The 232482-nt window shown below is 47.1% G+C and overlaps 2 protein-coding genes across 6 annotated transcripts; one reads left to right on the top strand and one right to left on the bottom strand.

The window, feature by feature from the left end:
• Window positions 1–74455: 74455 nt before the first annotated feature.
• Window positions 74456–178506, bottom strand: LOC147736796 (uncharacterized). Of its 5 annotated transcripts, XM_086953478.1 has the most exons (5): window positions 177872–178154; window positions 137744–137804; window positions 126373–126449; window positions 76823–77014; window positions 74456–76451 (listed from the first exon to the last, which is right to left on the bottom strand). In XM_086953478.1, the coding sequence occupies exon 5, from the start codon at window positions 75854–75856 to the stop codon at window positions 74465–74467; it is 1392 nt and encodes a 463-aa protein (XP_086809604.1). In that variant the 5' UTR covers window positions 75857–76451; window positions 76823–77014; window positions 126373–126449; window positions 137744–137804; window positions 177872–178154; the 3' UTR covers window positions 74456–74464. The 5 variants fall into 5 exon arrangements, 4 of the variants coding, with proteins under 4 accessions (XP_086809604.1, XP_086809605.1, XP_086809603.1 ...); XM_086953479.1 differs by lacking the exons at window positions 126373–126449; window positions 177872–178154 and adding an exon at window positions 178360–178506; XM_086953477.1 differs by lacking the exon at window positions 126373–126449.
• LOC147736795 (uncharacterized) lies at window positions 110101–230027 on the top strand. Its single transcript, XM_086952701.1, has 3 exons — window positions 110101–110999; window positions 111382–111568; window positions 229800–230027. The coding sequence occupies exons 1-3, from the start codon at window positions 110101–110103 to the stop codon at window positions 230025–230027; spliced, it is 1314 nt and encodes a 437-aa protein (XP_086808827.1).
• The last annotated feature ends 2455 nt before the right edge of the window (window positions 230028–232482 follow it).

The following is a 232482-nucleotide window of genomic DNA, read 5'->3' as shown; positions in this document are numbered from 1 at the left end:
CACCACACCGGCACGTATGCCCAATGGGGTTGTATGGGGGTTCAATAACTTGGAATTCTGTTTAAGTTTAAGCAATGGAGCACTGAACTTCGGCCAGGCACCCATGGGTGGGACAGCCAAAGCCTATCGAGCTTGGCCAGAGCGCTAGTTTACGCAACACAACAATATTGTTTACATGATTATTGGGTTATCGTAAACAATATTTTCTATCCAAAAAAAGACAGATAGACGAACAGTTATCATATGTTTTACTTTGCTTCACATAACATTTTATAATTAAGATGTCAATTATCACTCAAAAAGAGAACATGAAAACCATTCAAGATATCAAAACAATTGTAAATAAGAATGACATCGCAAATATATAGTGTTCGAGGCATGTGGGCTGCTGAATTCATATCTGTGCATAGTCCGCCACCTAGTGTTGGGTCCGGATGATTGCACATTGTTGTCCTGGAAGAGTCTTCGAAGTATCACGAGATAGGTGGCTCCTCCCCTGGACTACAGTGCGCATGGGCATCGCCTCCATCCCCAGATTGTTTTTTTCCGCCATTCGGTTCGGATGTGTTTCGGTTCCCTCTATCGGAACCGATAGTTGTTCTACTCTTTACTCGAGACCAAAAGGTCTTTAGGCTGGGCGTCGGTATAGTTGCGTTCGGGTTTCTTACTGACTCTCAGCTCCGATCTCTTACTGCCCCTCCACGTGTTTTCGACGCGGACGGGCCTACACTACACCCTTTGCTATGGAGCGGACCCCATTCAAGAAGTGTCCGCTGTGTCACTCTAAATATTCGCACCTCGACGTGCACCCCGTGTGCAATACATGCTTGTCACCGGATCACCGTGAAGACACCTGCATGGCGTGTTCGAAATTTAGAAGTAAGAAGACACTAAAGATTCGCCGGGCTAATCGGCTCCAGGCTCAATTGTCGGCTTCGGCACCCCCACCGGATGACATCTTCCAGGAATCTGTCGAGGGAGAAGATGACGTAGAAGGGTCGGACTCTGGCCCCGCGTCCGAGGAAGAGACCTACGACGCGGACGAGGAAGCCTACGACGAAGTCTCCGGCGAGGTAGGGGACGACGAACTGGCTTGTGCCACGATGGGAGATAGCTCGGAGGAAGAGCATCCCCAACCAGACTCCGGGGTTACTCCCCGTTATACGGCCCAGGTCGAGGGATCGCCTTCGGGCCTTACCCAAGATCTAACTATGAGTCCTACGTCCCCGCCTCCGGGCCCGGTCACGGACATTTCTAAGAAGAAACCGAAAGTGAAGCCAACTGGTCTCGCACCCTCGGATGCGAAACCGAAACCGAAAGTGGCGTTGGTGAAGAAGGTTCTGGAGGCGTCAACTTCCACGAAACCCAAAATGGCCGACTTGAAGAGCCACGCCAAAATGGCCGACCAGAAGAGCCGCGCCAAAATGGCCGACCCGAAGCCCTCTGGGTCGGCGCCGAAGGTGAAGACCTCCGACGCGGCTGCGTCGGCACCGAAAGGGGTCGCGGACCCGAAGACGGCTTCGAAGAAGCGTCACGCCGACGGTGCGCCTAGTCATGGGGCGTCGGCCCCGAAGAAGAGGCCTACCGGCGACCGGGCTCTCGGAGACGAGGGGTCGCTCGAGCCGGTTCAGCCCTCGGCATCCCTTACGAGGAAGGTGGGGGACTCCTTAAAGCGGATCCAACAGTCCACTGTGGTTCCCAGCCAGGACACTGTAGTGCCTAGGCCCACGCCGAAGCCTGCTAAGGAGCAAACGCCCATTCGTTTTACCCTTCCACCCAAGTCGGCGCCGAAGGCCTTCGCGCCTAAACAGGGCGGACACTCACAGGAGGTATTGACGCCGAAAGCTGCCTTGGTGGTGTCGAAGCTTCGGCTCCAGCCGCTTGCGGTGGAGGAACGTCGTGAGGTGACCATCGACGCCAACACCGGAAAGTTGTCGCTCCTCAAACGAAAGATTACGTCGGAGCCGGCCTTGGAACCCTTTAGGATTCCTCTCAAAAACAAGAGGTACTCTGCGGACTCTTCGGCTCTGATGGAACCTCTGTCTCCACAAGCCCTGGAACACTCGCCGGCCCATTCCCCCGTGCCTGATGTGGACGAGGAAGAGGCCGAGTACACCTATCCTGCGTACTCGGATCCGGAAGAGGAGCATGTGCCCTGGACGGCAGGAGGCGACGCAGACGACCCGCAGTCGGGGCAGGACACTCAACTTTTCGCCGCAAAGACGTCCCCGACGGAGGACTCGGCGGCCTTCAATGCATTAGTAGAGAGAGCTGCAGCGAACCATGACGTCGAACTGCACTCAGACCCCGTGGATGCGGACTTCTTGGTCGACACCTTCTCGGTAGCCGAAAAACAAGTCAAGACACTACCGATGCTTAAAGGGGTGCTGAGTGTGTGTGTGTGTATAACAACTACGGGGGGGCTCTGATCAGCAAGGCTGAGCCAAACTAACGGAGGAACAAAGAGAATTGCCAGTGCTGATGTGAATACAATTTAAACAGCTAATGCCAACACCTGAACTGAAAAAATCAAAACAGGGTGTACTATTCAATAGTTTTTTATTTTAAACAAAATTTTTTAAACAAGCGAACGGTTTTCCAAAATTCATTTACATAAGAGTGTATTTACAAAACGGACACATGAAACTAAGGAAGTGATTTGGGCACCATCAATCGATCAACATTTCAGGCATATCACATCCATTCAAGACACATTCATACCATTCAGGGGCAGGGGGGATTTATACAACACAGTTAAAATTATGTACACTACGATATACTACACGATCGGACAAAGGGCCACTGTCTGCGAGGGCCTTTTTACAACGACAGATGACAAAGCAATTTGTTGTATCTTGTACAATCCTATACAACTAAACAAATGAAAAAACTTCGTAATAATTAGCACAGTATTGTACTAGCGACCAAGAAAAAATAAATCTACTCTTGTCGCACTCGCAGACACGTAGTGGCTGTGGGCCTACGCGTTTCGAATCCCATTGGTTTGGGAGGGATTCTCCTCAGGGCCTTTTGTAGTATCTAAACAAAGAAAGGGAAACAAACCATACAACAGAAAGAAACCAAGTTACAAGTCGAAAACAAGTGTGGAAAGTACAAGAAAACATTGCATGAGAATTTACATCACACCTCAAGCAGAGAGATCTCCTGTGTCTGTATATTCTTACCAAAGGGGACTACATCACTTTTTAGACTATATCCGGTGAAGATGACGGGGCCTAGAAATCTAAAATGAAAATAGGAGCATTTAGATTCACGATATGTTGCTCAAAAGTGTCGAGTAAACGAAACAACTCTGCCATTCTACTTGCCTGGTGTCCTGGCATGCAGAGCCGGAGAAGTGGAAAAAGGGAATTCCTTCAGTTTACAAGCCTGGTCTTGGGTTACAAAGTGGATATATCTACCGTTCTAAACAAGAGAGAGAACGGACGTTTAGACAACTATACTTTGCTATCTATCTTAATAGCCGGGGATGGTCAAACTGAGGTTACCTGCACCAATCCAACGCAGCGCGTACATAGAGAATTACTAAATTCTTCACAACGGGGGGACACTCCGAGTTTCCGAGAGGGCTGGAAAATCCTATGTCAGAGGGGATAAGACAAACGGGTGTAAACAAGCACAAAAAGGAGTGCCCTGGTTTGAAGCATTATAAAAAGCATCAAGAGCTTACCGCCTAGAAATTTATCGGGCTTCGACTAACGGTAATTCCAACACGTCAAAAGGAGGTTGAACCCAGGTCTGATCTGAAAAAGGAAGCCAAGGTTATAGGAGGCTTTACTATCCTCATCGAGCGAAGCAACGCGAGAGGAGGTCAATTCTACTTACTGGTGCGGTCAACCGGCAGCCGCCGGTCTGCTGGCGTGGTAAGGGGTACTACTTTCTGGCGCATGCGTCTCACAAGCCAACGGTAGTGGCTTTCCTCGATTATATAGAAAGATGACGCGCGCTTAAGGAGGTGGGACAGAAACCCGGGATGGATTCCAGGCCTGACTTCAAGGATGGTAGAAAACGGAAGGAACAATTATCATAATTTAAAAATTTCACTTAATTCATTCAAGCCGGATGTAGTGGTATCGAATTTTAGAATTAAGTGAGCTTCTCTTTTGGACAACTGTGAATCCATGTCTCCACCTCGAGGATCTTTTTCGATCCGTGATATCACCGTCCATTTGAGGTCACTGATGTTATGTTGATGTTGTGTCCAATGTTGCACCAGTGGTGCGTTCTCTGTTTTATGTCTCAGTCTGGATTTATGCTGTGAAATGCGTTGCCGCACTTCTTGGCTGGTCTTGCCTATGTACAACAATAGGCAGGGGCATAATATGCCATACACGACATATTTACTTTTACAGTTGCTAAAAGAGTCGTGTCTCCACGATATTCCATTGTGTTGGAAAAGGGACCCTTCTACTGTGGAGGCACAACATAAGCAACCGCCACACCTGTGATGGCCCGTCACGGGTGGCATTCCCATCATTTGTCTCAGTGTGGGCGGTCTTGGTGTAGGCAATGCCGCACGGACGATGTGGTTGGCTATATTATTTTCCTTTTTGAACGCAAACATGGGTGGCTCTACAAGATTGTCATCTAGTTTGCTCACCAAATGCCAATTCTGATTAATGATTTTCTTAAGTTGATTGGCGTTGGGGCAAAACGTGGTGACGCAAACCTGTCGTTTCAGTTTGGTTTTCTCCTTGCGTTCTAGAAGTACTTCCCGGGGGGTCCACTGGGCTCGCTTTTTGCAGTTTGTTACTAACTTTTTAGGATACCCCCTATCGCACAGTTTTGATATTAATTTCTCTGAGTGTAGATGGAAATCCTCTGTGTACGTGCAGTTTCGGCGGACCCGCAGAAACTGCCCGTAAGGGAGATTCTCCCTAAGGCTGCGCGGATGATTGCTGTTAAACATCAGGGCTTTATTGCGGTCCGTGGGTTTGGTAAACAGCGTAGTAGCTAATTTACCTTCTCTCGAAAAAACTTCTACATCTAGGAAAGAGATTTTACTCCTGGACTGCGTAAGGCTGAATTTGATGTCAGTAGTCCTAGAGTTAAGCCACTGATGGAACAGGGATAGAGTGTTCGTATCACCTGTCCATATCATGAACACATCGTCAATATATCGGAGCCATGTTCCGATATATTGAATGAAGGGATTGTTGTCGTGTATAAAGGTATCCTCGTACAGGGACATGAAAAGTACCGCTAATTCGGGCGCAAAAGGGCAGCCCATAGCCACCCCTTTTACCTGAAAGAAAAACTCTCCATTGAAACTGAAGTAGTTTTTTCTCAGAGCAAAAGTGGCGAGATCAAGTATGAATTTGGTCGGTACTCGCATTGGACGTTGTCTTTGTTCCAAAAAATGGGACAGAACAGATATTGCCTCATCTTGAGGAATTTGTGTGTACAAAGATGTCACATCAAGGGTGACTAAAATGTCACGGTGGTCACAGAACTCGATATTAGACAATTTGTTAATAAAGTCTGTGGTGTCCTGCAGGTAGGATTTGACCTGGCACATAAATTCCTTCAAGAAACAGTCTACGTATTTCGAGATGGGCTCGAGCAGAGAACCGCAACCTGCCACGATGGGCCTGCCTGGCGGACGGTTTGCATCTTTATGTATTTTGGGTAATACGTAGAACGCTGGAATTTTAGGGTGTTTAGTTTTAAGAAATTCCAGCTCTTTCGGTCCGACAAAGCCTTGTTCGAACCCTTCTTGTATTATAGAGAAGAGCTCATTTTTTAGATCGGTGGTGGGATCCTTTTCTATTTTACGATAACATGTGGGGTCATTCAGTTGTTTCATTATTTCGGCGGTGTAGTCATTGATGTCCCAAATAACTATAGCACCGCCCTTGTCGGCTTGTTTAACTACTACAGTCGCATCATTCTTCAGAGTATTCAATGCGGACATTTGACCCTTAGTAGTGTTAAATTTCACAAATTTTCTTTGCTTTTCCATAGCCGAAATAGCTGAAAGAACACTCTTTTCAAAGGTGAGAAGTTCTTTCGGTGTTTTACTTGAAGGTGGACAAAATGTGGACTTATTTCTAAGGCCGGTCACTTCCGTATGATTCTGGATCGGGGTGTCTTTAAAGAACAGTTGAAGGCGGAGTTTTCTGCAGAATTCAATGAACTCAGATTTCATCTTTATGAAATCGGTTCTTTTAGATGGAACGAATGATAAACCCTTAGATAGAATGCCTTCCTCTTCAGGTGCGAGGATTCTTTTAGAAAGATTAAAGATAGGTGAAATCCTTAGTTCTTGTAATGCTGACGTCTCGTTTTCATCTCCCAGGGCACAGTGTATCGTACTCTGGCTCTGGGGCGCGTCTGGCCTCTTCCTAAAAAATGTGGGTTAGAAGATTGATTCTGTAGCTGCTGGTTAGGGTTCCAATTGTTCCAATTTCTATTGGAACGATTATAATTGCCACCAACGTCACTATCTGTTCCAGATGACGAGGTGTCGGAAAAAGAAATAAACTGTTTCCTCGATCTACCTTGATTATCCGAAAGGAAACGGCGTGACTCAGTGTTGGAATAAAAGTCTGCCTTCAAGTAAGGATAAGTATTTTCCAGTGAGAATGATTTTTTATCTTTTTCAAATTGATTACTTTTTTGAGTCACTGTATAATCTTTAAATTCTTCAATTTCCTTTGCTACCTTTTCTAGTAGTGCCTTAGCGTCAGCTATGGTAGGGTTCGTGTTGATTTCGGCTTCTAATTTTGCAATTTCCGCAAGTTCCTCTTTAGAGATTCTGACTGCCGTCTCAACAGTCAGGACCATAAGGTCTCTACTGCACTTTGTCTCTATCAGAGAAAAGCCTTTCTTAAAAATCGGGTCTTCCGTAAAAATGACTGGTATGTTTTTTATTTGTAACCCACCTGGGATCGTACCTTCTCTGAGATGTTGTAACAGGAAGTGGCCGTGTAGGTCCGTTCGGATTTGTTTCTTTTTAAGACGAAGCAATTTTTCAGCCTCGTTGGACGATGTGGCAGTCTCACTAAGGGTTACGGAAGCAAACACAGGAGGATCTCTAAGCAAGTTCTTAATGTGGTCTTCGGAGTAGGCAAAGGTGTCCTTGTCTGCCATCACTTGAAAAAAGCAATATAAATAAAGAAATATATACAGTTACAAAACACAAAATATACAACTACATACACATTAATAAATAACAACAGTCGGGTCAACACAATTAACCTACGCTTCAAAATTTAAGCAAGAAAAGACCTCGCCGGCAGGCGCCGGCTAATGATCAGTGTATAACAACTACGGGGGGGCTCTGATCAGCAAGGCTGAGCCAAACTAACGGAGGAACAAAGAGAATTGCCAGTGCTGATGTGAATACAATTTAAACAGCTAATGCCAACACCTGAACTGAAAAAATCAAAACAGGGTGTACTATTCAATAGTTTTTTATTTTAAACAAAATTTTTTAAACAAGCGAACGGTTTTCCAAAATTCATTTACATAAGAGTGTATTTACAAAACGGACACATGAAACTAAGGAAGTGATTTGGGCACCATCAATCGATCAACATTTCAGGCATATCACATCCATTCAAGACACATTCATACCATTCAGGGGCAGGGGGGATTTATACAACACAGTTAAAATTATGTACACTACGATATACTACACGATCGGACAAAGGGCCACTGTCTGCGAGGGCCTTTTTACAACGACAGATGACAAAGCAATTTGTTGTATCTTGTACAATCCTATACAACTAAACAAATGAAAAAACTTCGTAATAATTAGCACAGTATTGTACTAGCGACCAAGAAAAAATAAATCTACTCTTGTCGCACTCGCAGACACGTAGTGGCTGTGGGCCTACGCGTTTCGAATCCCATTGGTTTGGGAGGGATTCTCCTCAGGGCCTTTTGTAGTATCTAAACAAAGAAAGGGAAACAAACCATACAACAGAAAGAAACCAAGTTACAAGTCGAAAACAAGTGTGGAAAGTACAAGAAAACATTGCATGAGAATTTACATCACACCTCAAGCAGAGAGATCTCCTGTGTCTGTATATTCTTACCAAAGGGGACTACATCACTTTTTAGACTATATCCGGTGAAGATGACGGGGCCTAGAAATCTAAAATGAAAATAGGAGCATTTAGATTCACGATATGTTGCTCAAAAGTGTCGAGTAAACGAAACAACTCTGCCATTCTACTTGCCTGGTGTCCTGGCATGCAGAGCCGGAGAAGTGGAAAAAGGGAATTCCTTCAGTTTACAAGCCTGGTCTTGGGTTACAAAGTGGATATATCTACCGTTCTAAACAAGAGAGAGAACGGACGTTTAGACAACTATACTTTGCTATCTATCTTAAAGATCCTCGAGGTGGAGACATGGATTCACAGTTGTCCAAAAGAGAAGCTCACTTAATTCTAAAATTCGATACCACTACATCCGGCTTGAATGAATTAAGTGAAATTTTTAAATTATGATAATTGTTCCTTCCGTTTTCTACCATCCTTGAAGTCAGGCCTGGAATCCATCCCGGGTTTCTGTCCCACCTCCTTAAGCGCGCGTCATCTTTCTATATAATCGAGGAAAGCCACTACCGTTGGCTTGTGAGACGCATGCGCCAGAAAGTAGTACCCCTTACCACGCCAGCAGACCGGCGGCTGCCGGTTGACCGCACCAGTAAGTAGAATTGACCTCCTCTCGCGTTGCTTCGCTCGATGAGGATAGTAAAGCCTCCTATAACCTTGGCTTCCTTTTTCAGATCAGACCTGGGTTCAACCTCCTTTTGACGTGTTGGAATTACCGTTAGTCAAAGCCCGATAAATTTCTAGGCGGTAAGCTCTTGATGCTTTTTATAATGCTTCAAACCAGGGCACTCCTTTTTGTGCTTGTTTACACCCGTTTGTCTTATCCCCTCTGACATAGGATTTTCCAGCCCTCTCGGAAACTCGGAGTGTCCCCCCGTTGTGAAGAATTTAGTAATTCTCTATGTACGCGCTGCGTTGGATTGGTGCAGGTAACCTCAGTTTGACCATCCCCGGCTATTAAGATAGATAGCAAAGTATAGTTGTCTAAACGTCCGTTCTCTCTCTTGTTTAGAACGGTAGATATATCCACTTTGTAACCCAAGACCAGGCTTGTAAACTGAAGGAATTCCCTTTTTCCACTTCTCCGGCTCTGCATGCCAGGACACCAGGCAAGTAGAATGGCAGAGTTGTTTCGTTTACTCGACACTTTTGAGCAACATATCGTGAATCTAAATGCTCCTATTTTCATTTTAGATTTCTAGGCCCCGTCATCTTCACCGGATATAGTCTAAAAAGTGATGTAGTCCCCTTTGGTAAGAATATACAGACACAGGAGATCTCTCTGCTTGAGGTGTGATGTAAATTCTCATGCAATGTTTTCTTGTACTTTCCACACTTGTTTTCGACTTGTAACTTGGTTTCTTTCTGTTGTATGGTTTGTTTCCCTTTCTTTGTTTAGATACTACAAAAGGCCCTGAGGAGAATCCCTCCCAAACCAATGGGATTCGAAACGCGTAGGCCCACAGCCACTACGTGTCTGCGAGTGCGACAAGAGTAGATTTATTTTTTCTTGGTCGCTAGTACAATACTGTGCTAATTATTACGAAGTTTTTTCATTTGTTTAGTTGTATAGGATTGTACAAGATACAACAAATTGCTTTGTCATCTGTCGTTGTAAAAAGGCCCTCGCAGACAGTGGCCCTTTGTCCGATCGTGTAGTATATCGTAGTGTACATAATTTTAACTGTGTTGTATAAATCCCCCCTGCCCCTGAATGGTATGAATGTGTCTTGAATGGATGTGATATGCCTGAAATGTTGATCGATTGATGGTGCCCAAATCACTTCCTTAGTTTCATGTGTCCGTTTTGTAAATACACTCTTATGTAAATGAATTTTGGAAAACCGTTCGCTTGTTTAAAAAATTTTGTTTAAAATAAAAAACTATTGAATAGTACACCCTGTTTTGATTTTTTCAGTTCAGGTGTTGGCATTAGCTGTTTAAATTGTATTCACATCAGCACTGGCAATTCTCTTTGTTCCTCCGTTAAAGGGGTGCTGAAGCATGCGCAGGAGGTATTCAAAGAGCCCACCCGGGCGCGGGTGGTCAATCCTCGCATCAACAGGAAATATAAAGCGGCGCCCACGGATCCCACGTATATTAAGGGACACTTGCCATTGGACTCCCTGGTGGTTTCCAACGCTCGAAAGAGGGCGAATTCGCAGACTACTGGTGACGCTCCTCCCCCAGACAAAGAGTCCAAGATCTTTGAGGCATCAGGCAAACGCATTGCTGCTCAGGCAGCGAACATCTGGAGGATCTCTAACACTAAAGCCCTGCTTGCACGTTATGATAGGGCCCATTATGACACATTAGAGGCCATCCTGCAACACTTGCCTGACCAATACAAGGAGGCGGGGGAGATGCTCATTCAGGAGGGTAAACTCATTACAAATGCATCCATCAAGTGTGCCCTAGATGTAGCAGACACTGCCTCCAGGGCTATCAATACAAGTGTGTTACTTAGACGCCATGCCTGGCTTCGCATTTCGGGGTTTAAACCCGACATACAAACCACGATATTGGGTCAAACAGGGAATCCTGACCACCTGTTCGGACCTGAGGTGGATGCCTCCCTAGAAAAGATGAAAAAAGATACCGAAACTGCCAAGTCTATGGGGGCTTTACAAAGTCAGCAGTTTCGAGGTGGTTCCTTTCGCCGCTCCAATTCAAGAGGCACCTCGAGGGGGCAGGCATCCCAGTCCACTCAATACTACAAGGGTAACACCCAGTCCTCGTACAACAACAACAAGGGCAGGGGTGGCTACAGAGGCAATAATATCAAAGGCAGGGGACGTGGAAACAATGCATCCAGGTCCACCGCCACCAACAAGCAGTGACGTCTTGTCACTTCCCCCCGATCACACGACACCTGTCGGGGGGAGACTCCAGCAGTTCCTGTCGGCGTGGAGGTCCATCACCACGGACAGGTGGGTGAGATCTCTTATCCAGTACGGGTACTGTCTAGAACTTACGTCCATTCCACCGGACATACCGCCAAGAAGCCGTGCTATGTCCAACGAGCACTTGACCTTGTTGCAGCAGGAAGTTCTGGTCATGCTGCAAAAAGGGGCAATAGAGCTCGTTCCATTGCAAGAACGGGGAAAGGGGGTTTACTCCCTATATTTTCTGATCCCCAAGAAGGACGGATCACTCAGGCCGATCCTGGACCTCAGGCCCCTGAACTGGTACATCAATTCGGAGCACTTCCATATGCTCACATTGCAGCAGGTGCTTCCCCTGCTTCAACAGGGGGACTTCCTAGCAACGCTGGATCTAAAGGATGCCTATTTTCATATTCCCCTGCATCCTTCCCACAGAAAGTATCTCAGATTCACAATCTTGGACCAGCATTACCAGTTCAGAGTCCTGCCGTTCGGGGTCACCACGGCACCGAGAGTATTTACAAAATGCCTAGCGACTGTGGCGGCGCATCTCCGTCGCCAGCACGTCCATGTCTTTCCATACCTAGACGACTGGCTTATTCAGGCAAAGACGGAACAGCAGTGCGTGGACCACGTGTCCCGCACCATTCACCTCCTGCACGATCTGGGATTCTCTCTGAACTACCCAAAGTCCCATCTCCAGCCCGCCCACGTGCGACAGTATCTGGGCGCGACAATCGACACTCTGGCAGCCACTGCGCAGCCGAGTTCAGTGAGAATCGCCAGTATCCAGGTGCTGATCCAACGATTCAGACCCCAACACTCGCTTCCAGCGAGGGTGTTCATGCAGTTGATAGGCATGATGGCCTCCTGCATCTCCATTGTCCCGCACGCGAGACTACATATGCGTCCGCTTCAGGAGTGCCTGGCACGTCAGTGGACTCAGGCTCTTGGGCAACTGACAGACCTAGTGTTGGTGAGCGGTCGGGCATACAACTCTCTGCATTGGTGGAATCCACAAAACCTTTGCAAGGGCCGACCATTCCAAGAGCCTGTCCCGCAGATCATCCTGACGACGGACGCCTCTCTCCAGGGATGGGGAGCGCATGTACTCCACTACACTGTGCAGGGACTATGGACACTTCAGCAAAGGAAGATGCACATCAATGTGTTGGAACTGATGGCAATCTTCATGGCCTTAAAGGCGTTCAAAGTACATCTGTGCAACAAGGTCGTGTTGATCCGGACGGACAACATGACGGCCATGTACTACATCCAGAAGCAGGGAGGTACACACTCTCCACAGCGGTCTCATCTGGCTCAGAGCATGTGGAAGTGGGCCATTCAGAGGAACATCTTCCTCATGGCAGAGCATCTCCCGGGCAAGGACAATCAAATGGCGGATCTGCTCAGCAGGCACAGCCATCAGATGCACGAGTGGGAGATACATCCATCCGTTCTCCAACCGTACTTCCAAAGGTGGGGTCATCCAGAGATAGACCTGTTCGCCACAAAGGAGAACGCAAAATGCCAAAGCTTCGCCGCCAGATTCCCACACCCCCAATCACAGGGCAATGCGATGTGGATGAACTGGTCAGGCAGATTTGCGTACGCTTTTCCCCCAGCACCTCTGATACCGCTGGTGGCACGCAAGCTCAGGCAACACTCGATGACGCTCATCCTGGTTGCTCCGACGTGGGCTCGCCAACCATGGTACACCACGTTTTTGGAACTTTCCGTGGTACCGCATCAAAGGCTTCATCTCACTCCCAGCCTTCTGACGCAGAGCCATGGCGACATTCAGCACCCAGATCCGCAACAGCTCAACCTGGCGATCTGGCTCCTGAAGTCCTAGAGTTTGGCTACCTCAATCTTCCTCCCGATTGCATGGACATCATTCGGGAGGCAAGGAAGCCCACTACTAGAGCTTGTTATGCGGCTAAATGGAAGAGGTTTGTCGTCTATTGCGCGGACCACAACATTGACCCGCTAGACGCTTCCATTCAAAACATCATATGTTACCTCTTTCACCTGTATCGTAGTAACCTAGCTTACTCTTCCATCCGCATTCACCTGTCGGCTATGGCAGCATACCTCCAGAATAGGCAGCACCTGTCACTCTTTAAGGTCCCTGCTATCAAGGCTTTTCTGGAAGGACTCAAAAGGGTCATTCCACCAAGGACTCCACCAGCTCCAGAATGGAACCTCAATGTGGTTCTTACAAGGCTGATGGGTCCTCCCTTTGAGCCACTGCACTCTTGTGAGCTCCAGTTTCTAACTTGGAAGGTTGCGTTCTTAGTAGCAATCACATCGCTACGGAGGGTTAGCGAACTGCAGGCGCTCACCATCCAAGAACCTTTCTTCCAGGTACATGCCAACAGGGTGGTGCTCCGCACTAACCCTAAGTTCTTACCCAAAGTGGTCTCACAGTTTCACATAAACCAAACAATTGAATTGCCGGTGTTTTCCAAGACCCAGAGATGCTGGCGGAGCGTATGCTCCACACCCTTGATGTGAAGAGGGCCTTGATGTACTATGTGGACAGGACAAAAGATTTCCGCAAAACCAAACAACTTTTTGTTGCTTTTGCCACACAACACAAGGGAAATGCAATCTCCAAAGCAGGAATCGCTAGATGGATAGTGAAGTGCATTCAGATCTGTTACGCTAAAGCTAAGCGCACTCTCACTATCCCACCGAGGGCCCACTCCACTAGGAAGTTAGGGGCCTCTATGGCTTTCTTAGGTAACATTCCCTTAGAAGACATCTGTAGAGCAGCCACTTGGTCTACCACTCATACTTTCACTAAGCACTACTGTGTAGACGTGCATTCCAAACAGCAGGCAGCTGTTGGTCAGGCTGTTCTAAAAACGCTTTTTCAGACTGCTGCAGCTGGCACGGGCGGCCGCCGCTAATGGAGGGACTGCTATGTATTCTATGCACAGATATGAATTCAGCAGCCCACATGCCTCGAACTGCAAATGCTACTTACCAGTATGCATCTGTTCTTGGCATGTAGGGCTGCTGACATTCATATCGCCCACCCTCCTCCCCGGCGCCTGTAGCAGCTGCAGTATGTATTCATATACACACATATGCTCATAGCATGGTCATCACTCACTTTCTTCACTCCATCTCTGCCAATGGCTAAAAACAATCTGGGGATGGAGGCGATGCCCATGCGCACTGTAGTCCAGGGGAGGAGCCACCTATCTCGTGATACTTCAAAGACTCTTCCAGGACAACAATGTGCAATCATCCGGACCCAACACTAGGTGGCGGACTATGCACAGATATGAATGTCAGCAGCCCTACATGCCAAGAACAGATGCATACTGGTAAGTAGCATTTGCAATACATTCATAGTACATTTCCACACGATTATATTGATCACTTAAATGATATTCTTTTAAACCTGTGCACATTTCATTTAATTATTTTCTCAGTACAATATGACACTAAAGGTTATGTCACAGGATTTGTCTGTGGTAAATATATAGCCATTCATATTTAATATTTCTCCATAAAGCAATTGACTTAAACAATAATATATTTTGCTCGATCCCTAAACATCCACTAACTCTGTAGAGTAGAGATACTAGTTCTATTAAACGGAACAGTTTCCTTTTGTTAATTTATCTCATTAAAAACAGAGGTTTTGAATCTTAAAAATTAATTCCGTCTCCTAACTTCTAGTGAAAAAATATTAACTCTGCTAAAAGAGAAATCCTAACAAGGGGATATTTCCTATACCTGTTTCTTATAGGTTCATTTAATTGACAATACTTGTGCTGAATCAATGTAAGAGTCTCAAACTTATATTGTGTATCATTAATCATTGCAAAATGTCTCAACCTACGATTAGTGTAGATAAGTATACCTTTATTTAATGTACGCATTTATTGTCAGGATAACGTCCTCAGTCTTCCAAGAAACACATAATTATTATCAAGTCTTTATTTCTGAACAACAAGGACCGCAATATGACTATAAATCATAGGGGTGGAGGAGTAATGCTGTATTTAATAAGGTTGAGGCTTTCAGTGTCTGAAAAGACACTTGGTAGGGTATTATGTATATCAACTCTGTATCCTACATTGTAGGAAGAGAGAGAACCAGCGTGACAGGGAGGAGGCCTGGAAGCAGCTGTAGTACTAAAGGTGCTGCATAAGGCAACTGAGTTTGAGAGAGTGGACTGATAGCAAAGGAACCCTTGGACCCGAAGCCAAGTGTTTCTTAGTAGGCATGTATTTCCTGTGCTTGATGGGCTTAATTTGTGCCGGTGCTTTCCGGTGCTTAGCACCGGTACTTATTTGACAGGGCCGGGTCTACAGTCTACAGCACACATCTGCTGCGTAAGTCACATTTATTTCAATGTTAACTTACTGCTGTACTCTCGTGCAGCCGCTGCGTGCTTTTCACATCTCCCACAGTGTCGGCGGTGAAAACGTGTTGCTTTGGGACTTAGACTGCTGCCCTGAACCCTGAGGAAATTCATTATTCCTATCCTAAATACATGATTTAAATGTACAACTGTTTTCCTGATGGCGGCACCGCGCTGCACGCCGCGGCGGTCTTAGCCACTTGCCTGTGGGCGGGCCGCAGGCAGGAGGACACTGAAATGGGCTGGATAATTTATTTCAGTTATACTGGGGTAGGGGCTGTGCGCGCGGCAATGAGCGCAGATTTTGTTTCGCGTTGCCACGCCCCAGCATAACCACCGCAGCGCGCAGCAGCTAAGCTCACCGGCCCAAGAGTCATCATCGCGTTTAAGTCAGCCCGACCCCGATGACCGAGGAGTTGCGTTGAGGACATCGATCATCAGCCCGTAAGTTACTGTGTCTGGTTATAGTAGTAATCAGCTGCAGCTCAAGGCCAAATATCAGTTATTAAAGAGAAAGACCGTGCGTGCAGCTAGTGTGGGCCTCGGTCCACCTAGCCCCCGACGGCCGGCCGTGCCCACCACACAGCAGGTAACTCAGTGTGTGTAAGTTAAGTTAGTTACATGCACCCCGCCTGACCAACGGCGACGCACTCTTTAATATTTAGTGTTGCACACGCTGCTAAATTACCCTCGGAAAGTGAGAGTAAATTGTGAAACTGTTGTAATGATCAATCTGTTTATAGGCTGCTTCTTTATTGAATTTATGCTTAAAGTGTAATGGACCCTGACGAAATAAACGAGTAACAAAGGGCACGCGCAGTCTTAAAACATAACCTCTGTGTTTGTGGTGGCAAACGGGGATCACAACTTCGCCATGGAATCTCCCAGGAGGCTTGGCTTAGCACTGGACGAAGCTCATCTGGGGAGCAGGGCGGGAGGGAGGCTTTCGCCCAACCAGAATTTATGCTTTTGAGGTCGCTACCCTGGCAAATGTTGAAAGGGGCTTAAACTGGTCGTCTGCACTGGTCTCACTCAGTGAACAAATGGGTCGGTATTGGGTAAACGGCGCCGGCCGGACATGCTCTGACATAAGTAACCTTGCCTTGCCTAAAAGGCAAGCAAGCGGCACATTCCCTACCCTCTCATTACAAGTCCAACAGGGACAGTTCAGTTTATAAATGCACCTGACTGTATGGGAATGAATGGGAGATTGGTTACTACGCTTGCTTGCTAACAGAAAATCCAGTACTGATGCTGGATGGATCGGGGACGGGGTCCTGAAAATAACAAAAGTCCGTCCGAAAGTCTTAGGGCGGCCGCGGTGGTGTCACAAATAAATCTTGACTGAAATCAGTAAAAGTAATTTTATTCTGATTCTGCGCCTGAGCGCCTCGCTCCCTGGCTCTCACTCGCCCACATGCTAAGTTGGGACTCCACACCCTTGGTTGCACAGGCCGCTCTTTCAAAGGTTCATTAGCTATGTGTTGGGACTTCTCCCTCTCCTCGCATTCTATGTAGAATGTTCCCTGCGTGGAACACTTGTTTGATTCTTTCCTTGGCAGTTGCTGCCGGGGAGTTGCTGTGACTGGACGTGGAATAAAGTCGTAGTTCCACTTACCTGCTGTGTGGACTCTACTTCTCTTCAGTGGCGACGATTGGTTCCAGTTCCCAGCCTCCCCAACTCCGAGGAAGACCTCCGCACCCCTGTTTCCGTCGGAATTTGGAATCGACATCTCCTTGAGGAAAGCGCCATCCCCGCGCTCATTCTCATTCCCTAAGCTTCATATGGTATCCAGTTGGCCCGTCAACTTCCTCGATCCTTCCCGACGGATGAATTAAGGTACTCTTTTCGTTTTCCCTGCGCGTCCTAGCCCTGCACCACTCTCGCGTTACCACGCGATCGTGCCTGACCTGCCTGACGACGCCTGCGGGACAATTGACGTTGCGTGTGGCGGCCATCTTAGGCCTTACTTGCATCCTAGCAACAGTAAGCAAGCCTCGCAACGAATTCTCCGCTGATGCGCACAGCTTAACTTGGCAGATCTCAAGCGCACAGCTAGTCGTACTTACGTTTTATCGCTGATGCGCACAGCTCATCTTTTAATCTTTTCAAATCCTTGATTCTACGCTGATGTGCACAGCAATGCACTTCCTTACTCAGTGAGCTCAACGCTATTCACTAGTGCAACGTTTTTGGCCCACCGAGCAGTACTGTATATTATACGTTGTTAAATGTATCATTGCTAAACGTAACATATTTATGTGAACAATTCGAAATTTGGAAAGTTTTCGAATTATTTTGTTGTGTGTACTGTGGCAGCAACTCACCCACGCTATGGATCATATTTTGGCTCCTCCTCCTATCCTACAGACAGCTGGTACTCCCCCCATTCCGTGGGAGCAATGGAAAGACACCTTTGAAGCGTATTTAGAAGCTATCGATGGCGATACCTTTACTGGCAAAAAGAAAAAAGCCCTACTTATCTATAACCTAGGCAATGAAGGGAGGAACATATTAAAAACGTTGACTCTTGAAGTTGTCAGCATTACAGTTAGTGGTGGTGATGCTGGAGAATCACTTCTCATTGACGATTATGCTACTTTGATCAAAACTCTTGACAAGAGGTTCTCTCCCAAGAGAAATGTCGTTCTCGAACGCCATAAATTTCTTCAACGTGCCCAAACCCCTGGCGAATCAATTGATGATTTTGTGGCAGCTCTTCGCATTTTGGCTATCAACTACAACTACAGGGAATTCAGAGATGAGATCATACGTGATCAACTTATTGAGAGGACTTCCAACAAGAAAATTCAAGAGAAACTTCTTGCTTCGGATGATCCTGATTTAGAGACTGCTCTCAGTTTAGCCAAAAGTATTGAACATTCTCAATTTTGCGTCAAAGAAATGAATTCATCTTCCTCACCAACGACTTCTACTGAAGTCAAACTATTGAATTCTAAACCTCCTTTCAAATCGAAAGCACCTATTTTGCCTAGTGTTCCTCGTTCTGTCCCATCTAACTTTTCTTCCAGAAACAGACCTGTGCAAAAGGAATTAATATGTTTTCGTTGTGGCAGTAGCTCACATTTAGGTTCTGCTAAATTTTGTTTTGCTCTCAATCAAACCTGCTACAAGTGCGGGAACAAAGGTCACTATTCCCGCATGTGCAGAGCTGCTTCCACAAACAAGCCCGTTCCCTCTGTGAAGCATATCTCAGAAGAATCTGATGAGGAATGTTATGAACTACTGATGCTGTCTTCTACTTTGCACGAGGCCGGAGTGGTAGAACTGTCCGCTTTGTCTGGTCTTCGGAAAAGAAAATCTCCTTCTTGTTTAATAACTGTAAATAGCGTTGTCTGCAAATTCCTTGCTGATTCTGGTTCTCCTTTTACTTTGTTGAATTTCACTGACTTTAGCAAACTTTCTAATGTACTTTTAGAATCTTCTAGTATCAAGATTTTTGCTTATAATAGCAAGAGAGTTGAGGTTTTGGGGAAATGTTCTGTCAAACTTGAGTTTCATGGTGATCACATTACTTGTGTTGTGTTCATAGTTAAGGATGGTACTAATTTGTTGGGGTGGGATGAACAGGGAGATTTGAACATTGTTTTAGATCCCAACCATCCAAACATGGTAATTTCTCGCAATGAATTGTGTGAATATTACTCTGCAATGTTGGCATCACCAAAGACTCTTGCCGTATCTCATGTGTCTAACACCAAGTGGGCTCTCATGTTTCCTGAAGTTTTTAGTGGGGAATTAGGCAAACTCAAGGGTTTCCAGCACAGGATAATTTTAAAAGAGGGTGCCATTCCCGTTGCCCATAAGGTGCGCAAGGTGCCTTTGAGCTTACGTGCAGAGTTAAAGAAAGAATTAGAGCGGTGTGTGCGTGGGGGTGTGGCGGACCGGAATACCAAGCGCGGAGGCCGTATATAGTGGGCAATGTTTGATTTATTTCTGTACTTCTGGTCAAAACAGGGTGTTTATCAAGCTTCAAAGTTCCACAAAATAAAGTCACAGCTCCTCGGGTGGAAGAAGGGTCCGGGTTCGGTAACGTGTCCAGCTGGTTCTCCTGGTTTTCCGGTCTTGGGGATGTCCTCAGAGGTACCGGGAGGGGAAACAAAGAAACAAAGAAAGGAGCCGTTAGTCCTGCCGGACTTCTCTTCGTCGGATCCCTGTTACCAACACCGGGGATTGGGAGGGTTATGAAGACGAAAGTGAGGAGTGGAAGGTAGGGTCGGGGTAGGTATAGACACAAGCTGGGTATCGAGAAGCAGTAGGGGTGTTGGGTGGTGGGACGTGAGGGTTCGAAGGTTTATTTACAAAGTGGATAAGTGCTTCACAATATTTACACAGTGCTACGGGTGGCGACGTGAGCCTAAAGGGGTTGATCTATACAGAAGGAATTATTTACACTGCACCTAATGTGCTACAAGGGTGGTTCCTTTTCACTCACCCGCTCCGCCGCAACTCTCCAAGTTGAGTTGCGGCCGCTCCCCAGCAACCTCCGGTGGACTCCACCAATCTTCGGACCAGTCTTTTTCCTCTTCTGTCGCCTTCTCCTTCGCCGCTCCGGTCGGGGTCTCCTGCCACAAGCTCAATCCGACGTTGGACTGTTTCCTGGTTCCGGCCTTTCTAGTATCCGGATCACGTGAGGGGGAGGTACTTCCGGGGTCGGGAGGTAGTGCTTCCGGGTGTTCGCCGTTCCGGATTGGGTCCTGGAACAGAGGACAGAGGGTTGGACTTTTGGTGGGTCGGACTGTTGCTATGGACGCTCTGGTTGGGATCTCTGCCGTACAGGGAGGACTGAAGTGACGCGGATCAAGACGGACATGAGAGGACGCCGCATCACATCCCCTTCCCCTAGCTGTCCTTCTAGTACGGGTTTGGGTCATGGGGTATCGGGAGAGGAAATCGGCATTGCCTTGTTCGGTTCCTTTACGGTGGACTGTCCGAAATCTGTATGGCTGTAGGGCTAAGAACCACCGGAGGACCCGGTCATTATGTCCTTTATTACGGGCCATCCACTCCAGAGGGGCATGGTCAGTATAGATGATAAACTCTCTCCCTTCCAGGTAATACCTTAGACTTTCCACAGCCCACTTAATGGCCAATGCTTCCTTCTCAACGACAGCATAACTGGTTTCGCGGGGATACAGTTTACGGCTCAGGTACAATATAGGGTTCTCATTCCCATTTTCGTCTTTCTGTGAGAGGACTGCCCCTAGACCCTGTTCTGAGGCGTCTGTCTGTAGGAGGAAGGTCCGTGAATAATCCGGACTTACCAACACAGGTTTGGAGGCTAAAGCAGTCTTGAGACGAGAGAAGGCTAGCAGTAAAATGGGAGTGGGATTCTTTAGGATAGCTTCTGTTTTGGCCGACTTTTTTAAGAGGTCAGTGAGGGGGGCTGCAGTTTGGGAAAAGTTGGGTATAAACCTACGGTAATAACCAAGTAGGCCTAGGAAAGCCCGGAGGTCCTTTCGTGACTGGGGGAATGGAATGGACTGAATGGCTTCAACTTTCTTGGCCTGTGGACGTATCATACCCTCACCTAGGAGGTAACCCAGGTACTTCACCGATTGGGCTGCTAGAGTGGTCTTTGCGGGGTTGATGGTGAACCCAAAAGTGCCCAATGATGCTACAACTTTACCTAGATGATCGAGGTGTTCTGCCCAACTATTGCTATAGATAACAATATCGTCGAGGTAGGCCCCGGCATACCCTGAATGTGGTCTTAACACATGGTTCATCGCCCTTTGAAAGGTGGCTGGCGCCCCGTGCAGCCCAAATGGTAACACCGTAAATTGAAATAAGCCGTCTGGGGTGGAAAAGGCTGTTTTCTTTCGGTCCTGGGCTCTTAGTGGGATCTGCCAGTAGCCTTTGCAGAGGTCCAATGTGGATATGTATCGGGCTTTCCCTATGCTTTCGACCATCTCATCGACCCGGGGAAGGGGATAGGTGTCGAAGGTTGAAATTTTGTTTACCTCTCGGAAATCTATGCAAAACCTGACGGACCCGTCAGGTTTAGGCACTAACACTATGGGGGAATTCCATTCACTGATGGAAGGTTCAATAATCCCCATACCCAGCATCTGTTCGGTTTCTTGTCTTATCACGTTCCTGCGGGCTTCAGGGACCCGGTAGGGTCGTAGCCGTACAATCTTTCCGGGTTCTGTTTGTATGCTGTGTTCTGTGATGGTCGTGTGACCTGGTGAGGTGGACAATACTCTCTGTAAGGGTTGTAATGCCTCTCGGAGGCTCTGTCTCTGCTCTCTGGTCATCTCGGGATCGAAACAGGGTTCAAATGAGAGAGAGGGTGGTAAACCAGCGGTGGATAGGACGGGTCGGGGTCCCTCCCATTTTTTCAGAAGGTTGATTATGGTACACCTGTGTGGTTCCCCGGGTAGGGTCGAGTTCCAACTCGTAGGTGACAGGAGTCACTTGGCGAAGGATCACATAGGGTCCTTGCCATTGCCCCAATAGTTTATGGTCAGATGACGGTCTCATCAGTAGAACTAGATCTCCATTGCTAAAAGAGCGGGGCTTGGTACCTTTGTCATATTGCCGTTTCTGGCTGGCTTGGGCGTTTTCCATATTCTGGCGGACAATGTCGCACAGTTGTGAGAGATGGGTTTTTAGGTTTTCGACATATTCAGGCAGGGGTCGAGTTCTGTCAGGTTCGGCCTCCCACGCTTCTTGGGCCATATCAAGGAGGGTGCGGGGTGGTCGACTGTAAAGCAATTCATATGGAGAATATCCTGTGCTACTCTGGGTTTTGCAGCGTATGGCAAACAAGGCCAACGGCAACATCTCTTCCCACCTCTTTGCCTCCAAGGCTAACATTTTCTTCAGAGTCAATTTAAGGGTAGCGTTGTATCGCTCTACCAGCCCATCCGTCTGGGGGTGGTAGGCGGAAGTGCGAATCTGCTTTATCCCCAGGTTTGAGCACACTTGTTTCATCAGGGACGAAACGAATGGGGTGCCTTGATCCGTAAGGATCTCCCTGGGGAACCCTACTCTCGAGAATATGGAGATGAGGGCTTTAGCTATGGTCTGTGTCGTGGGCTGACGTAAGGGTACCGCCTCAGGGAAGCGGGTGGTGTAGTCCACCAGAACCAGGGCGTATCGGCAGCCACTGCGAGAGGGAAGTAGGGGGCCTATAATGTCCATTCCCACCCGGGTGAAGGGGATGTCAATGAGGGGTAGAGGGAGTAAGGGAGCCCTGGGAGGTCGGTATCTGCTATTCCTCTGACATACCGGGCACTCTCTGTAGTATTGTTTGACCTGTTGATGTACTCCCGGCCAATAAAATTTCTCCAGGATGGACAGACTGGTTTTTTCATCGCTGAAGTGACCCCCTAGGAGATGGCTGTGTGCAAGGAAGAGTACCTTCTCTCTAAAGGGTCCGGGGATCAATAACTGGGGTGGTTGGTTAGGATTCCCTTTCCTATACAGTAGTCCGTTTTTAAAAAAAAAATAGAGACCTACGTGAAGGGGGTCTTCCTGATCTAAGGCCCTTCCCCAGGCCTCTTGTAGGATAGGATCTTCTTGTTGTGACGCCCGGAATTCCCTGTCCGTTTGCCAGGGATGGACATCAGGAACCACAGGGTAGGCAGTGGTGTGGTTTCGCTTCTCTTTTCTCTTCTGGTTACGGGATTTCCGTGTTCTGATCGGATCTTCAGCCACCGGTTGTTCCCTGGAAAAGGGTGCTTCTTCCCACCATTGGTTCAGGGAGTCTGTAGTGTCTTGTACTAGTTTAGGAAGGCCAGCATAGTCACTCCCTAAGATCACTTGTTCAGGAAGATTCGGTATCAGTCCCATTGTAAGATTGGTTCCGGGATCAGCCGGGTGCCGTACTCGTATCTGGGTGGTTGGGTACTTTTTGGTGTCTCCGTGTACACACTGTATGGCGACCATGCCTGTGGGTGGTCTCGGCGGAGTTGGTAGGTCCTGGGGACGTAGAACACTCTGGCGACAGCCCGTGTCAGCCAAAGCCAGGAGGGGATGTCCGTCCACATATACTGGACAACGGAACGGTGGAGGCGTCTTTCCAGGTGTTGCACACACATAGTTCTGTACCAGTCCTACCTCCATGGGCTCGTCTTTCTGTGGACACACACGCGCTATGTGTCCGTAGCCGCCGCAGTTGTAACACTGTGGACCCGGATTGGGTGGTCTGTACAAGAGCGGAGCTGGCAGCAGGACAGGCGGATCCGTTTTCCGTGGAGGGGGGGGTCGGTGGGGTCGGACTGCGTTTATATGTGCCCGGTGGGGATGTTCTTCTCTGCCCCTGGGTGTTTCTTGGGCTCGACTGTATGCACTCGCGATCTCCACCGCGCTGTCAAGGGTGAGACGTGCATGCTGCCGTACCCATCTTTGAGTGGCCGGATGTAGGGATGCCAGGAATTGTTCCAAATATACTTTAGCAAGGATATCATCTTTGGTGGAGGTATCCGGGCGTAACCAACGATTAGCGAGGTCTTTAATGCGGAAGGACAGGGCCCTAGGGGTTTCCTGCGGCCCTTCCTTGGCTTGGCGCAGTTTCACCCTGTACGTCTCATCATCTATACCCAGTCTCTCGAGTATACACTTCTTGATATCAGCGTAGGGCGTGTTGCCTTATATATTGGCTTGCTGATATGCAGCTTGGAGGTCTCCGGTCAGTAGCGGTCCCAAATATTGTCCCCATCGGTCTGCTGGCCATGAGGCGGCCTGGGCTAGCCTTTCGAAGTTTGTAAAAAATAGTCCGGATCCTCTCCTGGAACATACTTTTGTAGGACCACTGATGGTAGGGAGGTTATGGGTCGTTGTTGCTGTTGACCGATGACGTCCGTCAATTTACCCATGGCCTGGTCGTGGGCATCCCCCTGACCCTTGAGGACGTCGTGCAGTTGTCCCCTGTCTTCTTCGGCAGTTTTCAAGAAACGCTCCATCAGCTTTCCCAACATCTCTTGGGACTCGGCCATCTTCTGAACGACGGCCTCCATGCTTCCGGATCCCACTTCTGACACCAACTGTGTGCGTGAGGGTGTGGCGGACCGGAATACCAAGCGCGGAGGCCGTATATAGTGGGCAATGTTTGATTTATTTCTGTACTTCTGGTCAAAACAGGCTGTTTATCAAGCTTCAAAGTTCCACAAAATAAAGTCACAGCTCCTCGGGTGGAAGAAGGGTCCGGGTTCGGTAACGTGTCCAGCTGGTTCTCCTGGTTTTCCGGTCTTGGGGATGTCCTCGGAGGTACCGGGAGGGGAAACAAAGAAACAAAGAAAGGAGCCGTTAGTCCTGCCGGACTTCTCTTCGTCGGATCCCTGTTACCAACACCGGGGATTGTGAGGGTTATGAAGACGAAAGTGAGGAGGGGAAGGTAGGGTCGGGGTAGGTATAGACACAAGCTGGGTATCGAGAAGCAGTAGGGGTGTTGGGTGGTGGGACGTGAGGGTTTGAAGGTTTATTTACAAAGTGGATAAGTGCTTCACAATATTTACACAGTGCTACGGGTGGCGACGTGAGCCTAAAGGGGTTGATCTATACAGAAGGAATTATTTACACTGCACCTAATGTGCTACAAGGGTGGTTCCGTTTCACTCACCCGCTCCGCCGCAACTCTCCAAGTTGAGTTGCGGCCGCTCCCCAGCAACCTCCGGTGGACTCCACCAATCTTCGGACCAGTCTTCTTCCTCTTCTGTCGCCTTCTCCTTCGCCGCTCCGGTCGGGGTCTCCTGCCACAAGCTCAATCCGACGTTGGACTGTTTCCTGGTTCCGGCCTTTCTAGTATCCGGATCACGTGAGGGGGAGGTACTTCCGGGGTCGGGAGGTAGTGCTTCCGGGTGTTCGCCGTTCCGGATTGGGTCCTGGAACAGAGGACAGAGGGTTGGACTTTTGGTGGGTCGGACTGTTGCTATGGACGCTCTGGTTGGGATCTCTGCCGTACAGGAAGGACTGAAGTGACGCGGATCAAGACGGACATGAGAGGACGCCGCATCACAAGCGGTTATGCGCTGCTGGTGTGATTGAGCCGATTGAAGGCTCAGAGTGGCTTGCCCCCATAGTTTTAGCGAGGAAATCTGACAAGTGTTTGAGGATGTGTGTTGACCTGCGTGATCTCAATGCCAATATTTGGATTGACCGGCAACCACTCCCTAACATCAACGAGATGTTAGCCACCCTCGAAGGTGCAAAATTTTTCACCTCCCTCGATATATCATCTGCATATCATCAGATTGAGTTGTGTCCTAATTCCAAACACCTTACCTCTTTTGTAACCCCGGAGGGTGCTTATCGTTACATCCGCATGCCGTTTGGTTTAGCTTCAGCCTCGGCTGTTTTCCAGAGGTTAATGAACAACCTGTTCAAGAACATTTCTGGTGTTGTCTTTTTCCAGGATGACATTCTGGTTCATGGCAAAACCGAACTTGAACATGATGAGCGTGTTAAACTTGTTCTCAGCATACTAAGATCTAGTGGGTTAACCTTGAGGGAGGATAAATGCAAATTTCTTCAAGACGGAGTAGACTATCTTGGTCACCACATTTCCCAAAATGGGGTTGAACCAAAAGTCAAGATCATTGACGCCATTCAAAATGCTCCTGTTCCTACGAATAAGGATCAATTACGTTCATATCTTGGTTTGGTGGAGTATTACTCCAAGTTTGTTAAGAATTTCTCTACCAAAACCGCTGCTATGCGTGGTCTGCTCAAGAAAAATGTCAAGTTTGTCTGGGATAATGATTGTGAGAGCAACTTCAATGTCATTAAGCAAGAGATTATTGAAGCTCGCCCTCTGAAGCTGTTCAACATAAATGACTTGTGCATTCTTTCCACTGATGCTAGCAATGTGGGTTTGGGGGCTGTCCTCATGCAGAAAAGGGGTGATGGTCGTGAAGAAACCATTGCTTTTGCCTCCAGAACCTTGAGAGGTGCTGAGGGGACCTATTCTACCATTGAAAAGGAGGCCCTAGCGATGTGGTGGGGAGTTTTGCATTTCAAAAAATGTTTGTGGGGAAATAGATTCATCTTGAGGACCGACCATAAGCCCTTGATTGATCTATTCACGACCAAGGGTGGTGGTAGGGCGACTCCAAGGATCTCTAAGTGGCAATTCAGATTGCAGGAATTCCAATATCAGCTTGAATATGTGGCTGGGGCGAAGAATTTGGTTGCTGATTACTTATCCAGACTACCTCTTTCCGATGGTGACGACAGTGTCGTGTGTGACGACTTGGAAGTAGTTTGTGCTGTTGGTTCCTTGTGTGACTCTGTGGGGTGTGCTCTTTCGGAGTGTGAGTGGTTGGAGGGGATTGCCTCTGATGTGGACATGCAGTCTGTTATTGACCTTCTCTCTAAACCTTGGCCGTGTGAAAAAGTTTGTCCTGCTGCTATTATTCCTTATTTGCGAGTCAAGGATGAGTTGTCTCTTGTTAATGGAATTTTGAGACGGGGTGGGCTTTTGGTTGTTCCTGTTTCTATTCGTGGAAAGATTCTTGGTTTGGCTCATGAAGGCCATCCTGGCATTCGCTCCATGAAGCGCAGGGTGAGGCAAGATTTTTGGTGGCCGTCCGTGGACAAAGATGTTGAGCATTTTGTTCGTGAATGTTGTGAATGTATGGTCAGTGACAAGTCACAGGTCACTTGTCCTCTGCCTGTTCAACCTATCGTTGTGAAGAGTGTTCCTTGGTCCAAATTAGCTTTGGACATCGCTGGACCTTACGGTCTCGTTGGTTCGACTCCCAAATTTATCTTGGTATTAATTGACTATATGACCAAGTGGCCTGAGGTGAGATTTGTTGATTCCATCAGTTCTTCTGTGGTGATTTCATTTTTACGTGATGTTTTCTCTAGGGAGGGTTTTCCTGAGGAGATAGTTTCGGACAATGGTACGCAGTTGGTTTCTGCTGAGATGTCTTCATTTTTCAAAGAAGTTGGTATCAAACACGTTTGCATGTCGCTCTATCATCCTCGCAGCAACGGTTTGGTTGAGCGTTTCAACCGTGTTGTCAAAGAGCATCTTCAACTGGCTTTGGTGAATGGTTTGCAGTGGCGTCAAGCGGTTGCCGACATGTTATGGGCTGTAAGAACTACTCCGCATGTTTCAACTGGTGTTGCTCCTTTTACCTTGTTGCGTGGGAGAGTCGCTGGTACCAAGTTGAACAAGGAGTGGATGTCCAGGAAGGTTGTGGATGCTACTGATTTAGCTAGAGTAGCTGATGTCAGGGCTTCGCTTCAGAACAGTTATGGTACCAGATCAGATGTGTTGTCTTCCTGCAAGGTGAAGGTTGGTGATTGGGTGAGGATAAAGAAACCTGGATTTCTCCGTAAAGGGGAGTCACGGTTTTATTCTCCCAGGAAGGTGGCTGCTGTGAGGGATTTTGTAGTGGTGTTGGAGGATGGAAGGGTTTGGAGTAAGAGTATGGTTTCTATCGTTCCTGGACCCATGGTTGAGAGTGTTGGGAAGCGGTTGGGGGTCAGTATTTCTCCTTCCAACTCCAAGGTGGGCGGTGTGGTGCACTCTGATGGAAACTTTCCGCGGAGAGAGTCCTCCTCCAGGGTCAGATCTGTTCCTGCCAAATTTCAGGACTATGTGATGAAGTAATTCTGTATATGTTGTGTTATCTTACAATGTTTGCTTTTCAGGACTATGTGATGAAGTAATTCTGTATATGTTGTGTTATCTTACAATGTTTGCTTTTCCTCATAATTGATGTATTTTATTTCCCTTGTTCCCTTCTTCCCTCAGCTTCTTTTCTTTTCCTTTGGCATTCTTCTTCCTCCTTTCCTTTTCTTTTCTTTTGTTTTCTCTGTGAAGAAAGGGAGGTGTGTTGGGACTTCTCCCTCTCCTCGCATTCTATGTAGAATGTTCCCTGCGTGGGACACTTGTTTGATTCTTTCCTTGGCAGTTGCTGCCGGGGAGTTGCTGTGACTGGACGTGGAATAAAGTCGTAGTTCCACTTACCTGCTGTGTGGACTCTACTTCTCTTCACTATGCTTTAAAGCAGGTAATATTTTTTAGCTCTTCCAAGTTTTTCCCTGTCATATTTACAAGTTTCTTCCTTCCTCCATTTTATCTCGTTCTCTTGGCTCAGTGACATCAGTGCTCGGTTTTGACCTCTGCTCTCTTGCAGGTAATGAGTTCAAATCGTAGCAGGGCAAACTCAGTCCTTCATCTTTGCTAGTTTGATAAACCAAGTACCTGAAACTGGGAAATAGTGCCATCGGTTATTTGCAGAAGCCACAAAAACCAGTGATTTGTAAAAATTGAGATACTGACATTGCCTTGGTTTTAGTAAGCTGCTTGTAACTGGACCACAACTTGTACAAGATCTTGGCGGCATCGCATCCCGCTACTATGTATGCCGTTGTGGATTTTACTTTTTACCCAACACATTGCATGCTGGGGTTTGTAGGTAACATCTTTTTAACTATGGGGCCGGGCAACCTTCAGAAAAATGCAGACAAATGGTGACAAGCCGGCCATCAGGCTTTCTCTAATGTAATATATTCTGTAACTATAAAATCCCGCGAGCTCAAACTTCTCAAGGCTAGAAGGTGTGTGTCCGTACACTGGAGGAGGTTTGCCCGAGTTCTATCTACAGTTGGGGTCAACTTGCTTCATATCTATATGGAACATAGCACTTCGCCAGTAGGGTTGCTCTGGATTCTGCTACGCCTGTATTCTGTGGGATGATAATAATCAACTCGGGGGTCCGCAGGTGGATTGTGCATTGAGCTTGAGAAAGAGATTTTCAAACTTTTAAAATGCATACTAATTGTTCACTTTGTATAGATTTTATAATATGAGATTTACTGCAATTGCGTTATGCCATGGAATTTACAAAGTGTTGATTTTACTTTTGTAAGATGATGGATTTTATCTTGAATGTCTTCCATTTGTAAGCAGAAACTATAAACCACTACGCTACTGCCCCTTTTTGCCGGAAGTCAAGCTCAGAGATCCTTTTATTACTTACAGTCTATAAGTTAAAATACTAATGTAGAATATTGAGCTACTACCGGTCACCAAAAGCTGCTTGTAGAATTACATGCAAGAGCGTGTGTTATGGAGATTTGGGTGGGACAATAGAGTAAGTGGGTGGAGCTAGAGGTGGAATTGGGTGGAGCTGGGGAAGTGCGTGTGGCCTCCCCCCAAAAATTTGAGCACCTGCACTTAATATTTTACAAATTAAGCACTGGCTTGACACCTTAGCCTGGCTTTCGCCCCTAAGGAAGGGCAGTCATTAAGGACTGTGCTTTCTGTGGCTCTGTTCTCCTATGGTAAAAGGCCAAAGTAGTAACAACTCAGTCAGTACGTGTCCATGCAAGAGTACGGACTCAGAGGAGACAGGAAAGCACAGGTTCGGAGCTATGACTGACCATCCAAAAAGCCCCATTGTGGCAACCATTAATTGTCAACAAGGAGCCACGCGCACTGTCGACAGACTGCCTGCTAAAGGGACTATTAGTCCCAGGAGAACTATTTGTCTGCTGATGGAGGAGGATGGGCCACATCTTCTACACGCTATATAGTGCCAGACTAACAAATGCAGCGCTGGACGCCACACCACTTCAGCTGCCTGGTAAAGAGACTACAAATCCCAGGAGACCTGTTGTCTGCTGGCACAGGAGGAAGGACCGCATCTGCAACAAGCTTAGTAGCCCATACTGTCTCCTGCAGCGCGGGACACCAAAAGCACGTCTTCGTTCAGCCCGTAACTGTTAGTTTAGCTGAGAGGCTGCTCTGCATTTCCCTGTATGCAGGCAGCTGCACAAAGTAACTTCACAGCTGGGAGCTCCTAAAGTAATTGTGAAAGTGACACAGCTCAGAGCTCTGCAGTCACGGACTGTCTCCACAACTAGTTGAGTTCTTTTCAGTTTCATAAAGCTGTCTCAGGCCCACTCACCGCAGGGGCCTCTCACGAGTGCCTTTACTTATATTTCAGGTTCTTTGCAGCAGTAAGGTCAGTTAAAATAATGAAAGTAGAAGATTGTGAAAGAACAGATTGCAATACTTTGTGAGCTTTTGAAAATATATTGAGGCCGTCAAACAAACATAAGTTATCGTATAGCAGACAAAGAAACTATATATTAGTTTATGAAAACCACTTTTATTACGCAACACTGTTGTCTCGAAAGTGTGCAAACATCAACCGATTTCACAGAAAACGAAACCAAATTGTACAGTTAGGAAAAAAGCGCTCTGACGTGGCAGGCACTGGCTGCTTCATAGCTGTTTATTTTCTTACCGCAAGTTGGTAGTACGGGTGTTGGGGTAAGATGTAGCATTCTAAGTCTAGTTCTCTGTGTATGTAGATATATTTAAAAGTAAAAATCTGTTGCAATTAAAGTCCATAAAAATATATAATATGGAAATTGTTTTTAAATGGTTGACAGTACTGTATGCGTACAGGATGTGCATCTGTTAGTGACATACATTCACAAGAAGAGTTTAAAGTGTACGTGTGATTGAAATTAAGAAATAAACAAAGAATGTTGAGCAAAGTATTTAAAGTATGTGGTCTGGATGTGCATCTGCTAAGGGCATAGTTACAAGGCAAGTTAAAAATATATACGTGAATATCATTAAAAGAAAACTATTAAATGAAGTTTTAAAAAGAGAAAAAAGCCTCTGCTAACGAAATACATTCATACAGAGAATCCCTATGAGACTAAACGTATTTATAAGCAGACATCAAGGGAGCAGGGAAAAGTAGATCCACAACCCAAACAGTGGAAGGACACACAAGTACCATGGCATGCTTCAAGGAAGGTTGAAATTAACGGAAGTCAACATGGCAGAATGCGCTGACCAATTAACAGAAACATACATATCAACAGACCTGATTCTGGTGGGATACTCATGATTTTTTAAGTAAAAAAGGCCTTTATTTTATGTGTGACAAATACCCTACTAAAAGCCCACCTGTAGGTGGGTCATTGGATGTAAGGCTGTGACCAAATTATACCAGGTGATTCAAATGTAGAACATAGGAGGAAACATAGAGCAAACAATTCACTGAGGAGAAATGGGACAAGCTACGGGGCTACTACAACTGGTCTCAAGAAATGCCACGTCCAAATCCTAATTTTTTATCTATCTGCATCAGAAGTGTCTGGTTTTGCGGGTGTTGTCGGGTGACTCTGGTCACTGGTGACAGAGATAGTGTCACTCATAGTCATTGAAATGTCACTCATAATTACACTGAAAATATGAAAATGTCACACATAGCAACCTTTTGAAAGCAAATAACAGATATGGCACAAGTTTACATGAAGACGGAAGAATGCTGGGTCTCTCTTAGGTACTTACTTCTACAACGGAAAACTGGCGCTGCTGCAACAGGCGGGCGCCCTGCATGGCCAGCCTGCAACAACTCGACATGGACTCCCGGGCCTGTGGTGCATCCAACACCACCCCTGCATGATTCATGGTCATGAGCCACTGTACACACACTGATGGTGCCAGCACTCACTTTAACACAACCTGAAGGGGGGAGAGGTGACATCCCTACTCTGACCTCCCCAATTTATGACTGCAACACACACAAAGGAGTGGGAACGTGGATAATAAAAGGTGGCTCGTGCTCAGTGAGAAAAAACTGCCCTCACTCACAAAATTGTGACATGCTTCATCATTGGGTTGGTTACTAACACCCCTGCGCAGACCAACGCCTGGCGTAGAGCAAAGGGAAGGGGAAAACAATACAAACAATGACAATTTGGGATCACTGAAGAAAAGTGCAGCTAGTGAAAGTTAAAACTAGCTTGGATGTGTACCCACTCGAAACTTTATTCCTGGGTCGTCTGGCTAGTTTTTAATACGTGAAGGATGGTGGTGACAGGAGAAGATTAAGATTCCTTCACCCTTCCTTACTGCCAAGGCGTCTGCATGTTGCTGCTGTTTAAATCTTGCCCACACTGTCAGGTCACTCCGGCATTCATCAGGACCCTCCGGATCCCAAAGCGTAGTACCCTCTGATCCTGGCTTAGGTATCCATGGAATGCACTCCTTTCAACATGGGGTTCCCTATTTCACGCACACTTCGTAATCTGTGGGAAAAGCACACGGAGGGGAGAGAATTATTGCTAGATTGCCATTTGATCCTCCACAAAGTATCAGGGAGTGGAAAATCCAAACCCCCGGGTGCTTCTTCCCTCTTTGCCCCACATCCACGCACCACCTCAAAGCTCACAGTACCCTACTGGAAAAATATTTCAAGCATTGCGTCCAAATCGGTCTAAACATTCATCGTGGAACAGTGTCCGCACCACATAACACTCAGGAAAGTACTTTTCCCATCACCAAAATCCATATCAATCAAATACACCCACTAATGCTGAGCAAGAAAATCTCACTCACTGAGTTTCACCAAGCGAATCGCTAGAATTAGAGAGGGGTTGGGAGGGACCCTCTATTGTCAAACTCTATAAGGAGATAAAACATATACATAAAGGTGTTATAAATCGGCATGATTATTTGATATGTTTAAATGGGAAAAATCAATAAATCTGGAAGCAACTCGTAGTGCCATGTGACACAGTTCTAAGGGTCATGACTCGGGAAAAAATGCCTGAATTAGAGTGGAAATGCTCCAGTTCACAATATAAATGTGTAGACCACCCCACATAGTCAAAATTAAAGTAAGCGTTCACTTGTATACTTTGTCGGTGTAACTGCACACCCAGTATAAATGTGAAAAATAAATTAATTCGGAAGCAACTCATGGTGTCATTTCACACAGTCGTAAGGGTCATGATGCTGAAAAAATGCCTAGATTACAGTGGAAATGCTCCAGTTCATGATATACACGCGTATACTACCACACATAGTCATAATTAAAGTAAGCGATCACGTATTTACTTTGTCTGTGTATCTGCACACCCAGTACCGTAATCTATGGCCACATCTTGTAGATGTTCCATCCCACAGAATCCTACCCCTAGCTCCTTACTTCATCAAGGTGGGTACACTTCCTGGACATTCTCCAACTCTTTCCATGTAGGTGGCGAGTTGCTGTCCTCCTCCTACCCTAAGACGGGAAAAGTTCCAGCAATGTGAGGGAGGTAGGAGTCAAGGGGGCCACTAATCAAACCTGGAGTCTATATAGTGGTCAACTGTATATACGGTATTCAGGGTGTTCCAAGGGATATCATCATTCAATCCCTCCACATGGCTTTTTAGTCTGTACACCCACTTCTGTTCCCTCATCAGGAGTCATCTCTTTTTATCCTCTGTAGATGGTCTGATTCTGGGTTAGTGCTGCACCGTCCAGGGTAGGCCATTTACTGTGTGGTGTTCCTCTAGGTAGTGTGTAGAAAACTTTGTATTGGATTTCTGGCATCTAATGGTACTTCTGTGTGGTTACAACTAAGGTTCGCATTAACGCGTATCTCTCCTACGTTTTTGTTCATCAAGTTTTTTCTACTGCCACACAGCATGTTCAGTTGTTTATATTTCTCATATGTTATTTAGTTTTATTCACAGATAGATGCTCATGGGGCAAGGTGGCATCATGGAACACAAGGTTGTTAGTAAGCAAGCCCAATGATGAAGCATGTCACTTTTTTGTGAGTGAGGGCAGTTTTTTCTCACTGAGTGTGTGGCAACTTTTATTATCCATTTTGCTTTTCCTTTGTGTGTGTTGCGGGGACAGTACTCACTCTGGCAGGGGGGTAGGCTGCTGACTCGGACTGGCATCAGCTCTATTGCCAGCTCTGGTGGGCTCAGCCTGTGTGTGACATGGTAACTCACGGAATCCATACCGCTGGGCTGGGGAGCATATGGCAATGCTGATTCACCAAAGTGGCAAGTCAGGCGTGGCCAACTTTGGGTCTGGGAATCAATCCTCATCCACAGTGCTGTGGTGCGAGCGGCAAAGAGGAGCTGAGCTACCATTAATCGCCCAACACACTGACAAGTGTCAGTGAACACTTCCTGAAATGCCACGCACTTGCAACGCTGCAGGTAGCGAGGGCCGGCAGCACTGCAGGGTTACCCCGTGACTCAGCACTTCACTTATTAAAATGTCTCAAGGCTTCACAATCATATTTTAAGTATCTAAGTAGCCAAGCCATTGGGTAGTGACTCCTCAGTGATGCGGTGTGGTATCAGCCCGTGGTGTGTCCAGTCCCAATGCATTGTAAATAAAGTAGAGAGCTGCGAGGAGCAGATCATGAGCACGCACCTGAAACCTAGCGGGAACAGCGCGCAACATGCATTGCCACTCAGTCAGGGTATATTATAGCAGCTGAGGAGGCGCTATAATGTGTGACTTCGCATTTCAGCGCGGTGATGCAGACCACCACACTGAAATGTGTTAGTCTAACGCCTGATGCATGGTACGTGGCAGGGCTGGTCATACTGATGCAACTAAACTGGGGTCATGGGTGTGGTGTGCCGGCTCACGTGGCAGTCAGAATTTCAGTTATAGTGAATGATTTTTATTTTGCTTCTGTGAGTTGTCAGTGAATGTTTATTGGAATTCAGCAGGCTGCCAGGCTGTGACCTGACTACTGTTAGTGGACTATAATTATGAAGGGTGAGGCAGCGGAAATCTGTGTCTGGCCTCTCAGATCCGACAAGAGTGGACCCGGGTCCTGCGTGGGACAGAGAGAGCTGCCTGGCCAGTGATGTTCCTCCTTTGCCTTGATTGATTGCCAGCAAAAAGCCTAGGGCCCAGTGGGTGTACTAAGGCTGCTGAAAGCTGGAATGAATAATTGCTTTTCTGAGGGTGTAACGTTGATTTGAGCTCCTCGTCTTTTTGTGCCTGTAGAACACCGGCCCATCCTCCAGCAGGTATCCGAGTCTGTGGTAACATGTCCCTAGTTCTATTTCCTACCTGCCCGGGCCCCTGGAATTGTTGCTGTGGCCTGGCAACACTAGTACTTTGAAGCTGGTGACATCCACCAGTTCAGAGAGCTCCTCTCACGTCCAGCGTGCCTCCTGATTGGAGACGAAAATCACAGCAGTCAGCATGAATCCTTATGAATTACACCATTTGTGCTGCATGTTTAATACAGAAATAGACAAACAGATTTAGCTCTATCAGTCGATATCACAGAAACAGCTTCACATCATGGCACGCATGGGGCAAATGAATGGTGAAACCATAGGTGACACAGCTATTGCTTATGAATGGTTTTAGGAGTGTTTTAGATATTTTAAATAGTTTCAGCAGTTAACAGTAGTGTTGTGCCTCTGACTGTACAAGTGCACCAGATTAGTTCCCTTCCATTTCTGGTGCTTTGCAGCACTTAACGTTTTAATTTCTTGTTGATCAGATGGGTGTAATATCTGATATTTATACACTTTCCTCTGCTTCTTCGCTTAATTATGCTGGCCAGAAAGTGTCACTCATAGTCATTGAAATGTCACTCATAGGAATCTAGAACCTTGGCAGCACTGCATGGAGAGATGCAGTACTGTACCTTGTGAAATAACAGAAGCTAAAGTAGTGCAGTGACACAAATCATGAAACCAAGCACACAATGAGAAGCGCAGCTGTGCTCATTCAGGTGTGTGCATTTGGAGCCTTTAAAATGGGTAAAAAGGAGGCCTGAGGTCATGAATATGTGATAACCTCACGTCCGTTCACGAGGCCCCTGCGCATGATCGGCATCTGGAACTGGACGTCAAGAGAGGAGAAGTGAGCGGTGTGAAGTAATGCACAAGCGATCAGCGCAGCCACACCGCCAGCGTGAGTGACACTGCCCTCACCGGAGCTCCTCGTGACGCAGGGGGGCCGTGAGTGACACTGCACTCACCGGAGCTCCTCGATGACGCAGGGAGGCCGTGAGTGACACTGCCCTCACCGGAGCTCCTCAGTGACGCAGGGGGGCCGTGAGTGACACTGCCCTCACCGGAGCTCCTCGTGACGCAGGGGGGCCGTGAGTGATACTGCCCTCACCGGAGCTCCTCGTGACGCCTGGGGGCCGTGAGTGACACTGCCCTCACCGGAGCTCCTCGGTGACGCAGAGGGGCCGTGAGTGACACTGCCCTCACCGGAGCTCCTCGTGACGCCGGGGGGGCCGTGAGTGACACTGCCCTCACCGGAGCTCCTCGTGACGCCGGGGGGGGGGCCGTGAGTGACACTGCCCTCACCGGAGCTCCTCGTGACGCAGAGGGGCCGTGAGTGACACTGCCCTCACCGAAGCTCCTCGGTGACGCAGGGGGGCCGTGAGTGACACTGCCCTCACCGGAGCTCCTCGATGACGCAGGGGGGCCGTGAGTGACACTGCCCTCACCGGAGCTCCTCGGTGACGCAGGGGGGCCGTGAGTGACACTGCCCTCACCGGAGCTCCTCGATGACGCAGGGGGGCCGTGACTGACACCGCCCTCACCGGAGCTCCTCGGTGGCGCCGGGGGGCCGTGAGTGACACTGCCCTCACCGGAGCTCCTCGGTGACGCCGGGGGGCCGTGAGTGACACTGCCCTCACCGGAGCTCCTCGGTGACGCCGGGGGGCCGTGAGTGACACTGCCCTCACCGGAGCTCCTCGGTGACGCCGGGGGGCCGTGAGTGACACTGCCCTCACCGGAGCTCCTCGGTGACGCAGGGGGGCCGTGAGTGACACTGCCCTCACCGGAGCTCCTCGGTGACGCAGGGGGGCCGTGAGTGACACTGCCCTCACCGGAGCTCCTCGGTGACGCAGGGGGGCCGTGAGTGACACTGCCCTCACCGGACCTCCTCGGTGACGCAGGGGGGCCGTGAGTGACACTGCCCTCACCGGAGCTCCTCGGTGACGCAGGGGGGCCGTGAGTGACACTGCCCTCACCGGAGCTCCTCGGTGGCGCAGGGGGGCCGTGAGTGAAACTGCCCTCACCGGAGCTCCTCGTTGACGCAGGGGGGCCGTGAGTGACACTGCCCTCACCGGAGCTCCTCGGTGACGCAGGGGGGCCGTGAGTGACACTGCCCTCACCGGAGCTCCTCGGTGACGCAGGGGGGCCGTGAGTGACACTGCCCTCACCGGAGCTCCTCGGTGGCGCCGGGGGGCCGTGAGTGACACTGCCCTCACCGGAGCTCCTCGGTGACGCCGGGGGGCCGTGAGTGACACTGCCCTCACCGGAGCTCCTCGGTGACGCCGGGGGGCCGTGAGTGACACTGCCCTCACCGGAGCTCCTCGGTGACGCCGGGGGGCCGTGAGTGACACCGCCCTCACCGGAGCTCCTCGATGACGCAGGGGGGGCGTGAGTGACACTGCCCTCACCGGAGCTCCTCGGTGACGCCAGGGGGGCCGTGGGGCACAGATAACACGCTGAGCCATATTTCACGCTCCTCGGCTGCAGAGGAGCGGCAATGGCCGAGCTGTGACGGCTAAAGTTTTAACAGCAGCTTTTCAAGGCGCTGGACGAAAGCGACGTGGGCAGCTCTAATCGCAAGCTTTAATTAACAAGGCTTGGCAAAGCCAGTAGGGTTAGTTTTGAATACTTGATACATTCAGATGCACACACCACACAAACAACTAGAGAACCCAGCACTCATACATGCACAAGCAGACAGTAACTTACTTTGAGACGTCCGTGCACGCAGATAAATATAGCTACAGGACCCTGTACACATTGACTACAAATACCTATGAACAGATATGCATAATAATGCTCATAGATCTATAAACACCCTACCAAAAGTGACAACAGACATACAGATACCCATGCGCACAAACCACCTCACACACTGGCACACAACACATGCACACAAGACAACGGACATGCTGTTAGAGATTCACACTTAGGCGCCCAGTCTCACACAGACACTGTGCATGGGGACACCTTTGTACTGACAAAGCAAAAAGGCAAACAAGCAGCACACATACATACACTTATTGATAACAACACACTGGCACACAACAGTGATAGCCACTTCCAATTTCATCCAAGCCCAGCCTACGCAAAGCAGACAGAATGCTGTTTTGCCTTCAGTCCTATAATCTTAGCTCCATTCCAACCCAGATGTGTAACTAAGACTCCTCTCCATATCTAGATATTTACATCTAAAATGAAGGTGCCTTGTGCATTCAGTTTCAGGAGGGCATTACATAGTCTACCTATGCGAACCCCAATGCAAGAGCTATCCATGTGCCTTCAGTCACCACCTGTGGGTTGTGCCTCGTCTAAATCTAAGGAAGATATACATTTTCTTGATAGGAGCTGAATTCATTTCAGTTGCGATGAAGTGGTTGTTAAACAGATTTTGAAATTTTGCACAACATACCATTGTTGCCCCTTAATTTTCTTCATAGTTTAAACCGCTTGTTTAAAAAGCTTTTCCATGTTCAATAAATCACAGGACATGTGCGTCTCTTTGAGCTTTTTTTGCAGTTACTTGGGGCCAGGAGCACGGCCCTGAGCAGGCTTCTTTCTATACTGGATTTATGTATTTAATCTTAATGTTGAGTATGCAGACAATTGGCGTTTTCAGTGCCTAATCTCGGAGTGTGACCGGAATTCATTCATTGATGAACTCAGCGTAATGAACACGAGGAATGTCTGCTGTTTATTAATCTATTCCCATATATCACACCATTTTAGATAGGAGTATTTTTAACACCCCTGTCAAATGACCCCGCGAGCTGGCTCTTTGTCTGGCGGGGTGGCAGAGGTCCCCCACAGCATCATTTATATCATTTATATCCGTCAGTGCTTCCTGTTGCGGTTTAATTTTCGTGACAGGCGCCTCATTGTAACTATTCTCTGACTCTGCTTCAAGGGTCAGAGCAGGGTCAGAGAATAGTTGCAAGTAGGCAACGAGGCGCTAGGAAGAACTTACAGCAGCAGGTGCCCAAATTGAAGTTAATTTCTTTGTAACCCTTTTGTAAAAGGTTACAAAGAAATTAGCTTCAACTTTTGCACCTGCTGCAGTAACCCTGTAAGTGCTTGGCTGAAAATTCGTCCCGCTCACGGATTTTACTGCGATTTCACGAGATTCGCGGATCGCAAAATCGCGGAAAATCCACAAATTCCGCGAGCGAGACTAATTTTCAGCCGACCCTTACTGGGGACCCGGGTGTTCACCCAGCGGTATGCCTCCGCAGCAAGCCTCCTGGGGTCAGTAAGTTTGTAGTCGAGTGGGTGCTGGCGCAGTTCTACAAAGCAATTTAAGGACAAGTGTTCCCAGGCTATCAAATCAAATAAGTCTTCAAAAGTGGTGACCTTGCTGTCCTTGATCCAACCTTCTAAGGCTCTGCTGTAAAAGTTAACATACTCGACCCAAGTGGTACCAGGGAGCTTTTTGCAGTCCCCTGAATCGTTGTCGGTACATCTCGGGGGTGAGCCCATGTCTAGCAAACATGGCCTCCTTCATGTGACTGTAGGAATTCAGTACCGTGGAGGGTAGTTCTAGCAAGGTATCCCGCCCCTCGCTCAGGAACCACCCCCATAACCCGGCACCCCAATCCTTCTCAGGGACCCGGTGGGAGGTCATGGCTACCTCGTAGGCTTTAAACCACTGTTGAATGTAGTCATTCCTATAGTATTCCTTTACTACGTCTTTGGGGATGTTGACCTTGGCTTCTACAGGGGGAGTGGCCCCTCAGTTTCACGGGGGTCCGGCTTCTTCCTTCCAAGCCTTGAGCTCAAGCTCCGTTCATGTTCTAACTGTAGTCTCCTGCCCTCATGCTCCAGCTGTAGCTTTTTCTCCTCCAACTCCCCTTGCAACCTTAGTTCCTCCATCGCTAACTTCCTCTATGCTAACTTCCATTCCCCTTCGATTAGGAGCTTAGCCAGCTCTAACTCGTGGGCTCTGCTTTTCTCTCGGTCCACCAGCTCATCTGCGGACAGGCCCCTTTCTGATGCGCTGCTACGTGCAGGGGAGACTGCTCCCTCTCTCCCAGGGTTTGTCCTGCACCCCAATGCCGTTACCTTCTACATGGGGGGAGGGGCCCTGGACTCTACCAAGGCCCTCAGGGCTTTTTGGACATCTTCCTTGGTGCTTAGGCCATTGGTAGGGATTTGTAAGTCTTTACAGAATTGTTTTAGCTCCCTCTGGGTGTAATTTTCTAGTTGTTTTCCTGAAAGGTCTAATTCACATTGGTGTCGGTAAGACTCATGGCTGTCGGGGTGCAAGACTCTCCTTTACTAGTTCTGGTGAACTTCAGACAAACAGGGCTTGTTTTCACCACCTCAGGGCGGCTTTAGTGTTTGTCTTTGCGAGGTAGCAGGTCAGTAACTCACTGTGCAGCAACTAACAATGCCGGATCGGATCCTTCCGTTGCTTCCAGTGTTAGAAGAGGGAGGTCACTGGGTGGCCGAGGTAGTTACTGCGGACCACACAGGGACCCCCCTCTCCCAGGAGCGTTGCCGAGCACTTGGGGTCTGAACCTCAGATGGGAGGGTTACGCATTGATAGTTGCACACAGCGAGATCCCACCCTACCACAAAAGGACAACACACTAGTGGATTACAGGTAGAAATGGATTCTTTATATAAACAGGGGTCAATAAGCTTGCAAGATCCACGGGTACACTATGTCATCCGGATAGGGGTTAGGGGTATCCGTCAGCACAAGGGGTGTAGGAGACAGTCCGATCGGGATATAGATGCAGTGGTTTCTCAGTACTCACAGTCCATTGGCCTGAAGTCCCTCGCCCGGTTCGGTCCCGCAAGACCGTGAAGAGCAGCAGTGGTGTGGTTGCCTGGCGGCCAGCTCTCAATCCTCGAGCCACATGGGTATTGATGGAAGACTGCTGCGGGTTTATCAGGCGTACGGCTCCCAATCCTTGAGCCGCATGATACGAAGGTGCCCACGTGCGAGGCGAACCCAGTGTATGGCCCGCACTCCTTGGTCGGGGTAGTCCCTTCAGGCTATCGGTGAAGATGCGCTGCGCACCAGCGGGTGCGTCCAGGAGTACGAGGCGTACTCACCGGCTGGAGTTCCAGGATGCGCACCAGCGGGTGCGTGCCAGAGTACGGACCATACTCGCGGGATGGAGACCAAGGATGCGCACCAGCGGGTGCGTGCAGGGGAACGGAGCGTACCGGCAGGCTGAGGATCAACGAGGAACACCAGCGGGTGCGGGCAAGGGTACGAACCGTACTCACAAGGTGGAGATTCAAGGATGCGCACCAGTGGGGGAGTGCAGGGGTACGGAGCGTACCGGCAGGCTGAGGATCAACGAGACGCATCAGCGGGTGCGGGCAAGAGTACGAGCCATACTTGCAGGATGGAGCCGCGACAATGTCAGCAAGGATCTGGAGGTCCGAGTCGACAGAGCCGCGACGAAGTCAGCAGGGCTCTGGAGGTCCGAGTTGACAGAGCCGCAACGAAGTCAGCAGGGCTCTGGAGGTCCGAGTCGACAGAGCCGCAACGAAGTCAGCAGGGCTCTGGAGGTCCGAGTCGACAGAGCCGCAACGAAGTCAGCAGGGCTCTGGAGGTCCGAGTCGACATAGCCGTGACGCCGTCCGCAGGGCTCTGGAGGTCCGAGTCGACAGAGCCGTGATGCCGTCCGCAGGGCTCTGGAGGTCCGAGTCGACAGAGGTTTCCTTGATGTCCTCCCCCTCCTGGCCCGGGCTTCCTGCCAGATGGCATCTGGCTCCTCTCCAGCTGGGGGCAGGGTGCTCAGACTCCCAGCGGGGACAGCCTTGGGGGAGACAGGATGTTTGGCCGAAACTCCTCCACCGCCCTCATTTAGTGCCTGCATGCTTAATACCAGGCTGGGGGACAACTTGGCAGGGTGTTTCCGGCCCTATGTCTCTCATGGCCTGAAGCATGGTGGGGGTGATAGGGAGTCAGGGATCTTACAGGATTTCCTACGCTCGGGGTGCTACAGGTCTATGCTACGGGTAGGTCTCGTGGACCCAGGGGATGGGGCGCTATTCTGGAGTTTCTGTTACTCCCCCGGGGTCGGGTGAATACGTGGGGGTCGGGGCCAACTGATTATGATGTGGCCTCACACGGTGTTCAGGGGTGAGGCACAAAGGAGTTTAGCTGGAAGACTGGGACAGACACGGGGGCTTAGTGGGAAAGAATGTAAGGAGACCCACGCCAAAGCTGCCAGGTCTAACTAGGAAACACAGTCATACTAGGACGGTGCCACTGGCCCTGCTGTAGAGGGCTCTGGAAACAAGCGATTGAGGGACCTGACACTGAGATCAGGAGGTTCTAAACCATAGACACTGTGAGTACCAGCTTTGGCCCACAGGGCACTTGACTCTACTGTGAGACTCGTATGAACGGGCATTGAGACGAATGGACTTGAGGGGGTGGGGTTTGATAAAGGAGGGAGGAGGGTACACTATTTCGCCTATATGCGGGTTAGGTTCGCCGGTTGTGGAGTGCCGAGGCAACCTGGCTAGACCTCGGTCGGGCGGGGCTGCGCGGTGCCAGTCAGTCGGCTAATTCACAGAGTCTAAGCTGGAAGGGAGGTTTAAACGGACCTGGGTGGGTAAGCATGGTTGTAATCATTCTTTCAAGTTGAGAGGGGTATTCTAGGGGGTGGGTGGAGCTTTGGGGCGGGGTTCAGAGTCCTCAACCCAGGACTGGCTGCGAGAATGAAGGGCTTCCGCCTGTGGGTGGGGGGAGTTGGGGTTTCCAGTTGTGGGTTTGTTGGGGTTGCTGTTGGGTCTGGTCTATGTTGTTACACAGGAGATCGAAGACGTCCTCCTCTTTCGGGGGCAAGCTATGACACTACTGGGGGGGGTTCCCACACCACAGGCGGGGGACTGTGATACCGAAAATTGTTCACTCATGCCAGGGGATAACCAGAAATACAAACGGATCACATGGAATGTTCGGGGGCTCAATAATAGGGTGAAACAGATCTGGGTGGCATCATACCTTAGGCATTTAGTGGAAGGAAGGCACTCCTTTCTTTTACAATATATAATTTTGTTCCTCTTATTTATCACATGCGTGCTGCAGCGGTGGCACGTTTGTCCTACTCCCGTGCCTGCTAAACTACCAACCTAACTTGAGTGGATCAACCACTCAACCTCTGCGCACTGTTGCTACTAGTGAATCACACTAGTTAAATCATCATTTTCAATATCATTTTAATTCTTTCACAAAAAAAAATTTTTTTCAACATAACCACATTCACCTTTCTCCTTTGAAAGTGTGATATTTAATCATTAATTCTTTTACAATGAATTCAAACATATATTCACAAAACAACAGTTCATAATTTCACTGTATCAGCAAAATACAATCTTTTCTTTGCAACTTAAAGTTGATGTAGCCCGATGCATTTCGAGTCCTAGATGGACTCTTCCTCAGGGGCCTAAAAATGTGAAAATCTTATGTCAGCGAATTGAATATAATATCCAGTTTTATCAGATTCAAGTTTCAAAAACCCACAGATGCTCACTGCAACATGATATCATGTACAAAAATAATAATGGCTGCAACATGCACTTTATAACCCTTTTCATGTGAAAACCACCACCATAGCACCTTAAAACGTAAATGTGCTGAAACAATGTATACTCACAACCAAACCACGAGGTTGTGATACCTGTAAACGAGAGTTCTGACTGTTAATATATGCTGAAAGCGGTCAACCAAGTGCCCTAACTCAAAAAACCACCTCGACGGGCGTCCGCTTACCTCGAGTCTCAGAAAATGTAAGAACGCCACGTTTTCGTCTCAATATTGCCACCTACAACGAAAGTATTGAAGTCCTTAGCTTCGTAATGCAAGCTCTGGTCGTAACTACCGCTAACCCCCCGGGCACCCATTCTTACCTCAACGCTCGACACCAACTCCTAACTTCACTCGCTGCCAGTACAAACCCCGCGCCGGGCTCGCCGGGTTAAAAACACGCTCTTCCTGAAGCAACACTGAAAACGGACTACTTCCAGAATCTCGGACGCGCCATGTTTGTAAAGTCTACCAACTCGAAACCAACAACACTCGAGGAAGATATACTCAACGACCTCATGCTACATACTAACCCTAAAATCATAAGCTTATAAAACCACTCACTACCACTTATAATCAAGGCAAAATGATGAATAATAAAAATAGTGAAAAAATAAATAAACGAAACGAAATAAATAAAAATAGTGATAGGTGCTTAAAAATAAACATCACATAGAGATTATTTACAATAATAAATATGAAGCTTTTTAGTGCAATTCAACCATTCTACAGTACATGTATAAAAATTTGATCAAAAAATTCACATGCTCAAGAGAGGCTTGGCCAAAACCTCTACATGTATCTAACCTGGCATACAGTATTTGTTTCACAAGAAACATGTATAATCTATCTTTTCATTAAGACCTTTAGGTTCCTGGGTCCCTAGGTACCGAATCCAAAATATCTCTCTTTGTAGGAGGGATCTAGTGAGATCCATTCCTTCTCGTATTTCAATTTTCTCCAAAACTGAGAACTGTAGCTGGGATATGTTGTGCCTGTTTTCTGTCCAATGTTTAGCTAAGTTGCTCTTGATGTTAACATTCCTGATAGTACTTTTGTGTTCAGATATTCTTGTTTTTAGTTTTCTTTCCGTTTTCCCCACGTACAATTTGCCACAAGGACATTTAATGACGTAAATCACACTTTTGGAATTACAATCACTGTCGTGATGTAAGTCGATGGTTTTTCCTGTCTGGGGATGATGCAAAGTATTCCCAACGATTACATTATGGCAATGCACACAATTCATGCACCTTTTCATTCCTTTGTGGTTTACTCTTCTTTTGATTATGGGTGATTTCAACAACTCCTTTAAGTTTTTCGATCTGTTATATGCAAACATCGGTTTTTGCTGGAAAATGCCTCCAAAATCTGGTTCGTGTAACAGAAGTTCCCAGTGTCTTTTTATTATGTTTTTTATTTTGGATGAGCTTGTGGAGTATTTTGAAACAAACACCTGTCTGTCCAGGATCTTCTTCGGTTTCTTTTCCAAAAGCTTCTCTCTGTTGAACCTGGCTACCTTATCCTTGGTTAGCTTTAATACACTCTCCGGGTAACCTCTGGATGCATATTTTCCTTCTTGTATTTCCAGATGTTTTTCCAAGGTCTCAGATTCTGAGCATATCCGTTTTATCCTCATATATTGCGACATGGGCAAATTCATTTTTAAATTCTGAGGATGAAAACTCTGAAACAATAGAGAATTGTTGACATCGGTCTCTTTCCGAAACACTTCAGTTTGTAATGTTCCATTTTTCAATGACAGTAAAACGTCCAGAAATGCTATTTCGTGGTCACTGATAGTATGAGTAAACTTGATTTGCTCTACATGAGTATTTAGAATCAAGATTTTTTCTTCCAGCATTTCTCTGTTACCTGACCATAATACAAAAATATCATCGATGAATCTTTGATATATCAAGCTATGATCCTGCCATTCTTTATCCGAAAAAATATAGTCTGCTTCAAATTTAGCCATATACGTATTGGCATATGCGGGGGCCCCCGCAAATCCCATAGATGTTCCATTCTGTTGTAGGAAAATTTTTTTGTCCCATTGGAAATAGCTATGGTATAAGCAGAAATGCAACAATTCTAGAATAAAAGATTTTTCTGCTCTGATGGTTTCTAGCTCCAACAATGCCCATTCCACAGCTTCCAGTCCTGCTTGGTGAGGTATCGAAGTATAAAGAGATTTTACATCTATAGTGCATAGTAGTAGATCTTGTGTTATGGTAATGTCTTTTAATTTCTGCAAAAAATGGTTGGTGTCTTTTGTGTAGGATGGCCACTCTTGGACGAATTGCTGTAAGAACGTATCTATATACTGCCCCAATGGTTCAAAAATCGTGCCACAACCTGTGACTATAGGCCTCATGGGAGGGTTCATTTTGTCTTTATGAACTTTGGGTAGCATATAAAGGCGAGGTCGCCTGGGATTCTGTACTGTGAGGAATTGTTTCGTAGCCATTGAGATATGACCAAGTTCACACGCTTTATCTAAGATGGTTTTTAAGGTCACTTCCAGATCATAAATGGGGTCTTTGTCTAGTTCCAGGTATGTCGATTCGTCAGACACATGTTCATTAACTCTTGCTTCATAGAATTCTTTGTCCATCACTATTATTGCTCCTCCTTTATCAGCCTTTTGAATGTGGATATTCTCATTCATTTGAAGTTTTTTTAAGATGTTCCTTTCATGAATTGATAGATTCTTGGTTTTGGATCTGTGAAAGCTCAATTTCTCTAGGTCATTTCTCACTGCTTTTTCAAATGCGTCCAAGATTTTATGCGAAACCGGAGCTTGGTATTTAGATTTAACTTTGAATTCCATAAATTCAGTCGGTTCTTTTTCTTCTTGTGTGGGAACTACATTAGTGAAGAAATGCCTAAGTCTTAACACTCTCATGAACTTAAACAGTGCTATTTCACTTTCCAAGATGTTTGTGTCATAGGTTGGGACAAAACCCAATCCTTTATTCAGTACTTGAAGTTCTTTAGATGTTAACTGAGTTTTGGAAATGTTCATCACTAGATTTACTTGGTGCTCCTTGTTCTTGCTCCTTCTCTGGCTTCTCCTGGTTTTTGTTTTGGTTTTCCTGGTGGTTGTGTTAAATCCCCTGCCTGGGGAAAAGAAGACGGCTTTGATGTAGTTGCCGTTTGATCCGAATCTATCTGTTCACATTGGGCCAGGCGTTTCTCCAATTTGTGTTTGAGCTGATGGTCTAGAAGCACTTAAATCGGTGTCCGAAACTAAACTCTCCTCCGAAGTGTTAGTTGGTTTTTTTCTAGGTTGATAAGCTCTCCTCTGGGCATAGACTTCAGCCCAAGTGTATACTTCGTTGAGCTTATAATCAAGCGTGTCCCTCTTGAATTTTCTTAATTTTCCTTCTTGAATTTCCTTGGTATATTTATCCAATGTGATGTTAATGTCATTCAAAGTTTTATCCCAATCGTCCTTTTGCATCCTGCCTTCTAAATTCTGTTTGATCTCATCAATTTCACGGGTCAGGTCTGCAATGACTCTCGCCAATTCCTCAATCAGTAACAATATTAAATCTAGTGAACACTTATTTAATATTCGATACCATTTTTCCATAAAATCTTTGTTCAAATGGAACGTGGAATGTGTCTGACGAATCGACATACCTGGAACTAGACAAAGACCCCATTTATGATCTGGAAGTGACCTTAAAAACCATCTTAGATAAAGCGTGTGAACTTGGTCATATCTCAATGGCTACGAAACAATTCCTCACAGTACAGAATCCCAGGCGACCTCGCCTTTATATGCTACCCAAAGTTCATAAAGACAAAATGAACCCTCCCATGAGGCCTATAGTCACAGGTTGTGGCACGATTTTTGAACCATTGGGGCAGTATATAGATACGTTCTTACAGCAATTCGTCCAAGAGTGGCCATCCTACACAAAAGACACCAACCATTTTTTGCAGAAATTAAAAGACATTACCATAACACAAGATCTACTACTATGCACTATAGATGTAAAATCTCTTTATACTTCGATACCTCACCAAGCAGGACTGGAAGCTGTGGAATGGGCATTGTTGGAGCTAGAAACCATCAGAGCAGAAAAATCTTTTATTCTAGAATTGTTGCATTTCTGCTTATACCATAGCTATTTCCAATGGGACAAAAAAATTTTCCTACAACAGAATGGAACATCTATGGGATTTGCGGGGGCCCCCGCATATGCCAATACGTATATGGCTAAATTTGAAGCAGACTATATTTTTTCGGATAAAGAATGGCAGGATCATAGCTTGATATATCAAAGATTCATCGATGATATTTTTGTATTATGGTCAGGTAACAGAGAAATGCTGGAAGAAAAAATCTTGATTCTAAATACTCATGTAGAGCAAATCAAGTTTACTCATACTATCAGTGACCACGAAATAGCATTTCTGGACGTTTTACTGTCATTGAAAAATGGAACATTACAAACTGAAGTGTTTCGGAAAGAGACCGATGTCAACAATTCTCTATTGTTTCAGAGTTTTCATCCTCAGAATTTAAAAATGAATTTGCCCATGTCGCAATATATGAGGATAAAACGGATATGCTCAGAATCTGAGACCTTGGAAAAACATCTGGAAATACAAGAAGGAAAATATGCATCCAGAGGTTACCCGGAGAGTGTATTAAAGCTAACCAAGGATAAGGTAGCCAGGTTCAACAGAGAGAAGCTTTTGGAAAAGAAACCGAAGAAGATCCTGGACAGACAGGTGTTTGTTTCAAAATACTCCACAAGCTCATCCAAAATAAAAAACATAATAAAAAGACACTGGGAACTTCTGTTACACGAACCAGATTTTGGAGGCATTTTCCAGCAAAAACCGATGTTTGCATATAACAGATCGAAAAACTTAAAGGAGTTGTTGAAATCACCCATAATCAAAAGAAGAGTAAACCACAAAGGAATGAAAAGGTGCATGAATTGTGTGCATTGCCATAATGTAATCGTTGGGAATACTTTGCATCATCCCCAGACAGGAAAAACCATCGACTTACATCACGACAGTGATTGTAATTCCAAAAGTGTGATTTACGTCATTAAATGTCCTTGTGGCAAATTGTACGTGGGGAAAACGGAAAGAAAACTAAAAACAAGAATATCTGAACACAAAAGTACTATCAGGAATGTTAACATCAAGAGCAACTTAGCTAAACATTGGACAGAAAACAGGCACAACATATCCCAGCTACAGTTCTCAGTTTTGGAGAAAATTGAAATACGAGAAGGAGTGGATCTCACTAGATCCCTCCTACAAAGAGAGATATTTTGGATTCGGTACCTAGGGACCCAGGAACCTAAAGGTCTTAATGAAAAGATAGATTATACATGTTTCTTGTGAAACAAATACTGTATGCCAGGTTAGATACATGTAGAGGTTTTGGCCAAGCCTCTCTTGAGCATGTGAATTTTTTGATCAAATTTTTATACATGTACTGTAGAATGGTTGAATTGCACTAAAAAGCTTCATATTTATTATTGTAAATAATCTCTATGTGATGTTTATTTTTAAGCACCTATCACTATTTTTATTTATTTCGTTTCGTTTATTTATTTTTTCACTATTTTTATTATTCATCATTTTGCCTTGATTATAAGTGGTAGTGAGTGGTTTTATAAGCTTATGATTTTAGGGTTAGTATGTAGCATGAGGTCGTTGAGTATATCTTCCTCGAGTGTTGTTGGTTTCGAGTTGGTAGACTTTACAAACATGGCGCGTCCGAGATTCTGGAAGTAGTCCGTTTTCAGTGTTGCTTCAGGAAGAGCGTGTTTTTAACCCGGCGAGCCCGGCGCGGGGTTTGTACTGGCAGCGAGTGAAGTTAGGAGTTGGTGTCGAGCGTTGAGGTAAGAATGGGTGCCCGGGGGGTTAGCGGTAGTTACGACCAGAGCTTGCATTACGAAGCTAAGGACTTCAATACTTTCGTTGTAGGTGGCAATATTGAGACGAAAACGTGGCGTTCTTACATTTTCTGAGACTCGAGGTAAGCGGACGCCCGTCGAGGTGGTTTTTTGAGTTAGGGCACTTGGTTGACCGCTTTCAGCATATATTAACAGTCAGAACTCTCGTTTACAGGTATCACAACCTCGTGGTTTGGTTGTGAGTATACATTGTTTCAGCACATTTACGTTTTAAGGTGCTATGGTGGTGGTTTTCACATGAAAAGGGTTATAAAGTGCATGTTGCAGCCATTATTATTTTTGTACATGATATCATGTTGCAGTGAGCATCTGTGGGTTTTTGAAACTTGAATCTGATAAAACTGGATATTATATTCAATTCGCTGACATAAGATTTTCACATTTTTAGGCCCCTGAGGAAGAGTCCATCTAGGACTCGAAATGCATCGGGCTACATCAACTTTAAGTTGCAAAGAAAAGATTGTATTTTGCTGATACAGTGAAATTATGAACTGTTGTTTTGTGAATATATGTTTGAATTCATTGTAAAAGAATTAATGATTAAATATCACACTTTCAAAGGAGAAAGGTGAATGTGGTTATGTTGAAAAAAAATTTTTTTTTGTGAAAGAATTAAAATGATATTGAAAATGATGATTTAACTAGTGTGATTCACTAGTAGCAACAGTGCGCAGAGGTTGAGTGGTTGATCCACTCAAGTTAGGTTGGTATCATACCTTAGGCACCCGGAGTCCCCTTTAGTAATAATAATAATAATAAAGCCATTTTTAGAGCGCCTGGTTACACTCAAGACCGCGTGTCCCCGCGCTACAATTGCTGCTGCTCCCAGAGAGAAAGAAGTCCAGAAGCGAGTGGCCTAAGTCAGAGGAGCAAAAGAACTTTATATGTGTGGGAAGAGATGGGTTTTGAGTCCCAGTCTGAATCTAGTTTCAGAGGGTTCCATGCTTAGAGCAAGCGGGAGTTCATTCCAGTGTTTTCTTGCTAAAAACCTGAAGGAGCGACCTCCCATTCTGGCCTTGTGAATGCAGGGAAGGTTGAACAACATCGCTCCGGCAGATCTTAAGTTCCGGATAGGTCCATGGATGGTGAGGAGTTTTCGCAAGTAACCTGGGCCCTTTCCCTGGGCAATGCGGTGTGCAAAGCATAACGCCTTAAACTTAATGCGTTCCACAATAGGGAGCCAGTCTATTTTAGATAGTGCTGTCTTTCCTGATGCTCTGCGTGGGAGGTTGAGCAGAGGCGGTGCATGTTCAACAGGATCCTGTAGGGAGGTTTGTGGTGGTGGAGGGGGCCCTAGTTGGGTGCAGTATATGCCTTGTAAATGTTTATGCCCGAATAGCGGTGGGTTTTTGAGCCGAGTTATGGGACAGCTGGATCTGGACCCGGATACAGGATTGGTAGTGGCAGGTGACTTTAACTGTGCCCAGGATGGGGGGGGCTCGACCGATTCCCCCCAAAACTGGATGCCAAACCTAGAATCAGAGAAGCGATGGGCCAAATGCTTCACAATTATGGCTTGCTGGACGTGTGGCGCCACCGTAACCCTAGTCGTAGAGTATACTCGTGTCACATACCTGCTGCCAATACCTATAGTAGATTAGACTAATTCTTCATTCAAAAGACGGCGATATATTGGATGGCTAGCCCGCTATTTGACTGACCAATCCCCACTCCTAATTGCTTACTCGCTGGCGAGACCGAGATCACTGGTATACGGAAGGGGATAAGGCAGTGCGGCTTCTGGCGTGCCTGATTAGGGTGGAGACTCAGCCTTACCCAATCCTGGCACTTAAAAACGACCTTGGACAGATGGTGTATGCTCAACATGAAATAAATAACGTTTTCCTGGCCCACTTACGTAAAATATACTCCAAGACCCAGTCACCCACGACCCTTGAGGCTGTGGAGGCCTATCTGGCCGGAGTGGAATTGCCTAGTATAGACGCAGACAGTCAGGAAGCCCTGGGGTGCCCCTTTAATCACCCACCTAAAGACAGCAAAGTCCCCAGGAATGGATGGTATAGCAGCCGAACTCTATAAAGAGTACGGCGGAGTGCTGAGCCCCAAACTACTAGAGATCAAAGTGGAGGCCGAGGAACGCAGAATGCTCCCGGACTTCAGGCGGGAAGCACTGATCTTGATAATCCCCAAACCTGGGAAGGAACCCCTCCTCCCCGGCTCATATAGGCCTTACATAGGAGTGACCCACAGGTTTATATGCTGAATGTTGATCTTAAAATTATCAGCCAGGTGTTGGCATCTAGGCTCCTCCCCTATCTGCGGCAGCTGGTCCATGACGACCAGTCCAGGTTTATACCGGGCAGAGATATGTTGCGGAATATCCGCCGCCTGGCGGACATTATGCAATCTTTGGAGGGACGGGCCCAATAGAGCACCTTGGTTTTTCTTCGATATCGAACAGGCGTTCGATATGATCATATGGGATTGACTATGGCAGGTACGGCTTAAAATGGTTTTAGGGGAGGGGTTCGTAAACTGGATTAAAATACTATATGCTCGTCCGATGGCGAGGATCCGTACGGGACGTTACGTGTCATACACATTTCCTATAGCAAGGGACATGGCAGGGTTGCCCGCTATCCCCCTTGCTATTTGCCCTGGCAATGGAGCCGTTTGCTTGTCATCTGTGCAAGATACTTGTAGGACAGGTGTGAGAAGTTGGCCTGATATATGATGTTTCCAATTCTGGAACCACGTTGTATCAGTCCAAACAATCCCTTATGGTGTCCACGCACTCTGCCTCCAGGATTGATAAGGCCTTACATAGGAGTGACCCACAGGTTTATATGCTGAATGTTGATCTTAAAATTATCAGCCAGGTGTTGGCATCTAGGCTCCTCCCCTATCTGCGGCAGCTGGTCCATGACGACCAGTCCAGGTTTATACCGGGCAGAAATATGTTGCGGAATATCCGCCGCCTGGCGGACATTATGCAATCTTTGGAGGGATGGGCCCAATAGAGCACCTTGGTTTTTCTGCGATATCGAACAGGCGTTCGATATGATAAGATGGGATTGACTATGGCAGGTACGGCTTAAAATGGTTTTAGGGGAGGGGTTCGTAAACTGGATTAAAATACTATATGCTCGTCCGATGGCGAGGATCCGTACGGGACGTTACGTGTCAGACACATTTCCTATAGCAAGGGACATGGCAGGGTTGCCCGCTATCCCCCTTGCTATTTGCCCTGGCAATGGAGCCGTTTGCTTGTCATCTGTGCAAGATACTTGTAGGACAGGTGTGAGAAGTTGGCCTGATATATGATGTTTCCAATTCTGGAACCACGTTGTATCAGTCCAAACAATCCCTTATGGTGTCTGGTTGTAAGTCAACCTTGTTAGACAAGCTATCCTAGGGGTAGCATGGACTAAGCAGCCTTAAAGGCTTAACTTAAGAGGTCGTGTTAAGCGAGCTGTTTTACCACATACAATCCTGTAATACCAAATGAAAGGACACCACACAAGTATATATTATAAAAATATATGTGTTACTTCTAAATTAATCCCCAGTACTCTTTATGAGCCAAGGGGCACAAGCGTTAAATCAAAAGCACAGTATAACATACAAAGTTGCACAATTATGGATGAGGGCGGGTGGCCACTCAAACCATATATTAAAAAAGTGGTATAAGAGATACCAATCGAACAGTGGTTAGGCCTAGGGCCTAGCGAATCGCTGGGAGCAGTCAGGACTAGCAATGCTGAAGTCGGGAGAAGCCCGCGGGATTCGGGTGCAGCACGTAAAGTGCGGCTTGCACCAATGCAATGTCAATGGTGCGTAAAAGTTACACAAAGTGAGTTTAAAGATACTTCCGCTGAACCTAGAGGAACAAAACTGAAGACACAGACCCTAGAGGTGTGTACCAGTGTGGGAACACCGGCGTTGCAATGTTACCTCACCCACAGGAAGTGGGTGCACAGGGTCGAAGTGGCGTCGGGTTTTGACACGCAGGCTCTTGGTGCTTGGAGCGGAAGATGCTGCAGGCGATGGGAAGCAGAAGTGTCCGGTGTGATCCAAGGGTGGATCGAAGTCGAAAAGTATCTGAAAGCAGAGGGGACAGAGTCTGGGCCACTCAGCAGCGACCAGGGTGGAACCAGGACGGAACCAGGCAATGTTGGGCCCAATCAGATGGTTGTCGAGGAGCTTCTCTCCGCTGTCACGTGGGCTCTGGGGCATCTGCGACATCCAGGAGCAGGTCATGATCTGTCCCACGCAGGCTCTCGCCGTCAGCGCCGTCGGCTTCGAGATTGGAGCAAACAGCACTTGGCAAAAGCAATCCACGCGGAGATTGCTTCTCACTCAGACCAGGAGGGTCAGAGCGGGGGCTCCTTTTCACAGGAGCTGGTGCAAATCTGGAGCAACCAGAAAAGCAAGTCGGTTTAAGGTTTTCGTCGACATAGGGGCCACAAGCCAGCTGGCAAGTGACCGGGCCAACGCGTCGAGCCAACACAAGCAGAGGGGCCCCACGCAGCACTCGTCGAGTGTGGATGGGGTAGCTTCGGTGCAAGAGCAGCTCAGGGTGGGGGCTTCTCAAACCCTGGTGTACAGCTTCGAGGGTCACTCGTGGGCTGCACGGTCAGCGTCTCGTAGCCTTTTCAAGATGGCGTTCCCCACGCTTCCGGTCGCCTCCACGGGTCTCAGCTCTGCAGGGACTGTGAATCGGGCTGGAGGAAGGCAGGCAAGCTTGATCTCGTCGATCTCCGTCGCTCGAGTTCCGGCGGGAACTGCAACAAAGCAAGGGTCGAGGTGCTGGATGGTACCTGTTTGCACAGGGTGGTCACTCCTTGACCACAAGGGAGATTCTTCAGTCTTCTACGTTGAGTAGGATGTCGAAGGGTCCAGAGTTTCGTTTCTTATGTTTCTTCAGGATAATCGGAGTTGCATTGGCACTGCTCCCGCTCTTATTCGAATCTGGTGGGCTGGATTACCTGCTAGGTCCCCTCCTATGGGTGGGACCCAGGAAGGGGGTGGATACACCCCTTTCCTTTGATCCAGGCCGCGCTGGGACTGGAGCTGGTGTGCCCCAGAACCGGTTTGGCTGGATTATGCAAGGGGCAGCCTTGTGCTCCCCAGGCAGTGTCTGGTTTCTTTGAAACCTCCCTGCTACAATCCACTATCTCCTGTCTGGGGTGGTGTAACACCGCCCTGCGACAGGAAACCCTTTGCCCAAGCCACCATTTGCTGAGTTTCGGTCAGCAGCAGGAGGCCAGACCCGTGTCTGTGGCAGAGGCATCCATTTTGTGGATCTGAGGCTCTTTTAAAATCAACCGCGTTTCAGTAAAGTAACATGTCTTCTCCCTCTAGAAGAGTGGAATGCTACCCCCGTCGCCAGAACTGGCGAGGGGGTAGTATTCCAATTCGTATGACACCTTACACGACATGTTTTGATAAAGCCAAACCAAAGTTGCTATATAACCGCGAGGATTATAAGGCACTTAATAGTATATGGTATGGTATTATCCCGGATCAGCTTAGGGAGTTGTTCCCGACAGCTGCAGACAGGCTCAGCTCATGCCAGAGCTCCATCTCACATTAAACCACGCACTCTGCCTCCAGGATTGATAAGGCCTTACATAGGAGTGACCCACAGGTTTATATGTGTCCAGATATAGGTTTAGATATAGGCATACTATATCTAAGCAAGGGGTGATTACACCATCTTGCCCCAGCTGAGTGATCAGCCAGTTGTGTCAATTTTGGATAGCCAGCCAGGGGTGGCAAAAGATATGCTGCAGCCCCTGGTAGGCCTTGGGTGGCACCTATGCCCTGGGCACCTATAGTGCACTATACAGGGGCTGATAAGGTGACCCAAGCCAATTTAGTTATGCACCTAGGGTACATGGAGTCCATTTTACAGAGAGAGCAGATAGCTTGGGGCCCTGATCAGCAGGGAACCAGGCCAACTAAAACAGGCTAAACACAGGCAAATAATCTGGGGTAACCATAGTCAGGTAGCCACCTTCCTACAACAGGGCATACGTGAATCAACCGTCCCAGTCATTGCGGACATTGATAACAGCGCTGGCCCAATTCGCTGATGCCTCCGGGCTTTACATTAACAGAACAAAGTCACATCTCTAGGCGATTGGAATGGAAAGCGACTGGGGGGCCAACGCCCAGTGCTGGAGCTTCCATGGGCAGAGGACACGGTCCGATACCTAGGGATATGGGTTGGTAGGACCGAGGCAGTGTTTTATCAGCACAACATGGGGAGGATAATCCGGGGGCTGCAGGGTAGTATTACCTTTTGGAACACACTTAACCTCTCCCTGTTGGGAAAGATTGCACTAATAAAGATGGTAGTCCTGCCCCGATGTCTCCATACCATAAAAGGCTCCTTCTTTGAAATTCCACACCGGGTATTCAGGGAATTTGATGCACTGCTGGTCCAACTATTATGGAACGGAAAGGAATGCATGGTTAGTTTAGAAGTCATGAAACGTAGTTGGGGTAAAGGGGGTTTGGAGATCCCAGACTTGGAACTTTATTATTTTGCATCACAATTGCAACATGCCATAGCCTGATTGGACGTGGATCCCTCCTTGGAGAGGTCCCTGCTGGCACGTACGTACTTGGACCGACAGCTCTTGGTGTTGTAATGGCGGGCCGGGGGGTTCACGGTGCACGCCCTTTTTTGGTACGGCTGGGGGCTGCAATTTGGAATCGATTGGTCTGTAGAATAATTCAGGAAAGACCTTTCGCTCCGGAGGCGGACTTCTTGCTGATGCCGCCCTTTGCTCACAGTGACCAGGTGATGTGATTAGAGGCCTGGAAGGGGCGGCTGCCTGATGTCTGACCTCTACCCAGACGGTAAATTTATCACTTATCAGGAGGCAGTGACCACCTTTGAGTTGGGGGCAGGGCAGTTTTTGCAATATGCAAAAATAGCCGCAACGGCACAGCAACTATGGCCCACATTTCTGGAAGCCCTGGGGCACACCCAAACCCCTGGTTACTATGATTGTTATGGCGGGAGGGCAAAAGTGTGTTACTCACCTCTATAGGGCATTGAGGGATGATAAAACGGATGGTCCCCTAAAAATAGAAGAAAAATGGCAGCAGGTGTGTCCACAAGAGGTCACAACGCGAGATTGGGAAAAGATACATGGGAGTGTGCGGAAGGTGTTGGTGAGCAGCCGCTTTAAGCAAATCCAGTACAGCATAATACATATGACGTACCTCTCACCCAGGAGGTTGCACGCCATTGATGGCTCCAGAGACCCTCACTGCCCCAGATGTCGCTATGATCCGGCAGATTTTCTGCATATGGTATGGACGTGCCCAACTAGCCAGATGCATTGGGGGGTGGTTCTCGGGGATCTGACCCGGATAACGGGATGGACTATAGCATTGGATCCACGTGCTTGTCTACTGGGCTTTATTCCTGGTCATGGGTCTAGTTATAGCCAAGAGGCGTATTGCGATACACTGGTTAACTCAGCAAGGTCCGCTACTGGCCAAATGGAGGAAGGATCTACGGGAGTGGGCCCTAGCAGAAGAAGGGCATATACGGAGCACCAGGAGGTATGCCACACTGCCCGAGGTGTTAATGGCATGAGGAGCGATGACGCAGGAGATAGCAGGACAGGCATCCCAAGTCACCATAGTAGAACAGTTGAGATGTCCTCCGTTGAGGGAGGGGGCCCAGGACAGGTGATGGAGACACAGGGTGGCCCCACGTGATTACTTCGATACATGGACCTTGAGTTACATAGACCCGGCAGAGGGGGGGAGGGCACTGAGGGGGGTTGTTGGGATGGGAGGCAGGGGAGTTTAATACAGTTGGGTTTGATTATGCATATTAAAAGACAAACCAAAGATAATGTTGAAGATAGTGGACTCTCCACGGTTGCAAACTCAGACATTATTTTTGACATGTTCCTCACCTCGGCTGAGTTAGACGAAATGTATACATGTTGTTTTGGATGTGAACTGCCGATTTGGCGAAAACCTAATAAAGAAATGTATTTAAAAAAAAAGCCTTGGGGTTTATTCATGCAATGCTCCCTAACAGAAAGGCTTTCCCAGATGCCAAATGCAAATGTATATAGAGATATATATTTATATGCAAGCAATAATAAAACACTTGGTAAATGTATAATACTAATGAATAAACATTCATTAGTGATATACTTAGTAATAAGTAACCTGCAGAACTGCTGCAAATTAACTCAAATTTAAAAAACGAATAAATAATTACATAACCACAATTGTGTGACTTGGATGACAATTATTTCTCAATATAGCCCTTGTTTGTGATTCTGTTGCAGTTCTTACATCATCATCAATATTAAATAAGATAAAAGCCTGGGTTTTCTGGTCACAGAGGCTCATTTACATACGGGAGCACGAGCCCAATCAAAAACCACAATGGTAACCTTTTCAGCTGGGAAGTTTGCTTCCTGGAATCAGCCTGCTTTGTTCCCATAGTGCGGTCAACAAAGGTAAATGTGTCTTGCACTAAAGTGTTCTTGGCTTACCTATAGTAAAGTGTCTTGAGCAGTAAGGCCGTCAAACACATTGGACGAGTGCTCTGGTGTTCGCGCAGGATCCTCCCTTTCACTCTAACAGCCCAAGTAACCGCATCCACTTTAGCTTTACTACAAAAATTAAACACTCGTCGAGATGGACACCTCGAGGGCTATTCACAAAGGTATCTTACACTTATGAGTACTCCGCACATGCAAGGATGCTCTCTGAGACTTACTGTGCTACTTTTAGCTAGCCAACATTACGATCGTAAACACACTAAAACATGTAGAACTGCACATCTCTACGCCATTAAACTGAGGTGGGGCAAAATTTACCAAATGTAACTTACTACACCTAAAGTTGAGCAATAGAAAGGGCAGCCCCACACATAGCCAGTCAACGGTAATACAAAAGTCTCCCTTGGAAAATACTGGAGACAGAGACTTAAAAATAGAACCCAATGGGAAATTAAGATGAATTAAAATGATTTATTTAGCCTGCATATAAATTCAATTTTGTTTTACATAATAACAAAAATAATTTCTTCATGATAAAAATGTTAAACTTTTAATTTAAAAAATATTATAACTATTAAGAAAATAATTAGAAATAATTATATACATAACTCTTTGTAAGGCAGTGTCCTCTCTAAACAGATATGTGTAAGGCAATTTAGATATTCTGAGTACATAACAAAAAAAACACAATTTCATTTTCCATGTGATTTTTTACAACAAATCTTTAAAGACATTTTTATTTAACGCATTTAAAATTAATTAAATATTTAATTAAAATACAAATTACAAATATTGTAGCATTTTTCATTTTGCTCTACATTTGAAGTACATAAAATTAATTTACATTGATATTAAACATACAAATATTTCATTTTTTTCAAGTTTAATAAACTTTTTTAATTTGTCCTATGTTTTTACAGAGAGAGCTCCACCCAAGTACAATATATTAATATGTGTATCTTTTCTTCAGCTTAAATTAAAAGTTTCACACATAAAGTAACATTTGCATTATGTATTAAGAACTATTAAATGAGTTGTAGAGAGATAATGATAATAAATGTAATTATACTTTACGAGGAGCAGAAGGGAATGGGAACATGGCTGCAGGTTGATGTCGGTCGCAGGGAGCTCCAGGGATTCATCCGGCTTGTCTCAGACATTCCACTATCTACTTCTGGAGACCTACCCACATTACCCTTCTCTAGACCGTTCTCCCACCAGATCTTCACCTCTTCCTGGCCCACAAACTCTTAAAGGCTGTTGTTAACTTAATGTTCGAGGCATATGGGCTGCAGATGGTACATTATGAATAGATCGCCATCTGATGTTGGGCTCGGATGATTGCACTTTGTTTTTCTCTTGGAGAGTCTTTTGTATCTTGGTGACTCCTCCCTTAGTTGGTAGTGCGCATGGGCATCGGCTCCATCCTTAGATTGTTTTTTTCCGCCATCGGGTTCGGATGAAGATCGAGACGCTCCAGATCAACTTCAGAAGAAAGTGATTTTTCGGCGCGTATTCCCTTTCCAATTCGACGGTATTGTTATCGAACGCGTTCTTTTCCATTCCGACGCGTTACAAATTCAAAATAGAAGAGAAAAACTTGGATCTTACGTCGAAGAACAGGAGACCTTTCTCGACGCAGTCAAGCCCGGAGTCCATGGAAAGGACTCCATTCAAAAAATGTCCATCGTGTGGTGCTAAGTTCCCACACAAGGACCTACACGAGGTGTGCAACCTCTGTCTATCGCCTGAACACGAATCCAGGGACTGCGAAGCCTGCGCAGCATTCTCCTCCAAGCTAACGATTAGAAATCGTCGAGCTCGAAGACACGAGGTTTCCAGAATGCAGGCGGAAGCAATCCCGGAGCTGTTCGGAGACAAACAAATCGAGGAAGAAGAGGACCAGTCGGGGTCGGAAGGGGACCAGTCGGAGGTTGAAGAACTCTTCGAGCAACAAACCGTGAGTGACGACGTCCCCTTACCGAAAAACCGACCCCGTGCGGTAACGACCCCGCCCTCGGGCCCGGTCAAACCGCTGAAAAAAGTTTCCGACGCCCCGCCCTCGGGCCCGGCAACGAAACCGAAACTGAAACCGAGGCACTCGGACTCCCACCATGTCGGATCCGAGAAAAGGGCGACATCGACTTCGGCACCGAGGCTACATACAAAGGAGAGCTCGGTATCGAAACATTCCATGTCGAAAAATAAATATGATTTATCGTCCAAAAGACACTCGATACCCAGAAAGTCGGAATCGAGCAGACATTCGGTGTCGAAAACAACAAGATCTGACGATCGAAAACAAAAACAGCTCTCGGAACCAGGACCCTCGGTACCGATTCAAGAGCAACAAACAGATCCCAAACAAAAGATCTTGTTTATTGACCCACAAACTGGGAAAGTGGTCACGAAGAAGAGAAAGAGTGAACAGTCAGAAGATAAACCTCTTCCTTCAAAAAAGAGAACAATGGGGACGAACATAACTCCTCCTGCTTCTCCTCGTCCTAGAGTCACACCCTCTTCTCCTATTCCTCACAATAGGCCACATATTCCTACACCTTCCACACCAAGACCAGCTACACCTCAGTCAGATGTAGACAGTGATATAGGGGAGGGAGAACCTCAAGGGGATGACAAAACTATCCCAGATGAGGAGGATCCATGGGAAAATTACGATGTAGGGTCAGATGAGGACAACGACCCAGAGCTATATCCCTCAAAGCCTTCACCACCTGATGATAACACAGGTTTTGTGCAGCTCATTAATAGGGCAGCAAAATATCACAAACTAGATATGCACACAGAACCTCAGATAGAGGATTTCTTGTTAGAGACTCTACCTGGTGCACAGAGAACATCAGGTACTCTTCCTATGCTGAAGGGTCTTCTTACTCACACAGAGGAAATTTTCGAAAACCCAGTGAGAGCCAGGGTGTTAAACCCAAGAATCGATAAAAAATACAAAGCGGCTCCAAAGGACCCAATTTTTATTAGAGGGCATGTACCTCTAGACTCGCTGGTGGTCTCAAACGCTCGTAAAAGAGCAAACTCATTATCTACAGGAGAGGCTCCTCCACCAGATAAAGAGTCGAAGTTAATAGATGCATCAGGCAAAAGAGTAGCATCACAGGCAGCGAATAGCTGGCGTATAGCCAATACACAAGCACTACTCGCACGTTACGACAGGGCACATTACGATGAGTTAGAAAAACTTCTCACACATCTTCCAAAAGAACATCAGAAGAAGGCAGACCAATTAATACAGGAAGGTAAAATAATAACCAATACTTCCATTAAGTGTGCATTAGACGCAGCAGACACTGCAGCAAGGTCTATTAACACTAGTGTCATGCTAAGAAGGCACGCATGGCTTAGAATCTCAGGATTCAAACAAGAAGTACAAACAGCCCTACTGAACAAACCATTTGATCAGAAGACATTGTTTGGTTCAAGTACAGACGAGACATTAGAAAAGATGAAGAAAGATACGGAAACGGCTAAGTCAATGGGAGCATTGCAACAGCCAACACACAGAGGTTCCTTTCGTAGATCCACCTATAGAGGGGGCTCAAAAAACACAGGAACGAATCAGCAATCCACATCTTTCACACCAACATCACCCAGAGGTAATTCAAGAGGTAGTTACAGAGGTAACAACAATAAGGGTAGAGGCCGCGGAAATAATAACAACCGCAACGCCTCAACACCAAAACAGTGACTTCATAGAACTCCCCCCAGACCACATAACACCGGTCGGGGGACGTCTATCACAGTTCCTACCTGTCTGGGAAAACATCACGTCAGACAAGTGGGTGAGACAAATTATCCAACATGGTTATTGCCTAGAACTCACAGCTACCCCACCAAACATCCCCCCCAAACAGCGTCCAATGAGTCAAGATCATCTGACATTGTTAAGAGAAGTTATAGCACTTCTACAAAAGCATGCAATAGAGAAGGTCCCAAAGGATCAACAAGGAACAGGAGTATACTCTCTATACTTCCTGATCCCCAAAAAGGACGGGTCCCTAAGACCAATATTAGACCTCAGACCTCTCAATGCTTACATAAATTCGGAGCACTTCCACATGGTCACGCTCCAACAAGTACTCCCTTTACTGAAGAAAGGGGACTTTCTTTCTACACTGGATCTAAAAGACGCTTATTTTCATATCCCAATTCACAAAGCCCACAGAAAATACCTAAGGTTTGTGTTAGAAGGACAACACTACCAGTTCAAGGTCCTTCCGTTCAGTGTCACAACAGCACCGAGAGTTTTCACAAAATGCCTAGCTGTGGTGGCAGCACACCTAAGAAGACAACAAATACATGTCTTCCCATACTTGGACGATTGGCTAATAAAGGCCAAATCAAAGGAAGAATGTCTTCACAACACACAGAAGACAATTCAATTGCTGCACCACCTAGGGTTCACGGTGAACTACATAAAATCACACCTGCAACCAAACCAGATCCAGCAATACCTGGGGGCTACAGTAGACACAGAAAAGGCAATAGCATACCCCAACCCAATCAGAGTACAGACAATGGTCGGGTTAATACAAAGATTTCAACCACAACACTCACTACCAGCACGAGTGTTTATGCAACTATTAGGCATGATGTCCTCTTGCATACTGCTAATACCACATGCCAGACTACAAATGCGCCCACTACAAGAGTGTCTAGCGACACAGTGGAATCAGGCTCAAGGTCAGATTACAGATCTGGTGTTGGTAAACGACCGGACGTATCGCTCTCTGAAGTGGTGGAACACAGAAAACATTTCCAAGGGACGGTCGTTCCTAGAGCCAATTCCACAAGTAATAATAACAGCGGACGCATCGCTCTCCGGATGGGGAGCGCATATGGACAAATACACAGTACAGGGGAAGTGGAGTGTGCAGCAAAAGAAACTGCACATCAACTACCTAGAACTATTAGCAATATTTCTAGCACTAAAAGCTTTCCAAATGCAGATAACAAACAAGGCAGTCCTGATCAGAACAGACAACATGACTGCAATGTATTATATTCAAAAACAGGGGGGGACACACTCTCTCCAACTGTCCAAACTAGCACAGGACATATGGAGATGGGCCATTCCTCAAAAGATCTACCTGTTAGCGGAACACCTACCAGGAATTCAAAATCAAATAGCAGACATCCTAAGCAGACAGTCAGAACAAGTACACGAATGGGAGCTGCACGACCAAATACTACAGCCATTCTTCCAAAAATGGGGGCAACCAGAGATAGATCTGTTTGCAAATCATCAGAACGCAAAATGCAAACAATTCGCATCCAGGTACCCACACCAAAGGTCCCAGGGCAATGCACTGTGGATAAATTGGTCCAACAAATTTGCTTACGCGTTCCCTCCTCTACCACTAATTCCATTACTGGTGAGGAAACTGCAGCAACACTCAATGACAATGATACTAGTGGCACCCACGTGGGCAAGACAGCCGTGGTTCACCACGCTGCTACAACTCTCACAAGTACCACATCAAAAGCTAAGGTTATTACCCATGCATCTTACACAGAACCATGGAGAAATAATGCACCCAGATCCCAAACAACTGAACCTAGCGATCTGGCTCCTGAGGTCATAGAGTTTGGGTACTTAGATTTACCACCAGAATGCATGGAAATCATTAAACAGGCAAGACGGCCTACCACCAGAGCATGCTACGCAGCAAAATGGAAGAGGTTTGCTATACACTGTAACAGTAAGCACATCAACCCTCTGGACGCATCCACTAAACAAATCATTTGCTATTTATTACACTTACAGCAATGTAACCTAGCATATACCTCTATCAGGGTTCATCTAGCAGCCATAGCGGCGTACCTACAAAACAGGCAACACCTGTCACTGTTTAAAGTACCAGCAATTAAAGCTTTCATGGAAGGACTCAAAAGAGTCATTCCACCAAGAAGACCATCTTCCCCAGTCTGGAATCTCAACATAGTGCTTACCAGACTAATGGGGCCACCCTTTGAACCTATGCATAGGTGTGAAATACAATTCCTCACATGGAAGGTGGCCTTCCTCATAGCTATCACGTCACTTAGAAGAGTAAGTGAACTGCAGGCTTTTACGATTCAAGAACCATTTATGCAGCTACACCAAAATAAAGTGGTTCTTAGAACAAACCCAAAATTCTTACCAAAGGTTATTTCAGCATTCCACATCAATCAGTCAGTGGAATTACCGGTTTTCTTTCCAAAACCACAAACAGTAGCGGAAAGAGCCCTACATACACTGGATGTTAGAAGGGCCATATTGTACTATATAGAAAGAACACAAACTTTCAGAAAGACAAAACAGCTATTTGTTGCGTTTTCTCCCACACATAAAGGCAATCCCATCTCCAAAGCGGGCATTGCCAGATGGATTGTAAAATGCATTCAAATATGCTACTTAAAGGCAAAGAGAACATTAACTGTTCCTCCTAGAGCTCACTCTACACGTAAACTAGGAGCATCTATGGCATTTCTGGGAAACATTCCACTAGATGACATATGCAAAGCGGCTACCTGGGTTACACCGCACACTTTCACAAAACACTATTGTGTAGATGTGCACACAACACAACAAGCTAGAGTGGGACAAGCAGTATTAAAAACATTGTTTCAGACAGTTGCAACAGACACGGGCGACCACCGCTAGGGAGAGAACTGCTGTATAGTCTATTCATAATGTACCATCTGCAGCCCATATGCCTCGAACGGAATATGCTACTTACCAGTATGCATCTGTTCTTGGCATAGAGGGCTGCAGAGTGGTACATGCCCTCCCAGCCTCCCCGGAAACCTGTGTCTGTTCCAACATTATCTTATTTAGATACACTTACATGGGCACTCTTATCTGTATTCTACTATACTACTCCATCTAACCCTACTATGGCAAAACAATCTAAGGATGGAGCCGATGCCCATGCGCACTACCAACTAAGGGAGGAGTCACCAAGATACAAAAGACTCTCCAAGAGAAAAACAAAGTGCAATCATCCGAGCCCAACACCAGATGGCGATCTATTCATAATGTACCACTCTGCAGCCCTCTATGCCAAGAACAGATGCATACTGGTAAGTAGCATATTCCTTTTCTGATCAATTCATCTGCATCCTCTCCCCTCCCTAAGACTGTGCATCTCATTATTCCATATAACCTTCAACTTGGCGAGGAATTTAAATTTAACAGAGGCTCCCAGAGCTCTTAGCACCTCCATTTTCAGGCCCACATTAAGCCTTACTAGATTTCCAGATCCCCTGCTTTGCTTTTCAGTTTAAAAAGTTTCGATCTTTAGCTAGGACGCTCAATCAGTCGCAGCTGAACCATATATATTCTGCTATGTTGACATCCCTGAGTGCTGAGAATCTTTTTATATAATTTGGAGATCCTAAATTTTCTAAGTAAGTAAGGCAGTAAAGTCCCTTTGGCAGCACTCAAGGATAGGGTACACTGAGTGAAGGCTCCGGGGAACCACTGCTATACAGACTCAGCTCCCATTTAGGACTTTCCTGGGACTCCTTCGTGGTTGAGGGATGAGCTCAGTCTCCAACTACAAAAGGTAAACTCTAGTACCCGGAGGGATCTGAAGTCGAGACACATCTTTATTGCAGGGTAGGACCTCCATTTGTTAACGGTAAGGGAAATCTCAAAGTTGAAATATCTGCAGCTTTTTTCACGGTGGTCAGCTCAGAGACTAACAAAAATAGAGCCCTGGGAACACAAAACGCTCTTCAATGTGGATAAATGGATTAAAAAGGAAGTATCTTTGTGGTACTGGGACATGATAGCTGCAGAGGACAAGAAGAATATAGACCCACACCGAATATGGGAGAAAGACCTGTGGCAGCTGGCTGTGGAAGACCTCTGGAAGTATCTAGAAATCTTCTTCTTTTTTTTAAAATTCTTTTTATTGAAAGATTTTGAATATTTCCACCCTCTGGAACACAGAGGGGGCGTGGAACAAGTAAACAATACTACATAACCATGGAATAATCATACAATACATCTCCGTATAACATAGACACAAAATAAAATAAAACTTATTCTTCAAAGCAAAATATTACATCAGTCGCTATTGAGATTGGCTCAATATCCTAAAACTTATATATTGATATTGATATCCTTTATATACATTATATATACGCTAGATATTATTATTAATTATATACAGTTTATATACAGATACAGATTATATACATTTTCTATATACATCATCCTTCTTCCTTCCATTTCGTTATGGCCTCCCATATTTTCAAACCTAGTTTCCTCGAATTTTTCCCCCTTCTTGAGTAGATTGCTCTTTCTAAATTATATATACTCAACAACCTGGCTAGCCATTGCTGAAATGATGGTGCCATTTGGTCTAACCATGCAGATGCAATGCATAGTCTATACACTGCCATAGCGATAAAGATACAGTATTTCCCTGCTTCATCTTCATTACTACCATCTGCCCCTAGTAAAATAGTCACAGGTGTTAAGTTAGCAACTAGTTTTAATGCCCTTTGTAAGAACATTTCTATTTCCTTAAGTTATATGGCTAAGCTTGGACATGTTGCGAACATATGAATAGCATCTGCATTTACACTCATACACCTAGGGCAATGTATACCAGTTGTCGCTCCCCATTGTGCTAATTTAGCCGGGGTGTAATAAAGCCAGTACAAGGTCTTGTATTGCTGTGCCTGTAGTGACGCAGAACAGAGAATATTTATCCCTAAGTCTAATGAATCTTTAAAACATTCTTGTTCTATACCCAACTTCGTTGACCAAGTTTCCCCCCATTTAGCCATGTCATCTGATCTGTGTTCATTTAACTCTGCGTAGAACCTTTTAATAGTGCTTCTACTCCACTCTCTATTATTTCTAGTATATTGTTTTTTTCAAATCCTCTCGTCCCCCCTCTTTTATTTTGTAGGAAACTTCTTACTTGTAGGTATTTAAAGAAATGACTTCTTGGCAAATTAAATTTTTTCTGTATTATTCCAAATTGTTTCATCCCTTGTGTCCCCATAATGTCCCCCAGTTTTATTACTCCTTTTCGATACCACTCTCTGTATATTGAATCAGAAAATATATCTCCCGGAAATGCCATATTCTCATATATCCTCGTATATCTATTGAATTTTCCCAAACCAAACTTTTTCATAAAAGCCTTCCATAAATTATGAGCTCCCAGCATAGTCTTAAAGCGTGTTCTTTTAAAATATGCCGTGTCAAAGTTTTTCAAAAAAATGTTTTTGGTTTCTTCACCCATTAGAATACCATATATTGCTAATGACCCCAGATGATCCTCTCCTTCTGCTTCGGCTCCACCTATTAATCCCGTCATATACTGCAGAGCAGCGGCCCAATAATAAAGCTTGACATCTGGTAATGCCCAACCTCCTCTTTCACGTGGGAGTGCCAGGAATCTCGCCGCCCTTCTAGTTTTACCTTTGGACCATATAAACTTGTTAATCATGTTCTCAATCTTTTTAAACCAGACATTGTCAAACCGTAGGGGAATTGTTCGGAAAAGGTACAGAAATTTTGGCATAATTAACATTTTTACGATGTTTACTCTTCCAACCAAAGTAAGATGGAGGTTGTTCAGTCTATCTAGCTCACCCCCTACTTTCTGTATAATAGGATCAATATTTAGTTCTACTATTTTTTCTAGAGCTGAGGTTATAGTTATTCCCAGATACGTTCCCGTCAGCGCCACCCTAGAATCCTGACATACAGCCTTGTTATTTTTTATAATTTGTGTTTTTCCGGTATTCAAGGAGTACCCAGACACTTTCCCAAATTCTTTTGCCTCTTGTTCCACATATCTTATAGCCTCTGTGGGTGAAGATGTTATAAACCGCCACGTCATCAGCGTATGCCAGAATCTTACACTCCCCCCTGAGTGTGACAATTGGGGAAATATGCCTATTTAGCTCCAGTTTTCTAATTAACGGATCTAAATATATAGCAAACAGCAACGGGGAGCATGGACAACCCTGCCTTGTGCCCCTATCAATTTTTACTTTGTCCGTTAACCCCGCATTAATTCTAATTGCTGCACTCGGGTCTCTATATAATGTCTTTATCGCTGTCAAAAAGCCACTGCCAAATCCCAATTTTTCCAAAACGCTCCATAGGTATACCCATGATACACAGTCGAAAGCTTTTTCAGCGTCCAGTAGTAATACCGCAAATGGATCCCCGTTAGCCTCTGTCATATCCATAAGGGTAATTAATTTCCTTACATGGTGCGTAGTCCCCCGACCTGGTATAAAACCATGCTGAGTGGTAGTAACTAACGGTGTTATTACACTGGCAAATCTGATTGCCAGTGCCTTTGAATAAATCTTTGTGTCTGTGTTCATGAGAGTGATTGGTCTGTATGACCCCGGGTCAGTCGGTATTTTTCCTTTTTTAAGGATGACCACAATTTCAGCCTCAGACCAGGTATTCGGTATTGAACATCCCTTCTGTGCCTGTTTAAGAGTATAAAGCATGTCTCCTGCTAACTCCTCCCAGAACACCTTATAAAACTCTAGCGGGATTTTATCTGGGCCGGCAGCCTTTCCTGATGGTAAACTTTTCATAGCTGCTTTTACTTCCTCTAATTCTAACAAGGTATCTATCCTCTGCTTCTCTGTTTCACCCAGCTGTCCCCCCTCATAGTAATTCAGGTACTCCATTATGTCTTCAAGATTTTTTATTTGACTTTCAAGATGGCCGCTGACAGTCTGTAGGGAGAGGACGTGCTCCCTGTCGCTCCCCGGCTCCTGATCAGAAGAGTGATTTAACTGAACGGCAGAATCTGGAAAACATCGGAGTGTAACGGATACATCTACATTATGCAGTGACAGCAGTTGCGGCGGATTTTTTAAGAAAAAGAAGAAACGAGGAGAAAGTCGGCCGATGTGGTTGTTTGTGCAGGCATTGACGGAGGCACTAACCTTCCCGGCGGCGGACACAGTGCTGACGCGTGCATTGGATAATGCTCGTCAGCTGATGGTGAAGGCGAGTTCCTGGAGACAGCAGTATCGGCAGTCACGGCAGCAGCGGCATTATCGGCAGCAGAGTTTGGCAGTGACAGCGCTGTCTGTAACCTGGCGTGTAATGGCGCCAAAGATCTCAAAAGCTTTGCGGGAGGAGAAAGCTGCATGGAGTGAGTCCGACGCACCGGCAGCTAACCTTCGCACAAAAAAACTGACACGGACCCAGGAGGAGTTCGGCGACTCGCAGGCTGCCGATCATGGAAGGAGCATAGCAAGAAGTAAGGAGGCTGGCAGCTCCGTGGGGGAGAAACCTAAGAAAAAAGAAAAAAGTAAGGCAATCGTGACGAATAAAGGGAATAAGGGAAAACCAACAGAGCAAGGGAACTTGAGGCAGCCGTTAGTGTCAGAGGCCTTTTTTCCTGTTTCTGTTACTAACTCTATGGCGTCTGATACCGCTGTAGCCATAGCTCAACCAGAAAGTGTACAAATTGGGAGTCTAGAACATGAATGTGACCCTGAACCTGAACCTGAACCCGACCCTGACCACGGCGCTTTCACGAAAGGGGTAGATAGCAGTCTGCCGGTATCTTGTGCCTTAATAGAGACTGACAACGCGAATACTTTGAATAAGGAAGCATGTAAAAACGTTGAACCATCACAAGGAAGTTCATTTCAGGAGAGGGAAGAGAACTCTTCGGAGAAGGATAAACGGAGGTGTGCAAAAGAGGGCGGTGTGGCCGCTGTTAATGACAAGGATACTGGCAGTATGGAAGATAGCAGTGCCATATATCATGCTGAGGAGAACACTTTACCTTTTAGAGTGGATGCAGACAATATTCTGACTTTAACGGAGGCACTAACTGAGGCGATAAGGGAGGGGGAAAGCAGCCTCAATATCCATAATTTGTCTGTTTGCAACCTACCCGTAACAGGGAAAAATAACCAAGAGGGCAGTATAAGCAGTCATTCTGATGTGGGGGGGGGCTGAAAAAGGAGGTGGTAATGGTGATGGCGACGGCAACGGTGATAATGGTGATAATAACATGAAGGATATGATTAGCAGTGGCCCTAAGGCATTGATAACTATAACTGGCTCCCCTAGTGATGAATGTTTTTTCTCTGTTAATGAGGGTGAAGAGGAAGGAGAAGAGGTGGGGGCGGTCGGGGGGGGCGAGTCAGAGGACTCCTCTACTGTAGACTTGGGGAGTGATCAGACATTGTCAGGGCTAGAAACAGGGTCTACCTCCACATCAGGCTCGGGAGAGCTCTCTATCCAAGATATAGCTGTAAAACGTAAATCAAAAGTCCTGACTAAAAAAAGGAGAAGAGCAAAAAGGTCTATAAGTCCAGCTGCTATTAACGTTGCAAAAAGGCTAGACTGGGATTATGCAGCCACATCTCAAATGTATAAAGAGGGTGTTGGAGCCCTAGATGAAACCATGGGCTCTTCACGGATGAATGAGGAGGGGATTAGGCAAGGGCAATCTGAAAACCAGACCCAGATCCAGACTCATAATCAGTCACATCCTCGAAGCCAAGACTCACCTAAGGGGCTTGAAATGATTTTCTCAATGCTTAAACAAATTCAAACTGAGGCGAGGGTAGAGAGTCAGAGAGCCAGACAGGAAAGTAAAAAAATACAAAGTTCCCTTCGGAAAGTAAGCAAGGCATGCACAGAATTGGCAGGGAGGCTTACGGAAGTTGAAGGAAGAACTGGGAATCTGGAAGACGAAATGAAAGGTTGGAAGGAATTTAGACAAGACCAAGAAAAAACTAATAGTGATGTGTTATGGAAGCTCGAAGATTTCGAGAACAGGCAGAGGAGGAATAATGTCAGACTCCTAGGTATTCCGGAAGGAAGAGAAGGAAAGGACGTTAGAGCCTACACAATAGAACTCCTTAAGGGGGCACTTCCAGATATAAAAGGCTGGGATTGGGAGTCAGAGATCCAACGTGCTCACAGATTCCCATTTATACAGAGGAAGGGGGATGGCTCAAGTAAACCTAGAGCAATCTTAATATATGTGGGCAATTATTTGCTGAGAGAAGAGATAATGGCTAAAGCAAGGCCACAGACAAAATGCAGATATCAGGAGGTAGAATTTTTCGCTAGACCAGACTTCTGCCACACAACGGTAGAGCGTAGGTGGAGATTGCGGGAACTAATAGCTCCGTTTCAGAGAATTGGTTGTGAGGCATACCTAATGTTTCCTAGTAGGCTGAAGGTGGTAAGAGACGGCCAATTCAAGATTTTCCACTCGGAAATCAGGGCAGCTGAATTTTTGGCATGGCTCAAAGAAAGGAATTCGCAGAATCATTCACAATCTCAAGCACACGCCGATAGTGAACTGGTGGTAGATTTATTGGCAAAAGATAGCAGGATTTAGGGTATACCCTTTGGAAGCAGAAGCAGAGCAGTATAGTATTTTGTTGTACATAATTTGTAGAAAGGTATCAATAAGTTGCACATTTTTTCTGCCAATGGACAGCAGACAACAGGTGCGGGGAGGGCGGGGGGCGCGGGATCCAAGCAGACACAGCTGTCACACATAGGTCCTTCGGACCTATTTGCCTGTAGGGGGGGTGGGCTAGCTGGGGTGGGGGTCAAGGGTGGGGGGCACAGGAGGGGCAAGGAACACAGAGGAATTTGGAAATATAGTATACAAGAAACAGTATGGAATAAGAAGACTAACAAAATGGAAGAAATATTTGTGATGTATAAAGCCGTGGCAACAAAGTGTGTTAATTTCTTTTTTTTCAAAATGATTAAATCTATGGTTATATTTGTCAAAAACCCAGGATGAGTACTCGTATTATGACATGGAATGTATGTGGTCTTAATGACAGGGTAAAAAGGCAGAAGGCAGCAGCCTTGATCAAAAACCTAAGACTGGATTTTTTAATATTGCAGGAAACCCATATACAGGTATCTGAAATTAGGCTCCTAGACCAGTTAGGACTTACGGTTATAGCACACTCTAGGCAGGGCACCAGGAATAGGGGGGTCGCTGTGATGGCAAAACAAAGAGACATATGTACTAGAAAAAAATGGGAGGATGTATGGGGCAGATGGGCTCTAGTAGAGTGTATGGTTGGAGAAACATGGGTCACTCTGGGGTCTATTTATGGATCTACAGGGGATGATCCGGAGATTTTTGAAGAAATTGACATTGAGTTGGCAACTTGGGCACCCTTTATATTGATAGGTGGCGATTTTAACATTAATGGAGCAGGAGGCTTGGGGTTGGGGCTAGGACCCCCAGTTAAATACAAAGGGAGGAAGAAAAGAGTTTTTAAAGCAGTCTCTAATCTAGCTAGGAATAATGGATTACTTGATGTATGGGATACTCTCAACCCAGGACAAGATGGCTACACATACTACTCAGCGCCTCATAGATTAAGCGTGAGATTGGATTATTTTTTAATTAGTAGCCAACGCATCGATGGGGCAGAGATTGAAAGAATACCAAGGCTTTTTTCGGACCATAATCCTCTTATTGTCACCTTGAAGGGTATGAAAGCGGTAAGGAAGGCTTCCGAGTGGACATTCGAAAGAGCATTGCTCGTGGAGGATGCATACATCCAACATATGAAGAAAAGGATAGTCGAGTTTTTGAATATAAATAGACATACAGCATCGGTTGGGATAGTGTGGGACTGTTTTAAGGCCGGAGTAAGGGGTGAGACTATCAGCTTTGGGGCTAGAAAAAGGAAAGAGGAAAAAGAAAGAACTGATCGGATAAAGAGGGAGCTGCTGTTGGCAGAGGAGGAATTAATCAATAGGACAGACCAAACTGATAATGGAGACCCAATGGATCCCTCATATATGAAACTTGTAAAAATAAGAACGGCAGCAGAAGAATATATAGCAGAAAGGGCTGCTAAACAATACACAGTGAATAGAGAGAACTGCTATGAGCTGAATGAAAGAGTTGGGAAAATGCTAGCAGCCAGAACCAGACAGAAGACATCTTTTGGTGAGATAAAAGCAATAAAAGATACCTCAGGGATGATGGTAACTAATGTACAAGAAATAAGGGAAGTCTTCAGGAGTTTTTATACGAAGCTTTACTCTGAAAGTCGAAATCTTCTTGATAAAACAGTAAAGTCTACACCGCTGAAGCAAAACCATCTCTTCACTCTCCACAGAGCCCATTGGATGCTCCAGAGACTGGCTAAGTACTCCCAAGTAGCCCCAGGTTGGAAGAGATGCAATATGACGGAAGCAGACAACAAGCATAAGTTCATGGATTGTCCTATGCTGAAACGTTACTGGAATGACTAGGTGACTATGTAGAGGAACTCACAGGCTGTGAAGTAAAGATAAGACACTCTCTGATATCCCTTGGTGTAGACTTGGCATTGATTAACCTCAATGAGCACCAAATCATTTCTCTGGTTCTGCCCTCTGAACTAGACTGGATTAAGTCAGTAAGGTGTAAGAGTCAACTAGACCTAGCGTATAACAATAAAGAAGCTTCAAAGCATAGGTCTCCTTTTGTAACCTAGCAAGCGAATCCTATTAGTTTAATGATTACACCATAACTTTGCTGAGTTGATGCCGGACTGTAATGTGTATAATACTATTCAGCAAGACACGCAGTCACATCTACGGTAAGGAGTTTCTCAGTCCATCGACTAGGTTAACTAGTGACTGACGGTGGAATGAGTACAAAAGAGATAATTTACACTTTTCTAAAAATGAAAGTTATAGGAGTGAATAATTTAAAACAAAATCTCAAAATAATAAAATCCTTTCTTTTTAGCTATTTTTTTGCCATTCAATTCCATTTATTTAGATTTTTATCTACTTTACAATATTTAATGTAAGATTAGTTCCTATGGGATTTTATTTGACGTCCCTACCTCCATTATTATTTAGGGAGGGTGTTGCAGTTCCAACAGAAACACGTGTCGGCTGCCAGTCCAACACATGTGGAAGGATTACTGTATCAAGCTTTCCATCGTTAAAACATATGTCATCTGTTTCCAAATATATGATCTAAATGCGTTTGATTTATATATTTACTCTATTGAACAACAAGCAATGACATTTTGAATTTCTCTATGAAACTCACTGTTTGTAGATACATCAAATATAAAATCTTTTTTTAGGAATCTAATTAAACTGACTTGAGTGCCGAGGTTTATCTATAGTCTTTGACATTGCCACTGGGCTCTTTGAGAACAGTGGATAACACCTTAGGGAGTGGGGTGAAAATCTATAAACTTGAGGGGCACCAATACTGTGACTTAATATCTAATGCACTTAGAGAGTGATGTGCTACCAGCAGGACCACCACTATCATTTGTAAATATTGTGTGTTTTCTTATGTTGAGTGAGATTACTTTTCTGACTGAAGCTTCTCTGGCATTCAGTGCACTGATAAGGTCTTTCACCAGTGTGTGTTCTCTCATGTTGAGCAAGACTTGATTCCCGGTTGAAGCTTTTCTGGCATTCAGAGCACTGATAAGGTTTTTCCCCAGTGTGGATTCTCTGGTGTTGAATGAGATTGACCTTACAAACAAAGCTTTTTTGGCACTCTGAGCACGGATAAGGTTTGTCCTCTGTGTGTGTTTTCTTATGTTCAGTGAGATTTCTTTTCTGACTGAACATTTTCTGGCATGCGGTGCACTGATAAGGTCTTTCACCAGTGTGAGCTCTCTCATGTTTAATGAGACTGGCCTTACAACTAAACTGTTTTGGGCACTTTGAGCACTGATAAGGTTTGTACCCAGTGTGTGTTATCTCATGCCGAGTGAGATAACTTTTCCAAAGGAAGCTTTTCATGCATTCAGAGCACTGATAAGGTTTTTGCCCAGTGTGGATTCGCTCATGTTTAATGAGACTGGCCTTACAACTGAAACTTTTTGGGCACTTTGAGCACTGATAAGGTTTGTACCCAGTGTGTGTTTTCTTATGTTCAGTGAGATTACCTTTCTGACTGTAGCTTTTCTGGCATTCGGTGCACTTATAAGGTCTTTCACCAGTGTGTGTTCTCTCATGTTGAGCAAGACTTGATTCCCGGTTGAAGCTTATGTGGCATTCAGAGCACTGATAAGGTTTTTGCCCAGTGTGGATTCTCTCATGTCGATTGAGATTTTCTTTACAACGGAAACGTTTTTGGCACTCTGAGCACTGATGAGGTTTGTAGCCAGTGTGTGTTATCTTATGTCGAGTGAGATGACTTCTGTGACTGAAGCTTTTCAGGCATTCAGAGCACTGATAAGGTTTTAGCCCAGTGTGTGTTCTTTCATGTTGAATGAGGCAGTCTTTACGACTAAAGCTTTTCTGGCACTCTGAGCACTGATAAGGATTTAGCCCAGTGTGGATTTTCTCATGAGAAATTAGACTGACCTTATGACTGAAGCTTATTTGGCACTCTGAGCACTGATAAGGTTTGTACCCACTGTGAATCCGTTCATGTCGTGTGAGACTACTTTTCTGACTGAAGCTATTCTGGCACTCAGTGCACTGATATGGTTTTACCCCAGTGTGGATTGTCACATGTTGAATGAGAGAGTATTTATGAGTAAAGAATTTCTGGCATTCAGGACACTGATAAGGTTTTTGTCCAGTGTCAGTTCTCTCATGTTTAGTGGGGTGGTATTGATAACTAAAGCTGTTCTCAAATCCATTACTCCTAATCGAGTTATGGGAATTTTCATGTTGGGTTTGCTCCTGGACACCGGCCATGTTAAGACTGTATCTGATTCCAGAGTTTGTACTCGTTTATGCTACACTCAGCATTAACTTCTAAAATACATGGCAGATGCACTTCTTAACATTTGTATTTAACTAATTATATCTTTTATCTGGAGACTATTTTCCTACTTTTAAAGGCAGCCTGTCTAACCTGTTTTATAAACTTTCACTGAGGAGCCCCTTGAATTTAGTGAGATGGGTTCATTTTCTCCATGTTAAGCCAGAGTGAGTTCTATCAAGTTGAATTAACTCATTTTGTGACTCCGGTTTATCAGATTCGATTTAGAAGTTTTAAAATAACTGATAAGGTCTTTGGGGTTTCGTTTTTGCCGTTAAAGTATATTTGTTCATACAAGTAATGACAGGTGTTTAGGGCATGCCAGGGTGGTTTTATGAATTAGCAATACATAGCACTGGCCTCTTTTAAACTTTGTGCAGGTACATTCTTTGCCACTCTAGTGGCTAGGGCAGGTACATGATCAACTTTGGTAGTCCGAGCCAATTTGAAAATACTCTGATCAACCCAAGAGACAGAGTTGATGGGGGATAATGTTTTGATACTGGAGATGATAATCCAGCGTCTTTGCTGTAATGAGAAAGAGCATTTACAATTTGTTTTTTTCTTAACAATCTCTTCTCTCTAACAATTACTTGAGACGTAGACAAAAGCTCGTTCTTTTAATCACATGCACAAATACTGCTTTTTTAGGAGGGGTTTGGGTCTCCAGGGCATTTCTCATAAACCATCAGACAGAATTTGCAACACTGATTATTCTCAAATGCACTGTGTGGGTATCCAATGTAGCAAATGTTCTTTGTCCAACCAATCTTGAAATGTTTCTTTTAAGTGAAAATATTTTTACAATTCGTAGATGCCGACTTTCAATTTACTCTTGAGTTCCATTCATACTTCAGAGAGTCCTCAATCTCAGTAAATGACTCTTCGTAAACATTTACCGTAATTTCTTTAAATATTTGACAAATTTCACATTCAGCAGTTTCTTCCGCTCCAAATTCATCAACATTCCTGGCACATATAATATGTTTCTCCTCTAGAGCTCGAGAATGTTTTAACTTTCCTTGAAATAATCCTTTTTATTGTGTTTCACAAAATCAAAACCTTCTTTTTTCTGTTCATGCTTCAGTCACCTGGAGAAATAGAATTTGATATTGTAAATCAACATAAAGAACAAATATTTATGACTTTGTACTTTGCAGAAAGAAAGCATATATAGAAGCAAGATAGGCAATCAGTTTGAGTTGCATTTCTAATAGTGGTGAAACAGCTCGGGGACACTGTGTAGAAAGGGAGCTTGGAACCACTGGAACTCAAGGTTGTGAAAGCAAAACAAGTGAATCTTTAGGAAAGAATAACAAGTTAGACATATATTCTAACACTTATTATCACTCGCAGCCAATATATTTGTAATACTTTTAATGAATTATCAGATGCTATTTATTCCACTGCACACTGGGAGTGGGTGGAGGGCCGGGCTGGCTCCAGCAATTGTGCTATCTGCCCTTTGACCTTTGCTGACAGTGAGGAATCTTGCTGTATTAAACCGGCAGGCATTTAAAAAAAAGGAAACCCGGGCGGCAACCTCTAATTGGTGTCTCACCAGAAAAGTGGTATAAGCGAAATTAGATCAGGGCGGATTAGGCAGGTGCCCCCGCTACAAAAATCACACAAACTAAAAAGTCACAAAAGAAGTCAACTACAGCAAGGGGGACATCAACAAGATCCCAAGGAATAGGAAACCTGATCGACAACGGGGAAGCAGCAGCCCTCATCCTCCTGGACCTCTTTGCGGCGTTCGACACTGTCTGCCACCACACCCTAGTGAAGCGCCTCAGCACCATCGGGATCCGAGAGAAAGTACTGGAGTGGATCATCTCGTTCCTCGCCTGAAGAACCCAGAGAGTCCGCCTCCCCCCATTCAGATCCGAGGCCACTGAAGTCATCTGCGGCATACCACAAGGATCTTCACTCAGTCCAACCCTCTTCAATGTCTACATGAGCCCCCTCGCAGCCATCGCAAGCCAACACGACCTCAACATCATCTCCTACGCCGACGACACCCAGCTGATCCTCTCCCTCACCAACGACCCCACCACCGCCAGAGCCAACCTTCACGAAGGGATGCGAGACGCCGCCGACTGGATGAGGAACAGCCGCCTTAAACTGAACTCAGACAAGACGGAAGTCCTCATCCTGGGATCATCACCCTCCGCCTGGGACGACTCTTGGTGGCCCCCGGCCCTGGGCACTGCTCCCAAACCAACGGACCGCGCATGCAACCTGGGCTTCATCCTGGACTCCTCCCTGCCGATGACCAAACAAGTCAACGCCGTCACATCTTCGTGCTTCATCACCCTACGCATGCTCCGCAGGATCTTCAGATGGATTCCCACTGAAACCAGGAAGACCGTTACCCAGGCACTCGTCACCAGCTGACTGGATTACGGGAACACCCTCTATGCCGGAACCACAGCCAAACTCCAAAGAAGACTCCAGCGCATCCAGAACGCCTCCGCACGACTCATCCTGGACATCCCCCGACACAGCCACCTCACCGGACACCTGAGAGACCTGCACTGGCTCCCCATTAGCAAGAGAATCACGTTCAGACTCCTCACCCACGCACACAAGGCTCTTCACGACCTGGGCCCCAAGTACCTCAACGACCGCATGACCTTCTACACGCCCACCCACCAGCTACGATCGACCAGCCAAGCCCTCGCCGCCGTACCACGCATCCGCAGAGCCACCGCCGGAGGAAGATCCTTCTCCTAACTGGCAGCCAAGACCTGGAACTCCCTGCCCACCCACCTTCGGCGAACCCAAGACCATCTCTCCTTCAGAAAGCAGCTCAAGACCTGGCTGTTCGAGCAGTAACATCCCCTTTTCCCCAGCGCCTTGAGACCCTCCCGGGTGAGTAGCGCGCTTTACAAATGCCGTGATTGATTGATTGATTGAAACCATCCCAGCCCAATACTTCCTCCACTGGAAACCAATTTTGGAAAAGCGAGAAGGTCGGAACAAGAAATAAATACATTTTTCTTTCTGAAAGACCTGGCAGCAGCAATCTTTCCGGAAACAGGAAGTATAAAGGGTTTGCTCACACCTCTTGCCCCACAAAAACCAATGGCTTTGGAAACGCGAGAGGCACAACAACCAGCACCTTATGCAATGGCACCATTTACAGAGCCCAGACACAGGGAAAGTGTAGGAAAAATGGAGCACATAATAACATTCAATAGATGAGGAAAATCAGCTAAAAACACACTAAACAAAAAGTAGGAAAAAATCATTGTACAGGCAATTATACACTCAGTGAATAATCACAAGAGCGATTTGGAAGATATTAAGCAAACATGTATAGATCTGACTACTGAACTTAAAAAAATAAACCATCAACATGATGAAATAGCAATAGCATCCAAGTTCAAAACACTGGATCACTTTCACTCAACTCCTAACAGAGATAAACAGGTTGAGGAGAATCGATGCTACGATTCCCCTTCAACACCCTGTGATATAAAGGCTTCCAAGAAGGACGGTCTGCAAACTTCATGGTTGCACTCCACATTAATAATGGACAATGCTGAACTTGTAAAAGCCCTGGAGACAAAAAGAAAAAACTGTCAAACTTGGCAATTACTCCTGTAACCTCACAAATAGAAACTACAAATCAATTATACAAAACAAAACAAGTTCCTGCAACAAGATCAATTGACACTGAAACAAAGCAGGATCTTTCCTCAATTATAGAAACATCAAGCCACTCTTCTTCTCAAATCCTAACAGACCTAAAGAATTATTCAATACATGGTTCAGTACCCAACTCAAGGCAGGATCAATTTGATATACAAACATGAAAAAAGTTTAAGTATTTCATCATTTCAGCAGAATAATTCCAAAACTGGAGGATACGAAACCTGTAAACCGAAAAATATATCAACCAAACGGAGACAGGCAACCTATCCTCTTTACACTCCTCATTATTAAGCATTCTGCAAACGTCTATATCAGCACTAAATATGCAATCTGATAAATTAGATCGACCCTATGAACATTATGGAAACACACTTCTCTAGTATTAACATCAAAATAGATATACTTACCAAACAGCTGAAGAAGGTCCAATCACCTAAGAGCACAGATCCACAATGTATCTGCAAATGCGACCAAATAATAGATAAATTAAGTACTCTGCCAGCTATACTAATTGATATATTGAAAGAAACAAAGCACAAGGCCGATCATAAACTAATTTTAAGGCAAATTCCAGAGGAACACACAAAGAGCAATTGCAGTTATTAGACAACTCACCAAAAAAGGAAACCTATGAACAACAGGGAGGACAACCAAATGTGTCAGGTTGTGTAAATACAAAAGAAACCCAAAACGATATATCGCTGATCCAGTTAACAACTAGTGGCCTACAATCTCTTACTACAAAAGCAAAAACCACATTCACCCAAGTATTAACAAAAAGGCAAAAAAAACGTGCTAGAAAGGGAAGACAGAACATGAATGGTCCCACGCAAAACAATGCAGAGGCCAAAACATTCTACTCACTGTTTAGTGCTATGCAAAAAAAAGGAAATCTCTTCCAGAAACAAAGATCGTAGAAGAAAATGTACGCTACTGGTTCAATCAGCGGATAGAATTTCGCCCCCTCGTTCTAATAAGTTAAAAAATAAAGTTAATGAAAATAGCGCAAAAAAGTGGAAGGCAAGTCAGAAGGACAAAGAGAAGCATACCCTACCCAAACCAGCCTTACCTCTAAAGGAAATAGATGCAAATAGAATTTTTTTTTAAAAGGGCAGCTTTCCAGACACCTTGCAAATGGAGACATTAACTTCAGATACTGAACATGACATTCCATCAACTTAGTCACCCCGAGGTACCATTGTGTAATTGCTCTGAACAGAACCTCTTGGAAAGGCCCAAACTTACCAATAATACCGGAGAGGTCGTTTGCACTTCATTCGGGAACCCTATCATGGACGTGCCGTGTTGAGTCCGCGCTGGTGGTACACAGACAGAAAAACCTGCGGGGCCTATCATAGCCAGCCTGATTTTCAACAACTGTCTCGGTGGCACACAAAATAGCAGGATAACTATGCTGAAGATAATGAAAGTCAACAGTATTACGGTTCCAACGGGGACACTTTGAACGAATTATTGAGAATACATGAGACATACCTAGTATTTATTTGCATGACACGTCCTTTTGAATTACTTTCATAGGCGGCTTTTTTGCTCTAATATTTGAAACAAGAAATAGATGGACTTTTCTTATTGACCAGCAACTGCCCTGGTCGACGCCGTCCACAGTGGAAGACTTCGGGAATCAAACTATTGTGCAGCTTCTCACGCCCTTAAAATCGGGAAAAAGCCTTGAGGAAGTCACTTGGTGTGACGAAACACGTGTCGGCTGTCGTGTATTTGGATCAAGATTATGAGGACATAACCATCAATCGGATTCTCTTGAATGTTATATATTATGGTCCTTTTGTAAACCATGATGTCTTAAATTATTGTTTGGATTAAATAATCACTGTTTTTATTAACTTAAATCTGCTTGTTGCCAGTGATATTATAAGTATGAACAATGTAGTGTGTTATGACTAACTACGAACAGGAGATGTCACTTGAGTGCCGGGATATTTGTATAATTATATTGCACTTCACTTGTGTTTGCATAAACTTGCTGCACCATACCAGCATCATCAACAATCAAGTTTCCTTGGTCTCCCTCTCCTTGAAAAAAAAGAAGAGCCCAAAGGTCAAAATTGGGGAAAACATAAATAGGAGACAGAGTATATCCAGTGTCGGGTCTGCCAATAAGAAGGAACAAATTAAGGGATTGTCTGCTAACAGCCCCATGCGGAGATGGGTTCAATCAAAAGGAGGGATAAAAACTGTTATGTCAAGGTTATCTGATGTAGGGTTGACGGACAAGGCTACAAATATCACCAGTGTACGTGGTGCAAGCTGCTCAGAAACTGACCTTGATTCAGAATCCTGCATAACGCCTAAGAGAAATAGTGACTCAGGCCAAAATGGACCACTTGTATTGTATTGTATTGTCATTTATATAGCGCGGTTGCTGCCCAATGGGCGTCCAAGCGCTGAAGCATAAGACAGAACTGAATATGACGGAAGGGTTTAGGATTCGGTGGACCTCGCAAACAGGTGGGTTTTCAATTGTTTGCGGAAGGAGAGTAGGTTTGAGTTAGTCCGGAGCTGTAAGGGGAGTGAGTTCCACATCTTAGAGGCGTTTAAGGAGAACATCCTACCTCCGGACCTAGCTCTCCTTACTCTGGGTACCACGGCCAGGAAGGCCTCCGTAGATCTAAGGTTTCTCTTAGGGTGGTATTGCGTGACTAATTTGTCAATGATAGCTGGGCCCGACTTCCAGAAAGCCCGGTGGGCAATACATAGTGCCTTGAATGCCACTCTCTGTCTCACTGGAAGCCTGTGTAGGCTGTTCAATGCGGGTTTTGCTGACTGAGTCCGCGGAATCTGTAACAGGTTGCGGGCTGCACAGTTCTGCACCACCTGTAGCTTTCGCAGGGTCATCTCTGGAGCTCCCACATACAGGGCGTTGTTCGAGTCTAGCCGGGACTGAATCAGGCCCTGTATTGCCACTTGTTTGGCTTCCATTGGTAGGAGGGGGAGAACTTTCCTTAGTGTTCTTAGTAGGCCGAAACATGTGGCGGATAGTTTGGTGGCCTGAGTGGAAAAGGAGAGGTTTTTGTCAAGCCAGACTCCTAGACTTTTTACGCTGTCCTTGGGAGTTGGAGGGGTACCCAGGCACAGAGGCCAAAGGGGGGTGAGAGACACTGGGGATACTGAGCCCAGAAGCATGAGCTCAGTTTTGTCTCTGTTAAGTTTTAAGGAGGAGCATGTCATCCACTCCTTAACATCCTCAAGGCATTTCATCAGGCCTGCTGAGGTATGTCTGGTACCCACTTGAGCCAATGAGACCACTAGCTGGGTATCGTCGGCATACGATACAATTTTTATACCGTATGGTTCGACGATCCCGGCCAGTGGTCTCATATATACGTTGAACAGCGCAGGGTTCAGTGAGGAGCCCTGCGGTACTCCGCAGTTCAGGGATTTACTGGCTGATACTGTGTCCCCGTCAAAGATCTGGAAAGATCTGTTGTTAAGGAATGAGTCAAACCACCTTAGAGCATCGCCTGTGACGCCGATGTTGCATAGACGGTTCAGCAAGGTGGCATAGCTGACCGTGTCAAAGGCCGCACTTAGATCAAGGAGGATCACTGCCACTGATCCTCCCTGATCTAGTATCTTTCGTGACTCTTCGGTGATCGCAAGCAGGGCAGTTTCAGTGCCGTGCTTGGGCCTAAATCCTGTCTGGGTTGGGTCAGGAGCAAGTTGTTTTCCAGGAATTGTACTAGCTGGGTATTTATGTACTTCTCCAGCACCTTACTTACCCAGGGAAGTAATGAGATTGGGCGGTAGCTGGAGTGGTCTTCTGGGTTGAGAGTGTTTTTTTTAACAGTGCCCGAACCATGGCTCTCTTCCACCCAGTGGGTACTGTACAGGAGGAGATGGAGGAGTTGAGTAGGTCCAGCACCACGGGGAGTGTGGCTTGGCTTGCCTGGAGTAGTATCTCCGGAGGGGCAGGGTCACGGGGGGAGCCAGATTTAACTTGCCGTGCCAGTTTGTGAAGGGTGTCCAGGTCTAGTAGAGGGAAGCGTTCCAGAGTAGGCTGGTCTGGGAGGGGGGAAGTGCTCAGAGGAGTATGATTGGGTGTTCCTGAGTTGTTAGCTGCTATCGGGAAAGAGGAGTATATTTGAGAGACTTTGTTATGAAAAAAGTCTGCTAGCTCGTTACATTGTTCCGGCGTTTTTGTCAAGGGGGGGCAATGTTCACTTTGATGCAGTTTTTTACTAAGTGAAAAATCTCCTTCGGTTTTGAGTTGGCTGCCATAATTTTATCTGCAAAGTAAGAGGCCTGTGCCGTCCAGATCCCATTTCTATAGGTTTTGATTGCCTCTTTATATTGGGATTTTTTGTCAGGGTGGAAATCAAGTCGCCAGGCTCTCTCTTTTTTCTGCAGAGGCGTTTTTGGTCTCTCAAGGTGTCTGAGAACCAGGGTGCAGTTTTGTGTGTCCTCTTTGGTATAGATTTCCGTAGAGGGAGGATAGTGTCTAGTGAGTCCCTGACCCAACTCTCGTAGTTTTTATTTGCTTGGTTGGGGTCTATGCAGGGTGGTGGGCAGGAGCGCTCTAGGTTGGTTACCCAAGGCTCTATAGGGAGTTTTTTCCAGTTACGCTTGGTTACGGGTTTGGGGGTGGGTAAGGAGGACTTGTCGGTGAGCCAGGTAAATGGGACTAGGAAGTGGTCCGACCAAGGAAGACGAGTGGGTTGCCCCACTATTAGCTCAGTGCAGTTGCTAAATATTGGGGCTAGGAGATTACCCTTTTCATGGGTGGGGGCTGTGACCAGCTGGATCAACTGTAGAGCTGCAAGATCGTCTACTAATTCCCTGGCGGTGAGATCTGTGGGGGAGTTAAAATGGAAATTAAGATCTCCTAGAACCGTGTAGTTGGCGGATGTTAAAATTCGGTTGGCTATGATATCTGGTAGGGATTTGTGAAACAGCTTCGCTGGTTCTGGGGGCCGGTAGATCAGAGTACCAGAGAAGGAGATGTTCGCAGTGAAGTCTATGCTGAATGCTAGGCTTTCGCATTCAGGAATAGCTTCGGTAGTGGTGCGGCAGCAGTACTTGTCTTTTAGGATGATAGCCAGGCCTCCACCTCTCCCCTTAATCCGGTCTAGTCTGTGAATTTGGAACCCGGGGGGTAGAGCAGAGACTATATCTGGCTCTGAATGAGACGTGAGCCATGTCTCCGTCAGGAAGATGGCATCTGGGTTGTACTCCTCTAGTAATAAAGCAATTTGAGTGCTATGCCGCGGTAGGGATCGGCAATTAAGCACATACATACGATATTCCTGCGTCGTGGCTGGCAACACAGTATTATCAAAAGAGTGGTTACAGCCGGGGCAGCGAGTGGGGAGATCAGCTGGGAGGTAGGAATGTGGGCATAGTGCGGCTGTGGTATTCCTAATATTCTGAATGGCCGCCAAGCTGTAGGTCTTAGCCTGGGAGAAGTTAGGGCCAGGGGTTGTGGCCCCTGGTCCCGTCTGGTCGCGGACGGGCGCAGACAGGCTTGCCTTTGGCGCGCCTTCGGCGCACCGCCGGCGCGCCCGCTGCGCCCGTCCGCTGCGCTTCCGGAAGCTGCACATTCTTTTGTATCAGTGGGATGGGGCGTAGCCTATTTCAGTGGGCGGAGCCCGGGAGGCCACGGCGGTTGCCCTGCAGCCCGCTACAGCGCCTGACTCGGCTGCCGGCGAGGCAATCACCAAGGTGAGCAAGGAGTACAACGTTTTAAAAACACAGTATTTAAACACAATACAATCTTAAAAATCGGTCTTTCAAGATGTTTCCTAGCTCTCGGCTTTCCGCCTCAAGAGCTCTGTCTCAAGCAGCGCTGGTCGGTAAGCGCGCCTAGTTATAGACAAAGGGGGAGTGGCCTATTTCAGTGGGCGGAGCCCGGGAGGTCGCGGCGGTTGCCCTGCAGCCCGCTACAGCGCCTGACTCGGCTGCGCGGCGAGGCAATCACCAAGGTGAGCAAGGAGTAAAACGTTTTAAAAACACAGTATTTAAACACAATACAATCTTAAAAATCGGTCTTTCAAGATGTTTCCTAGCTCTCGGCTTTCAGCCTCAAGAGCTCTGTCTCAAGCAGCGCTGGTCGGTAAGCGCGCCTAGTTATAGACACAGGGGGCGTGGCCTATTTCAGTGGGCGGAGCCCGGGAGGTCACGGCGGTTGCCCTGCAGCCCGCTACAGCGCCTGACTTACGGTATCTGGTTCACGTGGTTCATTTCAATTATCTCACTCGTTGAGCCCGGGCGAGGATTCGCAAAGAAGGCGCTCCAAGGAAAACGATGCTCCAATACTCTTCTTGATATTACAAGCCTTAAAAGATCAGAGGGAGGAGACGAGAGATCTCTTTGCCCAGATTAGGGCAGACAATCTTAGTATTCAACTATCCTTGAAGGAAGTAACAGGGAAAGTTGGGGAAATGACCGGCGAGATAACAGAGATACAGCATTGAGTGGTCACTACTGAGGAGGTTACTGCTAAAGTAGTAAATTTAACACAGTATTATGACGACCAGTTAGAAAGCCTCGAACTTAAACTTGAAGAGTTAGAAAATAGGCAAAGGAGGCAACATTTTAAATTATTTGGTATCCCTGAAGGGCAAGAGGGTTCAGACACCAGATCAGTCATTGTCCAAGTGATGCAGAAGGCCTTCCAGGATCTGGTGGACTGGGACTGGGACTGCCAGATCCAGAGGGCTGACAGACTCCCTCTAGTTCAGCGTCGAAAGAATGACCGCTATTCAAGGCTGTTTTTGATATATTTTGGGAACTATCTGCTGAGACAAGCAGTTTCTTTAAAAGCGAGCCAGCGCCGCGGTCGCTGTAGGGTAGTACTCGATTTTTTTCTGCTCTGACTTTTGAAAGGCAACTATGGACAGGCGATGGCGATGAGACAGTTAATTGACTCCCTAAAAGCTACAGGACACACCCATGGATCCTTCACCTGCCACTCCTGCAGGTTCAACTGCATCAGGACCCACACCAAACCCACAGACTCCAAACAGAGCTCCGACACTAACCACCTGAAGTGCATCCTGCTCAACACCCGCTCGGTCCACAGACACGCCATTGAACTTTGGAACCTACTCGTCACCACATCGCCGGACGTCGCCTTTCTTACAGAAACCTGGATGGACACCTCATCAACGCCCAAAATCGCCATAGCCATTCCGGACGGCTACAAAATCATCAGAAAGGACCGCATCAACCAAACTGGAGGAGGAATCGCCATTGTTCATAAGAACACCATCCGCATAACTACCAGCTCCGATGACAACCTCACAACCGCCGAACACCTTCACTTCCAGATCCACACCGACCCTAACACCACACTCAGAGGCACCCTCATCTATAGACCACCCGGACCCCGCACACAATTCAGCGAAGACATCACTGACTTCATCAGCCCTCACGCCCTCCCCTCTGAGGACTACATTCTACTGGGAGACCTCAACTTCCACCTGGAAAAGAACAATGACAGCAACACCACCACCCTTTTGGACAACCTCGCCAATCTCGGACTAAAACAACTTGTTGATACCCCCACCAACTATGGCCGGCACACGCTCTACCCAATGTTCACCTCCAGCAAGCACATCTCCTTTAATCACACCACAGCTCTCCATTGGACGAACCACAGTTGCGTTCACTTCAACTACAAAAAGATTACGACCCACAACCACCCACAACCAATTCCCCGGAGAAACTGGAACAAAATTACCACCGACCAGCTCTTCACATCGCTTCACCAAAACCCTCCTGCAAAATCATCGGACCCAAACCAAGCACCCACCAACTTCACACAATGGATCACCCGCAGCGCTGACGAACTAGCACCCCTGAAAAACCCTCAAATCAAGCAAGGCAGCAAAAAAGCCCCCTGGTTTATTGATGACCTTAAGAAATCCAAGAAGATCTGTTGCACCCTTTAGAAAGCCTGGAGAAAAAACCAAACCACTGACAACCTGGCCACCTTCAAGAACGCCACCCGTAAACACCACCAACTGATCCGATCCACCAAGAAATCAGCATTCAAGGATCGACTCAACAACAACGCCTACAACAGCAAAGATGAACACCATTCATTCAGGATCGCCAACCGACCCATGTCCCCACCACATTTTCAACAAAGCAGACTCCATTATCGCACCCCATCTCAGAGACGTCATCAACTGCTACCTCAACTCCGCTACCTTCCCGGAAAGCTGGAAACATGCCGAACTCAGCGCCCTCTTGAAGAAACCTACAGCAGACCCCACTGAACTTAAGAACTACCGCCCCATTTCGCTCCTTCCTTTCCCTGCCAAAGTCATTGAGAAAGGCGTCAACAGCCAACTCGCCGCCTTCCTCGAATCCAACAAATCCCTCGACCCTTCACAGTCTGTCTTCCGAGCCAAACACAGCACCGAGACCGCCCTCATCGCAGCAACAGACGACATTCGAACTCTACTAGACAACGGAGAAACAGCTGCCCTCATCCTACTTGACCTCTCTGCAGCCTTCGACACAGTCTGTCATAGCACCCTTATACAACGACCCAGCAACGTCGGAATACAAGGAAAAGCATTAGACTGGATAATCTCGTTACTTGCCGGAAGAACCCAGAGAGTCCGCCTCCCCCCTTTTAGATCAGATGCCACCAAAGTCATCTGCGGCGTACCCCAAGGATCTTCACTCAGTCCCACCCTCTTCAACGTATACATGAGTCCCCTCGCATCCATTGCACGCCAACACAACCTCAACATTATCTCCTACGCAGACGACACCCAGCTGATCCTCTCCCTCACCAATGACCCAAACACCGCCAAAACCAACCTACACGAAGGGATGAAATAAGTAGCCGAGTGGATGAAGAACAGCCGTTTAAAACTGAACTCGGACAAAACTGAAGTCCTCATCTTAGGATCATCCCCCTCCGCCTGGGACGACTCATGGTGGCCACCGGCCCTGGGAACCGAACCCATACCTACGGACCACGCACGTAACCTGGGCTTCATTCTGGACTCCTCCCTCACTATGACCAGACAAGTCAACGCCGTCTCATCATCATGCTTCAACATACTACGTATGCTCAAAAAAATCTTCCGTTGGATCCCCACCGAAACAAGAAAGACGGTCACCCATGCACTGGTCACAAGCCGACTGGACTACGGAAACACCCTTTACGCCGGAACCACAGAAAAAACTCCAACGCATCCAAAACGCCTCAGCCAGACTCATCCTTGACATCCCCCGCCAAGCTCACATTTCAGGTCACCTGAAGGACCTCCACTGGCTCCCCGTCAAGAAGAGAATAACGTTCCGCCTCCTCACCCACGCACACAAAGCCCTCTACGACCTAGGACCCGAATACCTCAACACGTGCCTGTCCTTTTACACCCCCACCTGCCAACTTCGATCGTCCAATCAAGCCCTCACCGCAATTCCACGCACCCAAAGATCCACCATGGGGGGGAAGATCCTTCTCCTACTTAGCGGCCAAGACCTGGAATTCTCTCCCCACCCACCTCCGCCTTACACAGAACCACCTCTCCTTCAGAAAACAACTAAAAACTTGGATATTTGATAAGTAAAGCTCCCCCCTCCCTCAAGCGCCTTGAGACCCTCTGGGTGAGTAGTGCGCTATACAAATTTAAACTTGACTTGACAGGGGCACATGCTTTTTTTACAGGAGCCAGCTCGCCTGAAGATCATCAGGAGTGGCCAAATGTTATCTTTTACGTCTGAACTTGAGGCAAAGGAGGTGTTATTAAAATGGCAGAAAGAGGGGACTGCTAAAGATTGAGAAGGGATTAGTAGCTGTAATGTTAAGGCCCAAAACTAGTTAAAAAGGATAAGCTGGCTCCTCTTTGTTCGTGGCTAGCTATCCTAATCATCCTTGTTGCATTAAACTGGTTCTTATCCCCCTTTTTTTTTCCTCTTTCTTTTTTTCTGTCGCTCAGATTGCAGAAGACTCAGCCACCTCGTATGTTTTTTTTCTCTCCGGCTAATTGACTTAGGGGATTGTGACTACTAGGTGGCCATCATGGCTGCAGGTTTCCAGTTTCCAGAGCACTGGCAGCAACAGGAAAGGGTTGATTCCTTCTTTAGTTTGCGGGAGCGAGAGGTGGAGGGTGGTGTGTTAAAGGGGAAAAAGTCAACACAATTGTAGGGATAAAGGTGGAAAAAAGCAAGTGCATATCTAAGATGGAAAGTAAGCAACAAACTAATCAAAAAAATATTCAAAAGCTAATGGAGGTAAATAATAGAAAAAGCAGGGAGGAATTAATGCTAGGATGGCAGTGATAAAGTGCTTAGCATGGAATGTGGTTGGTCTCAACAGCAAGATTAAGAGACAGTTAGTAGCAGAAGAACTTAAAATGTATAACCCCCAGATTGTTATGTTGTGAGAAACACACCTTTCTTACAAAGATAGAGGTTTTCTGAGACATTTAGGTTATGAAGTGATAGTTAGCTCGGCGCAAACTAGGTCTATTCGGGGGGTAGCTATTTTGAACAGTAACCGATTTGGAGCAGAAATTTGTAGGACAAAGTCTGATAAAGGGGGTAGATGGGCTATCGCGCAAGTGAAAATAGTCGGTGAAAAGTATGTGTTTTGTTCACTCTACGACCCAAACGTAGACGATCCTACTATAATGGAGGCAGTGACTTTGGAGTTATTAAATTGGCAAGGGGAGCGGGTGGATTATGGAGTAGACACTACAAGGAGAGGGGCTATTCAAATGATGAGGAAAACACGGGCAGCTATATTATTATTATTATTAGTGAGTTTTATATAGCGCCTGGTTACCCTTGGGCATCCCCGCGCTCATCCAGAGAAAAGCGCCACAACACTAGGCACAGGAATTAGGCAGGGAACAGATGAGTTTTTAAAAGTTTGCGGAACTGTAAGAAGCTCGTTTCCGAGCGCAAGTACAGAGGGAGAGAGTTCCACAGGGTGGCCACGTTTATGGAGAATCTTCTGCCACCGGTTCTTGCCTTCCTTACCCTCATAACCTGCAGCAGGTGTTGATGGTCAGAACGGAGAGAGCGGGAGGCCTTATAAGATTGAACCATATCCCGTAGGATAGGTGGGCCTTTCCCCTGCAGAATTTTGTGGGCCATACAGAGTGCCTTGAATTTCACCCTCTCTCTGACAGGGAGCCAGTGCAGCGCCTTCAGCGCAGGGCGAGCTGACTGACGCCTAGGAAGGTCCGTCAAGAGCCTGCCGGCCGCATTCTGCACTTGCTGCAGTTTGTTTAGGGTGTATTCTGGGGCACCCAGAAACAACGCATTACTGAAGTCCAGCCGCGAGATGATAAGCCCCTGAATGAGTAACCTCCTAGAAGCCACTGGGAGGAGAGGTAAAATCTTCCGGGCTGATCGGAGCAGACCGAAACACACGCCTGCGAGCTGGGGCGTTTGCTGGCAATCAAGGATGTTTGGAGGACCCTCTATCCCAATATAGCAGGTTATACGTACTACTCTGCCCCTCATAAGCTATATTCAAGAATTGATATGGCTTGGGCATCAGATAATATCTTATGGTTGAGCAATATGGAAATATGTCTGAGGGTCAAGTCAGACCATAACCCTGTTCTTTTCACACTTAAAATCTCCCCCGAGCATAAAAGCTCTCGATCTTTCTCCTTTCCCAGATATTTGCGGACAGATGAAGGGTTTACGACTAAGATTAAGAAACAACTTAAGGAGTTCTTTGAAATTAACATAGGATCAGCCTCTCCCATAGTAGTATGGGACAGATTTAAACACCTTGGCTGCTATGGGTTTTCCCCTTCTGCGCTTCTTTGAGAGCTTTCCCATTGTTCATGACGAGCTCAGCTCGTCATAAGCACAGCTCAACCGTGCCTCATGACGAGCTGAGCTCGTCATGAGCATCGAAGGGGTTAAGGCAACTACTAGAGGATTTGTCCAGCAATTAATTTTGAGACAAAACAAAGAGCAGAAAACGAAATTGGAAGCAACTAAATAGGAAATACGGAAGATAGAAAATGATCATATAGAGGCAGTTACCAGAGGCCATCAAAACCAAGACGAGCTGGGGTGCAAACTAGTGGATCTTAGATCAGCACTGAAAAAGACATTCAGGGAGAGGAGTATAGTGAAAGTGAATAATTATCGTCTTTCGCAGTATGAGTCTGGGGAAAAGATAGGTAAGATTTTAGCTTTAGCTTTTAGAGTAGCTGATGACAGGGCCAAGACAACTATAAAGAAGATTAAGGGGATCGATAATAAATTATATGAACGCCCAAATCAAATATTGGAACAATGTGTGGCTTATTACCAAGAGCTATATACTCTGGATAATTAGCCAAAGGAAGAGGAAATATATAATTATATACAAGATAATCCCGTGTTAAGTATGGAGGCGGAAATAACCAATTCTCTAGCTAGGGACATAACAATGGAAGAGATAAGGTTAGCAATTACTTCCCTACCATAAGGCAAAGCAGCAGGAGACGATACCATTCCTTTGGAATTTTATAAGCAATTTATGGAGAAACTATTGATATCACTAAGTTAGGTTATAGGATTTATTGGTGAAGAAGGCAGGGCTCCTGACTCATGTAAAGTAACGCAAATCATTTTTTTCTCTAAAAAGAATAAAAAGGCAGATGAGTACGGGTCGTATCGGCCGATATTACTCATTAACACAGACGCAAAGATTTTTTAAAAAATACTAGCGAATCGATTATCTCTAGTGTTACCTAGTATGGGGTTGCCTTACCAGCATTGCTTTATTCAAGGGAGAGACACGACTGCACATGTGAATATGGCTGTCTCTGCTTTCGATGCAGCAAAAATACAGTCAACCTCACTCGGTATGATATTGTTAGATGCTGAGAAAGCATTCGACCGAGTGGGGTGGGACTTCTTGTGGGCCATACTTGACGCTTTCGACATTAAGGGGCAATATCTCCCTTGGATAAAAGCTCTATATGATAAACCCAGGGCTAAATTAATGTATGCAGGTTTACAATCAATTGCTTTTTCGATTCTCCGGGGCACCTGGCAAGGGTGCCCCCTATCACCACTTTTATTTGCTCTGTATATAGAGCCTTTTGTTTCAATCCTCCAAAATCAGGAGCTAATCCGCCCCTTCTCGCTTGGGGATAACTCCTTAAAGTCATCGAATATGCCGATGACATAGCTGTGTTCTCAATGGACCTGCAGGGGGCTATCCAAGTGATTACAGATGAAGCGCAAAAGTTCGGTTTGATATCTGGGTACAAACTGAATATCAACAAGACTCAGATCCTACTGAACTATAAATTAGCGCTTCCGATACAGGGGGTTTGTTCAACTGCTATATATTTGGGAGTTAAGATGGCGGCACAGATTGCAGGAATAATTCCTTTAAATTACGAGACTCTGCTGAAGGAGACGCCTAAATCATTTAAGAATTGGCATATGCTGCCTATTGGTATTATAGGGAGTATAAACAACATAAATATGAAGATTCTGCCCAAATTTCTGTACCTGTTTAGATCTGTTCCGTTGTGATTGTCTAGGTTTTTTTTAAGCGATTAGACGGGATTCTCAGCAGTTTTATTTGGGGCTATAAAAAAGCGAGAAAAGTTCTGGATCTGTTAAAAACTCCCCTTTAGCCATGGGGTCTAAATTTCCCGGATTTTAGAATTTATTTTTGGGCTGCTTTTTTTGGTCGCCTCCGTAGCTTTATTCACTCTGAGAAAAGCACCTACTATCACAAATTTATATTGTCAGCAGAGAGCAATTTATTTTTGTTTAGAACTAGTGACCCAAACTATTCTAAAAGGGTTCAATTTAAGATGATTCACGAGGGCATAACAATATGGTGTGCAATCGTTCTTAAGTATGGCTTGACATTTGTGAATAGAAAATTACCCCTTTTGGGTAATCCAGGGTTGGCAAGCACCCGGCAAGTAATCGCTGGATCAATTATGGGGTAACATGCCTAGGAGACTGTTAAGTGACTTATGCCTTTCATTACTCTGGTGGTGTCTTCCCTGTTGCTCAGCTAGTATGTGTGCTAGAATGCCTGATGACCTCATGGAATGTTTGGGTGCATGGCTTGAGTGTAGAGTGGCAGTTGAGGGCAGGCAGGCTGAGCGACAGGGAGGTCGCCCCTGGTGGGGTTTACATTTCCATCTACTCATCTTCTTATCCTGAACGTAACCTGGAACTTAAGCCTGAATAATAATGCTATCCTGTTTTGTATACCTGGCTACTGGACTTTCTGTGTACAACATGGACCTATACGACTATGGTGGTTTTATGAATTTCGGTAAAATGCAAATGGTCTATAAGCTTACGGATAATATGCAGTTTAAATATATACAGATTCATGACTATTTTGTTAATCATCTGAAACTGGTGAATCTATCCCATTCAGATATATGGGACTGTTAATATGGTTCTAATGATTAATCTATGATTAGCAGAGCATATGAAACCTTATGTGGTCACAGATTGGAGGATAGCCCAAGAATAGCTGCCTGTTGGACTAGAATTACGGGGACACCAGTCTCAGCTAAAAATATAACATATTCACTCAGTAAAATTGTTAGGGTAGTACATTCTTTCAGTTTGCGAATTCAACAGTTCTGTACAATCTGCTTATTATATTACACTTGGGTCGAATTCCAAAATGGTCATTAAATAATCAGGCAAATGATAGGACAAAATGTCCAAGGTGCGAGTAATATGCGGCAGACATACAACATATGTTCGTTACATGCCCTGAACTTTCATTATTTTGGCAGTAAGTGGAACAAATTTTGATGCAAAAATTAGGAATAGAAACACCACTAACGGTCATGGAAATATTGTTGTGGGCAAGGGACCCGAGATTTGGTAATGAAGATCTTTTAACAATTGTGCTTGTCTGTGCAAGATTGACAATAGCACAGGTCTGGATATCGCCAAAAGCTCCCACAGTTAAGGATTGGTGGCTATTAGTTAGGCAAATACATGATATGGAGGAAGCACTAGCCAAATCGAAGGGCGTTAAGCCCATGTGTAAATTTAATTTAATCTGGGGACCACTGCACTAAAAGGCAAATTGTAATTTTTTTAATGAATATATAAATTGGATATCTATTCATCCTGCTCTCTGGTGTTAGAATAATGTATGTTACTTTATTGCTGATCGCTTACACTTTTGTATTTTTTTTTATTTTTTTTTCCTCTTTTTCTTTAATGTGATGTAAAAGGCTTGATTATTATGATCACGTCTGGGATTAAGATTTAGCTTGTATAAATTGGCTATATACACTTTGCTTTTTTGTTGACAATAAAAAAAGAATAATTTTTTATAAAAAAGGAAAGGCCCAAACTTACCAATAACAGCCCACTAGTGGTTCCACCAAATTAATCACCGTAATAAAAATAACAAGCACAAACGTATAATAACTTCTATAGAGGAAAATGGAGGATCATGCCCTCACGGTCTGTCAAAATTGGTCCAAAAAGAAATTTCAAGCGTTCAATGGTTTTGCGTGCGTGGTTTTTATTTATTGTTGCATGCGAAAAAAGAACATCCGACACGTGTTTCGCCCTGGTGGCCTAATGGCTGTGGGCTTTTTCAAGGCTGATAGGGTGTTGATGTAGGAAAATCAAAACCCATTGAGGAGAAAGTGATGTCAAAACGTGGGACAGAAGGACAAAGACCAAAGATAAGACAGGGAAGGGTAGAGAGTGAATGTGAGAAGATGGAAGCCAAACAACCAATTGGTTATTGTCTCCTCTATCCTAGGTCTCCGATCCCGGAAGGAGTGCTCTTTCCCCTCCCTGTCTTTGTAATCTTCCTCTCTTCTCTTCGGCCTGATAAGGGAGAATATATCCACGTAGGCACCCTTCCAAATCTTCTCTCGCATTTCCACACTCACATGCGTAGCTAACATCCCTGACTGAGACAACACGTTCCCCTGACGTTCCCCTGACTAGCCCCCACCTCGCTGCTCCTTGCTGTAGCGTCACCAGGCTTACCTACTGTAGGTGTTACAGCTATCGCTGTCGCGGGGGGATGGGCTCCAATCGCTACACTGGGCAATGCCTTGCCCGACTCGACTAAGAGGGCCAACTGCCTCTGAATGTCCTGCTCCAGCGCTCACTCGCTCTAATACTTTTTCCGGAGCTGATAATTGGCCCACTAATGTGGAAACTGACGGCAGCAAGCTATCTAACGGATCTGCCACTGCGGCCACCGGCTGCGGTGGGAGTGGAGCCTGAGGGACCGTACCTATTGGTACAGCGCCTCCCTGGGCCAACGCCTTCAGCGCCTTCCTAATCTCAGACAAAACTGAACCCACCGGGTCTGCTGGCGCGGGCATATTCGGAATGGGATCAGAAGGGTAAACCCGCTCTGCATCTAACGGAGGTGTGGGGACAGGACCTACTGATCCCTCGTCCCGTTTCCCCCTGGCAGGGCTAGGCCTACTCCTCTCCTCCCTCCCTTTTCTTTTAGGCTGTGCCTTGACTTTCTTCTTCACTGGCGAACAAGGGGCCTTGGGTGGCCGCCCCCCTGCACGGTCGCTCCACTACCTCGGGCTGCTCCCCCCGGGAAGAATCGCTCTCATCCCCGCTATCGGGGGCCTCCTTGTTCATCTTCTTCAGCAGTAATTTCATAATCTGTGCCAATTCAGGCTCAGAATCCTTTCGCTTCTGTCCTCCCTTTTTTGGCGCCATGCTAACTATATCACGCTTCGCACTACCTTGCTATAGCACCTAACGCGCCCAGAGTTCCCTGCTCCCGCGCCCCTACGCACCGTTCACGCTGCCCGGCAGGAGCCCGCACCACGAGGATCCCCGCACACAGCCGTAAGTCCCGTAAGGCAGCGACACTCCTATCCCTTCCCAGCACCCACCGTGACTCACGGCTGCCCACGAGGCCCCCCGAGGCACTCGACCCCTTACCTGGATACACGAACGATGCTCGATCCTTCTGCTTCTAGAGTTTCGGAAAGCCGGCCAGGATCACGGGAATGTCCAGGTGCCGGCGTGAGCAGTCAGGTATCCAGGAGTGATAGCGGGAACAGAGACCCCAGTCACAGGGAGTTGACCCTAAATAGGCCCCGAGGCTCCACCCCTGACCCCCAGGTCACGCGATGTCGCCGGAACGGAAATGGGTCGGCCGGACGCCGATTGGGCCGTCTGCCCGACCAACCACCAGAGACCAGGGGCGGGCGGGGTCCGGGGAGGCCGGGTCCTAAGTGCGCGCGGCGTGGTTCTCCGCACTTGTCAGATGGTGGGGAAGCAGGACAGGGCAGAATGGGGAGAATCAGATAGGGAAAGAAGGAGAGATGAAACATAGAAAAACCACAGTAGAGGAGAGAAGGAGAAATAAGGAGGAAAAGGGACGGAGCGAGGGAAAAGAAAGGAAAGGAGAAAAATAAATGGGAGAGAAGATGACATTTAAATAAAGTGCAATGATGTAAAACATTTAAACATACTTTTTCAAAATTTTGTAGACACGGAAAGTCAAACAAGCATTTGCAATGCAATAGGTCTCGCATTAGGAAAGTTTGAGCTTTTGGTATTGCAAATGACAAATTTTGTATTTATGTTTTGGTTTTGAAAATAGCGAAATTAATAGCTTTGTCATATACAATGTCAATAGTTATAACTTTCGCAAATGTGACACCTATAGCATTTGTAATGCAATATGTGTTGTATTTATGTGACTTACATGTATTGATAATACAAATTACAATGGCTTCTATTTTTTTTAATCATTAATACTTAAATAAATGTTTTTGTAATTTATAATGGAAATAGCTTAAACTTTTGTAAATAACTTTTGTGAAGATTATGTTCAGTGTATTTTATTGTGACGAAAATCCAAGAACAGAAGTGAAATATTAACATCTTTTTGTTAAATTTGTAATAAAGCTTGAAACATTGAGAGGACATATTTGAACCAGTTGTTGTTGAATGGTTGCACAGATTGATGCTGTGGTGGCGCTGAATGATGTGATGGCGAACAAGTGATGCTGTGGCATTCAGTGATGCTGTGGTAGTGCATAGTGATATTGTGGTGCCCCTGAGTGATGCTGTGGTGCTGCTGAGTGATACTGTATTCTATGCTATGTTTTGTTTTGCTATCCTATATTTTGATTTGTTATGCTATGCTTTGCTGTGTTTTGTTATGCTATGTTTTGTTATGCTATGCTATGTTTTGCTATTCTATGTTTTGTTATGATATGCTATGTTTTGTGTTTTATTATGCTATGCTTTGTTTTGCTATGCTAAGTTTTGTTATGCTATCCTATGTTATGTTTAGTTGTGTTTGGTATGATATGCTATGTTTTGCTATGCTATTATATGTTTTGTTTTGCTATGCTATGTTTTGTTGTGTTTTGTTAAGCTATGCTATGTTTTTTTGTGTTTTGCTATGTTTTGTTATGCTATGTGTTGTTGTGTTTTGATGCACAACTACTTGTGTAACGATATATCTGTAAGAGACATTAGTTAGTGATAGATTCCTTACCTTAGAATATCCCCAGGCGTCAGACTGGATCTGGAAACTTTTGCATAGCAGTACCCTTGCGCGTCGGTAGGCGTCGTCTGCGGCTCCGCGTCCGTTGTCGGCGTCGTGGGCGCCGTGATGACGTCGGAGTACTTAGACGCCGCCTCTGCGTGCTGACGTCAGTTCTTAGACACAGCTTTTCCGCACCACAAGCGCAGAGCCATGCTAAAAACCAACACTGGTGCCATGAAACTAGGGCCCTGAAAGGGGATGACCTTAACCCAAGATATCGGTTCGCAGAACAGGGAGGATGGGTGGGTCGGTAAGGAATCTATCACTAACTAATGTCTCTTACAGATATATCGTTACACAAGTAGTAACTTGTGCATCTGAAAGAGACACGTTAGTGATAGATTCCTTACCTTAGAATAGATACCCCAGCAATACCAACCCCGTGGTGGTGGATCTGCGAACCAATAATCACACCAGAAAGTCCTGGAGGACGGAACGGCCAAAGTAGCCATCCCTCCGGACTTGACTGTCCTGGCAATTGTGTCTTGCAAACGTGTGCAGCGAGACCCACGTAGCCGCCTGGCAAATGTCCTGCAAGGGCACACCTCGGCCCAAGGCAGTTGTGGTGGCTGTGGCTCGAGTGGAATGAGCCCTCAGCCCAACAGGGGCCTTCTTAGCCAAGGAATAACACGCCTGGATGCACAAGATAATCCACCGGGAGATGGCCCGCTTGTGCACCGCTTTCCCTTTCTTAGCGCCCGCGTATCCAACAAACAGTTGATCATCCACCCGGGACTGTTGTGTGCGATTCAAATAAAATGAGAGCGCACGTTTTGGGTCCAGACGGTGGAGCCTCTCCTCCTCTCTCTCGAGGGGTGCGGAGGCGGAAAGAAGGTGGGCAAGGTGATGGATTGCCCAATGTGGAAGGCCGTGACTACCTTGGGTAGGAAGGAGGGCCTCGTTCATAACACAACCTTGTCCGGATGGACTGAAAGGAAAAGAGGCTTACAAGATAGAGCCTGGAGCTCACTCACTCTCCTGGCAGAGGTGATGGCTACCAGGAAGGCAGTCTTCAAAGAAAGAAGGCGAAGAGGACAGTTGTGAAGTGGCTCAAAGGGAGCGCACATCCGAAACGTAAGAACCAGGTTCAAGTCCCACTGAGGCATCACGAAGGGAACAGGAGGGAACGTATGAGTGATGCCCTTCAGGAATCGATTAACGATAGGGGACTTGAACAAAGAAGGTTGGTCAGGCAGCCTCAGAAAGGCTGAAAGAGCTGAAAGATAGCCCTTGACAGTGCCCAGAGCAGAGCCCTGCTGGGCAAGAGAGAGAAGAAAGAGGAGAACCTCAGAAAGAGGGGCATTGAGGGGATCCACAGCCTTTGCTGTGCACCATGCTACAAATCTATTCCACCTGCAGGCGTATACCGACTTTGTGGAGGGACGCCTGGCTGCCAGAATGATGGTACAGACTTCAGGAGGCAAGTCAAATGGCCTCAACTGTCGCCGCTCAATCTCCAAGCATGGAGGTGGAGACTGGACAGGTTCGGGTGGAGGACCGTCCCCTGCTGCTGCGACAGAAGGTCCTCCTGAAGAGGCAGACGAACTGGGGGATCGACTGACATACTGAGTAGCTCGGGATACCAGTACCTTCGTGCCCAGTCCGGAGCCACAAGGATGACTTGTGCCCGGTCGCGCTTGATCTTCTTCAGCACTCTGGGCAGAAGTGGTATAGGCGAAAAGGCGTACAACAGACCGCAGCTCCACTCGCGGCGAAAAGCGTCTCCGAGCGAGTGCCGCCTTGGAAATTCCAACGCGCAGAACTGGTGACATTGCGCGTCTCTTCGGTGGCGAATAGATCTAACCAGGGCTCTCCCCACTGCTGAAAGAGTCCTTGCGCCTTGTCTGAGTTCAGACGCCATTCGTGATCCAGCATGCACCGGCGGCTGAGTTAGTCCGCCCTGGCGTTCAGAGAACCTGCCGGTGTTGAACCATCAGAGTCACGCCCTGATGTTCCAGCCATTGCCAGAGGCGCAGAGCCTCCTGGCAGAGGGTCCACTACCCCACCCCGCCTTGTTTGTTGCAGTACCACATGGCGGTGGTGTTGTCCGTAAACTCCTGCACTACACTCCCTCGGACAGATGGGAGGAATGCCTTCAGTGCTAGACGGATCGCCCACAGCTCCAAGAGGTTGATATGGAGCCGGGACTCCGCCGGAGACCAGAGGCCTCTGATCTCCGCCTCTCCCATGTGGCCTCCCCAGCCCTGGAGGGACGTGTCAGTGACAACCACGTGCTCCGGTTGGGGAAGGGCGAGGGATCTGCCGTTGACCCAATCGTGGTCCGTGAGCCACCACTGCAGCTGTCTCGCAGTGCCCTCCGAGATCAGGACATGGTCGGACAGGTTGCCCTGATGCTGGGCCCACTGAAACTTCAGGTCCCACTGCAGAGCCCGCATCCGCCACCGTGCGTGATGCACCAGAAGGATGCAGGAGGCCATCAGCCCCAGAAGCCGCAGCGTCAACCTATCTACGGGCGAACCCGTAGCGGGCCTGGACCAAGTGCCCAAAAGAACGTCGGTCAAGGCCTCATTAAAAGGCAGCAGAGGCTCAGCCGAGCATGACCGCGGTTTAAGGACCTCTGTGAGGAGATTAGTCCTCACGGTTGCGACGGGGAGCTCAAAGCCCAAGGCTTTGGCAGCCCTCGTCAACACCACACTATAGGTAGCCCCCTCCTCCGAAGCCACGGTAGGAGGAGAGACAAAACCAGTGTCTGGAGAGGTGTCCAGGCCACAGGCCTCCCCAAGGTCTCCTGCCCAGTCCTCATGAGACTGACACTCCTTGGTCAGAGGGTCCTCAGACCCCTCCCAATCCTCCTCATCACCCATCTCCTGAGATTCAGGATTGTAATTGAATGAGGTCGGTTCATAGAAGTAAAAATCTCGAAACGGCGTCGGGCCTGAAGCAAAGGCGGCATCGGGGGCAGCACCGGAGGTGACACCGGACGTACCGACGCTAGGGGGGTCGTACGGTCCACTGGAGACGATCCAGAGCCCGAGGAAGGCCCAGCCGCGTCCCGCGGCACCGGTGCCGCTGTTCCCTGCGGCGCCGGGCCCGAGGGCACCGGCGGTGTCGGGATCGTGGGGCCCTGCGGCGCCGGACCCGAAGGCGCCGGCGGCGAAGCACCCGACGGCGTCGGGGGTCGGAGCCCCCGACCCACTAGGGCCCCCAGACGGGTCTGCTGGGCCCGAAGGCGCCGCGGAGCCCGTCGGAGGAGAAAGGGACCTCATGGCCATGAGGAAGCGCTCAATCTCCTCCGGCGTCGCCTTCAGCCCACGGACCGGAGGGTATGGGGCAGGACGCGACTCCCGAGGAGCCGCGTGGGCGGGGTCACCCGAACCCCCGGCCGCATCGCGCGAGCGCCGGGGGGGGGGGGAGGGGGGAGTGAGTGAGTCAGAAGAGCGATGGTGCCTCTTCGACTTCTTGTGTATCTTAGCTGACAACTTGGACCCGGAGGAGTGGTGCCGACTCCCGGAGCTGTGACGGCTCCGTCCCCGCGACCTGTCCCTCGACCTCCCGTGGGACCGGGACCTCACGCGACTCGTTTCGGCGCTGAGCCTTTGTCAATTGACAAAGGCTCAGCTCCGAAACGCGTCAAGTCCGTGCTGGTTGGCCAAATAAAGATATGTTGGCTTGGATAACCCCCCTATGAGTGCTGTCTCTTATTCGCATTGGATTGTGAAGGAATTTCAGAAGCAGGAATATATATTATATATATATATATATATATTCAATAAGCAATGCGTTTTTGCGCTTTCGGAAAGGCTCACCACGGCCCTCCCCGCACCTCCCGATCAACTTCACAGCCTCTTTCCATTAAAAAATGACAAAGGTCCGACGCGTTTCGGGGCCAGAACGCCCCTTCCTCATGGACAGCCACACAAACTGGTACAAAAGGGTAAAAGTAAGAAGAACATTTGTGTTGGACCCAGCCTCGTGGCTTGGTCCCACTCCCCCCGCATGGCGGGCCCTGGACAACATCGACCCCTGTCCTCTGGCCTGAAGCTACCCCCTCCAACCTTCACGAAAGCCACCACTCATGGCGACCCCCGGCTCTCCCCCTCCAGAACATGGCAACCCCTACTCGACCCACGCTGCTGGTCCGACCACTATCCGGGGCCACCCTCTCAGGGCCCGACTCCATCTTGGGCCTTCCACGTCCGGGCCCCGTGGCCTCGGCCCGACCTCGGCCGCAGCCCCAGCGAAGACTCGACATCGAGGCACCAAGATCCGACCAGGTGGTAAAACGGCCACTTGACACATCAAGGAGGAGGAGAGTTTCGATGGCCCTCCAGCCGTCCCCGGAAGCCTGGTTTCGATCGCCCTCCGGCCTCCCTGGGCGCTGGCTCCACCCTCCTGCTGGGTGTCTGGACACTCTCATCCCAGCCCCTCTGACCCCCAGGTGCGAGGGTCCAGACTTCAAAGGACTCCAGATCTATATCTAGGGCAGCTCTGGAATGGGTCGGGAGTTGTATCCTGGAGTCGAGAGCCCTGCAGGTTGAACCGCGGCTGACCCTGAGACGAACTCACTACGGAACCTTGAACCCATCTTCGGAGCCCTGCTAGCGCTGCCGCGGCCCGACCTCGCTGAAACCATCTTCGGAGCCCTGCTGGCGCTGCCGCGGCCCGACCTCGCTGAAACCATCTTCGGAGCCCTGCTGGCGCTGCCGCGGCCCGACCTCGCTGAAACCGTCTTCGGAGCCCTGATGGCGCTGCCGCGGCTCGACCTCGCTGAACTATCCTCGGAGCCTTGCTGGCGCTGCCGCGGCCCGACCCCGAGGAACCCCCCAGCTCGAGGATTGAGAGCTGAGCGCAGGGTATTCCTGTACCAGGCTGGTACTGAGACTGTCCCGCTACCCCCTTCCCACAGTTTCTGAGACCTTAAGGATCCCTCGATCCCTTTGTACATATATCACTGAGATAACCTGTCTTGATTACCCATAAAGACGTTAAGAATCTATCCTTGTGTGGTGTCCTTCTGTAGTGGTGTGATTGCTCGCCTGTACGATCCTGGGAGAGGAAATTCGCCAGGAGACCTCTTGACAACGCTTGGCCAGTTCCATAAGGAGAGGTGGGTCTCGGGGTGGTCGGCCAGATAGCCTCTGCCTCCCCACTAAGATCGCCTTTCTAACATTGGAGGCAGGCGGTGCGATCTGAGCCAACGCAAATCGTACAGAGTGACTCACCCACTGCTGACAGAAACACACTACGACCATGACTACCAAGGAAACCTGACCGACCACGAAGTTCCCATGGGGGGCTGCGAGAGCAAGGTGGCGCTGTTTGCTGATCTCCTCACCCTCACCCGCTCCGGTGAGTCTCTGCCGGCACTCCACTCTGCGCTGACCCTTTTCAAGCGGGCCTCCGGCCTTAAGATTAATAAATCTTGGGCCCTTAACATTACCATTCCGGAGGGAGACAGCCCCCACCAGTTGGTGCCATACCAGTGGGCCACCCAAGGCCTCCGTTACCTCGGATTGCAGATAACTCCTATCCTGGACACGTGGACGCAAGTAAACTGGCGGGAGTGTCGGCAGTCAGTCCTGGAGGAACTGCGGCAGTGGAAGCCCCTAGTGCTGACATGGCTGGGCAGGCTCAACGCTGTCAAAATGTCAATCCTCCCTAAAATCCTGTACCTATTTCAGTGTCTCCCCACGCCCATCCCGCTCCGCTACATTCGCGACCTTCATTTGGGGCGGTAAGAGGCCTTGATTCTCCCAGAAATTGTTAATGACACCGCGGGACAGGGGGGGTTGGGGGGGGGGGGTGGGTGAAGGGGGACTAGCATGCCCCGATTTATTGGACTACTACTGGGCCTCGCATCTCTGCTTTGTGGTGGAGTTGGGAGTGACAGAGAGTGAAAAGGGATGGCTCCACATGGACTGGGCCGTGACGAACCATTTGGGACCTAGTCTGGCACCAGCGGGCGGCGCGTTCCTCGAGTGCCTACCTGGCGGTCCCTACGAGGTTGGTGCTTGACATCTGGGACAAGGTGGCTGTGGGCAGAGGCCTCACGACCTTTCCCTCGCCGCACACCCCGATAGAGGGGAACCCATCTTTTCCACCGGCACACCAAACGCGAGCCTTTGCCAAGTGGACGCAGGGGGACTGAAGGGTGGTTACAGACTTATTAGAGGAGGGCAAACTAAAGTCCTTCGCTTAATGTAGAGAAGAGTTCACGTGTCCAGCTACAGTATACCCAGCTGCGACACTGGGTGACTGCAGACGCAATGTACCAGTCAGCCACGCGCGCCTTCACCCCCTTCGAGCGGCTGGCCCGCCACCCCCATCGAATCAAAAGGGCTGGTGTCTCGAATTTACCAGATCCTCCAGCACCCGCAAACGCCGGCTTCCCACCCTTACCAGGACAGATGGAAGGCGCTGTCGGACACGGACATTACCCCTGCGCAATGGCATAGGCTATGGCTGGACATCCCCAAAGTATACCGTAGCATCCCACAGCGGGAAAATGCCTATAAATTAATGACCCAATGGTATTACACTCCCCAGCGCATTCATAAGATTTTTTTCTATCTCCTCGCCCCTGTGCTGGCGGTGCAGATTGTAGGAAGGTGGATATCTGACTATGGTTACCCCCAACTTTTTGCTTAGTGTTTAGCTGGTTTTCGACTTAGTTGGCCTGGGATCCTGCTATTCAGGACCCCAGGATATCTGCTCTTTCTGTAAAATGGACTCCATGTACTCTTTAATAGCGCTGTGCCCCTTTCTTTAGATGCTGCTTGTCTAAAGAAAGGGGCGTGACCTCCATGAATGTGAAAGCGCCGCATGGGTGCTAGTAAACAAAAAAATAAGTATGCGCGGCCGCTATACTAAAAGCTATAATAAATAAAAAACGCGGCTGGTATAGTTAAAACGGACCGCCATTAATAAATAAAATAAAAGTGGGCGGTGTGCTGAGACGTAGTAGGTGGCATGGGGCAAATCAATAAAAAAAAAAGTTCTCACAGCCAAGATAAAGCAGACCGTGTAAAAAGACAAGTAAAAAGGTCCAGTCGTTATGGGAGGTAACAAATGCAGACAAGGCGGTACAAAGAAGGGCCTAACAAGACTAATAACAAATTGGAAGCCATTATTTACAAAGGACAATGGCACAAGCCAATTACAAATATGGCCAGAGAGCGGGCGGGGCTTCAAAGCCATACTCCAATACTGCATGCCTCGCACAGCGCATGCGCCGCCGAGGCTCGACCTAAAAATGAGAGCGGTGAGGCAGTATGGAGCCGATGTTCTCGTTGGTTTTGTTTATGCAGTTAAGAAGTCTGGATAGGATTCACTGTAAGCTGAACGTGCCTGGTGGATTGACTGCTGTACGGCTGCAATGTGCATGGATGTTTAGGCTGCTAGGGTAACATGGAGTTAATGTTGAGGTATTGGGAATTCAGGAAAAATGGGTGAAAGTTATGCTGAGGTAAACTTCACAAAGAAAGTTAACAGATGCCGTTGCTCTCCAATAAAGAGTACTTTTATAATATAAACATAAAGACGCGTGCAATCAACTACTAATAAACACCCCTGATGGCTTAGAGGCGTTAGTTATATAATATGCAAAAAATACATGTTCGCCCCTTTTGGGATAATAGTGTTGCTAAGTTAAGGAAGTCGTCATGCAACCTTTCAAGGAAAACATAAACTCCAGGGCTGACATAAGCTCTGTAACCGCAATATTCCAAAGAAAGAATGAATAAAAGTGTTTTGTAAAGTGCGCGGCTACTCCTGGAAGCTTCCTAGCGCTGAGAATCATCCGAGCAGGCACACGAGAATAGTTCATTTTCCTTAGCAAGAAAAATGGTTGAAAGACTTTTGAGGGTGGAGAAAGGCAATCGTATAATAATGATACCACGGAACGTAAACAATCAGTGACAGGCATCAAGTACCGCCGACAAGGGCAATGCCGATTTTCTGAAGAGGGCAGCACTACTCTGCTTTTGCAACCACCTCAGGAGTGCAGGCTTTTGGAGCTATGGTTCTTCCCACCATGCAGCGCGTGCAGCCTCTCCGGGACCCCCATGTCCTCTCCCTGCGGTGAAGGGTGCAGCAGTCTCGGCTTCTTCGGTGCTCTGACTCGCGCTAGATGCCGTAAGCCCCAAGCGTTGCCCGTGCACGGCCAGCCACGAGTGTTGACTGCCCTTCCTCTAATGCGCTGCCCCTCCCCTGAGCCACCCCGATGTTCCCCCTCCTTCTGGCTGCTTCTTACCTGTTCCCTGCCGGGCCAGACTCTTATTTTGACCATCGAACAGCAATTGGCAGGAGTGCGCCTGCGCCGGGTCTGTACTGCGCATGCGCAATGACAGGTTAACTTGGTTTGGCAGGGGATAAGTGGTGCATTTTCTGTGCTCGGGCCATGCCTATATACAATAGGTACAATAGGCTGCCAACAACAGCGCTCGAGACAGAGGGATATGGGTTTTTTGCAAGTGACAGGTGAATATCAAAGGAACATCCGGTTTCTCTGTCTTCTGGTGGGATGCGCAAGGTAAGATCGTCACTTTCTGTGTGTGTGTGTGTGTGTGTGAGCGCGCGCCGGTAAGGGAGGGTGGTGGCGTGCGTGTGCTCGTGTGTCTGTGTGTCTGTGTGTGTGTGTGTGTGTGTGTGTGTGTGCCCGCGTGTGTGTCTGTCTACGTGCGCGTTCCATTGTGACGAGGATCAGCCTGCCGGAATCGGAGCGCGTGTTTATGCGCGCGACCTGATCCGATTCCGGCAGGCTGCGCGTGCCAGTCTCTTGTCTCCCTTTGAACTCCTTGAAAGCTAAACTGATTACAATAGGGCTCCACAGCGACAATAACTTCGCGATTGCATCGCAGTACGAGCCCTAAAAAAAGGAGGGGGGAAGAAAGGGAAAGAAGAAGCAACAAAGACAGGGAAGGAGGCTCAAATCAGGCACATTTTGCCCAATAAATATACAGCATTTCCTGAACAGGAATAGGAAAAGGATGATGGCCTTGTTTCATTCCAAATGCAATGCAAGCCCTCACATCAGGGTTTGTAACACAACCTATGTACTATGCAACATGGTCCATGCTGTTAATTATGTGGACTTTAAATACGCAAAACTCTGCAATGTTACCAAAATGTATAACAGCACATTAAAAAAAAGTGCATGCTGCTACGGCCTCCACGTTTCGCAAGAACGAGGTCGCAAACAGTGAAGCAAATGTGTAAGTCATGTGAAACCAAACACAAATCATCTAAATATCACCTGCACATCCCGTCGCACAGAAAACATAATGGCCATACTGGTAATGGCTGCCATGGCAGCTCACCTCACGTGATAGTGGGGATCAGTTGGCCACACACTCATGTCAATCAGGTAGCCATGGTGATGAAACAGGCAGGGAGGAAACTGACATGTCTATTGACTGCAGGTAAGACCAATTGGCATGCCTGAGGAACACCTGGCCATGTTTTACTGCCAACTACCACTTCAAAACGGCCTTCATAACCAATCAGGAGCAACGAGTTTCAGGAAAGTTTTATATGACCCCCAAGTACCAGTTCGTGTGACGTTTGCGATGTTTAAGGGACTGTGTTTTAATTTAGTACATGCAAGTCTTTGGTGATGCTGTGACGTTTGGAACTTGTCACCTGATTCAGGTTTTGCACGGGTCTCCACAACTACAAATGCACGAACCCACCAATATTTTTTACTAGGATTCAGTCTATGACGTAACATTGAATACAGCGTACTGCATAAGACACTTTATCCATTTGATGTATCTGCATAGAGAGACCTCCTATATATGCACATATCTGTGCAGCAGGTGCCTCCTTTCACTGAGCTAAGTTGCTGATAAACGTGGCTAGCACTGCAAAGGTTATGTACAAGTAAAATATCTCAAATGTGTCGCAGTAAGGCTTTCGACACACACATGTGGGAAGTGAAATCAAAGTCCATAGTAACAAAAAACAACAATGACACACAGAGGGCCAAGTACCAATGCCGAAATGTTAAATGAATCTTTTCACAATTGACATACTAAATCTAGTATTAAGTAAGTAGTATTAAGTAGTATTAAGTAAGTTAGATTGCCTCTGCTCCATGTAGCATCAAAAGCCTTTGCCTACATTTGCCTGCAAGCTGTTTAAGATGGTACAATATTAATTTGATCCGAGAGGAATAAGCAAGTTTTAGATCAACGTACGCAACTTTAATGATATAAATTTGTATTGAATTACACACAAGCTGGTCTATTACCCACTCTTCTCCAGGAGGGCCAAAGGCAGGGATTTTCTTATTACTTATATCTCAATCTTTAAGAATTCGGATCCTCCTATTAGACTAATGAACTTCCTGGGCCACGATAAAAGCTGCCGAGTACGACGCAAGGTCTAGCCGGGTTGCATCACACCTGCCATGTGGCTACTAGAAGCTGCACCACTGACCAGGTGCAAGAGTCCAGCCTTGTCAGAAGATGGACCTACGATCATTAACACAGTGGACCAATCATAACCCAGGGACGGCCAACTTAAGCATAAAAGTGAGTTTGGTCTTTTTTGTTTACAAAGCCCATTTTAACATGCCTAAAGGCTCAAATGTGACACAACAAATAGTGAGAATACTTTCTGGCCTTGGGCCATCTTTACAATTTTGCCACTGCACCATAATTAAAAAAAATGTAAGCACTTAATTCAAAATATGATTCTATACACACATGAGTAAGATGGGTAAGGAGGGTGGATTTAAGAGGGGCCTGCAAATAATTCACTCAGAAAACTCCAGGGCTCAGTCAGCCGTCCAGTCAGACATTGTGAGTGCAGGACTGCAATACAAACTAACACCTCAATAACATCAACGGAATGCTAGCGGGCCTCACGAAAACTGCTACTGCTCTTCTCAAAGCCAATTTAAAAGCAGCAGGAAGATGTCTTTCTGGTGCAGAGAGGCCAGACATCTCAGCGCCATTCTCAACAACCGTCAGTGCGGTCGTAGCTCGCAACACTCGCGGGGGTCGAACTGGGTTTTGCAGCGTGAATCTTTCTGGATTCACTATGCTGTGCATATTCCGCAATCTGGTGGTTGGGTCCGGAATTGTAGTTTTTTTTTCTCTTTTTTTTTGTAGCCCAGGTGGGAGTCGACGTCCCACCTTCTGGTGTACCTTCGGTGACGTCGGCATGCTTCCGACGGAAGCTACCACCCTTGGGCGCCATCTTCAGATTCTTTTTTCCGCCGTTGGGTCTGGATCGTCGCGTGAAGCTCCAAAAGTTTTGGAGGAAAAAAGGAGAAAATACAACTACTATTCGACGGTAAAGACAGGAAAAGATTGGGAGAAGAAGACCATCAGAGAGGACACGACAAAGAAAATCGAGATCTTCGACGTCCTTGGAGGAATGCGCATACACCCTGAGCGCAGGGATGTACAAGACTCCATTTAAATTCTGCAAAAACTGCCACCACAAGTTCGCGCAGAAGGACCAACACCCGGTCTACAAACTCTGCCTGCCTATCGACCACGAGAGCAGAGACTGCAACGCCTGCTCCGTCTTCAAGCCGAAGACACTCCGAGTTCGAGAGAAGCAGAGGACAGCTCATCACACGATGCAGGGCAAGGGCCAGGCCCCGACGCTTTACGAACTGGGCCTCTCCACCGACGACGAGGACAACATCGCCGAAGGTCCAGATGACTTCACGGTCGCAGAGACCGATAAGAAAACGCCTGACAAGGTAGGAGAGTCTACGACCCCTAAAACTCCCTCAGGGCCTCGAAAGCCAGAGGCGGACCCTCGAAAGGCAGAGTCCAAAGCCTCGAAAGGAGCACTGGCGCCGAAAAGTTCGACGGCCGAAGCTGCATCCTCTGAAAAAGAGCCCAGCGGATCCTTCGACAAGGACTCCCAAGGCAGAAGACCGACGAAAAGCAAAGGTCGTCGAAGCAAGCCCCCGAAAAAGGGTCTTCGACTTCGAAGGAAAAGGAGCTGAAGAAAGCTTCGACGTCGACGCCGCCGCCGAAGAGAGCGGCCGAAACGCTCGACGACGACCAGGCCGCAGAGATGCTGAGAAAGAAAAGAAGGCTCGAGGCCAAAATGGAGAACATCCTCCAGAGAAAGAAAGACTTTGGCGAAAGAATGAGAAGTTACAAGATTCCCTCGAGGCCGGCAACATCAATCGCTGAGGTGACAGAACAGGAGGAGTTCGACGTCGAAGAGCCGCCGAAAACTCCGGAGCTCTCGGAGCACGAAGAGGAAGAGGACCTCTATTATAATGAAGGTGATTACGGGGACCAGCAGTCAAGCTATGGCTCGGGTTCTTCGACGGCCCAAGACCAGGAGTGGCAGGACATCGAGGCCGAAAACCCGGAGGAGGCGGTGGAGACATATCCGTCGAGGCCTTCGCCACCGGATGACATCGGAGCATACAACGAGGTAGCCAGGAAGGCAGCAGCAGCTTATGGGGTCAAGCTAGAGGAGGAAAAGCCAAAAGCAGATTTCCTGCTAGAAACATTGATCCCCACACAGACAAGAAGCCAATTCCTTCCCATGCTGAAAAGTATCACAGACCAGGGGAAGGAAGCCTTCAAGGACCCGGCTACATGCAGATCAGTAACGCCGAGGACGGAAAAGAAATACAAATTCTCCTCACAGGACCCGGCTTATATCAAGGGGTCCGTCACAGCAGATTCTATTATCGCTGCAACGGCCAGAAGAAGGGCCAATGTCCCAACAACATCTGGGCCTCCACCTGACAAGGAAAGCAGGAGGATGGACCTAACTGGGAGGAAAATAGAGAGGAACGCTGCAATGCACTGGCGGATGGCGAACTCAAACGCCCTCCTAAACAGACATCAATACCAACATTGGGATGAGATGGGGCAATTGCTCAAGCACCTCCCGGAACAATACAGTGAGAGGGCATCACACCTTGTGGAAGAGGGGAAAAGCATTGCAAACTCGTGCCTGAAGACAGCCTTGGATGGGGCTGAAACATCCAGCAGATTGATGGCTATAGGCATCACAGAGAGAAGGCAAGCCTGGCTCAGGATCTCAGGTTTCAGGGCAGAGGTGCAGAACAACATCCTGAACACACCCTTCAATGGTGAAACACTGTTCGGAGCCCCAGTTGATGATAAGCTCACACAACTGAAGAAGGACAACGAGACAGCAAGGTCCATGGGGGCCCTGAAATTCAGAGGGATGAGAAGGGGCACTCCTACGCGGAGGCCAAACGGCAGAGGTGGAAACCAGCGTGGAGAATCACACCAGGCGTTCCACCAGGGACAACAGAGTGACAACCAAGGTCACCAGGGCCAGCAGAGGCAAAACTGGAACTACCAGAACAGCGGCCAGTCCTTTCGATCAAGAGGAAACGGACGAGGACAAAGAAGAGGCGGTGATCAACCCCCCTCTAAGTGACTGCTCACGAGAAAAGGTGCCCACCCACCCGAACCCTCCGAGGGGAGAGCACGGAAGAACAAAGAGGAGGGGGATACACGGACAGGACACAAAAGATCATATAACTCCAGTAGGAGGCAGGCTAAGATTTTTTCTCCAGGAGTGGAGAAAAATCACCACAGACAAGTGGATACTGAACATCATGCAGTTCGGATACTGCATAGAGCTGCTAAAGAATCCACCAAACAGAAAGCCAAAGAGAAGAGAGCACTCTGGAAAAGAGCTGCGACTGCTCCAAAAGGAAGCCCAAGAACTACTCCTCAAAGAGGCCATCCAAACAGTCCCATTCAAAGAACGGAACAGAGGAGTGTACTCAAACTACTTCCTGGTACCGAAAGTGGACGAAAGCCTAAGGCCCATCCTGGACTTACGGTTCCTAAACAAATATGTAAAGACCCAAATATTCAAGAGGACGTCCCTGCAAGAAGTCATCCCACAGATAAAGGCCGGGGACTTCTTGTCCACCATAGACCTCAAGGATGCGTACCTGCACATCCCCATGAACAGGCAGCACAAGCACATGCTAAGGTTCACAGTGAACAACGATCACTACCAGTTCACAACCCTGGCCTTCGGTCTAAAATCCGCACCAAGGGTGTTCACCAAATGCCTCACGGCAGTTGCCGAGCATCTGCGAAGGGAGGGATACACGAGTACCCCTACCTAGACGACTGGCTGGTAAAGGCAAGCTCGTACAGGACATGCAAAGATCACGCACAGCAAGTCACGAGAACGCTAACAGGCCTGGGTTTCTCCATACACTGGGGAAAATGCTCAATGGAACCGGAGCAGGTGAAGATCTTCTTGGGTGCTCAAATCGACACCGTCCAATGCAGGGTGTCACCCAGCGAAAAGAGAACACTCAGCCTACTGAGAGAGAAACGTCACTACCAGAAGGGGCGAGCTCTGACAGTGAGGACAGTGAGCAAGATCTTGGGGATGATGGCGTCGTGCATACACCTGGTCCCCAATGTACGCCTACAGATGAGACCGCTCCAAGAGTGGCTACAACAGCAATGGTCACAAGCTACAGGAAGTTGGGAGGATCTAGTGGTTGTAACGCACAGGGTGCAGGAAGAAATAAGGTGGTGGACCAAGGAAAGGATAACAGTAGGGAAACCTCTAACACCACCGGACCCAACAGTGACCATTACCACAGACGCATCCCAGAAGGGGTGGGGCGCACACATGAACAAGCTCAGAGTGAGGGGTCTGTGGAGCCCTACAGATGCGGTCAGACACATCAATTACCTGGAACTGAAAACAGTGTTGCTGGCACTCAAGGCCTTCCAGAAACACCTGTACAGACAGAAGGTGCTGATACAAACAGACAACACCACAACGATGTTTTACATAAACAAACAAGGGGGAACTCAATCATTCCCCCTGTCAAGCTTGGCACAGGAAATCTGGAAATGGGCAATACCACTCAAAATAGACCTGCTAGCCATACACCTGCCAGGGAAGGACAATGTAGAAGCGGATTGGCTCAGCAGGCAGACTTCAGCATCCCACGAGTGGGAACTCAATATACAGGAGACAGAGAAACTATTCAGGAAGTGGGGCACTCCGACAAAAGACCTATTTGCAACACGCCGGAATGCAAAATGCCAATACTTTGCATCCAGGCAACCAGAAGCACTATCACAGGGGAATGCCCTATGGATAAGCTGGTCAAAGACATTTGCCTACGCTTTTCCCCCGATACCACTGATCCCCAGGGTTCTGAACAAATGCATGACAAGCAACATGACGCTGATCCTGGTGGCACCACAATGGGCCAGGCAGACCTGGTACTCTCAGATAATGGAGATGGCGCAAGGGCCCCCCCACAAGTTCTCAAAAAGAAGAGACCTACTCTCTATGGAAAACTGAGAAATTCTACACCCAGAGCCGGAGAGCTTCAACCTCTCAGCCTGGCTCCTGAGGACTTAGAGTTCGCACATCTAAAACTACCAGAGAGCACCCTGAGAGTGCTGCGACGGGGCAAGAAGGCCCAGCACACGCAAATGCTATGGGCAAAATGGAAAAGATTCACTCAGTGGTGACGCAAGAAAAAACTACACAGAAAACTGACAAGGGAATCTACGGTGCTAAGGTACCTCACGCACCTAATAAAGGCTAAACTAAGCTCATCCTCGCCAAGGGTACACCTGGCAGCGATTGTGGCATACACAAGAGGAGAAACAGGGAGAAGCTTTTTCACATCTCAGGTCGTGCAAATATTCTTGGAAGGGGCGAAAAGAATAGCGCCACCAAAAAGAATGCCACCACCGGCTTGGAACCTGAAGGTAGTACTAACAGAGCTCATGAAAGCACCTTTCGAACCTATCCACAAAGCATCACTGCAAATGCTGACTATGAAAACTGCCTTTCTGGTAGCAATCACATCGCTACGGAGGGTGAGCGAACTGCAGGCTCTAACACTACAGGAACCTTACATTCAGATACACAGTGACAGGGTCGTAATGAGAACGGACCCGCACTTCATGCCGAAGGTGGTGTCAAGGTTCCACATGAATCAAAGTATTCAGATCCCTAGCTTCTTCCAAAACCCCACTACAAGCGCTGAGAGAGCACTCCACACTCTAGACGCAAGAAGGGCAGTGATGCACTACATTGAAAGGACGAAAGGACACAGGAAGACAAAATAGTTCTTCGTATCCTTCGCAAACAGTTACATGGGTAAACTAGTGACAAAAAACACCATAGCTCGATGGATCGCACAGACTATACAATTCTGCCACAAGCAAGCGGGCCAGAAGCTAACAGGAGGGGCACAGGCCCACTCAACCAGGAAGAAAGGAGCAACAATTGCCTTTCTGGCCAACACACCAATTCAGGACATATGCCTGGCGGCAACATGGGCTTCAGTGCACACGTTCACTAAGCACTATTGCGTGGATGTTCAAATGAACAAGGAAAAATGAACAAGGAAGCACAAGTAGGACAAAAGGTGCTTCAACATATTTTCAACAACCAACGCTCATCTTCCACCCAGCCGCCACAAAAGTAACAAAAATCGCTACAAAATCTATGCACAGCATAGTGAATCCAGAAAGATTCACGCTGCAAAACGAATAGTTTCTTACCTGTCGGTGTAGTTTTGCAGCTTGAAGATCTTTCTGGATTCACTAGCGAACCCACCGCCTCCGCCAGAAAGATGAGGCTGGAAAAGAAGGTGGAAAAGGAAAAAGGAAGATTAACAATACATAGCCATGGATTCACTACAAGCAGAAAAGACAAAAGAGACAGAAAAAAGAATCCGAAGATGGCGCCCAAGGGTGGTAGCTTCCGCCAGAAGCATGCCGACGTCACCGAAGGTACACCAGAAGGTGGGACGTCAACGCTCACCTGGGCTACAACAACAACAAAAAAAAGAGAAAAAAAAGACTACGATTCCGTCCGAACCCAACCACCAGATTGCGGAATATGCACAGCATAGTGAATCCAGAAAGATCTTCAAGCTGCAAAACTACACCGACAGGTAAGAAACTATTCGTTATGCACTGGGGTTACCGCGGGGTGGAAATAAAAATAAAAATAAATAAAACCTACCTGACCAGTCCTGCGCCGCCTCTGCTCCTAGGCAGAGGAACAGGCATGCTCCCTCCCCTCCTGTAGCCAATCACAATGCTGCCATGGCAGCTTTGCGATTGGTGGGGAGTCCCGGACAGTGCCCAGCCATGCACCAGTAGGGACACCATTTTCTCTATGTAGGCTGCACGGAGCCTACATAGAGAAAATGGCGAGTGTGCATGACTGCGCTGGTCGGCCCCAGGGCCGTCCAAACAGTCAGGGCATTCAGAGTGGTGCAAGCCACTCCTCCCCGACTCACCCACCTGCCCGGCCCCAACCAGGCATAACCAACCAGGCATACCCACCCCCAACCAGGCATATCCATGCCTTCTGCTTTCTCGCAGCGCGAGAAGCAGAAAATAAAATGGTATTCAAAATACCATTTTATTTTCTGCTTCTCGCACTGTGAGAAAGCAGTGGGGTGGCGCCGTAACACCCTAATGGATCAGCCGCCACTGCAAGAAACCCAGAGGCACCTAAGCACACCCCCGGTCTATGTGCTGTGTGCAATGAGCAATTCAAGCTATGCAAAAGCAGTCACTTCCCTCCCCTCAGGTGCCACAAGCTGAGAGAAAGCCTCGGGGAGGTTGCGGTCTCCGGGGCAGCGGGGCCCCCGCATACCAATAATAAATTGCCCCCAGGACCTGGCCCACCCGGGAGCTTAAGGAAAACAAAGCACTGTAGCCTTTGCTTCTGTTTTTTTTTTTATTATTTCAACTGGATTTGCACAAACAGCACAAATTTGGTTGAACATTTTTAAACAATACTTTTTTGGGGCCTGGGGATCCCAGTGGAACCCCTGAGCAGGCCTAGGGGGTCATGGTGTTTCTGTCCTTCCTCCTTTTCTTGTTTTTTATCCTTTTTTAAATGTTTTCTTGTGACTCGGTTCAACCGAGTCACAAGATGGCTGCCAACACTTTCTAGTTTGAAGTGTTGGCAGCCAATCCCAATTATGTTTGTTCTCGGGAGGATTCACAAATCCTCCTCGGTGCTCAGATATCGATATTTGAATCTTTTTAATTTCTCAGGAACTCTGAACGGATTTACACCATTTAAAAAAAAAAGGTTGCTTTTTGAACCAAGAACTACATTTTTGCCAAATTTGGTGTTATTCCGTTCAGCAGTTCGGGCTGTAGCAAGTTCCAAAATTCATATGGTAATTAACATGGTGAAAACGTGTTTTGGGTCCCCCCTTTTTTGCTCGGCCCCGCTTGATGAATCACGCAGAAACTTTCAAGACAGAAACTGACCGGACCGCCCCATTAGTTTTAAATTTTTCGCGAAGATTCGTCATTCGGTGTCAAAGATATTGGCAATAGAAAAAACGCTTTTTGAATAGAAACAAGGTCCTAACTATAACTACCTACTGGTGACCGCCAGTAGGAGATTATATATATATATATATATATATCTCCGAACAAGAATGCCGTAACCGCTGTACTGCAAAGCAAAGCTCGGGGGAGTATCGGCAAAATGGAGACGCTTCTCCATATTTAAAGATTCCAGCAATCCCCTTCCAAAGAATGGGTGTCGACACATGTGTTCGCATCTGTTCTTGGGAAAGGGATTGTTTGAAAATGAGAATATACATATAGCGCTAGATAGCGCTGTTAGATGTTGTCAAGGATCCCCGTCCTACACTGTGTGGCTGTAATCTATCGCAGTCGGATTGGGGGACGCAGATTGAGCTATGCTTTGTTGCCATTTGAACGAGCCCCCTGCAGTGATCTGAGAGATCATTGCGTGCGCGCGTTAAAGACTCAGAAGTTGCCGGTCTAGTCGTCACAGGCTGATCAGCAGTGAGGTGCTTTGGCAGCGTTCAAAGCCATGCACTTCACCAATGGGTTGAGAGTGAAGGAGAGCTCAGGAATTTTCTTAGTTAGTCAGGGTTTAGTATAGCCCAGTTCATTTTTAGGGCTCGGGCCTCCCCTACACGTAGTGTAGGAGGAGCTTGTTAGGGCTCGGGCCTCCCCTACACGTAGTGTAGGAGGAGCTGCGAGCTCTTTAGTATTTAGAAAAAAAAAAGTTTGAGAAAGGACTCCGGCTGGGACATTCCTTAGATTTTTCTGGCATCTGCCTAGTGATTCGTCTTCGCTGTGCTGTGTATTCAGTAGCGTTGACGTGATAGGCTGTATGCAATGTACGCGTGCCCGAGTTGGCATTTTCTGTTCGCGAGCGAGCACGGGAGAGTGATTCATCTTAATTAGGAGCTGTCAGAGTGCCCGTGTAATGCAATCCAGATGATGCGAGCTCACGAGGCAGCAGGCGAGGCTCACAGAAGATGACTCATACATGCTCGTCCACACTGTAGTTCTTGTGTTTCCTGAAGAGTCTCATTTCCAAAGGGCGCCATTTCCTTCTTTTCCGTGGGACACGCGAGCAAGTCAATAGCCTGAACAAATGTCCTGTATGCCCTGTGGCCTTATTGAATTCACATTTATGGGTTACATTTGGTTAGATTTTGAAGGAATAATGCGTTAGCAAATCGCGCGGATTGGGAAGGTTGCATTCGAAAGGGAACGCGCCAGCAGATGAAACTTTAGTAAAAAGTTTGCTGGAGCGAGCAAGCAATGCAAAACCGGCTCGAACAGACCAACCTCGGCCCGGGGGGATGTCGTCGCTCTTGACAAGCGCAGCCGAAGAGCCGTGGTTTGTGTCTCTGCTGTTCCTCAACCCCAGGTGATTTTCCGCAGGTCTCTCTTGATTGAAGGACGCATTTAAAATAAAACTGGTGTTCGGGATTAATTTGACGCATAGCTGCGTCGTTTAGCATGTTATGTTTAGATGCACTATTAATGCTACGCTTTCGTTTCTCTATTGTGTTGTCCATAACCGAATGTGCACAGATGCGCGGAGAGTGTGCTAATTGGTGTTCACAAATAAGCGATGTATTCAACAACTTTCGAAATACCAGTTATGGGGATGCCTTGAATCGTGAGTCTCCGGCTTGCGTTTGGAGACTTGAATATGTTAACACCAAAAGTGTCGCGGCATGACCAGCCAAAGGCGATTCGTGCATGGCTCGGATAGCGTCCGGGCTGCTGCTTAATGCCCGTTTAAAATACCCCGCCTGGAGTGCGCTTATGCCACCCCTAGCTCGGCACAGCAGACACTTTGATGTGGCCGGGGCGGTTCCGTGTGCATTGCACGGATGGCTTCTCACTCACGGGCCATGGGAGTGGGACTCCCTGATGGTCATGTGGCTGCAGTGAGTGTTACTGGGCTCACTGGTTGAGGCACCAAACGTTCACTAGTGATACGGCCTTGGAGGTGGGTATTTGTTTAGCCACTGGCTGGTGTGTTTAACTTTTGTCATAACACACTCTGCAGAGAGCTATGCGCAGTATGCATACACAAGGAGGCCGGGAGCAGAGCTTGCCGTCTTCTTTGAGTCTCGAAATAAATCTGAGTGATAGGAAAACTGCGACTGCTTGCGTTAAACGTGACCTCGATGTGATGGCGGTCGTTTTGGACTAAGGCTTGCACCAAGTGTGTGTGTGTAGTAGTGCTATGATGGTCTGCCACTGCTGCTGCTTAGTCGAGGTAGTATAGCATGCCTTTGGCTTTCTCTCTGTTGAAGTCCCTCTGGACAGACTTTTATTGCCTTATATGTCTATAGCGTTGAATACCATGGTGTAGACGCGTCGAGGCGCTTACTTAGGTTCAATCAAAAGAAACTGGTACTCATGTAATCGGCCTCAGAAGGATGACAGGCTGAATACACTGCAATCATCATCGAACTCTACTTTTGGGGGATGGGACTAGGCTTGCGCGTCATGCAGCTGAGCTATCATTCGGGCCAAATTTGTGATCTGCGTACCTGAAAGCGCATCGCGTGAAGCTGGTGATCACCTGATGTCATGTTCTATTGTTACCATTTGTATCTTGTGGGCGCCATTGATGTTTTGATGGCAGCTCCTGCCTGTTGTACATCTGCCAAAGCAAATATTTACTGCCGGGCACTCAAGTGCTCAACAGGACAGGGCTGGTGCGCCTTTTCTTCAGCTGCCTGCAGCATATTGGCACTGTGGCGAGGGCTCCTGACAACCTAAAATGGTGGACATGGTGGTTTCATCGGAGATCCGGAGCACTTGAGAAACAAGTGGTTTTGTGTCTTTGTTTCTTATTTAACTGTCTTTCTTCGTCTTCAGAGAAGTGCGTCTTGAACGGGTGATACTTTGCACACACACGAGGGGTAAAATGAAGCTCCTTTCCAGGTACACGGCATAGCATGATGCTAGTGTCTCGTTCGTTAAATCTCGCAGGATTTTAAAAATTGTTTGTAAAGAGTGCATGCAAAATGAGTTACCCGTGGCCGGCTCCTTTTGGAAGCCACTGATAAGTGAACAAGTTCGAACAGCACACTTTTCATGACAATTTGCGTGTTTTATGTATGACATTCGCATGCACTGTATTTCATTCTGCATGTATCTGGGCTCATAGAAGCGTTCAGTGAGTGACATGTGGCAGGAGAGAAGCACGTTGACAAGCAAAATGAAGTCACCTTGCCGCTGACTTGGCTGCCGTATTTTCCCTAGAAGCCTAGCGAACGTGGGGCTTTTCGGCACACCCCTTCGGGGCAATACTTGTGAGGCGGGCGGGCTACAGTGCTATGTCCGTAGTTTACCTTGTATAGATTGGGGAATTAGCCAGACATACATTGGCTGCGGTTGTTTTTTCACACAAAGAAGAACATGTGTGATGGTGTTAAAAGTTCATTCTTGCATCGCGAACTCCACCTGATCATTCTGTTTTCTCCGCATTTCTTCGCTTTAATGCAGTTCTTCAGCTGCCTGCGCGCTGCCCTCCATATTACTGTTCTGCTCTTTCGCCTTCTCTTGTTTCTCTCTCACTCATCTCCTCTCTCAGCCCCTGCTTGTCTCCCTGACACACACTGCTTTTTTATTACAGCTGTTCTGCCACGCTGGTTGTCGACCTCCCCTTCTCCCCCCCCCCCCACTATTTCCTTTATTTTATTTATCCTGCATACCACGATTGCCAGATCAATATAGAACTTTGGGTGGAGGGGATCACAGTTGATGTTAGTTGATGGCTCTCTGGCGTGAGTTTGGGACGGCACAGACCATTCTGGTGCTTCAAAAAGGCCTGTTTCCGCGGAGGAGGAAGTGGGGGGCGGCGTGGGGGTTCACATCAGCAAGATCTTTGTGGTTACCATGATTCCTCTCTAAATCGGTGGCACTCCATGGGTTGTGGAAGCAGTTTGTGCTGAGATGTGGACCATGGTTGAGTGGTGTAGTGAGTAGTGAGTGCAGAGTAGTGAGTAGAGTAGTCAGTAGTGAGTAGAGTAGTGAGTAGAGTAGTGAGGTGAGTAGAGTAGTGAGTAAAGTAGTGAGTGCAGAGTAGTGAGTAGAGAAGTGAGTAGTGAGTCGTGAGTAGTGAGGAGTAGAGTAAGGAATAGTGAGTGGCGAGTAGTGAGTAGAGTAGTGAGTAGTGAGTGCAGAGTAGTGAGTAGTGAGTAGAGTAGTGAGTAGGTGAGTAGTGAGGAGTAGAGTAGTGAGTAGTGAGTGGCGAGTAGTGAGTAGAGTAGAGTAGTGAGTAGAGTAGAGTAGTGAGTAGTGAGTAGAGTAGTGAGTAGAGTAGTGAGTAGTGAGTAGAGTAGTGAGTAGAGTAGTGAGTAGTGAGTAGTGAGTAGAGCAGTGAGTAGTGAGTAGAGCAGTGAGTAGTGAGCAGTGAGTAGAGTAGTGAGTGCAGAGTAGTGAGTGCAGAGTAGTGAGGGCAGAGTAGTGAGGGCAGAGTAGGGAGGGCAGAGTAGGGAGGGCAGAGTAGGGAAGGCAGAGTAGGGAGTGCAGAGTAGTGAGTAGAGTAGTGAGTAGAATAGTGAGTAGAGTAGTGAGTAGTGAGTAGAGTAGTGAATAGAGTAGTGAGTAGAGTAGTGAGTAGTGAGTGCAGAGTAGTGAGTAGTGAGTGCAGAGTAGTGAGTAGTGAGTAGTGAGTGCAGAGTAGTGAGTAGAGTAGTGAGTAGTGAGTACAGTAGTGAGTGCAGAGTAGTGAGTAGAGTAGTGAGTAGAGTAGTGAGTAGTGAGTGCAGAGTAGTGAGTAGAGTAGTGAGTAGAGTAGTGAGTAGAGAGTGCAGAGTAGTGAGTAGAGAGTGCAGAGTAGTGAGTAGAGTAGTGAGTAGTGAGCAGAGTAGTGAGTAGTGGGTGCAGAGTAGTGAGTAGAGTAGTGAGTAGAGTAGTGAGTAGAGAGTAGTAAGTGCAGAGTAGTGAGTAGTGAGTAGAGTAGTGAGTAGAGTAGTGAGTACAGAGTAGTGAGTAGTGAGTGCAGAGTAGTGAGTGCAGAGTAGTGAGTAGAGTAGTGAGTAGAGTAGTGAGTAGAGTAGTGAGTAGAGTAGTGAGTAGAGTAGTGAGTAGGACATCACAGGCAGCAGCTGTGCAAGCTTCTTACACTCACAAGGAGACCACAGGCAGCTGAGGTGCAATCTTTTCCCACTCACAAGAACGACATCACAGGCAGCAGCAGTGCAAGCTTCTTACATTCACAAGGAGACCACAGGCAGCAGAGGTGCAAGCTTCTCACACTCACAAGAAGGACATCACAGGCAGTAACGGTGAACTATTCTCACACTCTCAAGGAGATCACTGGCAGTACACACCACATGAACACACTCCATAACACATAGCAACAATACATTGGCATTTACAATGCCATTAGCTCAAACTCAAATAAATCCGAGCCCGATTGCATTTCTAATGCTTGTTAGGATAGCTAGCGTCTTGTGTGCGACGAGGAATTATATAGGATATTAATATATTTATTAAATAGTAGAGTGTAACTATTGGAGATTATTAATTTGATGTTATTTAATTGCAGTTCGCATAGAAGTGTTACTCCAGAAGAAGCAACAGTGGGTGCCAAGCGGTGCAGAAGTGAACCCAGAAGCAAGGCAGTCTCTTCTCTGTCTCTGTCCCCTTCCCCTATCCCCTGTGGGGTTCATGCGAGAGCTTGTAACTAGAGGAATCGTGTGGAGGTCTGCAGGGGGAATTTGGAACTCGCATCATTCTGCTCCTGTGAGTGTACTGAGGACAGTGAGTATACAAGTAGGGCCTTGGCAGAGTGATGTGCCAAAGAAGTGAACTCACCCAAGCAGAATGGCGGAACGTTATGATTAGAAGAATCTGGGGAAAATTATAGAAGTAATACAGCAGGAGTTAATGGCGGTTAGAGAGGAGAATATGGCCCTAAAAACTGAAATTGAAGCCTCTAAGAGGAAAACCTTAGAATTGGCAGTCAAGTTGAAGAGTGAGGGTCCTGGGGCTAAATTTCACCATTCCACTTCTAGTTCAGCTACGACAAGTACCAGTGCAAACCTGAATCCAGGTAGTACAACACAAGTAGTGCATTCCTTTGCCCCGGTCATTTCCCTAGCTCCACCAGAACGTTTTAGAGGAGACCCCAAAAGGCTCAGATCTTCCTCACTCAACTGTGGTTTTAGACTCCTAGTATTGCACTGAACATTGCAGTCATGAAAAGGTGGAAAACAAGAAGGAGTCCAGCCTCCCAGTTGTGCGAGAACAAGCTAATGGTGTGTACGGTTCAAACTGCAAAACTCCCGGAAGAATATCAAGAATTCGCCGATGTGTTCAATGAAACAGAGGCAAAAAAACTACTGCCATACCGGTTTTATGACTGTAAAATTGATCTGGAACCAGGAGTTAATATATCGTGCATCAGAATTTACGCCCTCACTGAAAAGGAAAATCAGTATTTGAAGCACTATTTGCAAAACAAATTTGAAAATGGTTTCATCCAACCCTCACAGTCTCCAATCTCTTCGCCACTCTTTCATTCCCGAGAAGGATGGCGAATTAAGGACTTGTATTGACTTTCGCGCACTGAATAGAATAACTACTAAGAATCGTTATCCCTTACCTTTGACTTCAGTTTTACTGGATCAACTGAAAGGTGCAAATTTTTTTAGGAAATTAGATTTGTGGGGTGTGTACCACCTTATCAGCGTGCGTGAAGGAGACGAGTGGAAAACGGCCTTCAGAACCAAATATGGATTATTTGAATATCAGGTAGTGCTATATGGTCTCTGCAACACCCCGCGGCATTCCAATACTTTATCAACGACGTGTTAAAGGGATTTATTGATCAATGTGCAATTGTAAAAAATTTACGATATTTTGATTTATTCATCTACCGAAGAGGAGCATCAGTTACAGGTCAAAAGAATTTTACAGCGTCTAAGAGAAAACAGTTTGTACGCAAAGTTATAGAAATGGGCCTTTGGAGTAAGATCAGTGGATTTCTTAGGATTCATCGTCGCTCCAGAGGGTCAGACTATGGACAAGAAAAAGGATTGAAGTGGTACTTGAATGGTCTCCTCAAGCAACTGTGAAGGAAGTACTAATCTTTACTGGCTTTGCCAATTTCTACAGGAGGTTCATTAAGGATTTTTCTCAGAAGGTCATACCAATCACCAGACTTTAAAAAAAGAGAACTCCTTTCCAATGGACTACTAGGGCAGAAGAAGCATTTCAGTCTTGCAAGGAAAGCTTCACCTCAGCACCAGTGTTACATGCTGATCCAAGTCAACAATTTTACGTAGAAACTGATGCTTCAGAGAAAGCTATCAGAGGAGTCTTGTCACAGCGGCATAAAGATACCAGACAGTTGCATCCAATAGCATATCATTCTAGGAAACTACTTCCGGCAGCAATCAACTACACTATTACGGAAAAAGAATTATTGTCCATCAAGGATGCCTTTCAGGAGTGGAGACACAATCTTTTAGGGGCAAATCATGTAGTGACAGTATTTACGGACCACAGGAATTTGCAATTTTTGAAATCAGCCAGAACCATGGCTCCTCGACAACTACCATGGTCCCTATACTTTGCTGACTACGACTTTGTCATCACCAATCGACCAGGCAAGAATAATGGAAAGGCGGATGCCTTATCCAGAATTGATACTGAAGTGAAAAAAACTTGTTTGCACGAGCTGCAAATCATTCCTGAAACCAAAATAATTGGGGCCATTGAAGGAATTAATAGAAGAAAAGATCAGGAAAGAAATTACGCTTGAGGAAATACGAAAATGGGTTGAAGAAGGTCCTGGGAGAGAGATTCGCCAGCGATTGCCTTACCACGCAGACACATTGTATTGGCCAACTTGTGAACTCCAAAAGCAAGCTTTGTTTGACTGCCATGACAGTCCCTTGGCCGGTCATTCTGAAATTCCTCATACGGAAGAATTACTTAAGAGACAATTTTGGTGGCCCAGCTTGACAAAAGATGTTCAACAATATGTAGTAGGATGCAAGACTTGTGCACGAGGAAAGTCGGATCGGCAAGCCCCTCACGGGCTGTAATAACCCTTACCCACTCCTCCTCACCCATGGCACACGGTCACCATGGTTCTGATAGTGGATTTGCCCTCCAGTCAGGGATACAGTTCAATATTGATAATGGTGGAAGCTTTCTCTAAGATGGCTCACTTTGTCGCCTTAAAGGGAAACCCAAATGCCAAACAGTTAGCCATGCAGTTCAATCAGGATTTGTTTAAGATTAATGGAATCCCTAAGATTCTGATTACTGATCAAGGATCTCAATTCTTGTCCCATTATTGGAAGGCCTTTACTAGAAAGCAGGGCATAGAAATTAGGTATTCCACAAGTTTTCACCCACAAACTGATGGTCAGACAGGGAGAATCAATCAGGAATTAGAAAAATACTTACGGTTGTTTCTGTTAGATCAGGAAGGTGATTGGCCAGATCTCGTTTGGGCAGCTGAATTCGCACACAACAATGCTAAAAATGCTTCCACAGGGTTTTCCCCTTTCTATTTAAATTATGGGCGGCACCTAAACTTTTCTGTAGCATTTCAAGAGGTGATGGTGCCTGCCGTACAAGATCTAGTTCAACATCTATCAAAAGTTCAAGAATCAGCAACTAGAAATTTGGCTCTAGTGAAAGAACATTACAGATTAAGTGCGACTAAGAAGAAGAGACCAGGGGAAAATTTGCAGGAGAGAGATATGGTGAGGTTGAGCACTAAGAATCTGAGGCTCAGAGGAAATAGAAAATGTCAGCCCTGTTTTGTAGGTCCATACTCAGTTCTACACCCAGAGCCGGAGAGCTTCAACCTCTCAGCCTGGCTCCTGAGGACTTAGAGTTCGCACATCTAAAACTACCAGAGAGCACCCTGAGAGTGCTGCGACGGGGCAAGAAGGCCCAGCACACGCAAATGCTATGGGCAAAATGGAAAAGATTCACTCAGTGGTGACGCAAGAAAAAACTACACAGAAAACTGACAAGGGAATCTACGGTGCTAAGGTACCTCACGCACCTAATAAAGGCTAAACTAAGCTCATCCTCGCCAAGGGTACACCTGGCAGCGATTGTGGCATACACAAGAGGAGAAACAGGGAGAAGCTTTTTCACATCTCAGGTCGTGCAAATATTCTTGGAAGGGGCGAAAAGAATAGCGCCACCAAAAAGAATGCCACCACCGGCTTGGAACCTGAAGGTAGTACTAACAGAGCTCATGAAAGCACCTTTCGAACCTATCCACAAAGCATCACTGCAAATGCTGACTATGAAAACTGCCTTTCTGGTAGCAATCACATCGCTACGGAGGGTGAGCGAACTGCAGGCTCTAACACTACAGGAACCTTACATTCAGATACACAGTGACAGGGTCGTAATGAGAACGGACCCGCACTTCATGCCGAAGGTGGTGTCAAGGTTCCACATGAATCAAAGTATTCAGATCCCTAGCTTCTTCCAAAACCCCACTACAAGCGCTGAGAGAGCACTCCACACTCTAGACGCAAGAAGGGCAGTGATGCACTACATTGAAAGGACGAAAGGACACAGGAAGACAAAATAGTTCTTCGTATCCTTCGCAAACAGTTACATGGGTAAACTAGTGACAAAAAACACCATAGCTCGATGGATCGCACAGACTATACAATTCTGCCACAAGCAAGCGGGCCAGAAGCTAACAGGAGGGGCACAGGCCCACTCAACCAGGAAGAAAGGAGCAACAATTGCCTTTCTGGCCAACACACCAATTCAGGACATATGCCTGGCGGCAACATGGGCTTCAGTGCACACGTTCACTAAGCACTATTGCGTGGATGTTCAAATGAACAAGGAAAAATGAACAAGGAAGCACAAGTAGGACAAAAGGTGCTTCAACATATTTTCAACAACCAACGCTCATCTTCCACCCAGCCGCCACAAAAGTAACAAAAATCGCTACAAAATCTATGCACAGCATAGTGAATCCAGAAAGATTCACGCTGCAAAACGAATAGTTTCTTACCTGTCGGTGTAGTTTTGCAGCTTGAAGATCTTTCTGGATTCACTAGCGAACCCACCGCCTCCGCCAGAAAGATGAGGCTGGAAAAGAAGGTGGAAAAGGAAAAAGGAAGATTAACAATACATAGCCATGGATTCACTACAAGCAGAAAAGACAAAAGAGACAGAAAAAAGAATCCGAAGATGGCGCCCAAGGGTGGTAGCTTCCGCCAGAAGCATGCCGACGTCACCGAAGGTACACCAGAAGGTGGGACGTCAACGCTCACCTGGGCTACAACAACAACAAAAAAAAGAGAAAAAAAAGACTACGATTCCGTCCGAACCCAACCACCAGATTGCGGAATATGCACAGCATAGTGAATCCAGAAAGATCTTCAAGCTGCAAAACTACACCGACAGGTAAGAAACTATTCGTTATGCACTGGGGTTACCGCGGGGTGGAAATAAAAATAAAAATAAATAAAACCTACCTGACCAGTCCTGCGCCGCCTCTGCTCCTAGGCAGAGGAACAGGCATGCTCCCTCCCCTCCTGTAGCCAATCACAATGCTGCCATGGCAGCTTTGCGATTGGTGGGGAGTCCCGGACAGTGCCCAGCCATGCACCAGTAGGGACACCATTTTCTCTATGTAGGCTGCACGGAGCCTACATAGAGAAAATGGCGAGTGTGCATGACTGCGCTGGTCGGCCCCAGGGCCGTCCAAACAGTCAGGGCATTCAGAGTGGTGCAAGCCACTCCTCCCCGACTCACCCACCTGCCCGGCCCCAACCAGGCATAACCAACCAGGCATACCCACCCCCAACCAGGCATATCCATGCCTTCTGCTTTCTCGCAGCGCGAGAAGCAGAAAATAAAATGGTATTCAAAATACCATTTTATTTTCTGCTTCTCGCACTGTGAGAAAGCAGTGGGGTGGCGCCGTAACACCCTAATGGATCAGCCGCCACTGCAAGAAACCCAGAGGCACCTAAGCACACCCCCGGTCTATGTGCTGTGTGCAATGAGCAATTCAAGCTATGCAAAAGCAGTCACTTCCCTCCCCTCAGGTGCCACAAGCTGAGAGAAAGCCTCGGGGAGGTTGCGGTCTCCGGGGCAGCGGGGCCCCCGCATACCAATAATAAATTGCCCCCAGGACCTGGCCCACCCGGGAGCTTAAGGAAAACAAAGCACTGTAGCCTTTGCTTCTGTTTTTTTTTTTATTATTTCAACTGGATTTGCACAAACAGCACAAATTTGGTTGAACATTTTTAAACAATACTTTTTTGGGGCCTGGGGATCCCAGTGGAACCCCTGAGCAGGCCTAGGGGGTCATGGTGTTTCTGTCCTTCCTCCTTTTCTTGTTTTTTATCCTTTTTTAAATGTTTTCTTGTGACTCGGTTCAACCGAGTCACAAGATGGCTGCCAACACTTTCTAGTTTGAAGTGTTGGCAGCCAATCCCAATTATGTTTGTTCTCGGGAGGATTCACAAATCCTCCTCGGTGCTCAGATATCGATATTTGAATCTTTTTAATTTCTCAGGAACTCTGAACGGATTTACACCATTTAAAAAAAAAAGGTTGCTTTTTGAACCAAGAACTACATTTTTGCCAAATTTGGTGTTATTCCGTTCAGCAGTTCGGGCTGTAGCAAGTTCCAAAATTCATATGGTAATTAACATGGTGAAAACGTGTTTTGGGTCCCCCCTTTTTTGCTCGGCCCCGCTTGATGAATCACGCAGAAACTTTCAAGACAGAAACTGACCGGACCGCCCCATTAGTTTTAAATTTTTCGCGAAGATTCGTCATTCGGTGTCAAAGATATTGGCAATAGAAAAAACGCTTTTTGAATAGAAACAAGGTCCTAACTATAACTACCTACTGGTGACCGCCAGTAGGAGATTATATATATATATATATATATATCTCCGAACAAGAATGCCGTAACCGCTGTACTGCAAAGCAAAGCTCGGGGGAGTATCGGCAAAATGGAGACGCTTCTCCATATTTAAAGATTCCAGCAATCCCCTTCCAAAGAATGGGTGTCGACACATGTGTTCGCATCTGTTCTTGGGAAAGGGATTGTTTGAAAATGAGAATATACATATAGCGCTAGATAGCGCTGTTAGATGTTGTCAAGGATCCCCGTCCTACACTGTGTGGCTGTAATCTATCGCAGTCGGATTGGGGGACGCAGATTGAGCTATGCTTTGTTGCCATTTGAACGAGCCCCCTGCAGTGATCTGAGAGATCATTGCGTGCGCGCGTTAAAGACTCAGAAGTTGCCGGTCTAGTCGTCACAGGCTGATCAGCAGTGAGGTGCTTTGGCAGCGTTCAAAGCCATGCACTTCACCAATGGGTTGAGAGTGAAGGAGAGCTCAGGAATTTTCTTAGTTAGTCAGGGTTTAGTATAGCCCAGTTCATTTTTAGGGCTCGGGCCTCCCCTACACGTAGTGTAGGAGGAGCTTGTTAGGGCTCGGGCCTCCCCTACACGTAGTGTAGGAGGAGCTGCGAGCTCTTTAGTATTTAGAAAAAAAAAGTTTGAGAAAGGACTCCGGCTGGGACATTCCTTAGATTTTTCTGGCATCTGCCTAGTGATTCGTCTTCGCTGTGCTGTGTATTCAGTAGCGTTGACGTGATAGGCTGTATGCAATGTACGCGTGCCCGAGTTGGCATTTTCTGTTCGCGAGCGAGCACGGGAGAGTGATTCATCTTAATTAGGAGCTGTCAGAGTGCCCGTGTAATGCAATCCAGATGATGCGAGCTCACGAGGCAGCAGGCGAGGCTCACAGAAGATGACTCATACATGCTCGTCCACACTGTAGTTCTTGTGTTTCCTGAAGAGTCTCATTTCCAAAGGGCGCCATTTCCTTCTTTTCCGTGGGACACGCGAGCAAGTCAATAGCCTGAACAAATGTCCTGTATGCCCTGTGGCCTTATTGAATTCACATTTATGGGTTACATTTGGTTAGATTTTGAAGGAATAATGCGTTAGCAAATCGCGCGGATTGGGAAGGTTGCATTCGAAAGGGAACGCGCCAGCAGATGAAACTTTAGTAAAAAGTTTGCTGGAGCGAGCAAGCAATGCAAAACCGGCTCGAACAGACCAACCTCGGCCCGGGGGGATGTCGTCGCTCTTGACAAGCGCAGCCGAAGAGCCGTGGTTTGTGTCTCTGCTGTTCCTCAACCCCAGGTGATTTTCCGCAGGTCTCTCTTGATTGAAGGACGCATTTAAAATAAAACTGGTGTTCGGGATTAATTTGACGCATAGCTGCGTCGTTTAGCATGTTATGTTTAGATGCACTATTAATGCTACGCTTTCGTTTCTCTATTGTGTTGTCCATAACCGAATGTGCACAGATGCGCGGAGAGTGTGCTAATTGGTGTTCACAAATAAGCGATGTATTCAACAACTTTCGAAATACCAGTTATGGGGATGCCTTGAATCGTGAGTCTCCGGCTTGCGTTTGGAGACTTGAATATGTTAACACCAAAAGTGTCGCGGCATGACCAGCCAAAGGCGATTCGTGCATGGCTCGGATAGCGTCCGGGCTGCTGCTTAATGCCCGTTTAAAATACCCCGCCTGGAGTGCGCTTATGCCACCCCTAGCTCGGCACAGCAGACACTTTGATGTGGCCGGGGCGGTTCCGTGTGCATTGCACGGATGGCTTCTCACTCACGGGCCATGGGAGTGGGACTCCCTGATGGTCATGTGGCTGCAGTGAGTGTTACTGGGCTCACTGGTTGAGGCACCAAACGTTCACTAGTGATACGGCCTTGGAGGTGGGTATTTGTTTAGCCACTGGCTGGTGTGTTTAACTTTTGTCATAACACACTCTGCAGAGAGCTATGCGCAGTATGCATACACAAGGAGGCCGGGAGCAGAGCTTGCCGTCTTCTTTGGGTCTCGAAATAAATCTGAGTGATAGGAAAACTGCGACTGCTTGCGTTAAACGTGACCTCGATGTGATGGCGGTCGTTTTGGACTAAGGCTTGCACCAAGTGTGTGTGTGTAGTAGTGCTATGATGGTCTGCCACTGCTGCTGCTTAGTCGAGGTAGTATAGCATGCCTTTGGCTTTCTCTCTGTTGAAGTCCCTCTGGACAGACTTTTATTGCCTTATATGTCTATAGCGTTGAATACCATGGTGTAGACGCGTCGAGGCGCTTACTTAGGTTCAATCAAAAGAAACTGGTACTCATGTAATCGGCCTCAGAAGGATGACAGGCTGAATACACTGCAATCATCATCGAACTCTACTTTTGGGGGATGGGACTAGGCTTGCGCGTCATGCAGCTGAGCTATCATTCGGGCCAAATTTGTGATCTGCGTACCTGAAAGCGCATCGCGTGAAGCTGGTGATCACCTGATGTCATGTTCTATTGTTACCATTTGTATCTTGTGGGCGCCATTGATGTTTTGATGGCAGCTCCTGCCTGTTGTACATCTGCCAAAGCAAATATTTACTGCCGGGCACTCAAGTGCTCAACAGGACAGGGCTGGTGCGCCTTTTCTTCAGCTGCCTGCAGCATATTGGCACTGTGGCGAGGGCTCCTGACAACCTAAAATGGTGGACATGGTGGTTTCATCGGAGATCCGGAGCACTTGAGAAACAAGTGGTTTTGTGTCTTTGTTTCTTATTTAACTGTCTTTCTTCGTCTTCAGAGAAGTGCGTCTTGAACGGGTGATACTTTGCACACACACGAGGGGTAAAATGAAGCTCCTTTCCAGGTACACGGCATAGCATGATGCTAGTGTCTCGTTCGTTAAATCTCGCAGGATTTTAAAAATTGTTTGTAAAGAGTGCATGCAAAATGAGTTACCCGTGGCCGGCTCCTTTTGGAAGCCACTGATAAGTGAACAAGTTCGAACAGCACACTTTTCATGACAATTTGCGTGTTTTATGTATGACATTCGCATGCACTGTATTTCATTCTGCATGTATCTGGGCTCATAGAAGCGTTCAGTGAGTGACATGTGGCAGGAGAGAAGCACGTTGACAAGCAAAATGAAGTCACCTTGCCGCTGACTTGGCTGCCGTATTTTCCCTAGAAGCCTAGCGAACGTGGGGCTTTTCGGCACACCCCTTCGGGGCAATACTTGTGAGGCGGGCGGGCTACAGTGCTATGTCCGTAGTTTACCTTGTATAGATTGGGGAATTAGCCAGACATACATTGGCTGCGGTTGTTTTTTCACACAAAGAAGAACATGTGTGATGGTGTTAAAAGTTCATTCTTGCATCGCGAACTCCACCTGATCATTCTGTTTTCTTCGCATTTCTTCGCTTTAATGCAGTTCTTCAGCTGCCTGCGCGCTGCCCTCCATATTACTGTTCTGCTCTTTCGCCTTCTCTTGTTTCTCTCTCACTCATCTCCTCTCTCAGCCCCTGCTTGTCTCCCTGACACACACTGCTTTTTTATTACAGCTGTTCTGCCACGCTGGTTGTCGACCTCCCCTTCTCCCCCCCCCCCACTATTTCCTTTATTTTATTTATCCTGCATACCACGATTGCCAGATCAATATAGAACTTTGGGTGGAGGGGATCACAGTTGATGTTAGTTGATGGCTCTCTGGCGTGAGTTTGGGACGGCACAGACCATTCTGGTGCTTCAAAAAGGCCTGTTTCCGCGGAGGAGGAAGTGGGGGGCGGCGTGGGGGTTCACATCAGCAAGATCTTTGTGGTTACCATGATTCCTCTCTAAATCGGTGGCACTCCATGGGTTGTGGAAGCAGTTTGTGCTGAGATGTGGACCATGGTTGAGTGGTGTAGTGAGTAGTGAGTGCAGAGTAGTGAGTAGAGTAGTCAGTAGTGAGTAGAGTAGTGAGTAGAGTAGTGAGGTGAGTAGAGTAGTGAGTAAAGTAGTGAGTGCAGAGTAGTGAGTAGAGAAGTGAGTAGTGAGTCGTGAGTAGTGAGGAGTAGAGTAAGGAATAGTGAGTGGCGAGTAGTGAGTAGAGTAGTGAGTAGTGAGTGCAGAGTAGTGAGTAGTGAGTAGAGTAGTGAGTAGGTGAGTAGTGAGGAGTAGAGTAGTGAGTAGTGAGTGGCGAGTAGTGAGTAGAGTAGAGTAGTGAGTAGAGTAGAGTAGTGAGTAGTGAGTAGAGTAGTGAGTAGAGTAGTGAGTAGTGAGTAGAGTAGTGAGTAGAGTAGTGAGTAGTGAGTAGTGAGTAGAGCAGTGAGTAGTGAGTAGAGCAGTGAGTAGTGAGCAGTGAGTAGAGTAGTGAGTGCAGAGTAGTGAGTGCAGAGTAGTGAGGGCAGAGTAGTGAGGGCAGAGTAGGGAGGGCAGAGTAGGGAGGGCAGAGTAGGGAAGGCAGAGTAGGGAGTGCAGAGTAGTGAGTAGAGTAGTGAGTAGAATAGTGAGTAGAGTAGTGAGTAGTGAGTAGAGTAGTGAATAGAGTAGTGAGTAGAGTAGTGAGTAGTGAGTGCAGAGTAGTGAGTAGTGAGTGCAGAGTAGTGAGTAGTGAGTAGTGAGTGCAGAGTAGTGAGTAGAGTAGTGAGTAGTGAGTACAGTAGTGAGTGCAGAGTAGTGAGTAGAGTAGTGAGTAGAGTAGTGAGTAGTGAGTGCAGAGTAGTGAGTAGAGTAGTGAGTAGAGTAGTGAGTAGAGAGTGCAGAGTAGTGAGTAGAGAGTGCAGAGTAGTGAGTAGAGTAGTGAGTAGTGAGCAGAGTAGTGAGTAGTGGGTGCAGAGTAGTGAGTAGAGTAGTGAGTAGAGTAGTGAGTAGAGAGTAGTAAGTGCAGAGTAGTGAGTAGTGAGTAGAGTAGTGAGTAGAGTAGTGAGTACAGAGTAGTGAGTAGTGAGTGCAGAGTAGTGAGTGCAGAGTAGTGAGTAGAGTAGTGAGTAGAGTAGTGAGTAGAGTAGTGAGTAGAGTAGTGAGTAGAGTAGTGAGTAGGACATCACAGGCAGCAGCTGTGCAAGCTTCTTACACTCACAAGGAGACCACAGGCAGCTGAGGTGCAATCTTTTCCCACTCACAAGAACGACATCACAGGCAGCAGCAGTGCAAGCTTCTTACATTCACAAGGAGACCACAGGCAGCAGAGGTGCAAGCTTCTCACACTCACAAGAAGGACATCACAGGCAGTAACGGTGAACTATTCTCACACTCTCAAGGAGATCACTGGCAGTACACACCACATGAACACACTCCATAACACATAGCAACAATACATTGGCATTTACAATGCCATTAGCTCAAACTCAAATAAATCCGAGCCCGATTGCATTTCTAATGCTTGTTAGGATAGCTAGCGTCTTGTGTGCGACGAGGAATTATATAGGATATTAATATATTTATTAAATAGTAGAGTGTAACTATTGGAGATTATTAATTTGATGTTATTTAATTGCAGTTCGCATAGAAGTGTTACTCCAGAAGAAGCAACAGTGGGTGCCAAGCGGTGCAGAAGTGAACCCAGAAGCAAGGCAGTCTCTTCTCTGTCTCTGTCCCCTTCCCCTATCCCCTGTGGGGTTCATGCGAGAGCTTGTAACTAGAGGAATCGTGTGGAGGTCTGCAGGGGGAATTTGGAACTCGCATCATTCTGCTCCTGTGAGTGTACTGAGGACAGTGAGTATACAAGTAGGGCCTTGGCAGAGTGATGTGCCAAAGAAGTGAACTCACCCAAGCAGAATGGCGGAACGTTATGATTAGAAGAATCTGGGGAAAATTATAGAAGTAATACAGCAGGAGTTAATGGCGGTTAGAGAGGAGAATATGGCCCTAAAAACTGAAATTGAAGCCTCTAAGAGGAAAACCTTAGAATTGGCAGTCAAGTTGAAGAGTGAGGGTCCTGGGGCTAAATTTCACCATTCCACTTCTAGTTCAGCTACGACAAGTACCAGTGCAAACCTGAATCCAGGTAGTACAACACAAGTAGTGCATTCCTTTGCCCCGGTCATTTCCCTAGCTCCACCAGAACGTTTTAGAGGAGACCCCAAAAGGCTCAGATCTTCCTCACTCAACTGTGGTTTTAGACTCCTAGTATTGCACTGAACATTGCAGTCATGAAAAGGTGGAAAACAAGAAGGAGTCCAGCCTCCCAGTTGTGCGAGAACAAGCTAATGGTGTGTACGGTTCAAACTGCAAAACTCCCGGAAGAATATCAAGAATTCGCCGATGTGTTCAATGAAACAGAGGCAAAAAAACTACTGCCATACCGGTTTTATGACTGTAAAATTGATCTGGAACCAGGAGTTAATATATCGTGCATCAGAATTTACGCCCTCACTGAAAAGGAAAATCAGTATTTGAAGCACTATTTGCAAAACAAATTTGAAAATGGTTTCATCCAACCCTCACAGTCTCCAATCTCTTCGCCACTCTTTCATTCCCGAGAAGGATGGCGAATTAAGGACTTGTATTGACTTTCGCGCACTGAATAGAATAACTACTAAGAATCGTTATCCCTTACCTTTGACTTCAGTTTTACTGGATCAACTGAAAGGTGCAAAATTTTTTAGGAAATTAGATTTGTGGGGTGTGTACCACCTTATCAGCGTGCGTGAAGGAGACGAGTGGAAAACGGCCTTCAGAACCAAATATGGATTATTTGAATATCAGGTAGTGCTATATGGTCTCTGCAACACCCCGCGGCATTCCAATACTTTATCAACGACGTGTTAAAGGGATTTATTGATCAATGTGCAATTGTAAAAAATTTACGATATTTTGATTTATTCATCTACCGAAGAGGAGCATCAGTTACAGGTCAAAAGAATTTTACAGCGTCTAAGAGAAAACAGTTTGTACGCAAAGTTATAGAAATGGGCCTTTGGAGTAAGATCAGTGGATTTCTTAGGATTCATCGTCGCTCCAGAGGGTCAGACTATGGACAAGAAAAAGGATTGAAGTGGTACTTGAATGGTCTCCTCAAGCAACTGTGAAGGAAGTACTAATCTTTACTGGCTTTGCCAATTTCTACAGGAGGTTCATTAAGGATTTTTCTCAGAAGGTCATACCAATCACCAGACTTTAAAAAAAGAGAACTCCTTTCCAATGGACTACTAGGGCAGAAGAAGCATTTCAGTCTTGCAAGGAAAGCTTCACCTCAGCACCAGTGTTACATGCTGATCCAAGTCAACAATTTTACGTAGAAACTGATGCTTCAGAGAAAGCTATCAGAGGAGTCTTGTCACAGCGGCATAAAGATACCAGACAGTTGCATCCAATAGCATATCATTCTAGGAAACTACTTCCGGCAGCAATCAACTACACTATTACGGAAAAAGAATTATTGTCCATCAAGGATGCCTTTCAGGAGTGGAGACACAATCTTTTAGGGGCAAATCATGTAGTGACAGTATTTACGGACCACAGGAATTTGCAATTTTTGAAATCAGCCAGAACCATGGCTCCTCGACAACTACCATGGTCCCTATACTTTGCTGACTACGACTTTGTCATCACCAATCGACCAGGCAAGAATAATGGAAAGGCGGATGCCTTATCCAGAATTGATACTGAAGTGAAAAAAACTTGTTTGCACGAGCTGCAAATCATTCCTGAAACCAAAATAATTGGGGCCACTGAAGGAATTAATAGAAGAAAAGATCAGGAAAGAAATTACGCTTGAGGAAATACGAAAATGGGTTGAAGAAGGTCCTGGGAGAGAGATTCGCCAGCGATTGCCTTACCACGCAGACACATTGTATTGGCCAACTTGTGAACTCCAAAAGCAAGCTTTGTTTGACTGCCATGACAGTCCCTTGGCCGGTCATTCTGAAATTCCTCATACGGAAGAATTACTTAAGAGACAATTTTGGTGGCCCAGCTTGACAAAAGATGTTCAACAATATGTAGTAGGATGCAAGACTTGTGCACGAGGAAAGTCGGATCGGCAAGCCCCTCACGGGCTGTAATAACCCTTACCCACTCCTCCTCACCCATGGCACACGGTCACCATGGTTCTGATAGTGGATTTGCCCTCCAGTCAGGGATACAGTTCAATATTGATAATGGTGGAAGCTTTCTCTAAGATGGCTCACTTTGTCGCCTTAAAGGGAAACCCAAATGCCAAACAGTTAGCCATGCAGTTCAATCAGGATTTGTTTAAGATTAATGGAATCCCTAAGATTCTGATTACTGATCAAGGATCTCAATTCTTGTCCCATTATTGGAAGGCCTTTACTAGAAAGCAGGGCATAGAAATTAGGTATTCCACAAGTTTTCACCCACAAACTGATGGTCAGACAGGGAGAATCAATCAGGAATTAGAAAAATACTTACGGTTGTTTCTGTTAGATCAGGAAGGTGATTGGCCAGATCTCGTTTGGGCAGCTGAATTCGCACACAACAATGCTAAAAATGCTTCCACAGGGTTTTCCCCTTTCTATTTAAATTATGGGCGGCACCTAAACTTTTCTGTAGCATTTCAAGAGGTGATGGTGCCTGCCGTACAAGATCTAGTTCAACATCTATCAAAAGTTCAAGAATCAGCAACTAGAAATTTGGCTCTAGTGAAAGAACATTACAGATTAAGTGCGACTAAGAAGAAGAGACCAGGGGAAAATTTGCAGGAGAGAGATATGGTGAGGTTGAGCACTAAGAATCTGAGGCTCAGAGGAAATAGAAAATGTCAGCCCTGTTTTGTAGGTCCATACTCAGTGGATCAGTAAATAAATCCCCTGACTAACAGGCTAAAACTCCCTTCGCAGGTCAAAATACAGCCCGTCTTTAATGTGTCTCTGTTTAAAAAGGTGTCACCATATTTTATGGAAACACAACCTCCAAAAGCATTGTTGATTGAAGGCAAGGAAGAATATGAGGTCAAAAAGGATTCTAGATTCAGAAATTGTTAGAGAAAAGACATTATTTGATCAATTGGAAAAGCTATGGACTAGAGGAAAGATCTTGGGAGGAGAGATCTGACGTTCATGCTCCTAGATTAATACGAGCCTTTCATCATCAGTATCCTCACAAACCCAAGCTAGGAGGTGTGGCCTTGCAGAGGGGTACTGTCAAGGCTCCGCGTCCGACTGCCTGTGCGCCAGACTGTGTAGCCGTATTCTATTGCAGTCGGATCGGGGGACACAGATTGGGCTATGCTTTGTCTGATTTGAACGCGCCCCCTGCAGTGATCAGAGAGAGATCACTGCAGTCACGCGTTAAAGACTCGGAAGTTGCCGGTCACAGCCTATAAAGGCGCGAGAACAGCCGCTCAGCAGTGAAGTGCATTGGCAGCGTTCGAAGCTGCGCACTTCAACAACGGTTTGATTGAGAAAGAGAGCTCAGGAATTTTCTTAGGTAGTCAGGGTTTAGTGTAGCTCAAGTTCATTTGTAGAATCAGTTTTAGGGTAGCTAGCGTCTCATGTGGGACGATGAGCTAGATAGGATATTAATAAATTTATTAAATAGGAGTAGAATGTAAATATTGGAGAAATTTGTTCATAGCAAATCAGTTACACTCACCTGTTCACCTCACGGAGGTCTGCATCAAGGAGTAGAATCCAGTCTTTATAACTGCAAGTACCTGAAAGAAAAAATATACAGTTTTAGTTATAAGAAATATTTGGAGACTGTCTGAAATTTCAATTTGGAGCATGGTCCCGGATACCGCTGAAGTTATAAGTTAAAGGTACAAAAAGACTCATTGAAGAGAGGCTAAGCCTTAACAAAGGTGGTATAAGTGAATGTATTCAATAAGAGAGTAAAATAGTGTAAAAGAATAAGTTAGAGAAGCTCATTAATTTGATGTTATTTAATTGCAGTTTGCATAGAAGTGTTACTGCAGATTAGCAACAGTGGGTGCCGGGAGGTGCAAAAGTGAACCCAGATGCAAGGCAGTCTCTTCTCTGTCCCCTTTCCCTTCGGGGTTCATGCGAGAGCTTGTAACTAGAAGACGTGTGTGGAGGTCTGCAGGGGGAAAAGAGAACTCACATCATTCTGCTACTGTGAGTGAACTGAGGACAGTGAGTGTACAAGTAGGGCCTTGACAGAGGTGGACGTCAAATATGTGAGAAGTTGCCTGGTATATAATGCTCACTAATTCTTAGTGATCACTTTGTACCATGCCAAGCAACCCTTATGAGGATTGGTTGTAATTCAACCTTGTAGACCAGTTATCCTAGTGGTAACGTGGACAAAGCAGTCTTAGGCTAAACTCTGAAAGGCATGTGAAGCCAGCTGTAATACCATACACAACCCCCTTGAATACCAAATGAAAGGGACACCACACAGATATATATTGAAAATATATATTGATTTATTAACTATAAAATCCCCTGGATTCTTTATGAGCACAGAAGCACAAGCGTTAAATCACAAGACAGTTTAAAATACACAAAAGTTGCACAATATGGATGAGCCCTAGGGGCCACCTAAACCATATACTAAGAAAGTGGTATAAGAGATACCAATCGGAATGGCAACAGGCCTAGGGCCTTGGGAATCGCTGGAGCTATTCGAGACTATCAATGATTAAGTCGGGAAAGGCCTGCGGGACTCGGGTGCAATGTTCAAAGTGCACGCACTTTCCAATGTAAAGACTATGGTGCGTAAAAAGTACAAAGTTAAAGAGTTAGGAACCTTCCGAGTGACCTAGAATGCTGAAACTTAAGACACAGGCCCTTGAGATGTGTACCAGTGTAGGAACACCGGCGGAGCTGAGTTACCTCACCCACAGGAAGCGGGTGCACAGGGTCGAAGTAGTGTCGTCGCGTCGCTGGTCGATGGTGCTTGGTGCTTGGAGCTGAAGATGCTGCAGGCGGCTCGATGTGAAGAGTTCCGGTGGATCCAAGGGTGGATCTGAAGTGGTGAAGACCTGAAAGCAGAGGGGACAATGTTCAAAGTCACTAGCCAGTGACTACCGTGGAACCAGATTGGAACCAGGCGATGTCGGGTGCAAACAGGCGTTGTCGGGTAGCTTCTCTCTGCAGCCACGTGGACACCGGGGGGTCGAGGACGTCCAGGAGTCGGTCACGAGCTGTCCCACGCAGGCTTCTCACTGTTGGCGGTGTCGGCGACCTGATCGGAGCAAACAGGCTTTGGCTAATGCAAGCCGCGCAGGAATTGAAAGATGCTTAACACTCGGACCAGCAAGGTCAGAGCGAGTGCTCCTTTTCACAGGAGCTTGGGTAGGTCTGGAGCAACCAGACCTGCTGTGTAGTTAGTCGGATTCGTCGCCAAGATGGCCGCTGACCACGTGGCTAGTGGCCGGGATGGCGCGTCGAGTGGCACAATGCAAAAGGGCCCCACGCAGATCGTGGAGATGCTGGGGGGCTGATCTTCGGTGCAAGGGCTGCTCGATGGTGGGGGTTCTCAGTCCCCAAAGCACAACATCGAGGATACCTCAGAAGCTGCGCAGTCAGCTTTTCGAGTGTCTTCCAAGAGGTCCGGTCCCACGTCACTCGGTGCCTCCACCGGTCCCTTCTTTGCAGGGACTGAGGATCGGGCTCTGAGAGGTCTGGGAGTCTGGTTCTTGTCGGGCTCTGGGCTCGGGCTCCGGCGGGAGGCGGCGGCAAAGCAAACGTCGAGTTGCTGGTTGGTGCCTGTGTTCACAGGGTGGCCACTCCTAGGCCACAAGGGAGATTCTCTTCAGTCTTCTGAGCAGCAGAATGTCGAAGTCCAGTCTTCTTCTTTGTTTAAAGTTGATTCAGGATGATCTGCTGTGCAATGGCACTGCTCCCACTCTTATTCCCAATCTGAGGGGTGGATCACCTACTAGGTCCCTCCTCTGGGAGGAACCAGGAAGGGGGGCGGTTACACCCCCTTTCCTTTGTCCAGCTCCTCGCCAGCCCTGGGTCTGGAAAGTCCCAGGACCGGTTTGGACTGGCCTATGCACGGGGACACCTTGTGTGCCCCGGGCATGTCTGATTCTATTCAGCCCTGTCCTATCCAATACACAAAACCCTGTCTGGGGTGGTGCTCGCACCTCCCCAGGCAGGAAACCCTTTGTCCAGGCCACCATCTGCCGAGTTTCGGTCAGCAGCAGGAGGCCAGACTCGTGCCTGTGGTGGCAGCATCCATTTTGTGATGCTGAGGCTCTGGTTAACTTTAACCGGGGTTAAGGCTACACACATGTCGTGTCCCTCTAGAAGGGTGGAATGCTATCCCCGTCGACAGAACTGTCGAGGGGATAGTATTCCAATTCGTATGACACCTTACTCGACATGTTTTGATAAAGCCAAACCAAAGATAGCATTTAACCACGAGGATTATAATGCACTTAAGAGTATATGGTATGGCAATATCCCGGAACAGCTTAGGGAGTGGTTCCCGACAGCTGCAGACAGGCTCAGCTCATGCTAGAGCACCATCTCACATATTTCCAAGCACTCTGCCTCTAGGATTGATGAGGCCTTCCATAGGAGTGGCTGATAGGAACATATGTGTCCAGTTTAGGGTTAGGCACAGACATACTGTACCTAAGTAAGAGGTGATTACACCAACTTACCCCAGCTGAGTGATCAGCCAGTTGTGTCAAATATGGAGGCCAGGCCAGGGGTGGCACAATACATGCTGCAGCCCCTGGTAGGCCTTGGAAACACCTATGCCCTGGGTACCTAGGGTACACTACTACAGGGGCTAATAAGGTGAACCAGTTCCAATTCGTAATGCACCTAAAGTGCATTGGCAGTAATTTTGAGAGAGAACAGCAGGCTGTGGGTCTGATTAGCAGACCCACAGCCACATTAAGTCATAAACCAGTGAAGCAAAAAGCAAAACTTTGGGGTGACCATAGGATAGCAGACCCTACTCTCCTACACAACCCCCCCCAAACGCAGGGACATTAGACTAACCTTGACCAGTTGTGTCTTCATGTTCGAAGTGGAAGTACCTGGAGAGACCATCTGCGTTGCCATGGTCAGTCCCTGGGCGGTGCTCCACTGTAAAGTCCATCCCCTGTAGGGAAATGGACCACCTGAGTAGTTTGGGGTTTTCACCCTTCATCTGATTAAGCCATAAGAGTGGCTTATGGTCGGTCTGAATCTTGAAGTGAGTGCCAAATAAGTATGGTCTCAACTTCTTCAGGGCCCACACCACAGCAAAGGCCTCCCTCTCTATAGCTGACCAACGTTTCTCTCTGGGGGTCAGCCTTCTGCTAATAAAAGCAATGGGCTGGTCCTGGCCATCTACATTAAGCTGTGAAAGCACTGCTCCCACTCCCAACTCAGAAGCATCTGTTTGGACAATGAACTCTCTTGAGTGGTCAGGACTCTTCAGAATAGGTGCAGAGCACATGGCCTTCTTCAGGTCATCAAAGGCCTTTTGACAGACTTCTGTCCACTGAACCTTTTTGGGCATCTTTTTAGATGTCAGATCATTAAGAGGAGTCACAATGGACCCATAGTTCTTAACAAACTTCCTGTAGTACCCAGTCAGGCCCAAGAAAGCTCTGACCTGAGTCTGGGTAGTTGGAGGGGACCAGTCCTTGATGGTCTGGATCTTACTCTCCAGTGGTTGAACTTGGCCTCCACCTACAAGGTGGCCCAGGTATACAACCTTGCTCTGCCCTATCTGGCACTTTGTTGCCTTGATAGTGAGGCCTGCCTTTTGCAGAGCCTCAAGCACTTCCTTCAGGTGGACCAGGTGATCCTCCCAGGTGGAGCTAAAGACAGCAATATCATCCAGATAAGCTGCACAAAAGTCATCCAACCCAGTGAGGACTTGATTCACCAACCTTTGGAAGGTGGCAGGTGCATTTTTCAAACCAAAGGGCATTGCCACAAACTGATAATGCTCACTAGGGATAGAAAATGCTGTCTTGGCTTTAGACTCCTCAGCTAACCTGATTTGCCAGTAGCCAGCTGTCAAGTCAAATGTGCTCAAATATTTGGCAGAAGCCAACTTGTCAATGAGCTCATCTGCCCTTGGAATAGGGTGTGCATCTGTCCTGGTGACAGCATTGAGTCCTCTGTAATCCACACAGAACCTCATCTCTCTCTTGCCATCTTTGGTGTGAGGTTTGGGGACCAGAACCACTGGGCTAGCCCAGGGGCTCTCTGAAGGCTCAATAACACCTAATTCCAGCATCTTTTGCACCTCAGTCTTTATACAGTCCCTGACGTGGTCAGGTTGCCTGTAAATCTTGCTCTTTACAGGAAGACTGTCACCAGTGTCCACCACATGTGTACACCAGTTAGTCTGACTGGGTGTCAATGAGAACATATGCCTGTATGCCTGTAGAACTTGTCTGCAGTCATGTTGCTGATGTTCAGTGAGGCTTCCACCTAAGGCCACACCATCAACTGAGCCATCCTCAGGGTTCTGAGTGAGCAGGTCTGGGAGAGGGTCACTCTCTTCCTCCTGTCCCTCATCTGTAGCCATGAGCAAGCCCATGTCTTCCCTGCTGACATATGCCTTCAATCTGTTGACATGGAGCACCCTGTGGGGGCTCCTGGGAGTTCCTAGGTCCACCAAGTAGGTAACCTCTCCCTTCTTCTCCAGAATTGTATGGGGTCCAGACCATTTGTCTTGGAGTGCTGCTGGGGCCACTGGCTCAAACACCCATACCTTCTGTCCAGGCTGAAACTCAACAAGGACAGCCTTTTGGTCATGCCAAGCTTTCTGTAATTCTTGGCTAGCCTCAAGGTTTTTGGATGCCTTTTCCATGTACTCTGCCATCCTGGAGCGGAGACCAAGTACATAGTCCACTATGTCTTGCTTAGGCTTTTTGAGAGGTAACTCCCATCCTTCCTTCACCAGACACAGGGGTCCTCTTACAGGGTGCCCAAACAACAATTCAAAGGGGCTGAAACCAACCCCCTTTTGAGGGACCTCTCTGTAAGCAAACAAAAGGCAGGGCAGTAGGATGTCCCATCTTCGCCTGAGCTTTTCAGGTAATCCTTTAATCATGCCCTTTAGGGTCTTGTTAAATCTCTCAACAAGCCCATTGCATTGTGGATGATAAGGAGTGGTGAACTTGTAGTTAACACCACATTCCTTCCACATTGCTGTCAAATATCCTGACATGAAGTTGGCACCTCTATCAGATATTACCTCCTTAGGAAACCCCACTCTGGAGAAAACTCCAAGTAAGGCCCTGGCCACAACAGGAGCTGTTGTGGTCCTAAGTGGAATTGCCTCTGGGTACCTGGTGGCATGATCCACTACCACCAGTATGAATCTGTGCCCAGATGCTGTAGGGGGATCCATTGGACCTACAATATCAATCCCCACTCTTTCAAAGGGAACCCCCACCACAGGTAGTGGTATAAGAGGGGCCTTTGTTGTTCCACCTGCTTTACCACTGGCTTGGCAGGTTTCACAGGAGCGACAAAACTCATTGGTGTCTTCAGACATGTGAGGCCAGTGAAAGTGAGGGACAAGCCTGTCCCAGGTCTTATTCAGGCCTAAGTGTCCTGCTAGAGGAATATCATGGGCTAAGGTGAGAAGGAAACCCCTAAATTGCAGAGGTATAACCAACCTCCTGGTTGCACCAGGCTTGAGGTCTCTACCCTCAGTGTAAAGGAGTCCTTCATCCCAATAAACTTTATGGGCACCTTGAGCATTCCCAGCAGCCTCAGCCTGCTGTCTCAGGGGTTCAAGAGAAGGACAGGTTAACTGAGCCTGCCCCAAGTCTGCCCTAGAAGGTCCCCCTGTCCCCAGAAACTCAACCTGACCAGGTTCAAGTTCTTCAGAGACAGTTCCTTCAGGGGTCTCAAGACCAGCTTCCTGTGAAGCTTGATCCTCACTTGCAGGCAGTTGGGAAGGCACAGCCTTAACCCTCCTGTTCTTCTTCTTGGAAGGTGCTTGGTCCATTGTTCCAGGATCCAAGACCTGAGGTTCAGAGAGGCACTTTTTGGCCTGTGACCTGGTCACAGCAAGGACATGTGATGATATCCCTAACATCTCTGCATGAGTCCTGTACTCAACTTCTGACCATAGAGAGTTCTCCAGGTCATTGCCCAACAAACATTCTACTGGGAGATCAGCACTAACCACAACTCTTTTTAGGCCAGTTACCCCTCCCCAGGAAAAGTTAACAAGTGCCACACTATGTGTAGTAGTGACATTGCTGGCATTGGTCACCAGGTAATTATCACCTGGCATGTATTGTCCAGGGTCCACAAAGTTAGGTGTCACCATAGTGACACTGGCACATGTGTCCCTGTAAGCTTGAGCCACTTTGTTATTAATCAAAGGCGTCTGTCTGTATTTGCCCAGGTTACTGGGGCTTATGTCAGGGGTCAAATCTATGTCCCCTTCACAAATCAGAACAGCCTGAGTAAGGGTTCTGACTAGGTCAGAATCTCCTTCAGTTCCCAAGGTGATACCCACTACCCCCTTGGTTTGTGGACCAGCACTGCTAGCTGTACTAGTGGGTGCAGTTGCCTTAGGGGCTGCAGTGCTGGGGGCCCCACCCTTTTTACACTCACTTGTCCAGTGAGAGGTGTTTTTACAAGTTTTACACCAGGGTTTCTTCTGACCTTCTTTCTTCTTCTTCTTGGAAGTTTGGGACCCACCCTCTGCATCAGTTTGGGGCCCTGTTGAAGACTTCTGGCCTTTAGCTTTCTGCTCCCCACCCTTCTGGTCTGTTTTCTTCTGGTCACCACCCTGGTTCTGGTTCTGGTTCTTTTGCTTAACTCTGGTTCTTACCCATTTATCTGCCCTCTTTCCCAATTCTTGGGGAGAGGTCAAATCTGAGTCAACCAAATGTTGATGCAACTACTGGTTCTGACAATTATTTAAAATGTGTTCTCTCATCAGCAAATTATACAATCCTTCATAGTCTGTAACCTTGCTTCCCAGCAACCATCCCTCCAGAGCCTTAGTGGCACACTCAACAAATTCAGACCAGTCCTGAGTCTGTGTCTTCTGGGTATCTCTGAACATTAACCTGTACTGTTCAGTGGTTAAGCCTAACCCATCAATCAGAGCACTCTTCAGGACCAGGTAGTTTCTAGAATCCCCATCACTAACTGTGAGGAGTCTGTCTCGGCCTCTACCTTCAAAGGAGAGCCACAAGATTGCTGCCCACTGCTCCTGAGGGATCTGCTGTACTCTGCAGACTCTCTCCATTGCAGTGATCCATTTATGGATATCATCCCCAGCTTTGTAGGGGGGCACAATTTTACTCAGGTTTCTATTATCAAAAGACCTGTCTTTATCCTTGTGGATATTGCTGCCACCAGTGGGTTATATTACCCTACTCTCTCTAGGCTGTCTTGCTCTAGCAAGTCTCTCTTGGACCAGGGCAACCTCTAGTTCTCGCTTCTGGATCCTAAGCTCAGCCTCTCTCATTTTGGCCTCATGTTCCCTTCTCTGAGGGCTAGTCATCTCCCTTCTGGAGTGACCATGAGAGCCTCTAGAAGCATGGGAGTTGTCAGAGTCACCTGAGTGAGTCCTTCTCCTTCTAGGCTTCTGGTTAAGTCCACCTGGGGGTCTGAATGGGTTGTTACCAGATTCATTCCCAAGTTGGCTTAAGTTAGCCTGGTTCAGTCTACTGACCAGCACCTGACTATTTCTGTCATCATCTGACTCACTGCTTCCCCCCTCTTCCTCTTCTTCCTCTTCCTCTTCATCTACCGGAGGAGCTCCAGTGATGGGGGCTTCCTCATCTACCAGGATGATAGGACCAGGGGTGTCTACAGTGTCATCCTCTGAAGGATGGCCTCCTTCAGCATCCCCTGTGGGGTTTGCCTTAGAGGGCTTTAGAGTCTCAGACTGGTCTAAGAGCTCTCTTAGGTGGTCTGTAGTAGGGGAAGGCCCTGTCTTCAGACCCCTTAAGACACAAAGCTGTCTTAATTCCTTAAAGGAAAAAATAGCAAATTTGGATGGTGCCCTTGGAGGGTCACTCTCAACAGGGATGTTCCCAGTGGAACCCTCTGCTCCAGACATTGCTCTAGTGTGGGTGGATGTGTTGCAATCTACCTACACTGGTGTTAACCTACTAAACCTATCTAGTAGTTGTAGCTAGGGTGTGCTACTCCCTTTGCTCTACAACAACTAAGTTCAGTAGAACTTAAGTATACTAGTCTTGTTTTATATGTACCTAGCAGGTACCTGTATGATCTTTCAAATGATAATCTCAAAGATTGTAATGGTAAAACAACAGCAAGCTCAGATCCCAATCCGCTGCTCACCAATGTGAGAAGTTGGCCTGGTATATAATGCTCACTAATTCTTAGTGATCACTTTGTACCATGCCAAGCAACCCTTATGATGATTGGTTGTAATTCAACCTTGTAGACCAGTTATCCTAGTGGTAACGTGGACAACGCAGTCTTAGGCTAAACTCTGAAAGGCATGTGAAGCCAGCTGTAATACCATACACAACCCCCTTGAATACCAAGTGAAAGGGACACCACACAGATATATATTGAAAATATATATTGTTTTATTAACTATAAAATCCCCTGGACTCTTTATGAGCACAGAAGCACAAGCGTTAAATCACAAGACAGTTTAAAATACACAAAAGTTGCACAATATGGATGAGCCCTAGGGGCCACCTAAACCATATATAAGAAAGTGGTATAAGAGATACCAATCGGAATGGCAACAGGCCTAGGGCCTTGGGAATCGCTGGAGCTATTCGAGACTATCAATGATTAAGTCGGGAAAGGCCCGCGGGACTCGGGTGCAATGTTCAAAGTGCACGCACTTTCCAATGTAAAGTCTATGGTGCGTAAAAAGTACAAAGTTAAAGAGTTAGGAACCTTCCGAGTGACCTAGAACGCTGAAACTTAAGACACAGGCCCTTGAGATGTGTACCAGTGTAGGAACACCGGCGGAGCTGAGTTACCTCACCCACAGGAAGCGGGTGCACAGGGTCGAAGTAGTGTCGCGTTTCGTCACGCTGGTCGATGGTGCTTGGAGCTGAAGATGCTGCAGGCGGCTCGATGTGAAGAGTTCCGGTGGATCCAAGGGTGGATCTGAAGTGGTGAAGACCTGAAAGCAGAGGGGACAATGTTCAAAGTCACTAGCCAGTGACTACCGTGGAACCAGATTGGAACCAGGCGATGTCGGGTGCAAACAGGCGTTGTCGGGTAGCTTCTCTCTGCAGCCACGTGGACACCGGGGGTCGAGGACGTCCAGGAGTCGGTTACGAGCTGTCCCACGCAGGCTTCTCGCTGTTGGCGGTGTCGGCGACCTGATCGGAGCAAACAGGTCTTGGCTAATGCAAGCCATGCAGGAATTGAAAGATGCTTAACACTCGGACCAGCAAGGTCAGAGCGAGTGCTCCTTTTCACAGGAGCTTGGGTAGGTCTGGAGCAACCAGACCTGCTGTGTAGTTAGTCGGATTCGTCGCCAAGATGGCCACTGACCACGTGGCTAGTGGCCGGGATGGCGCGTCAAGTGGCACAATGCAAAAGGGCCCCACACAGATCGTGGAGATGCTGGGGGGCTGATCTTCGGTGCAAGGGCTGCTCGATGGTGGGGGTTCTCAGTCCCCAAAGCACAACGTTGAGGATACCTCAGAAGCTGCGCAGTCAGCTTTTCGAGTGTCTTCCAAGAGGTCCGGTCCCACGTCACTCGGTGCCTCCACGGGTCCCTTCTTTGCAGGGACTGTGGATCGGGCTCTGAGAGGTCTGGGAGTCTGGTTCTTGTCGGGCTCTGGGCTCGGGCTCCGGCGGCGGCAAAGCAGACGTCGAGTTGCTGGTTGGTGCCTGTGTTCACAGGGTGGCCACTCCTAGGCCACAAGGGAGATTCTCTTCAGTCTTCTGAGCAGCAGAATGTCGAAGTCCAGTCTTCTTCTTTGTTTAAAGTTGATTCAGGATGATCTGCTGTGCAATGGCACTGCTCCCACTCTTATTCCCAATCTGAGGGGTGGATCACCTACTAGGTCCCTCCTCTGGGAGGAACCAGGAAGGGGGGCGGTTACACCCCCTTTCCTTTGTCCAGCTCCTCACCAGCCCTGGGTCTGGAAAGTCCCAGGACCGGTTTGGACTGGCCTATGCACGGGGACACCTTGTGTGCCCCGGGCATGTCTGATTCTATTCAGCCCTGTCTTATCCAATACACAAAACCCTGTCTGGGGTGGTGCTCGCACCTCCCCAGGCAGGAAACCCTTTGTCCAAGCCACCATCTGCCGAGTTTCCGTCAGCAGCAGGAGGCCAGACTCGTGTCTGTGGTGGCAGCATCCATTTTGTGATGCTGAGGCTCTGGTTAACTTTAACCGGGGTTAAGGCTACACACATGTCGTGTCCCTCTAGATGGGTGGAATGCTATCCCCGTCGACAGAACTGTCGAGGGGATAGTATTCCAATTCGTATGACACCTTACTCAACATGTTTTGATAAAGCCAAACCAAAGATAGCATTTAACCGCGAGGATTATAATGCACTTAAGAGTATATGGTATGGCAATATCCCGGAACAGCTTAGGGAGTGGTTCCCGACAGCTGCAGACAGGCTCAGCTCATGCTAGAGCACCATCTCACATATTTCCAAGCACTCTGCCTCTAGGATTGATGAGGCCTTCCATAGGAGTGGCTGATAGGAACATATGTGTCCAGTTTAGGGTTAGGCACAGACATACTGTACCAAAGTAAGAGGTGATTACACCAACTTACCCCAGCTGAGTGATCAGCCAGTTGTGTCAAATATGGAGGCCAGGCCAGGGGTGGCACAATACATGCTGCAGCCCCTGGTAGGCCTTGGAAACATCTATGCCCTGGGTACACTACTACAGGGGCTAATAAGGTGAACCAGTTCCAATTCGTAATGCACCTAAAGTGCATTGGCAGTAATTTAGAGAGAGAACAGCAGGCTGTGGGTCTGATTAGCAGGCCCACAGCCACATTAAGTCATAAACCAGTGAAGCAAAAAGCAAAAATTTGGGGTGACCATAGGATAGCAGACCCTACTCTCCTACAAAATACTTCTCAACCCTGTTGTCACAAGGCCTGTCTGAGTGGGCATTAGATGCTGGAAGACTGCCCTTGAATCAGAACCAAGGGATCCTATCCAATCTGATGGCCGTGTGTCTGATCACGAAGAGTGTAAGACGCCGCTGCACATGTGCTCTGTGGATTTCAAGGCGGCATTTGACCTCGTACCACGTGACAAATGTAGGGAAAGTCATGGAGCATCCTGCAAAAGCTTTTGAGGGCAAAACGGTTGACCCAAAGGTATCGGGTATCAGAGCGCTTTACATAGCACCAGTTGCGTTACATGAGGACACATTCATTTTTTTGTTAGGCACAGGAAGATTACGTGATTTGCCCTGCATCACAGGATGTTTCGCATCCCTGCCGAGACTCGAACCCGGTTCCCTAGATTCAAGGTCGACCGCCCTAGCCATTGGGCCAACTCCTCTCCCCTTATGTGGGCAGTCCATGTTGGTGCCGTCATGTGCCTCCGACAGGTACATACCTAGTCTTGACTTGGAATTCCCGCTGCAGTGTAGGAACAGAGCTGTGAACTTTATGGGTATGAGAGATGTGCCATAATGGGCAGAGCAGCCAACTTTGGAACTGGGGGAATCAGGCTTAAGTCCCAGCCTCGGCTCAACATCATGTGATTCTAGGCAAATCTCTGTGCCTAAAAAATGTGACATGTTATCTGGCGCTCATGTAGAGTTATATAAATCTGCAAAAAAATAAAGGTTTGCAGAAATATAGGAAGATGGTGAAGGAGAATTATGGGTCTGTGAGTCCCCTCAAGCACAAGACATACAACACTTCTCAATTTGCTGCCTCAGCTTCTGTTCTGTGTATGTTTATTGACATTCCAATACTGCTGACACACATGTGCTTTGGGCAGCCAATAAAGTTAATGTAAACAATGGAGTGTAAGCTGGGGACACCCTCAGGGTGCCTTACCACAGGGTTTGGGTGGGCAGGCGGCACTGCCACTGTCGGATGTGTGTGCTCATTTTCGGTGATTTTCTGCTGTCCCGCTGCCACTTGTGGAGTTGGACAGACAGCAGTAAATATTAGACTGAATACAGTCTTCTCACCCTCGTCCCAGACTCTCACATGCACAAAGTGGGCCTGTTATTGCTTGTTGAGGAGGGAGAGTGCACGGATCTGTACTCCCAAGCGCTGTGCTTGTGTAACAAGGCCTACGTACTCCAATGGCAGAACCCAATTCGCAACAGCAGCTGATGAAACCAGACCTTATGCATTTACTAGAGCTCAGTGGTTTCCATGCGTCTGTCTGGGGTGAAAGGGGTCCAGGACCGGTGTCAAGGCTCCCCGGCTGGGGCTCCCCGGGAGCACGGGTGCACATCACAGGAGGAGCTCGGGTTGCGCGTGCTGCCAACAGCACACGTGCTACAGGAGACACTGCATGCACAGTAGCCATGCATGGGAGACTTTGTACTCAATGATGGGAAGTGAATAACTTGCACTCCTAGTCAGGGAGGCAAGGGAAGGGCCCCGCGCTAATAAAAAGAAGGGCGTGTGGCAGCCATGCTAAAACTAGCTCAGCACTTGCGGGGACAATTGCTGCTGCTGTGCAACCACATGAAAGCGTGTTGTGTTTGCAGGCGATCCATAGACATTGAAGAAGGACAAGAGAAACAAGCTGGGTAGGCCATGTTGGCCGAGAAGAACATTGGCGGCCATCCTAAAAGAGAAACATTAGTAAGGAAATTACTATTCTAGAAACAAGGTTTACAAATCTTTGCTGTTTATTTTAGCTGCTTAACCGCGGCAGCTATTCCGTCGCAGTGCGGCGGTTTAGTGTAGTGGGCGGGGCCGAGACGGCCAACGGACGTGCCCAGCACTACGGAGGTAGTGGGCGCGACCACCGTTGGCCATCAGAAGCAGCGACAGGTTTACAAAGCGCGAGACTTTGTTGCCTTGATCTACAAACTGTGTATTCAGAAAAACATTAACCTCCTAAATGAGTAGCCTGCTACCATAAACGGCTAAGAATGGAATATACTGGTGAGAACAACAAAGCAGCATGAAAGCAGAGGGTATAAACAAGCGGGCCGTGTAGGAAATAAGAAAGGACCATGGCATGGGAATCCACCACCAGGCTGAACAAGAGAGAAATGGAGTGGCTGCAATGAATCATGCTCAATAAACAATGGGGTGACCCTGTGTCAGTTAGAACCTGGGTATAGTCTTGCAAAAAGTACAATGGTTCTGTCGGGTGTAACCAAAATATTTCTTATAAATACAATTCAATTTAGGAACAAGTTATTTTATGCACAGGTTAAATGTGAAAACATTTTCTGGAACACACAATAAAAGCACAGAATCAGGGTTTCAAGGTATTGGGATATTTTATATAAATTGCATCATTTATATATACCCACATATAATACACTTCATATGCACGGCTGCCACAAGGTGAAAGTCAAGGCGAGTTGTGATCAAGTGACATACTGTGCTCAGTGACATGTCTGGATGCGTGATATGTACAAGGTGATTAAGATATCTACAAGTAGTGGAAGAGGCCAGGGTAAACAAAAATACTAAACAAGCATTGGCATAGCCAATAGGTCTCGCCTTTGGGACCGTATAAGTGTTTAGCCATGCAACAGTAGATGTAGATGCACCAAGGATATTGTGCTGAATAATGCGGGGAATGAGATTTTGATATCAATTTATGATCAATTTAATAGCTTATCTCATTCGTCAATTTTTTTGGACCGCTAGTACCTGTCATTGAGTAAAAGACAACCCCCGTATAGGTTAGACAAACCCCATTAACTGACGCCACTCTGAAGAACCACTTACAACTGATGAAGTTTAAAAGTTTTATATAAAGATTAATTTGGATGCAATACAATCCTTACAGGACAACTCTCAAAGTATACAATATACAAAATCAGTCTCTATATCCGCAATTAAAGCTTTCGGTGTGAAGTGGTTCCTTCTGCGTCATCTGCAGTAAGACAAAATATTCAAGTTAAAACTGTCCCTACTCTATGCTATGTGACATCCCTACTTCGCGAGTTTCTTCCCTAAAAAGGTGTCAGCAGTTTGACTCCCAAAGAAGTTCAAACTCTCTTTAGCCTCTAAAGGAATTCTCAAGTTTCGGAAGCAGTATCCTCTCTGCCTACCCATCCGCTCTCTAAGGGTCCTCGGCCTACTGCTCCCTTGCGCTCTGATCTCTCAGCGCATCTGCTCAAGGCATCTACCCTTGCCTCTACTCTGAGCAATTCGCCTCGCTGTTCCTAATCCCCATTTGCCAATTTCTCCCTCCTTCCTGGGGTGCTGTCCCTAAAATACACAATCACAGTGTGGGTGAAACGCCCCTTGACGCCCACCGCGGACTTTCCCCGATGATGTCAACTTCTGGCTTCTTCCATTGGTCCACTTCTTTGCGTCGTTCGTTAAGTTGACCCTTCTCCTTAGATGTCATCTTCATCATTTTGTTGGCGACTTTTACTGACTCTTTCAGATCAAATGTCATATGAACTTAGACAAGACTTTAACTTATAACTGCAATTCTTTAACCTTCTAGATCCTGTGAATGATCTTGTCAAAACATAGTTCACATTCAAAGTGTCTCTCCTCACGTTCGAGCAATAAGCTCCGTCCGGCATTGTCACCTTAAATCTAACAAGTGCTAGACTTCTCGGCTCTCACGTCCACATCAAGCTATTTACGACTTTTACAAGCCCACTAAATTACATACATTTGACTATGCTCCTGCGAACTCTTGGTCAGTCAGGTTATAATCACAGATGACCTAAACTCTCCTAGCATTCCTACAAAAGGCCTTCTACACAGTATAACCTTTGGCATACATTTATATATTCGTTCTTTAGCAAAGTCTTGTTATACTTGAAATACATTTTTCATAACATATAAACTACGTAGAGTATAACTTTTACATTCTCATTGGTTACATCGTTAGGTAAGTTCTCTATACATTTATCCACGTTATATTTCTCCACGTTTATGTCTTTCCACGTTACATCTCTCGCCGCTTCTCTATTTAAAGTTACACACGTACACGAATTCTACTGTGCACGTTCTACTTCGTAGGCATTTCTACGCACTTCTATATTTACCCATTATGTATACGGGCCTTCTAAATCTATTGCATGTCAATATGTAAATACATTCACATTTCCTATACCATGTTATCACTTTAGTTGATTTTATGCTATAGTCGTCGACTTCACATTACGATATGCATTTCATTCCTACGGTTATAATATATACGTCTAAATATGGCTACGATATACTTTATATTCAAATTGCGCTCTCTCAGTTCCCCCCTTTGATGACTTTTAGGAGTCATCACTAAAAGCAATTTGAATACATCCCTTTATACAGAACTAGTTACATCATTTCCTCTTTTTATCGATTCAAGTGCTCTCAGACTTTTATACTGTTGATCTTGTAACACAGCTAGTCTCCTTTCTTGATCTCTCATCGTTCTTTGTAACTGGTTCGACCTATACCATTTATATAATTTTACTAATCCTAATAACGTAATTATACAAATTAATACTATTAATACAGGTTTTAGAATATACCACACAATACTTTTGCCTAGATTAGCAAACCAACTTCCAACCTTTCCCACTCCATTTCCTACTTTTTCCCAAACATTTATTTTTGATAAATCTTCGATTTCTTGGTGAATCTGTGTAATGTTGGTTATGACCTTCTCAAGTGGTTTTGAATTATCAGGAATATAAGTACAACATTCCTGAACCTTCAAAGCCTTGCAAACTCTGCCTTCTTTTGCTAATATCACATCTAGAGCAAGTCTGTTCTGTAAAACCATTGCTCTGATCGACTGCATCTCACCTTCGACTAATATTAATGACCTTGCAGTGCTGGCAGACAATCTATCTACGACTGTCGCTAACCTTCTAATCTTAACATCATTAAGAATCAAACCTAACAATGGAAACATCGCTCCAAATACATCTCCTACTACCTCTGCATCTCCTACTTCCCTTCTCGTTCTCGTCAAAGCCTTTCCTTCTATGATCGCTAAATCCTTTGCATGGTATATTTTGGGGAAGACAATTGCCAAGTAACACGAACCATACCAATTGTCAGGTAGTTTTACATAGGCATTTCTCCCACATACAAAATACACATTCGGAATAGCTTGCATCCCTTTCATAAAATCTTTCGTGTAGTACTCTAGTTTAAAAGAGTGCTCGCAATTTACTTCACCTACAAATTCACTCTCATAATACGTCTTGCTTCGAGCTAAACATAACTTCCCCTTCTGCGTTCTATCCAATGCTATTGGACCATTGCTACCTTTCTTTTTAAGTGCCTTCTCTTCTTCTGTCCAGTAAGTTTTCCACTGTCCTGACATTTTTAGAATCTTCTGCCTTCTGTATCGGTCATCTACCTGTCCTATGAACTTTTTCTCGATCTCTGACACTTTGCAAGTCAGATTATTTCTGCGTGCGTATGATGTATCTAGTGTATCCCAGGGAAGAAAGAATTTTGCTAGTCTATCTTCCTTTTTATAATAGTCCCACTTATTCATTTGTTTATAATTCGGGACTTCAGGCAGTACCGAATCATAATTTGAAAAGTAGTACTCAAATCCCTCTCTACCATAGAATATACTCAACAATAAACTACATGTTATCCCATAAGTTAGTGGGAGATGATGATATCTGATGCCCTCATCTACAGAAGCCGGCAATTGCATACAAACGTAGCAATCTTTGGCCTCCATGGCATCGATATATTCGTATAATAGTTTAGCATAAGCATTTGACCTAAAATTTCCCTGTGACTCGTCTACGTGTAATCTACGAGCCTCATCTGCAAGTAACGCCTTTTCACGTATCACATTGCTCTCCTCCTTCTTTCCCACATGAGCAGGTTTCAAAGTCGTTACAGTTTTTACATTTGCTATTTCCTTATCATTCTCATGTCCTGTTATGTAAGATACTGTTACTACTGTGATTATGAGAAGTATCACTACTGATATAAGCGTACCTATTATACATCTAGCCTTTCGGTTTGGGTTGCCGCTCTCCATGTCATCAAACAGCGTACCTCGTTCTCCAGCGAAAATTCTCCTTTTCCAGTCTTTGGTTGCTTGTTTACTTCTCAGTCTTTAAAGTGCTTTTTACCAACAATGTCTCTTTTTCACAACAATGTCATTCTCTTTTAGCAGCAGACAACCCTAGCCCTTCTCCGTCCTCTAAATGTAATCCCTAATTTTATTCTTCTTTCCACTCGGCGCTAGGTTATCTTCTTCTTTATAACATATATACAAAAGTCTTTAAGTATCAACAATTATTCTCGTACCTGCAGCTCTTGCAACAAGTTCCAACAACTCAAAACGAATGACTTTATCTTCTTCCTCCGATATTTGATGACCAAATGTTGGAAATTGTAATCTGTTCAACACTAAATCTTTAATCCGACTCAAGTATGGGGGTATGGGAAGTGTGAAAGTCAGTAACCCCTCAGTCTCGAGTCCAGGCGTCAACATCCATATCTCCACGGCCACAAATGGATCGAGATCGATTACTTTCACGTTCTTCACTCTCCCAGATTTCTGTCCCCAAGACATCTGCTAGATAAGTCCACTCTGGGGTGGCGTACCTTCTGCAGGGCACACGTACCCTTCTCGATCTTCGTGGACTCTCAGTTCCTGAGTCTGTCGTTTCTTCCTCCTGATCCGATTCTTCAGCGATCGGGACAAGAGTTCTATCTTTCTTTCCTTCCGAACTTGGCCTTTTTCTTCTCTCCGGCCAACTGGCTTCGTCACTCCTGGTCTTTCCGCTCTTTGTTCTAGGACCAGTTTCTTGGTCACTCTCAGTCTGTTCGATATCGGTGTCTGAATCCCAATTACTTTCTTCTCCTGAGGCGACTTCGGTCCCACTAGTGTCCTGACCTTCGTCGTCCTGTTCCAACACAATTTCAGTCTCTTCGATCACCTCTACAGCTTGGCTGTCCCCCTCTATGGCTTCTCCGCTTCCCGCCGGATTCTCATCCGAGAGAGGAGCTGTCTCTTCTGGAGGTGTTGGCACTCTTCGGGTGTGTGAGGCATGTATCCAGTTTGGCAGACCTCCACACTTTACCGCAGTATTCGTTACAAGTATGACTTGAAACGGTCCTCGCCAACGCACGTCTAAGCAGTTCTTCCTGACATGCTTCTTCACCAGGACCCAGTCTCCCGGACACAGGTCATGGCACAAGTCTTGTGCTGATGGAACCTCTGCAGCCTGGACCTGGAGGGACACAGAATTAACGGCATCAGATAGTCCCTTGCAGTAGTCCAAGATTAAATCGTCTGTGATGTTCACTAGCGCTGCAGTCGGAACCAATGGCAATCTCATGGCTCTCCCCATTAGTACTTCATGTGGAGAGAGGCCTGTTTTCCTATCAGGTGTGCTACGTATGCTCATAAGAACCACTGGAAGTGCGTCTGGCCAATTCAGGGATGTTGACGAACAAACTTTGGCAAGTCTGGACTTGATTGTACTGTTGATTTGCTCTACAATCCCTGAAGCTTCTGGTCGATAGCTGCAGTGTAGCTTCTGATCGATATTCAAAGCTGAACATAGCATCTTCACCACTTCGCTATTAAAATGAGTTCCCCTGTTCGATTCCAAAGAGGATGGCACCCCAAACCTTGGTATTAATTCTCTAAGCAGTAATTTCGCTACTGTAAGTGTATCGCACCTACGTGTAGGGTAAGCCTCAACCCATCTAGAGAATATGCAGACAATAACTAAAACGTATCTAAGTCTGTTGCATGGAGGCATTTCTATAAAGTCAATCTGCATCCGATTGAAAGGCCCCCCAGACCTTCCGATATGACTCAAGGTAACTGGTGTTCTCTTTCCCACATTTAGCTGCTGACAGATCGCACATCGCTGACACACTGCTTCTGCCGCTATTCTAAACTTAGGATTGAACCATGTTTGTCTGAATACTCTCACCATAGCATCTCTTCCTATGTGTGCTGATCCATGTAATTTCCTCGCCATTGGACTAATCAGTTCATTTGGTAAAACTGCCCTTCCGTCGGCAGAAACCCAAAAATTCATCTCGCTTTTTACACAACCTGCTGTTTCCCAGCTCCTTTTCTCATCATCTGGTGCATTTTCCTGTACAGCTCTTAATTCATCCCATGTATCTACAGTGTCTAGCAACATTGTCAATTCAGTTCTTTCCTGGACTCCCCCCACTTTTACATCAGTGTGAGAATATCCCTGCTCTGCGCAATAGCGCGCTACTTCATCCGCATAGCGGTTTCCTTGTGACACAAAATCAAGGTTCTTTGTATGCGCAACACATTTGACCACGGCTATGGCCATAGGTTTTTGCAAAGCCTCTAACAGAAGTCTCACGAATTCTCCATTCCTAATAGGAGAACCCGAGGAGGTCATGTAACCTCTTTGAGACCATAACTGCCCGTAATCGTGAACTACCCCGAAACCATACTGGCTATCGGTGTATATGGTGACTCGAAGTTTGTCGCCTGCTAAGCAAGCACGAGTCAAAGCAACAATTTCAGCTACCTGAGCGGAGTGTACTCCTTCCAGGCAGGCGGCTTCTAGAACTCTGGTAATCGTGCAAACTGCATATGCTGCTCTCAGCTGACCGATATCGTCTCTTACGCATGAACCATCAACAAAGAAAATTTCATCTGGGTCCGTCAATGGCTCATCTACGATATCAGGTCTCGGTTTGGTACATAGTTCAGTCACATCGAGGCAGTCATGATCTGTACAATTTTCATCCTCCACTTCATTTGGAAGTGGCATCAAAGTTGCAGGATTCAAGACAGAGCATCTTTTTAGGGTCACATTCTCGGCAGCCAGTATGACTTGCTCGTAGCGTGTGAGCCTGCTATTCGTCAGATGCTGAGTCTTAGTCCTGGTCATTAACAATTCCACAGAATGTGGTACGTACACCACTAACTGATGTCCCATCACCACACTTTCACTCCTTTCAATGCTGACACCCGTTGCAGCTACGGATTTGAGACATCCGGGCAACGCTGCGGCTACCGGATCTAATGTAGCCGAAAAATACGCCACTGGCCTGCGCGCATCTCCGTGGATCTGAGCTAATACTGCTAACGCGCATCCCTCTCTCTCGCAGCAGTAAAGCAAAAAAGGTTTAGTGTAGTCTGGCATTCCCAAAGCCGGGGCGCGACATAAGTCCTCCCTCAGCTGCAAAAATGCCATCAAACAATCTTTGTCCCATGGTACCGGATCACTTACTCCTTTGTGCGTCAGTTGTAATAACGGTTTAGCCTTCAGTGAAAAGTTTGCTATCCACTGTCGACAATAACCGACCATGCCTAGAAACATCCTGACCTCTCTTTGTGTTGTAGGCGCGTTCATCTTCATAATCGCCTCTATTCTGTCTGGAGACACCTTCCGCTTTCCCTTTTCAATCCTATGACCCAAGTATTGCACCTCAGTCTTACAATATTGCAATTTACCTGGAGACACCTTGTGCCCATTCTCGGCCAAGTGATTTAACAAGGTGATGGTGTCTTCCCTGCAAGCTTCCTCAGTTTCTGACGCAACAAGGAGGTCGTCTATGTACTGGACCAGAACTGAATTCTTGGGCAGTACTAGACTCTCAAGATTTTTCTTCAATAACTGGTTAAAGATCGATGGGCTTTCTGTATACCCCTGGGGGATACGACACCATGTTAAAACGCGATCTTCCAGCTTAAAAGCGAAAAGATACTGGCTATCTTCATCTAACGGTATCGAAAAGAAAGCCTGACACAAATCTATCACGGTAAACCATTCTGCTTGGAACGGTATCTGAAATAATATCACTGATGGATTCGGTACCACTGGACAACATGAGACAACAATATTATTGATCTTTCGAAGATCCTGCACTATTCTGTATTTTCCACTAGGCTTCTGCAAACCCATAATCGGGGAGTTACATGGACTACCCACGATCTCCTTTAGTATTCCCTGTTTGAGCATGAATTCGATCACAGGCTTTATTCCTGCAATCGTCTCCGGCGTTAGCTTATACTGTGGTGTTCTAGGATACTCGGCATGGGGTCTTACCAAGATCTTTACTGGTTCTACTCCTTTGATTAATCCTATTTCTTCTCCAGTAAAATCCCACACCTCAGCTGACACTTTCTCCCTCAAGTCCTGTGGAAGCTCCTCCACTGTTAAGGTAGGATATAGTTCCACACATTCCTGTGAGTTCATAACTTTAAAATCAGCATCCTCATCATTGGTCTGCACTTCTACTCCTTCTGGTGTGCAATGTATCGTGCAATTCAGTTTACACAGCAAATCTCTCCCTAGTAAACACACGGGACTAGAATCACAGATCACAAACTGATGTTCGTCACTGTAATTCCCTATCCTTACTGACACTGGTTCAGTCAGAGGATTCGTCATCCTTTTGTTCGCGACTCCTACCACCTGAACCATCTCTCCTGATATTGGCAGACCCGGGACTACCGCAGATCTCAACGTGGATCGAGTGGCCCCCGTATCCACCAAAAAGGTTGTAGGACATCCTGCTACTTCAGCCTCTACGTATGGTCCTCTCTGATCTACTTCCAAGGCGGCTCCTAGAGTACAATCTTCCTCCCTACTCGCCCGCTGCCCTGTAAGCGGATCAACGTAGTAGCATTCTTCTCCTCCTACAAACAATGGCATCTGTCTGTAGGTTTTCCCTCCATTTGAAATGCGAGGTGGTTGAGGAAACGGGGCTCGAGGAGTCTGAGTCCCCCCTTTGACAAACTTGCCCTTCGGGACTGTGGCTCCCTTAACCACGTTGTTCTGAACCTCTTCCTCCTCCTGCTCTAATTCCCCTGTCTCAATATTGTAAGGACACTCGCGTCGCCAGTGTCCCACCTCGTTACACTGATGGCATCTCGTCGTCTTTTTCAGTGTCGCGATATCCATTCTCGGTCTCGGTCTTTCTTCCTCATCTCTGCTCTGATTGTTCTGTTTTTTCGCTTGCGTTCCCGTTCCCTGTTGCCGCTGTTTATCCTTTCCAGCAGCTTGCATTTGCACTAGCATCAACTTTTCCTTGAGCTTCTTTGCCTTAGAGTCTATCTCGTCACTACAGTACCTTGCATACCTCAGAATTTCATCTAGAGGTTTATTCTGCCAACAGATCAGATGCTGTTGGATCATTAGGCATATTTCTGGTCTTAATCCGAGAACAAACTTCGATACAAACTGTCCTATGTCCTTAGGATCCATTACATCTAACCCGCTGTATTGTTTGAATGCTTTTAGCAGCCTTTCATAAAACTCATGAACTGTCTCTTTCGGTTCCTGAGTAGTTCGATCTATCTTAACCCAGTCTATGTCTTGCACCGGCACTTTATCTTTTAGCCATGTTATTACTCTCTCGTATTTTTCCATGACTCTAAGTGATGGACCATTCGTCCGGGTGTCTCTCGGTGGCTCACAAGTAGGCCATTCAACACTAAGCTTGCATGCCGTCCACAAATCTCCGGGTACTACGATATCGAACAGCGTGTTCAAATCGATCCACAGTACCTTCGAGATCTTCACGAATCTTTCTACCTGCTTGTACCACTCGACGGGATTATCCCTAAGCTTTGGGAAGGAATTGGTAAATGCCGCCAAATCCCCCCTAGTCCAGGGCACGTGAACGTAGCTTCCATTCGCGATTTCTCGCAAAGGGAAAGCCTCCATTCGCATTAAATCTGCATCCTGGGAGTTCCCAAGTGCACTCCGCCTGACAGAGCCCTTCTTGGACCATCTTTCCTCCCATCTATCCAAATCTCTCCATATTCTGATACTTATGATCAGTTCCCTTATGTGTACCTTCAGCGCGATCGTTCTACGCTCATCCAGATCCCGATCCGTGCAAGTTAGCCTATGGTTACTCTGTAAAGCCTTAGTTCGCGACAGGTCTACCATGTACCTGTTTGCCAAATTAGATAGATTTTCATGAGCTGACCTCGCTCTTCGAGTAATATCCTTGGATAAGAACAATATTTCATCGGGTGTATACAAGTCTAATCTCTCTAGGGCCACTGTGCCATCAATTATTTCATCCAAGTCTGACTTCAGACTCATCACATCGAGTCGCTTTGCTTTTATTTCAGCTTTTAATATCTTAGGCCTGGTTTGTTCTCTCATTTCCCTTTCACCTCCACTATGCGCCCTACGCCTGAGCACAGGTGAGTTATGAGGAGTCTTCCTTCCATCTCTTTGTTCCCACCTCTCTAGATCCCAAGCCTTTCCATCTTCCCGTGGGGTATGGTGGAATAATACTTCGTCCCCCATCCCTACATTTCGTTTTTTAGGCTCGGTGTCTCCAGATATAAGATAGGATCCACCGTTCTGCTCTAACCCACTGTAACTCGCCTGTTGTCTGGTGTCGCTCAATAAAATGAAAGGCCCTCGCCGGGCTTCCGTGTTCCCGTGATCGCGTTCCTGATCACCGGATGCATGGCGAGACGTTTCGCGACTCCCTATGTTCTCCTGACTCCGTCCACTATCACCGGATGCATGTCGAGACGCTTCGCGACTCTCCATGTTTCCGTGATTCCAGTGTCTCACTTCCTCACCTGGGGCATGGTGTGTGCACCTAAAGGTATTCCGGTACTCCTGTGTCCTACGTTCCCCTTCACTGAAGGTGACGCGAGGCACTTCGCCACACCCTGCACTCCTGTCATCGCACCTTTGCGTATTGCTACTAACAGTAGGACAAGTATCTCTTCTGCTTTCTTGACTCCCTCTCTCCCACTCGGGGCTGCTTTCGCCAGCTCCACAATGAGAGAGAATCCTGTTGTCCTCTTCTCTCCATTCAGGCCCTGTTTCTATACTCCTACTCCGGGCCTCTTCGACAGTTTCCCAATCTTTCAAATACTCCCTTAATTCCTTAAAGGACTTTGGTTTAGGACCCCTCAAATCCATTGGCCCTCTTTGATCTCTCTGTTCTACCCTGGGACCCGTTGCAGAATCCAATGGTGTACTCCGACTCATCGGTGCTAGTATTTGTCTTTGGGGATTCATTGTGGCATTCCTATTCTCCATCTCTGCTCTTTCACTGTCCCATCGTGCCTGTTCCTCCTGCTGGACCCCTTCGGGGTTGTAGATTGACACAATAGGGCCTATGGTAACCGGAACCTGCAAAGCGTCCGGCATTTGGTACGACCTTGCACATTGCGCCTCTGGCACCTTCTGGACCACAAATCTTCCCACTACACTCTGTTGCGAACTAGTCTGGGGTATTTCCTCGGTCTTGTTAGCATCCCACTCTCTTACTGGGATCGATTTATATTCCCCCCACCTAGCTCCGTCCACTTGCGGTAATATGGGACTCGCAAGTTCACCGCTGTATGGAGGTGGTCTATCTGTCAATAGTCTCTCTATTAGATCCTCCTCCGACTCGCTTTCCTCATCTTCCTGTTCTAGGGGTTTCTTTTCTCCCGTGGCCTCTATCATGGTGAACAGTTTGTCGGCCTCTATCTTTTGTACTCTCCACTTCTTAGCTTCCTCATCCCATTTGGCATCCTGTACTGCCTTTACTGATCGTCTCACTCTCTCTTGGCGCCTTTTTACGCCCCTCTCGTGTGCTGTTCTAAACCACACACCAAGGGCTTCGAATTGTGTTGGCCTCGGTAGAGGTCTCGTTGAAAGCATCGTCGCTTTCAGCTGGTCCAATACATCTAGTTTAAATGTTCCGAATCTTGGAAACGCCAGTTCCTTATGCCCTTCGGTCAGCCTGTGCCATTCAGATATCCATAATATCGAATGTAAGCCTACATTGACTGCCATATGATAAGCTGGTGTGCCTTCTGGTGGAGCTTCTTCTCCTGCATATAAATTTCTCCTTTTTCTCCTAAAGATTTTCCCTAAACCCTTGAAACACTTCATTTTGATAACGTACGATGTTCCTTACTAATTCTCTTTGTTTACGTCCCGATGACAACCACCAATCCCTGTGCGACTCTCGCTAATCAGCCTATCCCAACGCGGTTCTATATCCACCGACCAATCTCAGCGCGGCTCTACGCTGACGTCACTTGTCTCTTCTTCAGCAGTTTCCCTCGTTTCTCAACTCGTCTCACGATCTTGCATGCGTTTCATTCATACACTGAAAAATGACTACTTCCGTCCAAGCGATCACTTTTCTCTGACTGTACGGCCACAGTCTAACTGTAATTGCTACCTCAACTGGCACAGCGTCTTTCCTCTTACGGTCGGACACTTGCCTCAACTGATAGGTTACTTACACACAGTAAACGTACGACCAGCATGCGTTTACTCATACACTCACTCAAACGCTCCCCCTATCATCGGTCTGCGGGCGATCAATGGTACCTCATGACCCCCTTTAAATGGTAGACAAATTACTCTGGGTGTTCGATACACCCGAACCACTTAAGTCCTCTGGACATAAGATTTCATCCGGTTGCGCGCGCTCACAACCTTCCCTCAATCACACTACAGGCATTCAACTCCGCTTGACATTACAACACAGGAACAGCATAAAACACCGCAATCTTACAACGCATGACCCTTATACTCACTCTCGACCGATTCTGCTGCTTTTCTCTCGACGCACCGTCAGCACCGTCTTCGGCTGCAATTCTTCTTCTGGTCGACGATGACTAGGGACCTTGGGGTAAACTAACCTGGCCTAGGTCGTCTTCCTCAAGAAGATAACCATCATACTCTGCTACCAACTGCGGGGAATGAGATTTTGATATCCATTTATGATCAATTTAATAGCTTATCTCATTCGTCAATTTTTTTGGACCGCTAGTACTTGTCATTGAGTAAAAGACAACCCCCGTATAGGTTAGACAAACCCCATTAACTGACGCCACTCTGAAGAACCACTTACAACTGATGAAGTTTAAAAGTTTTATATAAAGATTAATTTGGATGCAATACAATCCTTACAGGACAACTCTCAAAGTATACAATATACAAAATCAGTCTCTATATCCGCAATTAAAGCTTTCGGTGTGAAGTGGTTCCTTCTGCGTCATCTGCAGTAAGACAAAATATTCAAGTTAAAACTGTCCCTACTCTATGCTATGTGACATCCCTACTTCGCGAGTTTCTTCCCTAAAAAGGTGTCAGCAGTTTGACTCCCAAAGAAGTTCAAACTCTCTTTAGCCTCTAAAGGAATTCTCAAGTTTCGGAAGCAGTATCCTCTCTGCCTACCCATCCGCTCTCTAAGGGTCCTCGGCCTACTGCTCCCTTGCGCTCTGATCTCTCAGCGCATCTGCTCAAGGCATCTACCCTTGCCTCTACTCTGAGCAATTCGCCTCGCTGTTCCTAATCCCCATTTGCCAATTGCTCCCTCCTTCCTGGGGTGCTGTCCCTAAAATACACAATCACAGTGTGGGTGAAACGCCCCTTGACGCCCACCGCGGACTTTCCCCGATGATGTCAACTTCTGGCTTCTTCCATTGGTCCACTTCTTTGCGTCGTTCGTTAAGTTGACCCTTCTCCTTAGATGTCATCTTCATCATTTTGTTGGCGACTTTTACGGACTCTTTCAGATCAAATGTCATATGAACTTAGACAAGACTTTAACTTATAACTGCAATTCTTTAACCTTCTAGATCCTGTGAATGATCTTGTCAAAACATAGTTCACATTCAAAGTGTCTCTCCTCATGTTCGAGCAATAAGCTCCGTCCGGCATTGTCACCTTAAATCTAACAAGTGCTAGACTTCTCGGCTCTCACGTCCACATCAAGCTATTTACGACTTTTACAAGCCCACTAAATTACATACATTTGACTATGCTCCTGCGAACTCTTGGTCAGTCAGGTTATAATCACAGATGACCTAAACTCTCCTAGCATTCCTACAAAAGGCCTTCTACACAGTATAACCTTTGGCATACATTTATATATTCGTTCTTTAGCAAAGTCTTGTTATACTTGAAATACATTTTTCATAACATATAAACTACGTAGAGTATAACTTTTACATTCTCATTGGTTACATCGTTAGGTAAGTTCTCTATACATTTATCCACGTTATATTTCTCCACGTTTATGTCTTTCCACGTTACATCTCTCGCCGCTTCTCTATTTAAAGTTACACACGTACACGAATTCTACTGTGCACGTTCTACTTCGTAGGCATTTCTACGCACTTCTATATTTACCCATTATGTATACGGGCCTTCTAAATCTAATGCATGTCAATATGTAAATACATTCACATTTCCTATACCATGTTATCACTTTAGTTGATTTTATGCTATAGTAGTCGACTTCACATTACGATATGCATTTCATTCCTACGGTTATAATATATACGTCTAAATATGGCTACGATATACTTTATATTCAAATTGCGCTCTCTCAATAACAAAACACTTATAAGGCCCCCAAGGCGAGACCTATTGGCTATGCCAATGTTTGTTCTCCGACTACTCTCTCACTCTAGAACATTCCAATAGAAAAGCACAAGCAATAACTCAAAATGACATGGACTCACTGGAAGAAATGCCAATCCAATGCATCATTAAAGCCGAGGCTTGACGAATGTTACATCAAAAAGGATTTCAAGAATATGATCCCTCTGGATTTTACCTCCCCTAAATGTAGAAGTCAGTAGCTGAAAAGAACTCACTATCACCAAAGATGTGGCTTAGCCATGTACCCACCTAAGAAAAAGCTTTAAGAGTTTGTATTATACACATCCTCATTGGTGTTGTAAACCTAAGTAGCTGAATAACGGAGGATCACAATCAAAAGCATTTTTGGTGGACGATTTGATGGACTGCTATAAAAAGCTGTATCAGATGTTCTAAATACAAAAAGGGGAATGAGCACACAACACATGAAGGACTGTCAGATTGTCCTAGTACCAGTAAGGCTTTGTAATGCTATCTTTCTGGATTTCATGCAGATATTTGGTTTGTCAAAGGGTACACCACTATCTTAGTGATTGTAGAATACCTAATAAATTACTATTGTGTTGTCAGGGTAATCTCAACTGACCTACTGCTAGCCAAACTCTTTTTGAGCAATGTGTCTCTTTCGAGACTTTCAGAAGGGTGTACCGGATTTTCTTTAAAAAATGTTGAAGGATCTAATGCATTTGAGTGTTTTCCAATAGATTGGTATAGCAGCTGTAATGAGAGTGTTGTCAAACAGAATCTATTTCTAGTGTAAATGATACATCGTGATAAGGACATTCCTTTGGTGGGTTAAGGGATTAGGTACAGCCCCTTGTCAGAGTAGAATAGGATTCATGAGGGGATCCCAACAATCCCTTCTGGAGCCATAGGGACTGTATGCATTCAGAGTAACAACACGTCTAAGTGCATGTCTGACTGAGAAGGGGGACCCAGAGGGAGAGAATGAACTGTACTATCCAACATGAAGAAGGAAATAATTGTTTGCAGGTCATGAGGAGATTCAACATCTGATTGGCTGGGGTGTGCGATATGAAGATTGAATGAGAGTTATCATATGATTGGGTCAATGTTTGGTTGCGGTGTGCTACTAGTGTGTTGAGGCCTGAGGTTCAAGGAAGCCTATAGGTGACTTGTCAGTGACTAGCGATGCAAGAACAAAGTGCGAGTCAGTCTGTACTCGGGTTCAGGGCCGGACTGGGAACCAGAACCGGCCCTGGCAAAGTGCTCGGCCGGCCCCCCTCGCCCCTCCGTGAGGAGAGGGGAGGGGGAGAGGTGCGACCGCGCTCTGTGACAGGGCCGATTTTCGGCCGTTCTTGTTACAGGGCCGTTTTTGCAGCATAACGGCCCTGGAACAAAAACGGCCCCAGGGGCCCGAAACCGGCCCCCAACCATGCGGCCCACCGGGGGATTGCCCGGTGCCCTCAACGGCCAGTCCAGGCCTGCTCGGATTGCATGTCATATAATATGGATTACTAGTTATTTAGCCTACGAAACAAACCAAATCATATCTTCTCTGGGTGCCAATAACAACAGTCCTCATTTTATCACCTTTAACCGAATTAGAGCAAGAGAAGAGTGAACCAGTCAAGACTCAAACTTGTGACCTTCAGACATATCTGTGCATTGGCTGCCCTAGTCGACTGAGGTACTTCACTTACTACACACCGCTATGTCCTTGCATCAAAGTTTGGTGAAACACAACACATAAGTGATACACTCAATCGCTTTAGAACATAGCTAAAGCAACATGCATCTCAGCAATCCAGAAAAGTCCAGTTTCAGTTTCAAAAGTGCTTTATTCGGTATGTATAAATACAACCATGTAGCAACAATCAAAATAAAATTACATGTACATCATGATTTACATCGACTGTGGTTTACCAAGTACCATTAATACTGTATACAATAAACATTTTACAACACATGTGAAAATAAGCAACTTTAAAATACATATTAATACATTCGCCTAATAATACATGTGCAAACTAGCATTAATAAAGTGCAATAAGTGCTAAAAGTACTCTTTTTCCGGCACATGTGCAAATTGGCAATATTAAAGAGCATATTGATGCATACTTCTAATAATATGCGTGCAAACTAGCAGTACTAAAGTGCATATAGATCAGGGCCATGCATTAACTTTATACAATGGTTGATTTCCGTGCAGAAATACATTTTAAAATATAAGTAGCCACATAAAAACATATCCGGGCTCTCTAGATTAAACATCAGTTGCATCGCTTTCTTTGTACTGCGCATATTATTTTTTAAAAAGATGGGTTTCAAATAAAATTTCCTATAATAATTATAAAATTTACAGAACAGCATAAAATGGCAGCTACTCTGCTTGGATGCACCATCACAGGGGCATAAACATGTCCCAGGTTTCTTAATTATTGGGAATGCCACTAGGTGGTGCACAATCCCTAGGCGTAAACGAGATAACACAAAGCGGTGAGAGCTTTTGGTAACAACAGTAAGGTATAATTGTAGACCCTCATTAATATTATATTCTAGATAAGAAATTAACGTGCTTTGTTTTGCGTACTTATTCATTCTGGTACTACCTGTATGTGTCAGGAAAGTGACTTTAAGCTCCTTCTTTGATAACCCTATCCCCATTGTTCTTTCAAGAATGTCACAGCCATAAAGTGTTTCATACCAGTATTGAATAGGACATAACCTTGGTATATTTGAGCGGTGGTCGAGCTTTAAACAGTCACTAATCACATCCCGAGTAAATTTCGTTTCTTCCTTTGACCAGATGGATCACCATAGGGACAGAGGGCGTAGGGCAATTAAATCCTTAACATAATTTAGGCCCACCTCCCTGTGTATTAACTCATTTGAGGCCGGAGCACAAAGCAATCGTTTCAGGAAGGCATTCTCCTCATACTGAATTGAGTTACCACTATGGGAATGATATCCCCATATCCCTGCCCCATACAGCGCTGATGTTATACACCTAGAATTATATATTGACACCATCTCTTGAATTCTACGGCCCCCTAATTTCGCTGCAAATCTAAAAACACAACTAGTATTCTTTACCATTTTAAAACGGACACTGTCTTGTTCATTGGCCCACCTTCCATCTCCTAGAATGTGATGCCCAGATAACAAAAATTCCTTACAGATTCTAATTTCTCCCCATCTAGATAAAAGGACCTGATTTTTCTTGGCTTCCTACCACAAGTCATTGTAAAGGTCTTTCCTTTGTTAATTATCAACTTTCTACTTTCAATGAAAGTATGAAACTTGTCAATCAAACATTGTAGGCCGTTTTGGGTCCGGGAGAGAAGAACCGCGTCATCCGCGTATAAAAGAATTGGAATAGGGTTACCATTAATAGTAGGGGCATCTGCTTGAATTCTTCTCACGGTTTGGTCTATCTGATTTATAAAAAGGGAAAAAAGAAGTGGGGCAAGCACACATCCTTGTCGGATACCTCTATTGATTCTAAAAAAGGGTGTGCATTCTCCAGCAGCTCCAAATCTAACTTTACTTGACAGATTGACCCAGGCTTCCAGTCTCTCTAAAAAGACTCGACTAAGGATTTTAATTGACGAGTCCAGGAGTGAGATGGGACGATAATTTCGTGCCTCTGACCTAGAGCCTTTCTTATAAAGACGTACAAAAGGGGGTGGTAATGGACGGAGCATCTGAACCAATCAAACACTCACACCCAGTCAAAAGATCTGGGTTTAATCCATCACCGTTCTTTAGCCCACTCTGCCACCCCAGTTGAGACATGGCTATATGCAAATCAGTCTGACCCTGTGCCTCATGGGAACAGTCCAGCCCGAACTGCCAAGCCATTTCTTCCCTGGACCGGAAACAAGTTTCCGAGGACCGGTTTCTGGCATTCCAGCCGTCTTCAGCCCAGCTTGCTTCAATCCAGTGGCAAAGTGAGCAAGGGACTCATGTCTGAGCATACCCTGCCACACTTATGGTGGCCAAAAGCGGTACAAAAGGGGGGTGGTGATGGACGGAGCATCTGAATCAATCAAACACTCACACCCAGTCAAAAGATCTGGGTTTAATCCATCGCCGTTCTTTAGTCCACTCTGCCACCCCAGTCACTTGAAACCGCAAATACGAATAGAAAAACTAGAATGTTGGAACGGTCTGTACTACAGCAAAAAGAGCAGCACTTACTGAACATTAATAGTGGATGAATGACACAGGTTGTTCAGTAAAGCTCAAAGAAAATATCACTGTAGGAAATGGGACCCCTGGCCGGCCAGGGCTTGCGCCACAGCCAGTCAGAGACCACCACTCCTATGTAAAGTCGACCCCTGCTCACCCTCTAGGTAACGCGGCGTGGGCAGTCAGGCCTATCTCGGAGGACATGTGTGAAGCATTTGCGCACACACCCATCAACAACAACATCCAGGGCCTCCCACAAAAGGACTCCACACCAAGTATATGAAAATAGTCTTTGTATTAAGAAGGACACATAGGAGCACACATTGTACAAGGGGCCCGAGGCACAGGCGGGGGGTACAAGGAAGAAGGTAGAGGGCAGGGCCAAGGGGCCCCTGCCAGGGGTATGCACATAATGGATCACATATCCACTGGGAGCTTCATAGAACTAGCAGTAGAACTCACTCTGACCAGGGATCACATACATGGGACATCGGGTATTCAGGAGGGAAGGGACAAGGTACATAACACAACAGAGGCCCCCATCAGCAGGGCAACACATAATAATTCTCAGCCTCCCTTTGATATTAGTCAGTAGCACCCCATAGGCCAGACGGCCTTCCTGGGGCAAGGGCGCCTTAGAGTCTCGATGTTCAGGGTGGGCTGCAAGGGGCCCGGGGCAAACCTAAACGTGGCAGCGGCCCACGAAGTGCTGGGCCGCTGAGGGGCTTTGATGTAGCCTTGCAGGCTCAGGGGAGGATGACGCCATGAGGGAGCCTCCAGGACTCCAGAGCAAAGACGCTGGGCGGAGCCTCGCCGGCTCGAGGGAACATGTGGGCAATGGTGGAGCCTCTCGCAGGCTCGGCAGGGCCAGGGACACGTGGTGGAGCCTCTCGGGGCTCAGGGAGACAGGGGGCAGTGGTGGAGCCTCTCGGGGCTCAAGAGTACAGGGACGCGTTGGAGCCTTCCCGGCTCGGGAAGCATGAGGTGGACTGGGAGCCTCGCAGGCTCGGTGGGGCAAAGTCCAAAGGTGGAGCCTCCCCGGGCTCAGGACGAAATGGTGTGGGCAGGCGGGGCCCCCCCCTCGGGGGACCCGGCATCACTGGGGGCCCCCACGGGACCACAGAGCACACAGGGGATTCACTGATGGGAAGGGGCGGGCACCGGCAATGTGCCCCGACGCCCCTCCTCCTTGCTGCACTCACCGGTCGGTGGACACGCCGGTCTTTCCTCGCTCTCCGGGGCTCCCACTCGCTCCTGGGGGCCCCGGGGGAGAAGCGGCAGTCCTCCTGGGCAAGGGAGGAGCGCGGAGTCCGCTCCCGCTGCTCCTCTGTCGTCGCGCTCCATGGGCCGGCCTCTCACCTCCTCTCGGGCCGGCAGCCAATCACGGCGCGGCCTGGAGGATGACGCTACGGGAGGATCCTGGGCAGGTGACCAATACCAGCACGGCCCGGGGGCGGCGTCACGAGGGTCCCAGGCGGCGGCGGTGAACTCGGGGGAAATGACGAGGAGTGGGCTCCCTCAAAGAACACGGCAATCCGGGGGGATAAGCGAGGTAGGCACTCGCTAGGGGTGTAAAACCTCCGTGGAACGGGGCGTATGCCGGGTGGGCACCAGCTTGGGGAATATAGCGTTCCCAGCGCTATTACACGGATGAGGTGCCCCAAAGTGCTAGAGGGCAGGGATCAGCGCTTCCAGGCGCTGGGTAGAAGGGACAGCGCTCCCCCAGCGCTAGCTGCAGAAATACAAAGTCCATAGGGAGTCCAGGACCTCAGGTGGAGCACAGCAGCTCCTACAAGGGAGAAGACCATCAGCAGTCCAGGAGTAGGGCTTGGCCCAGGGAGGCAAGCCAACCCTGAGCCCAAGCAGCAGCAGCCCCTGGCAGATTCAAGTTAAGAACAAGAACAAGTCCAGAGTGTCACATCACCCTTTTTATACACACATTCTTGGTCTGAAGGGGCAGGCAGGGAGAGAACCAGCTGGAACTGGTTATGGGGGGCGTTCTTTACACTGGCCAGGCTGGGAACATCAGCCGCACCCCAGGGGGTAGAGCCAGCATTGTCTGGGGAAAACCCAGACTCATTCATGACACTCAAACCAGACAGTCAATCCACAAGCAGACCCAGGCTCACTCCTCCCCTCACATCAGCATGCTAAACACTCCATTCACCACCGGGGCAGACCCTCACAGATCCTGGGAGCCAGGCTCACCAGCCAGTCTCAGCCAATCATACGCCAGGCACACATTCCACAAATATGCCAACTTCTAAAAGGGGGACTTCTACACTAGACACACTCATGCCACATATACCGTTGCGCAGCACTCAATCTCACGAGTTCATACATACCAGACTTGACCCTGCGCACCCTACGCATCGGGAACTACCGAGGACTCATCCATTCCCCATGTATTCCTATGGAAGGGTAGGTCGCTCTCTCTTCACACGCACTCAGAGGGGAAATCACCATCCCCAGGTTACATATACCATAAAAACTTCAGGGGCGGACCTGCCAGACGGGCCAAGTCCAACAATCACAATATGTTACAGAGGCAGGAAAGACTGACTTGTATGTTTAGTGACCAGGTAACCCCATGCCAGCGAGCACACAATGCCCCACTCCGGTGCATTGGAAAAAAAAATGTTTTCGGGTGTGATTGCTCAACTGGATCAACACAACTGAAAAATGCGTTTAACTTTTTTTTATTTTATGCGTTTTTCTATAGCGCGGACTTTACCCGAAGGTGTCAGAGCGCTTCACAATAGGAACAGTAATGATACATGAGGAGAAAATTACAAGTGAACAAATTACACAAAAGCAAACGATAAGTTACATGAAGCAAAAGTGACAATTGTGAGCAAACAAAATACAAGAGGTAGCACACGGTGCATTACAGGAGGAACAAGCACTGGCGTTGCCAATAGGTTTCGCATTTGGAAAGTTGGAGCTATTGGTTTTTGTAAATGACATTTTATATTTATATATCGTTATTGGCATTATCAATAACAATATATAAATATAAAATGTCATTTACAAAACCAATAGCTCCAACTTTCCAAATGCGAAACCTATTGGCAACGCCAGTGCTTGTTGTATGTGTGAGTAAGTTTGTGTTGGTCAGAGGGGGGTGGGGCAGACAGATATTTGAGGTTGTGGGAGAACACATTTGGCTACTTTATGGCTCCTCATACAGGTTCTCAAGCTGGCACTGCCTCCATCTTTATTTATTTGACATTTTGTTAATTTGTTAAGTGCCACATGTCACCTTCTTGTTACTACGGAGTACTGATCTTCGAGCCTGTCTGTTGAACCTTCTTACTTCGCTATTGTCTCTTGTTATGGTAGGTGGCTGTGCACGTACTTATAGGTCTGTTGTGTGTAATGCCAATGCTGGATAAAGTTTTGGTTATTAGGAAGAGCTGTAACCCTTCTGAAGGCCATTGTCGGTTTTTCACGCTCCTCGGGGGATTAGTGGCAGCTTCCGAAGGTTTTGGTTGTGTTTTTCCTTTTTTGGAGGTTTGAGGTAGAGCACAGCTTAATTTGTGCCCGTGCTCGCTCATAGCATTGTCAGTCTTTCTTTAAAAAAGTGCATGAGCAAATTGTTTATCAATTCAATACACTATTACGAAAACAGTAATATGAAGGTGGTCAGGCGACTCTTACAATTGTGGGTCACCTAGTGTTGTCAGAATTGTTACATTGGTACAACTGTAATGGTAAGCAGGTATTGTTTTTTTTACCTTCCTTCTAACTGCGCCTTTCAGAAATGTAAGATGACTTAGCTACAGATTTTCAAGACGCTGACGAACAATGTAGAGAAGAGTGGTGGGCGAGAGACAGACGACTGTAACGCAGGCACGGGGGTTGTGAGACACGGAGGCAGCGTGAGACCACATACCATGTATGTTACACACATATTCCCGTAGGTCTGTATTACACAGACAGGAGGTGGGTTGTCTGTGAGAGAGAGCCTGTGTTAGGCGGGGGAGAATGAGTTAGACAGAGTGGTAGGAAAGGAGGTGGGAGGTGCACGGCCGTGCTAATTACAACACACGGCGAGAGCAAATGGAAGAGACACAGGACAGAATAAGGAAGGAAGGGAGACAGCGGAGCGTGAGGGGGTAATAAATAGACTAGGAAGATAAAACGACGGAGAGAGGGATGGGGTATGTAGCGACGCAAAGAAGGAATAAAAAAGTAGTAGCGAAGGAGGATAAAGGGAAAAGAATGAACAGTCGGCAATAAAGAGGGGAAAGAAGCACGAAGAAGGGTGCCGGGCAGACAAAGAAGAAAGAGGCAGGCAAAAGCGGAAAAAAGTTGCTGGCATATAAGCGTTTCAGAACCCCAAATTTCTTTAAGGGTTCTTCCTCAGGACCGGGACTAGGCCAAGCACTGTGATACACATAAGAAATACAAAATGAGTGATTAGATAGCTGTCCCTAGTATTAAAATTAGCTCTACTTATCGTTATAAGCATAACAAGGTTGTCCTTACCCTTCACGCTTGTAAAATAAACACAGCAATATGAAACCCATGAGGGAACATATGTCCTCTTTAAATGCAGGTTTCTGAAAATAGTAAAGAACAAAATACGGGCTTAGTAGAGCTGTACAAAAACGACCATTAGTATGAGTAGAGTAGACTTTACTGAAACGGCACATTGTTTGTGGAGTAAATGTCCATGAAAAGTAGAACTTCTGAACATAGTTTAAAACGCGATCTCAGCTACCTTTTACCCGTGTAACTGTTGTCAATTAAAGGTGGACCTAAAGCGTGGTCACACTTCTTTGACTAGTTGCGTGGGTATATTGTTGCCATAAAAATGAAACAAAACTGCTACAACTTGCCCCTGAACCATGGGCTCTGTGGTGGATTGCAGTTGTCATAGAGAGAAGTTTGAGAAAGGTTTCACATTGCGGTGACCCTGTGTAAAGTAATTTAATATACGAGTGTAATCAAGAAAGCAGCTTACTCAGTAATTACACTTTTAAGCGAACTGATATAGACAGAACGACCGGCACCAATATTGAACAGCAATTGTACTCTGGTGCTGGAAGAGAGCCATGCGGAGAATGCACAGCATTCCCTCTAAGTCTGTGCTCGGACAGAGTGCAAAGTGGTTGCTGGGTGACGGCTAGGGAGGGGCTCCTGGAGCACAGGGGGCCCCCCGCACCGCGGGAGCTGATTGAACTCACTTCATTCATGAAGGCATCAACGGCAGACTCTTAGCATGTCGGTAAATTCCTGGATGGATTTAAACAAGATGTGAGCGTGTGCGTGAATGCAGAGTGCGCTCTCTCTAGCACGATCGAACAGATCCTCATAACTTGCCTGTTTCCAGAAGCTTGAGCAGTCAAATTTCAGTCCGGCGTGCACGATTCACTGCGTGTCAGAAATGCGGAAGTTTAACAAAGCTCGCATTGGACCTAACTTGTAGATTCTGATAATGTGAGGGGGGCATTGCATCATGGTACTAGTAGTCTAACAACTGGCCAGAATGATTAAAATTAAGGAAACAAGCTATGGCATCATACCGAGAGTCAAACATGGAATTCTAAGCTCCTGACACCAACAAACTTACCACGATTAAACTGCGGGTAGAGAGACAAGGGAAGCCGGATGGGGGCGGGAGAGCCTGGTGGAGGGGGATGGAATGCGTGCGAGGGGAGAAGTGTGGCAGGCAGATGCGCGGAGGAAAGCCGGATGGGGGCGGGAGAGCCTGGTGGGGGCAGGCGGATTAGGGAGATGCTCATGTAAATATTTGTAAGCAAACATTTTAATAGTTTCAATATAAATAAAAATACCTGATACACATGCTAAATTCTTCAATGCGTACTTTTTAGTTTAATCATGAATGACGTTGTGACCCGCGCCTTGGGGAGGTTCGGGGATTCTTCCTCTCTCTCCTTCCCCTCTTCTATTGCCGGGCTGCGAGCATGAAAGTGGTGAAGGTGGGTGTTGACCAGCTGCAAAAAGCACTAGCTGAACCTGGATATGAGGTAGCACTGCGTGTGGTGCGATGGGCAGACTGCATATTTTTTTGCCCTCATACTCCATTAATCTAACACAATGAAGCGGACAATGCATCTGGTAAAAAAAAGCTGCACGCAAGGCATAGATGGCGGAGGGAGGGTAAAGGACGAAGCGTCCAAGTAGATTTCTTTCATTAAGAGCGCGCCTGCTTTGTGGGTGACAGAGGGGGGTGAGGAAGGGGAATGGAGATTAGCGTATTTAGATTAACTGAGGGTGAGGGCCAAAACAAATGCAAACACAATGAAGCAGACAATGCATCCATAAACAAGTTCACACCCCAGCCTCTTGTCACCGCAGTCCTGCCGCAAGTTGAGAGAACAATAGTCGGCTGGGTCTGCTGCAAATCACAGAAGAATAAAAAAGCAAGCTCAAGAAAGAAAGTAGCCTCTTGTCACCGCAGTCCTGCCGCAAGTTGAGAGAACAATAGTCGGCTGGGTCTGCTGCAAATCACAGAAGAATAAAAAAGCAAGCTCAAGAAAGAAAGTTTGAAAGCCTTGATGCAAGACAAAGGCGGAAGAGCTGCACTGCACAGATGAAAACGCGCGAGTCAGCAAATTGTATTGATTAACAAGCTAAACCCGGGCAAGCAAGACTATTCCGCCATGCTCGGCTCCAAAAAGCAAATGGCCGGATGGGGGCGGGAGAGCCTGGTGGGGGGGCGGGAATGCGTGCGAGGGGAGAAGTGTGATAGGCAGATGCGCGGAAGGAAGCCGGATGGGGGCGGGAGAGCCTGGTGGGGGCAGGCGGATTAGGGAGATGCTCGTGCGTGTGTGGTCACGTGACCCGCTTTTGTGGTCACGTGACCTCACATGCACTGTAAAGAAACCGCAGTGGAAACCGCAGTGGTTTGACTATTCGATCGAGCCCATGAATTTTCGCCATTCCATTCGCAAGCGAATGGTAATAGGCGAAACCTAAAAAGTGACATGTGTGCAAGTTACAAAAGCGTACAAAATACAAATAGAGGTAAAATACTGCAATATATGGCAGACACTCAAACACAAGAACAAACGTTACGTATGGCAATGGTGGCACTTGAGCAGGTATAGAAAGCAAACAAAATGTAAGCGGTAGCAAACAGTGTGTTACAAGAGAAAAGTGCTGTGTGCAGGTTACAAAAGAGTACCAGACCCAGGTGCAGGGATAATGCTGCAATAAATGGAGGATAAGCCCCTGCCTCAAGCACTGCGTCCTCACACAGCAGCTGCCCTTCCATACTTTGAACCCCGCCTCAAGCACTGCGTCCTCACACAGCAGCTGCCCTTCCATACTTTGAACCCCTGCCTCAAGCACTGCAGATGCCGCGCAGTCACTGCCCTCCTTGAAGGCTGCCCTTCCATGCTTGGAACCCCTGCCTCAAGCACTGCAGATGCCGCGCAGTCACTGCCCTCCTTGAAGGCTGCCCTGCCATGCTTTGAACCCCTGCCTCAAGCACTGCAGATGCCGCGCAGTCACTGCCCTCCTTGAAGGCTGCCCTGCCATGCTTTGAACCCCTGCCCCAAGCACTGCAGATGCCGCGCAGTCACTGCCCTCCTTGAAGGCTGCCCTGCCATGCTTTGAACCCCTGCCTCAAGCACTGCAGATGCCGCGCAGTCACTGCCCTCCTTGAAGGCTGCCCTGCCATGCTTTGAACCCCGCCTCAAGCACTGCAGATGCCGCGCAGTCACTGCCCTCCTTGAAGGCTGCCCTGCCATGCTTTGAACCCCGCCTCAAGCACTGCGTCCTCACACAGCAGCTGCCCTTCCATACTTTGAACCCCTGCCTCAAGCACTGCAGATGCCGCGCAGTCACTGCCCTCCTTGAAGGCTGCCCTTCCATGCTTGGAACCCCTGCCTCAAGCACTGCAGATGCCGCGCAGTCACTGCCCTCCTTGAAGGCTGCCCTTCCATGCTTTGAACCCCTGCCTCAAGCACTGCAGGTGCCGCGCAGTCACTGCCCTCCTTGAAGGCTGCCCTTCCATGCTTTGAACCCCTGCCTCAAGCACTGCAGATGCCGCGCAGTCACTGCCCTCCTTGAAGGCTGCCCTTCCATGCTTTGAACCCCTGCCTCAAGCACTGCAGGTGCCGCGCAGTCACTGCCCTCCTTGAAGGCTGCCCTTCCATGCTTTGAACCCCTGCCTCACGCACTGCCGGAAGTGAGTGATTCTCTTCCGTCTTTTGAAAAGAGCTGCCTGGTAGCGCTTACCTTGAAGTCCGGAAGCTCCACTCCCTCCTCACAATGACTGGCGCCGCTTCCAGGCCGTGGCTGGTGTCGTCCAGTCCCACGGTCCGGACACCATTGGCGTCAAGGCCCCACTGTACCCGGAATCTACCGCCTGGCTTTGTTTACATCCAAAGCCGTTGGTCTGCCTCCTATGTTGATTGGCGCAGTTACACGCACGGGACGGCGGCCCCCTGAGTCTCCGCCCACAGTTCCCCTACTTTTTTGTGCCCACTTCGACCACTGGTGAGTACCCCTGCTCTAAAAGAATCCATCGCTCATAATCTAGCAAAGAATACAGCGCCTTCCCTAGCATGAAAGCACTATCCCCTGCGTTTCAAGAAGGACATGCGCGGGAGGCCTTGTTGGAGGACATGCTGCATCCGTTTCACAGGCGCCCAGAAGCAGCATTCAGCGCTACACAACATCCTTCACATTAACATATAGGAAGGAAGTGGAAAGGTCACACTTACTCCGGAAGTCTCGCGTTCCGCCTCCTGCTTCCTCGGGATCACGGGCGAGCAGGATTCCAGGGGTACAGCGCCTGGAAGAACATCAGAGGGCCTCTCGGCGCTGTGGGACACTAGGCGGAACTCTAGCAATGCGGAAAGGCACTGCTGCGTCGTTTTTGGACGGGAGGAGGTGGGAGGAGCCCAGAAAGGCGAGAGGGGGGGCGGGGAGCCGCGCAGGTTAGACAAGCTCCCCCGGTCGGACGGGTTTTGAAGCCGGACTCTGCCGCAAGGTGAGATGCGCCCCCCCCCCCCCCCGGGCATCCATGCCCTGTGACCTCTCTCTACCTCATTTCTTATCTCTAGCTGCAGGGAGGGACAGGCAGCTCTTTGAGCGTCAAAGTCTGGTTTTGTGAGCCCTGTCTGTCTCTTTAGTCTTCAGACCCCCCCACCCCCCCTTGTCTCGGTCTTTCATCCTTAGCGCCTCACTATAGCGCCCTGAGTCCTGCCGTCTGACTCTTCCCGGGCCTCCTGCTCTGTCCCCGCTGTCCTGTCTGACTCTTGTGTCCTCTCTTCCAGCAGTGACTGTCTCATCCTCTTCTAGCGCCTGTCTCTCCTCGTCTCGCAGCTTGTCTCGCAGTCAGTGCCCCCCCCCCTCCCCCGGGGCCCGCCCTGCACCCCCGCCCCCCCACCCCCAGCCCTGCTGTCTACTTGCCATCAGACCCTAGGAGTGCACACCAAAACCGGGGGGCATTTGGACGCTGTCTCTATGGTTCGAGCGCAGCCAGCTGCCCAGGGGGGGTCTGAGTGGCCTCTCTGGGGGCAGGTGGGTGCTGTCTCAGCTTCCCAGGGGGGTCTGAGTGGCCTCTCTGGGGGCAGGTGGGCGCTGTCTCAGCTTCCCAGGGGGGTCTGAGTGGCCTCTCTGGGGGCAGGTGGGCGCTGTCTCAGCTTCCCAGGGGGGTCTGAGTGGCCTCTCTGGGGGCAGGTGGGCGCTGTCTCAGCTTCCCAAGGGGGATCTGAGTGGCCTCTCTGGGGGCAGGTGGGCGCTGTCTCAGCTTCCCAAGGGGGGTCTGAGTGGCCTCTCTGGGGGCAGGTGGGAGCTGCCTCAGCTGCCAGGGGGGTCTGAGTGGCCTCTCTGGGGGCAGGTGCGCGCTGTCTCAGCTTCCCAGGGGGGTCTCAGTGGCCTCTCTGGGGGCAGGTGGGCGCCCTCTCAGCTGCCCAGGGGGGGGTCTGAGTGGCCTCTCTGGGGGCAGGTGGGCGTTGCAGCAGCCTCCGTCTCGCTGGCGGCCCATTCATGTGTGCACACACCGAGGGGGGGCGGGGGCCTGAGGAGGAGTGGCCTCATCTCTTTCACCATTGTAAACTAACTACCCCACCTCTCCCCATCCTAAAGTTGTTTTTATAAGATTAAGCCAAAGCAGAGATTTGACTGAGGGGTGATTATGCAAATGTGGCCGATTTTCAATCTCAATCCAACCCTGTCTGTCTCTGCAATGCTTGTTGAACTTGGCCTCACCCGGTGCCCTCCACACTTCTCCCCAAACACTTTACAGCTCCCCTGGCGCTCTGTATTCTTTGCCACTGGGCCAAGGCAGCTCCAGACATCACCGGCTGCCAGACCTGGGATATGGAAAACAACTTCCCTCATCTCACTTCATTTAATGGCTGAAGCATCCTTTGTGGTCCAGCTCGCAGGGGTGCAGCCACGGATGAGGCTGATCCCAGGACCGGAGCTTTCAGTTTCCTCTGCCTCCAGCTTGTTAAACAAACAAACAGGCGCCCCCTTGTGTCCACTGTGCAGCACCCACTATAACCAGTGCTTTAAATTGGCAGGTAGGTACTCACCGCTACAGAGTACCGGCACTTGAGTACCGGTACTCCTAAGTTAATGGCCCGGTTGTTATGGGGTCGGTGCAGCGCTCCTCAGCTCTGTCTTTGGCAGGTCTCTGCTCGGCCTACAATGGGTTGAAGCGCCTTGAAACCGAGCTGAAGCCAGGGCTGAGCTGAGCTGCTTCAAAGCGCCAGCACAGAGCTGCGGGGGCCTCTCTGGGTGGAAAGGGCCCCTTCAGAGGGGGTCAGAAGGGGCCAAAACCCCTGACGGGCGCGAGCGTGGGCCACATTGGTCAGGGCCACAGCTTGTTAGCAGCCCGTTGTTTTCAATGCGCAAATCTTCGCCCATCAACAATTTAAATGAAAGGGATTTGCATGAAACACAATCCCGGACCTCTAGATTAAATTGATGCATTCATGCTTTCTTTCAAACTGCAGTACTGGTGCTGATTCGTCAATGTGTTTACGTTTAAGTTTATTTATTTGTTGCATAGTTAACTAAAACCATTGCAATGCTACCAATGGGGAAAAAAAGAAAAGAAAAAATAAAATAAGCCATTTATTGATAAACATTTGTTATACGACTATAAACTTAGGTCAATCAATATATTTATAGAGCGCACTACTCACCCATGAGGGTCTCAAGGCGCTGAGGGGAGGGGTGCTGTCATTGCTCGAATAGCCAGGTCTTGAGGTTCTTCCTGAAGGTGAGGTGGTCCTGGGTCAGTCGAAGGTGTGTGGGGAGGGAGTTCCATGTCTTTGCGGCCAGGTAGGAGAACGACCTTCCTCCAGCGGTGGTTCTGCGGATCCGTGGAACGGTGGCAAGGGCGAGGCTGGTTGAGCGGAGCTGGCGGGTGGGGGTCTCCAGTTTTTGTGCAAAATCCCCAGAACAGCGAGGATTTCTAAACACCTCAAGGACTTACATTGGCTCAGGGTGGAAAACCGGGTACGGTTCAAGGCCCTGAGTTATATGTTTAAAATAAAGGCAGGTACCGCACCAAAGTATCTGCAAAAACTGGTTAGGCCTTATCTCCCCACACGCAATCTCCGCTCCTTAAATGCAGCGAATTTTGCAGTGCCCAGATTCAGACTGGCTAGAGTCGGAGGGAGGTCCTTTTCCTTTTTGGGACCGACCCTCTGGAACTCCCTTCCTCTTGTTATACGAAAGGAGGAAAACTTTGCCAACTTCAGGAAAAGCATTAAGACCTGGCTTTTCAATAAATAATCTGGTCTCTAGTCGTTTCTGCTTTTGTACAGCTCTGGTTCCATAGGCCTGGCGCCGGGAAACCCTTTGTGGGTATCTGTGCGCCTTACAAATGCAAAAAAATAAATAAAATAAATATAAATAGGCAGTCGTCGAGGTATGCGGGTCCTTTGTCGTGGAGTGCTTTGTGTGCGTGGGTGAGGAGCCTGAACGTGATCCTTTTGTTGACGGGGAACCAGTGCAGGTTTCTTAGGTGGGTGGATATGTGGCTGTGGAGGGGGATGTCGAGGATGAGACGGGCAGAGGCGTTCTGTTTGCGCTGAAGTAGTTTCTGGAGTTTGGCTGTGGTGCCTGCGTAGAGGGCTTTTCCGTAGTCCAGACGGCTGGTGACGAGGGCCTGGGTGACGGTCTTTCTGGTTTCTGTGGGGATCCACCAGAAGATTTTTCGGAGCATGCGCAGGGTGTTGAAGCAGGATGATGAGACGGCGTTGACTTGTCTGGTCAATGAGAGGGAGGAGTCCAGGATGAATCCTAGGTTACGTGCGTGGGAGTCGGCGCAGGGTCTAGCACTGTGGCCCACCAGGTGTCGTCCCAGGTGGAGGGGGATTGTCCGAGGATGAGGACCTCCGTCTTGTCTGAGTTTAGCTTCAGGCGACTGAGCTTCATCCATTCTGCGACGTCTTTCATTCCTTCCTGGAGGTTGGTTTTGGCAGCGGCTGGGTCCTTGGTGAGGGAGAGTATCAATTGGGGCTCGTCGGCGTATGAGATGATGTTCATGTTGTGTTTGCGTGCAATGGCAGCGAGGGGGATAATGTAGATATTGAAGAGGGTTGGGCTGAGTGAGGAGCCCTGGGGTACGCCGCAGATGATCTTGGTGTCTTTGGAGCGGAAGGGAGGGAGGCGGATTCTCTGGGTTCTGTCTGAGAGGAATGATGTAATCCAGTCCAGGGCCTTTCCTTGGATCCCAGTGTTGTAGAGGCAGGTTATTAGGGTGCGGTGGCATACGGTGTCAAAGGCTGCCGAGAGGTCTAGGAGAATGAGGGCGGTTGATTCTCCGTTGTCCTTCATGGTCCTGAAGTCATCGGTGGCTGCGATGAGAGCGGTTTCGGTGCTGTGGTTTGCTCGGAATCCAGACTGGGACGGGTCGAGCGAGTTGTTCGTCTCGAGGAAAGCGGTCAGCTGTTTATTGACGGTCTTCTCAATGACTTTGGCCGGGAAGGGAAGAAGAAAGATGTGGCGGAAGTTCTTGAGGTCTCTGGGATCCGCCGTGGGTTTCTTCAGTAGGGCGTTGATCTATGCGTGCTTCCAGCTCTCTGGGAAGGTGGCTGACGTGAAGGAGCTGTTTATGATGTTCCGGCGGTGTGGTGCGATGATGCTGTCGGCTTTGTTGAAGATGTGGTGGGGGCATGGGTCAGCCGGGGGATCCGGAGTGGATGGTGTTCATGACGTGGGTGGTGTATTCCGTGCTGATGGGTGTCCATGCGCTGAGGGTGATGGTAGGGGTCGTTGGTTCTGTGATTGGAGGCGGAATTTGGGGTCCGCAGCAGCAGCCAAATCGCCTCCAAAGAATCTGTGCTCCAATGAGAAAGACACACCCGTGACAGTTTCAGTACCGAATACGTACATCACACAAAATGCGACCCCCAACATTGTGCTGCACCTATTAAGGTTTTTGGTGGCCTCCATCAGGGGCGGCTCTAGGCTCATGGCCCTGGGCAGGGAGCGTAGGTAGAGGGTCCCGGAAGAGGGGGTCCGGGCGTGGGCCCCGAATAGGAGGGGTCAGGGTGTTTGGAAGTGGAACAGAGCCGGAGGCCGCCAAATCCCTGCCAGGGGCTGCCACGCAAATATGTATCCATCCTCAGAGGATTATTATATTAGGGATATATATTGGCGTCCCCTGGGGTTTGGCGGCCCTGTGCAGGTGCACAGCTTGCACATGCCTAAGGCCGCCCCTGCCTCCAACGTCAGGCACTGCGTGTGAAAGAGAATGTGTGAGGGCCAGGAAGTAAAAGCAATAGGTGTGTTAGTTGGCAGGCGTAGGTGTGACTGAGAGTGAAAAGTATACTGTGTTTTTGTGAGAAACTAGATGTGCCTCAGGGAGCATAAAATAGGCTTTTAAGTGTGTGAGGGGCGAGTGTGTGTGAAAGGGGGCAAATGTAGTTAGACTTTTTTTCAGCTTGTAGGGAATGTGTGTTAACAGTCCATCTCTTCTTGTGGTGATCTGAATATTTTGTGGAATTTTGAGTATCTCTTTAAGAAAATGCGAGCCACGTGAACAAATGATGCAGCAGGTTCACCATTCAGAAGACAAATGTAGTGGTGTGGGGAGGGGGTGGCGAGGATTGTACAGGGACAGCCGAGCCAAGGGCTTGGCTGGGCTCTAAGAGACCTTGAATCAGCCAAGCCCAGAAATGTTTCCAATGCAAATCATCCCACAACAGGATAAAATATCTTCAAAATGAAAAAAACATATTTCTTTAACATGGTGTAGGTCTCTTTATACAATATTGAGGAATAATAAAGAAAAAAGGGGACTTTTGTAAAACACAATATTTGACTAAGATCACAGAGTTTGGTTGAGTGGAGAAGCCAGGATAAATCTAAGGTTTTCTTGTTTCACTTTGTACATATCAGCCATTAAATAGGTAGCTATTTATCTCTCTTTTTTACGTCAGATGTTAATGTGTTGTGATTAACTTTGTGCATAATGGCACAGAGAGTGCAGCAGGCAGAAGCCACATGAACTTTTGCCTCATTTGGGCTCGAAGTTCCAAGAGTTGATCCAGAACCCAGCATCTGGCTGAAGCCCGGCTCAACCTGCAAGTGGCTCACACACCTCTAACAAATGTTCTTTAAAAATACCTACTCATGGGGCCAACTCTAGCTTTATTCATCGGGCAAAGGCCAAGGGTTGGAAGCAGAAAATGGCGCAGTTTCATAGAGTAAAGTCTGAACTTAATTATTATTTTTTTAAACTCTGCCCCAAACAGTTTGACAAGAAGACAAATGTGATAATACCTTTAATCTGACTTGTCTACATCATCACAGCATGCTGCATTTCGAAACCTGGTACAGAGATCTTTGTGCATCCAGTACATTACCGGGGAGAATGGCACTTTGATAACTCTGGTGGTTAATGCACTTGCTGAAAATGTGTGTGTGTGCGCATTCTTCAAATCAAAGGTTTGACTGAACATAAAATTGCATGGAGGGTCAATGTTGCTGCTGTAATGCACAGCTTGAAACATGCAGATCACCGATTTCTTTTTTCTATATAGAGCTCTGCTGGTGACTCTTTGTGCTGCAGAGACCGTTGTCTTCCCTGCAGGTCACATGTTGAGCTCTGCTGGTGACTCTTTGTGCTGCAGAGACCGTTGTCTTCTCTGCAGGTCACATGTTGAGCTCCACTGGTTACTCTTTGAGCTGCAGAGACCTTTGTCTTCCCTGCAGGTCACATGTTGAGCTCTGCTGGTGACTCTTTGTGCTGCAGAGACCGTTGTCTTCCCTGCAGGTCACATGTTGAGCTCTGCTGGTGACTCTTTGTGCTGCAGAGACCGTTGTCTTCCCTGCAGGTCACATGTTGAGCTCTGCTGGTTACTCTTTGTGCTGCAGAGACCGTTGTCTTCCCTGCAGGTCACATGTTGAGCTCTGCTGGTTACTCTTTGTGCTGCAGAGACCGTTGTCTTCCCTGCAGGTCACATGTTGAGCTCTGCTGGTGACTCTTTGTGCTGCAGAGACCGTTGTCTTCCCTGCAGGTCACATGTTGAGCTCTGCTGGTGACTCTTTGTGCTGCAGAGACCATTGTCTTCCCTGCAGGTCACATGTTGAGCTCTGCTGGTTACTCTTTGTGCTGCAGAGACCGTTGTCTTCCCTGCAGGTCACATGTTGAGCTCTGCTGGTGACTCTTTGTGCTGCAGAGACCGTTGTCTTCCCTGCAGGTCACATGTTGAGCTCTGCTGGTTACTCTTTGTGCTGCAGAGACCATTGTCTTCCCTGCAGGTCACATGTTGAGCTCTGCTGGTTACTCTTAGTGCTGCAGAGACCGTTGTCTTCCCTGCAGGTCACATGTTGAGCTCTGCTGGTTACTCTTTGTGCTGCAGAGACCGTTGTCTTCCCTGCAGGTCACATGTTGAGCTCTGCTGGTGACTCTTTGTGCTGCAGAGACCGTTGTCTTCCCTGCAGGTCACATGTTGAGCTCTGCTGGTGACTCTTTGTGCTGCAGAGACCATTGTCTTCCCTGCAGGTCACATGTTGAGCTCTGCTGGTGACTCTTTGTGCTGCAGAGACCGTTGTCTTCCCTGCAGGTCACATGTTGAGCTCTGCTGGTTACTCTTTGTGCTGCAGAGACCGTTGTCTTCCCTGCAGGTCACATGTTGAGCTCTGCTGGTTACTCTTTGTGCTGCAGAGACCGTTGTCTTCCCTGCAGGTCACATGTTGAGCTCTGCTGGTGACTCTTTGTGCTGCAGAGACCGTTGTCTTCCCTGCAGGTCACATGTTGAGCTCTGCTGGTGACTCTTTGTGCTGCAGAGACCGTTGTCTTCCCTGCAGGTCACATGTTGAGCTCTGCTGGTGACTCTTTGTGCTGCAGAGACCGTTGTCTTCCCTGCAGGCCACATGTTGAGCTCTGCTGGTGACTCTTTGTGCTGCAGAGACCATTGTCTTCCCTGCAGGTCACATGTTGAGCTCTGCTGGTTACTCTTTGTGCTGCAGAGACCGTTGTCTTCCCTGCAGGTCACATGTTGAGCTCTGCTGGTGACTCTTTGTGCTGCAGAGACCATTGTCTTCCCTGCAGGTCACATGTTGAGCTCTGCTGGTGACTCTTTGTGCTGCAGAGACCGTTGTCTTCCCTGCAGGTCACATGTTGAGCTCTGCTGGTGACTCTTTGTGCTGCAGAGACCGTTGTCTTCCCTGCAGGTCACATGTTGAGCTCTGCTGGTGACTCTTTGTGCTGCAGAGACCGTTGTCTTCCCTGCAGGTCACATGTTGAGCTCTGCTGGTTACTCTTTGTGCTGCAGAGACCGTTGTCTTCCCTGCAGGTGACACGTTGAGCTCTGCTGGTGACTCTTTGTGCTGCAGAGACCATTGTCTTCCCTGCAGGTCACATGTTGAGCTCTGCTGGTTACTCTTTGCGCTGCAGAGACCGTTGTCTTCCCTGCAGGTCACATGTTGAGCTCTGCTGGTGACTCTTTGTGCTGCAGAGACCGTTGTCTTCCCTGCAGGTCACATGTTGAGCTCTGCTGGTTACTCTTTGTGCTGCAGAGACCGTTGTCTTCCCTGCAGGTGACACGTTGAGCTCTGCTGGTGACTCTTTGTGCTGCAGAGACCATTGTCTTCCCTGCAGGTCACATGTTGAGCTCTGCTGGTTACTCTTTGCGCTGCAGAGACCATTGTCTTCTCTGCAGGTCACAAGTTAAAAACTTTGTCATATAGTTCAGTGGTTCATGATTCTGCATCAAGGTTATGAATGCAAACTACAAGGCAAACGTTAGGAAACTTGCTGTTTTTTTTCTCAATATTTTATTATACGGTTGCTAAAAAAAGGTTACTTTGGTTAATATTAAGGGCTTATTGGTAAGTACTGTGTAAATAGTTAGACATTTTTATAATGCATGCATATTTTTTGTATACAAAGTTTAAAAAGGTAAAAAACATAGCCCCACCTCTTGCCCCGCCCTAAACTCCACCCCCATTCCACTGCTTATTTTGGTGAATACCTGCACTTATTTTTTTCCATTTAAAGCACTGAATATTACTATTCAAATTTGAGTACGAACTTGTAGCCGTATCCGTTGCTGTACGAACGCAAATGAAGAAGCATCCTTGTTACTGTGGAAACCCAGACACCACCATACACTGCACAGCAAACTATATGAACTGCACCAGAACACGGCAAAAGCTACTGAATAAAACGGAAGCAACTGAGCGCTCCTCAGCCGGTGTCCCTGTGTGATTTTTTTTAAAGACCTTTTATTGTTCAAAGAATAAAGAATTACATTTGTATATGGCACATAACCTGCGATCCGCAGGAGCCGGCAACTGAAAAAACAAAGGATATTCAAAAGAGATACTGATAGATTAACACAGCCAATTAGCCGGCAACCCTGGGGTCCAGCGGCGTAGTTCAGGAAAAACAAGGAAATAACATTGAACATACCATATATTAACAATTAGGCATGTAGTTTTCGAGTTTTCTTATGTTCCTCTGCTTAAACATATCGTTGCATTATTGGCATCTGCACCATATGAGCTGTGATTTAAGTCCACAGTACAATCCAATCAAAAGGTAGCAACAACTTCCATGTAAGGTGTGAACTCGGAATAGAGACCCTAAAAATCTTGTGCCCGCGATGCCATCATGCTGTAGGCAGGTGTTCAGTTGTATAGCTCACTAATGCAAAGTAGTAGGCATTTTTGGTCTACGACGCTAGGTTGCGGCCGCCTCAGCGGGGTCCCAGGCGTCTGTTGGTCTAGTGTGAATTGAACCCTCCAGTGTCAGCGACCCATATATGGATGCTAGAGGTGGGGGTTCGCGTGTAGGTGCATTCGCCCGGTGTCAGATAGCGGGTATCCCGAGCATGGCCCGCATCCCTTGTGTGTGGTGTGCTGTGGCCTGTCGTGGCAACGAACGTGTAATGTGTCTACAGGTACATGTCATTTTGTGACATGTCACGGCGTGTATAGGCTTTCTCCGTTGGTAACAATAGCGGACTTGGTCAGAGAATGTGACCAGTTAATAAACAATTACAAGTGTCAACACAGTGGCGAAGGAACTAGAGAAGGGAGGGGAAAGAAGTTACATGTCTATTGGCGTATTAGGGGAGGGGTGGTAGCAGTTCCGGCAAGGGGTCTTCGGCTCTGGGGCGGGGTGTGGCGGGACGGTTCCTGAAGTGTGGGGGGGTCCGGGTGGAGGCGCATGTGCTATGTCTACAGATTGTAGCTATCGGAGGGGTCTTTCTCCAAAGGACATGGTTTGGATCTGTCATGTGGGAGATATAATGTGGTATGTCAGATACGCATGTCCGTCGACTGCAGCAGGACGTGCACTGTGGACGGGTGTCCCTGTGTGATAATAGCTGCTCAGAAACAGAAAACAAGCATTGGCATAGCCAATAGGTCCCGCCTTGGGGCCTCATAAGCGTTTAGTTATCCAGCACAAAATCCTTGTTAGTATTTTCCCATGAGAGTAATGCTTCTTAGCTTCAAACAGGGCCATAGGAGCTGTTTACTTGTTGAAAGTATAGTTTTGCAATAGCATTAACAAACTGCATATAATAACAAGCATTGGCATAGCCAATAGGTCTCGCCTTTGGGACCCTATAAGTGTTTAGTTCTGCAGCACAATATCCTTGGTGCAACAACATCAAGTGTTGCATGGCTAAACACATATAAGGTCCCAAAGGCGAGACCTATTGGCTATGCCAATGCTTGTTACATGTTGCGATCAAAGCAGATACTGTGCACCCAGTCCCCCTGGTGGTGGCGGCACTGTTGAGGGGAAGAGGAGCTGCGAGATCAATTCTGTCAAATGCTCTCTTGTTTTAGTCCCCTATCCTGCGCTCCTGTGAGACTATCATCAGGTGTCTTACAGTGTTGTACAAACCATCAACACAAAGGGGCAGATTCACAAGCCCCTTGCGTGACTTCAGCGCTGCAGTTGCATCACTTTTTTGACGCAACTGCGGCGTAAACAATGCGGCCTATTTACAACGTGACGCTTCTAAGGAGATGCGTCACATAGTAAAGCCCTACGTCACATTACCTGCGTCAGGTATAATGTATGCAGGGTGGGCGTTCGGACGCAGGAAGGCCTCATAAAAGTGACTCAGTGAAATATACAAGATTTCACTGCATCATTTTTAGGATGCCACTATGTCAAAACCTGCGCCTGCTTGAAGCAGGTGTGAGTAGTGACGCGGTGTAGTGGGAATAGACCTCAACACACATTGCTGGAGGTGCGTCGTGCTTGACACATGACTCCAGCAATGCGTGACTTTTCCGCCAACAGATGCCTCAGAATTTCTGACGTATCTGTCAATCCTTACGCCATGGTGCGATGTATTGTCAATACGGCGCATCCACGGTGGCACAAGCATGTTTTCGTGTGGCGCAAGGAAAGTGACGCATCTCTTGTAAATCTGCCCCAAAGTTTCCAAGCAGAGAAGAGAAAGAGGCAGACTGGCTCTACCTGTGGAAACCCCTCCCAGGCCGGGCCAGTGAAAGGCCGGTGTGCTCGGGCTGCGTAAATGCCTTGAAAAACATCTATTCTATCCAAAGTGTAAATCAGTGCTTTCCATCCCACATCCTTCAATACTCAGCACTACCCTGGATCTGCTCCTCATCTGTGCTCCTTGTGCACCAGCTTACATCCCTGTGCGCATCAAATATGCAAGTCTGCTGGCACCAGCCCCCCACTCTCCAAAGCCGCTGTAAATGTAATGTAAATTGATACTTGTATAGCGCACTACTCACCCACAAGGGTCTCAAGGCACTTGTACGAATACCGCTGTGGAACCCGTCCTGGCTTTCCCTGTGAGGCGTCCACTCCTGGGCACCCCCAGGGTGAAGGCCAGGCATCCTTAGCGTTGTGGGGGCCGTTGTGGAGATTAAGCAAGCTATTGCCCAGAGTTGCAGATTGGGACTCCGTGATTGGAATAGGCACCGAGGCGAGAATTATCAGGTCCGTGGAATTTTGAGCCCAAGACCCGCCGAGGCGGGGAATTGAACCCTGGTCCCGGGCTAGATCTCTGCATCAGAGTCTGCTGCTCTAAGCATTGAGCCACACTTCTATTGTGTGGCTGGGCGAAGCGGGGGGCACTGAACCCTAATGTGCCCCCTCCCTCGCCATCCTGGGAGTAAACACCAGCAGCAGGGAGGGGCCACCCGCGTGAAAATAACAGAGGGTGCAACGACCGGGAAGAAATATGAGAGCACCCCTGCTCTCTCGTATCCCCCCCATCAGTGTCCCCCCCCCCCCCACAAGTGCCCCGTCCCCCCATCAGTGACCCCCCCCCCCCTCAGCGCCGGTCCCCTCCATAGAAGCCAGGCTTCTGAGCGCTTCATGGGAGGCGCCTTCCAAGCTGTGGACTGGGGAGGTAACTCAGCGGGTTGAGCGCACACTCAGGAGAGTGAGTGGGCGGTAACTGCAGGCCAAGAGTTGATCCTGTGCAGACGAGACTGAATTCTAAAAACCTTCCAGAAAGCGATGGAATTAATGTTATCACATAATCATGATGCAGGTTCTGGTTTCCCTCGGGGCGGAGGGTTGAAATAGACAGGAAGGAAGGAGGGTGAAATACCCGCCCCCCCCCCGCAAGAGGAAACACGTGCTGCAGGTGTGCCCCAAAGCCTTCATGCACACATTCATGCACACACCATCCCACCAGAGCAAACACGTGCTACACGTGTGCACGCATGCACCGAGGCCTTCATGCACACACCACCCCACCAGAGAAAACACGTGCTGCTCGTGTGCACGCATGCACCGAGACCTTCATGCACCCACCAGAGCAAACACATGCTGCACGTGTGCACGCATGCACCGAGGCCTACATACACACGTGCTGCTCTTGTGCACGCATGCACCGAGGCCTTCATGCACACACCACCCCACCAGAGAAAACACGTGCTGCTTGTGTGCACGCATGCACCGAGACCTTCATGCACACATCACCCCACCAGAGCAAACATGTGCTGCACGTGTGCATGCATGCACCGAGGCCTTCATGCACACATTCATGCACACACCCCACCATAGCAAACACATGCTACTCGTGTGCAGGAGTGCACCGAGGCCCTCATGCACACATTCATGCACACATTCATGTACACACCCCACTAGAGCAAACACGTGCTGCTCGTGTGCATGCATGCACTGAGGCCTTCATGCACACGTTTATGCACACACCACCCCACCAGCAAATACACGTGCTGCACGTGTGCACGCATGCACCAAGGCCTACATGCACACGTGCTGCTTGTGTGCACGCATGCACCGAGGCCTTCATGCACACATTCATGCACACACCACCCCACCAGAGCAAACATGTGCTGCACTTGTGCACCCAAGCCTTCATGCACACACCACTCCACCAGAGCAAACACGTGCTGCTCGTATGCACGCATGCACCGAGGCCTTCATGCACACACCACCCCACAAGAGCAAACACGTGCTGCTCGTGTGCACGCATGCACCGAGACCTTCATGCACTCATTCATGCACACCCCACCCCACCAGAGCGAACACGTACTGCTCATGGGCACGTGTGCACCGAGGCCCTCCTGCACACATTCATGCACACATTCATGTACACACCCCACCAGAGCAAACACGTGCTGCTCATGTGCATGCATGCACCGAGGCCTTCATGCGCACATTCATGCACTCACCACCCCACCAGCAAATACACATGCTGCACGTGTGCACGCATGCACCAAGGCCTACATGCACAGGTGCTGCTTGTGTGCATGCATGCACCGAGGCCTTCATGCACACATTCATGCACATGTTCATGCACACACCACCCCACAAGAGCGAACATGTGCTGCACGTGTGCACCGAAGCCTTCATGCACACACCACTCCACCAGACCAAAAACGTGCTGCTCGTATGCACGCATGCACCGAGGCCTTCATGCACACACCACCCAACAAGAGCAAACATGTGCACGCATGCACCGAGGCCTTCATGCACACACCACCCCACCAGAGCAAACCCGTGCTTCACGTGTGCATGCATGCACCGCAGCCTTCATGCACACATTCATGCACACACACACCTCCTTTCACTCACCTTTGAACTTGCTGGGGGTCGGTTGCAGAGTAGTGCTCTTGATTCCGGCGGATAGGGCATTGCGGTAGTCCAGTCTGCTGGTTATGAGTGCATGGGTAACAGTCTTTCTGCAGTTGGGGGGGGGGGGTCCATTTGAAGGTCTTTCGTAGGATGTGCAGGCAGTTGAAGCTGGTGGAGGCGACTGCATTGACCTGGCGGTTCATGGAGAGGGGGGGGGGGTCGAGGATGATGTTGAGGTTTCATGCGTGGTCAGTGGGATTGGGAGGGTTCCCGAGGGCGGAGGACCACCAGGTGTTGTCCCAGGCAGAGTTGCAGGGTCCGAGGATGAGGATCTCGGTCTTCTCTGAGTTGAGCTTCAGACAACTGTCCTTCATCCAGGCCGCCACGTTCTTCATTCCTTCCTAGAAACAGATTCTGGTATCTTCAGGATTCTTAGTGAGGATGAGCTGGGTGTAGAGGCTGAGTGATGAGCCTTGGTGTACTCCTCAGTTGAAACTGGTGGGTTCGGAGAGGAAGTGGGGGGGGGTCTGACCCTCTGGGTTCTATCGGAGAGAAAGGATCGGATCCAGTCACAGGCAGTTCCTTGTGTCTCTGTGTTGTGAAGTTTGGCTGCAAGAGTACGATGAGAAACGGTGTCGAAGGCTGCGGGGAGGTCTAGAAGGATGAGGGCTACAGTGTGTCCCTGGTTGAGTAGCATGCGTATGTCGTCAGTGGCGGCGAGGAGAGCGATCTCGGTGCTGTGGCTGCTGCGGAATCCAGACTGGGAGGCATCTAGGATGAAGTTCTCTTTGATAAAGGTGGTCAGCTGGGCGTTCACGAGTTGATCGGTGACTTTGGCCACGAAGGGGAGGAGGGAGATGGGCTGGTAGTTTTTCAGGTCCGTTGGGTCGGCTGTGGGTTTCTTGAGGAGGGGTTTTACCTCCGCCCGCTTCCAGTCATCTGGGAAGATGCCGGACCTGAAGGAGGCGTTGATGGTCAGTCCCAGTTCGGGTGCGATGGCGGCAGCGGCCTGGTGGAATATGTGCAGTGGGCAGGGGTCCGTTCGGGCTCCTGCGTGGATTTACTTCATGGTAGCGGTGATGTGTTCGATGGTAGCAGGATTCCAGGTCATGATGGTTGGCTTATCAGCAGCGATGGGGAGGGGGGGGGGCAGTGGTGTCTGGCACCGTATCGCTGAAATTGTCGTAGAGGGCCTTGATCTTCAGCTGGAAGTAAGAGCTGAGCTTGTGGCATAGTTGCTGGGAAGGTGTGTGATGTCAGTAGCTTCGCTGGGGTTTTTGTGAACTGTTGAATGACGTTGAACAGTTCTTTGGCATTGGTCGCGTTGGTCTGGACTTTGTCTCTTATGAAGGTCCGCTTGGTGTCCCTTATGCGCTGGTGGTATTCCTTCAGGGTGCTCCCCTGGTTGATCTGTGCGTCCATGATTTTCTGGTTTTCTCTTGGTGTCTGCAAGAGTGTCTTGCTTCCTGTAGGTCAATGGTGAACCAGGCAGCCTTCAGCGGGGGTAGTTTGGTGGGGGTCGGAGGGGTGTGAGTTTGTAGGTGCAGCGAGAGATCCAGAGGTGAAGTTCTGTGGCTGAGGAATTGGTGTCGGTCGTGGCGCTGGGGGGGTCATGGAGGAGGGTGATGATGAGGAGTTCCTCTGTGACCTTGCTCCAGTTTCTTCGTGGCGGTCACGGGGCGGGCTTGGGTGCAGGGGTGGTGTGGAAGATGAAATGATGAAGTGGGGGTCCGTTCAGAGAGGCTGGGTGGTGTGGCTGAAACGGATATTTGTTGCTCCCACGAAGATAGGGTCGAGGGTGTGTCCAGCTCTGTGTGTGGGAGTGTTGACCAGCTGCTTCAGTCCGAGGTTGACAAAATTGTCGAGGAGAGTGATGAAATCGTGGTTGTCGTGGTTGTGCAGGTGGAAGTTCAGGTCCCCGAATATAATGTAGTCCATGGAGGTGATAGCAAGGGGAGCGGCGAGCTCGGCGATGGTAGATGCGGCCTGGTTCCCGGTGGTCTGTAGATGAGGGTACCCCGTAGCGTGGTGGTCCTGGGGCTGGTCTGGATTTGGAAGTTGAGGTGTTGTGTGTTGGAGTGGTGGTCACTCGTGCTGGATGTGGAGAGTCGGAGGGGGGTCTTGTGTGCGATGGTGAGTACTCCTCCTGGGCTAATGGGGTGGTCCTTTCTCTGGATCTTGTAGCCGTCAGAGTTGGCCGTGGCGATGATGGGCCGGAGGTTGCATTGTTCCATGTTTCTGTGAAGAAGGCGACGTCGGGCGAGAGCATGTCGATCAGGTCCCATATCTATATGACGTGTCAGTGGAGGGAGCGCACGTTGAGGAGGATGCAGGTCACGGTGTTGGTGGTGCGAGCGTCCAGCAGGCCTTCGGCAGTGGCTTGGGTATTGTCGATGGTGAAGGTTCTGCGACAGGCTCTGCACGAGAACTTTCCATGGGTGGTGTTCGGGGAGGATCTAATGCAGTCGGTGTGTCTTCCAGGATTGAGTGTGTTGAGGGAGGTAGAGTCGTAGTCGCGGGCGGGCGCAGACGGGCTTACCTTAGGGTAAGTAGGGGAGGGGAGCGGGAGCCGAGGTAGGAAGGCGGGAGCGGGCGGTGTCTGGGCCGCAGGGTCAGCAGCGGCAGGAACGAGTGGCCAGTAAACACAGAGGGAAAACCAAAAGTACAAAAACACCAGGCCACAAAATTAGAAAATTACACTAACACAAGGCAAAGGCGGACAATAAAGTGGCAAGTGAAGATAAAAATGTAATAAAACTGAACGGCAGGCAAGTGAAAAACACCTGAGGTGCAGGACCCGTAGTCAGCGTAACCCTGACGTAGAAGGATCTGTACCGGCGCGGGCGGCTGAGAGGCAGAGCTGCTGCTGGGGAGAGTGCTGGTCTGGACCAGAGGTCAAGGCTTTACAGGCGCTCCCCAGCAGCGGTCTCCATTAAGTAGGGGAGGGGGGCAGGAGCCGAAGTAGGGAGGCAGGAGCGGGGCTGTGTCGGGGGCGGGCCTGCAGGGGCAGCAGCAGCAGGAACGGGTGACCAGTAAACATAGAGGGGAAAACAAAAGTACAATAACACCAAGCAACAAGATTAGAAAATTACACTAACAAACGGCAAAGGCGGAGAATAAAGTTGAAAGTGAAGATATAAATTAAATTAAACTGAACAACAGGCAAGTGAGGAACACCTGAGGCGCAGGACCGGGCAGTCAGCGCGAACCCTGAACGTAGAAGGCCCTGTACCGGCGCATGGCAGCTGAGAGGCGGAGCTGCTGCTGGGGAGCATGCTGGCCTGGACCAGAGGTAAAGGCTTTAAAAACGCTCCTCTGCAGCGGTCTACATTAAGTAGGGGAGGGGAGCGGGAGCCAAGGTAGGGAGGCGCGAGCGGGCTGTGTCGGGGCGGGCCACAGGGGCAGCAGCGGCTGGAACGAGTCGCCAGTAAACACAGAGGGGAAAACAAAAGGACAGTAACGCCAGGCAACAAGATTACAAAATTACACTAACACAAGGCAAAGGCGGAGAATACAGCAGAAAGTGAAGTTAAAAATTAAATTAAACTGAACGGCAGGCAAGTGAGGAACACCTGAGGCGCAGGACCGGGCAGCCTGAGGAAATATGAATTTTTATGATCAATTGTGTCCCCTATCTTAGACCCCAACGACTCCGTGTACGCGCTACAAGTACATGTATGTTCCCTCCACTTCCAGCTATGAAGACGCAAATACATTTGCGTCCAACGTTAATATGTCCTCTTTCAGATCCACCATGAATGGGTCGAATATTCCGTTCCTAAGTATGCCTTGCCAACATCTTTATGTGGTGTACTGAATTCTGCCATCGAGCCTTTTCCTGCCTTCTGCCTCTGAATGCTTCAGCCTGGGCCTGCATCTGTATCCGTGACCTTTGTCTTACTCCCTGCGCGGCTAACGGTGCTTGGCTCAGCCTGTTGCCTGCCAAGACTGTATTCAGCCTTCAAGTTATCTGCTCCGCTCCTCGAAAAATACATTCCTGTCTAGTAGTTTAAGTAAACATCCTTCCAGCTGCAGAGCAAAGGGCCCGGCCTCACTGTCTCCGTGCAAATAATTCATAGCTCCTGTTACCATGGTAGGCCCATGCCCCCTCGCATCTCATGCAGACACGTAGACGCTTATACACGCACTCACAGTCAGTATAGAATAGCCTCTGCCCGAGAGACCTTTCCTTCCAGATAATACAGTTCCTCAAACACGAGATATTAGATATGATTTGGGATTAGGTTGATCTGACATCCCAGACTTCTGTCTCCTCATGTAGGGCTAAATGTCAAGTCCCCTTCACCCTCCAGTTACACGTCAATCACACGTCATGCTGCCTGCGCGCGCATCTCTGCCATGTATTTCTGCTGACACTGCAGGATTCTCTTATGGATCCACCCACTTGTGACACCCACTTGTGACATCTTCTTAATGACGTTTCTTGTACACGCCTTCATGCACGCCTATTGTAACGCCTTTTCATTACGTATGTGTATTCTTATCTCTCCTCTCAGCTGTTACGCCTTCTGCATCTGCCTTTAATGTAATGCATTGACTATATATAAGATTAACTGTCAATAAAGTATTGTCTGTCTGTCCCTTCCCGAACCTTCGTGGTGACGGAATGGTGAAGCAACCTGGTTCGAACCATAACCAATTCCTTTTTAAGGAATAAAACCCCATTGAAAACCTCAAATATCACGGATTCTGCCTCTCATTTTTGACTGAGTTATTCTTATTGAATTTTACCGCATAAATTCCGTATAGGTAATTAAACTTTACCACATAATTGGCGCCCGAATAGGGACTCCTCCCCCACCCCACGCGCCGGAGGTGCGTTGCAGGCCTAGCCCCCTGCCACAGCCGGACGGACAACTACGCGTACCCGCAGGATTTCCTGTATCTCCCTCGGGCCAACGGAGGTGACTGAGGCTGCGATCAACACCCAGACGAGGCGGTGAGGAGTGCGGAGGATCCCGACCAGAGCCTAGCTGAGAGAGCAAGATCCGAGGTATACAGAGGCCCACCAGGTTCCGAAGTTCCGAAGTATCTACGTCACGAGTCGAGTCCGGTCCAGTCCAGTCCAGTCCAGAGTTTCCGAGGCCTTCCGTTCCGTGCTTCCCGGTGAGTACCATTGCTGGGGACGCATCTAGACGTGCGCATTAATTTGTGCCGGTCAAGACGGGTTTGGGTACACAGACCTGGTCTGCACTGTTTAGCAGTATATCTGTACTGTTTAGCAGTATATCCTGTCTGCACTGTTTTAGCGGTGTATCTGTACTGTTTAGCAGTACATCCAGTATCATGTAGTTAGCTGGTTTTATTCTAATCATTGTTGTTCGTTTTAAAATGTTTTAATGTGTTTCAAAATGTTGTGGTATGAGTGATTGTTCGATCTTCATTATTGTGATTATTGTATTAATTGTGTTCAAATTCAAGTAAGAATCAAGTAGCCTGATTTTTAAGATGCCGTTATTCTCCAAATTAAGACAGATAAAAACTAGAAAAGGGATACTCGAGGAAGCTGTTCCCATTCCACCTAGGGACACTCCAGGGTACTTTATGTACCACAAACATGGCCTAGATGCCGTTTTATATCTTGATTTATGGGTGGACTACACCAAGGACCTAGCAGAGAATCAGAGATGGCCCGCTGCTGGGACATGGGATGCAGATTGCATCATGAGAGTAGAAGAAGCATTATGGAAAAAGAAAGCCAGACAGTCGCAGAAAGATGCCATTGAATTATGGCGTAAAGAATCGCATAGGCGTACAGAAAAAGCACACAGAAAAGAAGAGAAAAGTAGAGAGGATTCAGACAAGGCCCGAGAAAACGTATTAGTTGAGGAAGGTATCCGAGTAAAAATAGAACAAGTAGACAGACAACGAAACACCCTTATGAATGTTATGTATCCTCTCCTGGCCGAGGGTTTACCTAAGGCCACCCCGGAAGTACCAAAAGATCTGCCACCTCCATTGCTCCCGACTAAACTGCATCACAAAACCGCAAAGGACATTTTTCTTTCTTCCTATCTAGACGATGTAGCCCCCGAATATGTTAATACCGCACCGCCACGCCACGCACACCTCCCACTGGCGGCGCTCGACCCCGAGATATTCAACCTCCACCACCGCTGCAAGCTACCCCTCCTCCTGTTCCAACCCTTCCGCCTGTTCTTCCACCTCTTCCTGCACCTATTCCTCCTACTTTACACCCATCGAATCCTTTTGGATCCGGCGCCTCAGGAGGTGCGGTAGGAGGTGCGACAGGTTTCCAAACGCCACCACAAGCACACCGATGGACCTATAGGGATCTAGCACAACAACGTACACCTCAAGCAGCCGATTTTGACATATATATAAAGAACGTCTTGCAGATTGTAGATATGATCCAGTACCCGGTAAAAAGAATGACGACAGGATGCTGCTCGCATCAATACGATTGCGACGAGTTACAAACTTTCTATTGACACTACCTGGAATGGTCGATCATCTAGATAGAATATATCATTTTGTTCAAACAGGGGTAGGCCCTGAAAGTATTGGCGAGGCCATGGCTTACCAAAAAGTTGACACTCAAGGCAAGATATTACGGTTTTTCATAAACTGCCTAATAAGAGAACAGGATAGGCCGGGTGCAGACCCGGAAGAAATAAAAGCACTTCACAGATGGGGTCAGAATATATCAGACGGGAATCATGATAAACAGGGTTGTGTAGAAAACATGTACCGAAGGATCAGAAAGGCAGTAATAAAGATACATGAAAGAAGACAGCCAGAACCAGAAATAGATTCAGACAAAGTTGAGTCCTCAGGGGAGGAGGACGCACCAGAAGAGACAGCAGGACAAGCACAATTATCAGTTAGAGAAATGATAGCTTATGTAGGTAAAGGAAGATCCTATAATAATTCAATGCGTCCAGTACGTCCAGAAAGTAAAATAATTTTTCAGGAAGCCATGTCCAATCCGAGAACGCCTGAACAATTATTCCAGGCCACTGACAACAGACTTCGAGAACGAATGGGGTACCATGTACTTGATTCTATGGACGAACAAGAATTAGCTAGGTCAGCAGTACAATGGGCTGACAATCCTGAGAAATATAGTGATGATGCGTTAGCACACACGTTTTTGAATATGACACCAAGCGAACAGCGTTTAGCTGGTATGTACATGATACAACACCTGCTCATATTGTATAGAAGCCAACATTCAGATCCAGGTCCCCTGCCTGATATATTAGTAGAACTACTCACGAATAAATGGAGAGGTCTAGGTACCGATCTAATTAAAGTAATTCTAGAACATCGGCACAGATATAGTGCCTTCCTGTGTCCACAGCCTGATTCAGCACACTCCATGGAAAGAAAAATGTATTACATAGACAGACAGAATCCGTTACGAGAAGTGCACCCAGTTAAGAATGATGATAATACGCTTAGACGCGTGTTTGTGTACACGCCCATAACTAAAATAGAATTATTGGAAATGAAAAAATTAGTACCCAGCCATGACAAAGATCCAGCAGGTTTTCATCGTGAAATAAAAGACATGTTACTGATGGGTGATTACACCTATCCTGACCTTATGAAAATATTGAAAGTATTATTGCCTGCCGGTATTTACGAGAAACTCAAAGAAAAAGAATGGGAAGTGGGAAATGCAAAGATTGATTGGGCTGCATTAGAAAACGAAGAAAATACCCGAATTCCAGGCCTAGGGCTTGGAGACAAAGTTAAAGCGTTACCAGGATTGTTAGTACAAGTATTGCCACGTTTATTAGCCACGAAAAAGGAAGACTGGGTGCAATCTCAGCCTGTAAACAGAAACCCGATGAAGACACTAGTGATTTTTATTCCCGTTTTGAAAAATGTTTTGGTATTAACAGCGGTCTGAAACCAAGTAGCGAATCATATCCACATCTTTTTGTAACAAAATTAGTCGAGAATTCCCTGCCCCAGGTTAAGAACAGAGTACTGAAAGTCGAAAGCACTTGGCAAGCTAATACCCCTTCACAAATGTTACAAATGTTACAGTACCACCAGAATAGAATTAGAGAAGAACAAGAACACGAACAAAGACGTATGAAAGACACGAAAATGAAAATGTTAGTTGCTCAGTCAGTTCCAGCTGACGGTCACAAAAAGGGTGCGACCCAGCCTAGTAATTCGACGGCTCCTGTTAAAGGGACATGTAACTATTGCAAACAGCCAGGTCATTATATAAACGATTGCGCAGTTCTGAAACACAATATCTCCACGGGTAAGACCAAGGAGAGACCGCGTCCACCTAGACAAGATCAGGCCCAACAAGTACCCCAGAATATACAGAATATACAGCCTATGCCAGCTTCACAGCAGACCATAGCAGTACCACAGCCACAGCCTATTGCCGCAACACAAAATACGACACAACAGATGTACCAGTATGCACAAAATGACTACCCCGATTATCAGCGATACACATGAAACAGCCTAGAGTGGGAGGTTGGCTTGCCTCTTATTGAGGTTCCTGTAGATCAAGAGGGTCCTTATGTACACAGTCAAGTATTAGGGAAAGACAGAAAGTTTCTAATTGATACAGGGGCAAGCAGAACAACGATTAGTCACAATGAGGTTCCAGGGGCACCCCTCTCAGGCTCACAGAATGTTTCCCTTGGATTTTCAGGAAAGCCTATTATTAACGAAGTATCGCAACCTCTTCCTCTTGCAGTTGGTCCTTTGACACGGACTACAGACTTATTGCTTACAAAATCATGCCCAGAAAACTTGCTAGGTATAAAGACACTGAAAGCTCTAGGAGCTATAATATGCTGTTCTCCGGAAGGAGTACGATTATTCTTGCGAGATTTTAAAGGTCACTACGTATTGAGAGACATGGATCACCGGTTACAGAATGTCCCTGCACATTTGTGGGCGCAAGGCCCCACTGATGTAGGTTGTATGCACATTACACCATATCGATTCACACTCAAAGCAGGAGTGGTATTACCACGAATTCGACAATACAAGTTACCTCCAGATGCTGTAGTGGCTTTACTGCAAATCATTGACGAGCTCATTGCACAAGGAGTGGTCGTGGAGACCGACTCCAATGTATGTAATTCTCCTATCATTCCAGTTCTTAAACGTACTGATCCAAATGCACCACCAGTTTATCGATTAGTTATTGATCTGCGCGAATTGAATAAATGCATTGTACCACAGTATCCCGTGGTTCCAGATATCTCTTCATTACTGACAGCTATTGATTCAGAAGCAACGTTCTTTACTGTAATTGACCTCAAGAACGCCTTCTTTAGCGCCCCAATCGATCCGGAAAGCCAATACTTGTTCGGATTCTGTTTAAATGGACGAAGTTTCAAATTTGCACGCGCACCTCAAGGATTCACAGAAAGCCCCAGCATCTATAGCCAAGCACTGAAAAGACAACTCAGCAGTATCCACATGCCTGTTAACACTGCCCTACTTCAGTATGTCGATGATCTGCTGATCACCGCCCGAAGCGAACCCGAATGTGAAAAAGCATCACTGACGGTTTTAAATTTTCTGGCTGACAAGGGGCACAAGGTATCCCCTTCGAAGCTGCAATTCTATGTTCAGCAAGTTGTGTACCTTGGTCACTTGCTGTCCAAAGGGGGGAGACAGCTCACACCTGACCGCATCCAGTTAATTGTAAACATGCCACCACCCAAGACACAAAAGGAGGTGCGGGCCTTTATAGGCCTCACTTCGTACTGCAGACAATGGATTCCCCAATATGCATTTCTAGCAAAGCCACTCATTCAGTTGACAACTCAGGAGGCAGCGACATCGACTGTCCTCCCTTGGACTCAAGAACATACACAAGCTTTTGAAGACTTAAAGAAAGCCTTATGCCAAGCACCTGTTTTAGCAACACCATGTTACAGTAAGCCTTTTACACTTTTTGTCACAGAACGTGAAGGTACTGCCTTGTCAGTACTCACTCAGGAACAAGCAGGTTCACACAAACCGTGTGCTTACTTTTCTAGCACATTAGATCCAGTGGCCCAGGCTCTGCCTGCGTGCTTGAAATCAGTTGCAGCAACAGCTTTAGCAATCAGACAAAGTGATTCCATAGTATTAGGACATCAATTGACAGTGCAAGTTCCACATTCTGTGGAAGTTCTTTTAAACCGTACACAGACCCAGCACTTGACTATAGCACGACTGACAGGTTATGAATTGACATTGTTTCAGCCACACATAGAAATCAGACGCTGTAGTACGTTGAATCCTGCTACACTTTTGCCATTAAGTGGAATAGACCCATTGGCACATGATTGTATTGAAGTCATTACTATTACGACGAAACCCAGACAAGACTTGACAGACGTTCCATTGCCAGATCCAGACCTGACACTTTATGTGGATGGTTCATGTATGAGAACAGGTACAGGTGAATTAGTGGCCGCTTACGCAGTCACGACAGACACCGAAGTTATTGAAACCAATTGTATCGACACCTTGTCAGCTCAAGCAGCAGAGCTCATCGCTCTGACACAAGCCTGTATTCAAGCCAAAAATAAGAAAGTTAACATATACACTGACTCACGTTATGCATTCGGAGTCGTTCACGACTTCGGAGTCCTTTGGCGAGAGAGAGGTTACTTAACTTCTCACGGTGCCAACATCCAACACGGTCCCCTCATTCAAGCTCTGTTAGATGCAATACATCTGCCTACTGCAATATCTATCATGAAGTGTAAGGCACATACAAAAGTCACCGATACCATCTCCCAGGGTAACGACCTGGCAGACCGAACAGCTAAGCAAACTGCCCAGAATCGAACTCATGCAACTGACTTGACAAAGACAATAGTTCCGACACCGACACACTGCATGACAGTTAGGGATCCCGCCCATGATGTAATTGACATACAGACACATGCTACACCAGACGAAATCAAGAAATGGACTGAACTAGGAGGGATCCAAACAGATCAGGGATGGATGACGAAGGGAAAATCTACATGGTTTCTCCCCGACTCTATGGTTCAAGTTATCATTAACACGATACATAGTCCAGCACACCTAGGAGAAAAAGCCATGCTAGACAGTGTTCAACACATATGGTTCAATAAAAACTTACGAGCAGCAGCCAAACAGAAAGTGCGTACTTGCATGATTTGTTGTCAGTTCAATCCAGGTAAAAGCATTCCTGTAGAGCAAGGTGGATTTCAGCCTCCCGATCACCCTTTTGAAGTCCTCCAGATGGATTATATCCAGATGGAACGTTGTCGAGGATTCAAATATGTCCTCGTAGTCGTATGTGCACTTTCCCGATGGTTAGAAGCATATCCAGTCCCAGATTACACTGCTCCGACCACGGCCAAGCAGCTGGTTCGCGAATTCTTCCCACGGTATGGTTTGCCCCGTATCGTGTACTCAGATAACGGTCAGCCATTCTCATCCGAGCTTGTGAAACACGTTACACTCCTGTTAGGCTATCAGTGGAAATTCCACTGTGTCCGGCATCCCGAGGCAGCAGGTCTCGTGGAGCGCCATAATCAGACTCTGAAAATCCGACTTTCAAAAATCTGCAGAGAGAAAGGCGTTGACTGGATAGTAGCTTTGCCAGTTGCGCTCTTCTATATGAGGATGGTAGCGCATTCTCGAACAGGGCTATCCCCGTATGAGGTGGTCTTTGGTAGGCCACCAAATATGTGGGGGACGCCTATACCTCGTAAAATAACAGATGTTGACTGTATTATGCTGACAGATTACCTTGCTTCCTTGATGTCTGCACTACAATCTTGTCGTTCACAGGTAGCTGCAGCCTTTCCCGACAACACCGAGGTGAAGCCCCATGAAGTGGTCCCTGGAGACTTTGTTTTTGTGCGTAATTTTGACCGGAGAAGTCCGCTGGAGCCCCGCTGGCAAACCCCGAAGTTGGTTCTTCTGACGACGAGGACCGCCGGGAAAGTTGAGGGCAGGAAAGGGTGGCTGCACTCGAGCCACATTAAAAAGTTTCATGGACTTCCTTCTGACTTGAACTCTCAGCCCTGCCCTCCTCCACAGACTGACTCAAAACTCCCCCTGGTTGAGAAAACCGCATCTCAAGAATATAGACTGAAATTACGGTCTAGCAAGTCAGACAGTTTAATTGTTTAAGTCCTCCCCTAGGTGAATCGGTTAAATTAGTTTCTGACATGTATCCCCTAGACCGAGATAGAGAGAGAGACAGAGACAGCTCAAGAAACGTGCATATTGTAAATCACTTCGTAGTCACTGTATAGTGACATTATTGATTATGTTTTTTCTAAGTCTTCTGATTATTGCTGCAAGTATATTACTGCATATCTATTACCCTATTTTCAAGCGTGCACAATCTGCTTTCAACGTCACTGCCGAACATTCTTTTAGCGAATTACCTCCGCATGAATTGTCTTACAGACTTGCGCTGCGCAACAACACATTCATTAGTATGTTACATCACTCCCATCTGACCAACAACGCTACAAATTGTTGGATATGTGGCCGACTCCCTCGCTACCAGAAATACAAGGGAGTTCTGCCCCTCTTTCCGTACCCGTTCACACACAATGGTCCATGTGGCGCATGGTTTAGTTTGATTACTTCCTTAGATTCAGATACTGTAGTTTACGATGGAAATTGGGTTTGGGGAAACCTGAACTTAGTTTTGCTTAAAGCTTGCTACCCTAACAAGGAGGGACTTCCCACAAGGACAGGAACTGATCTAGAAAATGAAGTATATGGACTAGGTAATTTTACCATTAACCTCATGATTTTGAATGTAGAATCCGAAGCTGCACCAGTCTTGCCTGCTATGTCAGTATTACCAGTCACAGGTGAATTATGTGTTAGAAAGAATGGTTCAGTACACTTAGGTCATAGTAAATGTACTACTGTGGTCGAATTCAGTGATCAAGGCAAGTCTACATTCAGAGCTACCCGTCATTCCTACTTCATTTGTGGTCATACCGCATATATACGCTTACCTCTAGATTGGGATGGTACCTGTTACATTGCATTCCTTCTGCCACCTGTTTTCCTAGCCCCTCCTGACTATCATAGAAATACCAATCTAGTAAACCATAGACTCCGGAGAGATCTCCCGATTGTCGATTACACTGAAACGGCATGGGAGCAATACACAGACTTCAATAAAGGTTTCTTTCCCTACTTAGGTGCTGTCTTTAATAGTAAATTGATACGCAAATTAACTAGAACCCTCGAAGCAGTAGTGAATGAAACTACTTCCGCTCTAGGCAACTTAACAGAGGAGCAGTCTGCTATGCGGATTGTTGTTCTTCAAAATCGTCTTGTCCTTGACGTCATCCTAGCCGATAGGGGCGGAGCCTGTAGAGTCATCGGGTCGAGCTGCTGTGTTTTCATTCCAGAAAACGCGCCATCAGTATATAAAGCCATAACTCGTCTTCATAAGATTGCAAGTTTGATACACCAGAATCCAGGCACCTGGACTTGGTCCAGTTGGTTCTGGACAACGTTGACCGCCTGGGGATGGAAGGTCCTATCCTTCCTAGGCATTGCCCTTCTCATAGTATTCAGTTGCTGCCTATGTCTGCAATGTGGGCCAGCGATTTGCGGCTTGTGCGCCACATCATGTATTCCACATTCAAGTTCCCATTCAAAACGCCATAAGAAGAAAGAAGAGCAAATGATGTTACCTGAACAGATTGATCGATTCATGAAGATCGATATATCATGAAGGGTCCGTAGGGGACAAGGAGGGAATGAGGAAATATGAATTTTTATGATCAATTGTGTCCCCTATCTTAGACCCCAACAACTCCGTGTACGCGCTACAAGTACATGTATGTTCCCTCCACTTCCAGCTATGAAGACGCAAATACATTTGAGTCCAACGTTAATATGTCCTCTTTCAGATCCACCATGAATGGGTCGAATATTCCGTTCCTAAGTATGCCTTGCCAACGTCTTTATGTGGTGTACTTTACACGTTTTTCAGCTCTGGCGAAGTAGGCCCTGAATTCTGCCATCGAGCCTTTTCCTGCCTTCTGCCTCTGAATGCTTCAGCCTGGGCCTGCATCTGTATCCGTGACCTTTGTCTTACTCCCTGCGCGGCTAACGGTGCTTGGCTCAGCCTGTTGCCTGCCAAGACTGTATTCAGCCTTCAAGTTATCTGCTCCGCTCCTCGAAAAATACATTCCTGTCTAGTAGTTTAAGTAAACATCCTTCCAGCTGCAGAGCAAAGGGCCCGGCCTCACTGTCTCCGTGCAAATAATTCATAGCTCCTGTTACCATGGTAGGCCCATGCCCCCTCGCATCTCATGCAAACACGTAGACGCTTATACACGCACTCACAGTCAGTATAGAATAGCCTCTGCCCGAGAGACCTTTCCTTCCAGATAATACAGTTCCTCAAACACAAGATATTAGATATGATTTGGGATTAGGTTGATCTGACATCCCAGACTTCTGTCTCCTCATGTAGGGCTAAATGTCAAGTCCCCTTCACCCTCCAGTTACACGTCAATCACACGTCATGCTGCCTGCGCGCGCATCTCTGCCATGTATTTCTGCTGACACTGCAGGATTCTCTTATGGATCCACCCACTTGTGACACCCACTTGTGACATCTTCTTAATGACGTTTCTTGTACACGCCTTCATGCACGCCTATTGTAACGCCTTTTCATTACGTATGTGTATTCTTATCTCTCCTCTCAGCTGTTACGCCTTCTGCATCTGCCTTTAATGTAATGCATTGACTATATATAAGATTAACTGTCAATAAAGTATTGTCTGTCTGTCCCTTCCCGAACCTTCGTGGTGACGGAATGGTGAAGCAACCTGGTTCGAACCATAACCAATTCCTTTTTAAGGAATAAAACCCCATTGAAAACCTCAAATATCACGGATTCTGCCTCTCATTTTTGACTGAGTTATTCTTATTGAATTTTACCGCATAAATTCCGTATAGGTAATTAAAATTTACCACAAGCCGCACAAACCCTGGACATAGAAGGCTCTGTACCGGTGTGGGGCAGCTGAGAGACAGTGCTGCTGCTGGGGAGACTGATGGCCTGGACCAGAGGTAAAGGCTTTAAACGCGCTCCGCCGCAGCGGTCTACATTAAGTAGGGGAGGGGGCGGGAGCCGAGGTAGGGAGGTGGCAGCGGGGCTGTGTCAGGGGCGGGACCACAGAGGCAGCAGCGGCGGGAACGAGTGACCAGTAAACACAGAGGAGAAAACAAAAGTACAAGTAGAAGGCTCTGTACCGGGGAGGAGCAGCTGAGAGGCTGAGCTGCTGCTGGGGAGAGTGCTGGCCTGGACCAGAGTTCAAGGCTTTACCTGGCTTGGCAGTTCGGGCTGGACTGTTACCATGAGGCACAGGGTCAAGAATGATTTGCATATGGCCAGGTCTGAACTGGGGTGGCATGGTGAGCAGAAGAATGATGGATTTAACCCAGATCTCTTGACTGGGGATGAATGTTTTGATATGTTCTGCATTCCGTCCTTCAATTGTGTGTCTTTTGCTTTCTCGCCCTAAGTGCTCCGGGTATGCCCAAACATGGGTCCTGGGCTCACTGTACCACAAGATGCAAGCTATCCTGGCTGATGTGGGATGGAACCCCTAAACCGGTTCTAGAATGCTTGTTTCTGGTCCAGGGAGGACCTGGCTTGGCAGTTCGGGCTAGTCTGTTCCCAAAAGGCACAGTGCCATAACTGATTTGCATATGGCCAGTTAAACTGGGCTGGCATGGTGAGAAAAGAATGAGGGATTTAACCCAGATCTCCTGACTGGGAGTGAATGTGTTCTGTATTCCGTCCTTCAATTGTGTGTCTTTTGCTTTCTCGCCCTAAGTGCTCCGGGTATGCCCAAACATGGGTCCCAGGCTCACTGTGCCACTGGATTCAAGCTATCCTGGCTGATGAGGGGTGAAACCCCAAAACCTGTTCTAAGATGCTTGTTTCCGGCCCAGGGAGGACCTGGCTTGGCAGTTCTGGCTGGACTGTTCCCATGAGGCACAGGGTCAAGACTGATTTGCATATGGCCAGGTCTAAACTGGGGTGCCGTGGTGAGCAAAAAACTGATGGATTTAACCCAGATCTCTTGACTGGGGTGAATGTTTTGATGTGTAATGCATTCTGTCTATCAATTGTGTGTCTTTTGCTTTCTCGCCCTAAGTGCGCCAGGTATGCCCAAACGTGGGTCCCGGGCTCACCGTGCCACTGGATTCACGCTTTCCTGGCTGATGCGGGGTGAAACCCTAAAACTGGTTCAAGGATCCTTTTTTCCAGTACAGGAGGAGCTGGCTTGGCATTTCGGGCTGGAGTATTCCCATAATGTGGTTTAAGAGACAAGGGTGCCCCATAATGTGAACCAGGGGTTATAGAGTATATTAGGACAAACAATGGTTCAAGGGTGGCCAAAGTCGGCCCAGAGTAACACAAACGTAGTATCAAATTAATCTTTGGAGCAGAACATGTAGGGTAACGTGTGAAAAATTATTTATTTCATATTTTCAACATGTAGAGATGCGTTTCAGGTGCTCACATGAGTGACAGAGTGCATATCGTGACATGAGTTAACAAAGTGAAAATATACGAGATGTCACATACAAACAAGGTGTGGTCCACTGACCTGTATACAATGGGGTGGGGGAATTTCCTTTGGTAGGTCGACGACGTTTAGATCTTTAGCGATTTAAGATCATCATCAGGACTAGATGAGCTTCCTGAAATCTGTGTCTTTCAGTCCCTGCTTATGGGTATAAGAGATTCTTTAATCGAAGAAGTAATGACTGTCTGTTGTGGGTCAGTCAACGATTGGATAGGAAGTTGAGAACAATTTTTGAATTAGGACTGGAGCTTTTCAGCGATTTGGATGTCCTCACTTAGTGCCCCGACTTGTGTGTCACATTGTGCCACATGGGGTCCTGCCGGGAGTTAATCCCTTTGGTCCGCGGCCGAAATCAGGGTTCTTGCGTCCTTGCTGCTCATAACCGGCGCGAGAGCAAGAACCGCCTCTCATTCTGAGAGAAGGCACACTGGTGGGAAAGGTTCCCTCTAATAGTACCACCTGTGCCAGACTCCCTTCTGAAAGCAGTCATGCTATTGAGATTTGATCCTTCTATTGCCAAATAAACTAGGCTCCTTGCTGACATCAAAAATTATCTTTATAGTTTAGGGAATAAATCACACTTGAGATCTCCTTCTTTACAATCAGCAGTCAAATATCATGAATTGAAATACATGTGTTGTTTTATTATATTTCAAAAACACACATTTCTTATTAATATGTACAATCTAGTCATCATTGTGTATATTTCATACCATCATGATTGTTCTTGCTGTATCATAATTTAGTTCATGTTAATGTTAAAGTAAATTGAGTTTGATCCTCGTACACACCTCTGTAGATTGGTTTTTTTAAAGGCTCTTGGATGTCCCTACATGGGTGGTGTTTGGAAGTTTAGTTATGTAGCAATAATTCAGATTTATACAGTATTGGGTTTCAAATTTATTATGCCACTAATGGCCAAACAAACCACTTGTTCCTAAATATAAATTGTCCAGTTTAGAACTTGCTGTTAACGTGAAAGTCAGGTGAGTTTGACCCTGGAACCAACCCCTGTAGTATGTTACGTATAAGGATGGGTGTGCTGAAGAGCAGTCCTGTTGCTGTTCCTCACTGGCTGGGTGGTGGTGGTGGTGATGATGGTCGGCAGCAGAAAGAACTTCCCGAACTCAGCACTTTGTAAAAATGAACTCAGTGGAAAGCATTAGCTTATACTATCTTTGGCTACCAAAGATGTAACCTTTCTTCTGATATGTATATTATTTCGGTGAACTCTATCCATTAAGCAAGGCTGGGCTATGAGAACACTGTGTATTTGGCAGCTCCAGCAACACAAAAGCACATTACACATTATTCAAAATGCTACAATCTATCTTATTTGTGATCTGAGAATGTCCCAACTGCATTACAAAGTTTCACTTGTTTGCTCGCGAGGCAGCACATACTTTTTATGTCCATTCATTCACTGGCAGTTTATAAAACGAGGGTTTCTTTTTGCTTGTAAACACAAACCTGAATATCATTTGTGTCAAAACTCAGTATCATTTCTGTTCCTTTACTTCTGAATCCAGAATTCCTTTCCGGTGCCAAGGTTCAAGAAATGTAAAGCAGGGAGTCGATAGTTCTGGACTCTAAGAGTTGGAATTCTTTACTGCTCAAGATTAAATGTGTACCTAACCGTCAAGAAACCTATTAAGTGCTAAACTTTTCAACAGCTGTCTCTCAGATATTGCTATCATGCACAGATTCTATCCTTTAAACAGTTAGGATTTGTTTGGGGATTCTCTGTAAATAAAAAAAAAACTTCTAAAATATATTCATAGACAATTAATCTCACCGTGAATCATTTACATAGTCAGTGGTGAGCCAGGAAATTTCGAAGGATCCAGCTTGATATTGGACACCTCTGGGGAAGTGCCACATTGGTGGGTGCATTTACAGTTTCATGTGATGATTGAAATGAGTATCATTGCTCCCGCGTTATGGCTACGGAGGTACATGTTGTGCACTGCATGTCACATTTTCTTACTTTGACTTCTTGCACTTTTGCACGTTGTTCTCTAACCGCTGTCATTGAACCGGTTGTTGCACAAAAAGATCAAACACCAAAATAGTATGTTATGTTATGTTATATTTGTCTTGTATAGCGCACGGCTACTCAAAGAGTGTCCCGGCGCTTTATTGCAGACCTGTACCGAAAAAAAAAAAAACATAAAGAAAATTGCGGGAAGTAAAAGACCATAAGCGGAACGTCAAGACTCATCTCTAAAGAGTAAAAAGCCAGGTTTTCAGGCCCTTCCTGAAAGCCAACAGATTGGAGGTTCTACGCAGTGCCACTGGCAAAGTATTCCAAAGCTGTGGTGCCAGCAACCTGAAGGACCTGCCCCCTGTACGTGACCTTTTCACACAGGGGACCACGGCGAGAAACAGAGACTCAGATCTCAGGGAACGGGCAGGGCGATAGAAAGCTAGCCTCTTTTGGAGATATTTTGATCCAGAGGCGTGAAGAGCCTTATGGGCCAAGGTCAAGGCCTTAAAAACTATCCGCTTCCGGATGGGCAGCCAATGAAGGAACTGCAGGAGGCCCGAAGTTCTAGCTCGGCCGGGTAATCCAAAAATGGCCCGTGCTGCCGAATTCTGGACCACCTGCAGCCGTTGCAAAAGATACTCCGGCAGGCCGAGATAAAGGACGTTCGAATAGTCCATTCTCGAGCCAATTATGGCCTGAACCGTGATCTTCCTATGATCCTCCGGGAGCAGAGGAAGAAACTTGCGGAGCATCCCGAGGAGGCCGAACCAAGTACCAGTGAGGCTCAGGATCTGAGATCTCAATGTCAGGCCATTATCGATCTTGATTCCCAGATTCTTGGCTAGCTGGGAGGAGCCTGCTGGAGGGAACATATTGGCAGGCCACCATTCCTGCCAATCTGGGTCCGATCTGCAGCCGAAGAAGAGTACCTCAGATTTATCCGAGTTGCACTTGAGGCTGTTCAGCTGGAACCAGTTATAAACAGCCCCAAGGCACCCGCGGATACTCTCTCCGTCAAAATCTGCTCCTTTCCCACACGTAAAGAGGAGCTGGGTATCATCGGCATAGGAAACGATATGGGCCCCGAAAGACTCCGCCAGTGCCGCCAGGGGGGTCATAAAGATGTTAAAAAGAGTCGGACTCAACACTGAGCCCTGCGGGACTCCGACTCCCAATGACGGCATCTCGGCAGAGCAGGAAGAGGCCCAGAACGTTTGTCGACGGCCAGCCAAAAAAGATCAAAACCAGCTGAACACCGTCCCCCTCAGACCGATCTCATAAAGTCTGGCGAGGAGACCCTCATGGGGGACGGTGTCGAAGGCTGCCGACAGATCGAGCATCACAAGCATCGCTTTGCCTCCTGAATCCAGTACCTCTTTAATTGCCTCTGAAACTTCCAAGAGCGCTATTTCGGTGCTCTGGTTGGTACGGAAGCCGGATTGGGTGGAATGCAGCAGATCATGGGTTCCAAATAATTGGAGAGCACAATATGCGCGTGCTTCTCCAAGTTCTTAGCAAAAGCGGGCAGGAGAGAAATGGGCCTGTAGTTGGCCAGAACCTCCGAATCCAAGCCAGGCTTCTTGAGTAAAGGGATGATCATCGCCTGCTTCCAGGACTGCGGGACCACCCCCCACTCAAGGAGCGGTTCAAAGTGGGGTTCACAATAGGATTTATAACTTCTGCCACCTTAGCCAAAAATTTGGCAGGGCACGCATCGAGAGGCGATCCAGATTTAAAGGTTGGCCATAAGTTCCAGGGACGAGGAAACTGAGAGTGGCGGAAAGTCTGCCAGGATCGGATCCGCAAATCAGAGACACCCTCAGTGCAGGGAGATGATACAACCACCCTCAGGGGGAAAGAGTCCTGGATCGTCTTAATCTTGGAGGTAAAAAAGTGAGCAAGGGCGCTAACCCACGCCTCAGAAGGGGGCAATTGGGTCGAAAGAGTACGTGGGGCCGTAAATTCCCTCACAATAGCGAATATCTCTTTGCACGAATTAGAGGCAGTCTCAATCCTCCTCGCAAAATAGCCTCTTTTTTCAGAGAGGATGTCACGATGTTAAGCTTTGACAGAGGTCCTGTAAGCAAGCTTTGCCGCGGAATCATACTGCGAGCGCCAAGCCCTCTCTGCCACCTTGCACTGGCGGCTTCGCGGCGGCTACGGAGAAGTCGCCTAAAATCAGCCCAACCTGTCGCACCGGTCGCCTCCGGGACGCTGACGGGCGCAGACGGGCTGGACTCTGGCGTGACTCCGGCGTCACTGCGGCAGGAACGCTGCGCGAGAACGCTGCGCGTAAGATGGATCGCTTTATATGCAGGCCAGCGTGTCCTTGCGACAGCTGGTCTGCTAGCAGAACTGGCTCCGCCTGGCGTCCAGGAAACTACCCCCAATATGGCGCCCAAAGTTAGAGGAGACCGGGGAATCAAGGGACCCGCCAAGCGCGGTGCAACAACAATTACAGTGCGAGTGAGGGACAACACTGCTGGCTAAGAACAAGGTAAAACAAACATAAACGAAATAAAATTTAAAAAACGGGATGAATTAAAAACGCTGCCGTGTTAATCACTGCTATGCGCTGCAAAGCAATCTTTGAATACCAGGTAGCTGTAGATGTCGATAACGAGTTGAAAATGAGCTACAAATACTCTCCAGTTTGTGCTTGTTAAACTTATTCAAGCGTGTTGTGTTTATAGGTTTTATCACTAATCTCTGTAGTTAACTGACAATCCTTCCCACAACTACTTCCAAATCAGCTCCAATGGTATGTTTCTCCCCTGTATGTGTCTGCTGATGTCTTCGTAGAATTGATAATCGACTAAAGCTCTTCGGACATTTAGTGCACTTGAATGGCTTTTCCCTTAAGTGTGTTCGCTGATGATTTCTTAATGTTGAAGGGTCACTAAAACTACTTCCACAGTCACTGCAGTGGTAGGGTCGTTCACGTGTGTGTGTTCTTTGATGTCTTTGTAGGTCTAATAATTGACTAAAGCACTTCACACACTCACTGCACTTAAATGTTTTTTACCCTGTGTGTGTTCGTTGATGATTTCGCAATGTTGAGGAATGGCTATAACTATTTCCACATTCAGTGCAATCATATGGTTTTTCCCTTGTGTGTGTTCGCTGGTGGCACCGTAGGTTTGATAACTAATTGAACCTCTTCATACATTCACTGCACTGTAATGGTTTTTCCCCTGCGTGTCTTTGCTGATGAATCCTGAGAGTTGAGGAATCACTAAAACTACTTCCACATTCATTGCAATGGTATGATTTTTCCCCAGTGTGTGTTCGATTATGATTTTGTAGGTCTGATGAACCACTCAGGGTGAATGCATCATTTACACCTTTGGGAATTTCTTACATTCAGCTTTACCTTACTCCCTGTTCATCACCTTCCATACTATCTTATGTCCAAGTACTCCCTCAACAGGGTTCATTGACAATTGAAGCAGGGAAGTGAGTCTATGCACACAGCAGACATATGTTAATGGTCTGATAGTTAAAAGGCCATGGTTGCAGTACAAGGATCACAAGCATCATTAAAGAAGCTCGCCTTGGGCATATAAACGGAGGAAGTGCAGTACGAACAGAGGAGCTGAACACGTAGTTACAAGCTCATTTTGAGGTCTGTTTCAGGCCTTTAGTGGGCTGGGTATTGGTGTGCACTGTTTCTTATTACTGTGGCTCATAAGGGCACTTGTTGTATGAGTGTTACCACGTTGACCCTTTACAAGAGGGTAGCAGAGCCTCAGAAAGCACAACACCTGGAAGCTGCCTGCCTTGAGGGAGAGGTGAGGGTCCAGGTGTCAGACAAAATCAGCAAATGACATTAAAGGATTCTAAAAAAAAAAAAACCTGCTTCTCGGGCGTACCCACAACAGATCCAAGGTGTTGCTATCAGTCCACCCTCTCAAACTCAAATTCCCTTTCCAGTGCCTCTGGGACTACAGCGGCTTCCAGCCCCCTTCCTGTAATGGTGGTTCTCTCTGCTACAACATATGTTGCAGACTTGAAGATTGATTTGGAATTTGGCTGAATGGTTATTGCATCACAAATGTGACAGATATCCCAGTCCACCTTACTACAATTGTCAAAGGATATAATGCACTTCTAATATGGCGGACGTGATACCTGTCACGCTTGTGATGGAGTAACTTGTCCGCCAATATCTAAATGAGACCCTTGATGTAAATTGTGTCCAGTGTCACCCCAAGCACAGACCACCACCTGACCCTCCCTCCCACACATGCTAGTCACTGGTAGCTCAATTCAGATGCTAATACCTTAGAGCAGAACCAAACTAAGTGCAGAATCCAGCTCTGAGGCCTTTGGTAATAAAGGGCCAGATGTAGGTAGCCAATTACCGGTCAGTAACGGCCGAAATTGCTGAATTTCGGCCTTTACCGACTGGAATTGGATTTTTGAGATGTAGGAGTCAAAAATTGACCGATTCGGTAAATACGAGTCGGTAATTTACCGATTCGGAATATACCAAATTCTTATTTACCGAATCGGTAAATAAGAAATGGTAAAAAATGCGTTTTGAGATGTAGGAAACCTCAAAAATACCGAATTTCATGAAATTCGGTATTTAAGAGTCAGTATTTACCATGGAGTGAAAGCAGGTGGTAACCAGGTGCAGGCTACAAAAAAGGCCCCAAAATGCAACACTGTGACCAGAATGGCGGCATTCTACGTCATTGCAAGGCGGCTACAGGCAGCAGGAGAGAGGGTTTGGATGAGGGAGGAGCAAGTCTACAGGCAGAGGATTGCGCTCTTCCAACTCACTGAGGCAGAGATAGTGCAAAGGTACAGATTACACCCCCAAACCATCCTGGAGTTGATCAGGGACCTGCACCCACTACTGGAGCACCCAACACCAAGGGCGCACGCCATCCCACCCCATGTGCAGGTGCTGTGTAGCCTACACCTGCTTGCATCTGGGAGTTACCAGAGTGTGATTGCTGCGGTAGGTGGGGTGTCCCAGAGCTGCCTGTCCCGTTTCTTCCGTAAGTTCCTGAATGCCATGATGCAGAGAATGCATCATCACATCAGCTTCCCTGACACACATGCAGAACTGCTCAAGACCAAAACTGAGTTCTATCAACTGGCACAGTTCCCTCACGTCATAGGCTGTATAGATGGCACCCACATCCCAATATGCCCACCTGCAGCAACAGAATACATCTACAGGAACCAAAAGTCCACCCACTCAATCAATGTGCAGGTGAAATGCAACGCTGGCAACATGATAACAGTCATTGTGGCCAAATTCGCGGGGAGCACCCACGGCTCATACATATTCCATAACAGTTGGATCTACACACGCCTTGCTGCTGGAGAATTTGGTGAAGGATACCTGCTAGGTAAATAACTGCGACACACCCTGATTGATAATGCACATGAATGTATTTTGAGTATGTAACTCATGGCATTCTCTTTTCCACCTAGGCGATAGCGCTTATGCTGTGCAGTCTTTTGTTCTCACCCCCTACCTGAATCCATCTACCAGGAGTGAGAGACGTTACAATGTGGTACACAGAGCAACACGCAACGTTGTTGAACGCACATTTGGACATTTAAAAAGCAGGTTCCACTGCCTCCACAAGAGTGGAGGTGCACGGCAGTACACTCCTATCATCTGCTGTAAAATCATTGCGACCTGTGCCATGCTGCACAACCTGGCCACTAAGAAAGGCACAGAAATAGAAATAACACATCATGAGGCCATAGATGATGGAACTGAATGGCCAGAGCCCTATGCAGTAGGAGTTTTGCCAGCTACTGATGGGAGACTGAGACAGGCAGAGATCACATGCAGCTATTTTTAAGTAAGTAAGGAGACACAGTCAGGGGTTGAATGTGAATGACGTAGTTTAATGGGCACTACGGTAAATGTCAAATGACACATCATTGTAGTCCAAATTGTGCCAAGCCTAACTAGGCGGATACGGGTTACCTCACCCTAACATGTCCTCTGGAGTGTGGGCAGCATTACTCTGCACCCACGCACAACACTGCGGGATACCTGAGGTTGGGATTGAACATTGGCTGTTGAGCCAGGGCCTGTAGTTTGGTGTCTGCTGCTCCTCCTAATGTCCAGTATAGGGGTGCTGCTGCTGCTCCTGCTGGTGGTGTCATCAGTGTCCCCTACACCTACATCTCCAGCGTTGGCTGACTGGTTTGTCAGCAGCAGTTCCATCGCGGTTGTAACTCTCCACATCCCCCGGTAAGATCTGTGCAGCAGTGCACCAGCCCCTCCTGCATCGCAACAGAACGACGACATAGCAGTGAAGTTGCTGTTGCAAGACGGTTCATGGCCTTTGTCTGATGCTGCATGCACTGCCTCTCCCGGCGCCTCTGTGTGCGGTCATCATGCAGTTCTTCACAAAGAAGTGTGGCTCAATGGTTGGAGCGGCAGACCCTGATGCAGAGATCTAGCCCAGGGTTCAATTCCCCGCCTCTGCGGGTCTTGGGCTCAAAAATTCCACGGACCTGATAATTCTCACCTCAGTGCCTATTCCAATCCAATCAATCTGCAACTCTGGGCAATAGCTTGCTTAATCTCCACAACGGCCCCCACAACGCTTAGGATGCCTGGCCTCCACCTTGAGGGTGCCCAGGAGTGGACGCTTCACAGGGAAAGCCTGGATGGGTTCCACAGCGGTATTCGTACAAGCGCCTTGAGACCCTTGCGGGTGAGTAGTGCGCTATACAAGTATCAATTTTTATTTACAAAGTTCCATCATGCACTGGGACATGTGCCTCATCCCATCTGTTATGTTCCTCATGCTCTCCGCCATGGAGGTGATGCCCCGGTTCATGTTGTCCATGTTACTGTTCAGGTGGTGCATTTGTCTTCGTACTGCAGTAATTGCTTTTGCCTGCAGGCGCTGCACTTTGACCATCGTGCCCTCCAGCCCCCAGAAGACCCCGTCACCATGCTTCCCTCCCGGACTCTATGGCGTCCTGCACCTTACTACAATTGCACAGCTACAGGAGTGGACGGAAGCCCATCAATGCTTGCCTCCACTGGCTCAGTTTGGGTGTCACCCTCCCTTTCCTCATCAGAGGAGGTCGCAAGGATTTGTAGCAGGGAACATCATGCCTCTTGGGCCTGAAAACTTCCGACACCTCTGAAGCTGCTGATGGAGACTGTGTTCGTGGGTCCTGCTGTGGAGAGTCATAGAGCAGAGGCAATGATGGATGGGGTATGGTGCCTGCCTCTGGTGTGACAGCTGCATGTGTTCTGGGTGCAGGAGGTGTTACACTGCTGGGCCCTGCACTCCTGCTTGCATCCTCACTCCTCTCCCTTTGGGATGCCCTCTTCTCCCTCTCCTGCACAGTCCTGCGCGATGACTCTCCTGTGGACAGATATGGACATTGGCTTAGTGCTGCTGCAACCCTGTATTTCAATATTAAATTGCAATCCAGTCACACAATTTCATGATCCTCAACTGCCTCTAAATGTAGTCTGTGGCATGCCTGGCATTCTTTCATGATGACTGTACTGATGTATGTTGCAATGACTACCTCTCCCATGATGCATTGCTGGTGTATCCCAAAGCCTGTACTGGAGTGTGTAACACACAGCCACATTGGGGAAGGAAGACAGGCAATGGGGGAGGAATTATGGACATGTCCCTTACCTTGTTTTGTTGCAGCTCGGGCTGAGCTGTTAGCATCACCAAACCCAAATGTACTCTCTGGTTCCAGGGTGGACTCCACTAGCTGTTCCAGGTCCGTAAGGGCAGGTGCCCTGCTCCTTCCTCCCCCTGCGACATTGGACTCTTTTCTCTGTGATGCCAGCTTCTTCTTAGTGATGATCCTGAGACAATACCATCTTTTCTTGAGGTCATCTACTTCTCTTGTAGTCACCCCTATGGGGTTCACCTTGGCCTGGATACCCAGCAAGGTGTTCCTCTTCACAGCCTCTGCTGCCTGCAGAGACTGTTTGCCAAACAGCTGGGTGTGGTGTTTTACCACCTCCTCCACCAGCACCTGCATTTCACCTGTGCTGAACTATAGCTTTCTTTTCCGGTCAGCATCTTCCCTCTGGTAGTCTTGTGAATCCATCCTGCACTTCTGCTTTGCTCAGCTCAGTACAGCCAGTCAGTGTCTCACAGCTCTCCTGGATGTTCCGTTAGTCTACACCTGCATGGGTGTGGCCACTTCCTGGTTGTGGGGTGGGGTGGGGTGGATGCACAGGATTGGTTGGTTCCTCTGTTGCTTGGTTGAGGGGTGGGGTGGAAGCACGTGATTGGTTGTTTGTTCAATTGCTTGTTTTTTGTATCTCCGATTCGGTATTTACAGATTCGGTAAATATGGGCCTGGATGCCCATAGAAATGAATGGGAATTACCGAATCGGTATTTACCGAATCGGAGATTCTGAATTTTACCGAATCGGTAAATTTTACCGATTTTTTTTTTTCCCACTCCCATTTTCCAATTCTAAAATACCGAATAGGTAAAATTCGGTATTTTAGAATCGGTAAAATAGGATTACCTACATCTGGCCCAAAATGTTTCTATATTTCTCAGAACTGACCGAAACTTGCAGACTCCTTTCTAAACAGGTTACCCAAAGGAAGGCGGTGCAGGCCTCCATTGGCCTAACATACACCATACCGCAGCCCAGCAACCGAGTCCTGATTCGCAGCATTCATTGCCAGTGGAAAAAAGGCAAGTTTGAACGGCCCTTCAAAGTTGTCTTTTCAACTCCCACAGCTGTCAAGGTCGAAGGGAAAAAGTCATAGTACCACTTGTCAGATATTCTCTTGAACCCATCAATGCCACTATCATCAAAGGAATCACCAGCAGAGACTTTTTCCGATATGAACTATGAACACTTTGGGGACAGAAGCGCCCGTAGGGCTTTGCCCGGACTTTGCAAACTTTGCAGATTGGAGCGCCCATAGTGCTCCCGACCTTGGATTTTACATCGACTCTTTCATACACCGAATACAATTATTGACCTGCTCTTTGTCTTGAGCCCTAGGTGCTTTTATGTTTTTTAGCTATATGTAACCTTACAGGAACAGGTCAAGTTTCAGCAAAGGACGCCAGGTAAAGATGTCCAGAGTGTGTTCCAGGATCTTACCCATTTAACACACAACTTCACTACACACAATGATTACATAGCCCTCTATTGCACAACCCCTGGTATCAACACATGATCAACACATGATCTAAGTGGGGAGCAAAGCATCTACCCAACTCCTGCTATGTTTGCTAATTGATACCCCATGCAGTAGGTTCAGCTTTGTGCCTCATACACTTTTACCTATGACAAATAAAAGCCAAACTCCTGCCTAACACCAGAGCACCACAGGAAGTCACAGTGAACCTAACCAAGTACGATACCATACCCGACCAACACAGCACAGCTGTCCTCTGTTCATCCCTAGCACTTCATGTGATGGAGACACCAGATATGGAACAAGTCTCAGCACAATTGGAATACTGCAGCAGTAAATCACATATGGGTGTCCCGGAAGAACTGCTGTCTAACCTTATAAAACTACATACTGATAATTTTGCGAAAATAAGATGGGGAAGAAATGGTGAACTCACCCAAGCAATTCCAGTTAGACGGGGGGTACGACAAGGGTGCGTGCTGGCCCCGACCCTCTTTTCCTTATTCGTAAACGACATCCCCCCCTACCTGGCACAATGCAACCATGACTCCCCCAAATTATGCAATGAGGCAATTACAGCCCTGCTTTTTGCAGACGACACCATCTTAATATCACAAACGCCCAAAGGATTACAAAACTTAATAAATCAATTCAAAAGTTACTGCGACACGAAGGGGTTAGAAATCAATTCAACTAAAACTAAATATATGGCTATCAATCCCCCAAAATATTTTAAGAAAAATCTGGCTCTAAACAACACAAAACTTGAGTACGTGGAATCCTTTGATTACCTGGGCATCAGGTTTGATAGCAAATTGGCCTGGTTAAATCAGCTAGAAAAAAGTAGACTGACACTTAAACACAACTCCCTCCCTATTCTAAAAATCCATGGAGGGAGTACTTCAAAAGCTATAACACCTGCGAGTGAAGTGTTTAAAGCCAAAGCACAATCTGCGGCCTTGTACGGCGCCGAGATCTGGGGGCCTTATTCAAATCAAACATTCCATACCGAGGAAAATGTGTTTTGTAGACGTTTGTTAAGGTTACCAACAAGAACACCTTTAGTCCCTGTTTTTCTAGACATTAACCTAAAACGTACAGATTATCTGTGTTGGCTGAGGCCATTGATTTATTGGGTAAGAATATGGTCCACCCCGGAACTCGCAGACTACAGAGCGGGATTGTTGGAAATCATGGAACTGGACACTTACAACTCAATCAAGTGGCTGAGACATATATCTGCATGGCTTACCAAAATAGGTCTCTCACACTTCTGGAAAAATCCAGCATCTATGCAACCAAACTGTAAAGACCAGGTAAAATCTGGTATTATATGAACACTAATATACATGAACGTGAGACTGGATCACTAACAATTAAGTTTTTGCAATTTAAGGTTATCCCCATATTCGAGCAATTTATGGACGAAGTGGAACCACCTCTGGCCAAAACTATGTATCTTCAATTTAGGTACGGGGTTCTACAAATAAACGCTAATACTTGCCGGTGGGGAAATCCTAATTCCAACAGGAACGATTCATATTGCAAACTGTGTGACCTGAAACAAACGGAAGATGAGGCACATATCCTCTTCTTTTGCCCATTGTATAAATTTCAACGTACAAAATGGATTAAACCCCTATGTAAAAATTTGGGCACACGTTCATATAAAGAGGCAGAAAGGTTACTTAGATCTTCGACCATGCGCCCGATAATTTTTGGAGTCAGTCGGTTCCTTCATAGTATCTGCTTGATAAGAAAAAAGCATGGTTTTAAAACATAGATATAAAGTTTCTTTTTAATACTGGCTTTTTAATTATTTATAGATTGTATATAGCTGTTTTTATTATTAGGTCTGTAAATCTCCCTGAAGGTGAAAATGTAATGTTTCCTAGTATGAATTGCAATTAACTTAGTATGAATTGTAAATAACTTGATTTTGTAGGGGGACTGTACGTTTGTTCATACTGTATTTTTCTAAAAGATGTAATTTTGTTTTTAATAACCATGTTTAAATGTATTTTATATGTGTTGGCTTTATGGCAAATTGTCGAATAAAAGCTTTACAACAACAAATCACATATGGCCCCAGGATGTAATTCCTAAAGTACAAGTCAGATGCACACACTCAAATCCAACAAAATGCACAGCAGAGAGCCTGCATTCTGGCCAAGGACAATGCCAGAGCAGCGGGTATGTTGCATTCATCTGATAAAGCCCAAACAATGCCTAGCAGTAAGTGTTACCCTAGATAACACTCTCAGCCACCTGTATCACCTCAGATTGTGACAACCAGTTGGTATTTATGGTCACTTCCATCAGAGTGGGATAAAATATCTAAACACAATATTTATGGCCCACTGGACTAGTACTTCCTGCCCAAAATGTGACAAGTTTCACTTTATTGCACCCGCTGTACAGTATGAAGCAAGCCATGTATCTAATGCAAAGTGAATTTCTGCACGCAACTGTAAGAGATGTGGCTGCTATTCCTGACCATTGTTGTTTAATTAAACTTAACTTATTCCTGATTGCTAAGCTTTGCTGTTTCCACATTATCTGTAGTTAAGGAACATCTATTTTTCCTTTCTGATGACATGGATTTACAAGATTTCTTGTTGGGTCCTAGGTCTCCACATACTAAAAGATTCATATATGCCACTTACAATGAACTGTGGAAGCTGCTGAACGCTTAAGACAAATTGACAGGATGAATTTGTTAAATGCATTGACTGATGTGGACAATGGCATGACAGCATTGTCAACTCACATTTATTCTTTGAAAAATATTGTATCATATGCATTTGATGTTATACTTAATGACACATGTCTCTTACAGCATGGGTAAAGACAACTGAGAACGATTATGTAATTGTGTGGAAATCGCTGGTTTTAAAATAAAACCGCGTGCCTTGGAAATATCTAAAAGCAACAGAATTTTTTTGCCCTATAATTTAACACGCACAGAAAGACTGATGTCAAAAAAAGAAGTATGATAACCTGTTCTACACAGGTTGGCTTTATGATACATCACAGTCAGGTATAGTATAGTTACTGTTAGGTAGGAGTAGAATAATATATTCATATAACAACATAGTAATTTTATAATGGTTGAACCTGTTGCACGGATTCAGGTGGTAAAGTAAAACTGTGTGTTAGGTCGACAGGACGTCAGAGTGTAGGGACAAAGGGGCATATTACCAACAACTAGCGATAATTATCGCTATGTTGGCTTAGCGGGAATATTCCTATCGCCGCCCTTCACCTGTTTTTATCGCTGAGATACCTTGCTATTATCAAGGTTTATCTCAGAAGCGATAAAAACGGGCAAAATTCGTGAATATCGCTATCAATACAGCGATATTCAGGCATTACTGTGACAATGCTCTTAGCCATGTTATCCACCTCTCATTGGATACCATAGCTAAGAACTGGTCAGGGCAGGCATTAGCTTTTGGAGATATTCGCGCTTAGCCCGAATATTTCCAAAACGAAGCCATTGTTGCTAATAGGAGATAGCGATATTAGCGACTGTTTCCAGTCGCTAACATCTTGGCACGCCCACTTTGCATGTCATTAGCGATAATTATCGCTGACATGCAAATCGGGTCCCAGGATGATCGCTATCGCCTACTAGCTCTCGCTAACTGGTGTTAGCGACAGCTTGGTAATTGGGCGATCAAATTATCGCCGCTTTAGCGGGAAAAAGTCCAGCTAAAGCGGCGATAATGGCCCTTAGTAATATGCCCCCAGGTCTCTCTACAATGTCAATTCAATGCAAAATCTTTATTCGAATTTTTGCAAATTCATAAAAGCAATGCAAACAATCCCAATCAAATTACCATGATTACAAATACTTTAAAAACAGCACATTATTAAGTACAGTCAGTTATCAGTAAAATTCAGAAGTTTACTAAGGGTGCTCCATTGTTTTTTGAACATGAGTAATGACCCTTAGGAAAGTGCTAGTGCGAAATATCAGCTCTTCATTATTCAGAGTTAACAACATCAAATTTGATTCCTCCAAAGAAAGTGGTCTGTGCTTTTTAAAATACGGTGCTAAAAACCATTTAAAATATTTTTGATAACATTTACAAAAAAAGAAAAAGTGTAATTCAGTTTGCAAACTCCTGTCATCGCATGGGCACAAATTATTTCCAGATTTTAAGAATGAATAGCCTAGTGGGAAACATAGTAAAAATCTAACAGTGCCTGCCCTAAGGCGAAAGAGTAAAGAACTTTCCCAATTTGTCATTGGCAACGTGAGGTACAATGGGATTGGTTGTGATAACAGATCTTTATTCACATACACCTTGATTGTTGGTTTAGTTAATTCCCTTGCCAATCTTTCTTCGCAATAAAGTGCGTACAGTGCAGATTTTAAATCATTTTTGTCTTTAAGTTCAATTTTACTAGGGTCAAGAAAGAGGTGTCCTTTGCCTACACTACTCAATTTTTTAAAAGCTCCAGAGAGCCAGGGGATCGACATCCCTTTTTCGCAGTTTCTCCTAGGCTGATCTCTAAAGGGCGCAAATCCCCTAGTGCAAAGTTGTTACTAACATTTGGTGGTGTTGCGTACACTTTAGAGAAATGGTCTTCCCACTGACAGCTAGAGATGGTACAGCTTATTACTGACATTTGTGTGCCCATGTTACGCATATTTTTTACTGCAGCCCAGAAAGTTGTACCTTTTTTCCCTGATGCGGAGTCTGATAACTCCTCCCAGCGTTCTAACAAAATAATTGCCTTACGTTTCCCTATTGCTGATTTGTACCTCTTTCTTGCCTCCCTAACTTCAGTTTGGCATCGGGGCTTAGCATTCAGTGCCTTACGTAAAGCCCTGTTTGTGGCTGAACAGTTGTTATCGAACCACTTAGGGTCCGTGTTGATTTTACAATTGGGAACAGTTAGGAGTGTTTTTATAACTGTGCACAAATTAGTGAAATCTGAGATCACCCTTTGGTGATTCCCACCAGATAATGTGCATGAATCTATTAAGGTTTGATGTTTAGTTGTGAGCTGGTTAGTTATGCTTCCACTATCCACCCCCCTCCATTTCAATCTTGAATTGTTTGAGGCGGGGGTTATATCTCTGGCCCCCGCAGTACTTTTGAATATTGGCGTGGACCCTAGTCTAATATTTGCAACCAGGGCGTTATGATCCCCGAATGCGGTTTCAGTAACCTTAGCCGCCACAAGGCTATCAATTAGTTCAGGTGACATAAAAATGTAATCTACGGTTGAGGAATAATCTCTGCCTCTGAAAGTGGGAACATAGTTTTTATTGGGGGTGGGGCTTACATCCATAATGTTAGTTAGCATAATTTCACGGATAAGCAAGTCTAGTTCTTGCCCCCTTTTTACAGCTCGGTCGCTTCGGGTATTTAACCCTGGGCAATCCGAGTTAGGAATTTTAGCGTTGAAGTCCTCTGCTAAAATAATCCTTTTATTTATATTATTTTCTAGGGTTTCAGTTAGGTCAGTCAAGATTTTGGAAAGGTCGGTCAAATTTTTGTTTGGGATTGAATAAAAGTTGTTATTATAAAAATTGATTACATAAAAGGGAACTTTTCTTTTATATTCGATGATCTGGATATTTGGACTTTTAGTGGGTATTACCTTAATACTGCCACCTGCAGTCATCCTAGTACCAATTAGTAGTCCACCCATCGGTCTGCCAAAATCCGGTTTAGCTGCGGTTATACTATTGCAGTGAAAACCGTCAATATGCAGGTTGATGGTAGCCCATGTTTCCTGGAACATGATTATATCTTTATCTGAGAGAATCTTTAACCAATCAGGATCCGATAGTCTTGGTTCCAATCCTGCCACGTTCCAACTAAGGATCGCAAGATCAGATTTAGCTGGTGTATTAGGACAGGCGTTTCCAAGACTTTCATCGGTTACAATTACAGTCCCCTCACTGGGGGGTTTCCTAGCATATAGCGGGCTGTCTAGGCCCACGCCACTACTTGTAGTTGATACTATCATTTCCTGTCTGTAGTTGTTTGACTGTATAGGTAAGGAGGGTCCCTCTATAGGAGATGCTATTCCACTTGCTCCCTTTGGAATCAGGTTGGGCGGTTGATAACCGTTACACATCTGATTATTTTTACTGTCGTACTTTCTAGGTCCTTCCTTATCATTATCGGGATTGATGGTTGGTGTCAGTCAATCGACCATCTCTAGACAGCTATATCTGTTAGAGGTCGGTACCCCTAAGAAGTTGTCCATAAAACCTACATCTCTTCCTATATTCCCTTCCCAATTTCCCATATTCCCTCCCAAGTTTTCCCATTCTTCACCCCTTTCGCGGTAGCCCGTTCTGTTCCAATTCCTGTCATGACCTGGCCAGGCACGGCTCCTTGGGGGATAGAAAAAAGAGAGTAGTTTAGTTTCTATATGTTTATAGGCACCTTGTGTGTTCCAGGAGCATATGTAGTCTACAGTGCGAGGGTCCTCAAAATAATTATGACACAGTCACCCTGGGTAGTTTTACGCTCTTTTCCTATCCAGGGTACTCTGCGCACTGTTAGAATCCTACTTGTACAATGTGAGGGAAGGGGGCGATTAACATTAAGCCAATATTGTACTTTATACTTTAGGGACCAGCTAGTTTCAACAATGTGATCTGCCACCTCTGGGACCTCAATCATAACTACTACATGTGTGCTAGCTTCTGGGGGGAGATTAACTGTGCGTCTATGCTCTTTTTCTGCCCTCTTCTGGTCCTTTTCAGGGGGCGTTGGGGTTGTCCTAGGTTGGCTTTCTGTTTGTTTGATGAGTTGGGGAGGTACAGAATCATTGGTAGAATTGACTGGGTGTTTGTTAGCTTGGGCTGCTGGTGTCTTTGATGTTACGGTTGTATTCAACGCTTGTGCAGTCGACTTCTTAGCCCCTGGGTCTACAGTGTTGTTATTTCTGTGTTTTGTCCCACCGGATAAAGTAGCCCCGGGGTTAGATGTGTTCGGGACATTCTTGGGGATATTTTTGAGCGGGACATACAGCCCGGCCAATTGTTTCTCTATATTTAGAAGTCTGGATTCTATTGGGGAGAGATAAATTTTAAAGAGTTCCCCGATTTTTACTAACAGATTGCTGTTTGCTTCGCAACAGTTGCGTATGTCCCACCCTGTGGCCTGAATCTCTGTGTTTCCTAAGTCCAGATTCTTGTTTGTTTCATCAGAGGTTGCTTTGCTATTCCCGTTTTTTAAGTGGGAGTCTTTAGCTTTCTTTGGTGCACTCTTCTCTTTGACTATTGGTACCTTTGCTTGTTTCTTTTGCTTCTGTATGGCACCCTCCCTCCTGCCCCTTGACTGCCTATTCCTTACTTCATCTGGCATATGATTAAGAACTAGATCAGGTGTTTTTTCTAACGGCAGACTTAGTTGAGAGTCTGATAAGAGTTCGGATGCAGACAGGTCAACTATATTTGGCATGCTAAGTGTTTCTATCCTGTCATCATTTAAGGGACCAGAGTCCTGGGTTTGTACTGGGGTTCTAGCTAGGGCGAGGAGTCCCAAGGATGAGCGTCTAGCTAGTTGTAGGTCTTAAGATACTCGACGTTCAAGTAGAATGACACCCTGATCTATGGCTTCATTTGCCCTTGTTATGAAGTTATCCAAGGGGCCAATTATCTTCCCTCCTCCCGCCGCAGTTTTACTTCTGCTACCCCTCGTGGACATAGTATGTATCAATGCATGTTCAGCAATTTATCAACTAATACCGTATAGGTAAGGAAAAACATACGAACACAGAGTCTTTATGGCAAATACGAATAAGCCTAGAGGGGGGGCCCGGTCCGGTCACAAACGGGCTCAAACGGCCCGCCCTTGGCCCGGGCTTCGCCCGGCGCTCCCGCGCAGCGTGGGGGTAGACCTGTAATATAGATGTAATATGGCGACCAGGGGGTGGGGCAGTCAGGGGGCGCAGACCAGATGACACAGGTCAAGCAGGGACTTCTGGGAATGCGAGTCCCTGCAGCGCTCCACCCCTGATTCCCTCTCACCTCTCTCCCCAGGCAAAATGTCAGGTCGATGGTCCAAAGCGGTATTGCAAACCGCGCAGCTGTGCCCGCGAAGCGGTTGCGGCAAGCCGTAGGCGAAGGCTTCTTCTCCATGAGGCAGCGTCCCAGGTATGATTTCCTTTCAGTTACAGGCGTCCAAAGTTCCCGCCAAAGCCTGGAAATCTAAATGTTTTTAGAGGGGTTTTGCCGTCCAGGGGCGAGGCAGTCAGGGGGCGCAGACCAGATGACACTATTCCTTACAGATGACACAGGCCAAGCAGGGACTCCTGGGAATGCAAGTCCCTGCAGCGCTCCACCCCTGATTCCCTCTCACCTCTCTCCCCAGGCAAAATGTCAGGTCGATGGTCTAAAGCGGTAGTGTAAACCGCGCAGCGGCGCCCGCGAAGTGGGTGCGGCAAGCCGTTGGTTGAAGGCTGGTTGAAGTTGGTTGAAGGCTTCTTCTCCAAGAGGCAGCGTCCCAGGTACGATTTCCTTTCAGTTACAGGCGTCCAATGTCATTACCTGTTGTGACAATCCTGTTAGTTCACCGTGCCTGAACTCCTGGTCTTCCCAGAGTAACAGGTGATTTCAGCAACCTCAACATGACCCTCTATCCCCAAGGGCACTATGGAAACGGATCCTCCCCTTTTGTTACTCACTCATGCATGTCAATAGTGAACATAAGAAAAACACAAAGAAAGTTTACAATACATTTATTAAAGCTATCGTAGTCTTTTATGAAGCAAATGTGCTGCGATCATTAGACAGATGCAACTAAACAAAGTAATTATAATAAGTACCAGAATGTATAGGACAAACATACCAACCATGGCAAATTATATATCTTTCTAGTCCTACCCTTATTTTGTGATCTCTGGCCTTGTTCCAAGAGCCCAGACATGGTGTATGTAGTTAGGTGGTCCGCATCAAGAGTGTAAACTTAGTTTACACAGGGTTGCATGTCAGGCACTGCTGTCGTTCCAGAACAGTCCCCTCTGCCGCAATTCTCCTCTCTGCCTCGGGGGGACTGAACGCCATTTATAGGATGAAACTATTGTGCAGGAGATACAGTTGTGCGACCGTGTTATGTCTATATTTTAGGCGCTGTTGCTACATGAGCAAAGAAAAAATACACCATGTTGTTATGTATTCTAGACGACTTCGTACAGAATGTGTAGACGAAATCCCATGAAGAGTCCCTGAATAACAAATAACATTTACAGCATATTCTCAAAATAATATCGCAAACACAAATGTGCTATATGTGGCTATGCAGAGGAAGCAGGGGCAGCCTAAAAATGACTAAAACGCAGAACTAAGGGAGTTCCAAAGTGGGGCAAAAAGGGAAAACACTACAAACTGTTTAACTTTTTCACCATTCTTGTAATGCTCGTTACACTGCTTTGTTTTTTTTACTAATGATTGCAGCACACTCTTTTTATCCAATATTACGATTGTTTCAATGAATGTTTGAAAAGCCGATTCGTAACTTTCTTGTGTCTACCTTGGGCATGCAAAAGTAAACAACAAAAGGGTAGATCTGTTTAAACGAATGGTCATGTTCGTGGTTGCTAATAACATGATATGATATGATAGCAGACATATTGCGTGCAGCTACTCCAGGGAGTGTTCCGGTGTGGCACAAGCTGAAGGCAAGAGAGAAAACAAACTTAGTTTACCTGGAAGAACCAGGTTTTTAACTTCTTTTTAAAGAGCCCTGGATCACGTATACCGTGTTAATCCAGAGGGAGCTGATTCCAAGCCACTGCACACAAAAAAGTGAGTGATCTACCTCCTGCTCTCTGTCTGTGGCTCCTAGGGGTGCTTGTCAGAAATGTATTGGTAGTTAGAAGCTGTCTTGGTGGGTTGTAGATGCGAAATCTGATACTTAAGTAGGTAGGTCCTTTGCCTTACAGGGCTGCATGAACCAGTGCCATAGACTTGCATTTCACTCTCTCCCAAATGGGCATCCAGTGGAGATCCCGAAGATGCAGCCCAATGCGCAACTGTCTTGGGAGATTGAGCAGGAGTCGGACTGCCGCATTCTGAATCACCTGAAGTTTGTCCTGAAGATATTCCGGAAGGTCTACATAAAGGGAATTGCGGTAGACAATACGGGACGTGATCAAAGCCTGAATTACTGATTTCTTGGAATGGAACAATAAGAGAGTCAGAAATTTCTTCGTAGATCTCATGATCCCAAAGCAGGTTCCAACCAACCTGTTCTTTGGGCATCAAATGACAGCGTATTATCAAACAAAATCCCCAAATCTTTTACCGGATCTCAAGGGGGTTCTGTGGGGATGCATCGTCTGGGTTCTCGAAGAGGAGAATTTCAGTTTTATCCTCATTACATTTCAATTGCATGTTTGCTAGTGAATAAAAGACTGCGTTAAACAGGTTTTACCATGAGATCAATTCCCTTAATTCAGGAGAAGAGCAACTGTGTGTCATCTGCGTGGGAGATCACTTTTGCTCCTAATGTTTCTGCTAGCTGGATCAGCGGGGTGAGATAAATATTAAAAAGTGTAGGGCTCAATGGCAATCCCTGAGGGACCGCTATATCCACCTTTTGAGGACTTGCAGAGCAGGGAGGAATCCAGATGTTATGGCTTCTGTTTTCTAAGAAGGATTTTAACTAGCTTGAGGCTAAACCTATCACTCCTATCTCCTGAAGACTATGTAAGAGAAGAGCATGCAGGACTGTGTCGAAAGCTGCCCACAGATCCAATAATATTAGTGCAGCTATATCCCTCGTGTCCAGGGTAGCCCTAATACATTCAGATACCTCTACTAGAGCTGTTTCTGTGCTGTACTGGGCCCTGAAGCTTGATTGACTCGGGTGGAGAAGCCCATTAATCTCCACATAGTTCTATAGTCGTCCATTTACCTGCTTCTATAGTATCTTGGAAAAAGCCGCCAGCAGGGAAATGGGCCTGTAGTTAGATGGAGGTGGCAGAATATGCTGTTTTTTTTTTAAAGGGGTAGAATCATTGCCTGTGCCCAGACTCTAGGAACCGTGGTTGTTCCTAGAGATGAATTAAGAATCTTATTAACCAAAGGATTAATAATGTCAGCCCCTGCAGCTGGCAGTATAAGGGGGCATGGGTCAATCGGGGAGCCTACCTTTAAAGTTTTATGAGCTGTAAGAGATCCCTCTGAAGAGATGGCTGTGAAAGACCTCAGTTTTGGGTTACGTACAGATAACATCATATTTTGATTAACTACATCAGTACTATAAATCAAAAGGGGATGGATCACTTGTACCTGTGGCCAGGGTCCGTTGTGTACTCTCCGTCAGTACCTTACATGGTGCTCGGAGAACCCTCATTCACGTGTACAGGTCATTAGGCGGTTTATCTTGATTCTCCGCCTTTGTTTAACAACGTGATTGCATCATCATAGAGTCTCTTTTTATGCTTCCTCCACCTGGAGGAAACCACTGGTTTTTGCAGTAGTGATCAGAAATAGTTGGTGAAAAAAGTGCTCGAGGGAGGTGGAGTGTTAAAACATCCTCCTCATACTACATAAGAAGTAATTTTTTTATTCTATCTAGTGTATGATGATGCTATCACGTTGTTAAACAAATGCGGAGAATCAAGATAAACCGCCGAACGACCTGTACACGTGAATGAGGGTTCTCCAAGTACCATGTAAGGTACTGACGGATAGTACACAAAGACCCTGGCTACAGGTACAAGTGATCCATCCCCTTTTGATTTATAGCATTGCACAGGAAGCTGAATGGATCATAGCTCCTTCTAACTCCCCCCCTTCCTGATTGAAACAAGCATAATTACATCAGTAGCCGGTATTCTGCCTACTGCTAGGTTTCCTGAATACTTTGGATGTGAAAAAACCCTGCAATTTCTTAACACCATTTACCCGAGGCCTCTTTGGAGTGAGTGCGGGCAGCTGGAGTCATAAAACTCTTAACCATCTGGTATCCTAGTAAGTTTAGGGGTCCAGGTGGGGCACTGTGAGCTAGTTAGGAACCAGGCCAACATTTCCTGATCATATGTGTGAACTGAATTTCTATATTCTAACTAAGCATGGGCGAATTTTGCGAATCTCGCGTTCGCGAATTTTGCGGATTTGCGAACTCGCAATCCGCAAAATCCGCGAATTCTCGCGAATTTGCGGATTTTTTTTTGTTTTGCGCGGGTTTCTGCCAGTTCGCGAGGGTTTTGTACACTTTCGCAAATTGCGAACTTACCTGTCGGGTCGCAAGTTTCGCGAACTTGTTGTTTCTACGTGTCCAGCCTGTTTGGGACACTCTTCTTCATCACTGCCACTCTCTGTCACCACTGCCACTCTCTGACTACTCATGCCACCCTCTGGCCCACCCATGCCACCCTCTGTTTCATCACAGCACCCTCTGGTTGTCCAGTCAGTGTACATTATTGTGGCAACGCAAGCACACCTTCCCTGCCTCAAGTGACCTGAATTAATTTGGGGCTGATTAATGTGTCACAGAATATTTTTTTAGCTGGCACCTGCTTCCTTAGTGCTTCCTGATTAGTGATCTTTTGCACTTGCTAAGTGCTTTCATTGTTGCAAAATTAGTTACAACACCTGCCCTGCCCCAACTGACAATAA

This window comes from Lissotriton vulgaris, chromosome 1_2 (assembly GCF_964263255.1).
Source record: "Lissotriton vulgaris chromosome 1_2, aLisVul1.2, whole genome shotgun sequence".
Taxonomy (NCBI): domain Eukaryota; kingdom Metazoa; phylum Chordata; class Amphibia; order Caudata; family Salamandridae; genus Lissotriton; species Lissotriton vulgaris.
The sequence above is the reverse complement of the archived record's forward strand: the minus strand, read 5'-3'. Positions and strand labels throughout refer to the sequence as shown.

What these genes read in the sequence shown, in the direction of transcription:
- LOC147736795 (XM_086952701.1), top strand. Translation starts at nt 110,101, where the DNA reads ATGCTGAGAAAGAAAAGAAGGCTCGAGGCCAAAATGGAGAACATCCTC. An exon ending in GGGAAAAGCATTGCAAACTC is followed by an intron (nt 111,000 to 111,381) that starts GTGCCTGAAGAC and finishes TGGAACTACCAG; the next exon opens with AACAGCGGCCAGTCCTTTCG. An exon ending in CAAAAGATCATATAACTCCA is followed by an intron (nt 111,569 to 229,799) that starts GTAGGAGGCAGG and finishes TTTGCCTTACAG; the next exon opens with GGCTGCATGAACCAGTGCCA.
- LOC147736796 (XM_086953479.1), bottom strand. Translation starts at nt 75,856, where the DNA reads ATGGCCGGTGTCCAGGAGCAAACCCAACATGAAAATTCCCATAACTCG.